This window comes from Crinia signifera, chromosome 9, assembly GCF_055691185.1.
Source record: "Crinia signifera chromosome 9, ASM5569118v1, whole genome shotgun sequence".
NCBI classification, from domain to species: Eukaryota; Metazoa; Chordata; class Amphibia; order Anura; family Myobatrachidae; genus Crinia; species Crinia signifera.
Genome location: NC_139225.1, coordinates 139,175,343 through 139,463,700, shown reverse-complemented (window position 1 = coordinate 139,463,700; position 288,358 = coordinate 139,175,343). Strand labels below are relative to the sequence as shown.

Sequence of the window (288,358 nt, the reverse complement as noted above, 5' to 3'; positions counted from 1 at the left end):
TGTGTCCCCCCTCTCACCCTGCATCCTCTCCCTCCCTGTGTCCCCCCTCTCACCCTGCATCCTCTCTCACCCTGTGTCCCCCCTCTCACCCTGAAGCCTCTCTAACCCTGTGTCCCCCCTCTCACCCTGCATCCTCTCCCACCCTGTCTCCCCCTCTTACCTTCATCCTCTCCCACCCTGTGTCCACCCTCTCACCCTGCATCCTCTCTCACCCTGTGCCCCCCTCTCACCCTGAAGCCTCTCCAACCCTGTGTCCCCCCTCTCACCCTGCATCCTCTCCCACCCTGTGTGCTTCCTCTCACCCTGCATCCTCTCCCACCCTGTGTCCCCCCTCTCACCCTGCATCCTTTCCCACCCTGTGTGCTCCCTCTCACCCTGAAGCCTCTCCAACCCTGTGTCCCCCCTCTCCCCCTGCATCCTCTCCCTCCCTGTGTCTCACCCTGCATCCTCTCTCACCCTGTGCTCCCTCTCACCCTGCATCCTCTTCCACCCTGTGTCTCACCCTGCATCCTCTCTCACCCTGTGCTCTCTCCCACCCTGTGTGCTCCCTCTCACCCTGCATCCTCTCCAACCCTGTGTCCCCACTCTCACCTTGCATCCTCTCCCACCTTGTGTCCCCCCTTTCTCCCTGCATTCTTTCCAACCCTGTGTGCCCCCTCTCACCCTGCATCCTTTCCAACCCTGTCTCCCCCTCTTACCTTCATCCACTCCCACCCTGTGTCCACCCTCTCACCCTGCATCCTCTCTCACCCTGTGCCCCCCTCTCACCCTGAAGCCTCTCCAACCCTGTGTCCCCCCTCTCACCCTGCATCCTCTCCCACCCTGTGTCCCCCCTCTCACCCTGCATCCTCTCCCACACTGTGTGCTTCCTCTCACCCTGCATCCTCTCCCACCCTGTGTCCCACCTCTCACCCTGCATCCTCTCCCACCATGTGTCCCCCCTCTCACCCTGCATCCTCTCCCACCCTGTGTCCCCCTCTCACCCTGCATCCTCTCCCTCCCTGTGTCCCCCCTCTCACCCTGCATCCTCTCCCTCCCTGTGTCCCCCCTCTCACCCTGCATCCTCTCTCACCCTGTGTCCCCCCTCTCACCCTGAAGCCTCTCTAACCCTGTGTCCCCCCTCTCACCCTGCATCCTCTCCCACCCTGTGTCCCCCCTCTCACCCTGCATCCTCTCCCACACTGTGTGCTTCCTCTCACCCTGCATCCTCTCCCACCCTGTGTCCCCCTCTCACCCTGCATCCTCTCCCTCCCTGTGTCCCCCCTCTCACCCTGCATCCTCTCCCTCCCTGTGTCCCCCCTCTCACCCTGCATCCTCTCTCACCCTGTGTCCCCCCTCTCACCCTGAAGCCTCTCTAACCCTGTGTCCCCCCTCTCACCCTGCATCCTCTCCCACCCTGTCTCCCCCTCTTACCTTCATCCTCTCCCACCCTGTGTCCACCCTCTCACCCTGCATCCTCTCTCACCCTGTGCCCCCCTCTCACCCTGAAGCCTCTCCAACCCTGTGTCCCCCCTCTCACCCTGCATCCTCTCCCACCCTGTGTGCTTCCTCTCACCCTGCATCCTCTCCCACCCTGTGTCCCCCCTCTCACCCTGCATCCTTTCCCACCCTGTGTGCTCCCTCTCACCCTGAAGCCTCTCCAACCCTGTGTCCCCCCTCTCCCCCTGCATCCTCTCCCTCCCTGTGTCTCACCCTGCATCCTCTCTCACCCTGTGCTCCCTCTCACCCTGCATCCTCTCCCACCCTGTGTCTCACCCTGCATCCTCTCTCACCCTGTGCTCCCTCTCACCCTGCATCCTCTCCCTCCCTGTGTCCCCCCTCTCACCCTGCATCCTCTCCCACCCTGTGTCTCACCCTGCATCCTCTCCCTCCCTGTGTCCCCCCTCTCACCCTGCATCCTCTCCCACCCTGTGTGCTTCCTCTCACCCTGCATCCTCTCCCACCCTGTGTGCCCCCTCTCACCCTGCATCCTTTCCAACCCTGTCTCCCCCTCTTACCTTCATCCTCTCCCACCCTGTGTCCACCCTCTCACCCTGCATCCTCTCTCACCCTGTGCCCCCCTCTCACCCTGAAGCCTCTCCAACCCTGTGTCCCCCCTCTTACACTGCATCCTCTCTCACCCTGTGTCCCCCCTCTCACCCTGAAGCCTCTCTAACCCTGTGTCCCCCCTCTCACCCTGCATCCTCTCCCACCCTGTGTGCTCCCTCTCACCCTGCATCCTCTCCCACCCTGTGTGCTTCCTCTCACCCTGCATCCTCTCCCACCCTGTGTCCCCCCTCTCACCTTGCATCCTTTCCCACCCTGTGTGCTCCCTCTCACCCTGCATCCTCTCCCACCCTGTGTCCCCCCTCTCACCCTGCATCCTCTCCCACCCTGTGTCTCACCCTGCATCCTCTCACACCCTGTGTGCCCCCTCTCTCCCTGCATCCTCTCCAACTCTGTGTCCCCCCTCTCACCTTGCATCCTCTCCCACCCCATGTCCCCCCTCTCACCCTGTGCCCTCTGCAATGTGCTCTGTTGCCTGTCAGGGGGAGGTCCATGGAGGGGGGGGGGGCACCATGACGAAACTACACCGGGTGTCACCAACCCTAGTGACGCCTCTGGCGGAGACATTTGGCAGTGGTTTTATCAGCTTTGTTTCTATTATTATATCATATATGACAAAATGCACCTGGTTTGATGTTATCAGTAGAAACAGTATATTATTAAGTGGCAATTAGTGTCATCTTATTGCACTGGGCGTATTTCTTCTTTATTTATACTTATTAACTTGTTAGAAGTTACGTGTAAGAAATCATTCCAAACCAAAGACTCAAAGAGGATGAAAAACATCCGTACCATCACATCTCAGTAATTAAGGGAGCAGCGGGTACACCGGGTGTGGTATAGGGGTCCGACAGTCGGGATCCCGACAATCATTATCCCGATGTTGGGATCCCGCCTGGCCGGACCCAGACAGCATGGCAAGCGCAACAAAGCCCCTTGCAGGGGGTCATGGACCTTCACGAGGGAAAATAGCCGACGGCCGTCAGGAACCCAGCTGTCGGTGTTTTGACAGTCGGGATCCCGACATCGGCACCCGGGTACACCTGTCCGATCGGCTAACCACTAGAATGGATACGATGGCCGGGGACACATCTGTGTGTTTGACACCCCTATGACTACAATATAGAATATTCCTCACAGCTTTGATGTGAGGGTGTGCATGTGCCCAGCAGATGGGTACTAACCTATGCACAGCCTTACTGGCCACGGACATTGTGACTGAAACTACATACAGTATATTTATTGTGCAGCCAAATAATGTGACCTGTCAGGCAATGGTACAAAACATGCCATCATACCCACCATAGGCAATGGGCATATAATCCAGGAGACAATGGAAGACGATCACCTCTGTGTGCCCATCCTGAAAGGGGCACGCTGATCTCCATTGCGCCAGGTTCTGCCTTATGTGCCCCAGTGCAGGAATAAGTTAACAGTTATGTCTGGATGTAGCTGGGATGTTAGATGTGCAGGCAGGATATGGGAAGGGGGGATTGGGGGTTGTGTCTGGGATCTACGGCATCTCTCCCAACTTTGCTGGGGACACGCCTCAAAGGTGTGGGTCCGCATCAAAAGGGGAAGGGGCCTCTCAGTGGCGTAGATAGCGTAAGGCAGCCCCCGCTGCTGCTTGGGGGAGCAGGGGCTGCGTGGTCGCCGGGTGCTGGCACTGGCCACTGCCCTCCACCCCCTCTCCTTACTGTGCCTCGGCCCCTGCCTCCCCCGCTGCGTCTGTATTCGGCCGGGAGTCGGGACCGCATATCTACTAATCTGCGTTCCGGCGCTTGGCTCCTTATGGACATTATCTCAAATGTCCATCACAAAATGGCCACCTCCTAAGAGCAGACCGTTTTTTAAGATGCTAGAGGAGGCAGCGACGGCCTCCTCTCGCATCCTTACAAACGGTCTGCTGTAAGCAGGCGGCCAATTTGTAATGGACATTAGACTCAAGGAGCCCGGCGCCGGAACGTAGATTAGTAGATATGCGGTCCCGACTCCCGGCCGAATACAGACACGGCGGGGGAGGCAGGGTAAGAATGGGGAGGCAGCGTTAAATTTAGGGAGGGGGGGGCGCTGAAATTATCCAGCGGGGGGGGGGGGGGCACGCAAAAATTGGCGCTACGCCCCTGGGGCCTCTTGTACAAAGGGTTGGAACGAGCGTCATGACCCCCTCATTTCATCATTTTGGGGGCATGCGTGCCCAGCACTACCCTCCCAGCTAGCAGCCCACGGCTCCCTCCCAGCACAGAAGAGAACACCTAGAGGTGATCATCTGCTCCCGACCTGCGGAACACTTCGTCCCATGGGAGGGACAGTCTCCAATTAGCGGGACTGTGACGCTGTAATCGGGACAGTTGGGAGGTATGCTACTGGGGTGTTACTAGTGAATGCAAGATGCTGCTGGGGTGATGGAAGTGAACGTGGAGGATGCATGTGATCTACAGGGGTTACATACAGATGACCGACGGTCAGGATGCCATTGGTCAGCAGGCCAACGCTGCAGGGCTGTAGGAGAGGTGGCCAGGGAAATATGGCTACATGGAGCAGCTGCTGGCATTTCGAGAAGGGGCGGGTTGGTTAGGGTTATCTGTCACGCTCTACCTGGTAATACAGCTTTTACATCCTGTGATTATTGAGCAGATAAAAAATATTAATTATTTCTATGTAGTTCTTTCAGCTCCTTATCAGAGCTCTGTGATTTATATCTATTCTCGGGCCTGAGGGTATAGATACTGTTGGATATACATTGAGATACAGCCAGATTATCTGGTTTTGTGACTGCTTTAAGTTCACATAACTGAATGAGCTGCTTTATCCTTGGTCTTGGGTGTGGTATAGGGGCCGACAGTCGGGATCCCGACAGTCATTATCCCAACGTTTGGATCCCGACTGCCCGGACTCAGGCAGCATGGCGAGCGCAACAAAGCCCCTTGTGGGCTCGCTGCACTGGCTACGCTGCGGGCACGGTGGCTCGCTATGCAAGCCACCTATTCTATTCTCCCTCTATGGGGGTCGTGGAACCCCACAAGGGAAAATAGCAGGTGGCCGTTGGGAACCAGGCTGTCGTTTTGACAGTCGGGATCCCGACGTCAGGTGAGTGCCTGTCGGGATCTCGACTGCCGGGACCCTGTCCGGCACCCTTGGTCTTAAGGGGCCTACACATGGGGCATTATGAGCGGTGCTAGATCGCCCAGAAAGCTCAGCAAGATCGCTCAGCACACAGCGCTGCACAATGATGTGCCACTGCGTCCATTAAAAAATTTGTTTTACTCTTCTTTATTGTTTGTGTGTACTGCACATTAATGTTACTGAGGTTAATATTTCTCTAGGGACATAAAAAATACGTGATTTGGGCGTTTTTTTGACCATTTAAAAAAAAATCCAAAGCCTTTCACCGTCGCTTGACAAAGCCAAATCCAAATCCCGGCAATGTGTCCAAATCCAAATCTTTGGCACCATCTCTATTGAAAATAAGAAGTTGCCCATTGCTACCAATCAGATCCTACTTCTTATTTATTTTGCACATTCTGGAAGACAATTAATAGATCTGATTGGTTGCTTTGCATCCCATCTTCAATAGAACGCCCATGTTAGTATATTTACTCCACACAGGCCCTTATTCTAGCTGATTCGGATGGATGCGTATTTTGGACAGGAACCGAGTGTTCTTAGCCCTGCCTACCGTACTGATCGCTCACACTGTCCGAATGCGGTAAGACACCGTGCGTACGGACCGCGAGTGCATGTTTCATGTGAACAACTCCTCCATCTGTGGGAACCTCCCCCATCCTCTGATGGTCGTTGACCATCGAATGATGGACCAAGCGGTCAGGCAGCCCCGAGTGCTCCAGACCACTCGGACATTTTTATGAAAGCATTGATATGGGCGGGCAGCTGACATCCGGCTATGTCAGTTGTCCACCCCCCACATGTGCGTCTCGGCCACATTACCATACGTACGCCCAACGTTTTCATGGGAACGTCCATGAAACACGGGGCGTACACATATGGTAATGAGCCCAAACAGCCCTTCACGCCCCTCTCCACCCTCTGCTCAGATGGTTCCGTACGATCGTTTTCTGCACGGACCTCACTCCGTGTTCAGACGTGCAAGGCGTTCGCACATGCGCAAATACCAAACATCGGCCGTCCGACCGCACAAGGAGCCTTCCAACTCAATCAGAATAAGGGCCACAGTTTAGAACCTCATCTCAACTCCTGGTGATTGAATGTGCATCCACTGATGCAAGGTGGCAAGCAGGTCGTGCTTTATACAGATGACACAAACATGAATATATGCATTAGTGTACTGTATCGCCATCATTACATGTTCCGTCTAAGACAGATGCCTCAGTCTTAGGGTTGGGCACACCCCTGTTATGACATTAGAGATATGAATTAATCATGGGTGTTTTATATAAACATGGAGCTGGAACTCGAAAGGAAGTTGGTACGCTTATTCATATTCATGAAAATAATGCAGGAACCCGAGAGAACCTTCTGTGATTGTTTACTTTTACCCAAAATCATAAGCTGATACTTATGGTTCCATAGAACACAATTTCCAGCTGTTGCAGAAAACACTTTTTTCTGTTGGCCCCAGCCACCCCCCAGCTCTCAGAACTGTGAATACATTAATGACATCATTAATATATTTCCTGCAACGGAAATCTAAAGGAAGCAATAGTCAGCCCACTTCTTAAAAAATCAAATTTAGGCCTTGACTGCATGACCAACTACAGGCCAGTATCTTCCTATTCTAGGAAAGGTTATTGAGAAAGTGGTTGCAACTCAACTAGAGACCCACCTGTCAACCCATGACATTTATGATCCATTCCAATCAGGATTCAGGAGAAGACATAGCACAGAAACAGCTCTGGTATGTGTGCTCAATGATCTTCTAAATGCAAGGGATAGAGGAGACTGTTCAATCCTAATCCTTCTGGACCTCTATGCAGCATTCGACACCGTTGACCATGGGATTCTAATTGACCACCTGAAGAATTTCTGTGGTCTGGGTGGCACAGTCCTTAGCTGGTTCAAATCATTTCTCGCTGGCAGGTCACAGAGAGTTTCATCGGGAGTATACTCTTCACCACCAGTGCGGTTGTCCTGTGGTGTCCCACAGGGTTCTATACTATCTCCCGTGCTTTTTGCAGTATACATGCTTGCACTTGGTGACATAATCAGACGTCATGGCCTGGTCTACCTCTGCTATGCAGATGATACTCAACTGTACCTGTCCTTTGCTCCAGGCACCGATAACACAATAACAACCTTAAATGGCTTCCAAGCTGGGCTCCAGGAGTGGATGAGTGCCAGTTGGCTGAGACTGAACCCAGATAAAACAGAAGTCCTGATGATAAATCACAGGACAAGATGGCAGCATAGCCAACTGACAGGTCTTACACTGGGGGGCACAGCACTAAAAAACTCTGATCATGTGTGGAATCTTGGTGTTGTCCTGGATAGTGGCCTGACACTTAAACATCAGGTGTCAGCCACAATCAAATCCTCATTCTTTCATCTGAGAAACATAGCCAGAATCAAGCACTTACCTGTAATTCCCTCAGAAGACCTGCCTAAAGTCATACATGCATTTATATCATCACGCCTAGACTACTGCAATGCTCTCTACCTGGGTCTCCCAGCAAAAGAATCGCACCGCTTGCAGCTGGTACAAAATGCAGCCGCCAGACTATTAACTAACCAGCCCCGCTCCAGCCACATAACTCCCATTCTCTTCTCCCTTCACTGGCTACCTGTAAAATGGCGAATTGTTTTCAAGATTGGCTTACTCACTTTCAAGGCCCTACATGACCAGGGCCCAAGGTACCTGCAGCAGTTTCTGATTCCTTGCTGTCCTACTCGATTACTACGATCCGTTGAAGAAGGATCTCCCTGAATTCATCTGGGGGTCAAGCTTTCAACTTTGTTGCTCCAACTCTGTGGAACACTCTTCCTCGCACAGTGCAAGAAGCCCCCACTGTAGAATCCTTTCAAAATAGACTAAAGACATTCCTATTTACTTTGTATTTTGAGCTGCAAAGACAATGGTGAAGCACTTTGAGTCATATTGGGAGAAAAGTGCTATATAAATATCATTATTATTATTATTATTATTATTATTATTATTATTAATAAATCTGTGGCGAGATGCAGAAGTGATTGTGTTCTGGGCCCCCATTAACTGGAATTCTTTGTTTTTGTTTTCTGATTTTGGAAAAATTGACTTATTAATAAATTGTCAATCACGTCCTGTAGGTTACAGATGATTTCATTGCAAAAAAAACCAATCGCAGGTGCTTTTCCTGCGACTGCGATACAAGGCGCATTCCCCTGCGCCTCGCATCGTAAATGCCGATCAGACGAGCTACCATGAATATTTATCACAGCCTCTAGCCCTTGCTGGGATTGAATACCAGTGGCGTAACTATAGCACCCGCAGCCCCCGCGGTGGCCGGGAGGCGCTGAGAATGTGTGGGTGCCAGAGGTCTGCGGGACTATTGTTACCTGCTGCCGTCTGCCCCTGCCGCTGGCGCGTCTGTCTCTGCGGACATGGCTCTGCCGGCTCCTGCTGCTAATATAAAAATGTGACACTCTGAAAATGGCTGCCCCCATACTGCAGACAGTTTTTGAGGATGCTAGCGGAGGCGGCTGCCTCCTCTAGCATCCTCAAAAATGGTCTGCTGTATGGGGGCAGCCATTTTCTGAGTGGCACATTTCATTAGCAGCAGGAGCAGGGGGTACCGGCATTATACGGAGGGGTAAGGGGGTTAGGGGATGTTAACACTACTGGGGGGGTTGTTAAACCTACTGTGTGGGGGGGGGTGCTGCCAAAATTTGTGGCAGGGGGGTGCATATATAATAGTTACACCACTGTTGCATACGTTCATCATATGCAAAAGGGATGCATGAATACGATGTATTGTATGCGATCTAGCTGCCGGGGGAGTTGACGGGGTATAGTATATGATACCTCCCACTAGTGGATGGAGGCCTTTATAAACATCGGATACAGTACTGACACATATGTCTGCTTACTGTACATTGCTTATTAAAACAAATTGACTCTGATGTTATCAGGACAAACTGTGTATCGCTGACATGGTACCGAAGCCTAAATTATTTATCTTGGTGCCATGTACTCTCTTTTATGCATGAGTTAAAACCACTTGAAATAATATTATCATAGATTTAAATAACAACTATAGATAAAATGCAAATATCCCTGCTGACACCTGATTGGCTCGCCCGTCCCACCCTGAAATTTGTAGCCTAATGTTCTATGTAGCTGGAACACAATCTTACTGGTTACTTTTACCTTTAGATAAACCAATGACATTTGTTTTTTTCATTGTTTATACAAAACTGCAGACAGAAACTACGAAGCACCATTGGGTTCTTCCAGCATTTTGGGGCTGATTCAGGCCTGAGTGCTAAAGCTGCATATATTCGCACCCCAACGAGCAGGTAAACGCTGCCTGCCGCCCCACCGAATGCCCGCTCCCTCTACTCAGCGAATCCCTTCAGTAGCATGTGAGGGGATGTGCTGACATCATGTGATGCAAGGCACCCACCCCAAACAGGTATAGACACACCGGCATTCGCAGGTGTACACCCAGTGTTTTCGTGAGTGTGTCCACCGTTTTTGTAGGCATGCCCCTAAAACACAGGCCACTCTCCTGCATCCACCCCCTGCCTGCCCCCCAGTAAGTCTACGGTGTTCTAGACTGCCAATGCATGTCCAATCATGTTAGAAGTGTACTGTTGACTAGGGGAGGCTCCAGAGTGGGGGCTGCAGCAAAGTTTAAAATAGGGGAGCCACACCCACTAACACCAACTGCCATTCCAAACTGGCTCAATGGCAGTGGGTTCGGCTCCCCTATTGAATTTGAATCCTCGGTACTCTTTACCTAGAAGGGCGCCCATCGCGGGCATCGCATGTACTAAAAAATCGCATGCGATGCGACCGACGCGATGACCGTGATTTCCCATAGGGAACAATGTTAAATGTCCCAATTGACCCAATTTTCCTGTTCAATGTCCCAATTGACCCGATTTTCCATAGGGAACCATTTTAAATGGCCCACAGAGGCCAAATAGCCACCCTGAAGTGTGAAATGGCCCCCACAATTATTAACGCCACCCCACGATCAGCGTCAACCCGAAGCGTGGCAAGCGGCGGCGGTACGCGTCCTACGACCTTTTCATACCCCCACTATCCACGTCGGCGTGGAGTTGAGAATAGAAAGTGTGGCGAGCGCAGGGAGCCACCGAGCCCGAAGCGTGGCGAGCGCAGCGAGCCCCGCGAGGGGACGCGGACACCTTCACAGGTAAACAACCAGTTTTAAACAAAAAACCACATCGGGCGCAAACACTACAACAGTTCACCCTTGGAATTAGGGAATCTATAACGATTTTCACATATGGCTGCTCCCAATTAGCAAATTGGATGATTTGCAATAGGTAGACACAATAGGGGAAATGGGGAGTGTGTATGACTAATCACACACACCCAGAGAGCGCCAGACAATTGGATAATTATAAATGTAATAAATTTATTTGAATAAACAACAATAAAATATATCGCATCAAATGCAACATGTAATAAAATGAATAGTATTAAAAAAGGTTCATTACACTCCCATGGGATATATAGCAACAGGTGGTAGTCCCAATATTTGGATATCTCCTTTTAGGGGTAAAGTGTATGTCAGATCCAGCTCAATTATCATAGATGTTGAATTTTTTGTGTGAACAACACATCACATGAAAGGTGCAGTAGCTGATAGTTGTGGATATGCTCAGTCTATTAAGCAGACTGCTCTAGCTTATCCGCCGGCTGTCGCCGCCTGTTGACGACCAGCCAGTTTGTGTGTCTGCGGAGAGCGAGCTGTCTGCCTCCGGCAATCAGCTAAGTTGTTGCACGCTGAATTGCCGGGAGGTTGGATCGGTCCAATGAATGCTCCGAGCCCGAAGCGTGGCGAGCGCAACGAGCCCCGCGAGGGGACGCGGACACCTTCACAGGTATACGCGTCCCCTCGCAGGCTTCACAGCTCTCCGCGTGCGCTCGCCACGCTTCGGGCTCGGTGGCTCCCTGCGCTCGCCACACTTTCTATTCTCAACTCCACGCCAACGTGGATAGTGGGGGTATGAAAAGGTAGGACGCGTACCGCCGCCCCTCGCGGGCTTGCTGCGCTCGCCACGCTTCGGGTTGACGTTCATCGTGGGGTGGCGTTAACAATTGGGGGGCCCATTTCACACTTCAGGGTGCCTATTTGGCCTTTGTGGGCCATTTAACATTGTTCCCTATGGAAAATCGGGTCAATTGAGGCATTGAACAGGAAAATCGGGTCAATTGGGACATTTAACATTGTTCCCTATGGGAAATCGCGGTCATCGCGTCGGTCGCATCGCATGCGATTTTTTGGTCGCATTCGATGCGACCAACGCGATTTTTTTTCCCTAACGATGCCCACGATCAAAATTGTGGGCGCCGTTCTAGGTAAAGAGTACCGAATCCTCTGGAGCCACCACGGGTGTTGACCATTTTAGGGTCACCTATTGTAGAGCTATTGTACCACAGAAATCCCAAACTACTGCTGCCAAAGTACTGTATATTCCCAAACTTAACATTCTATGCCAAGGTGGAGACAAAGGGTCCGATTCAGACCTGATCGCACGGCTACAAATTCACACAGCGGAACTGCGCATGCGTATGGTTAGTGAGGCCGTCCTGCAACTAGTTCCGTTCACTGACCATTCACAAGGTGATTGACAGGGAGCGGGCGTGTGGGGGCGGAAACAGACCGTTTTTGGGGAGTGGCAAGAGAAACGCAGGGCGTACAAGAAAATACGCTGGGAGTGTCGAGGAAAATGCAGGCGTGCCAAGTCGCAGGGGGAGGAGGTTATGAAGGATTTTGGACATATTTGCTCGGCTGCGGACCTATGTGCACCCGTACTCACCCGTTCGCACAGCAAGCGCATCGATTTTCTAGGCAGGATTTCACTGGAGCAGGGAGATGGCATAACAGTTTGCTTGCTGCTGAGAATTCACAGCTGTGCGATCAGGTCTGAATTACCCCCAAAGATGGATAGAGTTTACAGCCAGCAAATGACCATCAGCCGGAACGTGTGACTCCGGTGGGGCATCGGGAGCTGTATTCTGTGAAAATCCTCCCCATCCTCCCCAAACTGTGGGTCAGTATCCCACACAAGTGAGGTAACCATTGTTGGACTGGGCTCACCGGGGAATGCCATTATAGGGCCCTTGTTTAGGGATGTGGCAAGTCTTCAAGGGGGGGGGGGGGGGGCAATGCGCTGTAGAAAATACATCATAGTCCTGTGCAGAATGAGGTAACATATGGTATAATGTGTAATTCTAGTGCACTGCCTGGAACCTGATCCCTAGAGGAAGAAGTGGGGCTCACCGGGGTTTTCCCCAATTCCCTGTGGACCAGTCCGACCCTGGAGGTAACCCAGGAGCCGTGGGCGCTGCATACTCACAAGGCAGCGTCGCAGTGGGGGGGGGGGGGGGGGCAGGGTGAGGAAACAGAAAGGACAGGTTATGAGGGGGAGACAGTACAGAATCCGCTGGTGATAAAGAAGATTATTTTGAATGGGGAAGAATTTCTGACGGAAGCAAAAATTATAAAAGACAAGAATCTAAACTAAGCGTAGGGTGGCCGATCCTGGGGTTGGGATCAGTGGGATCCTGGGATTTGCCCGAAAAGCGCTGGAATTTGAATCCCTGGACTGGAGCGTTCACAGAAGCAAAAGGCCGACATGAAAATGGTTGACACTAGATCGACATTAGTTTTTCAGATATTTATGTAAATTTGTAGATTTCATCATTTGGACTCCAAATTGGTGCACTGCGTCCCCTCGCATTTTGCCGACATGTCATGCTACCGCCTCTACAATGGTCACTTCCTGTTAATCACTTGGTAAAAATCTCACTGCAGGCAGCATCACAGTGATACCTTGGCGCGTACTCAGTGCATGCGCAGTCTGACGATAATCGCTCAGCTGCTCGAACATCGGCTTTGCTTGCAAACACTAATTAGGCCCATAGGGCACAAAGGAATAACCTCCAGCTAGGGATGGCCATCAACCATCGATGATTCAAAATCATCAATGGTTTATGGCCGATGTCAAATACTTTTGCCATTAACGGGGGAGAACCAGATGGTTTCCCTACATCGATGGCAAAGCAGAACCAAGGTTTTTTGTTGTGTTTTTTTTTTTTCCAAGGTGCCGGGACACTGAGCATAGCTCCGACTCTCAACAACCCTAAAGCCCCGCCCCACACCCTGATTAGCCCACGGGCCAGTCAGTCAAAGAAAAGGGATGGTCGTCGATGGTTAAAACTATCGATCGTTATCCATCACAGAGTTTGGCACTATCGATGGCTGGTTGCAGTATCGCCATCAATGGCAACCATCGATGGTGACTGCATCAATGACTATCCCTACCTCCAGGTGCCTAAACATTGAACCAAACTATAGGTTGGGGGATTAACTATTAACAATTATCGGACCATTCTTTAGCTGTGACTGTTCTATTGCACTGTACTACAATAATGGGATTCACATAGTGACGCGATCCATATTCCTCAGGAGGACAGTTTTCTCGTCATTTACGCCCACCTGGGGTTATTACACCTGTGACATGCTGACAGCTTTATGACTAATACAGAGGATATTCCTCAAACCCTCGATGCTAATTGCACATGATGTACAAATATAATGAGGGCAGGAAATACAAGCCGCAAGGGAAATTCTTTGTACTTAGCAAAACTAAATCCTATATGACCGAGAGAACCTGAACAGTCACCCGCATACACACTCATACTGACACTGTGGTGTATGACAACGTATATTACAGGTGGCCCATTAAATCATTTACGATTAAGAGGTGCATTTGTCTGCTTTTATATAGTCACAATTCTAATAAGACTAATTGTGCTCTGGGTTCTTCTACAGGTGTCATGTGTAGCCGGAGGCTTAAGCTGTGTACACACGGGGAGATATATTGCTCAGTCTCTCTTTTTCATCAGTGACCAGAGATGGTCGGTGATGAAAAGATACCTCTGCCGGGGGGAGCCACAGAGGTAATCAGCTGGTCGCAGGAGCAAGCTCGTGCGACCAGCGATTATAATGGGGCTGAAAACGGGAGCGCGCACCCAGCGACCTCAACTCCCATAACTGCCAATATGGTCGCCAGCGACTATATTGCCAGCGATATCAGGCCCATATCGCTGCCGTGTGTACACGCCTTTAGTGCTTATGCCTAATGACCCTGCCTATAAGGACTCAAGACATAGTAAACAACATAATTATTAAATTATGTAAAACTATTAAAGGGACCTGTCATAGTCTGCATCAAATCAGTACATCTGTCACACACACACACACACACACACGGTGAGCCTGATTCTTGTTCAACCAGAATCAGGCCCTATGTCCAGCCTCCTGCTTTGTCTGGCCGTGCCCTTCTTTCTGTTATTAAAAACAACACTCCTGATGGACGTTAGTAATGACTGCACCGGTGCACCAGCTAGGGGATCTGGGAAATGTGACAGTTAGTAATGACTACACATGTGCACCAGCTAGGTGGTCTGAAAAATGTGACAGTTAGTAATGACTACACCTGTGCACCAGCTAGGTGGTCTGGGAAATGTGACAGTTAGTAATGACTACACATGTGCACCAGCTAGGTGGTCTGGGAAATGTGACAGTTAGTAATGACTTCACCTGTGCACCAGCTAGGTGGTCTGGGAAATGTGACAGTTAGTAATGACTACACATGTGCACCAGCTAGGTGGTCTGGGAAATGTGACAGTTAGTAATGACTACACCTGTGCACCAGCTAGGTGGTCTGGGAAATGTGACAGTTAGTAATGACTACACATGTGCACCAGCTAGGTGGTCTGGGAAATGTGACAGTTAGTAATGACTACACCTGTGCACCAGCTAGGTGGTCTGGGAAATGTGACAGTTAGTAATGACTACACATGTGCACCAGCTAGGTGGTCTGGGAAATGTGACAGTTAGTAATGACTACACCTGTGCACCAGCTAGGTGGTCTGGGAAATGTGACAGTTAGTAATGACTACACATGTGCACCAGCTAGGTGGTCTGGGAAATGTGACAGTTAGTAATGACTTCACCTGTGCACCAGCTAGGTGGTCTGGGAAATGTGACAGTTAGTAATGACTACACATGTGCACCAGCTAGGTGGTCTGGGAAATGTGACAGTTAGTAATGACTACACCTGTGCACCAGCTAGGTGGTCTGGGAAATGTGACAGTTAGTAATGACTACACATGTGCACCAGCTAGGTGGTCTGGGAAATGTGACAGTTAGTAATGACTACACCTGTGCACCAGCTAGGTGGTCTGGGAAATGTGACAGTTAGTAATGACTACACATGTGCACCAGCTAGGTGGTCTGGGAAATGTGACAGTTAGTAATGACTACACCTGTGCACCAGCTAGGTGGTCTGGGAAATGTGACAGTTAGTAATGACTACACATGTGCACCAGCTAGGTGGTCTGGGAAATGTGACAGTTAGTAATGACTACACCTGTGCACCTGCTAGTTGGTCTGTGAGATGTAACAGCATACCTCCCAACATGACCCTCTCCAGGGACACAATGCTTTGCTCCTTGCCTCACCTCTTGATGTATGCTTACCATCACCTGTGTTGAAGCACCCTTTCCATCAATTAACTTGTTCACCACAGGTGATGGCAATCATGCATTCAGAGGAAAGTCCAGGAGCAGAGCAATGTGTCCCTCCTGGAGAGGGTTATGTTGGGAGGTATGTGACAGTTAATAATGACTACACCTGTAAACCAGCTAGGTGATCTGGGAAATGTGACAGTTAGTAATGACTACAGCTGTGCACCAGCTAGGTGGTCTGGTAAATGTGACAGTTAGTAATAATTAGACCTGTGCATCAGCTAGGTGGTCTAGTAAATGTGACAATTAATAATGACAGCACCAGTGCACCAGCTAGGTGGTCTGGTGAAATGAGACAGTCACTAATGACTGCACACCAGCTAGGTGGTTTGGAAAATGTGACAATTAATAATGACTGCAACTGTGTACCATTTAGGGGTCTAGGAAATTAGACAGTAATTACTGCACCTATGCACCAGCTAGGAGGTCTGGGAAATGTAACAGTAATGACTACAGCTTTGCACCAGCTAGGTCAGGCATTCCCAACCACGGTCCTCAAGGCACACCAACAGTGCAGGTTTTAGTGATATCCAGGCTTGAGCACATGTGACTTAATTAGTACCTGAGTGATTCTGATTAAACCAGGCAGGTCCAACGTTGGCCCTCCAGATGTTGTGAAACTACACATCCCAGCATGCTTTGCAATAGTTTTAGCATTCTCTAATAGCAAAACTGTGGCAAAGCATGCTGGGATGTGTAGCTTCACAACATCTGGAGGGCCAACGTTGGACATGCCTGGATTAAACCATCTGTGCTGAAGCCTGGATATCACTAAAACCTGCACTGTTGGTGTGCCTTGAGGACCGTGGTTGGGAATGCCTGAGCTAGGTGGTCTGGGAAATGTGACAGTTAGTTATGACCACAACTGTGAACCAGCTAAGTTGTCTGGGAAATGTGACAGTTAGTAATTACCGCACCTGTGCATCAACTAGGGGGTCACCATCTAGGAAACGGGACAGTTAGTAATGCCTGCACCGGTGAACCAGCTAGGAGGTCTGGGAAGTGTGACAGTAATGGCTGCACCTGTCTAGCCTGAATGTCTGCTTAGGATTGAGAATCTCGTGGATGAACTAGATCACAGTATTCAAGAAGGTGTAAAAGTTTATTATAAAACTGATGCCATGAGTAAGTAGGGAGGTTATATTCATAAGCAATAACATAGGCTCAAATCCAATAAAAACAAGTAAATTAATTACATTTTAACTATCTAAATGAGGAGGCCTCCTCTAGCATCCAGAAAAATGGTCTGCTGTAAGGGGGTGGTCATATTGTGAGGGACATTTTTTCATAAGAAGCCAGGAGGAGCTCTGGGACACAGACAAGCAGATCTGCGGGTCCTGGCCACAGATGTGGAGGAGGGTAAGACAGAGTGGGAGGTGGGGGGTCTTCGGGGGCAAGGGCGTAACTACCATAGGTGCAAGGGGTGCAGCTGCTATGGGGCCCAGACATCAAGAGGGCCCATCTTTACTGTCTAAGTAATATGTTTTACATACATTTATCACCATCAGTTGATAAATAGGGGCCCCTTTCAAACTTTTGCTATGGGGCCTACGAGTAACTAGTTACGCCCCTGTTCGGGGGGGTGCCGAACTTTTCCATCTGGTGCAAAATTTGTCATTATACCACTGGTCTAGCCCTTAACAACACCTTCCCCTGGCACTCTCCCTCACTAGTATTCCCATCTTTACAGGGATCTGGAGAAACAAAGGTAAAAGAGTGAATGTGGATCTCGATGCTGGGCCCTGCGCACTTGCACCAATGACCCACCTTCTCTTTCTCCTCTCCCCTCTCTCTGCCATCTGTCTCTATTCTCTGTCTCTCGCCTCTCTTTCTATCTCTCTTCACTCTCTCTCTCTTTCTCTTCCTTCCCTCTCCCCTTCAATCTCTTCCTTTCCTCTCTCTCTCTTTCTCTCTCTCCCCTCTCTCTCATTCTCTTCCTTCCCCCTCTCTCTCTACCTCGCCCCATCACCTTTTCACGGTCACCCACTGCCTCTCCTCATCATTCCCTTTGAGGCCACGCCCTTGTTGTGAGACCATGCCCACTGTTCCAGGAGCAAGCCCAAATAACTCCTCCCCCTTCCCCTGTATTGTTGTTCTGGATCTGCCTATGTCTGTGTGGCTATAATACATCTTCCTCCCAGTGGCGTAAGCTCATCCCAGTTGCCCGGAGGCAAGATGAATATTGGTGCCCCCCCAAATCTCATTCATTAAGGTGTCTGTCTCCAGTAAGACAGGTCATGGGATCTAATACAGGGTGTGACACTTGCAAAAATGATGTTACGGAGGAGGAGTCAGCCACAGAAGCGATATCGTTGGCTTTCAATTAAGTGATTCAAACTTGCAGGTGAGGAGAGGTGCCCCCTTGGCAGCAGGAGCCTTGCGGCAGATGACTCCATCTGAGGTGGGAGAAGAAACGTGTGCAGGACTTTAGATGGGATCAGTCACTACTCGTGGCTAAACCCCATCTATTGTATTTGGGCAACAATTGAATTGCTCTGACTGGTGCCCATTATTTTGAGTGCCGTAAAGAACATTTGAATTGCCCCTTTAGAAGATGGTTGCTATAGGAAAATAATCCACATACGGGGGGGGGGGGGGGGGGGGGGTGATTCATTCTCGTAGAATAGATTTGCATTCGATCTATAATGTATTTATTTTTTAATAGAAAAAAAACGGGCGATATTTCAGATTTTCCATGATGCGCTTACTCTAAAGTTTCAGAGAGAACTCTTGTAATAACGTTATAGTTCATTTGCAAACATCTCCCAAAAACTTTTTTCATGTTCTCATTATGGGGTATTGTGTGTAGAATTTTGAGGGGGGGGAAACTAATTTATTCCATTTTGGAATAAGACTGTAACATAACAAAATGTGGGAAAAATGAAGCGCTGTACACTGTAACCCAGGACAACGTATAATACAGAGCAGTTAACACTTGAGTGTAAGGTGACTGCTTAGCACGGAGTAGAGGGTGCGGCTCACGTGGTGCGGTTCACATACCTTTATTACAGGACTCGGGGTTATTTACAGGATGTCATCTCGCTGTCACCTTGTGCAGATTAAGCAGCATTTGCCAGAAGTTTTCTTGACACGTGATGTGCTGATTGCAGAAATGTTCTTGTGTACAGAAAATGTGCATGTAAATGAAGGAATCGGTACATCTGTCAGACCAGACTTAGGTCTACAGTCATTAGGTCAACCCCGGAAGGTCGACTGGCCCCAATGTCGACAGGGTTAAAGGTCGACATGTGTCAAGGTCGACATGACTTAAGGTCGACATGGGTTTAGGTCGACAGTCATTAGGTCGACATGGGTTTTTCACTGTTGTTTTACCCGAATGTCGACACAGTCAACATGGACACAGTTGGAGTTGAACCACAGCCCCTCGCATCGCTCCCTTCGCTCGTGATGCTTCGGGCACACTATTTTATTCTTCCACCACGCCCTAGTGGATGGTAGGGCATGAAATACCGCCTGTCGGCACATGTCGGCTCAAAAAACAGTGAAAAACTCATGTCGACCTAATGACTGTTTACCTAAAACCATGTTGACCTTGGCCCATGTCGACCTTAAGTCATGTCGACCTTGACCCATGTTGACCTTTAACCCTGTCGACCTTGGGGCCAGTCGACCTTCCGGGGTCGACATAATGACTGTCGACCTAAGTGTGGTCTGACAGATGACCGTTTCCCATAAAGGAAACAGAGAAAAAGTCTGTAAAACAATGAGATAAAAAAAACCTGTATATTACAACAAATGAACCTGATACATTGCTACAAAAACTGATACAGACAAAAGAAACAGAAACAGGGTGTAACAGATTGATCACAGAAAGAAATGAGACATCCTGGAAAAGACGTGTTGATACAAAACATCCACATTTGACGTATTTATGTCCCCTACACACACCTGCCAGTTGTGATGTGTTCTCCGCATTGTCCCGTCCGGAACACGTTATATTGTCATGTGATTATTGGACGCACTCACCCGGCGCTTACAGTGGGCTTTCAGTAAGTTGGATAGAGATACATTTACAAAAGCTTCTAAAAATGAATAGGGTTGATGTTGCCCCTAGCAACCAATCAGATTCTGTCTATTATTTCTTTATTGTATCCTATAAAATAATAGACAGAATAAGATTGGTTGCTATGGGCAACATCACGTCTATTCGTTTTTTAGAAGCTGAAGTAAATTGACCCCTAAGTGTCCATCAGTAATGTAGACTGAATCAGATGTAGGCTGAAATAAATCAGTATGCAAGTGGGGAATCCAACAGGTATGGGTCATTGGGTAGACCCAATGTAGGTCGTTATGCATTGGGTCAACCACTGAAGGTCGACACCTGGCATAGATCAAAATGGCTAAGGTTGACAGGGTCGGAAGGTCGAGACAAGAATTAGTTCAACCACTCCGTTCTGCACAAGATCTGTGTCTCTCTTTTGCACGGATCACTAGCTCCCATTCACTATTACAGGACTTTCATTGGGCTGCTCCCACCCTATGGAAGCCCTTCCGCGCACAATAAGACTCTCCACTAGCCTCCAAACTTTCACGTGTTCCCTGAAAACTCACCTCTTCAGGCAAGCCTATCATATTTAAGTACTACACGCATAACCCTCTGAGGGGATTCAGTACTGAATCCCGGCGGTCGGGATCCCGGCGTTCAGAATCCCGACGCCGGAATCCCGATAGCCGAAATGCCGACAAGGGGGGGACGTGGATCGCCCCCCCTTGCGGGCTCACTGCGCTCGCCACGCAGCGGGCCCGGTGCCTCGCTACGCTCGGCACACTAATTTATTCTCCCTCCAGGGGTGTCGTGGACACCCACGGAGGGAGAATATGTCGGTATTTCGGCGGTCGGGATTCCGGCGTCGGGATTCTGAACGCCGGGATCCCGACCGCCGGGATATTAACTGCATCCCCTCTGAGGCACTTATGTATTATATAGCTTCCCTTCTGGACTTGTAACTTGGTGGAACTGCTATGCTATTACTGGTGCCTGTCCTTGTGTTTCCCTCCGATGTCCCTATAGATTGTAAGCTTGCAGCAGGGCCCTCTAACCTCCAAGTCTGTCTGTTGTTACCCAGTTTGTTTTATCACTGTCTACTATTGTAAAGCGCAACGGAATCTGCTGCGCTATATAAGACGCTGTAACGGAATCTGCTGCTCTATATAAGAAACTGTAACGGAATCTGCTGCGCTATATAAGACACTGTAACGGAATCTGCTGCGCTATATAAGACACTGTAACGGAATCTGCTGCGCTATATAAGACACTGTAACGGAATCTGCTGCGCTATATAAGAAACTGTAACGGAATCTGCTGCGCTATATAAGACACTGTAACGGAATCTGCTGCGCTATATAAGACACTGTAACGGAATCTGCTGCGCTATATAAGACACTGTAACGGAATCTGCTGTGCTATATAAGACACTGTAACGGAATCTGCTGCGCTATATAAGACACTGTAACGGAATCTGCTGCACTATATAAGACACTGTAACGGAATCTGCTGCGCTATATAAGACACTGTAACGGAATCTGCTGCGCTATATAAGACACTGTAACGGAATCTGCTGTGCTATATAAGACACTGTAACGGAATCTGCTGCGCTATATAAGACACTGTAACGGAATCTGCTGCACTATATAAGAAACTGTTAATAAATAAATAAATAAATTAATAATACATAATTGGAAGGTGGACAGTTTTTCACCTTTTTTTTGTCCAGAATGTCAACAAGGACACCGTACCAGTGTACCACGTCCCCTCACATGGCACGCTGCGCTCGGCAGGCTACTACTGTATATTTTCCTGCCTCATAGTGGATGAAATACCACCTGTCGGCACAAGGTGAAAAACTCATGTTGACCTTTTGTCTGTCAACCTTCCTAATGCTTGTGTCAACCTTCCAACCATGTCGACCTTAGCCATGTGGACCTATTTCACATGTCAACCTTAATAGAGTTGACCTAATGACCATCTACCAATCCAACTGCGGGAAGTGTTTGAGCAGCAGCAGAGCAACACCAGCAATAGTGCCGGATTTGCACGCTGGCCTTCGGGGCTATTAATAAAGTTGTGCCAGTCTGAGTTGGCGCATAGTGTCGGCGCACAGAGTCGCAGTGACGAGAACATCGCCTGCAGTTGGATTCACCCCTAAGAATCAAATTGACACAAAATGAAAAATTGGATTTCATTTTTATTTATTTATTTCCAAAATATAGGAGGCAGCCTCATCGAGAGAGGAACACGAGACTGTCAGAAATGGAGAACAAAATGTGACGGGCTGATAGAGGAAATAAGACAGACAAGATAGAGTATCAAGGTCATATGGGACAGACTGATGGATGCACACAGGTGAGGATTCGATGGTGTCTAGGTGGGTATGGATCATTAGGTCTACAACAAGTTGTTAGACAAGCATTAGGTCGACACCACTAGGTCGACACGGCTTAAAGTCGACATGAGTCAAGGTTGACATGCACAAAGGGCTTTTGCCAACCATGGAGTCACCCACTCTAACAGTGAGAGATATAGGGGGAGATTCTCTAAGAATCTCCGCCCCCTTTCACCGACCAGTGCATATTTAATTATCGCATATGTTGTAATATATGCGATAATTAAGGCAAAGGACAGCTCTTGCATTAAGAGCTGTCCTTTGCGGTGAGAGTCGCCGGTAGAGAGTCGCCGATAACGGGGTTTTTACCGCATTTTTCGCTTAGAGAATCTCCCCCCTAATAACCCAACTTTCTCACACCTTAATCTGCAACTGTCGCACGGAGAGACCCGCTCAATTGTAAGGTCTGGTTGAGCCAGGCCGGATAGAGCAATCAGCAGCAGTCACCGTGATGACAAACAAACTGCAGGGGTGTACTGACACCAAATCCGTTCTTTTTCCTCCCCTCTCTTCCCCCCCACCCCTTTTTCGTTCTTTTCTTTTATATACCCGCCACTGGCCGTACAAGAAAGCACAATCTCTAGCAGAATTTCTCTGTCAAATCCCACTCTAGTGGCCTGTTAAGCAAATATTTACATTTGATGGTGTAAAGTAAGCAAAAAAACAAATATTCGCGGTCCACTCCATATATTGTGGTACCTAAAATTGTGTGAGATTGGTAGCTCCCAACCAGAACTTTTTCTGGATTGGGCGATATTTTCTTGATAACAACCTATCCACAACCAATATAGAACTCTTTAAATTTGAGTTTCTAGAATCAGTGGCGTAACTACATTTTGGGCGCCCCCCCGCCGTTAAAGGGAGGGCGCCCAGCCACTTACCCGCCGCTCCCCCAGGTAGCCGTCAATGCAGGTGGGGGGACGGACGCTGCGGGGGACACAGAGGCGGCAATTACTTACAGCTGAGCCGGGCAGGGGGAGACGGGAGCTGTCAGTACGGAAGGAAAAAAAAAAAGCCCATACAATGAATGGGCAGCCTGTGATTGGCTGAGCGCTCTCTCAGCCAGTCAGCAATTGGCTGAGAGAGCGCTCAGCAGCCAATCACAGGCTGCCCATTCATTGTATGGGCTTTTTTTTTTTCCTTCCGTACTGACAGCTCCCGTCTCCCCCTGCCCGGCTCAGCTGTAAGTAATTGCCGCAGCTGTGTCCCCCGCAGCGTCCGTCCCCCCAGCCGCCTCGCAGCGTCCCCCCCACCTGCACAGGTAAAGACTGGGGATGGTGCGGCGGGTGGCGGGGTGTAACATAACTATAGCACTGCAGCCCCCGGCGCCCGCACATGCATAGCGCCCCCCCGCGGTCGCGGGGGCTGCGGTGCTATAGTTACGCCCCTGTCTAGAATTTGTTTAATGTATGTCTGTCCTGTCATGTCTAAACTATTTTAAATGAATTTATAAATAAACGTTAAGTTTTAATTCAAAGCGTTCCCCCAAAAACAGAGAGTACTTTTTCTTTTTCTTGTAGGGTCATTAGGGCGACAGGGTCATTAGGTCGATGGGGGTCAGGTCAACAAGGACATTAGGTCGACATGGGTAAGGTCAACCGGGTCATTACTCCTCCCCTTCGCTCGGCTAACACCCGTCGGCTCTCCTGCTGACTTATTGCCTCCTCCCGCTCCTACCGCCAAGATATTTCACGTGCTGCTTCGTTAGACTCTCCACTTCTATACAAAGCTTCAAACGGGCTCTTAAGACCCACTTCTTCACCAAACCCAGCAAACTGTCCTCCTAACCTTCTGTTCCTCGCCCTGTCTACCGCTCCGTGTCACCCCTGTCTGTCTGCCCCCCCTCTTTAGAATGTAAGCTCTCACGAGCAGGGACCTCTTACCTCTTACTTCAGCAGTCTGACTGCACCAAAGCTCGCTGTTTGCTGCCACCTGGATACTTATGTTGCAGCAATCAGCTGTTGTTCCTATAATCATTTACTCTGTATTTGTCCTGTATTGTCTTCAACTGTAAGTTACTGATTTTTTTTTTACAAATTTTTTACCCTTATGTCGACACTTTCCACATAAATACTAAAACATACCACCACATCCCCTCGCATGGTTCGCTGCACTCACCATGCGTTGGGCACGGTGCCTTGCTATGCTCGGCACACTATTTTATTCTCCCACCACACCCTAGTGGATGGTAGGACATGAAATACTGCCTGTCGGCACATGTCGGCTCAAAAAAACAGTGAAAAAAGCCATGTCGACATTTTGACTGTCGACCTTCCCCATGTCGACCTAATGACCCTGTCAACCTAACCCATGTCGACCTAATGACCCTGTTGACCTAACCCGTGTCGACCTAAAGTCATGTCGACCTTACTGCATGTCGACCTAAACTTACGTTGACCTAAATTCATGTCAACCTTACTGCATGTCGACCTAGTGGTATCGACCTAATGCTTGTGGACTTACTTGTTGGTGACCCAATGACCGTATCCCGTCTAGGTTGACAGTCAATATGCTGACCACTATTGATCAACATTTCGACACATGAAAATAATCAACATGGTCTTGGTTTACTTTGACAAAAGGTCAACGCAAGCAAAACCATTGAAATGGTTGACAGGAAAATGACGACACAAGTTTTTCACGGCTTTTGGTCTCTATGTTGACATTTATCGACATGGACACCGTATTAGTGTACTGCGTCCCCTCGCTTTGGCGACTGTTATAGTCTCTCTTCTATCCCTGCATGAATAGTACAGTAAGAACAAAGTGCGTCAACATTTCCATGTGTCGACCACTGACTTGTCGACCGTTTGCTTGTGTCGACTTTTTTGGTCAATGTTGACCTAGATCATGTCGGCCTTTTCATGTGTTGACCTATTGCGGATTTAAGACACGACTAGGACTGATACAGTAATAAATAAATCTTTGTGCTGACATAGTGACAGAGGCATAAAGGTAGCATGGGGGGGGGGGGAGTGTGTCGCAGGGCCAGTGATTCACTCTCCCTCCACCCTATAACTGCTGGGTAGCAATGTTTTGGGATAGAACTATGATAGAGCCATAAGCAGTCACACCCATGGGTGTAGACTCCCCGCGCACGTCTCACACCCTGGTGAGACATGCTTTGTCAGGCTCATCCCAGGTTACAAGCCAAACCAAGGGATGTGAGATCTCCTCCCACCGGACCAGTTCTATAAATATCATTGACTTGGTGATAAAGAGATCCTGCGTCCGGAGGAAGGTGACCCCCACAAGAAGTCAGGATGGGCACATTTGGTACTCCTGATGTTCTCCTGTGCTGGGCTGTGGTTCTCTGCATCTGTAGTAAGTATAATACATGGAGGGATGGGTGGGAAAGACCCAAGGGTTGGAATGGGGTTGTCATTTCTCAAAGTCACTAAAAGTATTAATCTATATAAATATGTATCATGCAAATATAACAGTTTCGTTTTGTGAGGTTGTTTCGTTGGTTTTTATCCCCTAGATATATAACTAGAACACTGCACTGTTATATATCTAGAACAGACTAGTATAACTAGAACACTGCACTGTTATATATCCAGAACACCAGACTAGTATAGCTAGAACACTGCACTATAATATATCCAGAACACCAGACTAGTATAACTAGAACACTGCACTGTTATATATCCAGAACAGCAGACTAGTATAGCTAGAACACTGCACTGTTATATATCTAGAACAGACTAGTATAACTAGAACACTGCACTATAATATATCCAGAACATCAGACTAGTATAACTAGAACACTACACTGTTATATATCCAGAACAGCAGACTAGTATAGCTAGAACACTGCACTGTTATATATCTAGAACAGACTAGTATAACTAGAACACTGCACTATAATATATCCAGAACATCAGACTAGTATAACTAGAACACTACACTGTTATATATCTAGAACAGACTAGTATAACTAGAACACTGCACTATAATATATCCGGAACAGACTAGTATAACTAGAACACTGCACTGTTATATATCTAGAACAGACTAGTATAGCTAGAACACTGCACTGTTATATATCCAGAACACAGACTAGTATAACTAGAACACTGCACTGATATATAACCAGACCACTAGACTACTATAACTAGTACATTATGCTAGTTTCCAGAACACTACAAATGTCTATATCCTGAACACCAGACTAGTATAGCTAGAACACTACATCAGGGGGCCCAATGGTGATCCCTGTGACACACCACTAATAACCTTAGCTAAGTACACGTACAATCCACTAATAACAGTCCCTTGTATTCTAAATGTCAACTATACTTCATTATTAAAGGCTATTTATGTTGTACCTGACACCATATAGCCCGGAGCTTGTGCAGCCTAGTACTAAGAGCTTTGTCCTCTGTCCATGGTGCTGAGAGAGGGAACTTGGCTGGAGAAACCTTCCCTTCTCCCTAATATGAGTGTAGTAGCGCATGTCTTCCTGCTGCTCACACTCAGGGGGTTATTCAGACCTGTTCGCAAAGCTGCAAATTCACAGGCCCAGCCATAATCGATAGCCGTTGCCTATGCCTGGCAGTATGTGTAAGGTCGTCCTGGGTCGAAATCCGGCATATTTTCAAATCACTGGCTGTTCGTGAGTTGATTGACAGAAAGCTGGCATTTGTGGTTGGTAACCGTCTGTTTTCTTGGAGTGCCAGGAACAATGCTGGCGTGCCCAAGTGTTTGAAGGGAAGTCATGTGACATCAGCTCCAGACTGAACAGCCTGTTTCTGTCACAACCAGATGAGAGGGGTTGGGTGCGGGATCCCGTTGAGGGGGTTTAAAGAATGTTTATTTTTTTGTATTGCTTTGGTCCTTGGAACCTGGAATGAAATCCAGTATTATGACTTTTAACTGCCAGACTTAAAAATGAACATGTTCAGGTCTAGGATGGGGAGATTTTATGATACAAGAGTTTATTCACTGTGTTAATGTTCCAGACAAAGGGGGTGAATCAGGTTGGTTTGCAAAAGCAAACTCCTTCTTTAATGTGTAAAACCATGCTACACTGCAGGTGGGGTAGATGTAACATGTGCAGAGAGAGAGTTACATTTGGGGAAGTCATTTTGTTTGTGTGCAGAGTAAATACTGGCTGCATTACATTTTACACTGCAATTTAGATTTCAGTTTAGAACACACCCCACCAAAATCTAACTGGTATCCGGACTGATCATAGATTGACTCTAGGTCGACAGTCATAAGGTCGGCAGGGTCTAAAGGTCGACAATGAAAAGGTCGACAGGTTCCAAAGGTCGACAGACAATAGGTCGACAGTGTTTAAAGTTCGACAGACAATAGGTCGACAGGGTTTAAAGCTCGACAGACAATAGGTTCACTTGAGCAAAATGTCGACATGGTCAAAATTTTCAGGTCGACATGCGGTATTTCGTGCCCTACCATCCACTACAGTGTGGATGGAGAATTTAAAAGTGTGCTGAGCGCAGCGAGCCATGCGAGGAGACTCGTACACTTAGACAGTGTCCATTTCGACCTATGTTGACATAGATACCCCAAAAAAATGAAAACCCATGTCGACCTTTTTTCATGTCGACATTTTGACCATGTCAACCCTTTGACTGACAACCGTTGAACCCTGTTGACCTTTTCTCTGTCGAACTTTAGACCCTATCGACCTTTTAACCATGTCCACCTTGTGACTGTCGACCATATGACTGTAAACCATAGACATTGTAGATCTAATATGCAGTAACCAATCTAACTCTCTCTGCACATGGGAGGTTATTCTGGTTGATTCACAAGGAAGTGAATTTGCAGCCTTGAGTGTCCACCTAACCCCGCCTTGTGAAAAGTTGGCCTGGCCGCCACCCATTCGCAGCGTGTGTTCGCGAATAGATGTTTTACATAAATATCCCTTTGCAGCCTGCGGGGGTACTGATTCACCAGGTTTTTATGGCGATTTTGTGCTGTAAGGCGAATTTCTGACTAAAACGGTGAATCACCCTATTCAATGACCACATGGCGAATACATTTCAAGGTTTTTTTCGCCATGATTCACCGAGTAGCAATCGCTATCTTTTTATGGTGAAGTGGAAGGTGAACTTTTAAAATAAAGTGTTTTGTTTTTTACAATTGGTGTAAAAAAATCAGGAATTTTATTCTGAGGAGGGGCATGCTATTTTTATTCATGTGCTGTAAGCACATGAATATATATTTAATTTAAAAAAATATATATATATATATATATATATATTTTTTTTTTTTACACAGACCAGCCAGCAGGGGGCCGGGAGCCGAGACGCTCATTAGATATTCATATATTCACTTCACCCGATCATTACATATGCATGATCGGGTGTAGTGAATATACCCGGTCCCCTGCTGGCACCCGGGGAGCCCACCTCCCCCCCACAAACGTTCTGGGGCAGGCAGGGAGACTTCCATCTCCCTGCCTGCCACCGTCCTCAGGCTCCCTGCGGCGTCCGCCGCAGGAGCTCAAATTCGCCGGTCAGGGGCAGCGAGCCCCTGACTTGTTGAATACCGGAGCCGGCGAGGCTCCGGAACGCAGCGAGCAGTGGCGAATGTGCAGCAAATCCTAAACAGGATTCGCTGCACGTCGCCAGTATTCACATACTGCCCTATGAGGGAAGTGGTCCACTGTGCAAACAGCCGCGGCGACTTACAATATTGCTGGGCTGTTCGCAAGGAGCGGTACGGGCCGGGAGCATGTGGCTGCGGGGTCAGGTGTCACCAATGGGAACTCCCAGCGTTTCATGGACATCCCCATGAAAACAGCCTTAAACTGGGTAATACTGGATTATATGTCACCCAATCCGGAAGATTGGAGCGACCTATCAGGGAAACATTAGATATGATCTGGCCCTATGCGTGTGTATTTTTTGTCCTCCTTTTAGCATGGAATACTTTGATCCTTGTGCACATCTATTTTGGAAAATTAAAGAAAACTGCGGCGCAAGTTGGTGCCGTTAGATACAGGCGATACCATTCTACAAGTATTAGAGGACAAATACATTTTGCAACCCATTTTGGAGGCTTGCCAGAAGCAATTTATAAATCATACACATGAAGAAATGACTAAGTACTTACATGTCCTGACTCAACTTTACAGAGTTCCCAGGCACCAAAACAGGCGTTAATCTCTCTTGGCAAAGAAATAGTAAATTCCTCCCTAGTTTGCCCATCTGAAAAACATTGAGTTAGATGGCGTTACAGAGAGATAGAATGGCGTTTGACACAGTTTGATAGTAGTTTTGTGTAACTGTGCAGTTAAAGACCATGATCCCTCCAACAGCTTCTTCCATTCCCTTCTCCCTTATCATATACTATACACTCAGTGCTGCTGGGGAACCTGCTCCTTCCGCTATATAACTGTGTCTGTGCATTGAACTGGACTGAATTTCCTCCAATTGGGACAGATTCAATTTCAGGCAGGGTGCACTCAACAAGGATTTTCCTCTCAGTAGCTGTAAGGAAAAATCCATGATAAATGCTCCCTCTGGGGTTTAACGCCTGGGGTAACACACAGATCATGGGCGCATAACTCGTAGTCTATGGGTTAACCATGCCTAATAATTGAATAGCTCCAGGCATTAAACCCAGAATTTCAGACTCTGCTTCATAGATCACACTTATATGGTGAATGCTACTTGTTCATGACTTGAAATATATGTATAATTTACACCAGTGTATAAATGACGGGGCCGATCCTGCTCAAGGCAGTCTTAGAACACTCAATGTGAAACCATATGGTGAGAACTTGTTTTTGTGTCCACAGATGCTGCCCCATCACCCATGTTCTGCAGGAGTCCGAGCTACTCACTCTCCGGTTCTACTGGTACGTTGTGAAGAACAATTCTATTTATATTGCAGCTGACATTATGTTTTGTATGCTTTCTATCATGTAAATCACTGCGCGACACATATAGGACCAATCGCAACAGCCGCAACATGACAGTAACATAACAGGCGTGGCTGAGATACCGTAGTCACAAATGCCACATCTGTTACTTTATGACATGCATGTCCAAACTATGGCCCTCCAGCTGTTGTGAAACTACAAGTCCCATCAAGCCTTGCCAAAGTTGCTATTAGGGAATGCTAAAACTATGGCAAGGCATGCTGGGATGTGTAGTTTCACAACAGCTGGAGGGCCACAGTTTGGACATGCCTGCTTTATGACATCATGCCTTGGGTGAACACAGTGTGATTCCATACTCAGTAGAAGGAATACAACATCATGTGATGTCATTTATGACATCAATGTAACAGGACAGGCCTAATTTTGAATGAGAATATATCTGGACAATATAAGTTATTAAAGACTAAAAGGAATCATGGCTGTGTGGGGGTGAAGGCATGAAATTGTGCCTCTCTAGTATCTGTAGGGCAGTGGTTCTCAATCTCGGTCCTCAAGGACTCCCAACAGTTCATGTTTTCCAGGTCTCCACAAAGAATCGCAAGGGAAGTAATAAACTCCACCTGTGGATCGTTTAAAATGTGTCAGTGAGTAATGAGTGCACCTGCCGGGTGACCTGGAAAACATGAACTGTTGGGGGTACTTGAGTAACAAGGTTGAGAACCACTGATGTAGGGTATGGGTCATTATGTTGACAGTGTCTAGGTGGACAGTCAATTGGTCGACATGGTCTACGATATTGACAAAAGGTCTACGTGTGAATGGTTGACACAGGGAAAGGTTGACGCTGGTTTCTTTTGATTCTATGTCAACATGTATCCCCATGAAGCTCTTCATATTGTGCCCTTGTGTGGGAAAGCCTCTTTCTTGGAATTCCTGTTCTTAATTGGCATAGGTGTGGCATGTACCAGCTGGCAGCCTTTCAGCTTGTGCATAGTTTCCAGAACAATGGGAGGATCTGGCTTAAGATGAAACCAAGTTCGCCCGGCATCCCGCAACTCTGGCAAACTCAGACTGTATTGCACCCAGCCATTGGAGAGAGATAAAGTGATTGGCGATAAAGTACCAATCAGCTCCTAACTGCCACGGCACTGGCAATGTTTGAAAAATTATAGTGAGAAGCTGATTGGCTGGTACTTTACCTTCGTCCACTTTATGTCTCTCCAAGGCTTAGTACATTACTAAAGCAAGAATCTGATTGGTTGTCATGTTAGGTAACCAATAAGATTCTGGCTGTAAGGATTACATTTACTAAAGCTTCTAAAAATTAAAATATAAAATAGGTGATGTTACTCCTAGCAACCAATCAGATACTGTCTAACAGTTCTTACGATGCAATAGAAAAATGATGGATGGAATCTGATTGGTTGCTATGGGCAACATCACCTCTTTTCATTTTTAAGGTGTGTACACACGCTTTGATTTGGCGGCCACTGAAATCGATTTGATATCGGCGGCCGCCAGGACCCGGCCGGGGCAGCGGCATCTGCTGGCAGGGAGGGAGGGACGGCGCCGGGGGAGGGAGAGGTGTAATAGAGATAGTAGAAATAGAATGTGCTGCAGACCCCCCTCGTGTGGATGTCTTCACACGGTGAGGGGAGGAAAGGGGGCGGACAGGGGGCGGGAGCAGGAGAACGCCTAGCGTTTTATAGGTGTCCCCATAAAAACACTGAGTTCTCCCCTGGGAATGCAGTTGTGTCAATGTCTGTGTAGGGCGGGCGCCTGATGTCACATGATGTCCACGCCCGCCCCGAATTCGTCCATCTCCGGCCAAGATAAAAGACAGTCTACACAGACTTTTATCTGTGAATGGGAAAAACATCATTTGAATGGTGAGCGACCATCAAATTATTTTTTTTGCATTCTAGTGAGGGGATTCGGGCGGCGCGGTCATTCGGCTGGGCGGCAGGTGGCACTTACCTCTTTGCTAGTCTGCAAGTATACGCAGCCTAGCGTACAGTTCTGAATCAGGCCCTATGTACTATGCGCATTTGACTACATAGTGCAAATCGCACCGTGTGTACACAGCAATAGAAGCTATAGTACTCTATAGTAATAATATACTCCTAGGCAGCCATAGCAACAGTGCCACCTGCAGGTCAGGCATGGTAACTAACCCAAATACTAAGAAAAAAGGGTACAGGTTGAGTATCCCCTATCCGAAATGCTCGGGACCACGAGCATTCCGGATAGGGGAATATTCCGGTTTTTAGAATAAATAGTTTTAGCCATACTTACCTGTCCCCTGATGGTGTCCGGTGGTCCCTCGGCGTCCACGCAGTCCCCGGGCGTCCACAGCAGGCCTCCGGCATCTTTTCCTGGTCTCCAGCGGTCCCAGGAATGCATTGCGCGAGGGTGCGCGCGCACCGGTGACGTCACCGGCGCGCGCGCACACTCGCGCAATGCATTCCTGGGACCGCTGGAGACCCTGGAGAAGATGCCGGAGGCCTGCTGTGGACGCCCTGGGACTTGGTAAGTATAAAAAGAGGGTTAGGGAGGGTAAAAAAAAATAAAAAATTCGAATGATTCCAAAAACCACGGTTTTTGGAATAATTCGGATAATAGATATACGGATACGGGATACTCAACCTGTACTTGTTTCCTAGCACGGAGCCCATCGCATCGCATATCATAAGGCATACGATGGTATGCGATGCAATGTTAGCCGATGTTATACAATTTTAAATTGTATACCATCGAATTGTATGCCATTGTACAATTTAAAATTGTATACCATTGAATTGTATGCCATTGTATGCCATATACAATGGTATACGATTTTAAATTGTATAAGCACCCTAATGGGTGCTTTCAATGTTAAATGTGCCCCCTATAAGATAAATAATTGTATAAGCACCATAATAGGTGCTTACAATGTTAAAAGCACCCCCATGCCACCCGTATTATCAACGCCAACCCGAAGCATGGCGAGCGCAGCAAGCCCGTGAGGAGCGGCGGTACGCGTCCTCCGACCTTTTCATACCCCCACTATCTACGTCGGCATGGAGTTGATTTTATATAGTGTGGCGAACTCAGCGAGCCCCCGAGCCCGAAGCGCGGCGAGCGCAGCTTGCCATACGACTGAATATCGTGGGTGCCGTGCTTGGAAACAAGTACCGAAAAAAGACTAACTAGAATAAAGCATGAAATATTGCAAAACAAATGTTTCTTTACTTTGTAATTGATATACACAAACCTGTAGGGAAATATTTAATTTAGATGATGTGTGTGACATTAAATCTGATTAAGCTTGCAATGCATTTTATTATACAAAATGCAACACAATGGCTGATTTCACAGCTGTAGAGTCTTTTCCACCCTTGCTTAGGGAAATCCTTAGCGCAGGCATGTCCCAACTGTGGCCCTCCAGCTGTTGTGAAACTACACATGATCCCAGCATGCCATGCCATAGTTTTAGCATAACTGTGGCAAGGCATGATGGGACTTGTAGTTTCACAACAGCTGGAGGGCCATAGTTTGGACGTGCCTGCAGCTTAACAGAACCCCCAGAGACTGCTCTCTGTTGTAGTATTCCCAGGGCTGTGATGATTCTGTAATGCTGAACTAACACATCAGAAATGCTCACCATCATTATATGTGGTGGATGGGGTGTGTGAGTAGGCAAAAACTCAGGGTTGCCTACCCTCCTGGAATGGCCGGGAGGGTCCCGAAAATCGGGTCACTCTCCCGCTCCTCGGAAAGGTGGGCAACCCTCCTGGTTTCTGGGGGACGGGGCCTAATGACGCCACACTTAAGCCCCGCCCCCCGGAACTCCTGCTGAGAGTCTCCTCTACAGGCTTCTCCGGAGAGATTACAAAAGTTGGCAACCCTGCAAAAACGATATATCAAGCCCTAACCACTTGATTTTATAAGTGGGAAGACAGCTATCCTCAGTAACACCTGGCTTGTGTCTGGGTGAAGCAGTAGTATAACTTTTAATGGGCCCTTTGCCGCCATAGATTTACTGTACACATTTTAAATATTTTAATGTTTTATTTTTTCCTCCATTTTCTGCAGACCCCATGGCCAGGTATCCCGTATGTGATGGAACACCTGGCTACACCCAGATTGTAGGTGCCTCCTTAGGTAAGTGTGCTGCAAATCTCAGGGACAGAATCATACAGACATGTCCTCATACACCTAGATTTTGCGTCATATGGTGCAGGGCACTTGGCGTGATGCTACGTCAATCATGGACTTTCTTAATTTCACAGTTAAGAGGCTTTTCGCACTGCAGCTGCCTACCAATAGGTGGCAGTGTGCCAGGGGCTTGGGGGTAATTCAGACCTTTTCGCAGGACCACAAATTCCCACGGAGGCCCATTATAGATACATTGTGCATGCCTACGGTTCACAGTATGTATGCGTGAGGCCGTCCTGCCATGAAAGCCTGCTATTATTTATATACCCACACCGTTCAGAAGGTGATTGACAGGAAGTAGGTGTCTGGCGGTGGTAACCCACCCGTTTAGTGCTAAGAAAAGCGTGTCCGTGCCTAGGAAACCGCTGAGATTGTCCGGGAAAATGCTGTGTGTTAGATCAGCTCCAGGAGTGCAAAAGGGGGCGTGGCCCGGCCGCAGCATCATTTGCATATGATACCTTATTTCCAAAGGAGAGAGAAATCATTCGATGGTTGGCGACATGTGAAGGGATGCGGGCGGCACTGGGCGTTCTGATCTTACCTGCTCGCTAGGCAGCGAGAGAACACTGCTTAGCGAGCGGGACTGAATCAGTCTCATAGCACTAGCCTACATATCGAATGGCCAAGTACGGATATTTAAAGGGGAACTAGAATTATTGTGAAATGTAAATTTAACTATGTTGAGTTCTTTATATTAAAAAAATATATAATTTTGAATTGATGTGCAAAAAAGGAGAAGATAAATACAGCTGGGAAGTATTCCAGGGACAATTTAGGGGGATAATTGGGTGGAATCAGGGATTTATTTTGTCATTATCACACCCTTTGTTTTGGTTCTTGCAGGTCAGGCTGGGTCTTCTGGAGGAAGCAGCTCCCATACCATAATAAGTGGCAGTCAGCAGTCTAACACTCTGATCCAGGGTGGTAGCATGTCAAGTGGTGGCGGAGGAGGCGGAGGTGGAGGAGGAGGCGGTGGTGGAGGAGGGGGAGGAAGTTGGGGAGCAGCTGGTGGAGGAAGCAATTTTGGACAAAGCATTTCTTCTTCTTCTGGATCTGCCGGTGGAGGAGGTTCATTTATATCTGCTGGTGGAGGTGGAGGCGGAGGCGGTGGTGGCTCATCTCAAAACACCCTGATAGGATCAGTCAATTTTGTACCTCCACGTGTAGGAAGTGGAATAAGTGGAGGCTCCTTTAGCCATGGCAGTTCATCATCTTCTGGATCAGCTAGTGGAGGCTCATTTATAGGATCTGCAGGTGGAGGTGGAGGCTCATTTGGATCCGCAGGTGGAGGTGGAGGCTCATTTGGATCCGCAGGCGGAGGTGGAGGCTCATTTGGAGGATCCGCAGGTGGAGGTGGTGGCTCATCTCAGCAAAGCTCTGTAATTCTTGGATCGATTAAGTTTGTCCCTTCACATGGAGGAGCAGTTATTGGAGGAGGAAGTGGAGGCTCTTTTGGTCATAGCAGTTCAATTTCTGGGTCTTCAAGTGGGAGTTCATTAGTTGCAAGCGGTGGTTCCTTTTCTGGATCTGCAGGTGGAGGTGGAGGTGGAGGCTCATTCTCAGGATCGGCAGGTGGAGGTGGTGGCGGAGGCTCATTTTTAGGATCAGGAGGTTTAGGCGGAGGCTCCTTCCCAGGATCAGCAGGTGGAGGAGCTGGTTCTTTCCTGGTCAATAGTGGAGGCGGAGGTGGAAGTTCTTTTGGCAGTGGTTCCGCCCTTGGAGTTGGATCCTCAAACATGCGGCTACCAGGTAAATTAAAACACGTATTCCATCTATGATTGTTCTCCATTTAAAAATATCATCTTTTAAAATAGCTTTTAAAATGAATCAGTGCTAGGGTTAGATCAGTAAAGAGTGCAAATTCCATGTATCAATCAGACATCTTTTGCTTCAGTCTCTAGTTGCAAATGTGAAAACATTAAAACAAATTGAACCTTGTTAAAAATAAGATCTTTTTATGCTGCTAAATAAAAGATAAACACAGTAAAATAATTTATTAATATAAAAATAGATAAAATATACACTGTATGAATATAGAGTTTAGGGCTGGAAATGACAAGTGAGGTGTACATGGCCTCTAGCAAAAGGGGCATGGCCTCTGGCAGAAGGGGCGTGGCCTAACACAGAAATCCCATTTTCAGCACTTGGGGGGGTGGGGGATACATATATTCAGCGATCACTGGCTGTTCTGCAGAACAGTGGTGACCCCTAGCAGCCTCAACCTGCCCCCCGATCCGCCTGTGGGACACTGCGACCCGCGAGAGGGACATGAGGACAGTCTTCAATTAGCTATAATATGGACAGTTGTGAGGTATGTGCTTGCAATCCCAGTAATAAGCATCATATGCCATCCAACTCCATGGTAAATACAATACAAATGGCAGCACACACTGACTCAATAGTCATCCTGATCCTCCTTATTGAGTCAGTGGGGTTTATTTACTAAGATGGGCGTTTTATTGGCAACGGGATGTAGCCCAATGCAACTTATCAGAATCTACTTCCTATTTATGTAGCACCTACTAGAACAGGCATATCCAAACTGTGGCCCTCCAGCTGTTGTGAAACTACACATCCCAGCATGCCTTGCCACAGTTTTAGCATTCCCCAATAGCAAAACTGCAGCAAGGCATGATGGGATTTGTAGTTTCACAACAGCTGGAGGGCCATAGTTTGGACATGCCTGTTCTAGAATATAATAGTCTAATTGGTTGCCCATAGAAACATCCCATCTTCAACAGAACTCCCATTTAGTAAATAAATCCCAGAGATTGCTGACTGGCTGATACAGCACATATATATATATATATATATATATATATATATATATATATATATATATATATATATATATATATATATATATATATATATATAAATATATAAAAGCAATGTTAGGCCGGCACTCCACAGCTCAGCTCCTGGCAATGGCACCAGGTGCCTTCCTCTGGTAACCCCTCAGGATTCCACTATGTAAGACAGAATATCAGGCAACACTCCAGCGACTTGAAAAGAATAAGACAGAGGCCTGTTTCTTATATCAACGTTTCGAGACTTTTCCTGATGACGAGATTAAGAGTCTCGAAACTTTGATTTAAGAAACAGGTCTTATTCTTTTCAAGTCGCCGGAGTACCGCTTGATATTCTGTCATATCTATATATATATATATATATATAGATACAGAAGTACCAACACACTCGCCATTCCTAGGAATGGGGTGCAAACAGTACCCACTTCCCAGGGTGGGGTGCAGTGGCCTGTGACCACACACTAGTAAATACAAACACAGGGGGCCCAGCACTCACTACAACAAACTAACTCACCTTAACATTGAAATAATCAATTAAATAAATAATGGGGTTTTAGTTCATGAATTGATCAATGCATTTAAGCTTGCAGCCCATCGCCAAGGGACCCCATTTCACTGCAAGTCCTACACTAACAACTGGTTTTCTTAGGAACCTGGCATCTGCTTGTATTTACTAGTGTGTGGTCACAGGCCACTGCACCCCACCCTGGGAAGTGGGTGCTGTTTGCACCCCATTCGTAGGAATGGCGAGTGTGTTGGTACTTCTGTATCTATATATTTGGATTGATTTTTAATTAACCTCTGTTATTGTGATCATAGCTTTCTCATGCACCGTAGATAAGCTTGTTTACCTGAAACCTGTGACAGCTGCCCCTTTAATACTAATTCAGGTGCTGTCTTTGGGATTGTCTCACCTTTAAAAGCCATAAGGTACTTGGCAGTTGAGCTTTAACCCAAGAAAAATAACACATGTTCATTTTAGCTATGATGTGTAAGCAGATGCCAGGTTCCTAAGAAAACCAGTTGTTAGTGTAGGACTTGCAGTGAAATGGGGTCCCTTGGTGATGGGCTGCAAGCTTAAATGCATTGATCAATTCATGAACTAAAACCCCATTATTTATTTATTGATTATTTGAATGTTAAGGTGAGTTAGTTTGTTGTAGTGAGTGCTGGGCCCCCTGCAATTGTATATATATATATATATATATATATATATATATATATATATATATATATATATATATATATATATATGTGCTCAGCTTTGCAAACTGGGTGCTACATCTGCTGCTGTATACTGGTATACGAGGGTGGTTCAATAAGTACTTGAAACTACTGTAGATCTATCTCCAAATACACATTACCATACCTCCCAACTGTCACGATTACAACGGGACAGTCCCGATTTTCGGGTCCTGTCCCGCTGTCCCACCCGCGGCAGGCATTGTCCCGCTGCGGGGGGTGGCAGTTGGGAGACCCCCAATCTAATAGAATAGACGCTGTGCGCATGCGCACAGCGTCTATTCTCGTATAAAAATGAGGCCGTGCCCTCATATTTCTTCGGCACGAAAGTTGTGAGGTATGCATTACTATAATTTAAAGGCCACTTGTTCTCTGGTTGGGTCAGTGCAAGAAAGCTGTTATAGTGAGTGAGCTTTTTAGTTGGTGAAGATAGGATTAGCACTGTAGTTGTTTTTTCCATTGCAATGACATAAAATGCCTTATATTGTTTATTTGACTCATTACAGGAGGAATGAATCCAAATGATGTCCCAGTGTCAAAAGGATGTAAGAACAATGCAGGAGATGGATGTAAGAATTGTTTGGTTTAAAAAAATGAATGAACCCTTTTTGCCTTTGCTTAATACTACGGGGTGCCAAGGGTAGCCAGCACTGTTATATAGAAGCATGCAACTGCAGTACAAGGGGGAAGGCAGTCAGAGTCCCTTTGACCTGTAGAGTTTTTTTAACTCATCAGTAGTGTTCAGATGGTCACAACAAACTTTCAGTGGCCACAGCAGCGTGTCCTTGTGGCTGTATCATACGCTAGGCCCCATGTTAATTTCATGTTTAATGTTAGATAAATATTTGATCTAGTATTTGCGGGTGTTCTTCAGCTCACCGCCAAACCACATATTGGCCCTTATTCTGATCGGTGCGGCCGGATCCGAATATGCGGCCAGGACCGTGCGTCCTAAACCCCGCCTTCCATACGGATCGCTTACTCCGTCGGAATGCGGTAAGAAGCTGTCCGAACGGACCGCACGTGTATTTCTCATGAATACACCTCCTCCATCTCAGGGAACATCCCCCAACATTCGATGGACCGAGTGGCCAGGCAGCTCCCGCAACCTCAGACCACACGGGCATTTCTCCGTGCAAAAGCAGGGATCTGGGCGGGCAGCTGACATCCGGCAATGTCATATGTCCGCCCCCTACACGTGCGTCACGGCCGCATTACCATACGTACGCCCAGGGTTTTCATGGGAACGCCCATGAAATGCGGGGTGTAAACATATGGTAATGAGCCCAAACAGCCCTTCACACCCCTCTCCACCCCCTGTTTGTAGTGTACACATTTCATGCGGAATTTGGCCGTGCGTCACACATGCGCAGAGACGCCTCTGCACATGCGCAGACACAAAACATCAGCGGCACGAACGCACGCGGATATTACCGCACCAACCAGAATAAGGGCCGTTGTATTATGTTGTGGTGTGTTGGTGAAAACCCAACTGTCTGGCAATGTTTGGAGATTTCAAAACCCATACCCATTGCAGGTGGTTTAGGATATACCGCCTGTTAATAGCTGATGTAATTAAAAGGCTGTACAATGGTTGGTTTCCCCGAAGCTTTGCCTTTAGTTAATCTAAGGGTTTCCAGAAAAAGCCTCTAAATTAATAGTGGTTTATTAAAGAATTGTTTATTGGTTTTAGGAAGAAAGACATCTCTTGAATATGTTTTCCATGTGTTTTACTATGGAAGAGAAATACAATGCCGCTAAATAAGCTAATCATTGTGTAACAGTAGACCTTGTGTAGATTGGAGAGAGAGTATGCTAAGCATTTGCCCTAAGCAGCCAATCAGCTTCTATAATTTTATGGTTTATGAATTGACAGAAGCTGATTGGTAGCTTTGCTCAAAGACTCTACCTCACTCAAAGGCCTGATACATCTCCTCTCAAGTATTTTTTCAAAAGAAAGGGAGACCTCAGACAGTAAATATAGTATTTACATCGACCCTTAAACAAATGCTTATTATATCTATGGAGTGCAATGATAATTGTTAGACATAAGATTATGTCTGGTCAATTAAAGTATTTGATGCTAATGTCCTCATTCTGCACTGCTCTTGAACTTTAGTTTCAGTCATTGTATTATTATTTTTACAGTTGTCCCTGTATCCAACAATGGGGGAACAGGTGGTGGGTTCTCCCAGATCTCCCAATCCCATGGCCAAGGATCGATACATGGAGGTGGCAGTGGAGGAGCTGGAGGTCAGATGCAAAACCAAGGAGGTCAATTGCAAAACCAAGGCTCAATTCGACCAGGTGGTGGCAGTGGAGGAGCTGGAGGTCAATTGCAAAACCAAGGAGGTCAATTGCAAAACCAAGGCTCAATTCGACCAGGTGGTGGCAGTGGATCATCAGGTGAGTGACAGTAAGGGCCAATAAATGGTGCGGAACCCAGGTGAGAGGACACCATAAATGCACTAGGATGCTTAAAGATGGTAGGAAGATTAATGAATGGCCAACAACCATTGATGGGCTATTGTTGATTGCAAGTGTTTTTTTTTTACGTCATGGATGTTGCGGGCCGATTCATGGCATCTATGGCTGGTCCGATACCTGAGGTTTGTGCATGTGCAATACTGATCCATGAATGGCTTCCTGGTGATGGTTTAAAACAATTAGTAATCAATGTTAGCGATATTGATGGCCATCACTAGGGAGATTTTAAGACCTTTTACGTTTCTTACATGGTTGACCATCAGTGGTACAATGTGTAAGGGAGACCATTTCATACCATATACTAGAACAGAGAAGAACAAACTGTAAAGAATACGATCAGGCGCATAAACGTATATTGTGTTGTAATAATATTCCACCAGAACAAATATTAAGACATAGATCTACAAATCTTAGCTTAATCAATGTATGGGTCACCAAGCTTGATTACTTAAGGCTGCTCCCTACAACTCTCCACATATACTATAACACCTGTTGCCGAGAACAGTCTTAGGAAATCTCCACCTCTTCTCTATGGACCTTTCAATGACAACATGTCCTGTTCCAACTTACCCCTTAATATAAAAAGAGTACATCTGTACTTTGCCTTTCCTTCAAAAACCATCCTGAAATATAAGGACCATATTTATCTCATCCCATCTGAGACACATACACAGAGAATGTAAAATGTCTAAAGGCCCCCATCCACTAGTGCGATGTGGCCACACTTTGGTCTCAATTCTAATTGACTCTGTAAGCTGCGAAGCTCGCAACTTACCAAGTTCTTATGATGCCGCCCCGGCAAATACGCGCCCCCGCCTCCATTTCCCCTGCAACCATGCGAGGGGATGTCTACCGGAGACACATCCCCTCGCATGTGCCCGCTGGTGGACGAATCATTCAATGGTCGCCGACCATCTAATGATTTCTCCAGGTAAGTCAGTGGAAACTAAGTTATATTTCTGGGCTTCCAACGGAAGACAATGCAGGCGGCTGACATCATGTGATGTCAGCCACCAGCCCTCGGAACACCTCGCTCTCTGCCCGCATTCCCATGGGAACGCTCAGCGTTTTCACGAGGACGCCTATGAAATACTGTGCATTCTGATGGGTGACACCTGTCCTGCCCGCCACACGCACTGCTTCGTGCGAACAGCCATTCGCACAGGGACCCTGCGCCATTATGTAAAAATGCACAGTAAAAAAAAAAAAAAAATCGGTCCCCCGTACGAACGCGCAGGGAACCGAAGCAATTAGAATGACCCCCTTTATGCAATTCTGGTGCATTTCTGTGATGGATCGCATAAAAAATGACACATCTCATGTCATTTACCTGCTATTGCGATGTGCGTTCCCATGTGCCTCGCAGTCCCTTCAGGGCTGCTATGAATATTTGTTGCAGCCCGTAACCCCTGCTAGGATCGCATGAGATACATGCGATCCATACAAAGTATCTTATGCGATCATGTCCCCTGGGAGCTGCCGGGTGAGTTGGCGGGGTATCGCATGTGAGGTACCGCATGTGATACCTTGCACTAGTGGATGGCCGCCTTTAGAGAGTCTTTTGAATACAATATTTTTGTGACGACTGGATATAGTCGAGTTTGTGTATATGATATATGAGTTTGTCTGTGTATTTCTTAAGTAGTTTATTTGAATTTCTCTATACAGGTTTATCACAGCAAATTGCTCAGTCTGGGTGAGAGCAGCTTGATGGATCATACAGTTAATGAGTGAAGCGGTAAGTTAATTTGTGTTCTACTGTACAGAAGAGGGGGGAATCTGTAGTAGTTATAGTGTGAGCATAAACAACACTATATTAATTTCCTAAATAATATAATTGGTGATCGGTTTTAGAATCTGCAATATATTTTATAGCTGAGTGTATGATTCAGCAATATAGGACCTAGGTCATTCTGCAACCTGGGAGAGGAAACAATTATCACATGGATAGGACTCGCCTACACAACTGCAGAGGTCGGCCACAAGAGTGATAAGACCAGGCCCACACAATCTCTGCAGAACCAGAGAATATACAGTAGAATGACCAAGATCACATTCTCTATGCCATAGGCTGTAAGTGACTGAAAGTGTGTAGTAACGTTCTCCTTTTTTTTTTTTTTGTAGGAATATTCGTCAATTTTTCGTCAACTGCCGAAAACACAAAAAGTTTGAAAAGGTCAAACCCAATAAATTGTAAATATTTATTTTTGTACAAATTCTCCCGTTTCCCGGATCCCATCTCCCGTTTCCTGTGTATATGAGGTATTTTCAGTGTGCCGCAACTAGATGGATTTCTGGACAGTCTCCGGGCTTGTTTCATGATGTCCGACTTTTTTGTAGCCCAGAGAACAAGCTCCAGCCAGAGAGCGATTTGTGCCAAACATTGTGTGTTTTTTGTGTCTTTGTATTAAAAATAAACCTTATGTATGGAAATGTGCAATAAAACTTCCTGAGGATGTGTCATAAAATATGGTATCATTGTATGAATTGTACACCGTCTTGTAATTTGGGTGTAGCAAATTATTTTACAGTCAAGATGATAAAATTAGGATTTATAGTAATTACAGGAGCAAGGGATGGCCCAGTTGTCATAGCATGAGTATTTATCAACAGTAACTAAGGTGTCAGCTCATTACAGATCATAGGTACCTCTCATACATCATATTACTGATCATAGGTACCTATCATATAATTAATAGGGCGGAGTGAAAAAGTTGAAATTTAGATATTCAAAATCGGCTAGTGTGAAAAAGTTGTGACTTGACCTGAATAAGCAATGTGCAAAAGCGTTTTGCTCTAAGTCAATATCTTCGGTTCCGGCAAGACACCTAAAGTTTCGCTTTTTAGATGAAAAAAAAACTAAAAACTTATGAAGAAGCTCCGATCTAGTTAAAATTATGTCAGAACGTCTTAAAGTGGTTCATTAATATACTTTAGCATAGTAAAAAAGGAGTATGAGCTTGTCCTAGTGCAAAGTTGCTGACTTTGGCTGAATAAAAAAATCCCTGATAACAGACCTGTTTTCATGGTCACAATTGTGAATATTTTGCGTTTTCACCTGAAAGTGTTATTTTTTTGTTTTTTGTTGGAGAGGATGCTCTGTAATCGAAGTGATTAAGGAAAAAAAAAACTTAGGGCAAAAAATCAGGGTAAATCCCTTTTGTTTGCCCTTAACAGAATAGTGCACCTCTGTATCTTCTAATGTCCAACTCTTGTAAACAATGTATTAAGCTTTGTTATTTAGGTACAGTATGGTTTGTTGACAGTTCATCATGTCGACATATCTAATAATAGTGCACATCATATTTTAAACATGAATTGGTCTGAAAAATCCCCTATGCTGGGAACATGATTTGTCTGCATTAGAGCAAATAATTATTAAGCAAAAGCTTAGCCAATATATTAAGTTAAATACATTAAAGTGCATTATGCTGTAATAAACAAATAAATCTAATGTTTAGAAAACTAATATCAAGAACATTGATTTAAAAATAACAGGTTTCAAAGATGTTGCACATACAGTATTGTCTTCTTATTGTTTTTTTATGTTGTGTTTTAAGTTCAGTTTTATACAAACCTCTTGTGATTGATGTCCACTATTAGACTGTTAAATTGGGTCAATAAGCACATAAATAAGGAAATAAAGTATTGCTGATCAATCCGGGTGTGGTATATGGTCCCGACAGTCATTAGCCTGACGTCGGGATCCCGACTGGCCGGACTCAGACAGAATGGCGAGCACAACAAAGCCCCTTGCGGGCTCCCTGCGCTCACCATGCTGCGGGCACGGTGGATCGCTACACTCGCCACCTATTCTATTCTCCCTCTATGGGGGTCGTCAGGGTCCCGAGTGTCGGGGTTTTGACTGTCGGGACCCCGACGTCGGGGTAATGACTGTCGGGAAACTGTCCGGCACCCGATCAATCCTGCCTAGTAATTAACACAGTGATTGGCATATACTGTAGGTACTGCTGGACACCACTTATAGAATGAATAGCTCTCAATAGCATATACAGTAGACTTTATTATTTTCAATACACACAATATATCTGATTTTAGAATTCTGGCTTGACAGTTGCTGTGTCAAATTTTTGCATAGCATATGGGTCTCGACAGTGACCATATTGACATTCAGTATGTCTTCATGGATATGTCGACATGATGAACTGTCAACAAACCATCCCTGGTTGAATAGTGGTCTCTTACTATTTCTCATTGTCAGCTCCAGCTTCTCAGTAGACCTGTAATACGCTTACATTCCAATGAGTATCTCTCCCCCCAGTGCCAAATTGCCCACCTTGCTCTTCTGGCACATGCTCCCAGCATAGGGGATGCAAAACTGTTTTTCAGACCAATTCATGTTTAAAATACTGGCACAATTAAAGACAATAATTTTAACTGGCACAATTAAAATACTGTACATACAGTAAAGAACAGTGTAATGCATTGTTTACTGAACTTACTGTAGCATTCAGTAAAGAGTTGGACATTAGAAGACACAGAGGTGCACTATTCTATTAAGGGCACACAAAAGGGATTTACCCTGATATTTTGCCCCAAGTTTTTTTTCTTGGTCACTTCAATTACAGAGCATCCTCTCCAAAAAAAAACAAAAAAATTGTGACCATGAACACGGGTCAGTTATCAGGGATTTTTTTCTCCCGCCAAAGTCAGTAACTTTGCACTAGGACAAGCTCATACTCTTTTTTACTATGCTAAAGTAGGTACTCTTTACCTAGAACGGTGCCCATCACGACCATCGTATGCACTAAAAAACTAGTGCGATGCGATGCCCGCGATTTCCCATAGGGATCAATGTTAAAAGTGAGATTGGACGCGATTTTAGTGTTCAATGCCTCAATGCCCGCGATTTTTCCATAGGAAACAATGTTAAATGGGCCACAGAGCCCAAATAGTCACCCTAAAGTCTGAAATGGCCCCCACAATTGTTAACGCCACCCCACGATCAACCCGAAGCGTGGCGCGCGCAGCGAGCCCGCGAGGGGCGGCGGTACGCGTCCTCCGACCTTTTCATACCCCCACTATCCACGTCGGCGTGGAGTTGAGAATAGAATAGTGTGGCGAGCGCAGCGAGCCACCGAGCCCGAAGCGTGGCGAGCGCAGCGAGCCCCGCGGATACCTTCACAGGTAAACGCGTCCCTTCGCGGGCTTCACAGGTATCCGCGTCCGCTCGCCACACTATTCTATTCTCAAGTCCACGCTGACGTGGATAGTGGGGTTATGAAAAGGTCGGAGGACGCGTACCGCCGCCCCTCGCGGGCTCGCTGCGCTCGCCACGCTTCGGGTTCACGTTGATCGTGGGGTGGCGTTAAAAATTGTGGGGGCCATTTAAGACTTCAGGGGGACTATTAGGGCTCTGTGGCCCATTTAACATTGTTTCCTATGTAAAAATTGCGGGCATTGAGGCATTTAACACTAAAATCGCGTCCAATCTGACTTTTAACATTGATCCCTATGGGAAAATCGCGGGCATCGCGTCGCACCCGTTTTTTATGTGCATGCGATGGCTGCGATTTTTTACCCCCGACAGCCGCGATGCCAATCGCGGGCGCCGTTCTAGGTAAAGAGTACCCTAAAGTATATTAATGAACCACTTTAAAATGTCCTGACATCATTTTAACTAGATCGGAGCTTCTTCATACATTTCGTTACTTTCATCTAAAAAGTGAAACTTTAGGTGTCTTTCCGGAACAGAAGATATTGACTTAAAGCAAAATGCTTTTGCACGTTTCTTATTCAGGTCAAGTCACAACTTTTCCACACTAGCCGATTTTGAATATCTCAAATTTTAACTTTTTCACTCCGCCATAATAATTAACCCGCTACTATAAAATAAAATAACTATTAGCACTCCGTGAGTCCCAGGACCATGTAAGGAAACCTTTGGCCTTCCAGAAACTGTTGCAGGGCATGCTGGGATGCGTAGTTCAACAACAGCTAGAGGTCCAAAGGTTCCCCATCCCTGATGTAAGAGCACGCCTATGCATGCAGTGTTCTTTATATAGGTAAATTTAAGAGGGAATCTGCACTGGCTGGAAGTTATTATAAGTATCAATTAGAAGCAAACCAATAATATTTAAAAATAAAGACCTTTATTTTAATATAGTGTATAGGATGTTGCTGGTGCACCAAAGAGCCAATAGGATGTTGGTGGTGCACCAAAGAGCCAATAGGATGTTGGTGGTGCACCAAAGAGTCAATAATGTACAATGCACAAACACAAGAGAAAAAGAGGCACTCTTGAAATGTAGGTAAAATACTTTTAATTTAATTAAAACAATGTACCGTTATACATTGTAGTGGATCTAAAAATAGATTCTAGAAGAAAAATAGAAAAATTAAATATATTTTGGAAAAACAAAGATCTAAAACCAGAGCTGCTATAATGATGTAAACATTAAAATTGGCAACACTCTTAACATTGAGAAATTACCTATTTTGTAAACACTTTGCTTTTCCAGAATATAATTTGGGGTTTTATTTTCCCAGAATCTATGTTAGATTCACTATATGGTATAAATGTAGGTTATTATAATGACTTTCCGAACACCCTGTATTAGCCCCAAAAATATCACCACCATATAACACGGCTTATCGGGATTTCGTTTCACATGCCTCTGGCAGGCAAAACAAAATCCCCGGAAAACACACAGGTATCACTGAAACTGCGTGTTTTCGGGCTGAAATTTTTTTGGTTTGTTTTTTTGGCACCCAAATTCAAGAAAGAAATTGCACCTTGTGTTTCTTTGGGCCAAATTGAATACCGGCCTTTGAACTAAAATCTATTCTCTACATCAGTGATTTTCAACCACGGTTGTCAAGGTGCACCAATAATCCAGGCTTAGGCACAGATGACTTAGTTTGTACCTCAGTCAGCTTGATTATACCATCTGTGAATAAGCAGGGATTGCCATAAAAACTGGACTGTGCCTTTAGGACCACTGCTCTACATTACAAGAGTGTTCCACACATCTAACTTACAGCAGGAAGATGGGCCCCCCAAAGCTCTGGGCCCCATAGCAGCTGCACCCCCTGCACCTATGGTAGCTACACCCCTGTATATAACACATGTAACTGACAGGGAAGGTGGCCCCTCTCAGCTCTGGGCCCCATAGCAGCTGCACTTCCTTCACCTATGGTAGCTACACCCCTGTATATATCACATGTAACTGTGACAGGGAAGGTGGCCCCTCTCAGCTCTGGGCCCCATAGCAGCTGTACTCCCTGCACCTATGGTAGCTAAACCCTGTATATAATACATGTAACTGTGACAGGGAAGGTGGCCAGGGAAGGTGGCCCCTCTCAGCTCTGGGCCCCATAGCAGCTGCACTCCCTGAACCCATAGTAGCTACACCCCTATATACTGTATAACACATGTAACCGTGACAGGGAAGGTGGCCCCTCTCAGCTCTGGGCTACATAGCAGCTGCACTCCCTGAACCCATAGTAGCTACACCCCTATATACTGTATAACACATGTAACCGTGACAGGGAAGGTGGCCCCTCTCAGCTCTGGGCCCCATAGCAGCTGTACCCCTGCACCTACGGTAGCTGCACACTGTATATAACATATGTAAGTGTGACAGGGAAGGTGGCCCCTCTCAGCTCTGGGCCCCATAGCAGCTGCACCCCCTGCACCTATTGTAGTTACGGCCTTGTCCAAAGGACCTTGATGTAGTCACTGTTTAAGAAATTATTTACACTTATACTGTAAACATCTATATTCAACTTGTCTATATGACAATGGCTGTGTACAGTACAGTACAAAGCAGTGAAGGAAGGCATTAAACACAAACATTTGGGTTACAATAGTGGCTCTAAATCAGGGATGGGGAACCTTTTTTGTGCCAAGTGCCGTTTGTAAGGGGAAAAAAATCCTTTGGGGGCCATATGTAAAAATGGCTCTTACAAATTGTCCTGCTGCAGCCGTCCCACGCTCCGGCGGCTGCCACTGAATAGGACCGACAGTCTCCGGCTGCTGCTGATTAAGAGGTATCTCACGAGAACTACTGACCTCTCACGGGAATTCCCCTGTACTTGACTCCCGGCAAAGCCGCCGGGTGGGCCACTCAGACTGGCTAGGGGGCCGCATACGGGCCTGAGGTTCCCCACCCCTGCTCTAAATACAGGTTGAGTGTCCCTTATCCAAAATGCTCGGGACCAGAAGAAGTTTAAAAACAGGATTATTCCGTATTTTGGAATATTTTTGTATTTGAATGAGGTATCTCGCATTTACGTTGTACAAACATCAAACTCATAAAATGCACAGGAATAGATTTTATGCGTCCATGAAACAAGGTTTTAAAACATGAAACAAAGTTTGTGTACAATATTAGGCACTGAATTTGAATGCCAAGCAATCATGTTCTTGTACATATTTAGTGCCAGTTTCAAGTTTTTCCCTCAGTAGTGCCAGTTACAGATGTACCCAGTAGGTTTTTAGTAAAAAATTTAAAATAAGAGTACATTTTGGAGACTATGGTTTTCGGAATAATTTGGATAACTGATATTTGGATAAGAGATACTCAAACTGTACTCAAGTACCCTTAACAGGTCAATTTATCTGTTGATAGCCACAAAATCTGCCTTTTTTGGGGTACCTGAGGACTGGATTTGAAGACCACTAGTTTAAAGCAATGATGCTCAAACCACCGTTGGTCCCAATGGAACGTTATCAGTGTGTGTTGTCAAGGTAAGCTCAGGAATAATTAGTAGCACATAACAGGGTGAATAGAGAAACAAGGATAACAATACAGCTTCAGCAAAGAGTAGGGCAGTAGCAGTACAGACCTCAGAGGGCAGCACAGACGGGTTTAATGGTTAGTATTACTGGCTCACATTACTGAGGTCTTGGGTTCGATTCCCACCATAATACTAAAGGTATGAAGTTATTATATTCTCCTCGTGATTGTGTGGTACTCCGGTTTCCTCCCACAATCCAAAAATATACTGGTAGGCTAAGTTACTACCAACAAAAATGAACCCTAGTGCTTAAGTGTGTGTATGTACATGAGCAGACTGGATGGGCCAAGTGGTTCTTCTCTGTCATTAAATTCTATGGTTCTATGTTGGCCAATGGTAGATTCTAGTGGGGAACAAGGAAGAGGCCAAGTGTAACAGGGAAGCAATGGTCAGTGGGAGACGATGGTCATTGAAGCAACAAACTCTTACAGGAGGAAGAGGTTAGTGGCCTCTAGAGATAGCCAGAGTTAAGGGACAGATTTATAATGCTGCACATTTTTCCTCCTATAACGATCACATATAAAACAAAAAAATCATTTGTCATTCATTGATGGATTTTGCTTTGTTCATTGCAGAGACAGGAAAAGGATCTCCCCCAAACGGTTACACAATAACAGACACCTCCTTGGTTTATCAGTGACATTAATGAGCGGACATAAATTGTAAGAGTCTTCTAGGGGTTAGTATGCCTCGCAGTAAAACCAAAATCGGAAACAAAGACTAAATCCACGTTAATTTTATAGGTGGTGAACAAATCTTTTTATTGAGTTTCTATACACCCTTGTACATTTATCACAATATTACATAACACTGCATTAAGCAGTTGGGATTACCAGTATTATTTATATGTGAGATGGTGTAATACACGGATTGCATTTACAGTGATGTTCACTAGGATTAGTGTTGTGTCATTAACCAGTTACTCTGGTTTTTGTTTCGTCTCTCCAAAATGTTGCCACAAAGTTGGAAGCACACAATTAGAATATCATTGTATGTGGTTATATTAAAAGGGGCCGTTACCATACCGGTAGTCGGGTTGCCAAATGCCAGGGATGGAATCACAACTGATGGTCAGAAGTCTGGTGCCGGAATCCCCACATTGCTTTCAATACCGATGCTGGAATCCCAACTGGCAGCATTTTCATAGCAAGAGTTCTGAGACAGGGTAGGCCATGAAGGAGGGGGGGGGGGGGGTTAGGGTTAGGCTGAAGGAATGGGTATGGTTAGGTTTAGGCACTAAGGGGTACATTTTCTAAGATGGGGGTTTTATTGAAGTTGAGGTGTTGCCCATAGTAACATTTTATTTAGGAACTTCTAGAAGATAATATAATCGAATTGGTTGCCATGGGCAACGTCACATCTTTAATAGAACTCCAATTTACAGTAATACCAAATGCTGATGTGAAATTCTATTCCGCTAGTACGTGGACTTGTGCACCTGCAAAAATGTATCATTGACATCTGCAAATAAGCTGTAGGCAGATAATCACCATTTGCATCCGTAAGCTGCTTTAGATTCCATGTTCGATTCGATTTGGCATTAGATCTTTCCATTCAATTTAGCATTAGATCTGTACTGTTGCATTCGGCATTGAATTCGATATCGAATTTGATTTACATTCAAGGTACAGTGTACACATTCGATTTACTGGATCGAATTCGATATTTCGATATTTCCTTGCCTGCATTTCTTTTCGATATAGAGAAAACGGGAGCGTGCATTGAATCGAATGCAGATCGAAAGCATCTTAAAAACCATTCCATTTCGATTCGATTTTGCTTCTATAGGCAAAAACAAATCAAAAACTGGGAAAAAAAATCGAAGCGCGTGCACACAGCTTTAGAATCAGCCCTTTAGACAGGAAGCGGTCTTCAGGCATCTGCCAAAACCCAGATGGTGAAAGGTTACTGGTCAGTTCAGAGAATGCTTCCACGTTTCCACAGTGATTCACATGAGTCCAGCCGATGTTTGGCAATCCACATGGCGGCCAGAAGCTGCAATGCATCTGCACCACCATAGAAATACCTATAGCTCCTAATTAATAGTTCTCCTGCCGACGTTGGTACCAGAAACAGCATGGAACTCACTAGTAACTACGGCAACCAAAAGAAGGGGATTGTTATGTACTGTATGCACCAGGATAATCTCAGGGCAGAAATAGGATAGACTGAGGTTTGGAATGGTGACATTTTGGAGCCTGAGCAGCTACTGTGAGATCTTCAGTACGACCCATTCTAATGTTTGAATTTGGAGACTACATGGCTGTTAGGTATATGTTCTGCACCCGCTGGAAAGGACAAACACACTCATGCTGTGTCTGTATATAGTTGGACATGTAGTGTATCGTAAGCTGGGTACACACTATACAATTCCCGGCACTGCCTATATTACCGATATTGAAGGTGCTGCAGGATGAACGATTAAAACCCTGAACGATATAGTTAGCGATATTATTCAGTGGCGTCACCCGGCCCCCTGCCGAAAATGCAGGCACTGATGATATTGTCAGATTTGACTGTATGTTCATATGACAGGGGAATCATTAATGACCCGTGGGAGTATACATCGTTAATGATTTAGTGGGTACACACTAGATGATATGCATGATAATATTGGTAACAATTGGAACATCAGGCTGGGCTCTCCCTGGCATGGTCACAACAGATGCGACCAGTCAGAAAGCTCACAGTGCGGATGTCCCCCTGATAGCGGCAGCTTCCCGCAGCTGCCGCTATCAGGGGGACCTTCTGGCCTCTGCTTCCTGGTTCCCTACCCACTGTGCTTGCCAAATACCGCTGATCGGTCAGCCTGGCAACAGCCCCACCTCGGGGCTGCAGACATTAACAGCCACTAGGGAAATGTTAAAAAGCAGCCTGTCGTCTTTCATCTGGACCCCCGGAACTACAGGTAGGACCAAAATGTGAAGGTGCAATGTTTGACCATCAATAGGCAAACACTTAGTGATGTTTAATAAGATTTTTGGCTTTGTTTTTTCACTTTTTGAATATATAAAATGGTATTGGATATAGGCCCTTATTCTAGTTCACTCGCAGAGGCAAATTCCTTCTCAAATGGACAAAACCATGTGCACTGCAGGTGGGGCAGATGTAACATGTGCAGAGAGAATTAGATTTGGGTGACTTATTTTGTTTCTGTGCAGGGAAAATACTGACTGCTTTATATTTACACTGCAATATAGATCTCACTTTGAAGTAAATCCCCACCCAAATCTAATTCTCTCTGCACATGTTACATCTGCCCCACCTGCAGTGCACATGGTTTTGTCCATTTGAGAAGGAATTTGCCTCTGCGAGTGAACCAGAATAAGGCCCATTGATCTTTACCTAATCTTTACCTAATTCCATCCTTAAAAAAAAAACGGTCAATTTTGGGGTGTTTTTTTCGGTAAGAAACATTATTACCCTACTGAAATTTGGAAGTCACCTGGGTAATCCGTGTCCTACAGTACAGTGTATATAGAAGTGGATGCCACAGTGTGGAATACCTTATCCTCTACAGTACAGTATATTGTCTGTATAATATATTTCTTTATACTGTAATGTATTTAGCATGTCTACCCTTTAATGACAGTCAAATGTCTACACAATAAACCTCATTGAAAAATGTTAATCTAAAATGTATTCATTTAATAGAAAATGAGTATTTATATAATTTATACAGCATTTCTGTATTAACAATACATATAGTGACCACAGAAGAATGGTTTTCATGTATACCTATATAAATAACCAGCCGTAATAACCACCAGGCGTCGCATCACTGTGATGAAGACAATAACCCAGGCTGTGATGAGGTCACTTATCCCCTGTGATACACACAGTGACCACAGGGTGGCGATAAGTGCTATTGGTCAGTTATCATTTTCTCCAAAGTCCTCATTGTATTCTGTAATTTGGCGATTTTCAGCTGCAGAGAATTATCCTACAGGGAGTAGTAACAACAGGAACAGGATTAGAGAGAAAAACTGTACAAACAGAAACCCATGTCGATAAAACACTATGGGCCTGCAATGCACATATTCATGTAAGAGGGGGGGGGGGGGTGTATCGCCATGTGATCCCCCATGAGCCGACGGGGACCGGGTTGCAGGGTCACATGGGATACACTGCATGCAGTACCGATCCGATGGAATCGTGTGACATCGGCCCAAATGGAACTAGTGTATGGGGGCCTTAAAGCCTTCATAGGAGGATCATGGGAATTAATGTTAAGCAAGGTTCCTAAAACCGTACGGTGGTCTGACATACCTCCTCGTCCTCTCTGCATTTTGGATGGTTCTGAAGCTGACATTCTAGTTTCCTAAGTTTAGTTTGTAGCTTTCCACGCTCTGAGATGGGATCAATCAGTCCCTGGATAAGATACGAAGACAAGGTCATTTAATTAAACACACGGATGTGGTGATGATATTACAGTAACACAGCGAGATATCATTTATCTCTTGTCCTGTACTCGCATCAGCCCTAATACAGAGGTCTCTTCACCCAACCTCTCACACACGCTCCCGTGCCACCCCCATTCCAAACAGAAAAGCAGACTCGACGAAAGCTGGGAGGTTAAAAATGAGGCGAAGGTTGCCCAGCTAATAGGGGTAAGCACGTATCCCCCAAAGTATCTGTGCCCGATATGACAATATTAGCTTAAAGATTGTATATGTTCCTTTCCAGAGCTTTCTAGACTAAACCATCACTAAGCGGGGACATGGACGCCATACCATTATATTAATGGCAGCATGATGCCATGGGAATTCCTGTATTAGAATGATGCTGTATTTAGTAATGAGCGGTTCCTGGGCATCAGCCCTGGACTGTGAGAAGAAGACATTACTGACCTGTAGGTTCATGTAGAGATGACAGCTGTCACTCACTTCTCCTGAGGCCCAGCCAACACCATCATCACCACATTCCTGAGGAGCACCCCTGGACAGATGAAGGTGGAGGGGCCCTGTGAGCGAAAGCGTCTGGAGTGGGGAGATGAAAGTCTGAAGAGAGCGCAGGTTATCTTCCTGAGAACAGACGATATGGACTGAGAGGGAAGGTGGGAGAGAGAGAGAGACAGAGAGAGACAGAAAGAGAGAGAAGGAAACACATCCGATTAGACCAACAAAGTCGTTTGTTTCAGTTAGATCCTACCACTGTAATTTATCTAAGGGGACAAATCGAAGAAGCCACCTGTGGCCTGAACCAATATACTGCACAAGAGGAGGCAGACTATCAATGTCAGTGATATCACCATCTCCAGTGCTGAAATACAGACCACACAGTGCTAGCAGCACCATAGAAGAGAGCCACACCCCAGGCAGGGAAGAGGTGCACAGGTTTTGGAAGATGCAGGGTGCTACAATAAACACTAGCCTACAGGATATAATCACCTTGGAAAAACTACTGCTTAGAACATCCACATGTGATGCCAGGCTTTTGTCAAGCAGATAATCTCTTACATTGTGCTTTAGAACTATGGATGTGATGTACTTGGATGTAAGCAGTTTACGAACTGAAGAACAAAAATATAAGAGAGCGCTTGGATTTGAGGGATATGCTTGGGCATCAGGCAGATAGTGTTAGCACCAGTCCACAGGAGAGCATTAAAAAAATGAGGTACCTGATCTTTGAGAAAGCCGCATACACAAGGAAGTGGGGAAAGGCGTCAGATAGCAATTTACTCTGCCTATACTGAAAGGTACTGCCGGCCGGCTTACTGGAAACACTACACCGCAATTGCGCTGCATCTCCACTTCATTTTTTGAATGCTCTCCTGTGGACTGGTGCTAACACTATCTGCCTGATGCCCTCCAGCCTATGCAAACTGGGATGTGGTAAATATACTAAAAACTACTAAAGCTAAAACCACTAACACTGGACTGCTAATATTTTAACCATCTGACAATCATTTGGACTGTTTTTTCACAATTAATATGAGGCTCACATAAGTGGATTAAAGTATATATTTTTTTATTCTTTGTTCTCTTTCAGGATAATCCTGATTTTTTATTGTGAATTCTCTTAACTATATTTGTTAATTGTTTGGTATCGGCCGGTACCTTTGTGATTGATTATTAAATTCTTTTTAATATTACATTTTTTTGTCTGTATCTATATGTTATAACATAGACTGGTGTAAAGCATATCCCTCAAATCCAAGCGCTCTCTTATATTTTTGTTCTTTGGTCTTTTCTGGTAGGATTGGTTATCCTAATAAGTCAGCAGCTGGATTGGAGAGATCTGTCAGTAATTAAATATATATTGTCATTAGCGCTACTATTCCCCACTTTTTTCAGTTTACTAACTGTACTGCTGCATTCATTCCTACTACAGACTTTTCCTCAGAACTCAGCCAATGCAATGGGCTGCGTATTTTATGCCACGAATGCAAATCGGTTCTGACTTCTGACAGTATTTACACCAGGAAGTGTCCTATTTCTTAGGACCAACTAGAATGTAACGTATAGCATATAGTGGGGTAGATTTATTAAGCTCGGTGAAGTGATAAAGTGTCTGGTTTTTATAACCGGCCAATCAGCTCCTAACTGTGAAGTTACAGACTTAGTTTGAAAAATGACAGGTAGGAGCTGATTGGCCGGTGATAAAAACCAGACACTTTATCACTTCACCGAGCTTAATAAATCTACCCCAGTATAACAGATGCAGGACAGGAAGTTATGTGAGCCTGAGATAGCAAGTCTCACACAAAACAGCTCTATAAAAGTTGGACATAGGGCCTTATTCAGACCTGATCGTGAAATTGCAGGGCCCTGCGATCAGATAGCGGCCACCCCGTCACATGCCCTCCTTGAAAATGCCTGGGCACGCCTGCTTTTCCCCTGACACTCCCAGAAAACAGCCGATTACCACCCACAAACGCCAGTTTCCTGTCAGTCAACTTGCAAACATCTAGGGATCAAAATAGACTCTTGATTTTTTGGCCTATTGACCTTGGCATGCGTACTGCAAGCCGTACGCACGCGCAGTCAGTCAATATTCAGACTTGCGATCAGGTCTGAATAACCCCCATAATTAGAGCTGGTGCCTTTGGGTGAGTTGTGTTCAGCAATATGTAAATGAACTTACAAGTAGAAAATTAGAGCACATTTGTACCAAAACATTTTAAAAACGTAAAAATGCTAAATATACTCTCATATAACTGTTCAGTTAAATGCATCTGATGCGCATCACTATGCTAATTCACAAATAGCTTTCCCTGATTAAAATGATATACAGCATGCCTATATTCTGTATGCAATTGCAACTGTGTAAAAAAAATGTTCTAAAACAATATTTCCCAGCCAAACAGTGAGGCCCTATATGCACATACAGTCACATACATTGATGTGCGGCTTGTCTGCATTTTATATATAATTGCGACTGTATGTACATAACAAATAATGACCCTGATTCACCTTGGCGCGGTAAGCAGCGACATTTCTAAAAAAGGACCTAACTCGGCTCCTATTACATCCGATCACTATGTCTCAGGCAACGCTGATGATTCTCAGTTATACCCACTCACCTTCCGGCCTTGCCTTGGTCATGCTGAAGTCGCTCCTTAGGCTGCGCAGCGCTGTGATCACTTCATGAACAAAGTTAAAGCCTTGAGCCTCCTCGGGGTAAGACCAATGAGCCTGCGTGGGGGAAAAGATAAGACAACAATACACCAACTTAAAATAACCCCACTGCACTCAGACACACTTAAAAGGTATTCAACCCCATAACGACTCCATATTATGGCTTACCGTGTGCCTGGGAGTGGGGTATTCTGCAACACAGATGCTGGGTGCGTGCCGAGAAGGGGCTGCTGGCAAACGCTGCCACAGCTCCTCTGATAAGTAAGGGGTGAAAGGGGCCAGTAGACGAAGCGTCTGTTCCGCCCCCCAGTATAGCACTTGTTGGGCGTCCTGAGAACCGGGTCCCTTTAAGATGGGTTTTACAGCTTCCTGTATTGGAAAAGAAGACAAAAAACACAAAAATGTAATTTATGGGAAAAAGAGAATATATTTCAGTATATGAGTATTGTTTATCTTCTGGGGATGTGGTTATGATGTCAGTGGTAGAAATCCCAGCAGCCACAACACTGGAATCCCAACATTAGTGCAGATGCTGAGGCCAGAATCCTGATCCTGGGTTGGGTTTTTTTTTTTGGGGGGTGGCATCAAGATAGGTCAGGCTGCAAATTGCCCCTTATCTCAGGGAAGTGAGGCACCTAAATATCAGTTATGCTGTGTGTTACCCGAGGCCCCCGCAGGGCTACTTACCACGTAGGTATCACAGTAGTACTTCACCCAGAAAGTATAAATTGCCGCTGTGGCTCCTTGGAGCTCGTAGGACTGGAGCTTCTTCTCACACTCCACAATGAGCTGCTGCAGGCAGTCCAGAAGCCAACGGTCCATGGGGGCCTGGGGCCTGAGCTAGTGCAAAGACAGAATATCATTCATTCACATAACAATGCCTGGCTGCTGCGACGTCACTCACATGGTCAGGACAAATGGAACACAGAGAAGTGGCACAAAGGATCCTCTACAGTCACAGCAGTGGGAGTAAGTGGCATCCGATCTCGCTGAGCTTAGAACATTAATACCGTTAGTTGCATGAAATAAATTGTTTCCGTCAAGAGGCTCAACGAGAGAGAGAGGGTTGCATCCGGCCAACAAGAGATTTAGGGGAGTATTTCGGACCAGAGAGCGAAGGCTAGAGAAATCATTCAGTGGTGAGCGGCCAATCGAATGATTTCTCCTTCGTGCGTCCGTATGCGAGTGCTGGGATTTGGTCGGCGAGGGGGATTGGTTGGGGATTTTGCGTCCCAAAGTCAGTGATGAGTTAGTGGAAACGGAGCTGCTACGGTCAAGAAGGACGGTTGTACAAGAATGGCAAAACGCTATAGGACAAAAATGAAAGTGACCAGACATGGGAAACACCAACTCACCTCTTCCACTGGGAGCGGGGAGAACCCTTCCCCCAGAGCAGACATTGTGAATTTTACCCCATTCCAGATTTTGTTGCAGAAATGGCGGAAGGAAACAACTACGGAGACATCCAGATTAATGTTGTCACCTGGAAGATAGAGGGGGAACAGAGGGAATAGAAAGGCATCAGGCACGGAGACGTTCTACAGCCCAATTTTATAACCAACATTCTTAAGAGGATACAATTGAAAGGAAACGTACAGGCTCTGTCCAGAAAGTAAGTACATGGCTCGCAAAGCAGCGAACTATCGCTGCTTGCGAGCAAACCAGAATTAGGGCCTATATCCGGGAAAAACAATTTTTTCCAACGTGACGATTTTGACGGAATTTAATTGAATAGCTCAGATGGAAATTAAAGCTAAAATCTTTGAAAAGTGCAGATTGTTCAACTGTCTGAAAAACTGGCACTAATTGAATACCTCCTTAGCTGACATGACCAGACTGAGGGAGGGGGCAGAGTAACTGTAATAAAAAACATATTGTCGAAGCACATAGACAGAGTAAGATACCCCTAACAAGATTACTGCAGCTCCCCTCCCATCCTGGTAAGGGGAGAAGGAAAGCAAAGTATGAACACGGTTATAGGCATATAATACACCAGCTTACTTTCTATGTAAACTCTGTGTATATGAGATTTATTTTACCATTTGGGGGGGGGGGGGGGGGGGTATTAAAAAAAAGGGGATTTTGGTCCTACCTGTAAAATCCTTTTTTCTGAATCCATGGTGGACACTGGGACAGTGGGGTGTGGGTGGAGCTTCAGCTACAGGCACCAAGTAGAATAGAGTTCTTCAAGTGCAGCCCAGGCTCCTCCTCCTCCACGCCCCTACAGGCTTCAGTTTGTTCAACAGCTTACCCGTAAGGTACAGGAAAAGGAAGAGAAACAGGAAAGAAACCAGCAACCCGAAGGAAGAATAAGTTTCAGGAAGGTGTAAGCCGACCCCCATTACTGTAGACCAGTGTGCGAGGGCGGGCGCCCAGTGTCCACCATGGATTCAGAAAAAAGGATTTTACAGGTAGGACCAAAATCCCCTTTTTTCATTCATGCCAATGGTGGTCACTGGGACAGTGGGACGTCCCAAAGCTGTCCCTTTTACGGGAGGGAACGCACCTGAGCTGCACTGATGACACGTTGTCCAAAAGCAGAATCTGCCCTGGCGAACGTGTCAAAATGGTAAAATTTTAGAAAGGTGTGTGGAGAGGACCAAGTGGCCGCGCGACACAACTGTTCTGCAGAGGCTCCCTGATGAGCCGCCCAAGAGGCCGCTACCGAACGCGTGGAGTGGGCTCTGATAGAGGATGGAACTGGCTTATTGGAAGATACATAAGCCTGTTTTATAGTTAGCCGCAACCATCGAGCCAGTGTCTGCTTCGTTGCAGGCCAGCCTCTCTTGTTTGCATCATAGAGCACGAACAGGGCCTCTGTCTTGCGTAAGGATTGAGTCCTGTTAACGTAAACTTTTAAAGCTCTTGTAACATCCAAAGAGCGTAACTCTGGGGAGTCCTCCAACTGGGAAAAAGTAGGAACAACGATATCCTGGTTTATGTGAAAACTGGAAATAACTTTGGGTAGGAACTCCTTTTTTGTTCTTAAGACTGCCCTGTCCGGGTGGAACACCAGATACGGGGATGCACTAGACAAGGCTGACAGGTCCGAAACTCTTCTGGCCGAAGAAATAGCCAGTAGGAACACTGTTTTCCATGTTAGCCACCTGAGCTCTGAGGATTCTAGAGGCTCAAACGGTGGTCCTTGCAGTGCTGAGAGCACCACTGTGAGGTCCCAAGGTTGGATTGGGGGTACAAAGGGAGGCTGTATGTGAAGGACGCCCTGCAAAAAGGTCTGTATAGCCATCTTCTTTGCTAACTTCCGCTGAAACAAAATAGAGAGTGCGGAAACTTGGACCTTCAAGGAGGACAACCTTAGGCCCAAATCCAGGCCCGCCTGCAAGAAGGCCAGGATCCTGGAAAGTCGAAACTCCCTAGGCGGAAGGTTCTTCTTCGCACACCAGGTGAAAAAGGCATTCCAGATTCGATAGTAGATCCGGGAAGAAGCAGGTTTCCTTGCTGCTATCATGGTTTTTATGACCGGTAATGAAAATCCCTTCTCTCTTAAAACTTCCGTTTCAAGAGCCACGCCGTCAAAGCTAGTCTGCCTAGATTCGGATGAAGGCATGGTCCTTGTACTAGCAAGTCCGGACGAGCTGGCAGTCTCCAAGGTGGCTGCAGAGACATCTCCCGAAGGTCTGAGTACCAGGCTCTGCGGGGCCAGTCTGGGGCCAGGAGGATTGCTGTGGTCCCTTCTTGTTTGAGGCGCCTGAGGACTCTTGGCAGCAGTGCCACTGGAGGAAAAATGTAGACCAGGGAGAATGGCCATGGAGCCGACAGGGCATCCACCAGATATGCCTGTGGGTCCCTGGAGCGAGCCCCGTAGCGGGGTAACTTTTTGTTGACGCTTGAGGCCATTAGGTCTATTTGCGGTCCCCATCTGTTGACTAGTTCCTGGAACACATCCTCGTGGAGCCCCCATTCGCCTGACTGTACCTCCTGGCGGCTCAGAAAATCAGCCTCCCAGTTCTGAACCCCTGGTATGTGTACCGCTGACAAAGCTAACAGGTGATGTTCTGCCCACTGCAGAATCGATGTTACCTCCCTCATGGCTGCTAGGCTCCTGGTCCCCCCCTGGTGGTTGACGTATGCCACCGCAGTGGCATTGTCTGATTGAATCTTCACCGGTTTGGAGTGAATCAGAGGGCCTGCTGACTTGAGGGCTAGCAGGATGGCTCTTAGCTCCAGTATGTTTATTGGTAGCAGCGCCTCCTCCCTCGACCAACGGCCTTGGAAGGAATGTTCTGCCAGAACAGCTCCCCACCCTCGGAGGCTGGCGTCCGTTGTTAACATCACCCATTGAGGGATGACAAACTGGCGCCCTTTTTGAAGGTTTAGAGGACTGAGCCACCATGTGAGCGACAGACGTGTCTGCCTGGACAGAACAAAGGTCTGCGATTTCAGGCTTGGTTGGGAACGGTTCCAGTGACGCAGCATTTCCCTCTGCAGGGGCCTGGAATGGAACTGCGCAAATTACGCCATGTCGTAACAAGAGACCATCTTGCCTAGGACTTTCATGCACAGGTGCACAGAGACCCTGTGTTGCTTCAGGAAGAGTTTCAGGAGGTCTCTGAGGAGTATCCACTTGTCCTCCGGCAGGTAAACCCTGAGAGTTTTTGTGTCTATCAAGGCTCCTAGATGCACCATCCGCTGTGATGGGGTTGTTGAGGATTTTTTCCAATTTATGAGCCAGCCGTGGGTCTGCAGAAGGGAAACCGTTAGAGCTCCAGATGCCTCTGGAGTGTCTGTGCGGATTGAGCCAGTATCAAGAGGTCGTCTAGATATGGTAGTAGACGAACGCCCTGGGCCCTTAGGGCCGCCGCCATGGTGGCCATAATCTTTGTAAAGATTCGTGGCGCGGTCGACAGCCCGAAGGGGAGGGCTATGAACTGGTAGTGGTTGCTTTTGACTGCAAACCTGAGGTAGCACTGGCTGTCCGATCGAATTGGCACATGGAGGTAGGCATCCTGGATGTCCAGGGATGCCATGAAGTCCCCCGATTCCAGAGATTGCAGGATAGACCTGAGGGACTCCATCCTGAACTTGGGAATATAGAGATGTTTGTTCAGGCCCTTCAGATTGAGGATGGGCCGGTATGACCCGTCCGGCTTTGTCACCAGGAACAGGCTTGAGTAGAAACCTGCTCCTCGCTGAGAAAGTGGGACAGGTACTATGACCCCTGCTGCCAGCAGGGTATGAATGGAGCTGGTCAGAGCAGCCGCTCTGTCCTTCTCCCGGGGCATGCTTGTTGTGAAAAACCGAGATGGCGGACGCCCCTGAAAGGAGAGGGAGTAACCCTGGGCCACTATGGTGTTTACCCACCTGTCGGTGGTAGTGGCCTGCCAAACCCCGGCAAATGACAACAGGCGACCGCCCACCTGATGTGGTTGGTGGGCCGCCTGATCCTCATGCTTGTCGGCCTGTTTTGGGGCCTGACGGCGACCCGCCCAGGACTGTTTGGTCTTGGGAGCGGATGGACGCCTTGTGGGGGCCTGCGCCCTTGATGAAGGCTGACCCCTGGGCCTCCCCTGTGGACGGAAGGTCCGAAAGGACTGAGATCTAGGCCTAGCCGGTGCCGAAGGCAGAAAAGCTGTTTTGGACGTTGCAATGGTGGCTACAATCTTGTCCAGCTCAGAGCCGAACAGAACCTCCCCTGAGAATGGAAGGGCCTCTAATGCCTTTTTGGAATCAGAATCTGCGTTCCAAGTACGCAGCCACAGTGCACGCCGGGCAGCAATTGAAGAAGCTGAAATTTTTGAGGAGAGGGCAGCTGCATCTATCGCTGCCTCTTCCAGGTATGTGGCCCCTTCCCTAATGAGGTCCACCGTTGATAACAATTCAGAGCGACGTGTACCTGAGGAAATCTGCTCCTGCAGGGAGTCAGCCCAAGTTGCAATTGCCTTTGCTACCCAGGCTGAGGCCATAGCTGGTCTTGCTGACACGCCAGCATTGGAGAACACTGATTTTAGGCAGTGTTCAATCTTCCTATCAGTAGGATCTTTAAGAGAGGCCACTGTAGGAATGGGAAGGGTAGTAGCCTTAACTAGGCGGGCTACGTGAGCATCAACCTGTGGAGGCTCCTCCCATTTCTTACGGTCCGCTGGAGCGAACGGGAAGAAGGAAATCAGGCGTTTGGACACTAAAAACTTTTTGTTAGGGTGTTGCCACGCTTCAGATAAGACCTCATTTAAGTCTGAATTTGAGGGAAAAAGAGCCAACTCCTTTTTCTTTTTAAAAAGAAGTGTGTCAGGTGCTGTGGCCTGGGTGTCCTGTATATTGAGAGACATCCTAACAGCCTTAACTAAGGAGTCTACTCTGGACTGGGTCATTCTTTCCTCCTTATCAGGTTCATCTATGTCAACATCATCTATGTCAACATCATCGTCTGTGTCGACCAGCACCTGGTCGTCCAAGTCATCCCCAGCATCTGATTGGTTAGAGGCTAAAGGAGCTTGTGCTTTGCGTTTAGGTGGAGCCCTCAATGCAGATTGCAGAGAAGCAGACACCTGGACTAAATCCTGAACAGAGGAGGATAAGCCCTGTACCCAGGCCGGCTCTGATGCAGCAACAGCAGGCTGAGCTGGCAATGGCTGCGCAGCAGACTCTCTGTTTGCAGCTAACTGAGTAGCTAACTCCTTCATGGCTGCTGAGAGAGTGGAAGCCCAACTGGGTTCCCCATGTGTTGGGACTGAGGGGCCCCCCAGGGAGTCCTGTGCAGAACAGCGTTCACACAAACCAGCTTGCTCCTGTATGGAGGAATAATTCTCCTTACAGTTAGTGCATGTATAAGCATGCAGCTTAGGTGAATCCCTAGCTGGCTTTGCTTTGGGGTTTTTCTGTGACATTTTAACACAGACAGGCCCTGTGTGCACTGGTTACAATAATACAGTGGACAGTAACACCCTCTGAAACTATAAAGGTATACAGATGGATGACAGTAGAAAAGACACTATACTCTCTGACACTCAGCTAAATACTGAGGTACAGAGGGCTGCAGAAAAAAACTGTTCCTGTAGCGTGTAGAGGAGCAGGGATTCCGGTGCACTTCTCCCACAGTGTAGTCCCGCGTAATGGCGTCTTCAGTACGCTGCTGGGGCGTGGGGAAGCTAAGCTCAGGCGGGAAACAGCGTTATGCCGCTCTGAGCGTGGAGGCGGGGAGCTGTGGATCAAGGCCCCGCCTCCCCTGGAACCATCAGTGCCCTGCGCCATTAACAAAAATGGCGCTCCACAGTACGGCTCCCTGGTGGTCTAGTGGCCGCGCAGAAAAGACTGGGTGCCACTGCCAGGGTCACCCGGGCTGCACCCCGCCCGGTGACTCGACCGCTAGCGGTGCGCACATAAAATGGTGCGCGCGTCCCCTCACATGGAGGGCCCGCTTACCTGTGGTGGAGCGCGGCGTCCTCCGTGTCATGAGGAGAGCGGCGGGTCTGGCTATGAAAGTCAGCGCGCCGCTGCCAGCCACAGGGGAGCAGCGTAACGCTGTCTCCGTGTAAAAAAAAAAAATTCAAATAAAAATGAAGATTTCAGACAGGGCACGGAGCCCTGTCCAATGGTACCTGTGCCTTGAGGCACCAAGAAACAACTGGAGCCTGTAGGGGCGTGGAGGAGGAGGAGCCTGGGCTGCACTTGAACTCTATTCTACTTGGTGCCTGTAGCTGAAGCTCCACCCACACCCCACTGTCCCAGTGACCACCATTGGCATGAATGAAAAAAATCATTTTTTTTTCTCACCGTGTATCCTATGGGAGCAGAGGGCGAACCTCAGAGCATCTGTCCCACACTCCGGGATGCCGTGTGGATAATCTTTTACCTGGAACGAAAACGCAATTAAGGCAAAATGCAGAGGAACCCATTGCTGCTGCTGACTCCCAATGTCTATTTAACCCTATGTACATTTTACAAGCTGTACAGTTCTGGTCTCACTGATAAAGACACCCACAGTTACTTTGGACCTACGTACTATAGAGGAGAGCATCTTACCAAGGCAGACTCCGCTATTTTAAACTCCCGTGGATCCAAATTCCCCTCTTTTAGCTTCTTGCGCAGGTTCTGTAATGTGAGAATACCAGTTAGATATGAGTACAATGGGTTCCAGAGAAAACATATACAGGTGAAACACACTCGATGCTAGTTTGAGCTACTGGATGGTGGAGACACCTTCAGTACAGTCCCTGGCATTTACTGTATCTTAAACTTGTATGTTCTGTATGAAGCAACAAAAACTGTAGTGCATGGGGTAGACCATGTGGGGCAGTAGAGAGAAAGAGACCGAACTTTGGGTTACGCTCTGTCCGCATTGTGTGCAATTAATTATTTATTACCAGTTATTTATAAATAGCGCATACATATTCCGCAGCGCTTTACAGAGAATATTAAAACACTCACCTCAGTCCCTGCCCCAGCGGAGCTTACAATCTATATTCCCTACCACATGTACACGCACACACAGACATTCTAGGGTTAATTTTGTTGGGAGCCAATTAGCCTAGCAGTTATTTTTGGATTGTGGGAGGAAACCGGAGCACCCGGAGGAAACCCACGCAAGCACGGGGAGAATATACAAACTCCACACAGTTAGGGCCACGGTGGGATTGAAACCCATGACCCCAGCGCTGTGAGGCAGTAATGCTAACCATTACACCGTCCGTACTGACAAGAAAGATATGTTGGCATTGGTGTGTTTCATAGAGGGCACAGAGTTGTGCCTGGGTAACATAGGGCCTAATTCAGGTCCCTTTGGGGCCCGATGGTGGGCGTATGCGCATGCACAGGGTCATTTCTGCGCAGGTGCATACGCCGGGTGCGTGCGGCAATGGTGGACAGGGTGTTCGCAGGGTGCATGCACCCAAGTGTGCGGGTGGGGAGTGTGGGGCCACAGGCCGGGCCATTTGCAAATGGGAATGGCCAGCATTTCAAGGGCGTTACCATTAGAGCACTGGGCATTCTCACCCGATGATGCGGGTGTGGGCGTGGCCAGTTGATATCACCAGATGTCAGCTGCCCGCCCACTTCCTCCCAAGCGTCCACGCATATGTAAGTGACTTCAGAGTCACTTTTATATGCGTGCACCTTCGCCATCATTCGATGGTCGCTGTCCATTGAATGATGTGGGTGGATTCCACTAGGCTGCAAATTAATGTTATGGTGTAACAACCATTCGCAGAGCCTGCGAGGGAATCGCCCTTGCAAATGGGTGGCAGCCAGGCCACCATTCGAAGGGTGGGGCTTGGTGGACTCGCAAGGCTTTGAATTCACAGCCTTGCGAATCCACTGGAATAACCGCCATGGTCACATCCTGGAACCACTTAGATCAATGTCTAAAACTGGCGGCACATGGAGCATCAGACAGCACTCGGGAAACGCAATACACGGAGAGCTCTACACTGTAGAAAAGACCTCCATTTGTACCTCCAGAGAGATCCCGGTCATCACATCTAGAGGATCTAGGACATTTCCCAGAGACTTGCTCATCTTCCTTCCATGGGCATCTCGGACCATCGAGTGCAGCAGAACCTGTGAGGACACACAGAGACATGGTAGTCATCTGACGAGGAGCCGCAATGTTTGCCGGTGACGGGGGCAGTCGCATTAAGAGACTGTTGTTACCTCTTCGAACGGCAACCGCCCCGTGAGCTGCTCTCCTAACATTACCATCCGGGCCACCCAGAAGAACAGCAGATCACTGCCCGTCTCCAGGAGAGAGTTGGGGTAAAACTCTGCAAGATCTTTGGTCTGTAGGGAAGAGAGAGAGAGATAATGTAAGAGTCCTGTTTATCACTGTGGCCAGAGCTTAGGTTCTCTCATTATACTGCAAAAGGGAAGTGGAGCGGGGGTGTCTTCATGACGGATGCCAGACGAGGTCCCGACAGACGGGATCCCAACGGTCATTTACCAGATTAGTGTTCCCGCTAGGCTGTTTTAGCGGGGCGCTGCGCCCTGTCTGATTTTTAAAGGGCAAAATGCACCCTGCCCCTCTAGCAGCGCCCCGCTAAAACAGCCTCGCAGGGAAGTCCAGCATCGCCGGCCGGGCCCGCCCCCTTTGATGATGGCGCCGGCCGGGTCCGCCCCCTATGATGATGGCGCCGGCCCGGGACCGCCCCCAGCTGTGACATCGGCGGGCCCGGTCTGCCCCCCGGCGCCCTGCCCGCTGTAAAAGCTAGAGTAAACACTACCGATATCAGGATCCTGACTGTTAAAACACCGACAGACGGTTTCCGACGGCCACCGGCTATTCTCCCTTGTAGGGGTCCACGACAGCGTGGCGAGCGCAACGAGCCCGAAAGAGGCTTTGTTGCGCTTGCCATGCTGTCTGAGTCCGGCCAGACGGGATCCCGACATTGGGCTAATGACGTTCGGGATCCCGACTGTCGGAACCCTATATACCACACCCCTTCATGACTGGCTTCCAGCTTTATAAGCTTTAAATGCCACTGAAGGGTTGTAATTGGGCGTTCTCAAGTAGGCTGGAAGCATAAATACACAATATGCAGTTGGGTTACATCGACAATCTGAATTCGTCCCCGATGGTGGGGGTCTGCGCCTATGCAATTATGCGCATGTGCAAACACCCGCAGCAAGCGCCTTCGTGAACTCAACCGGGGCGCTTACTGTCTGAGTGACAGGCAGGGGGCGTTCTGATGGGTTCCCACAAAAACAGGGCCCGTTGGATTGGAGGCGTGCCCCTGCCTGCTCAGGGCGGGTGGCTGACCTCACATGATGTCAGTGCCCACCCCCAATTTGTCAGGTACTGTCCAAATGAAAAGTCCTGACTTACTTTTCATTACGAACAGAGGAAAAAGCATTCGATGGTGACCGACCATTGAATGATTTTTCGTCTGTGCATGTGAGTGGATGTGCAAGCGTACACATGCGCTTGCCTGGTAGTGTAGGGATTTGGTTGGTGGGGTGTGTTCAGCGGCGCGCAGTATACCAGCCTAGCGAGCAAGTCTGAATTACCCCCTATGTATTGCTAAGTACGGATGATATCAGATGCATGTTTGTGAGGATAGTGCTGACGCTAGAGAGAATGGATAATGATGACAGCTGTGAATAGGGGGCATTCCGGATCAATAGGGGCAGTTTGGCCGTAGAAGTTCATACATTAGGGAATAAACGGAACGGTTCCAAATGTACACAGGCAAGTGTTCTATCTCATATCCATGTACAGCCATCCCAGAGAGGACACAACTCACATGATCAGGCCACCCCAGCATGGCAAATGGGAAGAGAGCAGAGGAAAACCAGGTATCTAGGACATCTGGATCTGAAATATAAGAAGTCAGTGAGCAATATACCATTTCATGTTTACCTGAACCTTTAACCCCTTCCTGACAGAGCCAGTTTTTGCGTTCCTGACAGAGCCCTTTTTTTCAAATCTGACATGTCTCACTTAAGTGGGGATAACTTTTTTTTGCTTTTACTTATCCCAGTGATTTTGAGATTGTTTTTTCGTGACACATTGTACTTCAAATTAGTGGTAAATTTGGGTCGATACAGTCTGTGTTTTTTTGTGAAAAATACCAAAATGTCGTAAAAAAATGGAAAATTTAGCAATTTGCAAAATGTTAAATTTTCTGCTTGTGAGACAAATAATCATACCACTCAAAATAGTTAATAACTAACATAGACCATATGTCTACTTTATGTTGACATCATTATTTCAACTTCCTTTTAATTTTTTTGGACACTAGGAGGCTTACAATATGAATAGCAAATTCTCAAATTTTCAAGAAAATTTCAAACACTGATTTTTTTAGGGACCAGTTCAGTTCTGATGTGACTTTGAGGGACTTGTATGTGAGACACCCCCATAAATGATACCATTTCAAAAACTGCACCCCTCACAGTATTCAAAACAGCATTTTGGAAGTTTGTTAACCCTTTAGGTGTTTCACAGGAATTAAAACAAAGTGCAGGTGAAATTTCAAAATTTCATTTTTTTTCCAGATTTGCAATTTTAATACATTTTTCTAAGGAACACAGTACATTTTACTAGAGAAATGTGACTAAAAATTGATTCCCCCAATTCTTTTGTTTTCATAAATATCCTATATGTGGCCCTAGTGTGCACGTTGACCAAACCACAGGCTTCATAATAGAAGGAGCACCTACTTGATTTTGGAGCCTCCTTTTTATGAGATTATTTTTTAGGCACCATGTAGGTTTCTAGGCACCATAAGATGCTAAAAGTTAGGAACCCCCCCACAAGTGACCCCATTTTGCAAACTACACCCCTCAGGGAATTCATCTAGGGGTATAGTGTACATTTCAAACCCCCAGGGGTTTCACCAATTGTGGTACAACTGGGCAGTGAAAATGAAAAATTATTTTTTTTACACAAAAATGCTGTTCTGGCTCCAAATTTGTCATTTTCAGAAGGTATGAAGGAGAAAAAGCACCCCAAAATCTGTGCCCCAATTTCTCCCGAGTACGGCAATGCCTCACATGTGACCAAAAAATACCAGTTGGGTGCATGGCAGGACTCAGAAGGGAAGGAGTAATTTTTGGATTTTGCAGCACAGATTTTGGTGGAATGAATGGTGGGTGCTATGTTGCACCAATACAGTGGAACCCCCCCACAAGTCACCCCATTTTGCAAAGTACACCCCTCAGGGAATTCATCTAGGGGTATAGTGTACATTTCAAACCCCCAGGGGTTTCACCAATTTTGATACAAGTGGGCAGTGAAAATGAAAAATTACATTTTTTTACACAAAAATGCAGTTCTGGCTCAAATTTTTCATTTTCAGAAGGTATGAAGGAGAAAAAGCACCCCAAAATATGTGCCCCAATTTCTCCCGAGTACGGCAATGCCTCACATGTGACCAAAAAATACCAGTTGGGTGCATGGCAGGACTCAGAAGGGAAGGAGTGATTTTTGGATTTTGCAGCTCAGATTCTGGTTGAATTTTGGTGGGTGCTATGTCGCATTAGCAAGACCCCCCAAGCACCAATACAGTGGAAACCCCCCACAAGTGACCCCATTTTGCAAACTACACCCCTCAGGGAATTCATCTAGTGGTATAGTGTACATTTCAAACCCCCAGGGGTTTCACCAATTTTGATACAAGTGGGCAGTGAACATGAAAAATTACATTTTTTTACACAAAAATGCAGTTCTGGCTCAAAATTTTTCATTTTCAGAAGGTATGAAGGAGAAAAAGCACCCCAAAATCTGTGCCCCAATTTCTCCCGAGTACGGCAATGCCTCACATGTGAACAAAAAATACCAGTTGGGTGCATGGCAGGACTCAGAAGGGAAGGAGTGATTTTTGGATTTTGCAGCTCAGATTCTGGTGGAATTTTGGTGGGTGCTATGTCGCATTAGCAAGACCCCCCAAGCACCAATACAGTGGAACCCCCCCACAAGTGACCCCATTTTGCAAACTACACCCCTCAGGGAATTCATCTAGGGGTATAGTGTACATTTCAAACCCCCAGGGGTTTCACCAATTTTGATACAAGTGGGCAGTGAAAATGAAAAATTACATTTTTTTACACAAAAATGCAGTTCTGGCTCAAAATTTTTCATTTTCAGAAGGTATGAAGGAGACAAAGCACCCCAAAATCTGTGCCCCAATTTCTCCCGAGTACGGCAATGCCTCACATGTGACCAAAAAATACCATTTGGGTGCATGGCAGGACTCAGAAGGGAAGGAGTGATTTTTGGATTTTGCAGCTCAGATTCTGGTTGAATTTTGGTGGGTGCTATGTCGCATTAGCAAGACCCCCCAAGCACCAATACAGTGGAAACCCCCCACAAGTGACCCCATTTTGCAAACTACACCCCTCAGGGAATTCATCTAGGGGTATAGTGTACATTTCAAACCCCCAGGGGTTTCACCAATTTTGATACAAGTGGCCAGTGAACATGAAAAATTACATTTTTTTACACAAAAATGCAGTTCTGGCTAAAAAATTTTCATTTTCAGAAGGTATGAAGGAGAAAAAGCACCCCAAAATCTGTGCCCCAATTTCTCCCGAGTACGGCAATGCCTCACATGTGAACAAAAAATACCAGTTGGGTGCATGGCAGGACTCAGAAGGGAAGGAGTGATTTTTGGATTTTGCAGCACAGATTTTGGTGGAATGAATGGTGGGTGCTATGTTGCACCAATACAGTGGAACCCCCCCACAAGTCACCCCATTTTGCAAAGTACACCCCTCAGGGAATTCATCTAGGGGTATAGTGTACATTTCAAACCCCCTGGGGTTTCACCAATTTTGATACAAGTGGGCAGTGAAAATGAAAAATTACATTTTTTTACACAAAAATGCAGTTCTGGCTCAAAATTTTTCATTTTCAGAAGGAATGAAGGAGACAAAGCACCCCAAAATCTGTGCCCCAATTTCTCCCGAGTACGGCAATGCCTCATGTGTGACCAAAAAGTGGCAGGACTCAGAAGGGAAGGAGTGATATTTGGATTTTGCAGCACAAATTCTGGTGGAATGATGGTGGGTGCTATGTCGCATTAGCAAGACCCCCAAAGCACCAATACAGTGGAACCCCCCCACAAGTGACCCCATTTTGCAAACTACACCCCTCAGGGAATTCATCTAGGGGTATAGTGTACATTTCAAACCCCCAGGGGTTTCACCAATTTTGATACAAGTGGGCAGTGAAAATGAAAAATTACATTTTTTTACACAAAAATGCAGTTCTGGCTCAAAATTTTTCATTTTCAGAAGGTATGAAGGAGACAAAGCACCCCAAAATCTGTGCCCCAATTTCTTCCAAGTACGGCAATGCCTCACATGTGACCAAAAAATACCAGTTGGGTGCATGGCAGGACTCAGAAGGGAAGGAGTGATTTTTGGATATTGCGGCTCAGATTCTGGTGGAATGAATGGTGGGTGCTATGTGGCATTAGCAAGACCCCCGAAGCACGGTGAAATTATGAACCTAGTATTCCATAGATGTGTGGTATATTTTAAAACACTCCTTTATACATAGGCCGGGTTTGTCGGGGCAAGTGTCACACTGGAAAATAGTTTGCTTTCTTATTCCCTTTTTATAGCAAACTTTGCACCTTTTTTGTGTCCTGCCCTTTTTTCCAGTGGAGGGGATTTCATCAGGAAAATGCTGCCCTGGTACAATACGGGGGCCAGTACTAGAAGTACTGGGGCCCTCTGCCTGCTGGTTCCCAAATATTAGGCCCTTTATGACTTCCTCTTGAAAGTGCATAAATGTCCCCCTCTGGCCGGTAGAACGGAATAGCACGTAAGCGTTATACAGTGCCATCTGGATGATATACACGGCCACCTTCTTGTACCAGATTTTTGTTTTCCGCAGGGCACTGTACGGCTTCAGTACCTGATCTGAAAGATCCACTCCGCCCATGTACCTATTGTAATCCAGGATACAATTAGGTTTTGAGGTGTGGGTACTGGTACCTCGTACAGGGACGGAGGTGGTACTGTCTCCGTGAATTGTTGTCAGTATAAGGACATCCCTCTTGTCCTTATATTTGACCAACAACATATTTTCCTTGCATATTCCCCTGCTTTCACCCCTTCTCATTACTTGGGCAATGTGCGTTTTTGGGAGGCCTCTTTGGTTCTTGCGCACAGTACCGCAAGCTGCTGTACCTCTTGAACCAAGGGCCTTAAACAGGGGGATGCTGGTGTAAAAGTTATCCACATAGAGGTGATAACCTTTATCCAGGAAGGGGTGCACTAAATCCCAGACAATTTTCCCACTAACACCTACGAGGGAGGGGGGGCATTCTGGCGGTTCAATTCTTGAATCCTTCCCTTCATAAACCCTAAACCTGTGGGTGTACCCTGAGGTGCTTTCACACAGTTTATACATTTTTATGCCATACCTTGCCCTCTTACTGGGAAGGTACTGGCGGAATTTAACCCTTCCTTTAAAATGTATAAGGGACTCGTCGATACAAATACATTTTTCAGGGATGTACACCTCTTCAAATTTGGCACTGAAATGATCAATGACCGGCCTGACTTTGAATAGCCGGTCAAAGGTGGGATCATCTCTGGGTGGGCACTGTGCATTATCGGTGTAATGTATAAATTTAAGAATCGTCTCAAATCGAGCCCGGGGCATGGCCATACGGTAAAATGGGGTGCTGTACAGAACATCTGTACTCCAATATTGCCTAATTTCTGGCTTTTTTACTATGCCCATATGAAACACCAGACCCCAAAACGTCATCATCTCTACTGCATCTACAGGGGTCCACCTAGCAAATGATGACGTGGGGTTTTGAGCAATAAACTGCTGGGCATATAAATTAGTTTGGTCCACCATTAAATTTATAAAATCATCAGAGAAAAATAATTTGAAAAAGTCAATTTCTCTGAGACCTGTGGAATCAAATTGGATTCCTGGCATGGCCAAAAACTCAGGAACCTGGGGCTCAAAATTGTCTGGTGGTGGGGTCCATACGAGATCAATTATTGGGGGGGGGGTCTCAGCTGCTCTACGGGGGCGTCTTTGAGGGGGTCCCTCATCATCAGAGGAGGAAGAGGAGCTTAAGACGAATCCTTCAAATTCCCCGCTTGCCTCACTGGCTGTGTCAGAGTCAGAGGCAAGCATGGCATATGCCTCCTCCACTGAATACATTCTCCTGGATGACTGGGATGACATTTGGGATGACATTTGGGATGACATTTGGGATGCCATTTTTATTTTTGTGTTACTGGTAGTGAAATGTTTCAACACGTGTATAGTGTAGGGGGGGGTACAAACTTTATTTCAACCCGGGGGGTATGTAGTGTGTAGTGTGTATGTAGTGCAGAAAAAAAAAAATACTTTATACAAAAAAAAAAAAAATTGAAGGGGTTAAAAAAAAAAAATTGAAGGGGTTAAAAAAAAAAAAATGGAAGGGGTTAAACAAAAAAAAAAAAAAAGGTCCTGCGCCAAAAATTGAGCACAGATGTTGGTCAGTAACGTCCGTCACTGAACAGCGCTCAAAGGCAACAGGAATTTGATAAAAAAAAATAAATAAATAGATCAACCCTGTGCCGAAAAAGATGATCAGTGATGTACGTCACTGATCAGCGCACAGCGGCCACAGGACACCCACAAAATCACAGTGTGTGTAAAAAAAAAATTAAAAAAAGACCCCACAGCACACACACAAAAAAAAAAGGTGATCAGTGATGCGACACTGATTACCAGTGAGGGCCAGCAGGTGCACAACCTTTGGTGCAACTGACAGTGCAACTGGCAGGTATATATAAAAAAAAAAAAAACCTCTGCACCCCCAAAAAGTTGCTGATCACCTCAGATATAGTGATCAGCACAAAAGGCGGGGGCAGCAGACACAAAATTTAGCACTCTCTATCACTCTCTGTCACTATCTCTCTCTATCTCTCTATCTCTCACTATCTAACACTCTATGACACTGCAGCAGCAGCAGTGACAGGTATATATATATATAAAAAAACCTGCGCCCCCAAAAAGTTGCTGATCAGTTAATTTATACTGATCAGCACAAAAGGGGGGGCAGCAGTCAGTTATTTAAAAAAGATATAGCACAATCTGTCACTATCTCTATCTCTCTCTCTCTCTCTCTATCTCTCTATCTATAACTATTACACTGCAGCAGCACAAAATATAGCACTCTCTGTCACTAGGCCTCTCTATCTCTCTCTATCTCTCTATCTCTCTCTATCTCTCTCTCTATAACTATATCACACTGCAGCAGCACAAAATATAGCACTCTCTGACACTATCTCTCTCTATCTCTCTCTCTATCTCTCTCTATCTAACTAACGCTATTACACTGCAGCACAGGAAGTCACAAGTAACAGGATCCAGGAAGCATCCAGCACACACAAGCAGTGATGAAGCAGGCAAGATATTTGCAGTGATCAGGTAAGTATTTTGCAAGGTTCTGGTCAGTAAATGGCGACAGCTCGGCACGGTGACCGCACTGCACGCTATTCCAGACCGGAATGGCGTCTGCAGTGCAGTCACCGTTAGTTTAAACCCCCCTCCATGGCTGTGATTGGTCCGTCGGTCCGACGGACCAATCATGGCCTTTGGGGGCGGGCGGGGTGAGGTGGGTGACACCAGTGTCACCCTTACACCCCGCGGTGATTGGTGCTGTACTTTACAGCACCAATCACCTCCGATCCCGTGTCACCGGCGAACGTTATTCGCCGGTGACACAGGAAAACGCTGTAATTGGCTGTTCACACTGAACAGCCAATCACAGCGATCGCCGACGGGGGGGCGGCATCGCAGCCCCCCCTGGGCATGCATGGACATGTCTGCTGTCAGGGACAGCAGACATGTTGAAACTGTCACCGCGTCTATAGACGCGGTGACAGTTAAATGCCATGACGTACATTTACGCCATGTGTCGGGAAGTACTTCCCGACCATGACGTAAATGTACGTCAATTGTCGGGAAGGGGTTAATAATATAAGGATTCTGTCTTGTAGCTTTCCGGCAGACGGTAGGTACACGCGGTGACTGTTGCACTCAGTATACAGAAATGGCAAAGGCGCATCCCTTGTCGTAGATCGGACCAGACAAGAAAATAATATACAGTGCGTCGTGTTTTTCTTACTTGATTCAAAGTTACTTTGAGCCAATTGTAAAAACCAGTACGCACAATACTGTGTTCATGGGTAGTGTGTGGGGACACAAACGTTGGGACGTTCCAAGGCAGTTGGGGGACAAGGAGAGTGGGTCTAATCAGCATTGAATTCCGGCTGTATAGGAATCACCTCTGTGGGCGGTATTCAATGAGAATACCTGCGAGGTGCAGCGAATCCTTTTTAGGATTCGCTGCACATTCGCCACGTTCCGGAGCCGGCGGGCTCCGGTATTCAACGTGTCAGGGGCTCGCTGCCCCTGACTGGCGAATATGAGCTCCTGCGGCGATTGCCGCAGGGAGCCTGAGGACGGTGCCAGGCAGAGAGATGGTAGTCTCTCTGCCTGCCCCAGAACTTTGTGGGGGGTAGGTGGGCTCCCCGGGTGCCAGGCAGCACAGGCTGCCCCCCGGGGGTGCCAGCAGGGGAGCGTATATTCACTACACCCGATCTTAACGATCGGGTGCAGTGAATATATGAATATGTAATGAGCGGCTCGGCTCCGGCGCCCCCTGCTGGATGCTGTGTAAAAAAAAATATATATATATATTTTTTTTAAATTAAATATATATTCATGAGCTTACAGCACATGAATAAAAATAGCATGCCCCTCCTCAGAATAAAATTCCTGATTTTTTTACACCAAATGTAAAAAACAAAACACTTTATTTTAAAAGTTCACATTCCACTTCACCATAAAAAGATAGCGATTGCTACTCGGTGAATCATGGTGAAAAAAACCTTGAAATGTATTCGCCATGTGGTCATTGAATAGGGTGATTCACCGTTTTAGTCAGAAATTCGCCAAACAGCACAAATTCGCCATAAAAACATGGCGAATCAGCCTCATTGAATACCGCCCTGTGCGGTTTGCAAAAAAGCCTAAACAATAAATCTTATGCAGCACTGCAGGGTCTGAGTATGTAGACAGAAGGTTCCAAAATTAGTAATATACTGAACACATAACAGATCTGCGTCATTAAGCCAGGGAGTACTGCTCAGTGGTGTCAAAAGGAGGGTGCAGGCCACACCCTGGTGTTACCCATGGAGTTGTGACACCAAAATGCCGGCTCCTGTCATTGAGTCATACTGTTGTCTGATTTGGGCCCGACTTCACCTGATTCTGACGTACCGTGCTGAGATCAGGCCAAAATCGGATGCATATGGCATCCGACCCGATGCACGGCCCCATGCGTATCACATTGGAGGCCTGACGGGCAGTACATAAGATAAATTGTATGTGCAGCCATCAGTGGCACATTGTGGGTGCTTTTCAGTACCCGCGATGTATCGCATCCGGTCCCCAGGCGGTGAAGCGCAGTGCAGAAGAGACGCTCTCCCCGCTCTGCAGCTGGCGGATGGCAGCAGAATTTAAAAAAACTCATTCAAAAGAATGGGTGGCCGCTGAGAGAGGTGTCTCAGCCAATAGGCAGCCACCTGAATGGAAGGCAGCTGAGACCTCTGTCAGCCAATCAGTGGCTGTCCACTGTTTTTTTTAATTCTCCTGCCTCCCACCTTCAGCTCCCGGGGAGCATTACATGCTAAAAATGGTACATCAAAGTGCCAGATCATATGTGAGCCCCCTGAGTTCATGGGAAATTGGGTCAGACTTGTCTTTAGGACAAGTGTATGGGGCACCTTTAAACTTAATGCAGCCCCCAACTCCTGTCCCTGGGTGACAAGGCAGCCAAAGCACTCCCCAAAGCAGCAAGTATCTCCTGGTCCCCCGAAAAAGTGGGTTCGGGCCATTACCCCACATGGGAGGCCACACCCCATTATCACAGCTGGCCGGACCGTGTGCCATCAGGGGAAGTCATTGCCCTGGTCACAGTGCTGCCTGCCAGTACTTCCACCAACTTAATCCTGGGACTGAGTTTTTCCATCCCGAATCCTGGGATTGGCCTCCCTGGGAGGGAAGCATTGTCTAATTACTGTTTATCCACAACACCTTTTATATTATTGTTTTTCTATAACACTGCCAATGTATCTCAATATTTATTTCACCATCCTCTTTAATCAAAGAAAACAATTTCCCCTCTCACCTCTTTCCAGATGAAGCTCTGAGCCCAATGTACCCAAGGCGGCAGCGGCTTTCCTCCTGGCTTCCTCCTCACTGTGGGCGGCTACCCAGATCTCTTTACTCCCATCCACGCGGTTTTCAGGAGAGAACAGGGGGGCACCTGCAGTGTCCTGGAGAACACAGGGTGCTTATTTTAATCTGTATCACGTTGATATGAAAAGAAAGTATCTGTGTCCTTAGCGCGATATCCTGGGTGTAGTTACCTGGGCAGGCTGCAGCTCTGACGCGGCGATCCGATACGCTGGAATCTGGTGTCCCCACCACAGCTGCCTCGAGACACACCAGTCACTGTAATTGAACAGAGGAAAGTGAGTGCTACAACAACAGGTATCACAGCTTCCAACGGTTTGGGAGATTTTACAGAACATAAATAATGAAACTGAATTTATAATATTTCTCAAGACCACGGTCATATTAAGGATTATATTGATTCTTTAGTGTATATTTAGCTATAGCAGAATGTGAGACAACCATCCCGAGAACGTGGCAGTTCCATACACGTATATCAGATAATTTGCTTTTGCAAGTGAACCAGAATCAGGCCCATGGTCCAAGCACCAAATCCTTGGTCATCACCCTACACAGGTACTGTGCCTACATACTATGCAGCGCTTGATAGAACATATTAAACACTCACATCCATCCCTGGCCCCAGTGGAGCTTATGATCTATGTTACAAAGCTAGGTACACACCAACACACAGGTTAGTGAGAAGCCGAATCCCCTATCAGCGGGTAGCTGGAGTCTGTGGCGCATATTTAATTGTGCGCCCAAGTTTGAAAAACCACGGAGCGTAGGGTTCTCCTATTCAATTTAAGGACAGAAAATGAGCTTGTCTATAGAAATCACTGCGTCTTTTTTCAGCAACCCCCGGAGCAGGTCTGATTTTTCCAAAATACATTAAAAAAAAAAAAAAAAAAAATCAGAGGCACTTGGCACCCCCAATTATGACTAGTTAAGCAATTGGAAGTTTTCAATTACCTTAATCAGTCTTTAATTACTCAGCTTCCTAAGCAATGTCTTATTCCTCCGGATCCCAACAGGTTGATCTTCTGCAGCAGCGGCGTGTATAAGTATATGTGAGTGTGTGACCACTGTCATGTGTGTGACCCAGCTTTGTGTGTGTGCAACCCCCCCCACTCCCCTGTGTGTATCTGGAGATAGCAGCAGTGAGAACTACATCTCCCAGAAACCACCTCTCCTCCCAGCAGCCACCTTCCCAGTGTAAAGATGGAGGGGAGAATACCAGGAGCCGGATAGGACACTGGACATGTATCAGACTTGCACGGTGTCATTTTTAAAGTAGAAAACTGCCATTTTTAAGTTGGATGTTCTACACATAAGGAGTGCACATACCAGTGGTAATCCAAAATAGTTAGGTGGGCGGGGTAATTCTTTCATCCAATCAGATGTCACCTGTATGTCTATAGAAAAATCTGAGAACACAGCTGTCAGACCTACCCGTATGCTGTGCAGAGAGGTCTTTTCTCAGCTACAGGAAGATGGAAAATGCATTCTCGAAAGAGTTTTGTACACTGTTATTTTTTTTTTATATTATTTGTCACAGAGATAACATAATAATGTAAATGGGTCGGTTTAAATAAAGGTATATTATGTAAAACATCTTATATAAAACGGAGATAACCTCCTCTCCCAAATGACCTGATATTGGACAGCCAATTCCTCCAGTTCTTCTGGTGATAGGACGGAGTGAGCTTCAGCTGTCCGGACTCCACAGCCTGCAGGAAACAGGGCAAAAGAAAGGCATGTTATGCATCAGACACAAGGAAAGAGGCTGTAACAGGGAGATAGAGGGGGTCAGCCAGACTCACCCGCAGGGCCTTCTCTGCCATCTTCTCGCAGTCCAAAAACCATTGGTTCTTCAATAGATGCTCGATCACATCCCCGGAACGACTGAGAGACAGAGGGAGAGAATAATTAGAAGGAAATGAGCTATCACATTTGTACTTGAGATATTCTCTTTAGGATCCACTACAGTGACCCATCCTGCATAGGAATCAACCAACTGCTACTCAATCTGCATCTGTATCAGAAGCCCTCGATCTGTACATGGGTACATTAGCTCTCTCATGTTTATTGTTCCCCCATAGTACTGCGGGATGCAGTTAAGATCCCGGCGGTCGGGATCCCGGCGTTCAGAATCCCGACGCCGGAATCCCGACCGCCGAAATGCCGACACTTTCTCCCTCCTGGGGTGTCCACGACACCCCTGGAGGGAGAATAAATTAGTGTGCCGAGCGTAGCGAGGCACCGGGCCCGCTGCGTGGCGAGCGCAGCAAGCCCGCAAGGGGGGGGCGATCCACGTCCCCCCCTTGTCGGCATTTCGGCTGTCGGGATTCCGGTGTCGGGATTCTGAACGCCGGGATCCCGACCGCCGGGATTCAATACTGAATCCTAGTACTGCATAGCCTCCGACATGCCTTACCAGCAGCTTTTACAGTTTCATTTAATACCAATTTCACATCGCTAAGCCAGGTCGGACCCGGTATTTTGATCCCGGGTCCGACCCTTTCACACTGAACCCAGGTGGCCTATTATACACTGGGGGACCTGGGTTTAACCCTTCTTATAACCTGGGTTGAATTGTGGAGTTGGTGGACCAGGGTTATTCAATTTAGTGCTTTCACACTGCAGCTCGACCCCGCAACAACCCGGGTTGGATGCAGGAACTTTGTTCACTTCAAGGATCATTTGACACCATAAACTACAAGCACGATTTAGACAGAATCTTCACATTACTATGGGGGAGGTGTATCAAAGCTAGCAAAGAGATAAATACTAACCTAAGACCAGTTCCTGTCATTTTTCAAACACAGGCTGTAACTTGGCAGTTATGAGCCAATCGGTAGCCACTTTATCTCTCCAAGGTTTGATACATCTCCCCCTAATCTGTGCTGTGGATGGACCATGGCTCCTTCCATGATATAACTCATAGTCTGCAGAGGCCTAAAAGCCCCATGATACTGCCCCTGTGACAGGCGGTATGGCCTCACTAACACCAACGTGATCTCATTACTGGGCAGGTGCATTACTCCCCTATCTGCTGTAAGCATTACACAATGGCCCTTACTCAGATCTGATCGCAGTACAAATTTGTTCTCAAAATTGGCAAAACCCTGTGAACTGCAGGTGGGGCAGATGTAACATGGGCAGAGAGAGTTATGCTGGCCACACATCAGACCAACTTTCCTCCAACCATCCAACTAGTTGGTTGGTTGGACTGAAAATCTGGTACTGTATGGAGGCAAATGCCAATAAGCAATTTGCTGACAGACTCAGGAGAATGGACAAAAACATTCAGTAAAATTGTTTAAATCAAATAGGTCCAACTACAGTGCATTGTCTGAGTGACAGTTTCAGATTTGGGAAAAAAATGACTTAAAAACAAATTACATTTGCTCCCATCCAGTACCAGGTTTATATTCCATCCAACCAACTAGTTGGATGGTTGGAGGAAAGTTGGTCTGATGTGTGGCCAGCATAAGATTGGTGTGAGTTATTTTGTTTCTGTGCAGGGTAAATCCTGGCTGCATTATTTTTACACTGCAATTTAGATTTCAGTTTCAACACACCCCACCCAAATCTAACTCTCTCTGCACATGTTACATCTGCCCCACCTGCAGTGCACATGGTTTTGCCCATTTTGAGAACAACTTTGTACTGCGATCAGATCTGAATAAGGGCCATAATCTGATAACATACAAGTCCCTGTCTCCCTGCCTGCATGGAACATAGCACAGAACAGCCATACTCTTTCTACTGACAACAGGTTACATCTACATTTACACAGATGGCCTATGACATTGTGAAACTACAAGTCCCAGCATGCATTGCCACTGTTTTCTAAATAGGGATAGCTAAAGCTGTGGCAAAGCATGCTGGGATGTGTAGTTTCACAACAGCTGGAGATCCACAGGTTGGCCAGGACTGGCCTATGCTGTCACAGCAGCCCTTCCATAGAGGAGGCAATGGATCTGAGACAACGCCCTGCTCACCTGCAGATTGGAAGCGGCATGGGGTGCTCACAGTCTCCCCGATACAGACCCTTCTCCTTTAATGCAGCCAAAACTTTATCCCTGGCATCAAATCTTTTCACCCCCTGTGAGACAAAACAAGAGAGGAGATACAGATAAGGCGGAACGGGTGAGGAGCGTCTTCAGCAACACAAGATACAGACACCCAATGGGGGGGGGGGGGGGGGTGGGGAGAGGGCAGGGTAGCCTGGCAAGGGGAAATCCGAAACCTTTATCCAGTCTCCGCCGGCCTCTGTCATTGTTCCGTCTTCCCCTATCACAGACAGCAAGGGCAGTTCCAGGTCCTGAGCTATCTCAAAGTCCACCATGCTGTGGGCGGGGGTCACTTTTACAGCTCCTAGAACAGAATATTCCATTAGGTATCACTGTGTGTGTCATCCTCTTCTCTAAAGCCCCGTACACACTGTGAGATATTGGCTAATGGACAATTTTGGCTAACCTTCTAGGATATTAAAACTATCTAGTCAAAATGTGTACACCCCTTAACACCTCACACATACACTTCTTCCATTGCTTTCTCTCCCAGTAACTAATGGAATAATGAACAAACTTCCTCCTGGTTACTGGCTCTTCTTTACTCTTCCCTGTTTGCATACAGTGACCTCAACCTATTTACGCTCAGTATTGCAATAAAAAAAAAAATCAAAAAACTAAATCAATTTCCATGATTTTCTAGAATTAAAATAACTTCTTGTGTTCCCATTATGGGGGGGGGAATTTAGTTAGCCGTGGTCATTTACTGTTGCTAATACATCTCCCCCTATACAATCAGCCCCAGCGTCAGTACTTATCAGCCGGAATTATCGGGTACCACGCGCTGGAATTCGTGAATTTTTCATCAATCCCATGCATGAACATCTAATAAACTCCTGGCCGATGGTCATTATCGTGGAATCCAATTAGTGCATGCCTATCAGCTCAAAACGGACCCGGGTGAAAAGACATTTAATCAGGGATAAGTTCCCAATCACTTGTTATCTCGCGTCTCAGCGTTTCTTTGCCAGGGATCATGCTTCGCGTACCTCCATAATACCCGATAACCGCAGCTATCGGGGAAATGATAGCACCGGACAGACCTATTAGCACCGGTGAATCACTGCTGAGAATATGATGTCCCCCTATGGCTACCTTCATTAATAACCCGCAAGTCGGTGAATCTCCCCTATATTTAACAATGGACAAATACATATATTTCCTGTAAATGTAGGACTCAGGAGCAGCCTGTGATATACTGACCTGTACCAAACTCTGGGTTGACGAGAGAATGGGAGACGACGGGCAATAGGCTGCCGGTGAAGGGGTGGCAAAGTTTCTTTCCGTGAAATTTCTAAAAAGAAAATGTAAATACAAAAAACCATTTAGGGCCATTATACCAGAACTAACACAGTAGGAGCTGAATTGTGGGACCATCTGGAGGAGTCTTCTCCAGCACAGATCCAGGACAGAACAACTGAAGAGTCGTGTACAGCACTAACCAAGTATCTTGGGTCTTCCGGATGGACAGCCACAGCAGTGTCACCCAGCATGGTCTCTGGGCGTGTGGTGGCCACAACAATCTCATCATCTGCAAAGTCAGGGTAGAGAAGCGCTGAGACTTAGGGGGTTATTCTAGTCCATTCTTTCTGACAAAATCCTTCTTAGATGGACAAAACCATGTGCACTGCGGGTGGGGCAGATGTAACATGTGCAGAGAGAATTAGATTTGGGTGGGGTTTTTCTCCAAAGTGAGATCTATATTGAAGTGTAAAATAAAGCAGTCAGTATTTTCCCTGCACAGAAACAAAATAACTCACCCAAATCTAATTCTCTCTGCACATGTTACATCTGCCCCCCTGTAGTGCACATGGTTTTGTCCATCTAAGAAGGATTTTGTCAGAAAGAATGAACTAGAATAAACCCCTTAGTGACACTGATAACAGGACAGACGGCGGAATCGTACGGTCAGGATTTACCTCCTTGCTCTGTGGGATAAGCAAAGCGGAACAGGAGTCCAAAGGGAACTTTTCTTTTGTACCCAGGTACAGAGAGGTAGGTTCTACCATTCAGCTGTTGGCTCTCCACCTGTGAATAGAGAATACTGTACATACTGCAGAGGGGAGAGGCTGCAAGGATACAAGTATCCGCTATTATGGAAGCCACTGTTAGTATCTACAGAGCTACGCAGGGCATCTACAAAGTAACAGTAAAACATGACAAATACAAGTTAACATCTTTGGAACCATGCAGAGCCATAACTGACAAACCAGGTAGGATGCAGGCTGGAGGCAAGGGGGAGGTAATGTAAATGTAAGAAGCTTGGAGAAGGGATATCTATTCCCATAAAGGAATGTGCAAGGTGATAATGCACCAGCCAATCAGCTGCTATCAATTTACATATTTCAGCTGATTGGCTAAAGCATTATCACCGTGCACATAACATTCGGCCCCCATATCTTGACAGTCAGGCACGAGTCAAGTGAAGTCCGTTAAGCTCCAAATGTATCTGCACCCAGAGAAAGATGAGCACAGGGTCCCTGAATGGGGCTAGGAGACAAGAGAGTGAAGCAGAGATAGTAGTGCTAAGGAGAGGTGAACAATTGAGGGGTGCTCTCAGGAGGAGCATGGGACAGTAGGAGGTGGGATGGTAGCCTCTAGAGCAGGGGTAGCCAACTCCAGTCCTCGAGAGCTACCAACAGTTACTGTTTTTCAGGTCTCCTCACAGACTCACAAGTGAAATATTTAGCTCCACCTGTGGATCATTTATAAAGTGTCAGTCAGTAATGAGTGCAGCTGTGCACCTGTGAGGGGAGCTGGAAAATGTGAACTGTTGGTGGCTCTCGAGGACTGGAGTTGGCTACCCCTGCTCTAGAGAAAAGGGGAGCCTTGAAGTTTTTGCGTGAACATTGAAGCTGGTGGCCCTTGTAGATAGGGTATCTAGTCGACAGGGACAAGGGTGGCACCTAAAAATAGTTGACATACTCTAGGTCAACATTAACAGAAAGTTGACACAAACAAAAACAAAAAAAAAAAAATCGATGCAAGTTTTTCATGATTTTTTTTTTTAACCGACTTGTTCATACTTTACCCTCTAGTGATCCTTCTCGGATCATGGCGGAGCAGCGTCACTGGGCTTCCCCCAAGCAGTTGTACGGCGAGCTGTTCTAGCAGGCAGCTGCTCATTTTGCCGTTTAAAAATCAGGCAGGGCGCAACTTCCTGCTACAAATAGCCTAGCGTGAACACTAACCATCCCAGTGGACTTGGAGGGGGATATAATAGTGTGCCAAGTGCAGCGAGGCACCCGGCTATAGACAACCCAAAACATGAACTCATGTCGACCTTTTTATGTGTTAACCATGTTCATGTCAGCAGCTTGCTTGTGTTGACCTTCAGTCACTATCGACCTAAAGTATGTCGACCATATTAGGTGTTGACCTACTCACTGTCGACCGTTAGTGGTCAACCTGTCTAGCATTTGTACCAGAACCGAAGGCGGTCGGACACAGGGAGAGAGTTAGTTACAGAGGAGGAGTACACAGTGCTGCAACAGAGGGGACAGGTGTCAAAGGAGGTAGCCATGGTGATGTGGTGGCAGCAATCGGAGGGAGAGTGGGTGAAGTGGGTAGGAGGAGACGGAAAGCGAGCAGATAGGAAACAGGAGGTTACGGTGGTGGCAGATATGAGGTGAAGAGGAAGAAGTTGGGAGAGAAGAACTAAAGAGGGGGGCAGATGGGAGACAAGTGTGTGGAGAGGGGCAGAAGGAAAAGAGGTGGTGAGGAGTGGGGCAGATAGGAGAAGAAAATGGACAGCAGAGAAGAGGTTGCAGACATGACAGAGGATTTAAGGAAACAGAAGCAGAGGACACGGTAGTTAATGGAGAAAGAACACAAGGCTTTCTTACCTCAATATCAGATATAGAGGAACGGAGGGCGCAGGACCAGTTCACAAGGCGATTCCTGCGAGAAAGCAGCCCATCCTCATAGAGGTGGATAAAGGCTTCAGACACAGCCCTAGAGAAATGCTAAGGATGAAAGGAATCCAGGAACCAATCAGACCACAGACTTCATACAGAAAGACAAGAATGATCCAATCAATACAAAAACTAGCGAGAGCTGATAACCGATTCCTTCATGTTGGCAATGTCAAAGCAAATCAGTCAGTATAGAACCTATAGACAAAAGCTTTGTTTAATCTGCCAATTATAAATTGCCCAATGAAGGCTGCCATATTCCACAGAAAATCTATCCCGCATACCAATTCAATTAATTCATAACTACACAACACAATATCTGTAATCCTGTATATCCTGCTGTGACTGATCATGGCAAATAAGCATCAATAACAGCAAGCCAAACAGGCGATATGTATAATGTATTGATCTGTATAAATGTGTTGACCATAACATATTCTTTGTTCTACTTCTGTATATCTGTAAATATACAGCATATTATTATAGTGGTTCACATAAACCAGCAGTTAAATAGAGAAAATTCGGTACTTGTTTCCTAGCACGGCGCCACCGATTTTAATTGTATGCAATCGGGTTGCAAAAATCGGGCCAATCGCATCACATGCAACCAAATCGCATTCGATGCGATCGACCCGACAGACCCGATTTTTTACATTGGAACCAATGTTAAATGGTCCCTGAGACCCGATTTTACATTGGCCCCAATGTTAAATGCCCCCCAGACCCCATTTTTCATTGTATGCCCCCCCATTGTTAACACCACACCGCGATCAACGTGAACCCGAAGCGCGGCGAGCGCAGTGGTACGCGTCCTCCAACCTTTTCCTACCCCCACTATCCACGTCGGCGTGGAGTTGATTTTATATAGTGTGGCGAGCGCAGCGAGACACCCAGCCCGATGCGTGGCGAGCGGACGCACATTACTTCACAGTTATTACGCGTCCACTCGCCACGCTTCGGGCTCGCCACACTGTATAAAATCAACTCCACGCCGATGTGGATAGTGGGGGTATGAAAAGGTCGGAGGACGCGTACCGCCGTGCTCGGGTTGGCGTTCATCGTGGGGTGGCGTTAACAATGGGGGGGGGGCATTTGACATAGAAATTACCCGTCAGGGTGGGTATACAATCAAAAATTGGGTATGGGGGGCCGTTTAACATTGGTTCCTATGTAAAATCGGGTCCATCGAATTGGTTGCATTGTATGCCATTATAGCAGGGCTGGGCAACACCGGCCCTCCAGATGTTAATGAACTACACATCCCAGGATGCTTTGCATTAGTTTTGCTATGTGGCCATGCTGAAACTGATGCAAGGCATGCTGGGATGCGTAGTTCATTAACATCTGGTGGGCCGGTGTTGCCCAGCCCTGCATTATAGGATACATAGGAATTTAATATTACATACAATGCTTACAATGTAAAATCGGGTCAGTTGCATCGCATGCCATTATAATGGCATGCGTTGGACCCGATTTTACATTTGTCGGGAAACCTCAAAAAAATCCCGAAATCGGACCGGTCGGGTCCCATCGCATACCTTAAGTTAAGCTATGCGATGGGACCCGATGGGCGCCGTGCTAGGAAACAAGTACCGAAAATTCAAATAAAAAATGTATAAAGCTGATCAACCAGACCAGGCCCGACCAACCTGTGGCTTTCCAGATGTTATGAAACAACACATCCCAGCATGCTTTGCCACAGTTCTAGCATTCCATACTAGAGACCTGTGACACGGTGGGCTGGGACGTGTAGTTTCACAACAGCTGAAGAACCACAGATTGAGCAGGCGTGACCTAGATCATTGCAGCTGGCATAATCTCAGACAAAGACTAGTGGGGAAATGTAATACGGTCTGAGTTTGCGTAGGTCCAGGATTTCTTCCAGGTTTGACTGCATTTATAAAGCAGGGACCAAATTTACAGGGCAAATCCAATCTAGTGTTGCCTTGTAAATGGTTGCAAATTATGCCCCTTTCAGACTGCACTAAAAAACGGTATTTTGCTGATTTTTTACAGTTTTAAAACGGTAATATGTGCGGTCTGAAAGGTGCAGAGGGTCCTACCAGTTTCAGACCCAATTTTTTTTGGTGTCTGAACGGGTCTGAAACGGTATTTAGGACCCAGCCAATAGTGGTCCGCTCTGTGCATATCTAATGAGCAGGGAAACAGCTGACTAGGGCTGCTCACGGGAGCTCTTAGCGACTATATCCCCGGCGATTACTGCTAAAATCGCACCGTGTGCACAGGGCTATGCCTCTGTAACATCTCTATTTACCACTATTGCATGTATGAAAACAAGATTCTCACGTGGACCTTTACAATAGATATTTTCATTGTGTTTTGTATTCAACTTCAAGAGGGGGTTGTTTAAAAGGTAAAATGTGACCTTCAGCAAATACGTTATTATGGGCAGGGTTCCAGGCATTGTCTTTACAGTTGAACCATTCTTGATGGGAACAGCATCCTTATTCGTGGTCATCTTACACCGATATCCCTTTCTGTATTTACTCCCTTTACACATGGAAGATGACTTGGGTTATTGCCAGGTGATCAACCTTTACACTGGACCTGGGTCTTCTGGCATCATCTCTAAGCGCCACTGTCCCCCAATAATACATTTATTTTAGAGATGTGCAGGTTCTCATTTACTCTGATTTCAAAGCAGGATCTTATTGGCTATCCCAAATCACATGACAGTTGATAGCCAATAAGATCCTGCTTTGAAATCAAAGTAAATCAGAACCTGCACATCTCTAATTTATTTTAGGCATGACCCGGGTCACACCTTTCAGATATAAGCCAGGGCACTGCAAGTCCCACAAATAACCCTGGTCGACTGCAGGGTCGCGGACCTAGGACCTGATCTTTCAGACATAAGCCAGACCTGGGTCAATGCATGTGCTCAGCAAAACACCTGGGATTTTGGCTGAGGTCTGAATGGGTTATGAGTGAGTGAACCCTCAGTTAAGCATGGAGAAGTGTCCTGTCCCTTATTCTAAAACATAACCCTTCTGTAGAAAAGCAGCTTTCATGTAGCACATACAGGGGGATGCGGTCATTTGGTCTACAGCATGATGGTCGACACCATTGGGTCAACACGAGAAAAGGTCGACATGGTTCTAGGTTGAAAGGTCATTAGTTCGACATGTCGTTCGTTCGACAGGTCATTAGTTCGACAATGTCTAGGTCTACAGTCAAAAGGTCGACATGGGGTTTTTCACTGTTTTTTGAGCCGACATGTGCCGACAGGCGGTATTTCATGCCCTACCATCCACCAGGGCATGGTGGGAGAATAAAACAGTGTGCCAAGCGCAGCGAGGCACCATGCCTGGGGTTACCGTGCACTTTAAACTGTGTCTATGTCGACTGTTGACATCCAGGTAAAAAAACAGTGGAAAACCCCCATGTCGACCTAGACATTGTCGAACGAATGACCGGTCGAATTAACGACTTGTCGAACTAATGACCTTTCGACCTATAACCAGGTCGACCTTTTCCCATGTCGACCTAATGGTGTCGACCATCATGCTGTAGACACAGATTTAGGCTTACCGTGTCCATAGTAAAGCACGATCTGTCCCAGTCAAGAGAGGCTCCAAGTGACTGTAGTTGATGATAAATTCTATCTCCTTTACTAAGAAAAAGAAAGAAATGAAACCCCCACATAGAACACGAGTCCTGACATTACTGCAGTAATACCGACCCATCCCCAGCACTTACTTCTCCTTCCACTTCCAGACAGCTTTTAAGAATTCCTCCCGACCCAAATCATGACGAGAGAGGCCTAGTTCTTTATGCAGGTTCTTCTCCACCACTGCCTAGAAGGCAGGACAACGATTAATCAGAGCTTCGAGAGAGGTAAAGTGTCAATCAATCAGCATCTGTCATTTTACAATCGCTGGGCTGTAAATGAACAGCCTGCGCGATTATCGAATGACCACGCATGAGCACGGTGCACAGGGTCCTCTGAAGCCAGCGATGGCTTGACAAGGGTGATTGACAGCCGGCGGCTGTTTGTGAGGTGCAGGCCAGTGTTTTCTGGGAGTGCCCCAGAAAACACAGGAGGTGGACGGGGGAGGGGGGGACATTGACATTAGTACCGGCCGTCATCTCCCCACGGCTATCGCAGTGCAGGGTAATTCTGGACTTACTCAGCGGTTGCAAATAGGGAGAAATCCATTCAATGGTGAGCGATTGCGAATGGTTTTCCCCCTGTGTGCACTGCTGCCAACATATTCACAGTTGCGTGCGCAGGAGCGGGGAGCCAATCCGGTAGGGCAGCGTTTACCTCATCCCCGGGCTCCAAAGATTCACAGCCAAGCAATCAGGTCTGAATCAGACCCTGTGTTTGAAATGACAGTTAGTAGCTGACTGCTTGATACTTTATCTCTCTCCAGGCTTTGCTAAATCTCCCCCATGGTTACCAATTGCTCATATTTTGCTGCAATCAATTAAAAACAAAAGGAACATATGGAGGGTCCAAATCTTACCTGTGTGGCGATTCCCGCGTGATCAGAGCCAGGCACCCATAGAACCTTCTGTCCCAGCATCCTCCTCCTGACAAGACAAGAAAGGGTCTGTACCTCTCCTTCCCGGCAGCCGCTGATTGGCTGAGAGTGCCCTATCTCAGCCAATCAGAAGCCAGACAGTCTTTTGACACATTATTTTAAAGTTCTAATAGCTGCCGCTGCCCACATGCTGCATTGATGATCACCGCCGCGGCCTCGCTGCTCCTCACCGGCACCCCTGCTGCACCCACCTGCCACTCATTTGAGAGCCGCCGCTGCCTGGAGGTCGGACGTCATCGTACATGCTGCACGTCCGACCTCCTGATCTTGTCCGATGTGCATGGAACCGCGCATCGGATCGGATCAAATGTCACACACATGCGATTTTGGGCCGATTTCACGCAAGTTATCGGCCAAAATGCCGAAATTGCATGGAATCGGCACAAAAAAAATCGCATAGTGTATGGCGGCCTTAACTGTCATTTCTCAAACCCAGCCTGTAACTTGACAGTTTGGAGCCAATGGTCTTCTGCGTTTTGACTTTATCACTTCTCTAGGCTTAATACACCTGCGCCCATAGGTGGTTATTCTAGTTGATTTGCAGCCGTTGTGAGTCCACCTAACCCTGCCTTGCGAATGGTTACGCTGGCCCACATAACAGAAAGTGAAAGTAATTTTTGCAGGGACACTGGTCTGTTTCAAACTTGCTGGATGTATAGAGAGGGAAATGTGCAGAGGTTGGAGATACGGTCAGATAGGGACTGGGGGTGGAGAGTTTATGGGCTAAAAACTGTCACAGCTCAAAGTGAAAGTACATTGCAGAAGCCGTAATTTAGACAGGCTTTTAACTAGTAATGATATAACACAGAATAACTTTTAGAACCTATTTAAATATTCCTTAGCGATCAGCCCCACATGTTGTTTCATTTATCTGTTTTATGTGGTGACCACTGAGTTAAAAAAAAAAAAAAAAAAGCTATGCCAGGCAGTGGCACAGCCTTCTATGTTATAAGAAGCGGGCAGCACAAGACCCTTCACAACATCTATCTACGGAGAGGAAAAATAGAGAATCCTGGTTGTCCGCTGATGGGATTTCTGGAATGGCTTGGCAGAATCCCCTGCCTACTTCTAGCCACAGCAATGCTGTATGTAGATGCAGAAGCACACTGATTGGAAGATGGCACTGGTCTTCCCCAATCAGAGTGCAAGAAGGGCTGGCGAAACATCCACTTCCCTAATCGTCCACTCTAGATTCGCCATGGACTCAAAGGGTCACTGTGAGATCCCCACAGCTTTTAGCGTCAGTATCGGATGGCTCACTGATTTTTGTGCTCCTGCCTATCACTGCATCTGGATCACATGATCAGGGTCTCGCTGTTATAGTGGACATCAGACTCAGATTACTTGCATTCAATTTTATTATGCGAAGTGGCATTTGTGGAAAATAAAAGCAGAAGTCAAAGACTGTATCGCTAGAGCTTTAGTAGCGCACACAAGGGGGGTTTCTGAGCAATGGGAACTCCTCCCCGACAGACGAGACAGGTCAGGCACAATAACACAAAGCCCCATGATTCGCAGGTCAATGGGAAGGGGGCAGTGCCAATATGACATGATTCCATTAAAATTGCCATTAGACCCACAAAGCGCAGCTTTGTAATTTCAGCTTTTTTTTCTCTTTACCGACTCCAGAAAAATCCAGCATTTTCCCCTGAGCTACACATAGTGGGCTCCATTTCCGAAGAATCCATGCCCTCTGTCACTATCTAGAAATGTATGAACTCACCAGCGAACGAGAGAGTCCTCAATGGCCACAGTGAGAGCGTGTCCGAGGTGAAGGGAGCCGGTGACGTTGGGCGGCGGGATGCAGAGCGAGAAGACTTCTGGGGTAGCGTGGGGAAGGTGACTCTGCAAATCAGTAATGTGATATTACTATGGCTGCACCTACTATAGCTCCCTATCCCAACCTCCATGCTATTGGTCACTAGGAAGTTTAACTGAAATGCATATTATATAGTCATTGTCCAGTTTCCAAACCCCAAGCTAGCATCTAACAGAGGTGCTACACTGAACAAACAATAAGAGAGACTGCACATCGGTGTGCGGTCCTCGCCAGTACTGTGGACTAATGTGGGGTACACACCAGGACAATATGGCCCAAAACGAGTCAATTTAGATACAATCTCGACCGATTGAATGTAAGTTGGCCATGTTTTGGGCCATTTCAATGTCCTTTCAATGCGATCCCAATCCGATGCGCGGCCCCGCAGGTCGGTCTGTCTTATCTGAGATCCTACCTGCTGCAGGTAGGATCTAAGAACTGACCATTGCAGTGGGTGGGGGTCGTGATCGGATCGCAATCCTATCAGCCGCATTTTCGCGGCGCGTGTTGGCTGTGCGTCAGCTCGTGAGCGGGTCGTACGTTCCTGTGACGACCCGCTCACGAGCACCATCGTCCTGGTGTGTACCGGGCATAAGGACGGCTTCTTCTGCATTCTCACCTGGTACTCCGGCTTGAAGAAACCCTCTTTCACCCACCAGGAATACCATGCCGCCTCCACATAACGTGGGCTGTAGGAAGCAGGCAGAGGACAGGTAGTATCTGGAAATGAAAAAGCAATGCACTGATAAGGTAAGGATTGAAGACCAGCAGCAGAGATGACTTCTGAAAATAATCGGGGTGACAGGAAAATGGCAGACAGTCATGATTAGCAGCAATATAATTATTGGGGGTAACCAAGCACCCACACAGCTCTTAGGACAACAAGAATGGAAGACACTGAATGCACCAGGCAGGCTATGTTTTGGGAAGAAAAGGGGATGACACCGCTTAAACTAGAGGGTCAATAGGGGAACTTATAATAGAGATAATAAACCCCTCCCCTTTTGCCAATAATAAATCTGATTCACGTGCAGTGGTAATTTATGTTTTTTAAATTTACATCATTCTGTGTATGTTAGTTTTACTATTCGTCTACATAAAATATTGAAATCCAATTGTACTTTTATTATTTGGTTTCGGTGCTGCTTTTCTATTGTTCTGTTTCAGGCTTAAGGCCCCCATACACTACTGAGATTTGGTCTGATTTGACCTGATTCTGACGGATTGGGCCAATAAATCAGACAAAATCCTCTTGTGTTTGGATCGAGTCGGGAGGACGGATTTTTATAAATCTTATGTGCAGCCCATGCCGGGCAGGGGGGATACAGAGCGGCTAGCGGACGAATAGAGGCGGCGGACGTGGGATGCATAGAGGCGGTGAACGGGGTTCGCTGCGAGCCGCCCAAGGGGACCAGAGAGGCGGGCAGCAGATGCACTTATAAAAAAAAAACATACAAATGAATGGGAGGTCACTGAGAGAACTCTCGGCCAATCAGTGGCGTCCCATTCATTTGTATGTTTGTTTGTTTTTTATTATGCAATGATTCCCGGCTCCCCTGCCACCTATTTGTGTCCTTCGCCCAGCTCTCCCCGCCGCTTGTTGCATTCCGGCTCCCACTGTGCCCCCACCTCCAGCTCCCCGGGATTTTACATGTGATAAATCGCACATCAAGTGCCTAATCATATCTGACCTGTCCCGTGGAGCTGCCGGGGAAATTCGGTCCAACCAAGTCGGCCTAATGTATAGGGGCCTTAAGTGTTGGAGCTGCATGCAGGGTAGACCCCAGAGCAGTCATGGCATTGATTGACGCGACCATTGTGAAGAAAGGAGAGTGCACCAGCTAACCTTTTTTCTCTCCTGGCTTCGTAGCAATTGTATACTCAATCTCCTCTCTAGTTCTCCAACGCTGGCCTTTAACGTCGGATACCTGGTTTGTGATGGGAGGAGAAATTGCAACTAATCAGAAATGGTATTATTACACATGAGGCCATGCTGTGTATCATAATACGGAGACAGCCCAGCTATCACACCTGTGCATCCTGAGCAGCTCCCTTCTCCAGCTGGATCCGCTGACGCTGTCGGCGTTCATCGCGCTTAATTCGTTCTGTGATGCTGGCAACACCCCTACGTGGTGGAAATCCTGAAACGGTCTGGCTGGAGAGGAGGCGGAGCATTGCGAGGAGACCTAGAGCACCCAATAGTAAAGGTGTATTAGTGTAATATCATGTGCTGACAGGTTACTCCTCCCCCCTGTCACTATCGCCCATTCCTTTCTCCCATTGGGGGCCCATTTATCAAGTAATATTTGCGGCTAAATCCCCCAAAACACACGTTTTCGGGGTTTAGCTGCAAATATTAAGTATCACCTAAATGTATTAAAGGGGACCGCAGCAGGAATCTCCGATCCCTGCTGCGATCCTCCCTGCAGGTTTCTATGGGGGATGCAAAGCTGCCCGATGTATCAACAACGGGCAGCCCGGCATCGCAGCGATGGGCTATAGCCATTCTGGGATGGTGATAGGCCATTGTAGCCTATGGCTACATATCGCACTGCCCGAGCGGCAGTGCGGTCAGCGGGGGGGTCAGCGCATAACCGCGCATGCGCAGACACACCCCCCCCCCCCCCCGGCTTCCGGGACAGGGCTTCGCAGGGACGGGCTCCTTTCGGAGCCCTGTCCCTGCGCCCTGCCAGATGATACATGGGGGCAAAATAATCGCATTTTACAATGCGAACCTGGGCGGTAATATTCCGCCCAGATCGCATTGTAAATGTGATCATGATAAATGTGCCCCATTGTCCTAGGGGTAAATTTACTAAAGTCTCTACAAATGAAAAAAGGTTTTCTAGAAAATGATAGACAGATTCTAAGTGGTTCCTATGGGCAATATCACCTATTTCAATTTTTAGAAACTTTAGTAATGTAGCCCCTAGTTTCTCTAGTTTCCCCTAGTTTCTCCCAACCTATTTCAGTTTCTACTACACTTGTCCAGCTTCATGTCTCACTGCTTCTTTGCCATTTCTTTGTTCCCTATCGTCTTTGCCGTTCAGACACGCTGTTCCTTACGGATGGAGTTAAAATCCGGGCGTTCAGAATCCCGACAATTGCTCCCTCTATGGGTGTCCACGGCACCCATAGAGGGAGAATAAAATAGTGTGCCGAGCATAGCGAGACACCGTGCCTGCTGCGTGGCGATCCACGCCCCCCTTGTCGGGATTTCGGCGGCGGTATTTCGACCGCCGGGATTTAGTCCTGAATCCCTTTCTTATCCTCTCATAACTATTTTTGCTGTTCTTTATCCTCTCCTACACTGCCTCCATTTCTCTCTCCTGCTTTCCTGCGCTGCCTCTCTAGGGATGGCCAGTGATCAGCCATAGTTTGCCACCAATGGCCTTCCAAATGGGATACGGCCATTAGGTTTACCATCCGCTAGGGCGTGGTGGGAGAATAAAATAATGTGCTGAGCGTTGCGAGGGGATGCGGTGCACTTCAAACTGTGTCCAGTGAAAAACCCCATGTCGACCTTTTGACTGTTGACCTAGCCCATGTCGAGCTAATGCTTGTGTCGACCTAATGCCATGTCGACCTAGCGGTGTCGACCCAATGCTTGTCGACCTAGTTGTTGTAGACTTGTACCCGCAAGTAGGGATGGCCATCGACCATCGATGATTAGAAATCATCGATGGTTTATGGCCGATGTCAAACAGTTTTTCCATCGATAGGGGAGAACCAGATGGTTTCCCACGATCGATGTAAAGCTTAAACGAATAGTTTCGGTTTTGCTTTTTCCCTACAGTGCCGTATCACTGAGCATAGCTCCGCCCCCGACACCCGTGAAGCCCCGCCCCCGTATTTTGATTGGCCCACAGGCCACTCAATCAGAGAAAATGGATGACCATCGATATGCAAAAACATTGATGGTCATCCATAGAATGGTTATAGACTATCCATGGGCAGTTGCACTTTTGCCATCGATGGCAATCATCAATGGCAAAGGCAACGATGGCCATCCCTACCCGCAAGTTCATTGCATGAGGTACTGACCCCATTCTCTCCCTGATCCCTAGCCTCTATCCGGCCCAATCTTCCTGTTCCCCATATTCTCTCCCATTCTGTCTCTCTATCTCCTGCAACATCTCCCTGTTCCCTATCCTCTCTCTCTCTCTCTCCCCATCTCCCTGTTCTCTATACTCTCTCCAGCTTGGTTTCTCTGTTTCCTATCCTCTCTCTCACCATCTCCATTCACTATCATCTCTCTCTCGCCATCTCCCTGTTCCCTATCCTCTCTCTCGCCGTCTCCCTGTTCCCTATCCTCTTCCTCTCTCCCTGTTCCGTATCACCTCTCTCCCTGTTCCCTATCTTTTTATGCTGTCTCCCTGTTCCCTATCCTCTCTCTTTCTCTCCCTGTTCCGTATCCTCTCTCCCTGTTCCCTATCTTCTTATGCTGTCTCCCTGTTCCCTGTCCTCTCTCTCTCCCTGTTCCGTATCCTCTCTCTCCCTGTTCCCTATCCTCTCTCACCCTGTCCCTGTTCCGTATCCTCTCTCTCCCTGGGCCTTATTTTGGTTCATTCTTTCTGTCAAAATCCTTCTTAGATGGACAAAACCATGTGCACTGCAGGGGGGGCAGATGTAACATGTGCAGAGAGAATTAGATTTGGGTGACTAATTTTGTTTCTGTGCAGGGAAAATACTGACTGCTTTATTTTTACACTGCAATATAGATCTCACTTTGAAGTAAAACCCCACCCAAATCTAATTCTCTCTGCACAAGTAACATCTGCCCCACCTGCAGTGCACATGGTTTTGCCCATCTAAGAAGGATTTTGTCAGAAAGAATGAACCAAAATAAGGCCCCCTGTTCCGTATCCTTTCTTTCAGTGTTTCCCTGTTGCCTATCCTCTCTCTCCAGCTCCATTTCCTTATCCCTATCTCAGAGGTTCTCAAACACGGGGGGTAATTCAGACCAGCTCGCTAGACTACATATATTTATAGCCTAGCCAGCAGGGCATTGCTGCCCCACCGAACCCCCTCGCTATGCTGCGAGGGGATGTTTGTGCTTACACATTGCCACGCAAGCGCCCGCACAGACAAAAAATCATTTGATGGTTGCTTACCATTACCATCTTCTTTTCACAGCAGAAAGGTAGCCCAGGACTTACTTTTCTGCTGCACGTTGTCGTCCGAATTGGGGGCGGGCGCTGCCGTCATGCACCCGCCCCGAGCAGGCATGGGAATACCTGTGTTCCCTGGGGCCCACCTGTACACCCAGAAACGCCCCCTGCCTGTCAATCAGGCCACGAAAGACCCGGATAATTAAATATCGCAGCTCGCTGCGGGAGTCTGCACATGCGCAGACCCCCACCACCGGCCACGGTTCTGAATTCGGACTCACAGTCTGAATCAGCCTCACGGTCCTCAAGGCACCCTAATGATCCTAGTTTTATCTCCATGCTTAGCCACAGGTGACTTAATTAGTACATAAGTCAATTTAATTTTCGGTGTCAAGACATGGATATCATATCCTGTGTCCCTGGACAGTAAGGGTGCTGCTTACCCCTTGATCTATCCCATGTCCTGCCTCCTTGCTCCCCATGTCCCCTCTCCCTGCTCCCATGTCCCGTCTGCCCATTGTGTATATCAGGCAGCAGTCAGTGACCTTGCCTGTCCCAGGGGCACCAATCACACACTCACAGGTCCCACTCCCCTGAGCGGCGATGATGACAGCAGCGGGCACTAGTATCCTTCTCCAGCATGCCCCAACAGCGTCTAACAGCCTATCACAGCGCAGCACCACAACTCCCAGTAGTCATTGCGCGGCTGCTGTCAGACTCAGAGCTGAGGGCGGAAGTCCCGCTGCGTGCGGTCACGTGGTGGCCCAAACCAGGAAGTAGAGTCAGGAAACTTTGCCTGTGTATGTGTCCTGCTGCTGCTGCTGGCCCGGGGGGCGAGCGGGTGACAGGCGACGCTCACTCAGTGACAGCTCCGATGGGTGAGGAGAGGGCTCACTACCTGATTATCAGGCGTGTATCCATCTTACACACACACTCCTGCTGTTACAGCAGCATGCTGGGTGAATGCAACAGGTGCAATACATGCTGGGGCAGCATGGATGGTATAGCACAGGGCTGGACAATTGCGGCCCTCCAGATGTTGATGAACTACGCATCCCAGGATGCTTTGAACAATAGTTTTGCTATGTGGCCATGCTGAAACTAATGCAAGGCATGCTGGGATGTGTAGTTTATCAACATCTGGAGGGCCGCAATTGCCCAGCCCTGGTATAGCAGGATGACAATGTCTACGTTGACTTGAAAGGTCAATATGAGGTTTTGTAGGTGTCCATGTTGACACCTGAGCACGTAGACTCCCAATTAGTGTACCTTGCCTTTTCATGGCTTGCCATGCTTTGGGCAAGGGGACTTCCTGCTTCTCAGAGGGAGAATAGAACCTGTGGTGAGCGCAGTGAGCCCTCAAGAGGCTTCATTGCGTGTGCCCCGATGTCGGTATACCGACCTTCGGAAACCAGAATGTCGACCCGCCATACCACACTCACAGGAGGGAGTCATGCTGCTGGTGGGAGGAGTGGCGCTGTTGGCACTGGGATTCGTGCTGCAGTGTATGAGGGGAGAAGCGGAGCTGTTGGCACTGTTATTCGCTCTGCGGTTCGTAGGGGGAGAAGCGGCACTGCTGGCACTGGGAGTCGCCCTGTGGTGTGTGTGTGGGGGAGAAACGGCTCTGCTGGCGGACCGAGGGAGTCACTCTATGTGGAAGGGGGAGAGAAAAGGACTGCGGGAGAGAGTCGTGGGGGATGACAGAGGTGCATTGTAGAGTTGCGCTGCGAGGGGGGCAGTCACAATGCGGAGACACCACTGATAATCCGCCAAACGGGTGATCCGCCACACCGACCAAAGGGGTATTCAATCCCCCGCCGATATTTCTGACGGGGGAAACAGCAGCTGGTGCTTATTCAATGCTGTCTTTCCCAACAGCATTGAACAGGCATCACGACAGAACGGAGCCGATTATAAAAACTGTCCGGGCCTGTACTGCTGAGAACGGCCGTAAACTGTTGATCTCTACGATCCACGACCGTCTCTCACAGACACGCCCCTTTTCGGTGCTCAGCAGGCGTGACATTGAAACCTGCCTGCATAATCTCAGTTGAGCGGGCCCAGAACAGGCCAGGTTACGACTGTCGGGCAGTCCCAACAATCGTGACCTGGGATAGAATACCCCCAAGTGTCATATTTAGCCTCTAACACGTGCATGAGAATTTCAATATTTATTGTTTTTTTATGTAAATTTTTGATTTATAATGTCATATTTATATACATTTTTCTTTTCATTTCAGGTAAGAAACAGGAAAAATAGACCTGAAATCCATTTTATTGAACCTTTTTAATAATTCAGATGCACAGAGACCTAAAAAAAGAAGCTGTCCTCACACTTGCAAACGGGGATGCAACATAGGTATTGCAGAGTGATTTGACAATTTAACAGAGAGATGGAATCAGATTGTTCCGTAGGGAAGACCGTAAATAAAGAAAAAGGTATTCCCAGTAAGAACAATAACACGATTGGCCAAAAGGAAGATGACACAGATTATACTGAACCGGAGACTTCAGATGAAGAAGCGGAGTCTCCCAAGGTGGTTCAAGGTAAAAACGGAAAGAGTCGCTATGCTTGCTCGTTGTGTCATAAGACCTTCAGGTTTATTGGCGGTTTGAGGAAACACAAAAGGGCCCATATAAGACCGTTCAAGTGTGGCGAGTGTGATAAAGTGTTCCGTGATAAACAGGAGCTTGTCGTGCACCACAGAATGCACACTGGGGAGAAACCTTATAAATGTTCGGAGTGCCAGAAAGGTTTTACGACCCCATCGCACCTTACGAGCCACCAGAGAACTCACACAGGGGTGAAGCCCTACGTTTGCCCTGAATGTAAGGCGAGTTTTTCCTTCTCATCGTGTTTGAAGAGGCATCAGAAGATACACAGCGGTGATAAGCCACACAAGTGCCCGGAATGTCCCAAAAGCTTTGGCCGGAAGACGCACCTCGACAGGCACGTGAGAATCCACACCGGGGAACGACCCTATGAATGTGAAATATGCGGGAAAACATTTACCAGGAAGTTTATCCTGGATACGCACTACAAAATTCATAGGAGGGAAAAGGCTAAAACCAAACAGGAATCTTCTGACGAAACAGATGATTCGGAGGACTGGTGAGACGGAAAGTGCTGCCAATCAATTCCTTGAACTTTTGCCCATCCGCTAAATATTTTAAAAACTGCTTTAATCGAAGAATAATGAATTGCAATGAAGGCCCCCATACATCACGGCGTCTTCTCCCCTCGCAGAAATCGCACGCAATCCCCCCTTGAGCCTCCCATGACCTTCCAGGGTGGCAGGATTGCATATGATATATCGCATGTGATCCCAGCTGAACCTGCCTGGCTTGGAAGCAATCCTGTGATGTGCACAGGTCCGAGCATTGCATCAGACCTACTGTCAATTACATGCAATTTGGGCACTTTTTATGAGATTGAATACCACACTCGCATGAAAAGTGCCAGAATTGCATGAAAATCGCCCAGTGCAAGGGGTCCTTTAGTCAGATGTAATATAAAAAAAAAAAAAAGGTTTTAAAATTTTAATGTAATCCACTCAAGAACAAACCATATCATGCAGGAATTATGGCCCCCATACATCAGGGATTTACTGGGGCGATGCCCTGACCCTCCGAGGATATTAAACATGTTTCAAAATCTTGGCTACGATTGCGGATGTGGCATTAACATGCTTAGGGGTCGATCCTATTATCCCTGATGTGTGCGTATGATTCGCTGAGTGCGAATCATCACGACGGGCAATTTATGGCGGGCCAAATTCAGCGTGAAAACGGCACCCAAATGGCAACACGCACCTTTCGGGGTTAATAGGATCGACCCCATAGTATCCCTGAGCCTCCGTTGGCTTGGCAATCTTCGCTGGCCGCCGATCAGCGGTTTCGATCAGCAGATTGCGGTGCCAGATGCCCCTTATATTAGCAGCATCCATTATATAGTGTATCAGGAGTTCTTTAGGATGATGCGGTGCATGTATAGGCTTCTATACAGTATATCTGAGCAAAGTGGTTGACAAGTCAGTAAATCTGGGAGCATCTTACCTGTTCTATGCAGAGATGATGACAAAGTCATGGGGTTGATAGTAATTAGGGCAACAGTGTCCAGGTTGACCCCAAAAAGCCGACACACGGAAAAGGTCAGCAGTTTTTCCAAACTTTTTTGGTGTTGGTGTCAAAACCTGTGCACGTGGATCCCCAGTTAGTGAACCACGACCCCTTTCGTGGCTCGCTTCTCCATGCTTTGGGACAAATGCCTTTGCCATGTTCACCTTTTGCTTGTGTTGATCTTTTATATGAGGACTGCATGGTGTTGATTTAGACCAGTGGTAGCCAACCCTAGCCTACGAGAGCTACCAACAGTTCACATTTTCCAGGCAACCTAGCTGCTGCACAGCTGCACTCATTAATCACTGACACATTTTAAAAGATCCACAGATGTAGCTAATTAGCTCACTTGTGATTCTGTGAGGAGACCTGCAAAACATGCACTGTTGGTAGCTCTCGAGGGCTAGGGTTGGCTACCCCAGATCTAGACACTGTCAATATATGATCCCGCCTGGACACCTGTATGATGTGAGGATGATCATATAAAAACGCTCACTGGCTGACGCGTTTCATGGCCGACAGCAGCTTGCTCAGAGGCACGAGAGTAACATTATTCTCATTTATATATCACATATCTCTATTACTCACCTGCTGTATTCCCATAAAGCAGAATTGCACCACAGAGTTATAAATCAGATTTATCTAACAATATAATTTTATATTCTATATATATTTGTAATAAAGGACATCAGGAATACATTATGTCTCTGTGCATTATGTGGTTATAGTGTAACCTGCTGGGGAAGGACAGTGTGGAACTGCTGTGCAGGTGTATGGGCTTCCTATATATTCCTACTCGGCATGCAGATACGCTGTGCAGCAATCACTGGAGTGTCAGCTCTGCTGCTTCCCAGGGCGCGCTGTGATGTCACCGCCGTGACGTCAATCGCCCAGTACAGAGGGGCGGACGGAGGAGTGGACAGGAGGGGCAACACACAGGCTGAGTGGAGAATGGAGACGAGGCACCGGTGGCTGGCATCGGCCTATCACAACAGTCACCCCTGGTATTGAGTAATCGCTTTGTTCTTAACTCTGATTGGCTGAAGGAGGATACTGGTGGTGAATAAGCCAATCATTGATTGGGGGGTGTTAGATCAGACGGCGACGGAAGAGAGTTCTGTGTGTAGGCAGCAGTGCTGGTGAATGATGGAGGCTCAGCTGTACTCTACTGGCCGCAGAGTTACTCACATACAGCGAGGCACCTGCATACTGCATTACATTCATGTGTGGTGCTCATACAGTGGGGTCTGTACTACATACATGTGTGGTGCTCATACAGTGGGGTTTGTACTGCATACATGTGTGGTGCTTATACAGTGGATGCTGTACTACATACATGTGTGCGGCTTATACAGTAAGGGCTGTACTACATACATGTGTGGTGCTCATACAGTAAGGGCTGTACTACATACATGCGTGGTGCTCATACAGTGGGGTCTGTACTGCATTACATTCATGTGTGGTGCTCATACAGTGGGGTCTGTACTGCATACATGTGTGCTGCTTATACAGTAAGGGCTGTACTACATACATGTGTGCTGCTTATACAGTAAGGGCTGTACTACATACATGTGTGGTGCTCATACAGTAAGGGCTGTACTGCATACATGTGTGGTGCTCATACAGTGGGGTCTGTACTGCATACATGTGTGCTGCTTATACAGTAAGGGCTGTACTACATACATGTGTGGTGCTCATACAGTAAGGGCTGTACTATATACATGAGTGGTGCTCATACAGTGGGGGCTGTACTACATACATGTGTGGTGCTTATACAGTAAGGGCTGTACTGCATACATGTGTGGTGCTCATACATAAGGGGTGGAGGGCAGTGTGCTGCTTCCCTCCTGTAACCTCACTCCCACCCCAACCGAAATCCGACTCAGAGACCGTATGTGGGATTGAATCATTGGCAACAGTTAATTAACAGCACAATACTTACACCTTGCAGGGTAGGGACAGGGAATGGTGGGCAATGCAAGCAACCTATCAATGTCCTTCATTGAGTTACAATGCAGGGCGTGCCCCCTGCCTATGCTGTAGGGGTGAGCCAGCCCCCGCCGATGACCCCTGCCTGGCTGGCCTGCCGTCCACAGCTAGAGCCTGCCGTGCGGCCCGACTGAGGGTGAATCTGCAAACCTCAGCTGGCTCCTCTTGTCCCAATACCTTGCACACCACTTACTCCCACCACTGAAGCACCCCTACCTGCCTGGAGGCCAAAAACCACCCACCCTTCCAATGGCCTTTAGTTGAGACCTCCAGCGCCTCTTGTAAAGCTTTGTTGAATAGTTCTATACCAACCTCAGACAAGTGCACCCCATCGCCCCTGTATAAGCCTGCTATATTCTGACTGATATCTGTGTGACGCTTCGCCCCAATGCCTCCATGCATTTCCCTAATACCCCTTAACTTTTTTCCTGGTCTTTTTACTGCCGCCCTGGCACATGTTTTGCCCTAAACGTAATATTGTACCACAGGCATGCCACAACCAAACTTTTCAGGAGCCTGATAACTGGCGGTGATGGCGACCGCTGGCTAATCACCGCCTGCACAACCCCTGGGTTGTCGCAACAGAACTGAACCTGTTTGTTGGTGAGCCTACTGCGACGACCATTGGAAATAACTCTAGTGCTGCCCTGAGGCCTCCCATGAGGGCAGCCACTCCTGCACACCCCCCCCCCCCCCCCTGCCAGTATGCCCTGAAGCCCGTGGCATCCATGCACTGTCGGCCTCCATTGAAATTCCGAAGGAATTCCTTCTTTACCTGTAGGTCTTCCCTGAGTTCCCTAGTGTAATGCACAAAGTAGTGTTTCTTTAATACGCCTGTGGCGGCTCAAAACGCCTTTTGAATATCCTGCCCATAAAGATCACCCTGCATGTGAAAATGAGGCTTTCCAATAAGGACTGCAGGTGCCCAAAATGTAACTTTGTTTGCCCTAATGCAATGCCCTATCTCCCTATCCCGCTTTACAACTTTCACCGCTGGGGGCCTGCACTCCTGCGTGACCGCATCAATTTCTATGCCCAAGTAAGAGAGGACCATTTTGGGCCCCTCCGTCTTCTCTGGCGCGACAGGCACGCTGGCATCCTCCAGTATCGCCTGCAGCTCACGCAGAAAGTAACCGCATAGCGGCAACTTGGGCGGCCCTGCCACCAGGAAATCATCCCAGTAGTGTACTATCACCCTGATCCCTGTGCTCTCCTGCCAACACCATTGCAAGGAGCTGAAAAAGGCGCATGAGATTGCACAGCCCATAGGCAAACATTTGTCTATGAAGAAGTAGCTGTCACAGCTCAGACCCATGAAGCTGAAGCTTTCTGGAATCAGTAGGAGCAACCTACAAGCAACCTCAATGTCTGACTTTGCCATCAGCGCTCCCCTGCCCTGTGTCCGTATCATCCTGACTGCCTGGTCAAATGACTGGTACTGTACTGAACATTCCTCTTTGTGTAGTGCGCCGTCTACGCCCCCCCCCTCTCGGGATATGACAGGTGTTGGATGAGACTTAATTTCCCAGGTGCTTTCTTTGGGACCAACCCCAAAGGTGATATAATCAGCTCCGGAACTGGTGGGGTTAGGAATGGCCCTGCCGTCCTACCCAATGCGAGTTCTTTGCTAGTCTTTTCGCACACCACCACCGGCTGCTCTCTGATGGACTTTAAATTCCTTAAGCTATGGAAGCGACCTCCCTGGTGATTGGTATTCTGAATCCCTCCCTATACCCTACCCGTAGCACTTCGGCTTCTTGTCCCTTGGTATACCTGGCTAGCCACGCCAGGATCCTGTCAACATTGATGGAACTGCTTTTGTTAGGTCCTGCTGCTGCGGGTACCTTCTTCTGGTAGTTACCCCTTTGTCTGGTACACTCCTTGGCTGCGTGACTAGCGCCACATGAGCTGCATCTGTGTTCGAATTTGCGGGTGCAGGTACAGCGCAAATCATTGAATGCCCAGCATTTAAGATCCTGCTAGGCCTCCCTGCACCTACTTTCTGCAGCGCTGCTGCCTTCTCTGCTAACCCTGCTGCCTGTGCATTGAGTCATAAGTCCACATCCCTAGAACCGAAGTCTATGGGCTTCCCGCCCGCAGCCTTCGCCTCGAAATCCTCAACGTATTTACACCATACCGTCCTCCCGTGCTCCTTGTACATGGTATTAATGAAATCTATATACCTTGAGAAGCCTAGCCATGCCTCGAGGTAAGCCACGGTATAGCAAGCCGTGTAAGCAAACATGCCGCTCATCCAATGCTCCATTGTCTTATTTATTATTTATTTATTTATTTGCAGTTTCTTATATAGCGCAGCAGATTCCGTTGCGCTTTACAATAGTAAACAGTGATAAAACAAACTGGGTAACAACAGACAGACATGGAGGTAGGAGGGCCCTGCTGCAAGCTTACAATCTATAGGGATAGATTGTCTTGTAGCTATCCCCGAGGCCCCCCTTTTGGCTTGGCCTTCTCCTTATATTTCAGCCCTGCTTCCATTAAAAAAAAAACATGTCTATAAAGGCCCCTTTCCCTATCTCCTTCCTGGTTACCGCAGGCAAGTGTGCCGCCGATGACCCAAAAGCACATCCCAAAGCCGTGCTGCCTTGCACAAAGGCTGCTGCCTTATCCGGCTGTACACCACCCATCTGCTCCCTGACTGCATCTGCTCCTGGAATGCTACCCATTTTGCTACTGCCGCCATCCATTGCTCCCCTAAAACTCTGCACGCCTCATCCTCGTCTGACTCCACGGGGCCCTCCTTTAAATCTAAGTCGCTCTGCTGCCAGCATGCGCCCCTGCGTTTCCGCCCTTCGTATGGCGCTAACATTCTGACCCCCTCCTGGTGTAACACATACATTTTGAAAACCAACACTTGGCACCCCTACAACATCACATAGAGCATTGCTAACATTCTGGATATTGCACACATTTCCTGGTGTACTACACATGTCTTAAGGATCCCGTGCACCGTCTGTTCCAATCTTGTGTCGACCCTGTAACATTCTTCTCATGTCCCCCGTTACCTGTGCCGAGCAAAGGGCAAGGAGGTGACATTGATGGCCAAGTGTGTTGTGCCTGAGTCGTTGTGAATTCTGGAGCCACGCCGACCATAGCGGTGCCCGTGCTTTGCTGGCCTTGCCTCTGCTCCCCGCAGCTTGGCTGCCTGTCGCGACACCTTCTTGGTGTGCTGTAATTTGGATCTCTGCTCCTTTGCGGCGATCTGCAGGGCGTGACCAAGGCTGCGGCCTCCTGGTATCCCCGTGTGCAGCTCCTGGGCGGACTCTAACACCTTCTGGAGTCTTCCTTCCATCCGTGTCTATGATCATATTCTTCATGATGATAAGCATGGTCCCGCCTCTCTGAATGTCATGTGCAGCTCCAGCTACGGTGTTGACGCTCGGTGCAGCAGACCCTTGCTGCTGAGACATGGGGGTAGCTGGTTACCACAGGCAATGTTCTTCTGAGCGATCTAGGGTGCGGATGCCTGCTCCTCGGAGGTGAAAAACAAAAGGGGGACTGACGCTGGTGTGAGCGGTCCCTCCCTGTTGGGCAATGGAAAGGCACCATCCCCTTGCCGTGGTGGGCTGAATTTCCTGCTGCTATGGTAGGAGGCTGTGCCAAGTCATTATACAGCTGCGTAGCGCCCTGTTGCACCCAAGCTGCCTGTTCAACTGCGGCTGGACTGCGTTTGGCCATCGTGCTCCGACTGCCCTGGCCGTGATCTGGGCGCTGGGCCAGTGGGGCCTGCTCGGGTGTGAGGAAATGCATGCGACCTGTTTCTCTGCATCAGACTCCGGCCTGTCCGATTCTGTGGCGGCTGGCATGTCATCATAGTTTGATGTTAAAAAGCTCCTCTCGTGCTGTTCTGTTCTGTGTATAGGACCTGCTGGATCTAATCTGTTTTCTTGTTACTGCTGGCCGCTTTGCTGGGTGCTGCCACTAGGGGGAGCCCCTCCACACCAAGCTCCTCTGAGCTGCTGCCGGCTTGTGCCCAGTGTTGCCAACTCTGAAACATAAAACAAGCAACTAATGACCAAAAAACAAGCCCAACCTAATCCTAAAAAGCACAAAAACAAGCCCAATTTACATTTGATTACATATAGATATTTTACGTATTATTTATACAATCTACATGTAATGTCTTTACAATTATATTTTATCAGCACAAAACTGGCTTTTAAAGAATACTATAATACTTCCTGCTTCGTCTCATTAATGAGGCAAAGCAGGAAGGGACATCAACAAGATGTATTAACATCTTGCCTGCCGAAGCGGGGGAGCACAAACTCCCCCCTCTGGCGATGTCCCCTTGAGGAGGCAGTGCGTCAGTTGACACTGACGCGCTGTCTCCTTCCCCATGGCCGGCTGTACTGGGCATGCGCGAGATCTCGCTACTCACGGGAGATCCCCAGAGCAGCCCGAAGCCAGCAGCAGGGACAGTAATGTAGTGCACATAACATACGCTGATACCCCCTTCTTCCCCATAGCGCGCCTTCATACAACTGCCCCAATATGAGATATTTTACTTTCATTTTTTCTATAAAGAAAAATCTGGTACTTGTTTTCTAGCAGGGAGCCCAGATTTCTTACGTACGCAAACGTAGTGAAATCGCATTGCATGGTATGTTTTTGCCATGCGATTAGGGATGGCCATCGTCCATCGATGATTAGAAATCATCGATGGTTTATGGCCGATGTCGAATAGTTTTGCCATTGATGGGGGAGAACCAGATGGTTTCCCACCATCGATGTAAAGCCTAAACGAATAGTTTCGTTTTTGCTTTTTCCCTAAAGTGCCAGGACACGGAGCATAGCTCCGCCCTGATACCTGCGAAGCCCCACCCCACATTTTGATTGGCCCGCAGGCCACTCACTCACAGAAAATGGATGACCATCGATATACAAAAACATTGATGGTCATCCTTTGAATAGTTATACACTATCGATAGCTAGTTGCACTTTTGCCATCGACGACAACCATCGATGTCAAAGGCAACGATGGCCATCCCTACATGCGATCTTTTCATACCCCCACTATCCACGCCGGCGTGGAGTTGATTTTATATAGTGTGGCGAGCGCAGTGAGCCACCGAGCCCGAAGCAAGGCGAGAGGACACTCGCCTTGCTTCGGGCTCGCCACACTATATAGCTCGCCACACTATATAAAATCAACTCCACACCGACGTGGATAGTGGGGGTATGAAAAGGTCGGAGGACACGTTCCGCCACCTCTTGCCACGCTTCGGGGAGGCGTTGATACTGGGGGTGACACAAAACGATGGCATAGGTGATTACAATTGTAAACACCCATCACATGGGTGCTTGTACAATAAAATATCGCATTGCATTTGATGCACTGAGATCGCATGCGATATTTCACTGTATAAGCACTCCTGTGCACTTTATATGGACATCGCACGCATCGCATGCTACTAGAACGCGCCATGCAATGCGATTTCACTACGGAGAATAGCATTTAGCTTACTGGGCGCCCTGCTAGGAAACAAGTACCAAAAATCTCAAGTGAACATTGTCCTTTGTACGCGCTGAGAAATGTTAACCATACATGGTGCGACAGGCGCTGTACGTTTTGTACTAGATCGCATGTGTTTTGAATGCAATGCAATGAGATGCAATGCAATCTAGTGAGCACATACTTTTTGTGCTGTGCAATGTGCACGGGAGGCGAGCACACATCGCACCTGTTAAATTGTACCATGTGTGGACATCTTAAGAAAAGATAGAACAATCTTCCTACAAGCATAATTGTTAAAATCAGATTAGCCCTACTGACTACACACAAGCAGCAACATAGATAATGGGAGTCATTACCATTTCTATAAACCTAGTTCTCACCTGTGTTTGTCCCTTATCTCTGTGCTGAATTGAATGACAGAGAAATACAACACCAAACCCAAAATAAAACAAGCCCAAAACAAAGCTACTAAAAAAAATGATAAGCCCAAATCCGCTTGTTATAAGCTGACTTGACAACTACAGTATATGCTTGTGTGCAACAATGTGCCTCTCTGGTTCCTTACTTCCTTTTTGTCCCTGCTGGGCTCCTCCCCCCGTTTACTCCATGAATCTTCTGGACTGCTTCCTGCTTCCGCCTGGTCTGGGACCTGTATGGCTGCTGATGGAGCCCCTCAGACGTTTTGGCCAGTTTGCCAGCAGCTGTGGGGCTCGATGAACCGGACTCCTGCTGCTCTAGTCCCCGGCTGCCGGATCTTCTCCCCTGCATTCTGAGCAAGGTAAGGGACGCTTGCCCTGTGTCCCCTCTGCACATGCTGGGATTGAGCTGCTGCTGGAGGATCTGCTTGTGCTGCATGGTATGTGTGGTGCTTTATACTGCAGTGCTCATATGGCCTGTACTACATATATATACAGTACAGTAAGGGCTGTACTACATACATGTGTGGTGCTCCTACAATGAGGACTGTAATACTTACACATGTGCTGCTTATACAGTGCTCATGGGGCTGTACTACATATATATACAGTACAGTAAGGGCTGTACTACATACATGTGTGGTGCTCCTACAATGAGGACTGTAATACTTACACATGTGCTGCTTATACAGTGCTCATGGGGCTGTAATACATACGTGTGTGTTTATACATTAGGGGCTGCTTTACAAATATAAGGTGGTGCTTAGGCAGCTTCTATAGGCCTCCATTACATATATGATGTGTGTGGTGCTTTTATACTGCTCATATGGCCTGTATTACATACATGTGTGGTGATTCTGTACTGCTCAATGGGGCTGCATTACATACATGTACATACCTCCCAACTGTCCTGTTTACAGTGGGAAAACATCTGGGTTTTTGGGGACGTTCCCATGGCCAGCCTGGGGCCAGCAGTGTCCCACAGCGCGCGGGGGGGGGGGGGGGGGGGTGTAATTGGGTGTTCACACTGCCACCCGCTTGTTAGTGGGGAATAGACGCTGTGCGCATGCTCACAGCGTCTATTCCCCGCAGGCAGAGGGGCAGCAGCGGCAAAACAGGTGTGTGGCCTCTCATGAGTGACGCGTTTGAAGGCCATGCCCCCTCACCATGGGGCCACACCCCCAAAAGGTCCAGCTGGACCACCAATTAAAGTTGGGAGGTATGCATGTATGGTGCACATGTGGTTATCATTTTGCAGATAGGAGACTGTCCTTATGTTTGCTGGCATTCCACAGAGGGATGAACCAATATAAGCAATGTTTTACTTCCTGTAGTGCCATCAGAGCACACATGTAGGGTACACACCAGAACGATTTGGCACAAAATTACCCAAATTAGATACAATCTTGACAGATTGTAGGTAAATTGGGCATGTTTTGGGCCAATTCTGATCTGATGCGCGGCCCCGCGGGTTGTTAGGTCGTTTCTCAGATCCTACCTACAGCAAGTAGGTATCTGTAAACGTCCATTCAAGTGGGTACTGGTCACGATCGGATAAATCATCTTGTGATCTGCATCGTTCTGGTGTGTACCGGGCAATATTCCTCCCAGCACTTGTGCTGGGATGTTATGACCTCACATGCTTCAGCAGGGGCCAATGTAGCTACATTTTATTCCTTAACCTCATCCATTTCTTCAGCAAAGATGAAGGCAATTTTCATATCTCCCGACCTGGCTGTGGTGGAACCGTGGTGGGCAGTTGGTGATCAGCGCCAATTATAGGCCCATCCCAAGGTGTATTTACTACTGAATCCAAAAAGTTTTAAGTAGCTTTAAAATCTAGGTGCTCCCAATGTTGTTCCACATTTTAACCCCTTCCCGACATTTGACGTATATATACGTCATGGCCGGGATGTACTTCCCGACACATGACTAATATATACGTCATGACTTCAAAGTGCCACTGCGTCTTGAGACGCAGTGACAGAGAGACGATGTCTGCTGTCCCTGACAGCAGACATGTCCCTGCATGCCCAGGGGGGGCTGCGATGCCGCCCCCCCGTCGGCGATCGCTGTGATTGGCTGTTCAGTGTGAACAGCCATTCACAGCGTTTTCCTGTGTTACTGGCGAATCAGACGCTCGGTAACACAGGTGTCAATCACCGCCGGGCGTCAGGGGGCATGAGGGGGTCATCGGTGACGACGACACCTCACCCCACCTGCCCCCAAGGCTGTGATTGGTCCGTGGGACCCACGGACCAATCACAGCCAAGGCGCGTGATTTAAACTAACGGTGACTGCGCTGCAGACGCCATTCCGGTCTGGAATTGCGTGCAGAGCGGTCACCGTGCCAATCTGTCGTGATACATACCTGATCCTTGCCTGAAACTTACCTGATCACCGCTGATCACCGCTGGTAGCGTGCTGCCAGCAGCTGGATACTTCCTGGATCTTGTGACTTCTGTGTGTGCTGCTGCAGCAGTGTCATAGAGTCACAGATCGTGACAGAGAGTGCTATATTTTGTGTCTGCTACCCCCCCTTTTGTGCTGATCAGTATATCTGTGCTGATCAGCAACTTTTTGGGGGTACAGGGTTTTGTTTTTTTTATTTATACCTGTCAGTTGCTGCCAGTTGCACTGTCAGTTGCACCAAAGGTTGTGCACCTGCTGCCCCTCACTGGTAATCAGTGTCGCATCACTGATCACCTTTTTTTTTTTTTTTTTTTTGAGGGTGCTGTGGGGTCTTTTTTTATTTTTTTTTTTACACACACTGTGATTTTGTGGGTGTCCTGTGGCCACTGTGCGCTGATCAGTGACGTACATCACTGATCAGCTTTTTCGGCACAGGGTTGATCTATTATTTTTTATTTATTTTTTGATCAAATTCCTGTTGCCTTTGAGCGCTGTTCAGTGACGGACGTTACTGACCAACATCTGTGCTCAATTTTTGGCGCAGGACCTTTTTTTTTTTTTTTTTTTTTTTAACCCCTTCAATTTTTTTTTTTTTTATTGGGATCAAATTCCTGTATTTATTCCTGTAAGTATTTTTTTTTTCTGCACTACATACACACTACACACTACATACCCCCCGTGTTGAAATAAAGTTTGTACCCCCCCTACACTATACACGTGTTGAAACATTACACTTACAGAAACACAAAAATAAAAATGTCATCCCAAATGTCATCCCAGTCATCCAGAAGAATGTATTCAGCGGAGGAGGCATATGCCATGCTTGCCTCTGACTCTGACACAGCCAGTGATGCAAGCGGGGAATTTGAAGGATTCGCCTTAAGCTCCTCTTCCTCCTCTGCTGATGAGGGACCCCCTCAAAGACGCCCCCGTAGAGCAGCTGAGACCCCCCCCCCAAATGATTGATCCCGTATGGACCCCACCACCAGACAATTTTGAGCCCCAGGTTCCTGAGTTTTTGGCCATCCCAGGAATCCAATTTGATTCAGCAGGTCTCAGAGAAATTGACTTTTTCAAATTATTTTTCTCTGATGATTTTATAAATTTAATGGTGGACCAAACTAATTTATATGCCCAGCAGTTTATTGCTCAAAACCCCACGTCATCATTTGCTAGGTGGACCCCTGTAGATGCAGTAGAGATGATGACGTTTTGGGGTCTGGTGTTACATATGGGCATAGTAAAAAAGCCAGAAATTAGGCAATATTGGAGTACAGATGTTCTGTACAGCACCCCATTTTACCGTATGGCCATGACTCGTGCTCGTTTTGAGATAATCCTTAAATTTTTACATTACACCGATAATACACTGTGCCCACCCAGAGATGATCCCACCTTTGACCGGCTATTCAAAGTCAGGCCGGGAATTGATCATTTCAGTGCCAAATTTGCAGAGATGTACATCCCTGAAAAATTTATTTGTATTGACGAGTCCCTTATACATTTTAAAGGAAGGGTTAAATTCCGCCAGTACCTTCCCAGTAAGAGGGCAAGGTATGGCATAAAAATGTATAAGCTGTGTGAAAGCACCTCAGGGTACACCCACAGGTTTAGGGTATATGAAGGGAAGGATTCAAGAATTGAACCGCCAGAATGCCCCCCCTCCCTCGTAGGTGTTAGTGGAAAAATTGTCTGGGATTTAGTGCACCCCTTCCTGGATAAAGGTTATCACCTCTATGTGTATAACTTTTACACTAGCATCCCCCTGTTTAAGGCCCTTGGTTCAAGAGGTACAGCAGCTTGCGGTACTGTGCGTAAGAACCAAAGAGGCCTCCCAAAAACGCACATTGCCCAAGTAATGAGAAGGGGTGAAAGCAGGGGAATATGCACCGAAAATATGTTGTTGGTCAAATATAAGGACAAGAGGGATGTCCTTATACTGACAACAATTCATGGAGACAGTACCACCTCCATCCCTGTACGAGGTACCAGTACCCACACCTCAAAACCTAATTGTATCCTAGATTACAATAGGTACGTGGGCGGAGTGGATCTTTCAGATCAGGTACTGAAGCCGTACAGTGCCCTGCGGAAAACAAAAATCTGGTACAAGAAGCTGGCCGTGTATATCATCCAGATGGCACTGTATAACGCTTACGTGCTATTCCGTTCTACCAGCCAGAGGGGGACATTTATGCACTTTCAAGAGGAAGTCATAAAGGGCCTAATATTTGGGAACCAGCAGGCAGAGGGCCCCAGTACTTCTAGTACTGGCCCCCGTATTGTACCAGGGCAGCATTTTCCTAACGAAATCCCCTCCACTGCAAGAAAGGGCAGGACACAAAAAAGGTGCAAAGTTTGCTATAAAAAGGGAATAAGAAAGGAAACTATTTTCCACTGTGAAACTTGCCCCGACAAACCCGGCCTATGTATAAAGGAGTGTTTTAAAATATACCACACATCTATGGATTATTAGGTTCATCATTTCACCGTGCTTCGGGGGTCTTGCTAATGCCACATAGCACCCACCATTCATTCCACCAGAATCTGAGCTGCAAAATCCAAAAATCACTCCTTCCCTTCTGAGTCCTGCCATTCACCCAACTGGTATTTTTTGGTCACATATGAGGCATTGCCATACTCGGGAGAAATTGGGGCACAGATTTTGGGGTGCTTTTTCTCCTTCATACCTTCTGAAAATGAAAAATTTTGAGCCAGAACTGCATTTTTGTGTAAAAAAATGTAATTTTTCATTTTCACTGCCCAGTTGTATCAAAATTGGTGAAACCCCTGGGGGTTTGAAATGTACACTATACCCCTAGATGAATTCCCTGAGGGGTGTAGTTTGCAAAATGGGGTCACTTGTGGGGGGGTTCCACTGTATTGGTGCTTTGGGGGTCTTGCTAATGCGACATAGCACCCACCAACATTCCACCAGAATCTGTGCTGCAAAATCCAAATATCACTCCTTCCCTTCTGAGTCCTGCCACTTTTTGGTCACACATGAGGCATTGCCGTACTCGGGAGAAATTGGGGCACAGATTTTGGGGGGCTTTTTCTCCTTCATACCTTCTGAAAATGAAAAATTTTGAGCCAGAACTGCATTTTTGTGTAAAAAAATGTAATTTTTCATTTTCACTGCCCAGTTGTATCAAAATTGGTGAAACCCCTGGGGGTTTGAAATGTACACTATACCCCTAGATGAATTCCCTGAGGGGTGTAGTTTGCAAAATGGGGTCACTTGTGGGGGGCTTCCACTGTATTGGTGCTTTGGGGGTCTTGCTAATGCGACATAGCACCCACCAACATTCCACCAGAATCTGTGCTGCAAAATCCAAAAATCACTCCTTCCCTTCTGAGTCCTGCCATGCACCCAAATGGTATTTTTTGGTCACATGTGAGACATTGCCGTACTCGGGAGAAATTGGGGCACAGATTTTGGGGTGCTTTTTCTCCTTCATTCCTTGTGAAAATGAAAAATTTTGAGCCAGAACTGCATTTTTGTGTAAAAAATGTAATTTTTCATTTGCACAGCCCAGTTGTATCAAAATTGGTGAAACCCCTGGGGGTTTGAAATGTACACTATACCCCTAGATGAATTCCCTGAGGGGTGTAGTTTGCAAAATGGGGTCACTTGTGGGGGGGTTCCACTGTATTGGTGCTTGGGGGGTCTTGCTAATGCGACATAGCACCCACCAACATTCCACCAGAATCTGAGCTGCAAAATCCAAAAATCACTCCTTCCCTTCTGAGTCCTGCCATGCACCCAAATGGTATTTTTTGGTCACATGTGAGGCATTGCCGTACTCGGGAGAAATTGGGGCACAGATTTTGGGGTGCTTTGTCTCCTTCATTCCTTGTGAAAATGAAAAATTTTGAGCCAGAACTGCATTTTTGTGTAAAAAATTTAATTTTTCATTTGCACAGCCCAGTTGTATCAAAATTGGTGAAACCCCTGGGGGTTTGAAATGTACACTATACCCCTAGATGAATTCCCTGAGGGGTGTAGTTTGCAAAATGGGGTCACTTGTGGGGGGGTTCCTAAATTTTAGCATCTTATGGTGCCTAGAAACCTACATGGTGCCTAAAAAATAATCTCATAAAAAGGAGGCTCCAAAATCAAGTAGGTGCTCCTTCTATTATGAAGCCTGTGGTTTGGTCAACGTGCACACTAGGGCCACATATAGGATATTTATGAAAACAAAAGAATTGGGGGAATCAATTTTTAGTCACATTTCTCTAGTAAAATCTACTGTGCTCCTTTAGAAAAATGTATTAAAATTGCAAATCTGCAAAAAAAATGAAATTTTGAAATTTCACCTACACTTTGTTTTAATTCCTGTGAAACACCTAAAGGGTTAACAAACGTCCAAAATGCTGTTTTGAATACTGTGAGGGGTGCAGTTTTTGAAATGGCATCATTTATGGGGGTGTCTCACATACAAGTCCCTCAAAGTCACATCAGAACTGAACTGGTCCCTAAAAAAATCAGTGTTTGAAATTTTCTTGAAAATTTGAGAATTTGCTATTCATATTGTAAGCCTCCTAGTGTCCAAAAAAATTAAAAGGAAGTTGAAATAATGATGGAAACATAAAGTAGACATATGGTCTATGTTAGTTATTAACTATTTTGAGTGGTATGATTATTTGTCTCACAAGCAGAAAATTTAACATTTTGCAAATTGCTAAATTTTCCATTTTTTTTACGACATTTTGGTATTTTTCACAAAAAAACACAGACTGTATCGACCCAAATTTACCACTAATTTGAAGTACAATGTGTCACGAGAAAACAATCTCAAAATCACTGGGATAAGTAAAAGCAAAAAAAAGTTATCCCCACTTAAGTGATACATGTCAGATTTGAAAAAAAGGGCTCTGTCAGGAAGGCAAAAACTGGCTGTGTCAGGAAGGGGTTAAAGGTCCATACACACTGAGAGATATGCGGCGGCGCTGCTGCGAAAAATGAATGACACGCTGGTAAACACTGAACAATGTTGTTCCCCGGCACCCCAGCCAAAGATGCAGTCGCTGACAATATCGTCAGATTGGCCTGTATGTTCAGACGACTGGGCATATCATTACTGATCCGTGGGAGCGCACACTGTCAACAATATACTGGGTACACACTCAACAATATCATTACAAAAAAATTGTATAGAGCAGGGCTTGACAAATTTTTCTAAAATCTAAGAGCAAAGACAAAAGTTTAGGAGCCAAGTAAATCGCCCCCCCCCCCAAAAAATTTTTTTACTGAAAACTTGTACAGGGTGTATTTTAAAGCCGTGTGAAACAGGACATGCATATAACAAAAAAACCATCAGACGTGCGGCATGATGGAGGAGTCACCGAGCTGCTGGTAGCTCTCGTGCATCTCCCCCCAGTGACATTCGGCTGCTTCCCCCGGACCTCTGTCTCCTCCTCTCAGGCTGTAGCGATGCTGGAGACATCAATAACCCCCCGCGATGTTCTGCTCTATCTATTACACGTGCTCTCTGGCTATATGTGCAGCGGGGGGGGGGGGGGGTGTAAGGTGGTGTATTAGGCAGGAGCTGGGACACGCTGCCTCTGTGTGCTATCTCCTCAGCAGACGGCAGGCCAGAATCTGGTCGCCGTAGTGACTTGGCGCCCGGGTTTGTCAAACCCTGGTATAGAGTGTACCCAGCTTTAGACTAGAGGGTATCCAGATGGCTGACAGACAATGTCTAGGTCAACATGGTCAATCTGTCAACGCAATCAGTAGGTCAACACATGACATGTGGAAATGTAAACCTGCACTGGATCGGTGAATAGGATTCCCAGGTGATAGAGTCCTGTTGGGTAAGTCCACTTGGTGCTGTTGGAGGTTTCCTGTCCTAGATGAGGGGCTGTATGGCAGCCGGCGAGTCCACACTAGTAGACTGCTCATATCCAAGATTGTGAATACTCCAGAGGGGAAAAAAGCTGGCAAAGGTCCAGCTCAGTCGCACTGCAAGGGGGGGGGGACCAGGTGCAGAGACACCACTGATCATCCAGCAAAACGGGTGATGCGGCACACTGCTTTAATCCAGGTGCCGGCTTATCAGTGTTATACCTGTGGTAATACAGAGACCAAGTGGCCTATTTAGCCTATAACGTGCATGTGAATTTAACGATTTATTATTTTTTATTTATTTTTTATTTTATAATGTCATATTTATATACTTTTTCTTTTCACTTTAGGTATGTAACAGGAAAAAGAGGAGTAAAACCCGTTTTATTGACCCTTTATAATAATTCAGATGCACAAAGAGAAGCTGTCCTCACACTCGCAAATGGGGATGCAACACAGGTATTACATAGTGATGTGACGTTTTAACAGAGCAATGGAATCAGGCAGTTCCATAGGTAAGACTCTGAATAAAGAAAAAGGTATTTACAGTAAGAACAAGAACACGATTGGCCAAAAGGAAGATGACACAGATTATGCTGAACCGGAGACTTCAGAAGCGGTGTCTCCCAAGGTGGTTCAAGGTAAAAACGGAAAGAGTCGCCATGCTTGCTCGTTGTGTCATAAGACCTTTGGGTTTATTGGCGGTTTGAGGAAACACAAAAGGGTCCATATGAGACCGTTCAAGTGTGGCGAGTGTGATAAAGTGTTCCGTGATAAACAGGAGCTTGTCGTGCACCACAGAATGCACACCGGGGAGAAACCTTATAAGTGTTCGGAGTGCCAGAAAGGTTTTACAACCCCGTCGCACCTTACGAGCCACCAGAGAACTCACACTGGGGTGAAGCCCTACGTTTGCCCTGAATGTAAGGTGAGTTTTTCCTTCTCATCGTGTTTGCATAGGCATCAGAAGATACACAGCGGTGATAAGCCACACAAGTGCCCGGAATGTCCCAAAAGCTTTGGCCAGAAGACGCACCTCGACAGGCACGTGAGAATCCACACCGGGGAACGACCCTATGAATGTGAAATATGCGGGAAAACATTTAACAGGAAGTATATCCTGGATACGCACTACAAAATTCATAGGAGGGAAAAGCCTCAAGCCAAACAGGAATCTTCAGACGCGACAGATGATTCGGACGACTGGTGAGATGGAAAGTGCGGCCAATCAATTCCTCCAACTTCCGCCCATCCGCTGAATATTTTGAAATTTAGTTTTAATCAAAGAAATAATTGTCATGAATTGCAGTAAAGGCCCCCATACATCACGGTGGCTTCTCCCCTCGCTGAAGTCGCACGGAATCACCCCTTCAGTCGCCCGTGACCTATCGCATGCAGTCCTTTTGCATTCAATGTATCGTATGCAATTCCAGCAGAGCCTGCCTGCCTGCATCGGACCCCCCGGTCAATTAAATTCAATTAGGGCAGTTTTCAAGTGATTGATAATCGCATGGAAAGTGCCTAAATTGCATGAAAATTGTCCTGCCTTAGGCCTCTTTCCCTTCCACAGCACGCCATAAACCCCACCCAACTGCAGCACCCCTGCAGCACACCCGCATCGGACCTTCCCACAGCACCACCGCACACACTCCTCCACCTGCGGTTACCCCTCACCCTCTACTCCCCCACCTGTGGTACTAATGCACCCACCCCCCACCCGCAGTACTCACGCACCCATCCCTCCCCCACCCACACCACCCCTGCTCCCACACCCATAATAACCATATGTCACGCAATAAAGGGGTGGAGCACCTTACGACGGTGTGAAGAGCGCCCGTAGGGTGCAATGAATCACTTAGTGTGTGTGTAATATATATATATATATATATATATATATATATATATATATATATATTTTATTTCTAATAAAGGACATCAGAAATACATTTTCCTCTACCTCCCCATGGCAGCTGCACTATGGGTTCTCCCCCTCATTAGGTAGATCTGGAAAGGAAAAAAAGACACAACACTGCCCCTATATAAGGACCGCCCCTACAGAGGCTCAGTGTCTTTTTTTCCTTTCCAGGTAGAGGAGGCTTACCCCACAATGCTGCTACCTTCCCCGCTGCCTAGTGCAGTTGGGGTTTAGGCGAAAAGAAGGCTACCCGCTACCTAGAGTAGTTGGGACACCTGTCTGGTGAACCCCCCTCCGCTAATGTGGCTGGGGGTTATGGGCAAAATCCCCGCAAACATACCTACTGTCTGTCCGGAACACAGTGGATTACAGCAGGACTCGTGCGCCATGCTGTACAGCATCTCTCCTCTCACACGGAGCACGAGCACAGGAAGCGCCGGAGGCAACGTCAGACGCGGCGTCTGGCGTCGGCAGGGGCACGAGGACGCGCGCGCGCGCGCACGGAGCTGATTTATGGGGAGTGTGAGGTCATCAGGGAACGCAGGGCGCACCTCTCTGACAAACATGCCAGGACTTAAAATGGCGCCGCAGCCGGCCGGAAAACGCTGCTGATACTCACCAAAACCAGACTAACACCGGGTAAGGCTCCAATGTTAGCTTGCTAACGGAGCACTATACTGCAATTTTATCAGGCATTTTACTGATTACCTTATCTTGTGCTACAGTGATTGCAGTTATGGAGGATGATAAAAAGCAGCAGGGAAAATCGGGGTAAGCCAAGAGGAAAATGTAAGGAAACAGAAGCATAAAAAATTACATACGTCTAAATGCTCGGTGTGTGATGCGCCCCTGCCAGAGAAATGCAAGGGCACGGTGTGTGATAACTGTAAAAAAGCCCCCATAATGAGGCCAGAACAGATGGCGGACCTGGTAGCCATGTTGAAAACTTCCTTAGCAGACACCTTTGTTACAAAGGAAGATCTGAAGAAGGGGTCACACAAAAGGCCCAGGGAAACACATTCCGAGGATTCTGACCCAGGGGAAGGGCCCGCTATTGATCCACAAGAGGAAGTGGAAGAAGGGGAAGTGACACAGGAGAAAATGGAGCTGGATTTTAATCCAGATCTCCTTAATAGCCTACTTACTCTAATAAACAAATCACTCAGCATTGAGGACCCACAAGAGGAAGGGAGGTTACAAGACCTTCTCTTCAAAGATAAAAAGAAAAAACCCAAGTCTTTTCCCCTATCCAAACCACTACAGGACATAGTGGAGGAAGAATGGGCTAATCCGGATAAGAAAATAGCCGTGCCGCTTAGGGTTAACAAAATGTACCCATTCGACACGGAGCAAGTGAAGAAATGGGAGACGGCTCCCAAAGTAGATTCAGCCATTGCCAGATTGGCAAGGAAAACTACTCTACCACTTGAAGACGCCAATGCGTTTAAAGACGCAATGGAAAGGAAGATGGAGATGAGCCTGCGTAAGCAGCACATTACGTCAGGGGCCTCCATTAAATCATCATCGGCGATAGCAGTGACCTCGAGGGTATTGAGATCCTGGTGTCAGGACTTAGAGTCTGACTTACTGGACGGAGTGAAAAGGTCAGAACTCCTTAAAATAGTACAGAACGTGCAAATTGCCGTTGAGTTTATCTGCGATGCGTCATTGGATGCGGTCAGACTGGCAGCCAGGTCAAACGCAAGTACCGCAGTAACCAGGAGAGCACTGTGGCTCAAGTCATGGTCGGCTGACGCCCAGTCCAAAAACAAGCTGGTTTCACTCCCGTTTCAAGGTGATTACCTATTCGGGAAAGGCTTAGATGACATCATCTCAAAAACGACAGGGGGAAAATCGACGTGGCTCCCTCAAGACAGAGGGTTTAAGAAACCACCAAACAGATCACAAAGACCCCAGTTCCAAGACTTTAAGGAGGCAAGAACATACAGGCCGGGCAGGGGGTATAGGAGACCCTGGTCCGGTGGAAGGAGCTCCTTTCGTGGCCAAAGGGGCAGAGATGGAAGGTTTGGATACAGACAAACACAATGACGCCAAGCAGAAGGTAGGGGGCAGACTGAAAAAATTCCACTCAGTCTGGGCCCAATCTACCAAAGACAAGTGGGTGATGGAAGCAGTATCATCAGGATACAAAATAGAATTTGTACAAGACCCTGGAGTATGGCTGGAAGAGTCACCCATACCAAAGGACAAAGAAGAAAGGCGGGCACTGAAGCAGAGCCTAAAAAACATGGTAGCACAAGGAGTAGTGGTGGTGGTCCCCAAAGGACAGGAGATGACGGGTTGGCAATCAAGGTTTTTTGTGGTCAAGAAACAATCGGGAGGATTCAGGACCATTCTGGATCTGAGAAGGCTGAATGCATACGTGGTAGCAAGAAAATTCAAGATGGAGTCTCTCAGAACGATACTCCCGGATATAAAGAGAAACGCATTTTTGACTACGATAGATCTCAGGGATGCCTACCTTCACATACCGATTTACTCAGAACACCAAAAATTCTTAAGATTCCGCATATCAGGCGTAACCTACCAGTTCACAGCTCTGCCGTTCGGCCTGTCAACATCCCCAAGGACATTCACCAAGATCCTGGTGGTGCTGGTGGCAAAGCTAAGAGAAGAAGGCATCACAGTATGGGCGTACTTGGACGACCTATTAATAATGGCTCGGTCAGAGGATCAAGCAGTAAGCCACACTCACAGAGTAATGGAATTTCTCCAAGAACATGGCTGGATTATAAATCTAGACAAAAGCCAGCTTCAGCCCACAACAGCGGTGAAATATCTGGGGGTCGTTATAGACTCAGTAACAATGAAGGCAATACTGACGCAGGAAAGAATAGCAAAGCTAAAACAGGAAATAAACTACTTCCAAGTAAGAAGAACAGTCAGTTCAGCAGACTGCCTAAGGCTACTGGGCCTAATGTCGGCAGCATCAGATACTGTAAACTGGGCAAGGTTCCACACAAGAGGCATACAAAACTGCTTTCTGTCTCAGTGGAACGGGGACAGCAAGAGGACCACACAGAGAATCATACTGTCAAAAGGAGCCAAGCAAGACCTGCTCTGGTGGGGGTCAAGAGGAAGACTGGGACAAGGCAAGTCCTTCACCACAGGAGAACAGGTGCTAATAACAACCGATGCCAGCATGACAGGCTGGGGGGCAGTATGCGAGGGGACAGCAGCCCAAGGACAGTGGTCAAGGCAGGAAGGAGCACTTCACTCGAACATCAGGGAGATGAACGCAGTGAGAGAGGCGTGTCAGTACTTCCAATCCCAACTATATCAGAGAGACATAATAATCAGAACAGACAACGCGGTAGTAGTAGCGTACCTCAACAAGCAGGGAGGTACAAGGAGCAGAGTGATGATGACAGCAGCAGCAATGGTGCTGAGCTGGGCGGAAGCCTGGACGAGCAGTCTCGCAGCAGTATTTATAGCAGGAAGAAAAAACCAGCAAGCGGATGCCCTGAGCAGGAAGCAGATAAACCCAGGGGAGTGGGAATTATCCCAAGGAGTATTCGAAGAGATAGCTCAGAGATGGGGCTATCCAAGGATAGATCTCATGGCAACCAGAGGCAACAGGAAGGTAGAGAAGTTCATATCCAGACACTGGGAAGAAGGGTCCTGGGACACGGACGCGCTGACGTGTCAGTGGGAGCAAGGCCTGATGTATGTGTTTCCTCCCTTCCCGGTTATATCGAGGATACTGAACAAAATACAGAAGGAAAAGGCAACGGTAATAATCATTGTGCCCACATGGCCAAGGAGGGCCTGGTTCCAGAAACTGGTCAGGATGGCAGTAGCAGGGCCATGGAAACTACCGGACCAAGAAGACCTGCTATGGCAGGGAAGATATACGCAACATCAACCCAGAGACTGGAACCTAGCGGCATGGTTGCTGAAACCAGAACCCTGGTAAATAGGGGCTTCTCTTCTAAAGTAGTGAAGACCTTGCTAAGGGCCAGGAAGAGCTCAACATCAGGCACATATTACAGAATTTGGAAAACATACACACAATTCTGTATAACCCAGAGGAAGGATCATAGGGCCATACCAACAGTACTTGACTTCCTCCAGTCGGGCCTAGATAAGAAGTTATCAGTTAGTACATTGAAAGTCCAGGTCTCTGCGCTAGGTGCCATACTAGACAGGAGAATCGCAGAAGATAAGTATGTACAAAGGTTCATACAGGCATCCAAGAGGATAAGGCCAGAATTTCGTAGCCCAACCACACCATGGGACCTCAATTTAGTGCTAAATGCGCTAACCGAGAGCCCCTTCGAGCCCCTAGAAGAGGTGCCGGTGAAGTGGCTAACGACCAAAGTAGCATTCCTGGTGGCAGTAACATCCACAAGAAGGGTATCGGAGTTGCAGGCCCTCTGGGCAGAAGAGCCATTCCTGAACTTTTTTGAGAACAAAGTTGTCCTAAGGACAAACCCTCACTTCCTGCCCAAGGTAGTCTCATCGTTCCACATCAACCAAGAGATAGTACTACCGTCTTTCTGTGCAAAACCAACTAATGAGAAAGAACGGAGGCTTCACAAGCTAGATGTGAAAAGAGCGCTAACCATTTACTTACAAAGGGTTGAGAGCTGGAGGAGAACAAAAAGGCTCTTCGTTGTAACAGAAGGCAAGAATAAGGGGCTTGGAGCCTCAAAAGCTACCATCGCCAGATGGATCAGGACATGTATAGGGGAAGCTTACAAGATAAACAACAAGGAAGTGCCACAAAGCTTAAAAGCTCACTCCACCAGAGCCGTAGGATCCTCCTGGGCCAGGAAGGGAGCAGCTTCCCTAGAAGAACTTTGTAAAGCAGCCTGCTGGGCATCAGTCCACACTTTTGCTAGACATTACAGTCTGGATATCGAGTCCTCCAGTGACGCGAAACTAGGCAGGAAGATACTGAGCGCAGTAATATAAGGACAGACATAAAAAACTCCTAATAAGGGGAAGAATGTTAGTTCAAGGGACCTACATGTAGGTGACTACAACCTACGTCAGTATGAGGTATTACTCTCTGATTCGGACCCACCCAAAAAATTTTTTTTCTTTTACACTGCTATGGTACTACCCATAGTGCAGCTGCCATGGGGAGGTAGAGGAAAGTACGGATTCTTACCCGTTAATACGCTTTCCTCTACTCCACCATGGCAGCATTATTCCCTCCCTTGGGATATATGATGCAATATAAGATGTTAATTTAAGTTAATATATGAGTGCATATTCGCTGATAATCAAGACACTGAGCCTCTGTAGGGGCGGTCCTTATATAGGGGCAGTGTTGTGTCTTTTTTCCTTTCCAGATCTACCTAATGAGGGGGAGAACCCATAGTGCAGCTGCCATGGTGGAGTAGAGGAAAGCGTATTAACGGGTAAGAATCCGTACTATGTCCCTTTTGCGTTATGTGGTTATAGTGTAACCTGCTGGGGATGGACAGTGTGGAACTGCTGAGCAGGTGTATAGGCTTTCTATATATTCCCACTCAGCATGCTGATACTCTGCAGAGCAATCACTGATGTGCAGGGCCGCCAATAGGGGGGTGCTGTGGGTACAGCTGTCCTGGGTCTTAGCCTCTGAAAGGGCCAGGGTAGCTCATTTTGCCCACCGCAACTGTAGATGGGGAGGTTGATTGTTAGTGGTGTAGGTGGGGAAGTGTCGTGTGCATGGATACTGTGGGTGGTGAAGTTGCAGGTGAGGGTATGCCCTATGTAGGCGGAGTAGGGTGCAGGGGTGCACCGGTTGAGCAAGGGTAAATTTTGGGGGTGTTGTGGTTGCGGAACTGGTTGAGGTATAGGTACTGCGGGTGGGTGATGGGCGGGTGCAGTGTTGATCTGGCTGGGTGCGGCGGTACTGTGGGTTGAGGAGGTCTGGGTGCCGTGGGTGGGTGCATTTGTACCGTTGGTGGGGGGAGTGCCATTTTCAGCATTAAAACGGCACCTGAATGGCAACTCGCACCCTTCGGGGTAATAGGATCGACCCCTAGGTGCGTGTGCAGTGGGTGGGTGCAGTGTTACTGCGGGTTAGGCGGGTTTCGTACGTGAGTGGGGGTTGCGGGGGTGCTGCAGTTGTCTTTGTCTCAGGTGCGGGGTGGGCGTGAATGGTGGGAGAGGCATGTGTGTGGTTCTGTTGGGGTGCGGGAGGGTGTCTGGGGGTGCTGTTGGTGGGGGAAGTTTGGGTGGGGAAGGGGAGTGTGCGATGGTAGTGTGGGTGCTGCATGGGCAGCTGCGGCGGGTTGTGGAGGTCTGTAATGTGGTAGGGGAGTGGTGGGAGCCGTCGCCGGGCTTCTTCCCTGAGGCCAGCCTGTATTGAGCAGGCTGCAGTGAATGGAGCGCCATTGGTGGTGGCGGGGACAGGCAAATGGCTGTAAAAGCACATTTAAAAAAAAAAAAAGACGCTTAAGCGGCACAGTGACAAGGGAATGCTTTCAGCCAATATGATATCATGCGCTTGTCACTGATTGTGCAGCAGATTCAGCACTGACAGTGACTGCAGGAGGTCATCAATTTTTTTTTTTTTTTGGCCTTTGAGCCAATCAGAATACAGGGGCGGGGCTTCACGGGTGTCCTGGGCGGAGCTATGCTCCATGTCCCAGGAAAAAGCAAAACAAAACTATTTGTTTAATCTTGACATCGATGCTGGTAAACCATCTGGTTCTCCCCATCAATCGATGACAAAACTACTCCATCAATGTTTTGTAATCCTCGATGGACGATGGCCATCCCTAGGTCCGGTCCGGTTTTTACCCATACCCTATATAATGTGTATGGTGCTTCTGCAGAGGTCATGGGTGGTGCTTTATACTGCTCATATGCCCTGTATTACATACATGTGTGCTGATTCTGTACTGCTCAATAGGGCTGCATTACATACATGTATGGTGCATATGTGGTTGTCCTTTTGATGATAGGACACTGTCCTTATGTTTGCTGTCATTCCATAGAGCAGGGCTGGGCAACACCGGCCCTCCAGATGTTAGTGAACTACACATCCCAGGATGCTTTGCATTAGTTTTGCTATGTGGCCATGCTTAAACTGATGCAAGGCATGCTGGGATGTGTAGTTCACTAACATCTGGAGGGCCGGTGTTGCCCAGCCCTGCCATACAGGGGCGAACAAAAATAAGCAATGTTTTACTTCCTGTAGTGCCATCATCCCAATTTTTTGTACAATATCGTTGAGTGTGTACTCAGTATATTGTTCACAGTGTGCGCTCCCACGGATCAGTAACGATATGCCCAATCGTCTGAACATACAGGCCAATCTGACGATATTGTCAGCGACTGCATCTTTGGCTGGGGTGCTGGTACTGAACGATATTGTTCAGTGTTTACCAGCGGGTCATTCATTTTTCGCGGCACCGCCGCCGCATATCTCTCAGTGTGTATGGACTTTTAAAATGTGGAACAACATTGGGAGCACCTAGATTTTACAGCTACTTAAAACTTTTTGGATTCGATAGTAAATACACATTGGGATGGGGCCTATAATTGACACTTATCATCAACTGCCTGGCTCCACCACAGCCAGGCTGGTCCTCAATGTCCGTTACATCGATGATCTATTTATTATTTGGGATTACACTTTGGCACTTTCATTTGTTTTTTATCTTAATTCTAACTCGTTTAATTTGGTCTTCACTCACACTTCCTACACATCGGTTTGTCAATATAGGACAATAATATCCATACTGCAACTTATCGGAAAGAGGTCAACACAAATGCCGACATCCGATACGACAGTGCCCACCATCCGGCTTGGATCAAGCAAAACATTGATCAAAATGTTACGAATTAAAAGTAATTGCACAGACCAACATGTTTGAGGGACAGGCCTCTGAGCTGTCACATTCTTTTCTGGATTGTGGTTACCCCATCAAATAGATTAATGAAGCCGCACAAGCAGCCAGGGCTGTAGATAGGAAAGATTTATTGAACGGTCGTTCATAGAAGACAGCTAAATATGACACCAACAGCATACCCTTTATTTCTGTATACAATAGTCAATCTGTAGATCAGTGGCGTAGCTAAGTTTTGGGCGCCCCCTCCCCGTCGCCGCCCCGCTGAGCACCCCTACCCCGCCGCCCTGCCGAGCACCCCTACCCCGCCGCCCATGCAAACCCCCCTCAATCCCCCACAGCCTTACCTATCGCGCTGGTCCCGGCGGCTCCGTTCTTCTGCTGAGGACCACCAGAAAATGGCTGCCCCCATACAGCAGACAGTTTCAGAGAACTGTGTGCTATATGGGGGCGGCCATTTTGTGGTGGTTCTCAGCAGAAGAACGGAGCCGCCGGGACCAGCGCGATAGGTAAGTCTGCGGGGGATTGAGGGGGGGTTTAACTATAGCACCGCAGCCCCCGGCGCCCCCACATGCACAGCGCCCCCCCCCCGCGGTGGCGGGGGCTGCGGTGCTATAGTTACGCCCCTGCTGTAGATATTGAGAGTATTCAAAAAAACTTCAATATTCTACACCAAGATCCACTCTTATGTGATATACAGTATTACCAAATTATCCCTATTTTGTTTTCAGAAAGAACAAGTCATTGAAATCCCTCCTGGCTCCAGGTACCCTTGGAGAGGAACAACCAATACCAACTAAAGGTTCCTCTCAAACTTAACTATCATCTAGGATGCAGGGCGGTATCAAATGTGGCCGCAATGCCTGTATCACTTGTAACTATATCCAAAATAGGTCATTAGAAATAGTGGTTGGTGGGGGGCCCAAACCCATTAAAGGGTTCGTCTACTGTGATGCTAATTGTGAGATCGACCTCCAGCTGCGGCCTCGGATACATAGGTAGGACAACTAGGGCACTTCATATCAGATTCCTCGAGCATCGAAGGAATATTTTGCATAATATTCTGTTACATAGCGTCTCATGCCACCAAGTCCAATGCCATAATGGGAAGTGATTGGTCTGGAATGTATTAATGTTAATAAATGTGGTGGCGATAGGTTTAAACCTTTATTAAGCAGTCACAAAATCTATTGGAGCTTTAAAATGGATTGCTTGTTTCCCTAGTGACTAAATTAACCACTTGAGTAGTATGCCTGGAAATTTTCTGGGCTCGGCTGCGCTGCTGCAGCGGGCTGTCCCGTTAAATTTCCGGGCATACCACTAAAATTAAGGTGTGCACCACTGGCGCATCACCTCTCCAGGCACACCACACCACTGCCACCAGTGGCCGCTCCGCTCTCCTCCCATCAATCTTGCTCAGCTCCGGCGATTGTACGCTGGAGATCTCCTGCCCATGCTGCCATTAGTTCTAGTAAATAGCAGGCGGCAGGCTTGGGGATGTTCGGTGTGGCTTGGGGGGACTCCGGGTTTGAGGCGTCCGAGTCCTCCCGAGCCGCCCCGAACATCCCAGAGCCTGCCACTTATTATGATCAGTGGCTGGCGCAGCGGCAGGCCACAGGAGCTCCAGCGGGTGGCGCTGGAGCAGATGAGGGGGGTGGGGGGAGATGCGGGGGGTTGGCCCACAACTCTGTGGTGGGTTTTGCTGGGGCAGGATCAACCTGCCCTGGTAGGTTTGTCCTGCCCCAGCTAAACCCACCACTCAAGGTTTTTTTCCCTGGAATTGAATTCAGTTTTGAACCTCCAACGGGACTCCATCAATTGGGAACCCACATGGGTCACAAACTTTGTTTTTATGCTAATAATTTATACTCTCTGTTGAGAATATACCCATGTTTGATATTAAATTGTCTTTTACTTATCATACAGTATAATTGTTTTGGAACTCTGTTTTTTCTGTTCTGTGTATTTTATTAATTTGGGATCTGGCTAATCCCACTAACAGCTGCTCCCATTGAGCACACAGCCCTGACGAGCGAACAGTGTTTATAATGAAAAATATAGTAGCACAATGATTAAAGGTTATATTTAACATGTTTTTATGTCTACTTTTATCCAGCAGACACCTGCAAAAATCAAACCGGAAGAGTCAATTTGTGGATGCTAGGAGCCAGTAAGGACAAATAATGGTTTTGTAAGAAACTAACACACTAAAAGGAGATATTTGGCTGAACTAGTGATCTTAAAAAAACCCATTAATTTACCAACAACTACTCCCCTGCTGTCCGTGATCAACGAACCGGTAAGTATTTGTCCAAGGCTGTACAAGAAATGGGATCCAACACCAATGGCGACTTTTCACGGGATGACAAATTGGTTAAAGATAGCTTAGTTTCTAGCTGGAGTGATGGAGACTGTAGTAGTGTGGGTAATCCACATACGGCAGCCGATAGTGACCTCTGCAGAGAAGACCAGTCATCGACTGATATCACAGAGGAAGAGCAGGAGGAAGAAACGTTGTCGCATAAACCAAGCCCAAAGCCAAGAAAACACCTTACGTGTGCCTTGTCTGCATCTGGCCAACAGACGGCACCAAGAAAAGATGGCTGTATAGGTGAGGACAGCGAAAAGCATTCCAACTTTACAGCAGAAACACAAACCCAAAAGGCGAAGACATACAGCTGCCTATGTGGGAAAGGTTACACCAGTAGCTCCCACCTCTATAGACACCAGAAATCCCACACTGGAGAAAACAAGCTTCTCAGTGGGCACAGCGATGGCGTAACCTGGGAAGAGAGGACGACCAAGGCGAAGACGTACACTTGTATCTGTGGGAAGAGCTACACTATCAGCTCGCATCTGTACAGACACCAGAAGACTTGCAAGAGAATGCATGATGAGAGCAGAGGCGGCTGTGTTACGTATCTCCAGGCAGAAGGGCAGGAAAGAAAATTAAAGCCCTACGTCTGTGCTTGCGGGAAGAGTTACACGTGTAGTTCCCATCTTTATAGGCACCAGAGATCCCAGCTAGAAGCAAAAACGGAAAGTGAAAAGAGATATATATGTGACTGCGGGAAAGCTTACAGCAGTAGCTCCCACCTGTACAGGCACCAGAGGACGCACACGGAGGAGAGGTTCTTAGTGGAAGAACACGGAGATGACTCGGCGGAAGACACTAACATATAGAATCGACTCATGCAATATGTATAAGGGGAAAAAGCTTTTCCAGGCATTTATCAAATGCGTTTTAGCTATTTAAAACTCACATTGTATGATAAATGGTTCTCCAGCCAATAGACTCCCGATTGTCCACTCAAATGACAGGAGCTGATTGCCTGCAACATCCTTTAACATACACAATGGGCGGTATTCAATTGTTTTTTCATCAGCATTTCAGCTCGATATCCCCGGGTGTGTTGGGCTGAAATGTGCAAATACGTGGCTAAATTTGACCATAATGAGCACGATATGCGCAAAATAAATAGATCAATTGAATAAAGCCCTGGGATCCCCTGTCATTTTAGATGGGAAATTGGGCACGACTACGGATGCCAATCCCGGGATCTGGGATTGAAAAATGCTCAATCCTGGGATTGCCATCCCCCCCAAAAAAAACATGCTTGTCACACCCACACCAGACTGCGGGGGTGCCTGGTGGTCTGTTTCACCATCACCAGACAGCAGTGGTGCGGGGGTGCCTGTCCAAGGTCTCCGAATGCCTCAGGGCCATCTCAGCCTGGATGACCCAACGCTTCCTGAAACTAAACATGGCTAAAACTGAACTTCTAATCTTCCATCCCCCGAACATCCCCTCTTCTCCCACTATCTCCATCAGCATTGGTGAAACCGAGATCACCTCCACCGACCAAACGCGCTGCCTCGGTGTCATCATTGACTCCTCCCTCTCTTTCACCCCCCACATTCGTGCGCTCTCACAGTCTTGCCGCTTTCACCTACGCAACATCTCACGCATCAGACCATTCCTCTCCACTGACGCGACCAAAATTCTCATTCACTCTCTTGTCATCTCCCGCCTTGACTACTGCAACATCCTTCTCTCTGGGCTACCTCTCACCCGCCTCGCACCTCTCCAAACCATTCTTAACGCTGCTGCTAGGCTCATCTTCCTCTCCCGCCGCTCTACCTCCGCCTCCCCCCACTGTCTATCTCTTCACTGGCTCCCCATTCCTTTCCGAGTTCTCTTTAAACTCCTCACCACCACCTACAAGGCTCTCTCCTCCTCCACCGCTCCTTACCTCTCTTCACTGATCTCTATCCACACTCCCTCCCGTCCTCTTCGCTCCATTGCTGACCGCCGACTGACCTCTCACCTAATCACCTCCTCCCACTCCCGTGTCCAAGACTTCTCTCGCGCTGCCCCCCCTGCACTGGAACAACCTCCCGCCACCCATCAGGCTTTCTGATTCCCTTACCTCCTTCAAGCGCTCCCTCAAAACCCTCTTTTTTCGACTAGCCTATCCCTCTTCCTAACCTCTTTTGATCCTCCTATCCTGCCTCCGTTCCCCTCCATTCCTACTTATCCTGTTGTTTTTCATTCGTCCACCCACCTATTTTTAGTATGTTAACTCTTATGAGTAGGGTCCTCCTTCCTCACGTACTCACCCTACCTCTTTACCTCACCTGTGCTCCTGTCCTGTTCTTCCCTTCCTCTACTTCATCTTCAGTCTCCTCGACAATTTTGACACCTACTTCTGAACTGAAGCTGATTTTAGTTCTACCAGCTATACCCCTATTTATACTGTATTTTTCAACACACCCTGTACGTTACCTTGTCATTTGTTTTTTGTTTGCTATGTACGGCTCTGCTGACACTTTGTGGCGCCTTATAAATAAACTTACTACTACTGTCCCACCCCCACCAGACAGCAGCAGTGGGGATGTGACAGTCAGACATCACGATGTGCAGGCCGCATGCTGGGGTAGGGAGCAGCCAGGCAGCCCAGACGGTGTCCCGTCATTTTGGGGCCGGTCCCGGGATTGGCCACTCTAGGCACGATATAACAATTGAATACCACCCAATGAGTTGTAAATAGGTAATACTTGCTGATAAATGAGCCCCTATACTTGTAGCTATACTTTTTATCAACTTAAAAAAACACCTTATGAAGGCGGCTGAAAATTGTGTAGAAAAGAGAAGGTATTTCCAATACAGAGCCTCAAATAAAAGTATATTCTTTTATGACTGAGATTGTGTATTAAAATATTGGTTATCGATATGAAGCCCCCCCCCCTAAAAAAAAGAAAGACAATAGGCTAAACTCTATATGGGATGTAATTGTTTTAAATATGCAATAATTGCACCTTTCTTGGATAACAGAAACCCTTTGGACAATGGGCCTGATCACGAAGCTACTTTTCTTAGCAAAACCATTGCTGCACTGCAGGTGGGGCTGATGTAACATGTGCAGAGAGAGTTACATTTGGGTTATTTTGTTTCTGCGCAGAGTAAATACTGGCTTCTTTATTCTTACTCTGCAATTTAGATTTCCGTTTCAACACACCCCACCCAAATCGGGTATGGCTCATTGGGTAGACAGCATGATGGTCGACAATCATTAGGTCGACATGCAGGAAGGTCAACATAGGTTCGGTCAACAGGGTCATTAGGTCGACACAAACATTAGACTGACAAAAGGTCGATATGGGGTTTTTCACATTTTTTTTAGTCCCGAATTTTCTACACAGTCGCCATGGACACTGAAACGTTGCACCGCACCCACCCATTTGCTAAAAAAGCGACCTTTTGACCAGGTCTGTATCAGGAACTATCACACAATAACGATCATCACAGCACTGTTATACAGAGGTTGGTATCGCAGTGATGTACAGTAGGATACGGTGTCTGTTCAACATGAGTCACAGATACTCTAGGAGAGAAGAAACAAGTATTAAATACAAACTGGATCCGATCAGCATGCGGGATGCCGGCAGTCGGAAAGGGTTAAACTCCAAAAACAATCACCCTCATTTCGGCCCATCTAAACAATATTGTTTATCATATCGCTTACTGTGTACGCTCAATTTTATTTAACGATGCGCACGCCCACAAATCATTAATGAGCACACCGCCCCTTCCCGCCCATCATCTGTACTGCATGCTCGATGCTGACTATATCGTCAAGGATGCATGGAGGGGGGGGGGGCGCAACTTCACGGAACGATATCGTTAAGTGTGTATGCGCTGTATCATTAGCCCTGGACTACCGCTGGTATAGTCAACTATATCGATGGAGAGGGGTATTGTGTAGTGCTGGGGTAGCCAACCCTAGTCCTCGAGAGCTACCAACAGTGCATGTTTTGCAGGTCTCCTCACAGAATCACAAGTGAGCTAATTAGCTCCATCTGTGGATCTTTTAAAATGTGTCAGTGATTAACCCCTTCCTGACAGAGCTAGTTTTTGCCTTCCTGACAGAGCCATTTTTTTCAAATCTGACATGTCTCACTTAAGTGGGGATAACTTTTTTTTGCTTTTACTTATCCCAGTGGTTTTGAGATTGTTTTTTCGTGACACATTGTACTTCAAATTAGTGGTAAATTTGGGTCGATACAGTCTGTGTTTTTTTGTGAAAAATACCAAAATATCGTGAAAAAATGGAAAATTTAGCGATTTGCAAAATGTTAAATTTTCTGCTTGTGAGACAAATAATCTTACCACTCAAAATAGTGAATAACTAACATAGACCATATGTCTACTTTATGTTGACATCATTATTTCAACTTCCTTTTAATTTTTTGGGACACTAGGAGGCTTACAATATGAATAGCAAATTCTCAAATTTTCAAGAAAATTTCAAACACTGATTTTTTTAGGGACCAGTTCAGTTCTGATGTGACTTTGAGGGACTTGTATGTGAGACACCCCCATAAATGATGCCATTTCAAAAACTGCACCCCTCACAGTATTCAAAACAGCATTTTGGAAGTTTGTTAACCCTTTAGGTGTTTCACAGGAATTAAAACAAAGTGTAGGTGAAATTTCAAAATTTCTTTTTTTTTGCAGATTTGCAATTTTAATACATTTTTCAAAGGAACACAGTACATTTTACTAGAGAAATGTGACTAAAAATTGATTCCCCCAATTCTTTTGTTTTCATAAATATCCTATATGTGGCCCTAGTGTGCACGGTGACCAAACCACAGGCTTCATAATAGAAGGAGCACCTACTTGATTTTGGAGCCTCCTTTTTATGAGATTATTTTTTAGGCACCATGTAGGTTTCTAGGCACCATAACATGCTAAAAGTTAGGAACCCCCCCACAAGTGACCCCATTTTGCAAACTACACCCCTCAGGGAATTCAGCTAGGGGTATAGTGTACATTTCAAACCCGCAGGGGTTTCACCAATTGTGGTACAACTGGGCAGTGAAAATGAAAAATTATTTTTTTTACACAAAAATGCAGTTCTGGCTCCAAATTTGTCATTTTCAGAAGGTATGAAGGAGACAAAGCACCCCAAAATCTGTGCCCCAATTTCTCCCGAGTACAGCAATGCCTCACATGTGACCAAAAAATACCAGTTGGGTGCATGGCAGGACTCAAAAGGGAAGGAGTGATTTTTGGATTTTGCAGCTCAGATTCTGGTGGAATTTTGGTGGGTGCTATGTCGCATTAGCAAGACCCCCCAAGCACCAATACAGTGGAACCCCCCCACAAGTCACCCCATTTTGCAAACTACACCCCTCAGGGAATTCATCTAGGGGTATAGTGTACATTTCAAACCCCCAGGGGTTTCACCAATTTTGATACAAGTGGGCAGTGAACATGAAAAATTACATTTTTTACACAAAAATGCAGTTCTGGCTCAAAATTTTTCATTTTCAGAAGATATGAAGGAGAAAAAGCACCCCAAAATCTGTGCCCCAATTTCTCCCGAGTACGGCAATGCCTCACATGTGACCAAAAAATACCAGTTGGGTGCATGGCAGGACTCAAAAGGGAAGGAGTGATTTTTGGATTTTGCAGCTCAGATTCTGGTGGAATTTTGGTGGGTGCTATGTCGCATTAGCAAGACCCCCCAAGCACCAATACAGTGGAACCCCCCCACAAGTCACCCCATTTTGCAAACTACACCCCTCAGGGAATTCATCTAGGGGTATAGTGTACATTTCAAACCCCCAGGGGTTTCACCAATTTTGATACAAGTGGGCAGTGAAAATGAAAAATTACATTTTTTTACACAAAAATGCAGTTCTGGCTCAAAATTTTTCATTTTCAGAAGGTATGAAGGAGAAAAAGCACCCCAAAATCTGTGCCCCAATTTCTCCCGAGTACGGCAATGCCTCACATGTGACCAAAAAATACCAGTTGGGTGCATGGCAGGACTCAGAAGGGAAGGAGTGATTTTTGGATTTTGCACCACAGATTCTGGTGGAATGAATGGTGGGTGCTATGTTGCACCAATACAGTGGAACCCCCCCACAAGTCACCCCATTTTGCAAAGTACACCCCTCAGGGAATTCATCTAGGGGTATAGTGTACATTTCAAACCCCCAGGGGTTTCACCAATTTTGATACAAGTGGGCAGTGAAAATGAAAAATTACATTTTTTTACACAAAAATGCAGTTCTGGCTCACAATTTTTCATTTTCAGAAGGTATGAAGGAGAAAAAGCACCCCAAAATATGTGCCCCAATTTCTTCCGAGTACGGCAATGCCTCACATGTGACCAAAAAATACCAGTTGGGTGCATGGCAGGACTCAGAACGGAAGGAGTGATTTTTGGATTTTGCGGCTCAGATTCTGGTGGAATTTTGGTGGGTGCTATGTCGCATTAGCAAGACCCCCCAAGCACCAATACAGTGGAACCCCCCCACAAGTCACCCCATTTTGAAAACTACACCCCTCAGGGAATTCATCTAGGGGTATAGTGTACATTTCAAACCCCCAGGGGTTTCACCAATTTTGATACAAGTGGGCAGTGAAAATGAAAAATTACATTTTTTTACACAAAAATGCAGTTCTGGCTCAAAATTTTTCATTTTCAGAAGGTATGAAGGAGAAAAAGCACCCCAAAATCTGTGCCCCAATATCTCCCGAGTACGGCAATGCCTCACATGTGACCAAAAAATACCAGTTGGGTGCATGGCAGGACTCAGAACGGAAGGAGTGATTTTTGGATTTTGCAGCACACAGTCTGGTGGAATGAATGGTGGGTGCTATGTTGCACCAATACAGTGGAACCCCCCCACAAGTCACCCCATTTTGCAAAGTACACCCCTCAGGGAATTCATCTAGGGGTATAGTGTACATTTCAAACCCCCAGGGGTTTCACCAATTTTGATACAAGTGGGCAGTGAAAATGAAAAATTACATTTTTTTACACAAAAATGCAGTTCTGGCTCACAATTTTTCATTTTCAGAAGGTATGAAGGAGAAAAAGCACCCCAAAATATGTGCCCCAATTTCTTCCGAGTACGGCAATGCCTCACATGTGACCAAAAAATACCAGTTGGGTGCATGGCAGGACTCAGAACGGAAGGAGTGATTTTTGGATTTTGTGGCTCAGATTCTGGTGGAATTTTGGTGGGTGCTATGTCGCATTAGCAAGACCCCCCAAGCACCAATACAGTGGAACCCCCCCCACAAGTCACCCCATTTTGCAAACTACACCCCTCAGGGAATTCATCTAGGGGTATAGTGTACATTTCAAACCCCCAGGGGTTTCACCAATTTTGATACAAGTGGGCAGTGAACATGAAAAATTACATTTTTTACACAAAAATGCAGTTCTGGCTCAAAATTTTTCATTTTTAGAAGATATGAAGGAGAAAAAGCACCCCAAAATCTGTGCCCCAATTTCTCCCGAGTACGGCAATGCCTCACATGTGACCAAAAAATACCAGTTGGGTGCATGGCAGGACTCAAAAGGGAAGGAGTGATTTTTGGATTTTGCAGCTCAGATTCTGGTGGAATTTTGGTGGGTGCTATGTCGCATTAGCAAGACCCCCCAAGCACCAATACAGTAGAACCCCCCCACAAGTGACCCCATTTTGCAAACTACACCCCTCAGGGAATTCATCTAGGGGTATAGTGTACATTTAAAACCCCCAGGGGTTTCACCAATTTTGATACAAGTGGGCAGTGAAAAAGAAAAATTACATTTTTTACACAAAAATGCAGTTCTGGCTCAAAATTTTTCATTTTCAGAAGGTATGAAGGAGAAAAAGCACCCCAAAATCTGTGCCCCAATTTCTCCCGAGTACGGCAATGCCTCACATGTGACCAAAAAATACCAGTTGGGTGCATGGCAGGACTCAAAAGGGAAGGAGTGATTTTTGGATTTTGCAGCTCAGATTCTGGTGGAATTTTGGTGGGTGCTATGTCGCATTAGCAAGACCCCCCAAGCACCAATACAGTAGAACCCCCCCACAAGTGACCCCATTTTGCAAACTACACCCCTCAGGGAATTCATCTAGGGGTATAGTGTACATTTAAAACCCCCAGGGGTTTCACCAATTTTGATACAAGTGGGCAGTGAAAAAGAAAAATTACATTTTTTACACAAAAATGCAGTTCTGGCTCAAAATTTTTCATTTTCAGAAGGTATGAAGGAGAAAAAGCACCCCAAAATCTGTGCCCCAATTTCTCCCGAGTACGGCAATGCCTCACATGTGACCAAAAAATACCAGTTGGGTGCATGGCAGGACTCAGAAGGGAAGGAGTGATTTTTGGATTTTGCAGCACAGATTCTGGTGGAATGAATGGTGGGTGCTATGTTGCACCAATACAGTGGAACCCCCCCACAAGTCACCCCATTTTGCAAACTACACCCCTCAGGGAATTCATCTAGGGGTATAGTGTACATTTCAAACCCCCAGGGGTTTCACCAATTTTGATACAAGTGGGCAGTGAAAATGAAAAATTACATTTTTTTACACAAAAATGCAGTTCTGGCTCAAAATATTTCATTTTCACAAGGAATGAAGGAGACAAAGCACCCCAAAATCTGTGCCCCAATTTCTCCCGAGTACGGCAATGCCTCATGTGTGACCAAAAAGTGGCAGGACTCAGAAGGGAAGGAGTGATATTTGGAGTTTGCAGCACAAATTCTGGTGGAATTTTGGTGGGTGCTATGTCGCATTAGCAAGACCCCCCAAGCACCAATACAGTGGAACCCCCCCACAAGTCACCCCATTTTGAAAACTACACCCCTCAGGGAATTCATCTAGGGGTATAGTGTACATTTAAAACCCCCAGGGGTTTCACCAATTTTGATACAAGTGGGCAGTGAAAAAGAAAAATTACATTTTTTACACAAAAATGCAGTTCTGGCTCAAAATTTTTCATTTTCAGAAGGTATGAAGGAGAAAAAGCACCCCAAAATCTGTGCCCCAATATCTCCCGAGTACGGCAATGCCTCACATGTGACCAAAAAATACCAGTTGGGTGCATGGCAGGACTCAGAAGGGAAGGAGTGATTTTTGGATTTTGCGGCTCAGATTCTGGTGGAATGAATGGTGGGTGCTATGTGGCATTAGCAAGACCCCCGAAGCACGGTGAAATTATGAACCTAATATTCCATAGATGTGTGGTATAATTTAAAACACTCCTTTATACATAGGCCGGGTTTGTCGGGGCAAGTGTCACACTGGAAAATAGTTTGCTTTCTTATTCCCTTTTTATAGCAAACTTTGCACCTTTTTTGTGTCCTGCCCTTTTTTCCAGTGGAGGGGATTTCATCAGGAAAATGCTGCCCTGGTACAATACGGGGGCCAGTACTAGAAGTACTGGGGCCCTCTGCCTGCTGGTTCCCAAATATTAGGCCCTTTATGACTTCCTCTTGAAAGTGCATAAATGTCCCCCTCTGGCCGGTAGAACGGAATAGCACGTAAGCGTTATACAGTGCCATCTGGATGATATACACGGCCACCTTCTTGTACCAGATTTTTGTTTTCCGCAGGGCACTGTACGGCTTCAGTACCTGATCTGAAAGATCCACTCCGCCCATGTACCTATTGTAATCCAGGATACAATTAGGTTTTGAGGTGTGGGTACTGGTACCTTGTACAGGGACGGAGGTGGTACTGTCTCCGTGAATTGTTGTCAGTATAAGGACATCCCTCTTGTCCTTATATTTGACCAACAACATATTTTCGGTGCATATTCCCCTGCTTTCACCCCTTCTCATTACTTGGGCAATGTGCGTTTTTGGGAGGCCTCTTTGGTTCTTGCGCACAGTACCGCAAGCTGCTGTACCTCTTGAACCAAGGGCCTTAAACAGGGGGATGCTAGTGTAAAAGTTATCCACATAGAGGTGATAACCTTTATCCAGGAAGGGGTGCACTAAATCCCAGACAATTTTCCCACTAACACCTACGAGGGAGGGGGGGCATTCTGGCGGTTGAATTCTTGAATCCTTCCCTTCATAAACCCTAAACCTGTGGGTGTACCCTGAGGTGCTTTCACACAGTTTATACATTTTTATGCCATACCTTGCCCTCTTACTGGGAAGGTACTGGCGGAATTTAACCCTTCCTTTAAAATGTATAAGGGACTCGTCGATACAAATAAATTTTTCAGGGATGTACACCTCTTCAAATTTGGCACTGAAATGATCAATGACCGGCCTGACTTTGAATAGCCGGTCAAAGGTGGGATCATCTCTGGGTGGGCACTGTGCATTATCGGTGTAATGTATGAATTTAAGAATTGTCTCAAATCGAGTCCGGGGCATGGCCATACGGTAAAATGGAGTACTGTACAGAACATCTGTACTCCAATATTGCCTAATTTCTGGCTTTTTTACTATGCCCATATGAAACACCAGACCCCAAAACGTCATCATCTCTACTGCATCTACAGGGGTCCACCTAGCAAATGATGACGTGGGGTTTTGAGCAATAAACTGCTGGGCATATAAATTAGTTTGGTCCACCATTAAATTTATAAAATCATCAGAGAAAAATAATTTGAAAAAGTCATTTTCTCTGAGACCTGTGGAATCAAATTGGATTCCTGGCATGGCCAAAAACTCAGGAACCTGGGGCTCAAAATTGTCTGGTGGTGGGGTCCATACTAGATCAATTATTGGGGGGGGAATCTCAGCTGATCTACGGGGGCGTCTTTGAGGGGGTCCCTCATCAGCAGAGGAGGAAGAGGAGCTTAAGGCAAATCCTTCAAATTCCCCGCTTGCATCACTGGCTGTGTCAGAGTCAGAAGCAAGCATGGCATATGCCTCCTCCACTGAATACATTCTCCTGGATGATTGGGAGGACATTTGGGAGGACATTTGGGAGGACATTTGGGATGCCATTTTTATTTTTGTGTTACCGGTAGTGAAATGTTTCAACACGTGTATAGTGTAGGGGGGGGCACAAACTTTATTTCAATCCGGGGGGTATGTAGTGTGTAGTGTGTATGTAGTGCAGAAAAAAAAAAAAATACTTTATACCAATAAAAAAAAAAAAAAATGAAGGTGTTAAAAAAAAAAAAAATGAAGGGGTTAAAAAAAAAAAAAAATGAAGGGGTAAAAAAAAAAAAAAAGGAAGGGGTTAAAAAAAAAAAGGTCCTGCGCCAAAAATTGAGCACAGATGTTGGTCAGTAACGTCTGTCACTGAACAGCGCTCAAAGGCAACAGGAATTTGATCAAAAAAAAAAAAAAAATAGATCAACCCTGTGCCGAAAGAGATGATCAGTGATGTACGTCACTGATCAGCGCACAGCGGCCACAGGACACCCACAAAATCACAGTGTGTGTAAAAAAAAAAATTAAAAAAATACCCCACAGCACACACACAAAAAAAAAAGGTGATCAGTGATGCGACACTGATTACCAGTGAGGTGCAGCAGGTGCACAACCTTTGGTGCAACTGACAGGTATATATAAAAAAAAAAAAACCTCTGTACCCCCAAAAAAGTTGCTGATCACCTCAGATATAGTGATCAGCACAAAAGGCGGGGACAGCAGACACAAAATTTAGCACTCTCTATCACTATCTCTCTCTATCTCTCTATCTCTCACTATCTATCACTATCTATCACTCTATGACACTGCAGCAGCAGCACTGACAGGTATATCTATATATTAAAAAAAACCTGCGCCCCCAAAAAGTTGCTGATCAGTTAATTTATACTGATCAGCACAAAAGGAGGGGGCAGCAGTCAGTTATATAAAAAATATATAGCACAATCTGTCACTATCTCTCTCTATCTCTCTCTCTCTATCTCTCTCTATCTCTCTATAACTATCACACTGCAGCAGCACAAAATATAGCACTCTGTCAGTAGGCCTCTCTCTCTATCTCTCTCTCTCTCTCTCTATCTATAACTATATCACACTGCAGCAGCACAAAATATAGCACTCTCTGACACTATCTCTCTCTCTATCTCTCTCTATCTCTCTCTCTCTATCTCTCTCTATCTCTCTATAACTATCACACTGCAGCAGCACAAAATATAGCACTCTGTCAGTAGGCCTCTCTCTCTATCTCTCTCTCTCTCTCTCTATCTATAACTATATCACACTGCAGCAGCACAAAATATAGCACTCTCTGACACTATCTCTCTCTCTATCTCTCTCTATCTCTCTCTATCTCTCTCTATCTCTCTCTCTCTATCTCTCTCTATCTATCTCTCTATCTCTCTATCTATCTAGCTAGTACACTGCAGCAGCACAATTTCACAGGAAGGCACAATTATTGAACAGGATCCAGGAAGCAATCAGCAGCGATCAGGTAAGTATTGCAGCAAGTATTCTGGTCAGTATGGCGGCAGGGGGGTACGGTGACCGCACTGCACGCTTTCCAGACCGGAATGGCGTCTGCAGTGCAGTCACCGTTAGTTTAAATCCCCCTCCTTGGCTGTGATTGGTCCGTCGGACCGACGGACCAATCACGGCCTTTGGGGGCGGGCGGGGTGAGGTGGGGTGACACCAGTGTCACCCTTACACCCCGCGGTGATTGGTGCTGTACTTTACAGCACCAATCACCTCTGATCCCGTGTCACCGGCGAACGTTATTCGCCGGTGACACAGGAAAACGCTGTGAATGGCTGTTCACACTGAACAGCCAATCACAGCGATCGCCGACGGGGGGGCGGCATCGCAGCCCCCCCGGGGCATGCACGGACATGTCTGCTGTCAGGGACAGCAGACATGTTGAAACTGTCACCGCGTCTATAGACGCGGTGACAGTTTAAATCCATGACGTACATTTACGCCATGTGTCGGGAAGTGCTTCCCGACCATGACGTAAATGTACGTCAAATGTCGGGAAGGGGTTAATGAGTGCAGCAGCTAGGTTGTCTGGAAAATGTGAACTGTTGGTAGCTCTCGAGGGCTAGGTTGGCTACCACTGGTCTAGTGTATGGGGCTTTAGGGGTTAGGCACCCAGGGAGTATGGTTATGGAGAGGCTGTAGTGAACAGTTGGGTTAGGCTCTTGGGGGGGGGGGGGGGATACTTACCCTCTGGGTTTTAGTATTCTAACCCCCTCCTGCCCCCGGCACGCTTCTCAACTTTAGGACTAATTCATTCAATATAGTTTTCAAGCTGTATATTACACTAAGAAATGGGTCTTCTGACAGAATGGCAGCTGGAGGCAAATGCATCCTACTAAAGTAATTAGTATATAGGTTCTGAATACCCCTACAGTGCATGTGTTCCCCTGACCGTTTTCACAGAGACGCTGACATTAGAAGTTATGCAAAACGATGGAAGTCATTCGGCGGCATCTGTGAAGTGACCTAAATGGAAACCAATAAAAATGGCTGTCTCTGCCGGCATGTAATGGACACAATGCTGCTTCCACAGAGGCGCAGTTCAGGTCGGTACACTGCACCGACCACAGGCATGTGCAAATGTTATTGCTGAACACAGTAGCGTACAAAGTAAGCATCTCGGGGCTTTGTCTTCATCACTCTGGTTCCCGATTCAGATTCTCCAAGTATGACCAAGCCATGTGTCAGTTTGGGGATGATGAAGAGGGACCTGGAGGATCCCTCTCCATAGGGATCTGCATAACAGTAGCCCATAGGCGAATGCTACCTTCATCAGTGCTAGCAGCTTACAGCTCCAGAGCTTGAAAACTCCAATTGCATGGCAAACCCAATAAAAATGGTCAGATATGGAGGGACCATATCAGATATTTGCTGCAGTTCCACCTTCTTACATCCTATGATCCTAATATTTACAGGTATCGGCTAAAATCAACTGAAAATATGGCTTGATATGCCCCTAGGTGAGCGGAGTCGATGCGTTTCTGTGTGGGTTAGTCACATGATTTGGGCAGCACAGAAACACTGTTATAGTGCCCATACACTTGTGAGATATTGCATGCGATTTTGATACACTGCGTGGGCCCGCCCTTAAAATCTCGTGTTGCCAGATATTATGTGCAGCCCATAATATCTATTGCATTGCATGTGGCTTTTAACCACCTGCAATCGCTCGCAAGCGATCTGCGGCAGCGGTAGTCAGTGGGGTGGGTGGCAGTAGTCAGCGGAACTGGGGGCAGTCGGCAGAATTTGAAGAATTCTGATTGGCTGAGAGAGCTCTCAGCCGGGTTGCATGCAGAGCCAGATCAAGGTCTAAATGGGCCTGGAGCTGAAAATGATCAAGGGCCTATTATGCGCAATAATAGGGGTTGTGGCCAGCACCTAATAATGTGGGGGGCGTGCACCTGCCAGGTGGGCAGGAAAATGTAAACTGTTGGGGGCGTGACCACGGAATGTAGGGAGTAGGACGTGTTCGTTACTCTCTCCCGCTCCAAGATGTAAAGAAGGTATCCTGAGCACTTCTCCCTACCTCTGATAACGGAGTATACATGCCAGAAAAGTGAAGGCGGCAGGAGTCAACTTCTGGAAGACTGAGCCGGCATACAGCGACGCCGCTTGGGAGACTGGTGGAAAGCCCCGCGAGACCTGAGAGCCCGGCGCAGCCTGGTGACGTACGAGGGGACGAGACAGGCGGGCGCGGCGTGCAGGAAGCAACGCCAGCCGGCCGAAAGTACACCGTGGAGAAGGGGAGGCTGGGGGACGAAATACCACAACGGTGACCCTGAGTGCCCGAACGGAGCTCCAGTGTACAGACGCCTAAGAGGTCGAGCAGCGGAGACGAAAGGTGCCGGAAGCTCAGATACTTGCATCGCATACCCGGCAGGGGGGACCTTGACCAGCATCAGCTGGGGAGAAGAGACAAGCGGACCGGCTGGGAGGAGGTAACGGAGTCCAGTGGCAGGGCTCCGGATCACTGGCAGGGAGGCAGCCATCGGAAAACGAAGCGGGTGAGCCTGCAAATGAAGGTACCACTCCAAATATAAATAGGGGTTAACTAAGACTGTCGAGCTGTACACTGATAATTGCAGGTTCCTATTTTTGAGCTTAGAGGCGTTTTTGTTCTGGATATTTATAAAATAAGGAAGTGAATTGAACTGTCCTGGTGTATGCTGCATTGCACAGGGGGGACCAGAGTACCAGGGGAGTAAGGAACAAAGGAGGGGTACCAGGATCGAGGACCCTAAGGGGAGAGTCGGTTGATCAGTGAATACAGGGTGTACCCTGACCATTATCTGGCCAAGACAATACCCAGCATAATGGGGAAATCAAAGGACACCACTGCGGCAAATAAACTAGCTAAATTTGCCAGAACCCCAGCCACCCCAACACCATCTGCAGCTAAAAATGATGGAACCCCCCCCCACTACCCCCCCAGAGAACGCAGAGAATACATTAGAGTCTGCCTCCATTCAGAAAGTATTAGATGCATTATCGGCCAGTGAGGGTCGTTTAACAATCAAGATTGGGAAAATTCAGGAGGATCTCGACGTCATACGCCTCTCAGTTCAAAAAGTAAAGGAGCGGACTACTGAAGTGGAAAAAAGGACCTCAGAGTTAGAAGATATAGTAACCCCAATGGTGAAGAATATGGAGAGTATGAGAGTACATGTGAAGAGCATGGACAGTAAACTAACTGACATTGAGGGGCGCCTAAGGCGTAATAATCTTAGATTTCTGGGATTTCCAGAGCATTCGGAAGGGTCCAACCCGGAGCAGTTTCTTCAGAAATGGCTGATAGAGATTTTTGGGAGGGAAGCGTTCTCTAATTTTTTTACAATCGAAAGGGCCCATAGGGTTCCTATGAGGCCGTTGCCTCCAGGGGCGCCAGACCGAACCCTAATTGCTAAAATGTTGTACTACCCAGATAGAGACCTAATACTACGCCTAAGTCGTGAGAAAGGACCTCTGATGTGGGACAATAAAAAAATCTCTGTGTTCCCTGACTACGCCCAAGGGGTTCAAAGGGACAGGGCACAATACGTGCCAGTGAAGAGGAGATTAAGAGAACTGCATCTTGATTACGCAATGATATTCCCAGCTAAGCTGAGAATGGTATCCGAGGGGAAGACCCATGTATTCTTGAGCCCTAAAGACGCCTCAGACTGGCTGGATAGGAACTTCCCGGCAAGCCAGGCAATGGGCACTGCTTGAAAGTAAAACGTGCTTCTCTAACTGCCTTCATTAACTATATTTTCCTCTGAGGAGGGATGGTCGATGTTGTTGGTATTTTTTTTATTTTTTTTGCAAGTATTTTTTGAATTAATTTTTCCCTTTTTTCTGACATTTTTTCTTGTTTGCTTGTTTTCCTTTTTTTTTTTTTTTTTTTTTTTTACCATTGCGATATGTGAATTCTAACAGGGCAATGTTGCATATACCCATGTAATATAAATGCATGACGAGTGTTGGCAGGAGATGGGCATACGCCAAATTAAATATTCCGACAGGAGGAAGGGGAGAGTTGATATGGGAGCGGGAGAGAGGCCTTACTGGGTGGTCATGAAATTTGATGCCCCAAGGCTAGCCCAAGTAGGGTATGCCTGGAGGAGGGAGAGGGGAGGGGGGGTTAGGGATAGGCATGTCAGGAGATGGGGGAGGCATGCAGGGAGGGGGGAGGGGGGGAAGGGGGGGAGGATTGGGAGCAAGTTTACCACCCAGGGTGCAGGTACGGTGCAGGACCAAGTAGAGGGATGCTTCCCCTTGTTTATGGTTAATATGCTTAAAAAAATGGAATGGGGCTGCTGAAATATAGTATCCTTTCGTGGAACGTGAGGGGACTTAATAACAGGATAAAAAGGGCTCTGGTTTTGAGGGAATTGTGTAAATATGCTGTAGATATTATATGCCTCCAGGAGACCAACCTGGAGGGGGGTAGAGTTTTAGCGTTAAAAAAAGCATGGATTGGGTGGACGTTCCACTCCACCTTTACCTCGGCCTCCAGAGGGGTCTCTGTGTTGGTGAGAAAGGGGATCCCCTTTGCAGTTGAGTCAACCTCAGTAGACCCAAATGGGAAATATGTATTTTTGAAATGTAGGCTGGATACGTTTGTGTTTTTGCTGATGACGGTGTATATCCCCCCGCCATTCAACTATGTGGTCCTAAAGAAAGTTGCTGAATTTATGGCCCTGTCTCCAGAGACACCAGCTCTGGTAATAGGGGACTTCAACAACGTATTGGACCCACGGTTGGATAGATGGGGATCTAAGAGTCAGGGGAATATGGGTCAAAAATCCGTTTTTTCTTTAATGATAGAGGAGATGGGACTGAGAGATGTCTGGAGAAGGGACCACCCAGATGTACTTGAATATTCTTGCTTCTCTGGGACACATGAGACGTTTTCTAGGCTGGATATGGCCCTGGCTACTGAGGATTGCCTGCTGAAGGTGTGTGGGGCAACCTATAGAGCCAGGGGCATATCCGACCACTCCCCCCTGGAGGTTTCCCTAGTTCCTGGGGGGCAAAAGGGATTTATATACTGGAAGCTGAATACAAACTGGCTGTCCAAATTAGCTCCGGGGGTAGGATTGGAAGAACAGTGGGAAGAGTTTTTAAAAGTGAATGAGGGCTCGGCGCCAGCAGAAACAATATGGGACGCATTCAAAGCAGGCATCCGGGGATCACTAATTAAAAAAATTGCGTGCCTAAAAGCATCTTATAGGCAAGAAGAACAGAGGCTAGAGAATGTATGTATAAGATTAGAGAAGAGGTATATAGAGGAGGGTTCCCACAGTAGTAAAGAGGAGTGGTTGGCGGCTCAGGCAGCTTGGAATAAGAAGCTTAAGGAAAAAGCGATGCTGGGTGAAGTGTTTAAACAACACCATAGATACACAGAAGGGGATAGACCCGGAAGCTATTTGGCAAATATCGTAAAGGCAGAACAACCACCCAATATAGTCCTGGAGATACAGGATGAGGGAGGTAGGGTGTTGAACACAACCCCCAGCATCGTGCAGAGTTTTGCCCAGTATTATCAGAATCTGTACGAGGCAAAGTCGGCAAATTCAACTGAGGAGATACAAAAATATCTAGCACAGATAACTCCCCCTAACCTGTCGGAAAGAATAAAAAACAGTCTTGACGCACCATTTACTCTTCAAGAGATTAATAATGCAATAAAAACAATCCCTAGTGGAAAAGCCCCAGGGACAGATGGTATCCCCCAAGAACTATATAAGCTTTACTCCCAGTTCTTTTCCCCAAAATTGTTAGAGCTTTTTAATAAGGTGTATGTGGATGGGATAATTCCTCCTTCCATGTCCGAAGCATTAATAATAAATCTGTTAAAGAAAGATAAAGATCCAAGGATGAGAGAATCATATAGGCCCATATCCTTATTGACTAATGACGTAAAAATATTGGCCAAGCTTCTGTCTACTCGTCTGAACAACGCCTTGGGGGGAATAATTCATAGTGACCAGACCGGATTTATACCTGGTAGGTCATCTGCCACAAATTTAAGAAGGCTGTTTTGCCACTTACAAAGTAAACATGGGGAGTACGAGGCGCCAGCGGTGGTCTCATTAGACGCCGCTAAAGCATTTGACACCGTGGAATGGGAGTACCTCTGGAGGGCGTTGGAGTGGATAGGAGTTGGGCCAGTATTCATAAACTGGGTCAAACTGCTTTATTCGAACCCTAAAGCACGAGTAATGATAAACAACTACATATCCCCTAGTTTTCCTATAAAAAGAGGCACCCGCCAGGGCTGCCCGCTGTCGCCAGCACTTTTTGCGATAGCAATGGAACCGCTGGCTTGTGTAATTAGGTCGACTGAAAAGCTTAGAGGGCTTCGGGTAGGAGGGAAGGAAGATCGTATAGCGCTATACGCAGATGATGTTTTACTTTTTCTTGAAAATTATGTATCAGATATGCCGGAGTTACTGGAGATAGTAGATCAGTTTGGAGCTTTTTCGGGGTTAAAGATAAATTGGAGCAAATCATGTATACTACCTTTGAGAGACATGGCAGGGACAACGAGGGCAGCGAACAACCCATTAAAAATCGTGGAGAAATTCCAGTATTTGGGAATTATGATAACTAATAAAGCGGAGGAGTTTGAGGCCCTGAATATCACCCCATTGATAAATTATATCAAAACTAAAATTGTGTCGTGGGAAAGGCTGCCAATGACCGTGACTGGGAGGGTTAACCTTGTAAAAATGGTAGTACAACCAAAAATACTTTATGTTTTACAACATGCTCCAATTTATCTTCCCCGAAAAATATTCCGAATGCTGGAAGGGCTTATATCATCCCTAATATGGAATAAGAAAAGGGTCCGAATAAAGCAGAGCAACCTGACAAGGCCTAAGGCAGAAGGGGGGTTAGCTTTACCGGACTTCTGACTGTATTACCTTGCGACCCAGATGGCCTTTTTGAACTCATGGATAAAAACAGGACAGGACTCGGAATTAATACAAGCCTTGGTAGAGACAGTGTCCCCGGGGCATTCCCCGCTGCACCTGTTACTGTCTGGCAACAAAAAACGTAAATGGCCCCCTATAATTAAGCAGGCGATAGAGGTATGGAAACAGGCCGAAAGAATTTTGGGCAGTAGTGGAATGGACCCCGAGACACCTCTCCACAATACTCGATATTTAAGCGATTTAGGAGCACTGCAGGTAGATAAGGTATGGGGGGAGGTAGGCCTTGTGGAAATTGGGCAGTTATACGACGGGGCGGGATTTAGGACCTTTCTGTCATTAAAGGAGGAGTTCAACTTGGTAAATAGCTTTAAATATCGTTATTTTCAGCTGAGGCATGCCCTGGGAACGCAATTCAGAATAGGACACCCTATATTGGAGGAGTCATTGACTAAGGGATTCCTTAAAAAAACCCAGCCCCGCCATATGATTGCTCAGTGCTACAAACACCTTTTACAAGAATTAAAGGGGGATAACTTGGGGGCATTGTGCAATAAATGGGAGTTAGACCTGGGGGAAATAAAGGTGGATGAGTGGAAGGAAGCGCTGTCCAATGTACAGAGAGCAACAGGGCAGGCCAAATTTCAGCAGGTCCAATTGTATATAATTCATAGATCATACTTGACACCAGAACGTATATATAAGTTCGGGGGTAGGGGTGACAAGACCTGTCCAAAGTGTAAAAGTAGGGACGGAACTTTTTATCATTTATTATGGGAATGCCCTATGGTGGAGAGATTTTGGGCCCAGGTTATTAGGACCCTCGAGAGGTTGGGTGTCCCACAGAGTGTATGCACCTCCAAAATGTGTTTACTGGCGATTAAGGGTGAACATGTTATGCAAAGGAACCTATGGATCTTGGTGATAAATCTTTGTACACTAGCTAAAATATGCATAGCGAGAAAATGGATGGCAGAAGGGGGACCGGAGCCCGCAGAGTGGGTTCCTCTTGTAGATAGCACAATGGAACATGAAAAATATAGGCATATAGCTAGGAGGACAGAAGGAAAGTTCCACGAAATATGGGACAGATGGAGTAATTTAAGATAAATAAATTATCCCAAGGTGGAAGCAATTTTCATCAGATAAAATCGGAGGATCCTGCAGGAGGGGACCTGGACTCGGGAGGGTAGAGTAAACTTGCGGGGTTTTAGAAGTATGTGGGTGTTAGGGGAGGGAATGGGAGATGGGGGGAGTGGAGTACGGACAGTAGGAAGAAGGGCGGTGCATGGAGGGCATGGGCAACCGGCTCAGGAAAAAGTACACAAAACACAATTTTTTCTTTTTTTATTTTGATTGTTAGGTGTATTAGAGTAAGCACTGTATTAGATAGGAAGGTCGTATGGAATTTAAGGAGAGCACGGCATCACAATATGGAGGGGGGATAAGGTATAAGGGACAACATAGTAATAGGCAAATAGTATGGGGTAGGTAAGGGAATTAGTATACACTATACACATAAGGGGGGGAGGGAGGGAAGGGAGGAAGAATGGGGGAAACCCCTCTGAAATGAGAACTTAGAGTAAAACATTAGGGGAAATGGGCCTAAGGGATTAATATAATTTAAGGGTTAGTAGAACACTTAAACACAGGGGGTACACGGAGAACCGGAAACTTCATGCCCGACTCCATGTTGAGACGCCCGACTCCCTCTAAACTTGACGGTGCAACTGTTATGTTAATGGTAGAACAAGTGCTTCATGTAATACGGATTTGTATGGGGGGGGAGGGTGAATTGAATGAATACTGTATGGAATGAAAAAAATGTGAAATAAAAAAGTTATGGAAATTAAAAAAAATAATGTGGGGGGCGTGACCAGTGTTCTGGTTGGGTGGTCTGCTCATGGGTGTGTCTCTATTTGTGTAAATACTTTCAACTAATTATATATGCCTGGAAAAGGCAGGGTGCTGGCATAGGAAAAATTCAGGGAGATATACAGTATTGCCGGGTATACAACAAAATTGCACCCACAGGACGCCGATTAGGGTGGCCAATCCAGGGATCGGGATCGGCAGGATCCTGGGATTTGGCACCTAAAACGCCGGGATTTCAATCCGGGAATTGGAGTTTCCAATCCTGGGACTTCGGGATTAGACTGCGCATGCGCAGTCTAATGCAGTGCTGCGTCTGAGCGAGTGCCCGGGCCGCACAGCCCTGTCCGCACTGCCCGCCCTCCTTTTCATTACCCAGCTTCCCGGCACACGTCTTTACTGTGTGCCCGCCCACCGGCTCCCAGCTTCACCCGTCCACCGGCTCCCAGCTTCGCCCGCCCACCGGCTCCCACTTCAAAACTCCCTCCCGGCTCCCAGCTTCACCGGTCACCCTCCCGGCCGCACTGCACATGTACTGTAAGTTAATATGCGGGGCAGCCGGGTGGGTTTAACCTGGCTACCTCATTTCTATATTAGGAAAGTTGATCCCGGGATCCCAGGAATCCCGGGATTGGGCATTTTTCAATCCCGTTTTCCGGGATTGCAAAAATGCCACAGGATTGGCATCCCTAACCCTGATGTCCTAAAATACTTGCAAGGTCTCCAGTCATAAAAAAAAACACTGAAAGCCAAAACTTTGTAGACAATATTTCAGCACCTTTTATGTGGTCACCTAAGATTACCACACCATATACCCCTTATACAAATCATGCCACACAATAGTAACCCCCTTATACTGTACTTGCCTCTTACACATTATGCCACCAAAATTCACACCGACCGAGTTAAAATTCACACTATGGCACACGGATTGAGTCAAAATTCACGTTATGCCACACAGATTAAGGCAATATTCACATTATGCCACATGGATTGAGCCAAAATACACACTATACCAAACAGATTGAGCAATAATGCACAATATGCATCATAAACAGGAGCATTGTGCGCATAAAAAATGTACACCATAATATCCATTACATGTTAAGCCACACACCATAATGTCCATTACATTTTATGCCAAACAACATAATGCCTATTAAAATTATGCTAGATAAGTGCTGCTTACCTACATGCTCATTGCCAGGGGTTCCATGCTCGTTGCCATGTGTGATTACATGCTCATTGCCAAGGGGGACACATGCTCATGTAACTGGGGGACAGCCGCCGCCGAGCAGAAATGACAGCCATTGATAGCCTGGCAGAGAGCAGGGGGCTGCCCGGCTGTATTTAGAGCACTGCAGGTCCCGGCTATTTGAAATAATACCCCTTTCACACCAGAAAATGCAGGGATTTACCCGGGAATATGGTTCCAGGATCATGCAGGGACATTCCCAGGCTGACCCCTTATACACCAGCCTAGTCCCTGCACTTTCTGGTGTGAGGGGGAGAGACAACCACTCCCCTCTCCTTACCCTCCTTTAACCAACCAGCTATATCTTCGGAACCAACTGACCCATTTACATGAGACCAGTATCATATTGAAGAACTTTTGAGTGGGCTTTGAATGATTTTGGTCCCGTGAAACTGGGACGTTTGGTTCCAGATAAATCTGTCTTCAAACAACATGAACAGCCATGAAATTACATTTCAGAAAGGAAAAAAAAAAAACGGTTTTCCCGCAATATCTCTGGAACTAATAAACCCATATGGATCAGATTGAAGGCCCAGCGATTTGGGTTAGTGTGTCCCATGTTATCCTACGGGGGAAAAAGTTCCAGCTTTGCCTGGTGGTATCTCTGGTTCCCGGGGGGCTAGAAACACAGGGCCAGGCTTGTTGGAAAGCCCTGACCCTCAGCTACAAATTTGGCCTATTTGGAGAGTGGGCCTGGAGCTGTAGCTCCATCAGGTCCATTGTTAATCCGGCCCTGGTTGCATGCCACTGATGTGTCATTGCAGGTGGCATGTGACATCAGATGCTGGGGGGAAAAAAAAGCCCTTCAGATGCGATGGGAAATCGCATTGCATCAGATTGCACAAGTGTATGGGCACCATTAGTTATACAGATGTGTCCTCATGCATTGTTGATGAAGTCGCAGCAAACAGCCCCTCCCAGTGCGCCAGGGACCATGATAATATGCTTTTGTCAAACACTGTTTTTCACGCCAAAATGCACCAGAATTTAATATTAATATTTCAATTCTGAGTGATTTAATATGCAACCCTTATATACATATGTAAGAGTCTAAATATGCATACACAGTGCTACGATGCAGCAGTTCCGATTACGCTCTGTATAAAGACTTACAAGTGTCACTTACCAAATGAATCCCCATTCACCCGGTGCATCCTAGTCGCCTCACTTTGTGACTAAGTTGCATGGGAACCGGTAGCCCACTCACGCCAGGCATCTGCATAGGGCATTGAGGCTGGGTGTATGAGGACACATCTGTACATGTTCAGCACCCCTACATAATTTTCAGTGCAGAAAAAACTTGTATTATACCCTTTTCATATCACAAAAATAAAAACCTGGGTTATTGCCAGGTCAACCTGGGTCAAAGTGAGTAACCCGGTTCGCGCATCCTGGCATTTCTTCCAGAGTTTAAAGCAGGGTTAAACACGGGTTACATTGTTTACATAGTTGACCCTGGTTCAGTGTGAAAGCGGTATTACTTGACTGAAAGGCCATTGTCTTTCTTACATTGTATTACTGTGGGATGTGTACCCGGTTTCCCCTGCTCCTTAATAAAAATGTGAGAAAGATTTAGAAAATCGTTTATTTGAAATAAAAAAAATATGCATAAAACGGTGTCCTATTACAGAAACAAATCGGGCGGTGGTCCATTCTTCACCTCAAACAGGTGCGGCCAAACTGTTGCCTTTCAGCTGTTGTGAAACTAGAAAAATAGATCAAGAGTGCGTAGCGTACGGAACGTGTGATATATTTAGACACACATCACGCCGGTACACATACCGAGAGATCAGGCACACAATTTAAACCGTAATCAGATAAATCAGTAAATAATAAATAATCGTGACAGATGCAGCTCCCAAAAGTGACTCTGTATCACTTTAATATATAGCACAAAAAATCTCTAAAATAAAGAAAGTGCAAATGACACACTTTTTTAAATAACAATTTCTATGGAAAAGGTGTTGCACGTCACACTGTATTAGTAATTTATACCTGGATGATTTACTGTTTTATGGTGGTACCAAATAAATTGTTATTTTTTAACTGAAAATCGTGCCATTTGCGCCGTTTTGTGTTTGAGATTATTTGTTGTGAAACCACACATCCCAGCATGCCTTGCCATAGTTTTAGCATTCCAATAGCAAAACTGTGGCAAGGCATGATGGGATTTGTAGTTTTACAAATTAATAAAAATTTACACTTGCAATTTAATAAACAAAGATGGGCTGAAAATTCCATAGCTAGCCTATAGGCCATAAATATTACAGATAATAGATAAGTGTGCACAGGCCCAAAAAGTGCTGTGTGTCTAAAGCATAAGACACGTAGGGGTAGAGTTATCAAATTTTGGAGGGAGATAATGTACCAGCCAATAAGCTAGAAGCTGTGTTCGAAAAATGACAGAAGCTCATTGGTTGGTACGTTATCGATCTCCCAAAATTGGAGAAATCTCCCTCATATTCTGAACTGCATTCTCAGGACTAAGGGACAGATTTATGAAGCAGTGATAAGGGAGGAGAAGTTGCCCATTGCAACCAATCAGCTGCTCGGTATAATTCTATATTATGCAAATTATAAATGTAATGTCTGTGCTGATTGGTTGCCATGGACCACTTCTCCTCCCTTATCATAGAGTTAGGTAGTTCCTGCCACGTTTCCAGGCAAATGCTTTGACTGGTGTTTGACCAGTTGATACGTGTGAGCAAAACTTTCCCCGCAGACTGCACAGGAAAACGGTTTTTCCCCAGTGTGAATTCTCTGATGTTTTATGATGCCGGAATAGTCTGAAAATCTTTTCCCACATAAGGTGCAGGGGAAGGGCTTCTCTCCGGTGTGTGTCCTCTTGTGAGTGATGAGGGAGGACACCCATTTGAAGCTTCGCCCACACTCAGGGCATGTGTAGGGTTTCTCTCCAGTGTGTATTCTCTGGTGTCTAATGAGGTAGGCATTACAGGAGAACAGCTTTCCGCAATCGGTACAGGACACGGCCTGTAGGGACTGTGCACCGCTATGGGGTCTCACAGCACCCCGCAAGGTGCCATTCTGACAGCGGCGGCCCGATCTCTTGGCAAAGTGCTGGTAAGCGAAGGGAGGAGACCGTTCTTTTTTTATTTGGGTCAATGGAGGTATGTCTGGAAACTGGTTTGGGGATCTGTTTAAGGATTGGTGGCTCACCGGAGCTGGCGAATCGTTCCTAAAAGTTAACATGGCGCCATAGTCATCTGCCATCATGTTTTGGTGACACTCCTGCTTTCTCTTACCGAATTCTTTCTTTATTTGTGTTTCCAGGAACAGACCTTGAAAAGGATCATCGTTTAATGCACGGTCAATAAGCAAAGCCGTTATGTCATTATTAAGGGCTAGCATGGAGTCCTTTGGCTCCCCCATAATATTTGGAGGGCTGTCTCTTACGTCTGAGTGTTCATTGTTGCGTTCCAATGCATCTTCGTTCTTAGCTTCTGTTGCAGCAGAGGTAATGTCCCAAGCCAAGTATTTATTCTTCTCCACATGTCCCAGCTCAGCATGGCCTCCTCGGCATTGACCCAGGTCATTTTGCCCTTGGTTTAGGCCTAACTGAGAGACCTGCATATGATAGCCACTTGTTAGGCCCTCCATGCAGGAGCCATCTGCAGTAAATAAAGACATTGCTGTGGTGAAAATGTACAGAAATATTAAAGTAACAACCAAACACAATGAGACATTCCTAGAAACTATTGAAAACAGTAGGTGGCGTCACCCATAGCAACCAGACACATTTACTTTCAGTTTATTTGAACTACACTAGATCACAGGTTCTCAAACTTGGTCCTCAGGATCCCACACGTTTCCAGGTCACCTGTGAATTTTTAACATGTGACAGTTGGTGATACAAACGCACCTGCCGGATGACCTGGATAATGTGACCTGTTTAGGGTCTAGAGGTCCTAGTTTGAGAACCACTTGGGTGGTTTTCTTTTTGTAGAAAATCTCACCCTGAGTACCGCAAATTTTTATTTGAATATTGCGTTTCCTGAGTTTGCGCATTGCCGAGCTCCAGTGCATGAATGTTCCATGATGCGAACCAGCTTTCGCCAACTTGTCTCTAAAGCACTCTTCTTCAGTTTCTGAACGCTCTGAGACTTCAATCTAATGATTGTATAAATTAAATAGTAACAACCAGTACCACCTCCCCTCCCCTGACCTCTCCCTTTCACTCATACCTTGCCTAACCAATGGACTTTATGCTATACCATGTGGACGTCCCAACACTACCTAAAACACCCCTTCTACCAGAGTCATCACATTTCCATACACCTCCTCACCGTTATCAGCACCACAATGTTCTCAATATCCCACACCTGCTGGCTCAGTGTCCCCGCTGGTGATAGCCTTTGATTTACTCGATCACACTCAGTTACTTCCCAGTCACTTCCATATATAATACTTCCATATATCTTTTGACTTTTTTGGAAATCCTCTCACCCTTCTACCTCCGGCAACACTCATTTTCCTACTGAGGACCTCACCAATCAACAATTAGGAGAACTCTCCGAAAAACATAAGTACACTTCGCTTTAAAAGGCCAACTTACTTTCAAGTGCATCTTCCTCTTTCACGCGGGTTGGTACATCCGGGCTAGCACTCAGCTGAGGAAGCTCAGGGGACTGATGTGAAGTAAAGATATTTGGGGTGAACTTGCCCAGGCCAAAATTATTTTCATCTACTTCACATTTGCTCAGACACAACCCAAAGTTTGTTAGATTTCTATTGTCTATTGAGAAGAGATGTGCATTATCTCTTTCCACTCTTCTAACTTTTCGGTCTGGACTGTACTGGTCTCCATTGTAGTCTTTTAGATCTCCTTGGTTTATGGTATCTTCGGAACAGGCTGGGGTTGGAACGGTGTTTTGTGAAAAAAGGGATGCTTGAGCAACATATTGTGAGTGGAGTGGGGTTTGAGCGCCATCTTGTGAGCTGGGTGGGGTTTGAGCTCCAACATGTGACAGGAAAGGGTTTTGAGTGCCATCTTGTTTCCCAAGTAAGGTTTGAGCTCCATGCTGTGAGAAGATTGAAACTTGAGCTCCATCATGTGAGCTGAGTGGGGTTTCACCTCCACCTCGTGAGTGGAGTGGGGGTTGAGCGCAATCTTGTAAGCTGGGTGGAGTCTGAGCCCCACCTTGTGAGTTGGGTGGGGTTAGAGCTCCATCTTGTTTCCTTAGTGGGGTTTGAGCTCCATGCTGTGAGAAGATTGAGACTTGAGCTCCATCATGCGAGTTGAGTGGGGTTTCACCGCGATCTGATGGGTTGAGTGGATTAGAAGTCCGATCTAGAATCTGTGCATTCTGCAGTAGATTTGCTGGAACAAACAAGACCTTGATTAGCATTCTAATGATATTGTATGTGAAATTCCTGGTACAAATACTAGATGTACCTGAGCTGGGTACTGCGAGATCCAGACCTCATAATTTGAACATCAATTCACGTATGGAATTACGTATGTATAGAAGTAGAAGGGAATATCAACACTTGCATAAATTAAATGAATAATGGATTTATTTTCAGTATATTAAAATCATAAAGAGCTAGCAAGGGATAAAAAAGGAGGATATCTCTCAGGAGGCATCAACATTTGTGTCACCAGGCTGGTAAAAGTTCTTCTGTTCACTAGAATTCCCTCTTGGACAGTGCAGACTCTACGCCACCAAAACTTGTATATTTAAATGAAATAATCTTTTATACAAAAAAATTCCCCCATTTGTAACCAGTCAGTGGAGTCCCGCCCACATAGCATCCCAACCATTACCTAGGACAGTGTCAATTATAAGGTAGAAAAAAAAAACCACAAAATTGCTGGAGCAATCTAAGCACCAGGTGTTCAAACACTTGTATCTAGTGCGTGTTAGTAAAAGCAGCATCTGAAATGGGTGGCTGTAGCACCTATCAGGTGCACTTATTCCAGAGGCATCACCAGGTATGGGGACACCTAGTGCATACTCTGCATTAGCACTCCTACCCCCCCCCCCCCCACTGCCGCTCAAAAAGGGGGTGTAGCCTAATAGAAATGGGGGCATAGCCTCAAAGTACCCTGATTTCGGCACTCCAGGGGCGAGCCCAGCATCCGGAAAAATCCTGCCTGTCCTCAGAGGCTTGGCTGTGTGTAGTGCCGTTTCCTCCTCTGTGACAGGAGCAGAGTGCTACAGGAGAATATCACACCAATGCATCCGGCTCCTGTCACTGCAGAAGAGCAGCACTTTGATGTCACCCTTTAAAAGATCCACAGGTGGAGCTAATTATCTGTGAGGAGACCTGGAAGTTCCCCAGAGCTTGGGAACCACGAGACTATAGTAAGCCTTAATGCCTAAGAAATTATATTTATTTATTATACTAATTTAGTTACTACAGTTGCATTATGACCTGTCAGAGTCAGTAAAGGCGGAGTGTCTATTTCTTTATAGAATTTTTGAGATTCTGATGAACTCCAATAATAACCAATACACTTTATTCACACTGAATATACTCATTAGTTAGCATGTGTATTTAGGGGTTATTCAGGCCTGATCGCACAGCTAAGAATTTGTAGGCCGGTAGTTATCAATAGACTACGCATGCATAGGGATCATAACGCATATGTGCAAGGCCGTCCGATGATAAAATTCTGCTACTTTTTTTTTATCGTTAGCCGATCTCAAATTGATAGAGGTCAAAGGACAATAGAGTCCAAGTCGAATAAAAAAATGACATAATCGAACAGTGTTAGCTGCATTCTATGCACGGCATCGGGATCGAAAGCAGAAATAGACATGGCTGGCAAGTCTTTTTCTGCTTCGATCTGCCAAATCGAAAGCAGCTCCATGCTTCTCAATGCAGCATCCCCCCCTTGCGCCGTCCCTCTCACCCCCCTGGCCAATGCCTGCATCGACAGCCAGCGGGTCAGGCCTTGTGTATGCGGCATAATAGTTCAGTTTCAGTGATTCCCATGCTTGAGCACAGAGGTCTTCATTAGGATCACAGTTATTTTGATTTAAACCTTTGTGAGGTCGGCCCTCAGATCAGATGTGCTGCAAAATCAAGATCTAGTAGTTTGGCTTCAGGCCGCTACACTTACCATAAAGAGGCTGGTCATCCATATTCGTGAATTGATCTTTGTGCTTTTCTAAATATTCCCATTCCTCCACCGACAAGTACATCGCAATATCATCGCACTTTATCTGCACCTTGGACACAAATAATGAGAACATAGGATTACATCCGAACTAATATGCAACTTTGTTTATCAAGTGACAAATAGTGTTTACTTTCCCTGCACCTCACATTTAAAAAAAATTGCGGGGTTTCAAAAAGGCTCAAATTGAAAAGCATAGCATGCCAGTTATTTCCTTTCTAACTTCCTCACTGATCGTGGCTCTTTGTATTAATCCATGAATGGAGGGAGAATTTAACTGCCGCCCTATCTTGCACAAATGCTCACTGCCCTGGGTATGGGTCGACACGCCTAATGGTTGTAAGGTCGACACAAGCATTAGGTCAATAATGGATAGTTCGACATGATGTTTTCACTTTTTTTTGCCTCAAACATCGACATTGACACTCGCCATGCTTCGGGCACGGTGCCTCGCTACACTCAAAACACTATTCTATTCTCCCTCCACACCCTAGTGTACGGTAGGGCATGAAAAACAGCCGGTCGGCATAAATAAAAAAGCACATGAAAAACTAATTTTGACATTTTGATTGTCGACCTAATGCTTTTGTGGACCTTCCAACCCTGTCAACCTATTTCCTGTGTCAACGTAAGCCATGCGTCACTTATTCATAGTCTGCCAGGTTTTTTTTTGTTAGTATTCAACGGTTCATATTAACCACTATGGGATAAATTTACTAAACGTTGATTTCAAAAATAATAAAAATCGATATTGGGTTTCAGTGGCTAAAACGCACATTTCTGAAAAAATCTTTTATCAAAAACCATCTGTTAGTAAATGTGCAACTTATGGGCCCCATACATCAGCAATTAATTGTGACAATCCTGAGATCTGGAGAGGATTGCCACAATTAATTTTAGATGTGTGGGCTCCCCCTTTTGGCAATCCCAATCAAAAATTAATAGGGATCGCCAATCGATTGCTTAATCAGATTTTTAAACATGTTTAATAATCTGGTATTATCTGCGGATCTTTTTTGTATGTGTGGGCATTCCCAATTTTTCTTCTTCATCTATTTAAGGGCCCCATACATCAGCAATTAATTGTGACAATTTTCAGATATGGAGACGATTGCCACAATTAATTTTAGATGTGTGGGCTCCCCATTTTGGCAATCCCAATCAAAAATTAATAATTGTTTAATAATCTGGTATTATCTGCAGATCTTTTTTATATGTGTGGGCATTCCCAATTCGTCGTCTTCATCTATTTACATTATGAACAGCAATCGATTGGGCAATTTCCAGATATGAGGATGCAATCTTTAGATGGAAAAATCTGCCGATCACTGAAATAAATCTGTAATGTGTGGGCAAGTCAAATAGATTGTAGAATCCATTTATCTGGCAAAAAAATCCCTGTATCTGGAAACCCATTAATTGTGATTGCTGATGTATGGGGCCCATTAGCCCCTGAAACCAGACGGATTTAGATTGATTCGAAATAAAACAAAAATGTAAAAAAATAATTTGAAATAAAACGTATTCATCAAGACATCAGCAGCTGTTCCAGTGAATTGTGATATTAAGTAACACCAAGACCACAGTTCTATTCCCAGTTATAAACTTACATGTCCACCTTGGGCATGCGGCTGGAAGACTGAGTCTAGAAGCGTATTCTCCACATCTCTTCTAGGTCCGCCGGTGGGCTGGTTAGAAGGGAATGAGCCAGAGTCCCCTCGGAGATGAACCTGAGAGTCACTTGGAATTTCTACCATGGAGTTCTTGGTCAGACACAAGTCTCCCGTAACCTGAGGTACACATATATACTGGACCGGTTTCTTCACAATCATGTATTCCTAGAATGAAGGAGGCAGTTACTACATAGATAGTAGGGCGGAGGTTGCTAAAAGATCTGAAGGCAGACTAAGTGGGGTATTCAATCTGTGAATACCCCCTCACTTATTAAATGCTGCCGTTAACGACAGCATTGAAAGATGTCAGATCAGACTTTTTAAAAAGTCGGATCGGTTTGGTCGAAAACAGCCGTGGATTGTCTAATTCACATCCGTTTTTCAAAAATTTGCTGCAGTTTTTGTCGATCTGGTGAATTTCCGACACGCGACATCCAGAATATTGAATTTCGGCTGCCGAGTTTTACAGTCCAAAGAATTGAAAACAGCCCGGGATTCAGACAGTCGGAATCCTGTACTGCATACCCTCCTAAATGGGCCAAGTTGTTCTTTTTGCCGTCAAATTCTATGGGCCGAATGTATTGTGGTGAGAGTTTGGCGGCTAAACTTAAAGGGGTAGTCATTTACCAAGAAAGTTTTTACATTATTGCTGCTGTCCAGCCAAATAGCCAGTTCCCTTGCCTCTTGCCTGACTGGTTGTCTTTCAGATGCAAAGCCATGTGACTAGGATGCGACAGGAGACTGCACTGATTAACTCGATACGCGACTGAGTCTGAATATGCATCCACCGCAGCTATTTTCCATACCATGTTCCGCTCTGCCCCGTTTACAGACAGAGTCAGACACACAAGATTTGAATCTCAAATGACGCAGCGAAGTCTTATGGAACACCGCAGTCGTCTTACTACTACACCGCCTTTTTAGTCATGTGGGACCTGGCGGCTCACTCATGCCAGGCATCTCATATATATTGTATATTGAGGCTAGTGTATGCGGACATGTCTGGGTAAAGCAGTGGACAAGTGGAGACATTGCCTTTAGCAACCAATCAGCTATGAACCTATCATTTTATGCAATGTACTTGGTAAATGCAACCTCAAAACTGGTTGCTATGGACAACCTCTCCACTCTTTTCATGGACTGACACATCACCCGCATAGTGATAGAAATGTATATTAGTTGTAGGTGTATATATGGTGCTCACCTCTCCAGTCATCAGGTAGATGATCTCCAGGATATGGTTGATGACCTTCTCAGTCTGCATAGTGCATCTACTCATCTCCTGACCACCACAGCACAAAGCCCTTCACCACTCGTACCGGTGTGACCTCCAGATGACCTGGATGATATATGTATAATATACACTCAATATGATTGGTCTGGAACGTACCGCAGCTACGAGATACAGGAGCCGTACTGCGCAAAACCAGGGATCGCTACATGCAGAACACAAGATAGTGCATCTGGAAAGTATTCACAGCGCTTCAATTTTCCCAAATTTTGTTACGTTACAGCCTAATTCCAAACTGAAATAAAATCCCCCCCCCCCCCCCCCCCCCCCCCAAAATTCTGCACACACAGTTCCCCATAATAACAACATGAAAAAAGTTTGGGGGCCGATTTTTGCTCAATGCAGCTATAGTGTGTAAGTGCATACTCTGCATTGCCCATACCAACCAATCACAAGCTACCATCCCATTATGTTGTTTTCCGGATCTGCGTTATACAGGAGATTGATTGGCCACTCAGAGCAGGACACACGTGATAAACGGAAGCACGGCACTGATTACCCAGAATCCCTTTCTTTACATTTTTTTGGGACCATTCAAAACTAAAACCCAAGAAACTAGAAGTACGGGACATTTATAAAAAGACCAAAAAAAACCTTTAAAAGGACGGGAGCGCACGATAAAAGGTTGAAGATGATCGGGGATGACATTACAAAACTACCCTCTGACCTTTCATCTGACATGTAGAGCAGCCTTCACGGTTCATATTGTTCATTTAGAAGTCCTCAGATATGGGGGATGGGTAACAAGAGGAAACAAAAACCGCTAATGCTCTCCGATTTCACACCGCTTATACTCGTCATTCCAGAAACGGAAAGAGCTCCATTCTATACCAATGAAACACAGCAGCAAGCGGTGTTCAATTATCCCATATGACAAAAATTCCCACATCCCATATAACTTCCACCCCTTCATTCCAGTGACTGATTCATGGTTGAGATGTGAATCCTTAACTCGGCATACAGGGACATCCGGCACAAAGTTGACACAATCATCATCAACTCCCAAACTTGCTTCTAGCTGACACTGAAGCAATAGGGGATACGGTCATTGCGTCACCAGCATGTTGGTTGATAGTCATTAGGTCGACATGCAGGAAGGTCATTAGGTCGACAGGGTCATTAGGTCAACAGTCAAACGGTCCACATGTGGTTTTTCACATTTTTTTGAGTTGACGTGTCCACAGGCGGTATTTCATGCCCTACCATCCACTAGGGCATGGCGCGAGAATAAAATAGGGTACTTGTGTAGTTTCACGGAGTCCGATCATATTAAAACTCTTTACACCTTGAGTGCGGAGTGAATTTGACAAAATAGGTGTGAAAATTGCCAAGCAAACATTTGTATTCATCATAACGACCTGTAATGTCTCCTTATATAGGAAATATCTCTTCTTTTTTTAACACAACATTTTTTATTTACCTTTATATATCAGATGTGAGCGACGCTGGCATTTCTAGCAGATATTTTGTGCATCTCTCACAGAGATGTTGGCACTCAAAGGTTTAAATGATTTTCTCCAGCATGTGAAACAAGTAGAGATTCATGTACTTCTCTACAAGTGCTTTATGGCAATAATGGTGCGCAACAGGGCGCATCATCCACTTTAGAAGGACAAAAACGCAATTTACATAAAAGGGACGTAGTCCGTAACCAAGTGAAAATAAGACATTTGCTCTACACCAGCTCAGACCCGGAATAGGAGGATATCTGCATGCTAGTCAGAGCCCAATTATGTCAGCTGACGGAGCGGACCACAATCCTAACTTGGATTTAATTGACTGTTTTCAGAACGGCGCATCCACTGGAGCTGCACTGTGAGTGGTCCGCGATAGTGCTGCGGTATGTGTTGGCATGCCCTAATAGCAGCATGCATTTTGGGGGTAACGTTGGCAAGTGATGTTTTTATTGCAAGATGCTTCCTGCGGCATTATAATTCCACGAAGGCGCAGCGGCGGCAACATTTGCGTTCATCTCTCAATCGGGCCTAGAATTACTGGCAGCCTAAAGATTTAATGTCTTGCCTCTGAAAATCTAGCACAGGTCCGGTCTGCATACCTGTGCTGAAATACAGACCACACTGAGCTAGATGCACCGCAGAAGAGAGTGACACCCCAGACAGAGAAGAGGACCTGCAAAGGGTTTGGAATGTGCAGCGTGCTAGAGTGAACACTAGGGGGTAGATTTACTAAGATGGGAGTTCTCTTTCAGATGGACTGTTGCTATCGGCAACCAAACAGATTCCATTATCTTCTAGAAGGTGCTAAATAAATAAGTGAATTTGGTACTTGTTTCCTAGCACGGCGCCCACAATATTAAGTCGTACGACATATAATGGCATTGCATGCTATACACCCGATGCTATGCGATTTAAAATTGTATAAGCCCCTATATGATTTTTAATTGTATAAGCACCCTAATGGGTGCTTACAATGTTAAATGCACCCCCACGCCACCCCCCCACTATGAACTCCAACCCGAAGCGTGGCGAGCGCAGCGAGCCCGCCTGACCTTTGCATACCCCACGTCGGCATAAAGTTGATTTTATATAGTGTTGCAAGCGCAGCGAGCCACTGAGCCCAAAGCGTGGCGAGGGGACGCGCATAACTTCACATGTATTCCGCGTCCGCTCGCCACTCTTCAGGCTCGGTGGCTCTCTGCGCTCGCCACACTATATAACATCAACTCCACGCCGACGTGGATAGTGGGGGTATGAAAAGGTTGGAGGACGTGTAACGCCGCCCGTCGCGGGCTCGCCACGCTTCGGGTTGGCATTGATAGTGGGGGTGTCGTTGGGGGTGCTTTTAACATATAGGGGGCACATTTAACAATGAAAACACCCATTAGGGTGCTTATACAATTTTAAATCGCATACCATTGTATATGGCATGCGATGGTATCCAATTTAAAATTGAATACCATCGGCTGCCATCGCGTAATATCGCATACCATTGTATGCCTTATGGTCTGCGATGCGATGGGCGCCGTGCTAGGAAACAAGTACCGTGAATTCTGATAGCAACATCCCATGTGAAATAGAACTCTCAGTGAAGGTCCCTAGGTATTGTCCGTAACACAATTGATGTCTTTTGAATGTTAGAGGCAATGCTTACCATCTGACCGTATACTCCAGACCTCTAGGACTTCCTGATGACCTGTAATAAAAGTTAAAAAAGAAAAGCACCATTATCAAGTTCTAAAACCGGACACGATGGGAGCTGTAGGGGTAAATGTACTAAGATGGAAGGTCTGTTGAAGATGGGAGATTACCCAAAGCAACCAATCAGATGCTATCTTCTAGAACAGTGGTTCTCAGTCCTCGGGACCCCACGCAGTTCACGGTTTCCAGGTAACCCGACATCTGCACTCATTACTCATTGACACATTTTAAAAGAGCCACAGGTGGAGCTAATTATTTCACTTGATTCTGTGAGGAGGCCTGCAAAACATGCACCGAGGACCGACTTTGAGAACCTGCGCTCTAGACGGTGCTAAATAAATAAGAAGTGAAATCTTATTGGTTGCTATGGGCATATAAAGGTCTTCCCTGCAATCCGTCTGGCACCTGCTCCTGTATTCTGAGTGAGTAGTTTATACCTGCCCAGCCCCCACCCCTTTAGGCATCCCTGCTTACGTGCAGCTACATAGAATGAGCACACACACAATGTGTATGGTATAACTCTCTGATAGTCAGGATTCCAACAGTCATTTCTCTGACATCGGGATCCCGACGGTCAGGAGCCCAACAGGGGGGCAAGAGCATTCAAGCCCCTTTCAGCTTGCCAAGCCGTGGGCTCGGCCGTGGTGCCCCATGAGGGAAAACAGCGGGTGTAAGTCGGTATTCCTACTGTCGGGATTCTGATGTCGGTGAGTCATCCGGCACCCCTCGCACTATACTTTACCTGCAGTATAGCTTTGATCTAGAACAGCGGTTCTCAAACTGTGGGTCCTGACCAGTGTTGGTTTTTACCTATGGGCTGCAGCCCCCCCCCCCCCAGGTAAAATCCGCCATTGTCTCTGCCTAAAGTAAAGCCAGATGCAATCTGTGAGACTGCAATGGCTTCAGTGTGACTGACAGGGACTTCCTATTGGAAGTCCAACCTGCCAGTCACTGAAAGCAGTCCCACTGGGAGGTTTTCCCTCCTTCCGGGATCCTTCTATGTGCACAAATGCGCATCAGCCCCCAAAACAGGTTCTGCGCATACACAGTACCACGCGCATGCGCCGGACCCGGGAATCCGATTAAGCCTCCGGGGGCTGCTGCAAGGGCCAGTGCATGCGCAGTATGTATGAATTTGCAGGGGACTGGCAGCCGAGACCGGGCCGGCATGTGTGGGGACTTTGAGCGCGTCGGAGGGTAAAGGGTAAGAGCCGCCACTGGTCCTGACCCCAAAGTGGGTCCTGACCTTCTCAGCATGGGGTTGCGACTCCATGTTGTTGACCATCAGGCTGCTGACTTTTCTAATCTCAGTCAGTGATTCAAAGAGTCTGAAATATCTGTTGAATTGTCTGTTATTTTAGACTCCTCCCATCACTCTGTGCCCCCACAATGCTGCCATGTATGTGCTGTCTGCTGACTACACGTGTGATGTGATGGGTTATGGTATATCAGACTCCTCCCATCACTCTGTGCCTCCACAATGCTGCCATGTATGTGCTGTCTGCTGACTACACATGTGATGTGATGGGTTATGGTATATTAGACTCCTCCCATCACTCTGTGCCTCCACAATGCTGCCATGTATGTGCTGCCTGCTGACTGCACGTGTGATGTGATGGGTTATGGTATATTAGACTCCTCCCATCACTCTGTGCCTCCACAATGCTGCCATGTATGTGCTGTCTGCTGACTACACGTGTGATGTGATGGGTTATGGTATATTAGACTCCTCCCATCACTCTGTGCCTCCACAATGCTGCCATGTATGTGCTGTCTGCTGACTACACGTGTGATGTGATGGGTTATGGTATATTAGACTCCTCCCATCACTCTGTGCTGTCTGCTGACTACACATGTGATGTGATGGGTTATGGTATATTAGACTCCTCCCATCACTCTGTGCCTCCACAATGCTGCCATGTATGTGCTGTCTGCTGACTACACCTGTGATGTGATGGGTTATGGTATATCAGACTCCTCCCATCACTCTGTGCCTCCACAATGCTGCCATGTATGTGCTGTCTGCTGACTACACATGTGATGTGATGGGTCATGGTATATCAGACTCCTCCCATCACTCTGTGCCTCCACAATGCTGCCATGTATGTGCTGTCTGCTGACTACACATGTGATGTGATGGGTTATGGTATATTAGACTCCTCCCATCACTCTGTGCCTCCACAATGCTGCCATGTATGTGCTGTCTGCTGACTACACCTGTGATGTGATGGGTTATGGTATATCAGACTCCTCCCATCACTCTGTGCCTCCACAATGCTGCCATGTATGTGCTGTCTGCTGACTACACATGTGATGGGTTATGGTATATCAGACTCCTCCCATCACTCTGTGCCTCCACAATGCTGCCATGTATGTGCTGTCTGCTGACTACACATGTGATGTGATGGGTTATGGTATATTAGACTCCTCCCATCACTCTGTGCCTCCACAATGCTGCCATGTATGTGCTGTCTGCTGACTACACATGTGATGTGATGGGTTATGGTATATTAGACTCCTCCCATCACTCTGTGCCTCCACAATGCTGCCATGTATGTGCTGTCTGCTGACTACACATATGATGTGATGGGTTATGGTATATTAGATTCCTCCCATCACTCTGTGCCTCCACAATGCTGCCATGTATGTGCTGTCTGCTGACTACACATGTGATGTGATGGGTTATGGTATATTAGACTCCTCCCATCACTCTGTGCCTCCACAATGCTGCCATGTATGTGCTGTCTGCTGACTACACCTGTGATGTGATGGGTTATGGTATATCAGACTCCTCCCATCACTCTGTGCCTCCACAATGCTGCCATGTATGTGCTGTCTGCTGACTACACATGTGATGTGATGACCTTCTGCAATAACTTGCTGGGGTCCTGTCATTATTTTTATTGTCTGATGGGGTCCCAGAGCAAAATAGTTTGAGGACCCTTGATCTAGATGTATAGATCTCTACTACTTGCGCACACCCATTCCCGGCACAGTACGACTGCACACAAGCCGCGCTGGCACTCTTAAGGGGTGCACACACAGGGCACTAGCTGGGAGATTTTGACTAAGTGATTTTGCTTAGTCGAGATGTCGCTGCAGGAGATATGCCGATGGCCATCCCCAGCAGCAGCCCATGTCTACATTTAATAAGACTGCAGCGTTAATGAAAGTGTTCTTGCATGCAGTGTCTATTGGCCGGGCATTATCACCTGCTGCATACAAACAGGGTGATTCAGGCAAACCTAAGTGATTTTGACGATGTAGTTCTGTTGGAGAAAGTGTGCTATATAAATTAAACTTACTAGTCAAAATCACTTAGAAAAAGTCACCTCATGTACACCCCTTTATCTATGAAAACATTTTTGTTTTTAATAAATACAACCCACAGGGGTGAATTTAATTCAGGCAATGGGTGAAAACTGCAGCCGCATTTAAACCATAATTGCCTCCCCTCCTGCATTCTGCAGGAGACTCCCTGAAATATCAGCATTCTCCCTCTGTCCCTCAGCAATCTCCCTAATTTCACCTAGCCCACATTACACGATTACATTTTTGGGGAAAAAAAGGAATGAGAGATAGATACATTTACATTGAATCATCTGCACCATTTCCCAGCACTTTACCAAGTATAGTAGCTCTTACTGACTGCTTTGGGGATCATCTACATTTGGATATAAGTCATAATAAAAGATTCCTCTCAGATGTAGCAGTACACACCCACGCTTCTAGGTGCCATGTTCACAATCTCTCCATATATGTAACTAGACACGCCCTCTGGGTGGAGCGTGACATGCCCCCTCACTGGGGCACTGTGCAAAATTCAACTACCAACCATAATCTCCCTAAAATAAGTTTTCAAAAGTAGGCAAGTATGATTTAAACACCAGAAACGGCACCCAACATTGCTCTTACATAACACCACTTGGCCCATTAAGTCTGTCCATGTACACATGCTCACACACAAGGGTTAATTTTAGTTGGGAGCCAAATAACCTACTGGTATATAGTTTTTTGTAATGTTGGTGGAAACCAATGAAAGCACGGGGAGCATATACAAACTCCACACGGGGTCATGATGAGAATCGAACCCCTGACCCTCAGTACTGTGAGGCAGCAATGCTTACCATTACACAGTCCGTGCTGCCTGTACACCCACTTGGCTAGCATAAAGCCAAACTCACACTTTTTTTGCAAGATGAGTCTGCCGCTCTGAATTGACCAGGGTGAATGGATTCACCACTAATTGAATTCCCCCATAGATTCAATGTGAAGTCTCCACAACTTTGGGTAAAACTGTACTGCTCAGTACAGTAAAACACATTAACCCGGAATAAGGAAACCCATTTCAACCAAATGTCTACTCCAGATCCTCCGACGTGAATCCTTTCCCCCAGATACAAAATGCACTCCCCACAGAGTCACCGAGTAATGTACAACTGCAGTCACCCTGGCTGACTTCATTATCTGAATTATTAATAATTATCATTGTTAAAGCCAAAGTGACTGCAAATGTCAGCTACAGGTCAACTGAGGGCTGGGCAACACCAGATGTCGATGAACTACACATCCCAGCATGCCTTGCATCAGTTTCAGCATGGCCACATAGCAAAACTAATGCCCAGCCCTGGGTCAACTGGTGAGGTGAGGACTTTAGGCCTGATTCAAACCAGAATGCTGATGTGTAAAGCTGCAGATGACTGCAAGTAGATAGCTGCCGCCCAGACAGAAAGAAAACCCGTCCCGTGCAAATCTGGCCGTGAATTCAAAAATGTCTCTATTCACCCGCAAATCCATACGCAATTAACAAACCATCAAAATCATTTTTCCATTCTGTACAAATGTGAATGAAACAGGTTGATCAAAGCCATGCTGGCATCACAGGCCCGCTCTTAAAATGCCTGGTCACGCCTGTGTATTTCCTGCCACTTCCAGAAAACTTCTGGTTACCACCCCCCAAAATGCCAGCTTCACGCCGGTCAAGCTCCAGCAGTATTGCATTTATGATACATACGCTATTTATATGGCATGAGCGCGACTATCTGTACTCATGAGCAGTTGTTCAATAACCCATAGGATTGCGAATTCACACAGCGGTGTTCAACTCTGAATCAGGCCCTTTGTACCAGGTGGAAACTGTTATGTTGAGGCGGTTCCTAGCCCTCGATGGCAAAGTTTGGCAACATGCGGAACTAAAGCTGAACTATACTCAGATGTAGCATGCCCCAACAGCAAATCTATGGGAGGGCATGCTGGGATATGTAGTTCCACAGATGCTGGAATACCACACACTGCTGAGGTGGGTGAAGGGCCCAATGGGGCAACCCTGTACAGTCCAAGAGAAAGGAATGTTCCAGAATATTAGCTAAGGGCTGGACTGTAGCATAAATGGTGCCAGCAGCACTGCCCCAGTGCCACCATGCAGCCTATGTGTGAGTCCTATGTCCCCCAGCTAACACCAACTGCTCTGATTCTGCCACAGCTCCCACCGCCTACTACAAATGGCTGCTGCTCAGCTAATTAACCAGCATTATTACCAGCAGCACGCTACTAATCCCCAACAACAACAGGATCCTTCTGCCCATACCTGCTCCAGCCTCCTCCGCCGCTCTCACACCTCATTGGATGCCGCCGTGACATCCTAGGCTCCCGTTGCCTCGGGCGCCGCCGGGGGCTGTAGTCCAAATTCCCCTGTTTCCTACTGACCAACTGCCAAATCGAACTACATTTCCCGGCAAGCCTTGGGAGCCTTTTACTGACAGCAGCCAATTACAGCGCTGACGCCGCAGGAGGCTGCCGGGAATTGTAGTGCGCGGCGAGGACGTGGCTATCGGTGTTGGCCGAAGAGGAACTACAACTCCCGCGATACTTTGAGAATACCTTTCTCGTGCCAACCAATAAGCTCCTGGCTATCGCACCCCGCCCACTCACATGGTTGGATCAGGTAGGATCTTTGTTTAGGCTCTAAGCTAAATATTTATATTATCCTATCTGCAACTATGTAGCGCGGGCATGTCCGGTAGCGTTGTATGTGTGCTGGACTGCCACTGGGGGGCCGGGTATGGGTTATGCACCCTCTTATGTGCGCTATTTACACGTAGCTGCGCCTATCACGCGCTGCTTCCCTTTAAACCTTTTTAAATGCCCTCTATAGCTAGTGCTTTATGGTGTCATGTATAGTCTATGGGTGTAGACCTGTATGCAGAGCCCATGTTCTGCCTTGAATTACTCCCAGATGCTTGGCTGTGTATTAGATAGCAGGCGTGCTGCATGTAGTAGATGGCAAACATGGATCCCCTGCAGCCAGCTATGACGATGCCTCCTCATTAGGGCTGATACAATATCCCATTAATCAGGGACAAGCATGCCTTGCAGTGCATCTGTGGCTGGCTTACAGAACCTGTGATCCCTGATTGAAGGGATATTGTAGCAACTAGCAACCCTATGCTGTATAGGTTTCTGTTATTATCAGCTGAGCAGCCCAAATGGCTGGTTCCGCTGTCTGTGGCTGATCGGTGCCCTTTAGGCTGAATTATTATTTTTTTTAGTTCATTTGTGACCCTTTTTTTATTGCAGCGTTGAGGTTTTAAGTTACAGAATTTTGCAATGGTTCGTTTTTTAATAGTCCAAATAGTTGTTTTTCAAATGGCTGAGGGGTTTGGAAGTAAGTTAGTAGTTTGGTCGTTTCTGACGTATGCATATAGCATTGTATAACTTGTACAGTGTTCCATAGAGCTGATTTGAAGTCTTAGCAGAAGACAGGGGGCCATAGAAATTGGTTGCAGGGGTATTCCAGGGGGTGTTTCATGGTTACCGAGCATAAGGGCAATAGCCTATTCTACTGTAATGCATGCACAAGTGGGTCAGTAACACTTATCCAGTCGCCTATGTCATTTCTCCAGGCCTCAGCTAGGTGGTCACATGCCCCAGGTGCTGGAGGTGATAACCCTGCGCGCATGCAGCGAGATGGAACCAAGCCAAGTTACTGCCTTGCCACAATTTGCCCTGCGGTTGTACATGATATAGTTATATGGCAGTTATGTCCCCCAAACAAATCGCAGTGTTTGGGGACTTTTATTTGCCTTGTAATACAATGGGAAATTCAGCTTTCCATGGTTTGCCTTTACGATGGTTGCTAAGCCACTAAGAGGTAGATCTAATAAGATAGCAGTTCTATTGAAGATGAAATGTTTCCCATAGCAACCAATCAGATTCTATCTAATATTTTCTGGAAGGTGCTAAATAAATAAAATGTGAAATCTGATTGGTTGCTATCGGCAACATCCCATCTTAGTAAATGTTCCCCTATGCAGTTATGCACCTTTGCTAGTGGCGGGCAGGTTAATGAATGTAGAAACGGAAAGATGCAGAAAACCAAAGGGCACCAGAGATCCCAGAAAGTGTTCTATCATGTAATGATTTTCAAGGCTGCACTTCACCGCTTCTGCCCATGGTGACTCATGACTTGTTGTTTCTAGGGCGGTACACCCATTTGGAAAAAGGACCTACGCCGATTCCAAGAGAGGTTGTCTGATTCTCTCACCATGGTCATGGAGAAGGAACAGATGGCAGAAGCCATATTCAGTCATACCTTGGAAATCATCAGTTTGTTGACTGTAGAGGTAAGTGATCTAGATATTGGTGTCTTTAAAGACTACCTTGGGCAGTGATGGCTGACCTTGACACTCCAGCTGTTGTAGAATTACACATCCCAGCATGCCCTGCAACAGTTTTAGCATGACCAAATAGCAAAACTGTAGCAGGGCATGCTGGGATGTGTAGTTCTACACAGGTGGAGTGTCAAGGTTAGCCATCACTGACCTAGGGTGTAAGATCTCATGTAAACTATTTTGCGTGAATGGGATCAACATCCAGTCTTCTTGTTCCATAATAGGGTGATCTGCAATAAGGGTTAGCAGTCGGCTGATCCTGAGATTATGGACTGGGATCATTTCTTAGACAGTAACTAGGTCGACAGGTCATTAGGTTGAACAAGCATTTGTCGACATGGGTTTTTTCACTTTTTTTTTTTTTATTTCCCGAATTTCAACACAGTCGACATGAACACTGAAACGTAGCACCGTGTCCCATCGTTGCACAATATCTTATTCTCCCACCACGCCCTAGTGGATGGTAAGGCATGACATACCGCCTGTTGGCGCAAAAAAAGTTAAAAACCTCATGTCGATCTTTTGACTATCGACTTTCTCCATGTCGACCTAATGACCTTTCGACCTAGTGATGTTGTCCTAAAGCTTGTCGACTTAGTTACTGTAGACCTAGTGACCGTATCCCTGAGATCATTAGATTTATCTTTTCTCCATAGGAGAAAGTCTAGCTGCCGGACCTCTTTTGGAGTTCTCTCCATCAGAATGTTGTCATCCCCTTGCCGGTCATCTGCATGTATCCCTTCATAAGGTGTGCTCTTGGTGGCATCCAAAAAGTCCCCCAGATCTTTTGGGTGGCTCATTCAATTCTACATTCCAACTTCAGTAGATTTGAATGACCCATCTTGTCAACTAGGTAATGTAGATGTTGAGGGGAGCGACTCCAAAAGTTTCCAAATAGCCTCATCCCCCATTGGACATGGAAAGCTAGAAGTAGTATTCTGTGCTGCCTGTATCACTGATATAACATACAACATTCGGATTGAAGTAAAGCCGGGTGCTTCTTATTGTCTCCACAGGATTATTTGGTTGTGAAGAGACAGACCGGCAGGAGTCAATGCACCTATAGCATTGCTTCCAAAGAAAACAGGCAGCCAAGTCTCTCATTTACGCTCCGGAGAATGGAGGACGGGAGTCAAAAGAAGCTCTTGGAGTTGGCCAACAAGATCATCCAAATATTGTCGAGTGAGGTGAGGAGTTTTTGGAGATGTCCACTTTGAATGTAGTTTGATTCTAATACACGATCAATGCATGTCATTTTCTGAGCGATATGTTTCAGGGGCGCTGTCTGGCATCCAAGCGCAAGTTCTCTGGACCCAAGAATTGGAATACTCTGTTTCAAATCCTGATGACCAGTTCTGCCTTCATCCTTGGGAAACATAGGGGTATAGAAAGTTGTGTAAGGAGTCTGGCCGCTTTAAGTCTACCAGTGAACCTCAGACTCCTGCATTTGGCCATCACCTATGGACACAGTTGTGTCATCATGAGCCACAAGTCTCATCCTGGCAATATACGAGCTCTCTGACAAACTCATTCTGGTGCATTTCTCATACCATACCCTTTCCAACAAAAGTTGGATTCTACCTCCACATCCTGGTCTTAAAACACGGTCCTTCAGTCTAGGGAAGGCTCCACTTCAGACCTCTCTTTACAATAGGAAAGTGAGTGTCCATTTGATTCATACCAGGAGCTGTCCTTACTTGCTAAGGAGGACCTCGATTGTGCGCAAGGATTGAAATCGAAAGTCTACAAGGTTCTGTCATTCTAAAAAACAAGGAGCCTTTGCTGCAGTTGAAGGATCAGTTGTACAAAGTGTGTTCTGATCTGAACATAGATTTCGGGTCTTAGGTCAGATAAGTCCATTTGCCTGCTCCCTAGCACGGGCAGGGTGAAATGGAAATCTCCTCCAAAGGATATCTTCTTTCCTCACCTGTCCAACTATCCTTGTAATCAATGATGCTACCCTTAAGGTTGCACAGCTTTTAGACATTTCCATTGGTTCCCCAAGCCTGAAAGAGATTTTTGTACATATGTTGAATGCTGTTCTCTGATTTCATGTGGACTTCTCATGACCTTGTTCTATTTTCATGGACTGTCCTACTTCAGTTTTGCTCGTTTAGACAGTGCTACTTCTCTCTTTTCCTTCTAAACTTCCTTTCTCTCCTTTCTTCTCCTCCTTTAAAGTTGACCACAAATGAATGTGTGCACATAAATACTTTTTTTGTATTTGTGGCTATTTCCCTCCCGTATTACCTTTTTCTGTCCTTCGCCCTGTCTGTCCTATCAATGCCTCCTCCTTTTGTATGACCTATGTCTCCTGTGTTCATTTAAGGTGCCTATAAAATGTGAGGATGTGGCCGTCTACTTCTCCAAGGATGAATGGGAATATCTAGAGGGACACAAGGAGCAGTACGGCCCCAATCCGATCACCAGTCCTGATGGTAATAGAATGTGCACTTTATTCAGTGTTTTCCTTATGTGACCAGCTGGGGGCTGCCGACTGTTTCCTGTTAAGTTGTTTTTTTTTTTTTTTTTTTTTTTTTTTTATTGTACGTGTATATTTATTTCTGTCCTAGGTCTACTGCAGCATGTGCTTTTGTTGCTTATATTGCTCTTGAGTTCAACATGGAAGGACTCTGGCAATGATGTTTGCAGAGAGCTGGAAGAGGAGTTCAGGCACTAACATTATAACTGTTGGGCTCTGTTCCTCACTGGACCTTTCTTTACTAGCCCAAGACCGTACGGCCCCCATACACTATGCAATTTTGGCTAATACTACCCAATTCTAAAGGAAATCGGCCCAAATCGCATGTACCTGACATCCGATGAGCGGTCCAGTGGGCATCGGAGTCGGAGGTTGGACCTGCTGCCCGTTCGACCTCCAACTCTGCCCTTCTCCTTATGGCGGGGAACGGGATTGCATGTGATGTCATATGCAGAAGGACCCTGCACTGGTGAAGGTCCCCGGGAGCTCAAGGAGGATTGGCTCGCCATACGCTGCTGTGACTTTTTGCAGTAGTGTATGGGCTACCTTTTTAAGGTGCCTCAACACAGGTCTGATTCGGGCCGATTTCTCCTGATTCCAATGGCCCAAATCAAAGGTGTTTGACGTAATCTGTATCCGATACGCGTTCCCTTGCGCACCAGTTCCTATGGATCATACATGCAGCACATATGATCTGATTGGAATTATCACATGTAAAAAAATTGCATATCAAGTGCCAAATCGGGAGAATCCCTCCCGGGAAGCTCAAGGGAAAACATGTCCAACTTGTCAAGTCGGACCTGTGTATGGGGGGAATTTACACTTCGTATAGTGGCCTGGCTACAAACAGAGGATTCCTGCAATAATGACGTCATGTAAGCATGCTGATAACCAGAAGCTATTGGTTGTATAGATTGTCTTGTAACCGCTGACTTATGTAGAATCTAATGTGAGCTGCACAATGCAATTATGTGTAGGCACTGTAATTTCTGAGGCTATTAATCTGATCAATTTTGTACCTGAAGTTGTTTTTGTTCTTAAGGTGGCCATACACACGCAGATTTATCTTCAGATCTGCCTGGTTGGAACAAAATCATGGTTATGGATGAGAGTAAATGACAGTTGACCATTTTCTTGGAAATGCTGGAAAACGGACAAACTGTCACTCATCCATAACCATGTTTTTGTTCCAACCAGCCAGATCTGAAGATAAATCTTACTAGTGTATGGGCACCTTTACTGCTAGAATGTATGTACAGATACCACAGATACATTGATCAATCATTTGTTAAGCGCCTTGATCAATGGCTTTCTATGTGCGAACCCCTTTCTGAAGCATCCTTCCTTCTGTTCGGAAATTTAAACCACCTGCATACATGGAGACTGGCACCAAATCAGATTCGTGCTGAGATTCGGTAATGTTTCTGATATATATACCAGATAGACAATTCCAGGAGTTACCGATTTTTCTATGACCACCAACCAAAAAAGTTATCAAACCTAGACTGTGGCGGCTTCCTGTTGTCTGCTACATTAAAACACTGGTGTTACCTGAGGTGTAATGGTCAGTCTTTGAGTTCTGGGAGAACACTGATAACTAATGATCTTTCATTTTTGCAGAGCCACCCCTGCCCCCAAGCCACCCGCGGACTGAGGACAACAGCTCCGTTATTCGCCAAATCAAGGAGGAGCCAGACGATAGAGAGTACACTGGTGTGGGTGAGTAGTTAGTAACAAGTTTACATATCCCGTGAAAGATCACTTTAAAGTACTCATCAGTATTATCTTATTAGGTGGGGCTCCTCAGCGGCCTTCAACATACAACATCGGTAAAAATGCAGAAACAAAATCTCCCCATCGGGCCTCCGACCCCCATTTACCTGCATCAGAAGATCAGCATGCGGGCGATGATGGCTGCGTTTCCACAGTTTATGTCAAACTGGAGCCTGTGGAATGTTGCGACGAAAACACTATGCATAGCAGTGCAGGTAAGTACATCTTTCCTCCTGAGCAAACGTTCGGGGGTCCAGTGAGAAGTTCTGGATGCTCTTCCCCAGGGATAGTGTAAGATATTTTTTTTGGCGGAATATATGTCTGGCTGATGACACGAACATTGTCATTTCTTTGAGTTCATACTTCAAGGTCTGTAATTGCTGCTTGTTGCTGGAGATCTTTCTTTCTATACCAGGGGTGGCCAAACCGGTCCTCGAGATCTACCAACAGTTCATGTTTTGCAGGCCACCTGTGGATCTGTACAATGTCGGTTAGGAATGAATGCAGCACATGTTTAAAAATGTGACAGTAATTACTACACCTGTGCACCAGCTAGGGTTACTGGGAGATGAGACAGTTAGTAATGACTACACCTGTGCATGTTGCCTGGAAACCGTAAACTGTTGGTAGACCTTGAGGACCAGTTTGGCCAGCCCTGGCCTATACCAGTAATTTATATTTTCTAGTGGAGTGGCTCCCAAACTCTATCTTCAAGGCACCCTAATGGTCCAGTGGCTCAGCTCTAAATCTCATTTACTGGGATACTTATGAGTTTCCCATTTTTTTTGCCCCAAATGTGGACATAGTAGACACAGGGTTGTCTACCTGACTCTCTCCTTCAGGGAGAAAATGCTCTGTTCCTGGACTTCCCTGGTAATGTAGGATTGCCAGCACCTGTGGAGAGCTAGGGCATGAAATACCGGCTGGGGGGGGGTGGGGGGCTATACCCTCTTATATGTATAGATAAATCTGTGCCCCCTTTTATACTTAAAAGTATGAATATTGCCCTATTGTTGTTGTACGTATGTAACGGATTCAGTATTAAATCCCGGCGGTCGGGATCTCGGCGTTCAAAATCACCACGCCGGAATCCCGACCGCCGAAATCCCGACAAGGGGGGGACATGGATCGCCCCCCCTTGCGGGCTCGCCACGCAGCGGGCCCGGTGCCTCGCTACGCTTGGCACACTAATTTATTCTCCCTCCGAGGGTGTCGTGGACACCCTCGGAGGGAGAAAGTGTGGGGATTCCGGCACCGGCACCGGGATCCTGACCACCGGGATTTACACTGCATCCCGTATGTAACACCCTTAAAAAATGTACCACTAATATACGTGCTGTATTTATATTATCATCTAAGGAGATGCACACCCATCCCCCCATTTTATCCTGTGGTTCTGTAGCACTGTTCTCGATCCTGTGTTCCACCTCATTCTCCTGGCTGGGGGCAGTTCAGCCCCCTCTGCTTTATGGTTATTGTAGTTCTGCACGAGAGGCTTCATGCCCCCCCCCCCCCTCCCCCCCTTCCATAATTAGTCATTATCCTTACTTTAGATAAAATAATTTATTGTATGTGGGATTCCGCTTAATGTATGTATTGGTATATATACTTCCAGGGTCTTCTCAGTTCCCACCTTCTCCAGATCCCGAGCCTGATTACAATATTATTAATATTAAGAAAGATCACGATGATAGTAACGAATCCCAAGACTCTGTGACGGATGAAGAAACGGATTCAGGTATGAGATGGGACCAGCCAGCTGCGAAGTTTAGAAAGCTTTTGCATTTTCTAAAAAAATCGAAACTTTTCCAGGAGCTTACTCTATATATTTCACTAGTTACGTTTATGCCGTGCCCTCATTCTGGTAATGCCGCTGCTGTACATACAGATAGTGATGGATGCTCAATTAGTTCAGTAGCATTTCCCAGGTGCATGAGGGAGGGGTTAATTACTGGGTAAGTAAAACAAGACATTTTTTCCCTCAGCACACTGAGCAATGCTAGTAACCAATCTAGAACACTACATGATAATAGAATTCAGAGATATTGGTTACATATACCTGCGCAGGTGTATGCTATGCCCCCAAGCCGCGTCAAGGCTTCTCTGTATATTGGGGGTCCCTAGCGCTATATCTAGGTGCAGGGTGCGGCACCCCAAAAACCATCATAAGCTGGGAAGCCCAGTGCGGCATGCCAGTGATATACTAAGTGTTAATAATTAGTGATAGGAAGCCGAAGCTATATAAAAGGGAGAGATAAATGAATGTAATTAAAATAGGATAGAGATAGTGTTAGTGAGGGAAAAGTGTTGATAGAATGTAAGGGCATGCCGCACTAAAGGCACCCAGCCCATCCAGTCCAGGAGCACCACACCCCACACCACCGTTACCCTAAATTGGGTCTACGATTAACCAGCAAGGAGCCACATGATAATGGCTCCTTACTTGATATATCCAAACTAAGAGCTACCTACCTTGGAGCAACCCCAGACTACTCCATGTGGCATATCAGGACCCACATCTCCTCCTAATATGGGCTCCCTTCTGCCTCTAACAAAATACATACAGATAGTGATAGATGCTCAATTAGTTCAGTAGCATTTCCCAGGTGCATGAGGGAGGGGTTAATTACTAGGTAAGTAAAACAAGACATTTTTTCCTCAGCACACTGAGCAATGCTAGTAACCAATCTAGAACACTACATGATAATAGAATTCAGAGATATTGGTTACATATACCTGCGCAGGTGTATGCTATGCCCCCAAGCCGCGTCAAGGCTTCTCTGTATATTGGGGGTCCCTAGCGCTATATCTAGGTGCAGGGTGCGGCACCCCAAAAACCATCATAAGCTGGGAAGCCCAGTGCGGCATGCCAGTGATATACTAAGTGTTAATAATTAGTGATAGGAAGCCGAAGCTATATAAAAAAAATGCCGCTGCTGTGCCTGCCTGCATGAAGAACCAATTATATCCTCCAATGGCCGTCCTCAAGTGGCGGCACAAAACACCTGAGGGGTGGAGCTGAGTTATGACGTGCACACACGGTACAATTTGACATTCGATTTTGATTATATAGTCGAAATTGAATCGGGATCGCATATACATCGTATGGAGATAGAACATGTATTTAAGTTTTCCATCCCGATTTGATGCCGATTTGCACTCCCGTTCAGCTGAAATCGAAAAGCCAAATAGACAGTGCAGCAATGACTATATAGTGCAAATCGAATGTAGTAGATAGCATGAATTGTATGTAAATCGTAAGGAATCTCACTGTTGGGGTTATTCTGGTTTACTCACAAAGGCACAATCACTCTCTAATAGACAATACCATGTGCACTGCAGGAGGGGGGGGGGGGGGCAGATGTAACATGTGCAGAGAGAGTTAGATTTGGGTGGGGTTTGTACTTGAAACTGATATCTATGTTGCAGTGTAAAAATAAAGCAGCCAGTATTTACCCTGCACAGAAACAAAAACCCAAATCTAACTCTCTGCACACATTACTATCATTAGATAGAATTGTTGTATTGTCAAGAAATATTTATGCAAATGTAAACACTACAACACACACACACCAAAAGGGGGGGGGGGGGGGTGCAGTCACAATGCCGGTGTTCACTATATTGTAGCTGACATACTGACTGCTGTCATTAAACCTGTGCGGAAACCGCAAAAAGGATCGTTGAGTATGTGGGATGGGCTAGGCATGCGGCTGGGGAAGGGGGGGGGGGGGGTTAGACTTTGGGACTATTTTGTCCAATTCCCACGGATCAGGCCAATATATCAGGTGTAATCGTTCCAAATCGGAGGTGTTAGACATCTGATCACATCATAGAGACTTATATGCAGCACATAGGAGGAATCGGAATCACACCATCATGAGCCACATCACGGGTGATGTAACATACCCCATTTCTTCTTCTTACTTCATAGCAGCCACACAATGGGTTCATCCCTCTCTCCCCTCATAATTAGACAGGTAGTTTTTCCCTAGGACACGCCCCCGTTCTCCACCTGTACATTAGCCAGCACCTTCCCCCATGCCTTTAGTCTTTTTCCTGTCTCCTAGATAGATAGACAGAGTAGTGCAGATTTTTTATTTTACTTACTGGTAGGCGTTACGCTGCCAGTCCTGGGCAGCGTTGGGATGGCGGTGCCGGTTCCCTAGAGAAGGTCTTGGCCGGTGGCATGGATCCCAGACACGGAGCCCTGGTGAGCGGCGGGAGTCCTTGCTGCTTGTTCAGCAACTCGCCGGCATCGGCATGGAGTGTCTGTGCGGCGTGTACTGGGACTTCCGGCGTTCTTTGGCGGGTCAGCAGCTTGCGTTCCACCTGGGCGCGCTGCTATGACCTCAGCCACGCGTCTCTGTATGGCGCGCAAAGTTCAGCACTAGCGTGTGCGGTTCACTGGGCAGGAAGTCGGGCTGGCGTGCGTTCCAAGCGTCGGAGATGACGCGCACGCCGCCTGACGCCGTGCGGAAGGCGGAAATAGCCTTTATAATGCGCCTGGCCGGTGTTACAGGCGCTTCCTGGTGTGTTGGATACAAGATCCTGCGTTAAACGCCTTGTGTATTTCTGCCAGTGTGACATGGAAGAGGAAGCCTCTCAGAAGGTTTCTGCGTTGCTGCCCAGGTAAGTCCTCTCTGAGGACTAAGCTTCTTTATGTCAGGTTTATGCAGTATAGTTAGTGATTACTGTTTATTTAAATCTTCTAGTGTGCCTGTGGGGACTAAGAAGAAATTGGCCAAGAAGAAACATGTTAGCAAGACATGCATTGGTTGTGATAAAATTTTCACTGGAGAAAAGTCCTTGTGTCAGAGTTGTGCTAAGGAGGCTGATACCAGTATTGGGACTGTATCCCAGATTAGTGAATTAATGGCCTGGATGAAGGAGAACTTTGTTTCCAAAAAGGAATATCAAGGGAAAAGGTCAAGGTCCCAGACCAGTTTGGACTTAGATTGTGATGTGCCTGCGGCTGCAGATACCGACGATGATGCTGGGTCTGGGGACTCTGGTGCAGAGTCGGGCGAACTAGTGGAAGAGGAGCGTTCCTTTAACTTAGAGCTGGTGGAAGTTGTCCTGAAAGAGCTGTATAAAACACTGAATTATAAGCAGCCGGTTAAAACTGAGTATGATGCACTGTTTGAGGACAGATCCAGGAAGGGAAGGTGTTTTCCCGTACATAAGGTGGTCAAGGAGATACTCACTAAAGAGTGGGCCAATGCGGATAAGCGTATTGGGTCTGTCAAAAGGACAGAAAGAATGTACCCAATAGAAGATGCAGAATTTTTAAAATGGTGCAGTATTCCCAAAATAGATGCTGCTGTGTCCGAAGTCACCACCAAGACAACTATTCCCTTGGAGGACGGTGCCTCTCTTAAAGACGCTATGGAAAAGCGTATGGAGAGCGCTCTAAAGAGGTTGCACATCTCCAGCTCGACCTCCATTAAGTCGGGGGTAGCTATTGCTTCCTCGGCCAGAGCCCTCAGAATCTGGTGTGCTTCCCTGCAGGAAGATCTACAAGAGCGTGTGGCCAGAGAACAAATTATTAGCAGTCTGGCTCAAATTCAGCTTACTGTTGATTACATCTGTGAGGCATCTTTAGACGTGCTGGATTACTCAGCTAAGGCGTTGACCTCTGGAGTAGTGGCGAGGAGAGCCCTGTGGCTTAAGTCCTGGGCGGCAGACTCCCACTCTAAAAACAAGTTGGCAACTCTGCCGTTTGAGGGAGAATTCCTCTTTGGCAGTAAACTTGACCAGATGATACAAAGAATGTCAGGGGGAAAGTCAGTAAGACTCCCCCAAGATAAAAGGGGAAGAGGGTCCAATTATTTCCCCAGGCAAAGCTTTAGGCAGGGATGGGTTGCTCCTTGTCGGACATTTTCAATTACAAGGGTTATTTTTAAGGATCACTTTTCCTTCTATTGTTCACTTAAAACACCATCTGTGTGTATATGTGTTTGTATGTATGATTTTAACCCCTATAAATTCACTGCGGCCTCTCATCATATCCTATAAAGGGATTTTTTAGAAAATAATAATTAAAAGTTAAATTTTATGTGTATTGATTAAAGTGCGATCCCTGAACAACAGTCCTTTCTCTTTTCTTTAAAAGCTTTAGGCAGGCCAGATCTTACAGACCTGGGAGGCCATATCGTGAGAGATATACCTCGGGTATCTCCAGAGCATTTTTCCGTCAAACAGTTAAAAGAGGCGATAAAAAACAGTGACAAGCTGTGTCCCGTGGACAATTTCCAGGTTGCCGGAAGATTGCTGCAGTTTGCCCACGTATGGGAACAAACGGTTCAGGACTCCTGGGTTTTAGAAGTGGTGTCCACGGGCTATCGTCTAGAATTTCTTTCAAGACCCAGAAGGGAAAATTTTTTAGTTTCGCAAATTCCAGTTTTAAGGGCGGAGCAAGAAGCTCTGATCCTAAGTATAAAGGACCTGGTGAATTCAGGAGCAGTAGAGTCTGTTCCGGAGGCAGAAGAAGGCCTAGGGTTTTACTCTCGCCTGTTCGTTGTAACAAAAAGTTCTGGAGGATTCAGAACGATCTTAGACTTAAGAGATTTAAACGCCAGAATCTGGAAGCGCAAGTTCCATATGGAAACAGCCAAGTCTATTCTTATGGGGTTGAGAAGGGAAGACTACCTAGTCTCAAGAGACCTAAAGGACGCTTATTTTCATGTCCCTATATGTATACCAGACAGAAAATGTCTCAGGTTCTGCGTCAAAGGAAACCATCTTCAGTTTACCTGCCTTCCCTTTGGTCTCACGTCCTCACCGAGGGTATTCACAAAAGTGCTAGTGGTCATGATAGAGTGCCTAAGAAAAAAGAACATAGCGATTTGGGTGCATCTGGACGATCTACTCATCTCAGCAAGGTCAGAGACAGAAGCCGTCCGAGATGCAGATACAGTGATTACATTTTTACAGGATCATGGATGGTTGATCAATTAGAACAAGAGCCATCTGTCACCTACACAAACTATCCAGTATCTAGGCGTCTTCATAGACACATTGCAGTTCGAAGTTACCCTGACCAACCAGAGATGCGACAAAATTCAAGAGCTGGTAGAGGTGATTCAAAGAAATCAAAGAGTTCCTCTAAGGCTGCCGATAAGTCTCTTAGGGATGATGGCATCTACAGTAGAAGTGGGCCCGTGGGCCAGATGGCATATGAGAACACTGCAGTGGCATCTCCTCCCCTATACCAGGAGCCAGGTACCTCAGGATCGTTACATTATGATTCCTCGCCCAGTGGTGTTGTCTCTTCAATGGTGGCAAAACAGGTACATGGCGTCCAGGAAGATGTCTCTCGCAAGCCCACAGTACGTAGTGCTGACAACAGACGCAAGCGCCACAGGGTGGGGAGTGCATTGTTTAGGCAAAACTACCCAAGGTATCTGGTCCATTCAAGAGTCAGATCTCTCGTCCAATCACAGAGAACTTCGAGCAGTGTATATGGCCATGAGAGTTTTCTCCGTCGAGATAGAAAAATCCCATCTACGAGTCTTTTCAGACAACATAGCCACGGTCGCGTATATCAACAAACAGGGGGGGACAAGAAGTCGCCCACTGTTGGAAGAAATTCGGTTGATCATGAGCTGGGCGGAAAAGCATCTCCTGTCCATTTCAGCACTACATGTACCAGGGGAAGAAAATCAACTGGCAGATTTCCTAAGCAGGACTCAAGTACTGCCAGGAGAATGGGGGCTGAAGAACTCCGTCTTCAGGCAAATAGTTCACAGATTCGGCCAACCACAAATAGATCTCATGGCGACTCCAGAGAATGCGAAGACTCCTCGATTCTTTTCCAGACTCCCAGTGCGGTGTTCAGAGGGGGTGGATGCTCTGTCCCAGAGGTGGGAGTTCTCACTGGTGTACATATTTCCACCTTTCCCCCTCATCCACAAAGTACTTTGGAAAATCAGATCGGAGAGAGTTCGCACAATAGCCATTCTTCCATACTGGCCCAGGAGGTCCTGGTTTCCGATGGTAGAAAGCATGGCGGTGGCAGAGCCATGGTTTCTGCCAGTGTCGCACGATCTCCTGACGCAGGGTCCAGTAATGTGCCAAGACCCGCAGAAGTTACATTTAGCGGCGTGGAGTTTGAAAGGAAGCAATTGGCAAACAAAGGTTTGTCTCCAGTTGTAGTAGACATGCTTCTACAAGCAAGGAAGAAGGTCTCGTCTGATATATATTACAGAATCTGGAGGATCTTTGCTGGATGGGCTAAGGATAGATTTCCTTTTCCCAAAGCTAGGATATCGCATGTTCTACAATTTCTCTGTGAAGGTTTCAATAAAGGTCTATCAATAGCGACCCTGAAGGTACAAATTTCGGCTCTCAGTGCCCTGCTGGATAAGAAGTTGGCAGACCATGGGTTGATAAAAAGATTTTTTTAAGCAGCAAAGAGAATCCTTCCAAAGATTAGACCAATAATTCCTCAGTGGGATTTCAATCTAGTGCTAAATGGTCTCATGACCACTCCGTTTGAACCATGTGAGAGGTCTAACCTAAAGTGTCTTACATGGAAGGTGGCATTTATGGTCGCTATCACGTCAGCAAGACGTGTGGGGGAGCTGCATGCGTTACTATGCTGTGAACCCTATCTTAAGTTATTTCCGGACAAGGTAGTCCTGAGAACTAAACCATCATTTTTTCCGAAGGTGGTTTCCTCTTTTCATATGAGTCAAGATATTGTTTTGCCTTGTTTTTTTCCAAACCCGGCCAGTAGAAGAGAAGAAGATCTTCACACACTGGATATGGTTAGGATAATTAAAATTTATTTGGATCGAACAGAAAGCTTCAGGAAGACAAAATCACTGTTTGTGATTCCGCAAGGGGCGAAGAAAGGATTCGCTCCTTCAAAACAAACTATCTCAAGGTGGCTCAAAGAAGTAATTTGTTTCACCTACAAGAAAGTTGGCCGACAAGTTCCGGAAGGCATAAAGGCACACTCGGCTAGAGCAATGGCAACTTCCTGGGCAAGAGAGGCTAACGTCTCGGTAAAAGACATATGCCAAGCCGCGACATGGTTGTCCATACATACCTTTGCAAAGCATTATGCATTGGATGTATCTGAAGAATCTTTTGGTGGCAGAGTTCTACATCAGGCCTTGATCTAAGGTATTGTAGCCCACCCTACTGCTTTGGTATATCCCATTGTGTGGCTGCCATAAAGTAAGAAGAAGAAAGTTACGGATTATGCTTACGATAGTTCCTTTTCTTCGGAGTACTTCATGGCAGCCTATATTATTATCCCCCCCCCCCCCCCCCCCCGTGTTTGTGTTTTTCCCTAGGATCGGTGGCGGAGACGAGTCAAAAGACTAAAGGCATGGGGGACGGTGCTGGCTAATGTACAGGTGGAGAACAGGGGCGTGTCCTAGGGAAAAACTACCTGTCTAATTATGAGGGGAGAGAGGGATGAACCCATTGTGTGGCTGCCATGAAGTACTCCGAAGAAAAGGAATTATCGTAAGCATAATCCGTAACTTTCCCTTACACTCCTCTGGCAGCTCCCTGGTAGTCGATAAATCGCATGTAAAAAATGGCACATTAAGTAGCTTTCTGGGGGAGCTCAAGGAAAACTCGTCAGACTTGTATACAGGCACCTTTAGGGATAGGCTGCAGGGAGGGTTTTATATCAATATAATAAGTGCTGTGGAACTACACATCCCAGCATGCTCTGCCAGACTGTTGCAGTACAGGAGTAATAAATTCAAGCATATTTAGGGAGGTCCTATTATATATTTCCACCTTGTTGCTACGATGCTCAGTGTTCCAGGAGCATCTCCTTTATCTACAGCAAAAATAATTGTTTCCATTGTAGAGTATGGAAATAAAGATAATTATTTTCTACTACTTCCCAGCGCTGTTAAAATGACAGCGCAACATACCGGTAACATCAGTGCTGCTGGCAGAGTATGGCTGAATGGAGCAACACTTCAATCTAGTGGCCATGAACATGTAAGACAGTGTAGCCTTTTATTATTATAGGATATGCATTTCTGTATATAAAACAAATCTATCTGCCACCGCATTCCAAAATAGTCCAATTTGCCGTGCACGGACCATAAGTAATATAATGCGAGTTGCGACGGCGCAATATTACCTTCTAGATAGTATAAAATGGTTTTGCCTTTTAAAAATGATCGCCGCTTTAAATCTGGCGGCTAAATCACCAATCTAAAAGAGATAAAATACCTTCCCACCTTTCTTCCGCACAGGCAAATTCCTGCGTGCTGAATGATGGATTCAGTGGCATAACTATAGAGGGTGCAGGGGATGCAACTGCTATGGGGCCCGGCCAAAAGGGGGGCCCAGCGGGCAATCCTCTGGGGTATCGATCGAATGGTCGACCATAACTATGTCGACAGTCATTACGTCAACACCGTTGGGTTGACATACAGCTAGGTCGACAGGGGTCTTGGTCAACAATGGACTAGGTCGACAGGGTTCATGGTCGACATGGTTTTTTTTTACAGTTTTTTTTTTTTTTTTTTTTAACCGAATGTCGACACAGCTTGCAATTCTTCGGGTACGGTGCCTCACTGCACTATTTTATTCTCCCACCACGCCCTAGTGCAGTGGTTCTCAACCTCGATTCACAGGACCCCAACAGTTCATGTTTTCCAGGTCACCCGGCAGGTGCACTCATTATTTACTGACACATTTTAAAAGATCCATAGGTGGGGCTAATTACTTCACTTGTGATTCTGTGTGGAGACCTGAAAAATATGAGCTGTTGGGGGTCCTTGAGGACCGAGGTGGAGAACCACTGCTCTAGTGGATGGTAGGGCATGAAATGCCGCCTGTCAGCACAAAAAACCCATGTCGACATAAGGCATGTGTCGCCAATGAACCCTGTTACCCATCACCCATGTCAACCTAGCTGTATGTCGACCTAATGACTGTCGACCTAGTTGGGGTTGACAATTTGACTGTATCCAATCCCGTGCACCTGTTTAAATAATTATGTTATTTTTTTTTTATTAGAAGTCTGGTGCAGCCTCCGCATCACTGAGTTAGGGGCTGGCAGGGGACCGGACACACGCAAGGCTAACTGCTTAGACCACCTCACAGTAGAGGGCGCTGCAGCTGCCTTCTCTCTCTATCGTGGCCAGTCTCCTCCTCCAGACCTGATTTTATAGACTGTGGAAGAGGATGGGTGTATCGGGCCCCTCTGCTTTCTCTGCTCTTTCTACAGTGCCAGTGTGATCCACAAGGCGCGAACAAGCAGCTGTGAGCCGGGCAAACAGTGACGCAGGGACAAGTGCACGCCCGACATGGGGCCCAATAGCCCTGCCTTAGTAGGTCATCATCTCCATGTCCAATATGGCCAGCGCATATCAGTTGGATTGAACTACCCTCCCCCAGATAAGGAGGAGATCTTGCTATGGGGCCCTCAGAGTTGTAGTTACGCCCATGGATAGATTACTATCAAATCTGTCATTCTACGGTTGGAAGGTGACTCCACAATAAGGAGTAAAAATACTCATGAAGAACACCCAGGATTGAAATACAGAGTAAGAACATATCATTTTAAAGCAATGGCCGGGAGGGTCCTGGAAATCTGGTCCCCCACCCGGCCTCACAGAAAGGGGGGCAACCCTCCCGGAAAGCTGTCCGACTCCCAGGAACCCGTCCTCTCGATGGGGGTCCTTGGATCAGATGATGCGAATCGCGTCATTTTATCGCCGCCCACCGCAGTGTAATGCCTGAAATACCAGGTTTACGTGACGGGTCGTGGCTAAATGACGTGGCCACTTTGGACATGCCCACAAGGCAGTCTGCCTCTGCCCCACCACGCCCCCTTTCCACTCGCAGCAGCAGCCCCGCCCCCCTGCCTAACTGAGCTGGCTGCCTTCTCCCGGAAAAGGCAGCCTAAAGCAGGGGTTTCCAATCTTTTTGGAATCATGGCACCCTAGAGTATCAGAATTTTTTCATGGCACCCCTAGGCTAAGTAAAAATTTAGAAAAAATATATAAAATGAAGTAGATTGTGTTTATACATAGATGTAAGTGCTATTTAAGTTCAGCTATGTGGTAAAAGGCAGGTTTTGCTTCTGTTTGTCCACATATTTTATGATAATCAGAGGAGACTAAGGGCGGGATTCTCTAAAATCCGCAGCCCTCTTCGCCGGCCACCGCATTTCTAATGACCGCATATTCTCTAAAATATGCGGTCATTAATGCAAGGGACAGCTCTTGCGGTAAGAGCTGTCCCTTGCGATGCGGCGCCGTTGCTGGACTTCCGGGTCTATGACCCGGGAGTCCGTCTGCGCATGCGCAGACTGACGCGCCGGCCGCAGGGCATGCTGGGAGGGATCCGTGACGGATCCCTCACACACCGCTGCGGTAAGAAGCCCATAGGCTTCTGCAGGGAACCGCCAGCTTCTGCTGGCGATTCCCTCCGCAGCGGTGACACTGCGGAGGGAGGTTAGAGAATACAGAAATGCGGTAAAAACCCCGATAACGGGGTTTTTACCGCATTTCTGTAATAGAGAATCTCGCCCTAATACTGATTTCACATTGCAGAAATGGGTAATGACACGGTATTCTTAAATGGGACTTTAAAACGGGTCTGAGCCTTGAGACCTTTCACATTGCAGGTGAAAACCATTTTAAAAATCATTTAATACCATTCAAACATTCAACCCGTTTAACCCCCAAGGGACACGTTTCAAGCCATTGAAATAGAGCTGTTCAAACTGGCAAAAAAAGGGCTTTAAAACGTGTAGGACTCTGCTTTTTAACAGTGTTGAAATACCGGTTAACTTTAACCGGTAAATCAACTCTGGCACTTTCACATTGCAGCCTTAACATTTTAAAATGGAAAAAAAACGGCAATATATCGTTTTAAAAGTGTGATGTGAAAGGGGTATAAATATTGGAACTGTTACAAACAAGAACTGCCACTTAGCCTAGGAGAAAAAAAAATGAAACTAAATCATAAACACTGTGTAACAGAGCAATATACAGTATAATATATTGCTACAAAGTACAGAGGGAAACAACTCTGAGAAATAGGCACTTTTCTAGAGAACCAGAAATAAAATCTAACAGAATATAAGGCTCACACTGTGTTATACAAATAAAAAACAGACACAGAAAAAAGGACAATAATAAGATAACGCTGGTACAGTGAGTCACATATTTCTCCAATAAAGAGGTCCCATTTGGAATTGAATAATCTTGACCGTACAGTAAAAATTCCAGACAATAACTAGTGACTCCATAAAAACACTATAACAAGCACACAATATATGAACACATGGAATCCTCTTTTTAATCTTTGTTTTAACATAAACTATTTTAATGAAAGGTACATTTTATAAATATAGTCAATCAGTTGGACTAGCTATAACACAGTCATGAGAGTGCGCCCCATAAGAATCTAATCCCCCCCCCCCTCATATAAGCATAACCAGAGAAGTAGAGAAGGGCAAAACGGGTCACTAAGGCGACCCGGGATCCAGCTGATCACTTCGTGAAAAGATCCAGATCTTTTAGGCGGGTCCTCGGCTCACTTTGGAAAAAGGGCTAATTTGATAATAAAGAAGCATAATTTGTTTTACAATCATTTATTGCCTTTTTTTTTACTTTTTTTTTTTTTTTTTATTAAACAGTGAGCTGAACAAATAAGAACATACATGACCGAGTAAAACACTGTTCGATGGCTGGGTGCAGAATTGCCATTGATGGCGTCTGCAGCAGCCCTAGCAGCAGCAGCAGCTCAGCTGTACTCAGTCTCCTTAGTTAGTACATCTCAGCTGCCACAGGTGGCAGTGCTGAGATCAGGCAAATGCATTGTAATGAAAAACGAAACTGAAAGTAAAAGAACGCCGGTTCACCTTTTTGGGATCGGCGGCTCACTCACTGTTTTATGGGATCCGTCCAAAAGATCCACTTTGTTCGCAATGACCCATCTCTACAGAGCACCACCCCTTGTATAACACAGGGATAGATCAATACTGCGGGACTATATATAGCTAGTACAGTAAGTAAAGCTTAAGTCAAAACAATCCTCCTTACAGGCTTAATCACCACTATTGTGCCATTGGCTGCATCTCGCAGGTTATTACATATAGGCAGTGATTACAATTTAAAATTGTTGATTTGTGAGGAAGATGTATTAAGCCTGGTGAAGTGATAAAATGGCTGGTGACAACGCGCCAGGCAGCTTCTAACTGTCATGTTTCAGGCTGGGTTTGAAAAAGGACAGGAGCCGATTGGCTGGTGCATTATCACCAGCCACTTTATCACTTCAGACTAAATAAATCTGCCCTGTATGTCTTGCTATAGGGAAAAAACTAAAAAGTAACTAAATTGTGATATGTTGTTCTTAGAACCCGGCCTCAAGCTCCTAAATGGGGACCAGGAAGTGATGGCGGAAATCGTCTACGAATTAACCGATGGCAACGAAAGAAGTCGGAAGTCAAACTCTGAAAGGACAACTCCCTGTGATATATGTGGGAAGAAGTTTGTCAGCAAGGCGTCTCTCGCCAGACATGTAAAAACTCACACAGGAGATAGACCGTACCCATGTCCAATGTGCGGCAAGCGGTTCTCTTGTAAAAATCACGTGTTGACCCATCAGAGGACCCACACCGGGGAAAGACCTTTCTCCTGCGATTTGTGTCCTCGAAAATTCATCAACCACTCTCACCTTGTGCTCCATAAGGTGGTCCACACTAGAGAAAAGCCGTTCTCCTGTCCCGACTGCGGCAAAGGCTTTACCCGGCAATCAAGCGTCAACAAGCACATTGGCATCCATGCGGAAAAGAAGCCGCATGTGTGCATGGAGTGCGGTAAGAGCTACTGCCAGTACGCCAACCTGGTTGTCCACCAACGTCTGCACTCTGGCGAGAAGCCTTACACCTGCAAGCACTGCGGGAGGGCATTTATATGTAAAGCAACTATGAATAGGCACGAAATGACTCACACCAATGAGAGGCCTTTCCCCTGCCCAGAGTGCAGTAAATGTTTTAGGGACAACTCCACCCTCTCCAAGCATAAACGTAGTGCTCACAAAAAGAACTGATGGCAGGGATGAGTAGACCACCCACTACGTTCCTCCAAGAGAGATCATCTGGCTTTACCAGAAGAATGTCCTTGACATGGTGGCATATTGAATACTGTAGTTGTCCTGGTTCAGATCCTGGAAGACCAAAAACCTAGAATCTTCTGGTTTGAAGAATGAATCTTAGAAAACCTACAGTTGATGACTTTCTTGATGACTTTCCGATAGACTAGACTAGAAGATGATGGATATGTCTAGATACAGAGAACACTAATGCTTTAAACACAGGAGAGCAAAATCTCCTTTTTTTGTTGGTATGTTTTCCGCATGGGAGGTCTTCTACAGCATTGGGGGGTGAGATACCTCCTGGAGGTACAATACTGTCCTTGATAGAGGGCACCTCACAAGTGTGACCTCTCGTTTGGATCTTTTCCTTGTGGTTCTGTGCATCCTATCCAGCTAGTTACTGGGTGGTGGTATCTTCTCACCAACTTTACTTGGACAACTTACTGTGCTCCGATACACTACAGCGGTAATGTGGGGCCAGGAGCCATGTGTGAAGTCCCCACAGAAACATCTAGTTGCTCACCACTGCTTACCAGTGTTCTGTTTCTAGCCTAACACATTGATGCTGGGAAAATGTATCAATAAAGCTTGTTCTAGATGTCTCAAAAATGTTAAGTTTTGTAACGGGAGCTTATGGTGCATTAAGCATAATTTAAAGCAGCAGTCCCACCTAAAATATTTTTATGATCTCTCTTGAGGGAAATAAAACCAATTAAAGACTATCTTCAACAACTCTTAAGGCCCCCATACACTTCTATGATTTGGGCACTTTTCACTCGATTCCGAAGCGAGGGGCTGTCAATTCGAGTGAAAAGTCCCCAAATCCTATGCTCCTAATTTGATTGAGATGTACAGTCCCGTGCTGCTCGGATTGGGCTGCAAGGAGGATTTGTCTGATACCATGCCCCTTGCTGGGATCCCTCATATAATACATTGTATGCAAAAGAAACGTATACCATGTACAGTATTTGATTCTGCCACCTGGAAGCCCGGTGGATTCCTCGCATAAGTGTATGAGGTGCCTTTAAGCTGACAACACATCAGAACGTGTAGCCTGCTGACCAGCAGGCAATGGGACCTGCACTGAGTAGTGTGACACCTGCTGATGAGGTGACTGTCAACTAGTAGTGTCTGCTGCTTGACCCAGCAGCAGAGCTGACCAGAAGACCTCATTATCTAGCATGCAAATCTGTCGTTCCTGATTTGTCCTGGAAATACATATATGGCCGAGATTTGCTTGTGTACCTGGCCTTAGGTACATCATGTGATGGAGGGTGGGTGGTGCAGGATGTTGCTCGTGGGGGTCCCAAGCTTCTCTGTTAAGAATATCATGGTTTTGTTTTTGGTATTGCTGTCTAAAATCAGGAATTTTATCATTTTGCAGAACTTCTTTTCCACAAGTAAAATAGGCAAAGCAGGAGTGAACATTTTCCCCAATAGGAAGCGCAGGCCCCTATCTTTGTCTTTAAAGCAGGAGTGAAGATCGGGGAGGGCGGGATGTTGTGGTGCAGTTTCTGGTTTAATTTTGCTCTGAAATGGAGTGTTTTAGCAGTGCTAGGTATATTTGTATTCGTGCACCAAGATATTTCATTTTAAATATTTATATATAACACACACACACGAGAGCAGGAAACCCAGCACTCAGCAAGGGGAAATGGTGATTGTAATGCTGCGGTGCCTTCTTTAAAGCCGAGGATTTAATGAGCAAAGGAAGAAATGGCACTCGACAGTCTTCACAAGCAAGTGGTTAGTTTATTTCCAACATGTTTAAGGTGGGGGACTTCCCGTCGTCGTCAGGTATCAACATCACATTACACACAAGGTGAGTTTTTATTCACAGATAAGACACACCTTCACCAATTAGCACCATCTGTGGGCGCGTCCAACCCCTACCACACACCTGAACACTCCACCGTGGAAAACAGTGATGTCAGGGGCAAGGTGGGAGGGGCAGTCAAGCATTTATACAAGACCAATACAAATAAAGAAAGGGTACTTGTGTAGTTTCACGGCACCATCTACGTAGTCAGCGTAGTGTCCCTGTCAGCATCATATTCCCACGGTTAGTGTAGTCAGCGTTGTGTTCCCGTAGTCAGCTTGTGTCTGTGAATGTGTACGTTCGCGCCTAACTGGAGCGTACGCAGTTAGCGTAGTCAGTCAGCATTGTGTCAGCGCTTATTACATTGTGTGCGAACCATTGACCATTTTTAACCTGCCTGACATGACAGGTGTGAATGTGTTCCTGAAACACCCCCACTATCCACGTCAGCAGTATGCGTCCTCCTGACCTGTACATACCCCCACGTCGATGTGGAGTTGTGGCGAGGGCAGCGGAAAACAAGCACCGAAGCGTGGTGAGCACACGCGGATTACTTGACGTGTATTCTGCGTCGCCACGCCTCGGGCTCGTTTTCTGCGTCTCCTCACCACACTTTATAAAATCAACTCCATGCCGACGTGGATAGTGGGGGTATGCACAGGTCGGGAGGACGCGTACCACGTCCCCTCACGGGGCTCTTGGGGCTGGCGATAGTGGGGGTTTGAAATGGAGGCATTTGCAAGTATGTAACATTGAGCACTGGCAAATGCGTTCTTTATTGTGCATGAGACGCACATACACACCGCAACCCCCCCCCCCCTTTGTGCACGAGACACATGCGCTACCGAACCCCTAACCCTGACAGTCTCCCTGAAGCGGGCAGGGGTGCCGTACCCTGCCGCACGAATGACTGAGACGCACAAGCGTATGAAACGCTTGTGCATCTCAGGTAGATGTAGCGTCTCTCTCACAGCGCACGGGATCTGGCTGTTACAGGTGCTGTGTGAGAGGCACTCACTAGGCTGGCCAGGGACACGGGATAGAGCTGCAGCTCGCGGAGACAGTACGGTGACTACGCTGCCTGCTGCGGACAATACGCTGACTAAGCAGGGCTGCCGCGGGGACATTATGCTGACCGCGTAGCGTAAGGTGCTAATTAAAGTTTTTTCCTTACAATACTTATGTGATACCGAACATCATTAAATCATTTAAGAAACAAAACTTACAGTATATTTAACCATTTTTTTTTTCTCCACACATTTACAAGAATGAGGTCACGTCACCAACATTTCTAAATCCATTAGAGTCTTTCTTCCAATCCATTGGTCCACTGCTAAAGGGAAACTTTTTGTCCCCCAATGAAATGGTCAGGGATTTGAAATACACAACACAATACATTGCAATGTAACCATACACTGTTATATCTATGACTGGAAAATCACTAATAGAAAGAGCACATTCAATGTAACTACAGTATATACATCCGCTCAAAGTGCCCATACAACCTTTCATGTTACAGGGTTCTCTAATGTGCCCATTTATTTCATTAAACACGCTCACATTTAATTCAGAAGGTTTAGATAATAACTTAGGGGTTTATTCTAGTTCATTCTTTCTGACAAAATCCTTCTTAGATGGACAAAACCATGTGCACTGCAGGGGGGCAGACGTAACATGTGCAGAGAGAAAATTAGATTTGGGTGAGTTATTTTGTTTCTGTGCAGGGAAAATACTGACTGCATGATTTTACACTTCAATATAGATCTCACTTTGAAGAAAAACCCCACCCAAATCTAATTCTCTCTGCACAAGTTACATCTGCCCCACCCGCAGTGCACATGGTTTTGTCCATCTAAGAAGGATTTTGTCAGAAAGAATGGACTAGAATAACCCCCTTAGTGCATACATCAGAAGTACAGGCAACAACCACAGTTCAACTCATGAAGACTTTAAAAGCAATGTGTAACCTCTACGTTCCAGAATACTGTGACAGAAAACCTATAAATAACCAATATTCCGAATAGCTACACAATTTGGGTGCCGGACGGCTCCCCGACAGTCGGGATTCCGACAGTCATTACTTCGACGTCGGAATCCCGACTACTCCCTCGTGGGAGTCCACGACCCCCATAGAGGGAGAATAAAATAGGTGGCGAGCGCAGCGTGGCGAGCCCGCAAGGGGCTTCATTGCGCTCCCCCCGCTGTGCAGTCGGGATTCCAACGTCGGAGAAATGACTGTCGGAATCCCGACTGTCGGTGTGTCATACCACACCCCACAATTTACCAACGCGCAAAAACCTCTAGGATACTGATTATACATCCCAGCAAATAATAAACTATTCAACAAAAGAATTAACCAAACACAAAGGAAAAAACTGTCCCCCTCAAAATAAATGCACACATCTTCTGTCAAAGGTTCAATTCCAATGTAGATATCCATAATAAATACAATAATAAAAAAAAAAAAATATTTTTTCCAATCTCGACACAAATAATCGTAATGCGCCTGTTTGGCAGCCAAGTTCCTCCCACCTGGACCCCGTGTGTAACAGATCCGTCCTTTTCCCAACCACGGGCAAAGCGAATGTCTCAACTGACCGCCCCCATAAACTAAAGGAGGACAATCGTTCAGAGTGACGGTCTAAGGTACATTAACAAGGGGATCCTCGTTTACAGGTGGGCGCTCTGTTCATATATTCAATGTAATCATAGTAAGAAGTCTTCAAAGTGGGAGAAATCACAAGTAGGGGTTTTTATCTGATAGGGCTGATACGTTTTTTTTATCCTTAGTGTTTTTGTTGGCGTGGCACTTGTGTACGACGGAATTAAATTTCGTTGAAAACCTTCTGCCGCACTCATTGCACGGATGAGGTTTTAACCCGTGCGCAACATTGTAGTGTCTTGTAGCGCTGGATTTGTACTTGAACAGCTGTCCGCACGCAATGCACCGGTAGGACTTCTCGTCCAGGTCTGTCTGGTTGTAGACTTGGTACGGAGGCTGTTGGGAACACTTTCCCCCCTCTGGAGGATTTACGGCTGGGTGATTGTAGGGTTTGCTGTTGCCTCCGCATACAATTCTCTCACTTATGCTCCAGATGTTTTGATCCCACCGGTAATGTGGGGTGGTGGTTTTATCCAATAGGGAGGTGGGGTTAGCGCCTATTGCATGGTCTTCTTGCATCTCGTCTGATATTTCGACCTTGATTGCATCGTGCAATAAGGGGGCTGTAGTCTGGAGTTCTTCCATGATGTTCTCTGCAGGTTCAGCTACAAAGGCACCAAGAGCGTAAACACATCGTTATCACTAGGGGTAACAAGACAGAATGATGCCCAATAGTCACTTAATTACACCGAGACTTGGACTGGGTCATTGGGGAGCCAAGATAATCTCAGCTGGGCCGCACTGTTTAAAAGCCCCGCCCATTATTACAGGTGGGCGGGGTACAGATTGACCAAGCATATGTAATGACAGAGTATTACTGAAGATCCTAGGCTACAGTAAAATGGCCACTTCCTATAAATGGAGACAATTTGTATTATACAGACAGCATAGCACAGCTAACTCCATCAGGTGTATGATTGTTTAGTAAGAGCAAAGCTAGTAAATAGGAATTACTCATCACTGTCTTGCTACTATTTGCTCTCTCTAAAGCCAGTATTCAATGCTCCCGATTCACCGTTTTTTTTTCGGCGAATCGGGCTGTTTTCACTCCTTGCAGTGAATTTTTTACACTGAAAATATGATTCACCCTGTTCAATGTTCACTGTTCACTGTTTGCCGAAAGCGAACAGTGAATACCGGCCAGTTCTCCGTTTCACGTTCGCTGCAATTCGCTGGTGTATTTCAATGGGGTTTTCACTGGGATTCGCCGAGAGTGTATTCAATGCTCAAATGGAGAACTGTTTTAACCATTGATTTTCGCCATGATTCTCCATTTTACATTCGTCATCTTTTTTAGGTGAACTGGAATGTTATCTTTTAAAATAAAGCGTTTTCTTTTTTTTTTTTTTTTGTGTCAAAAAATCTGATTTTTTTTTTCTGTTAAGCGGCATGCTATTGCTTGCAGCACATAAATATATTTTTTAGATATATTTTTTTTTTGCCAGCTCTAGGGGGGCTCTCCCTGAGTCAGTGCCAGCCCTCCTTCACCCCCACAATGTCCGGCGCAGGCAGGGAGGCTTCCATCTACCTGCCTGCAGCCGTCCCCCAGCTCCCGGTGGCATTCGCCGGAGGGGTTAAAATTCGCCGATAGGGGCAGAGAGCCCCTGAGGCGTTGAATAGGGCGGAGGGGCGGCTGCCGGGCGAATCTCCCTGAAGGGAGAATTGCGGCGAAAGTGCAGGATTCGCTGCCATCCGCGATTCTACCCATTGAATACCTGCCTAAATATCACCCAGATCTGAAGGCTTGTCTTTCACTGCCTGAAGCTGTGAGTAGGGTTGGCATCTGTCAGTTTTTGGAATTTGGTACATAAGTCATAGTCCCATGCGATAATAACGAGGACTGCGATATGCACTGATAGCAATTTGCAGGAGATTTCATTGAAATCTCCTTCATTAGGCTTTTAGTACATAGCAGTGATCAGGACCGGAATAAGGGAGGGGATTTAGAGGAGGCCATCTTGGGGGCCCGATAAAATAAGGGCCCCCACATATTCAGAAGCCACACCACCAGAGTCTCACTGCAGCAGCAGCCTGCGTGCTCAGCCAGTGACTGAACGGCAGGCTTCTGCTTTACATACTATTGGGACAGCTGAGCCGCTCGGCTGCTCTGTTCTGCTATACGGTGGCTCAGCTGTCAGTCAGTGCAGAGGGAACTACGATGGCTCAGCTGTCAGTCAGTGCAGAGGGAACTGGGAGTGCAGGCATCTCTCACAGTCTTCTGGTTCCCCTCTGCACTGACTGACAGCTCAGCCACCGTATAGCAGGACAGGGCAGCCGAGCGGTTCAGCTGTCCAAACAGTATGTAGTTACTGGCTGGGCTGCTGCGTCAAATCTGATAGCAAGTTGACTGATGGGAATCTGCCATTTGTGGGTGTCATCTGGTGATTTTCGCAATCCAATCGCAGACTTGCACAGGGCGGGATTTCACTCTGTGTGTGGGCGGCGGCTATCTGATCACAGGGCTCTGCTAACTCGCCCAGCAGTGATCAGGTATGAATCAGGCCCTGTGTACTAACAAAGACATTACTAGTTGCCCAAGTCCTACTGACAGTTGTTCTGTATGTTACTCACCTGCAGATGTCTCCAGGTAATGGGCTTTCAGGTCACATTTGCCTTGTCCCTTGTCGTATTCTCCATTTCCATCAATGGAAACAAAATCTAAATCTTCATTATGTAGGTCTGGTAATTCTAAAGGAGCGGTAAAAAGATTTGAACTTATATTAATAATAACATATATGGGGACATTTACTAAGATGAGACTTGTATTTCACAAGGGATGCTGCTACGGTCAACCAATCAGAATCTACTACTTATTTATTTAGCACCTTCTAGAAGATAATAGATTTAAATATTTTTGAAGAAACCAATCGGATGTTTTTTCTCTGTTCTGAGCTGTATCAGAAAATTGCAGCTGGAATCTGATTGGTTGATATGTAACACCATCTTTTTTTTTACAAAGTTGTTTTCATTAACACCTTTCAGCATAGTACCCAAGTCGGAAGGTTTTGTGATCTCCACGGTGTTGGTGAGCGAGTCAGTCTCCATGATAACATCCTGGTACTGCTGCTTGTGTCCTTTAATGTAGTCCCATTCCTCCAGGGAGAAATACACTGCAACGTCGTCGCATTTCACAGGCACCTAGAACATAGAGCGCAGCAATGATCGTGTGACCGGATAAATGAGCTACACAGATGTTTTATAGTATATGGCCTGCTCACCGCTCCATCTTGTGTATGGATACAGCAGTGTGGGGACGACTTCTTCACAATGACATATTTCTGCAAGAAAAAGACATAGACAGTTCTAACTACAGTACAAAACGTATCTGCCAATCAGAAGGCACGGTGGTGGAGTATATGAGAGGTGGAGGAGACCATGCTAAGGGCCTGATTCACAGCTGTTCACTAGGATGCGTATACTCGCAGCCTAGCGGACAGGTCAGCATGGAAGACCCCGGTGTTCTTAGAACTACAAATCTGTCCTTGTGCACAGATCCTTGTTGTGCCGGATCACGCAAGATTTAGGATTTAGATTTAGGATCCGTCTTGTATTGTAGCTGTCTGTTGCCCAAAGTTCGTTCAAGTGTCCCTGGCATTCAGGATCACTGTGTTTATCCCAATGATGTTGGCATACAGTCAAAGAAAAAGCACAGTGGGCCTGATTCAGACCTGTTCGCTAAGCTGCTCTTTACGCAGCCCAGCGAGCAGGTAAACGCCGCCCCGCCGAATGCCGCCCCCCCCCCCCCCCCCGAATCCGCTCACTAACATGCAAGGTAATGTGTACGGTAACGCATCCCCTTGTATGCGTCCGCACGGGGGAGAAAATCATTTGAGCCTGGACTGATGGTTCCAGCGAATCTGGGACAGGACCTAACGTTCTGCGACGTCAGCCGCCCACCCCAGCATTTCTATGGACGCGCCCACTTTTTTTTGTGGGCACGCCCATAAAACGCTGGGGGGTCCCCGGCAACCGCCCCCTGCCTATCTAGTAGCGAAGTCGCCGAAGACGTTTGCTCCGGGGGTTTGCGCATGAGCGACTATGCGCATGCCCCCACCATCGGGAACGGGGCCGAATTCAGAGCTGTACGAACAGGCCTGAATGGGCCCCAATGTGTGATCTGCAAACTACACATGCACAGTAGCAAGTGAAGTGACCGCTAATCTGGGGGAGATCTATCAAGTCTTGAGAATTGGACAAGTGGGGAATTTGCCCCAGCAATCAATCAGCTTTGAGGTATCATGTACATTCTATAAAATGATAGGTAGCAGCAGGTTGGTTGGAATCGGCAACTTCTCCTGTGGTCTACTCTTAATAAGCCTTAAAACATCCACCCCATTGTGCGAGTGTCCAAGGGAACCTCCTGGGTAATTGAATCTGCCCCTTTGTCTTTAAATACAGCTTCTGGAACCGGTTCTCACCTCTCCTGTCAGCAGGTAGATTATTTCCAGAGCGTGATTCAGGATCTTCTCAGAGATCTGTTCCTTCGTGTTGCTCATCTTCATAACCAAGGATGCTGTTCCAGAATGACCACCTGAAGGGGCAAGAACAGTCAGCGGTGACTGTTATGTTACAACAAGTAATGCAATCTATGTAGAATAAAATGACCGGCATCTCCCAGCTTGCAATACATGAATATAAAATGACTGCAGGTAGAAAGTTCTCAATAAACAGCCTAGTGTTCATTCTAGCACCAGCCATCTTTGAAAACCCATGCAGTTCCTGTTCCCTGCCTGGGGTGTCGCTGTCTGCTGTGGTGTTTCTAGCACAGGTCTGGTTTGCATATCAGTGCGGATCTACAGACCACAGTGATAGAAGCACCACAGCAGACAGCGAAACCCCATGCAGGGAAGAGGAACTGCATGGGTTTTCAAAGATGGTGAATGCTAGAATAAACACTAAACAGCCATCTACACAGTGCCACTGTCAGCATATGGAGAGATCCTGCATCCCATAAAGAAATAGGGAGAATAGGTTCTCAAACTCGGTCCTCCGGACCCCACACAGTGCATGTTTTGCAGGTCTCCTCACAGAATCACAATAATTTGCTCCTCCTGTGGATCTTTTCAAATGTGTCAGTGAGTAATGAATGCATCTGTGCACCTGCCGGGTGACCTGGAAAATGGGAACTGTGTGGGGTCCTAAGGACCGAGTTTGAGAAACACCCCATACTCCCCAAAAGGTCTGTAATGTTACCACATTTGTAGGGGGGGGAGGGGGAGGGGGGAGCTTAGGCAAAATGGCTGTACTGGCACATCTAATCGATAATGGATTGTGATTGCTGGCGCTGTATATATCAGATTTATCTCATACACTAGACTATGGGCATGATTCAGACACGCTCACTGGGCTGCAAGTGTTTGGAGCCCAGCGAGCAGGTTAACGGCATTCTGCCCCAACACATCACCCCCTGCCCTACCTGTGCACAGCTGTGAACACGTACACAACCGTGGATGGAGGACTCACCTGGCGCAGCGAAGGCCGTGGGGAGAAGGAGGCCGCTGATTAGGTCAGTGGTCTTCCCTCCCAACGGCCCAGAAAATGCTCGCTGCCTCCGGTTGGACGGCTCATGCATGCACACTGCGTACCGTGCACATACACAGCCGTCTGATAATTACTCGGCTGCGAATCAGGCCCTTTATAGGGTGCATATTAAAGCTGGTTGCCCCTATGTTTTATGCTAACGGCCAACTTCACTAAAACAGGACACCCCCACTTGCCATTCCATCTCCAATTCTGCACCAGCCCTATAGCAGGTACAGTTTTCTGTCTGTGTATAGCCTCCTGTGTGTGCGACTGTAGGTCTTTACCGCAACAAGGCCACATCTGCCTAGACTCCCCCAATGCCTCCTGTGGAGCACCCACTGACATCCACAGCCTCTGTGTCCCATACTGTTCTGAATTTAACAATCTGGAAGCATGCGCTGTGCAACCGGGAGTCATGCCCACATTAGAAAAACTGTGTGCAGCATCAACACTGCGTATGACTTGATCAGTTCACGGTCAACATTTCCCAAATTCTCCCATTGCAGTCCAAGTTTTAGGGCTATTCATGTTTGATTACAGGTGTCTTAATAAGTACCTCAGTCAATTTAATTTAACCATATGGGCTCAAGTGTGGATATATATATATATATTTTTTTTTTTTGCAAGGTGCAGCTGCAGAATAATAACAGACAGGATCACTGAATCCTATGTACTATATGTACAGTATTGTTACGATTAGGTGTGATTCATACACAGATCCAATCCCAGACATAAAAAGATGGCAGTGTTATGCAACAGCCAATCAGCAATTAGCTTATATCTGTTCAGTGCATGTTAGCCAGTGAGAGCAAGCATCTAATTTGTTGATGCATTTATTAGGTGGCTACCTCCTAGCAATTGTGCATGTGTGGGAACTGAGCAGCCAGTGACCCAGTCCCAGACAGCAATGCTAGGAGCCATCAGCTCAGCCTCAGCCACCCCTTGTCCCTCTAGCTCCTGTCAGGGCATGCTGGGACCTGTAGTCCCACAGCAGCTGGCAAGGTGACAGGTTGCCATGACAATGACCTGTAATGTGCCTCTGTGGCAGCTGCTCCTCCCACGTCAGTCAGTGTCCTAATACTGACTCTGACTGGAACACACACATAGGCGACTCTTACCTGGGCTATAGAAACGGCCTCTACCCTCATTGGCTTCTCTGCGTCACCTGACCGAAGAGGCTGACAGTTGCTGAATGTACAGAGACTGGAGGGGGCGGATCTAGGTGATGCGCCAGCAGAGGCTCACACTCAGCCAATGGTCTCACATTCAGCCAATAGGAGCCGCAGCATCACTTGTGTTGATACTCATAAGGTCCCGCCCCTCTTCTAGAATACGGTCCAATCTGAGCGTCGGAATCGTTGAACAACACCTCTAGTAGTCGCCTACTTTGCAGGACTTTGACCAATCATCTTCCTGTGTTCTGAGTGAGGGACAGCAGAGTCCCCGGCAGTTGGAGGCGGGGCAGCCGTCGGGTGCAGCGCGAGATTTGAACCTGCCCGGACGTGACACGGTATCAGAGCCCAGGACCCGGCCGGTTCATCAACCCGCCAGCAGCATGGGCACTGCCAAGGGCACCAGACAGGTGAGGGCAAAGGATGGCAAGGGCTGATGTATTGGGTTGTATGAGCCAGTAAGGGGACTACCATAGGGCATCCTATTGGTGCATCCAACATTCTATAGGGTACAGGTGGGAATGGGAATGTGTCCACAGGCAGCCAGTCAGATAAGAGGGAGTCAATTTACTAGAGGTTCTAAAAATAATAAGAGCTGATGTTGCTGGTAGCAACCAATCACATTCTGTCTGTCATTTCTCTATTGCATTCTAGGAAATGACAGATAGATTCTGGTTGGTTGCACTTGCTATGAGCAACATCCCCTCTTTTCATTTTGAGAATGTTTAGTACATTTACCCTTAGCTATCATTTTACATATTGTACTAGAATCACTATGTGAATGACAGCTAACATGTGATTGGCTGCAATGGGAAGCACCTCCACGTCTCTTCACTTTATCCAGAATATGAGCAGAAGTCTGATCTATAATATATTGCAGTGTCTGAGTCTCTAAGCCTGCAGAATAGTGGGTGACCGCAGGACCGGTGACAGCTATTATTGTTCCCACACACTGAAATCTATGATTTACCATCACTTGATTTTGAACAGGTTAACTAATAAGGCAGATGTTTTATCACAGGTGATAGCATTCATCCCCCCCCCCCCCTGTGTGGTTTCACACTGTACATGCTGCAGAAGCAGAAGGGATGCATGTAATTGTGTCCTATCTGTAACAGCGGCATAGTTCAGCGAGGACAAGCGGTGCAGAGGGAGGGACACTGCAAGACACATGCAGCGGCTAAGTTTATTCTGAATGAAGGCGCAGTGTGGATGATTGTTCTCATTGATCCAAAATGTTTGTGCATAATTATTACAAAAATGTCTCAAAAGAAAAAAAATAACTGCTTCAAAACATATCTTCCATTGTAGGTGGAACTGGAGAAAGTCCTGGGAATCACGGTAACCGGTAACAGCAGTTTATCATGTGACCCAAACACTGGACTGATCGCATATACATCAGGGTAAGAATAGACTCCACCACATCTCCTCTCTAAGCATTGTAGGGGTACATTTACTAAATTGTCTAAAAATGTAGAGTCTGTATGATTTTCTAGGATGCAATAGACAGTATCTGATTGGTTGCTATGGGCAACATTAGAAACGTTCGTACATTTGCCACTAAGGTGTGTATTTGAAAATTATATAACTACTCCTCACCTATATGAGGCGAAGTACCGCCAGTGACCACTACAGGCCACTCGACAGATCAAATTACTTTTTTGTGTTAAAAGATGTCCTAACAGAAAGTTAAAGCAATTTGTGCAGGGACACTGATCTGAAAATTGTTGGATATGGAGAGAGGGAGCTGTGAAGACAGACATTTGAGGCAGGAGCAGATAGGGTGGAGAGTTTGTGGGCTAAAAACTGTCACAGCTCAAAGTGAAAGTACATTGCAGAAACCGTCATGGGTTTTTGTTTCCCCCCCACTAGGTGTGTTATTGTCCTTTTGTGTCCAAAGAACAACAGACAATCCCACATATTCAATACATCCTGGTGAGTGATCTAAAGTTCTAATTGTATTTATAGGCAAATGCTTTAATGACCCAGTTCTCCCATGATGGGCCTAGGGTCTATGTCCTAATACTAACTGTGGGCTCTCTCCAGCAAACAGCTGACTGCTCTGTCCTTCTCCCCTGATGGAAAGTATATTGTCACTGGAGAAGTAAGTGTATTATGTCCCAGTGCGTTGTCCATGTCCTGGTGGTCCCACCACTGTTCCTTACATTGTTCTCTGCTTCTAGAGTGGCCACAAACCGGCTGTGCGCGTCTGGGATGTGGCGGAAAAGACCCAGGTTGTGGAGATGCTCGGACACAAATACGGTGTATCCTGTGTCTGCTTCTCGCCCAACATGAAGTATGTCGTGTCCGTGGGCTATCAGCATGATATGGTGGTCAATGTGTGGGACTGGAAGGTAAGGAGTAAAGAAGGCACCAGGGTCCATGTGTTGGATGGATCTGAGGCAGTTTGTGTCCTTCAGTGATGTGGCTCTCCCATTCTTATGGCATCTTATATGGCAGGGGCGATGAAATCGGTCCTAGAGATCTACCAACAGTCCATGTTTTTTTAGGCCACTTGTGGAATGTGTCGGTTAGGAATGAATGCAGCACATGTTTGAAAATGTGACAGTTAGTAATGACTGCACCTGTGCACCAGATTGGTGGTCTGGGAAATGTGACAGTAATTACTGCATCTTTGCACCAGCTAAGTGGTTCTGGGAAATGTGACAGTAGTGACTGCACCTGTGCATCTGCTACGTGGTCTGGGAAATGTGACCATTAGTAGTGACTGCACCTGTGCAGCAACTAGGTGGCCTAGGAAATGTGACAGATAGTAATGACTGCACCTGTGCACCAGCTAGGTGGTCTGGGAAATGTGACAGTAATGACTCTGCCTGTGCACCAGCTAGGTGGTCTGGGAAATGTTACAGTAATGACTGCACCTGTGCACCAGCTAGGGGGTCTGGGAATTGTGACAGTTAGTAATGACAACATCTGTGCTCCTACACCTGGGTGGTCTGGGAGACGTGAACTGTCGGTAGATCTTGAGGACCGGTATGGCCATCCCTGTTTTATGGAGACGTCATGTAATAGGGCAGTTGGGTCAGCAGTAGCCATACTGGATTTTACAGGTCCTGTTACAAATCTATAGATCTGTGGTACTGTCGGTTGCCAGCTACTGACCGTTCTACTTTATAGCACTTCTTCCTGCAGAGAGCTCCTGGGTGTGTATCTGATCATTATCCTCAGCCCTCGCCGAAGTAGAGCTTACCCCTAACCCTATATTACCTACTGTTAAAATACTCCCTACGTGGTAAGCTATCTAAAATGGGAGTTTTTACTAAGATGGGATGTTGTCCTTAGCAACCAATCAGATTCAATCTTGTAGAAGCTGCTAAGTAAATGTGTAGAATTGCATTGGTTGCTATGGGCAACACCCCAGTTTGAATAGAACTCCCATCTTAGCAAATCTACCCCTACATGTTTGCTGGTCAGCCTGAGGGCAGCTTTATGTGTGGAGTCTTCCTGGTCTTTCTAATGGATTTGGAATCGAATGTCGACATGTGACCATCTAACTGTACCTTGTCCCCTTGCATGAAATACTGCCAGTTGGCTCAAAAAAAACAAAACGTGAAAAACTCATGTTGACCTTTGGACTGTCTACCTTCTCATTGTTGACCTAAAGCTTGTGTCGACTTTCCAACCATGTCAACCGTCAGTGGTCGACCCAATGCATGTCCATCTAGTGACCATATCCCTTACATAAGCCCAACCATGATGGAGTTCTAGTTGCAGATTCCCTTGGAGGACTCTCCTGGTCACAGTTACATTGTTCACTCCTGGCCTCATGTGATAGGGACCGAGCCTATTGTCCTACTGTACTTATCACAGGCCCACACAGTAGCAACGCATGAGAAGACCTAACGAGTCTATTACAGATGCAGTCTAGGGCCTATTTTAGAGATGTACACAAACCGGATGGTGGGAGATCTGCGCATGAGCAGGGTTGCGCTGTGTTTGTGTGCAGCACCGCCGCCGTTCGGTGGTGTGGACGGGGCAGCCATGGGCATAGTGTGTCAAGACCAGTGTTTGAGTCTTCTGGCCAGCTTCACTGGTGGTGACTGGTGCCCTTGCCACCCCGTACAGCTAATAGGGTTCCCAAATGTTACTTTGGTGTCGTCACAGAACAACAACATAGTGGCAAAGAACAAGGTCTCCAGTAAGGTCAGCGCGGTGTCGTTCTCCGAGGATAGCAGCTACTTTGTGACCACCGGACATCGTCATGTCAAGTTCTGGTATCTGGAGAATTCCAAGAAATCTCAGGTACAGTACATTGCCTTGGGGGACAATGACATCATTATTTTCACTGATCAGCAATTTTTTTTTCTTTTCTGTGTGTGTTTTAATGCATGCGTTGTATGTTTTATATGTGCCTGCTCTTTTGGGTAATATATGATTGTTTATAAAGGCGGGCATGAAATTGTGTTGTCTCTGCACCATAGAAACGGCGTAACACATTGGAATGATTTCATATCCCCAGGTTAACGGGACCGTTCCCCTCGTGGGCCGCTCCGGACTGTTAGGGGACCATCACAACAACATATTCTGTGGAGTGGCGTGTGGCAAGGGCAGATATGCCGGTAGCACGTTCTGCGTGTCTTATTCCGGGGTCCTTTGTCAGTTTAACGAGAAGAGAGTCCTGGAGAAATGTCTCAAACTAAAGGTGAGCTTAATGTTCCTTCCCCACAATCCCTGTGGGCATCATTCTGTAACCATCACGCTTTTTACAGCCCTATAAGCCTCCGCTTTTGTTGACCTGTTGAAGTATTTATTATTCTGTTGGGTACTTATTTTGGCATTTCACGTTCTGTGTTCATGGCAAACAGGTGCAAAATATATAGATTAATCATTGATTGGTTATGGAAGAATTCTGGTATAAGGAACTAGGAATTGAGTCCCAAAACTTAATATTGTAGGCACATGGATTACCTGGCTCCTGGGATTTGGCTTAGGTCGACACCTCAAATAAGTCGACGTGGGTGGATGGTCAACACAAGTATTGGGCCAACAGTGTCTAGGTTAACAGTTAAAAGGTGGACATGGTATTTTCACTTTTCACAGGTGGTATTTCATGCTCTACCATCCACTAGGGCAGGGCTGGGCAACACCGGCCCTCCAGATGTTAATGAACTACACATCCCAGGATGCTTTGCATTAGTTTTGCTATGTGGCCATGCTGAAACTGATGCAAGGCATGCTGGGATGTGTAGTTAATCAACATCTGGAAGGCCGGTGTTGCCCAGCCCTGCACTAGGGCGTTAAGGTAGAATAGAATAGTTTGCCCGAAGCCTTGCGAGGGGACGCGGTGTACCGATATGGTGAGTTTCTAAATACTCCCTTTAGTGAATGAGTCTTCCTGGCCTCACTTTCTGATGGATGCACACAACCCATTCTGCATGGTTTTATAATGACTCCATTGTATGACTCCATTGAGTCGGTTCTCCTTTAGTATAGCATTTCCGGAGAGTGGAGGCTGGTTATTGCTGTTAATGTACTCTGTATATGTCATTCAGGTCTCTGCCTCGAACTGCCTGTGCGTGACGGAGGAGTTTGTGTTCTGTGGCTGCGATGAAGGCCTGATTCGGGTGTTTAATGCACAGAACCTCCAGTATGTGGCTGATTTACCCAAACCTCACTACCTGGGTGTGGACGTGGCTCTGGGCATCGATCCGAGGTAATTTACCCCCCCCCCACGGTGTTCAAAAGTTTTGATCTCTTCTTAGTAGGTTCAGTATGATTTAACCGACAATCTAAAATGCCAACCACTATTAACTGACTGTCCAGATGTTGACATGTCAGAAAAGTCGGCATGAGTGTTCGTCTTTTTGCGGTCTATGTAGACTTAGGTCAAGATGGACTCTGTATAAGTGTACCACGCCCCGTCACATAAGGCACACTATTATATTCTCCCTCTATGCCCTCTATGAGCTACAGCCGACTTCAATCGGAACGGCACCAAAACATCTGCAGTAATGCAATGTTCTCCGTTGTCTGATTTGTGGAGTACATGATGTCTGGTTTCTTATTGGATATAAGTTTTCATTCTGATTTCTCTCTTGTAGTTCTCTGTTTACAAAGCAGAACAATTGCAGCTACCCGGACACCTGCGCTCTGGTGTATGACCGGTGTAACCAGTGGCTGTGCTGTGTGTACAATGACCACAGCGTGTACGTATGGGATGTCTGTAACACCAGGAAGGTTGGGAAGGTGTACTCAGCTCTGTACCACAGCTCCTACGTGTGGAATATAGAGGTGAGTTATGGGAAACATTTCCTGCAGTGCAGCTACAACTACTGATGCCCAGGATGCTTTCTTACAGGGAAATGTATAACGTGCTTTGTAATCAGATTGCAAATCCTCAGGTCATACCTGCGGTGGGACAAATCTTATCTGATGTGTGTATTGGGCCTTATTCATGTTTCTGTGCAACTGTGATTCTCTAGGTTACGGAGCTGCTAGTGATAGTACCACCCAGTTATGAAGAGACACACCCACCGCAGCCGTAGCGCGCACATATATGCAGAAATGAGGAACATAGGGGCTAAGAGTTGGGCTGAGGCTACGCAGACTGGACGGGTTTCAGTCAGGGTCGACTCAATGAACGTCGACAGGGCTTAGGTGGACACAAGCATTAAATCGCCAATGGGAAGGTTGACATGAGTTTTTCACTTTTTTTTTTTTTTGTCCCAAATGTCATCATGGACACCGTCCAAGTGTCCCGCGTTCCTTGCATGGCTTGCTGCACTCAGTACACTATTTTATTTCCCCACCACACCGTAGTGGATTGTAGGGCATGAAATACCACAGGCTGGCTAAAGAAAATTTCATGTTGACCTTTTGACTGTCGACCTAAATTATATGTATGTGTGTGTGGTAATAGAACTCTTTGTTTTGAGTGATCTTTTACACCACAGGTGTTCAACCTGTGGCCCTCCAGATGTTGTGGGACTACATGTCCCAGCAGTCTTTTGGCATGCTCTTATAGGAAAAAATGTGGCAATGCATGCTGGAACATGTAGTTTTACAACATCTGGAGGGCCACAGGTTGAAGACCCATGTTTTACACTATTTATACAGTTCTATATATGTTACTGTGATATGGTTTTTGAGTTCTCCAAGTGTTTCAAATAAATAATTTCACCAAAACTCGCCCTTCTGTGCTCAGGTCTGTCTGGAAGTAGAACAGAAGACGTGTGTAACCCTTGGGTCATTCTTTACATGTTCCTCCGACAACACCATCCGCCTATGGAACCTAGAGAGGAACTTGTACACTGGTCTGAGGAAGAATATCTACAGCAATGTAAGGAGCAGACGGGAGAGATGTGTTCTAAAGTGGACAGCATTTTTTTTGGGGGGGGGGGGGGGGCTCACTGGTTGCCATGGAAACCACTGGCACACTCCCCCACTCTATTCACTCCTTCATAAATCCACCCCATAGTCGTTAGTCTGGTGATCCTGTTGAGTTGTGTGTGTGTGTGTGTTTGGTCTTATGCTGTTTTACTTTTGACTGAAAGTATTTATTCTTTTCCTCAAGGAATTGCATAAAGTGATCTATGTCAATGACAATATGCTATACCTAAAGGACACCTCAGGCACCGTTGAAAAGCCTGAGCCCAAAGACTCAAAAAGTGGCGTACGTGTGTTGAAAATTCGCCATGATGGGCGTCACATAGCCTCCGGAGACCGAACAGGAAACATACGGTAGGTAATATATAGTGAAATGGAATTTTCTTGTGTACAGATGGAGCAGGCTCCATCTCCACTGGCTGGCGATTCTATCACCAGCCCCCGCCAGCGGCCGGCTCTCGCCAGGGGCGTGCGCACATGAGTCGCTTGCGCGCGCCACATGGCTACGGAGCTGGCTCCGCCGCCGCCCCGCCGTCCCCCCTATCCCTGCTGTCTCCCTGAAGAGGAGACGGGCAGGATGCCGCCGCCACCGTAGCACCGTCCTGAAACTGAGACGCACATGTGTCCCAGTCAGATGGAGCGCCTCTGCGCCGGCGATCGCCAGCGCAGGCATGCTGGCGATCCCCGGGCAAGGATCAGAGGCACTCCATCTGTACATATAAAATGTTCAGGTCCCTTTTATTTTTTATTTTTCGATCGAATTTATTATTTACGTGTTTAGATGAAATAAAATGAATTTGAAACCCAGAGAATCATACAGACTACTGCTCCATCTGTGTGATGATTCTATTGCAAAGCCATGCTGAGCCCCGCTCCCTCCGCCTCCCTCTGTCTCCCTCCTTCCTGCTCCACACGGAGCATACTACACTGGCCACCAATGATTCATATTTTTAAGCTAGTAATATATACCTTATATGCATGTGCCAGCGATGTATATATTACTTGCTCCACTGGTCACCTATGATATTTATAAGCCAGTAATATATACATTGCTGGCACAGGCCAGCAATGTATATTTTACGGGCACCAATGATACAGTATGTATAAGCCAGTTATATATACATTGCTGGCACAGGCCAGCAATGTATATATTATTGCCACCACTGCCCACCAGGGGTTAAAGTGAGCCGAAACAGGGCATCCCATCAGTTCCATTTTAGAGGCGGAACTGTTTTGCCACCGTCCGCTCACCTTGCCCCGCTGTCTGTCCCATCGCTAAAGGAAACAGCCAGGCAGAGCCGTGGGAAACCCGGCTGTCTCAGAGCAGGTCCATCTGTCCATGGCGCAGCTATTGGCCCGCAGGCTCTGATTGACTTGCACGAGCCGGTACATCATTTGACATAGCCACGGCAAGAACGTATAGACCTGCTCTGAGACATTCGAGTTTCCCACCGCTCTGCCCGGCTGTTTTCTATACAGCGAAGTGGATTGCACAGAGCATGAAACCCCTGGCATCGAGCAAGAAACCCCTGGCACTGAGCATGTAACCCCTTTCAAAGAACCAGGAAACCCTAGCAATGAACATGTAGGTAAGCGGCACTTATGTGGCATAATATGTAAGGGGCATTATGGTGTGTGGCATACAGTATAATTGGCATTATGGTGTGTGGCATACAGTATAATGGGCATTATGGTGTGTGGCATATTGTATAATGGGCATTATGGTGTGTGGCATACAGTATAATGGGCATTATGGTGTGTGGCATATTGTATAATGGGAATTGTGGTGTGTGGCATAATGTATGATGGGAATTAAAGTGTGTGGCACTGTGAGCCATAGCTTGAATTAGGGGTGGTATTATGTGGCCCACATTATTTTCATGGATGTGTGGGATAGGCCATAAATTTAAAGCTAGCAGGAGGGGCGCCGAACACCCTAGCACCCACCCTGGCTGTGACATATGGGTGGGTGTGGAGGCGGCTGAAGTGAGTTCCACCACCGCACCAGGACCACTTTAAGCACTGCTGCCCACCAATACAAGCAGTAACCTAAACATTGCTGACCAGCAATGTATACGATACCGCTGCCACTGGCCACCAATGTAGATTTTTTTTTTTTTTTTATGACGGTAATGTATACACTGCTGGTGCAGGACAGCAATGTATATGTTACCACCACCACTGCCCCCCAACGTATAATTTGTTATGGCTGTAAATTCTTAGCCATGTACATGAGCAGGATTTTGCGCGGTTGGGGTGGTCTCCGAATATATGCAGCACAGCAATCAGTCTTCTATTGTACGGTCTTTGTCTTTTTACGCAGTGCATATTTTACTATACTTCAGAAAAAATATGTTTAAAAAAAAAAATATGCTGATAACTTATTTGATTCCATTTAGAATCTATGACCTGGAGAGTTTTGAAGAGCTGTTGACTATAGAAGCGCATGACGGCGAGGTTTTGTGTCTTGAATACTCTAGACCCTTGACCGGTACGTTTTGTCAAGAGCTGTCTTATTAGAGCACCTGTACTCAAACTCGGTCATCAGGACCGCCAACCGTGCATGCTTTCCAGGTCTCCACACAGAAACATAAGTGAAATAATTAGTTCCACCTGTGGATCTTCCAGAATGTGTCAATGAGTTATAAATACACCTGTCCACCTGTCGGGTGACCTTGTTTGAGGTCTTGTGGACAAAGTTTGAGGATTAGGCACAAAATAAATATGGGGCCTTATTCTGGCTGACACGATAAGATGCAAAGATCACCGCTTACAGAGAGTCCGCCCCATCGCACAGTTACAAAAAGACATCCCCTGGCGTGATTTATCCTGTGATCGCAAATAAGTCAGAGCTAACTGACTTTTATTTGCGAGCGGCAGGACGAAGGCCACATTGTCCCGCCTGCGTACCCATGGGAACACCCTTGAAATGCTGGGCGTTCCCATGGTCAACACCCGGCCCGCCCCGATCCCAGTGAACGGCTTGCTGGCTTTGTAAGTCACCGAAGCTGTTCGCAAAGGGGACCTGCACATGCGCATAACAGACCGTGTGCATGCACAGGCCACCAAACATCGGACCAGGGGTTCAATTCGGCCCGTCCAAATGAACTGGAATCACCCCCATAATTCACTTTCCAGGCACAGTATTGATTCTGCAGAATGACCGCCTGTACTTTAGATCACCTTTTTATTTAGTGGCCAGATTCTGATTTCACATAATGCTGTTTTTTTATTGTTTTTGTATTTTTGGTGCCCTATTTTATTAAACATTACACTGAAATCTCTCTCTTCCCCCCAGGTGTGACGCTGCTGGCCTCTGCTAGCCGGGATCGTTTAATCCACATTCTCAATGTGAATCAGAATTATAGTCTGCTGCAGACTCTGGACGATCACTCCTCCTCTATCACAGCCGTCAAGTTTGCAGGTAATGTACTGTATATGGCAAACAACAAGAACGGGGTTCTAAATGTAGGGGGTCATTCTGGTTCATTCGGAACAGGGTGAATTTGTACCTGTTCTGATGTTGGAGCGTCTGCGCTTGCACATATTTAATGGGCGTCCCCATGAAAATGCTGGGCGTGCCCCTGGGAACACGAGCGGGCCGATGCCTTCGGCGGTTGAGGCTGACTTTTATTTCCGAATGCAGGAGAAATAATTAGATCGTCGTTGACCATCGAACAATCTCTGCTGCTATTGGACGCATGCCCTCGAATGGTACCGAGGGAATTCAGCGGGGGCGGGCGGCCTGCTTAACAAGCTTTACTAAATCACCACCTTAGTTTTTTCTTAATTACATTTTAATTAAAACTATTAGTTGTTCCTTGCTGACAAGCTGCCAATTCCTTACATTCATCAGTATAAATGTCGATAGCGCTAAATTATTATTATTATTTTATTTATAAGGCGCCACAAGTGTTTCGCAGCGCCATACAAAGGAACAATACAGGGAGACAAAACTTGGCATAACATTGAATAAATAACAAAAATACAGTACAAATAAAGAGCGCCACAAATCAATACACATTACAGCTTGGATATAAGTAGTGAGGACTCAACGAAGATGGTCACTGAGTGTTGGAGTATAGGAGAGCTGTGAGTGACATGTGAAGAGAAGTGGGCTTTGACAACAGGAGGGAAGAGGGCCCTACTCGGAGGAGCTTACAATCTAGTAGGAAGGGGAGACAGACAGATTACAAGAGGTGCAAGCGAGGGGGTGGTGGTTATATAGCAGGATGTAAACAGGCAAGGGGTCGGAGAACCAGCTGGTTTATGCAGTGGAAGGGTACGCTTTGATGAAAAGGTGAGTTTTCAGTGCCCGTTTGAAGCTTTGCAAGGTCGGGGAGAGTCTAATGGAGCGAGGGAGTGCGTTCCACTGAAGGGGTGCAGCACGGGCAAAGTCCTGTACTCTAGCATGGGAAGCAGTGATCAGGGTGGAGGAGAGACGACAGTCGTCAGCTGACCGTAGAGGGCGGGAGGGTGTATGAATGGAGATGAGGTTAGAGATATATGGAGCAATGGAATTAGAGATGGCCCTGTATGTGAGTGTGAGGTGTTTGAAGAGGATTCTGTAGGGGAATGGAAGCCAGTGCAGATTTTGTTGAAGGGGAGTAGCAGAGTTAGAGCGGCGGGAGAGGAAGATAAGCCTGGCTGCAGCATTGAGGACAGATTGGAGAGGAGCCAGTTGGGATTGAGCGAGGCCAGTGAGGAGAGCATTACAGTAGTCGAGCCGTGAGATGACCAGTGAGTGGATGATCAGCTTAGTTGCACTCTGTGAGAGAAAGGGCCTGATGCGAGCAATGTTGCGTAACTGGAACCGGCAAGAATGGGCCAGGGCTTGGATGTGGGGTGCAAAGGAGAGGGAGGAGTCAAGAGTGACACCCAGGCAGCGGAGTTGGGGAATGTATAAATGTAAAATGTGTGTGCAAAAATAACACAAATGCTAATAAAGTTGGTTAATAATAAAAAAAAAAAATCCCTTTGTATAAATAGATTCCAACAAAAAAATAATTGTATGTGTGTGTGTATATGTATATATATATGTATATATATATATATATATATATATATATATATATATATATATATATATATATATATATATATATATATATATATATATATATATATATATATATATATATATATATATATATATATATGTGTAATTGCAAACGGGTGAAGCATCTGAAACTTTTGCTAATACAAACTAAACTCCGAGAATAATTTTGCCATTTTTTGTCTCAGGTGGCCAAGACCAGATGCACATGATTAGCTGTGGGGCAGATAAAAGTATTTATTTCCGTCCAGCCCAAATGGTAAGCGCTTTCCATTGTATTTTATTTGTATGTGTACCTTGCCAGTCACAATATCATGCGTGTGGTAGCTCAGAATCATGCGGAACCTACAATATGCCTAGAATGTTTACTGTGTGATGGGAGAGGGATCTTACAGGATCCTCCTGCCTGAGGGATCTTGTGTGACTGTTGTAGGTCAGCAAGAAGGGGGGGGTGTGGTACCCCATGTACAGTTGTGTTCAAAATTATTCAACCCCCAATGCTGTAAAGGGGTTTAGGGACTATAGTGTACATTTGGAATTGTATTCAGAATGAAATCCTACAAGGACGTTTTAAAGAACCAAATGCAACTAAACTGACATCAATTGTTTATATAACACAGTAGTAAATGTGTATTTTGTGGTTTCTTCATTGCCACAATTATTCAACCCCTTAAAGACTACCACTCTGAAGAAGAGAGGTTAATTCTGGTGTTTTCAATCAGGTATTGAAAACACCTGTGGATGTCACCGAGCACCAATCAAGCATAATAAGCCCCAATTAGGCAGCTTTAAAATGACTGTGATACTCAGCTCCTTCTAGACATTTACTGGTGTGGTTACAAACATGGTGAAGTCAAGAGAATGGTCCAGGAAGACAAGAGAAGAGGTGATTTGTCTTCACAGGAAGGGCAATGGCTATAAGAAGATTGCAAAGAAGTTAAACATACCAAGAGACACCATAGGAAGCATCATTCGCAAATTCAAGGCAAAGGGCACTATTGAAATGCTACCTGGTCGTGGAAGAAAGAAGATCCTGACTTCGACTGCTGTGCGCTACCTGAAGTGTAGAGTGGATAAAAGTCCCCGTGTGACTGCTGAGGAACTGAAAAAAGATTTGTCAGATGTGGGTATAGAAGTTTCAGCTCAGACAATAAGGCGCACACTGCGTAATGAAGGTCTCCATGCCAGAACCCCCAGGCGCACCCCCTTGCTGTCTCCCAAGAATAAGAAGAGTCGACTGCAGTATGCCAAAAGTCATGTGGGCAAACCACAAAAGTTGTGGGATAGTGTTCTGTGGACTGATGAAACAAAATTAGAACTGTTTGGCAAAATCGGGGGCATCGCGTCAGGCCCAATGTTAATGGTCCCGACCGACGCGATGCCCCCGATTTTTCCTTTGCCGGCAACATGGACCTGATTTCAAAGGAAATCGGGTCCATCGCAGGGATCGTGTACCTTAACTTAAAGGTACACGATCCCAACGATTGTGGCCGTGCTAGGAAACAAGTACCGCTTATATTTCCTATATAAGGGAACATTACAGCTCATTATGATGAATATAAATGTTTGCTTGGCAATTTGGATTCCTATTTTGACAAATGCTCTTGACATTTAAAGGGTTAATTCTTGCTTCTGCCATTTGAAATGAGTATTGAACATCCTTTGCACGGCTCAGCTGATCTGTTGTCCTATGTAGCTTTCAGACGGGATAAGCTTTGTCCGCCTGCACCATGTCGTGGAAAAAACCACCTTGTATGACCTGGACGTTGATGTGACCCAGAGGACAGCAGCTGTGGCCTGCCAGGATAAAACCATCAGGTTACTGCCATCCATTCACACAACAAAACCTCTCTTGTGTCTTACCGTTTGACAAATAATCCCGATTTAACAAAACGATTTTCCTTTACAGGTTGTACAGCATCTTATCAGGCAAACAAGAGAAGGCCCTCAAAGCATCCCCAAGTGGAGGAGCGCTGTTGAAGGTAGGTAGGTTGGTGTGTGTCCCTAGCATTAGCTTGTATTGCTTGTGCCCTTTCATGTGTACAGCTGCTCCCGTTTTGGGTCATTGGGTCGACCACCGAAGGTTGACACCTGAAATAGGTCGACAGGGTTGGAAGTTCGACAAAAGCTTTAGGTCGACAGTGAGTTTTTTTGCGCATTATTTTGGTCCCGCATGTTGACAAAAGTCAACATGGACACTAAAAAAAGTGTACAGCGTCCCCTCGTATGTCTCATGTTTCGGGCACGCTATTCTATTCTCCCTCCATGCCCTAGTGCAGTGTTTTTCAACCACTGGGCCGTGTCACACTAGTGTGCCTTGAGCTGCTCTCAAGTGTGCCCCCAGATCTAGAGATGCCCAAACCAGTCACCACCAGTTCAACTGTGATTTACTGGTCTCTTCTTTTCATTTAAACGCCCAATGTATTTTATTTTTGTTATCTGTGGGGACCAGTGTGATTTTTTTTTTTTTTTTATATGGGGGCCAATAGGTTTGTTTTTTTTCCCAGTGGGGGCCATTGTGTTTTGCCCTGTGGGGATCTCATGGTGTACCTCGGGAATTTGAAAATCTTATTTAGTGTGCCGCAAGGTAAAAAGGTTGAAAATCACTGCCCTAGTGGATGGTAGGATATGAAATAACGCCTAAAAACCGGCTGTTGACCTAGCCATTGTCGACCATCCAATCCTATCGACCTTAGCCATGTTGACCTTCAGTGGTTCCACCCAATGCATGATTGTCTTTTTCTTGCCTTTTGTATAATTTATTCATCTTAAGAAACAGGATTTTCTCACTATTGGATTCTCACCCGGCCCGCACGTCGGCCGGCGATGATGCGGGAGCGCTCACGGCTCTTCACCAGCCCATACACACTAGTCAATTTTGCGCTCATAATCACCTGGTGTGTATGGGGCTTAAAATCACTTTGAGCATTGTTGTATACCCAAATCTCAGCAGCTCCTTATTAGAATTTATTTTTTTCACACAATACTGTCTTGTGTAAACCAAGTGGTTCTTATCTGCCGTCAAATTCTATGCTACACGATACTGCACAGATGACCAGAAGCTCTACTTTAATACAAATATAATCACTTCTTTATGAAATGAGCAAACTGCCAATGTGTCTGGATAATGCGGTCTATTCCCTGTGACAGGTGCAGCTGGATCCATCCGGGAGATTCTTGGCAACCAGCTGCTCCAATAAGAACATCTCTCTCTTCGACTTACAATCTGGGGAATGTGTCGCTGTGATGTACGGACACTCTGGTCAGTGTCATTAACGCCCCATTTAACTGTGTGACATGTGTTACTTGTTTGTGGTATTTTCACATCACCTCCCAACATTTTCATTGCTGAAATCAGACCTTGCTGAAATCAGGCCTCACTGTATATGCTGCATTTGCAAACCACTCCCCCATTTGTATACCTATGGGGGACGTGACAGGTGCTCTGTTAGCCGCTGGCCATGCCCCCAGTCCTCCTCTCCACTGAACAGATTATGGGGCGATTCAGACCTGATCGCTCCTGTCCAATTTTCCCCCCAAATTTGCCAATTGAACCAGTCCGAATCTGCTAACCTACTAAGCAGACCAGCGAATGAGAAATGGGCTCTTAATTCCCCCACCCAACGTGGGACACTGCCCAAAATCAGGACAGATGGGAAGCATTGGATACATCCCACCAGAAAATGTAACATGGCCATCTACAGATAATTCTTCACCGATGACAAAGGCCCAGATGTATCAAGCTTCAAAAACAGATAAAGTGGAGAGTGGTGAACAGCCAGCCAATCAGCTCCTCCCTGTCATGTTACAGGCTGTGTTTGAAAAATGACAGGTAGGTGCTGGTCTCACTCCCCACTTTATCACATTTTGAAACATGATACATCTGGCCCAAATTGCGTAACTGTAATAGGTCCACTGTTAATGGATTCTCTGCCCAGTACTTCTAGGGTGATTTAGTTTAGCAATAAATCCCATAACCGCACAATGTGATCTGCAGAAAGGGTTGTTGGGGAACTTACACAATATGCTGTAGCTTGGAAACTCTTTCCAGTGGGTACAGTACACCTGTGTTCAGTGGTGTTTGCCATCACCTGCTGCCCATGTCACCCACAGGCTTAGCTTTTACTTACAACACGGCCCTTTCTCAGGCTGACCAGTGCTGGGGATTCCGTTTCTCAGAACGTCCTCACAGATGCACTGAAATAATGATCTAATTATGACATGTACGTGATGGGATTATTATATGTAAGATCTACTACTTGTTCCCCAGACATTGTGACGGACATGAAGTTTACGTATGACTGCAAGAGACTGATCACGGTCTCCGGAGACAGGTTTGTTACCTGTGAAATGTTATCATTTTTTTTTTTTTTTATATTTTAAAACCTTGCAATTGAAGGGGGGAAAAAAAGCAGAATTGATAAATTGTACGTTTCAGCAGTATATTTTTGACTGTTTTGTTTAAAGCAGTATTTCCCAGCCTTGCTCATCGCCGCACTAACAGTCCAGGTTTTCTGGATATCCATAGATAAGCACAGGTTACTTAGGGCCCAATACAGACCTGCTCGCTAGGATAACGCCACCCCGCCGAATGCACCCCCCCTCCACCGGCTGGGTCCCCTCGGTACGGTGTGAGCAGATGTGTACAGTACGCTTACACGCAGAGGGAATATCATTGACCATTACTCACCATCAAATGCTTTCTCCTCTTCGCTCTAAAACGTAAGCCAGGACTTAGATTTTAGACGAACGATTTAAAGACAGTCTCTAGCTTCATGTGATGCCAGCCGTCCGCCCCTAGCAGATGGGCATGTCTTCGTTCTGATTGGCCCGTCTAGCGTTTTGTGGGCACGCTCATGAAGTGCATAGATCGAACGCCCCTTTCCTGTCAATTAGGCAACCCCTATCTACGGGGCATCGGCACAGTCCAGAATAGGCGGTTTTGGGTTAAAAAATTTGAATAATGTTATCTGGACAAGTGACCTGGGTGTCGTATATATGAGTTAATGAGACTGGTCCAAAGGATTTATAAATATAAAAATATATATTTAATAAGAGAAAAGGTAAAAATCAGCTTAAAAAAAGGACAAGCAAGAAAAAAAAATCCATTCATAAAAAAAAAATAGTCAGAATAAATATGGGCCACTTCTGACACCTACCTTACTTCATTATCGGCTAAGCCATTTTTACTTTACTTTTCGCTGAGAGGTTCCGTGAGTCACTATTCCATCTGTTGACTGCGGGCTGGTTCCTGTAGCTGATGTGCCAGTGGCTTGTAGATTGAATCACGTGGTATTAAGTCCACACCTGACGAATTGTATGGTACGGATGCTCTACCTATTTTAAACGGATTGTTTATGTCTTTTTAAAAATTAAAAAGGTACTACACCATACCCTCTGTTCTTTTGTTATATATATCTATCTATCTATCTCTATATCTCTAGAAAAAGAAACAGGGGCGCTCCATAGTGCGTTATCAAAAGTATAACCATTTTTATTTCAAGGATTTCTTCCAGCATTAAAAGCAGTGGGTCACGTACCCTTAAAAGCGGATAACACAACCGCAATGTACAACAGCATAAAATAACCTCATAGGTAACGGAGCTGTGATCGCTCCTTCAGCAACGTCCACGCTAGGCCACACCCCTTACGCGTTTCGTCATCCAAGATGTCGTCATATATATATATATGCTGACTTTTTAATGCTTTCCCTTGTTTTTACCATATATGAATTTGTACTATCCATTGATCATTTTTAACTGCTATTTATCTGAATTTTTTTCTTGCTTGTCCTTTTTTAAGCTGATTTTTACCTTTTTTTTTTTTTCTCTTATGGATCATAATAAATATATTTTGTATATTTATATATCCTTTGGACCAGTCTCATTAACTCATACAGTATATACGACACCCAGGTCGCCTGTCCAGATAACATTCCCATATGTATAGGTTTAATGAAGTGAGCTTATTTGGCACTTCTCATACCGTATGGATCCGTTTTTGCAAATATTGACAAGAGGCAGGACAGGTTTACATGGATGTCCTTTATAAGATGTATGTCTATAGACGTCATGTGTTTACCATATTGTAATGCTTTTCTTTAGTTGTATATTCATTTGGCGGCTGGACCCGTCTCTGAGCGCTTGTATGAGGCAGCACCTGGATGAGTTGGGGCTTACGAGGAAACCAAACACAACCAAGGCTACAAGGTCTCCTCTTAGTACCAGGTAACCTGTGTGATACTATTCCACCCACAGCTCAATGTGTAAGTGGGATTGTACCTTTTATCCAGGATTTCCTTCATACGGTGCATTTAGGTGACATTATGGGGCTGATTCGGGAATGCTTGTAGCGATACAAATTCTGCGCCAGCCCCGATGGTGCAAACCCCAACAATGAATGGCTTAGGTGAGTTACACACTCCCCAGGCCGTTTGCTGCGGGGAGGGAGGGGCGGACCAGGGGAACGCCTAGCGTTTTATTGGCGCCACCTTAAAAACGCTGGGCGTTCCCCCTCGAAATGGTGGCGGGCCGATGCCTGCCGGGGGCCAGCGGTTGACGTCACAGGACGTCAGCCGCCCGCCCCGTCTTCATCCAAGCACTCTTAAATAAAAGTTAGTTCAGACTGACTTTTTTATTTGCGAAGGCAGGAGAAATTATTCGATGGCCGGAGACCATCGAATGATTTCTCCTGGTAGCGGCTACATGCAAGGGGGATGTGTTCTCGTACTCTGTACAGGAACTGGAACAGGCACTGGACTGGAGCAGGCTTGGGGACCAGACTGGGCTGGGCACCGGTGTTAATAGAGCAGTATTTGTAGAGCCATATTGGAACTGGGGAACTGCTGTAGAGTAGATACTAGTAGAAACCAGACTGGAATTGGATTTGGATGGACCGGAACTGTACTGAAACAGAGTATTCGGGAGCTCAGTATAGAGCCGTAATGGTGTACTGGCCGCTTGGGAGTGTCCAGGAAGTTCCCTTTATACTTACTACTGTCTTTCCATTGGATGTTCCAATCAACTGACTAGATGAAGTGAAATGATTGGTTAGAAGTATTCCGGTGACAAGAATCCATCATGACTGCGCTCTTGCACTGATTCTCAAGGGAACTTTGGTGCATTACATGCTGTTGACATGCAGAGACTGGTGGTGACCAGCCCCAAAGAAATTAAGGTAAAATTCCAAGTAACCAGCGAACACTTTGGGGAACAGCAGACTTAAAGGGTCTGATCGTAACTGATGCATCACAAGATCTCTGAAGTCCGGGTCCAGCACTGCTAACTGGCCTGATACCCTGCTGCAATCATGAATGAAGGAGAACTCTCAGGGGAATTGTCGGCGTGTAAGGAGATTGAGCATGAGACTGTTACTGATTGCTGACGCTGTATGCTGATCAGACTTCTCAGGCAACGAAGTCTATACTGTCCTTCAGGACAGGTGGCAGCGATAAACCACAAGATAAACTACTAGAGCAGGAGAAGTCTGGGCAGGCCACCTGTTTGGTAAGCCCCAGTGATCCACAAGAAGTTTAAACATTTCCAGATGCAGTGACCATGCTCTCTGGTGACGAACTTGTCTACTGCTGATGCTGGGAATATAGAGAATTATGATGGCATATGCTTCACCTGTTAAACCATGATTTTGCTCTTGGGCAATGCTCTGAGACTTACGCAGGTGAGACATGTTCCACCTTGGAAGGAGATTGAGTGGAAACGGATAATCCTGAATTTCCCCAAGAGATGAGGTCATCGTGTCCCGGAGCCACTTTCAAAGATAAACAGAAACTTGACATTATTTAGAGACTATCATGATAATGGCTTGCTGAAACAAATGGCCTGATTCTAGTTCACTCACAAAAGCAAATTCGGTATTCTTTACCTAGCACGGCGCTCATCGCGGGCATTGAATGCACTAAAAAAACGGGTGCGACGTGACCGACGCGATGCCCGCGATTTCCCATTGGGAACAATGTTAAATTTCTCAATTGACCCGATTTTTCTGTTCAATGCCTCAATTGACCCGATTTTTCCATAGGAAACAATGTTAAATGGCCCACAGAGGCCAAATAGGCACCCTAAAGTGTGAAATGGCCCCCACAATTGTTAACGCCACCCCACGATCAACGTGAACCCGAAGCGTGGCGAGCGCAGCGAGCCCGCGAGGGGCGGCGGTACGCGTCCTGCGACCTTTTCATACCCCCACTATCCACGTTGGCGTGGAGTTGAGAATAGAATAGTGTGGCGAGCGCAGCGAGCCACCGAGCCCGAAGCATGGCGAGCGGACGCGGATACCTGTGAAGCCCGCGAAGGGACGCGTTTACCTGTGAAGGTATCCGCGTCCCCTCGCGGGGCTCGCCACGCTTCGGGCTCGCCACACTATTCTATTCTCAACTCCACGCCGACGTGGATAGTGGGGGTATGAAAAGGTCGTAGGACGCGTACCGCAGACCCTCGCGGGCTCGCTGCGCTCGCCACGCTTCGGGTTCACGTTGATCGTGGGGTGGCGTTAACAATTGTGGGGGCCATTTCACACTTTTGGGTGCCTATTTGGCCTCTGTGGGCCATTTAACATTGATTCCTATGGAAAAATCGTGTCAATTGAGGCATTGAACAGTAAAATCGGGTCAATTGAGAAATTTAACATTGTTCCCTATGGGAAATCGCGGGCATCGCGTTGCGTTTTTAGTGCATTCAATGCCCGCGATGCCCGCGATTTTTTTACCTGTGATGTCCACGATCAAAATCGTGGGCGCCGTGCTAGGTAAAGAGTACCGCAAATTCTCTCTTTAATGGGCAAAACCATGTGCACTACGTATGTAACGCGCACTACATGTAACACGTGCAGAGAGAGTTAGATTTGGTCGTGGGGGGGGGGGGGGTTACTTCAAACTGATATCTATATTGCAGTGTAAGAATAAAGCAGCCAGTATTTCTCTATCATCCATAAGGAATACTGGTGATTCACTTAGTACTATGGGGTCCAAAGGAGCCTGTGCGCATAAAACTTCAAACAGGGTGTGCTGGCTCCTCCCTTCAATGCCCCTCCCACAACTCAGTTTAGTAAAATGTGGAGAGGATGCACACTCTGGAGCGCCAGAGGATTTTCTTCAATATTGTAAACTGTTATTTATTTGGGCATACTGCTTGGACATGCAGCATGCCTGCAGGGGGGATGGATACCGTCCTTTTCAGGTGTTGCTCCGATCCCCGCTGCCGGAACACATACCGGATTGTGTTAGTGTATAGCTTGCCGCACACCCCTAACATGTCTGAAAAACGCGTGGTGAGCAGAAGCCGAGGACTGTGGTTAATTTGTGTGCCACGCATGCAGGTGGGCATACAGACCCTCTCTGGGGGGATCCCATATCCACAGCGCACACTGGCAGCTTTTAAGTAAACAATGACCTTCGGGCATGGTTTTACATGAGATATATATATATATATTTGCCAGTATAAATATTCTCAGTAGCTCTGGTGCCATTACAGGGGCGGAGCTTCCTCAGAGCAGGACCAGCAGTGACTCAGCGCCATTTTCTGCAAGGAATAGCATGCAGCTTGAGCTGGCTCCTCCAAGGCACTCCAGTCTACAGATTCACAGGGGTGTTAAACTGGAGGAGAGTCCACTGAAAACCGCTTCATTAAGGGCTTGTATCGGTGTAAATTCCACTGTAAGCGCCACTGGGTCTGTTTGGCAAGTGTGCTGGTTTCCTTACCTCTGGCTCCCTTACACGGGTGGGGCAGACTTGCTTTTATCTCCCCCCTTGGTTTTACTGTGTACAAGTGTGTCTGTCTCCTGTAATCATGGGGAGATTACTGTATGTATCACCAGGGGCGAAATGTAATACGGGGCAATTTTTGGTCATCTTTACAAATCGCACATTTTGTGATAAATTCGCAAATGTTATAGGGTGCGATTTCACTTCACATGCGATTTGTAGTCATGAAAATGTGCGAATTTGAGCAGGGGGGCGTGGCTAAGGCGGACATGTAGAAGGAGCCGATATTCGCTGCTCCCCGCTGCTAATATCCTAAAAAGACATCCTGACAGCGCTCACCTGCACAAATCTCGCTGTAACCGCTGTGTGAGACATCCGTGCACAGCCCATTCACCAAGTGCAGCCTTTGCGGTGGACGTGCGGCCGGAGAAAAGCATCCGACCTCCGTCGCACGCAGTGTGGGGAAAAAGCCCTGCGCCATCTTGCTGCTGCCCTCCGGAGCTAGTGCTCCACAATAACGAGCCGCCGCACCAGCCAGCCGGACCCGGAGATCCCCTGGGAACCATCACAGCCACAGGGCGCACCTCATTGCCTGCGGTGCGTGCGGGACCCTGCTGACGGAGGTGGCTGAGGGCCGGCGTGTGGAGGAGATAAGGGGAGAGGGGAGTCGCGGCCATCTTGTCCCCGGAGAAGCATACTGCAGCTGCGGTGTGTAATCCTCTCCCTGCACAGATCAAGCACAAGACTGGCCTCTGCCTGCCTATTGCAAGTGGGCACTCACACCCTACAAATAGTACTGCTGAGAGGCTGTGCCCATTCAGACATAGGAGGTACCTGCTGCCCTTATCGCTTTTTCAGTCAAGCAGTGTGCTAGCCGCTGCTGCATTATACCAGGTATCCTCCGGTGACAATTACCCTGCTCTCCTTCAGGGTTTGCCTGCAGTCATGTCTGCTATATCCTCTGTTATGGATGCATCTGTCCATCATATCCTGATGGCTATATCTGCCTCCACTGACCGGCTGCTTAATAAACTTGATGCTGTGTTATGGGATGTCTCCCCTATATGCTGTGCTTCTGATAAGCCCAATATGGAAGATAAGGGGACTCTGTCTGGGTTCTGTGCTCCTGGGACTCCATCAGCATAGTTACCTGCATACTCCTCGGCTTTCCATGCCTCCACGCACAGGCTATCGAATATGTACACAAGCACGCAATTGGCCATTTCTTCCCCATCCTGCACCTATGAGAAATGTGATGTGGGGGCCGGGGTGGCTTCCTCTACTTGCTATTCTTCTGCCACTCCTCTAAATCCTGTCTCTGGACAAGTGGTGGGTTTATTTTCCATGCTGGTCTTGCCCCAATTAGGAAATGGCCGCTATCCATGCTTTGGATCCTACTGGGCTGCCGCAAGACACTTGAAAGATGCTCCTGCTCTTCAGGTGGGAAAATGAATACCACAAGATTTGAAATCTGTGGATGCTGATCTTTACTGTCTCTATCCTCCTGTGCCCTGGAATGTGAATGATATGCTTGTACATCTGAGACACCTTGATGCTTGGCCGGATTAAACGATAACACTACACATACTTGGCCGGATCCAAGATACCGTTTTCTATAACCGGACTGACTTTCCTGTTTAGCATCTGCTGCGCCCTTACCATAACTTGAACTGGTTGACTGGCCTGACTTGTTGTCAATACAGACCAGTTTCCATGTCTCTAGCCCTCCTGTCTACTTGTACTATCCTGTGTGGGGGGTGGGGAAGGGGAGGTGTTTGTTCCTGTAATTGTTATACTGCTCTAGATTGTTACAGCAGATATTATCCTTAAATAATGCAATATACTTTGATACCATTTGTCCGCTACCCCAGATAGTCCATCCTATACTGTAGCTATCCTTTTGATTGGTGGGTGGGAGGTAGGGGTAAATTAGTTTTGTTAGGCATAGGTTAGCTGATAGCTGACAGCCGCTAATTAATTCCCTACTATAGAAGCTATGGGTGGGTGGGGGGACATAGATAGATAGTTAAGTAGAAAGGGGGGTAGTAGTGATTAGGGGATCCAAGGCTATTCCTTTGGAGGGGGAGGGGGGATTTATATGTTTAGGTTAGTATAGAATAGCTGTAGTGGGGGGTAGGTTAAGGGATCTAAGTATACCTAAGTTGGGGTTGAGTCATACAGGGAGGGGGGTTATTAGGGAGGTTTGTTTTGGGTTATTGATATTATTACTTTGTGTTCCATATATCCTAAATTGAACCTGGTGTAACTCTAGATTGTAGGGCTTCAGGTGACTTTAGCAGTAAACTCTATGCCTGATATAATATCCTTTACCCTTAACGTAAAGTGTTACCCGTATGGCGCCTACGGGTACTCTGTGAGGGTGATCCTATTGGTGTATATCACACCGCTACAACCATGCTCAATAGTCTTTGTTTCAGAAAATCAATAAAAATATTGAATAAAAAAAAAAAAAATGTGCGAATTTGTGTAAAACATAAAAAAGAAATGGTGCGGGGTCCCCCCTCCTGAGCATAACTAGCCCTGGGCTAATTGAGCCGGACCTGGTTCCAAAACTATGGGGGACAAAAGGCGTAGGGGTCCCCAGTATTTCTGAAACCAGCCCCGGACTCTTGGACTGGTCCTGGTTCCAAAAATACGGGGGACAAAAAATCTGTGAGTCCCCCGTATTTTTAAACCAGCACCAGGCTCAAACAGCCCACGGTGTCATGCCACAGCCAGGGGACACTTTTTACATAAGGTCCCCCGGCCGTACCATGAGCACCGTGGCTGGTCAGCACCTTGGTACGGGGTACCTGGGGGAGTGGGGACCCCCAATAAAGGGGTGCCGCCCCTTCCCCTCCCCCCCTAAGGCTTCACCCGCCCGGGGCTGTCACCAGCGTCCCTGGCCTTTGGATGACGGCCTGATAGGGTTAATTCATTTATACATAACATTGCTTTATACAGGTGAACTACAAGTCCCAGACTTGTAGTCCTGTAAAAAGAATGTTAAAATAAAACACACACCGAAAACTACAACTTTATCACGCACACACACAAACATACACCTCACTTTTACACCAACATACTTACCGCACCAGGGTCCAGCGCTGACTCCCTCCTCCAAAGCCAGCTCACCCCGCACTGACAGTGGAGTGAGCCGGCTTCCTGCTGCGCTGGTAACGGCTTCTATAGCGCTGTCCCAGTGCTGGTAACCCAGTGCTGGTTTCAAAATACGGGCGTTCCCCGTATTTTTGGAACCAGGACCGGTCCAAGAGTCCGGGGCTGGTTTCATAAATACGGGGGACCCCTACACTTTTTGTCCTCCGCATTTTTCGAATCAGATCCCGCTCAATGAGCCCTGTGCTGGTTCTGCTCAGGAGGGGGGACCCCACACCATTTTTATTTTTTTACTTTTACACATATTTAAAGACAGAACCATGCACAGATCTCAATGAGATGAACCATGGACCACTTCAAAAATGTGCGATTTCGCAGCAAAAAGCTTAACCTTGTTATGTTTTTCTGTGATAGGAGGGGTATACAAGAATAGCCCCTCCATTGGTTAACCTGAAATTGGAGAGTCCACCAGTAAACACAGCAGGTGTTGCCTTGTGATAGCCACTGCTAGCCATCCTTCCTGTATAAAGGAGGAGGAGTAGTCATGTTCAGACCTTCTTAGTTGTTAAAGTGCCAGGGTCCTCAAGCAAGTCAAAATACTGACAACCATTGACCGACGGTCAAAATCCCGACAAGGTTAAAATACCGGCATTTAAAATCCCGACAAGGTTAAAATACCGGCATTTAAAATCCCGACAAGGTCAAAATACCAACATATAGAATGTAGACAGGTGAAAAAGTCAACATGACTTTCGATCAACATGGTTTTTTTCACAGTTTTTTGACCCGATATGTGCCGACAGGCGGTATTTTTATGCCCTACCATCCACTAGGGCGTGGTGGGAGAATAAAATAGTGTGCCGATCACAGCAAGGCACCATGCCTGAAGCATTGCGAGGGGCTGCGGTTGACTTCCAACTGTGTCCATGTTGACTGTGTCGACATTCGGGTAAAAAAACAGTGAAAAAATCCATGTCGACCGAAAGTCATGTTGACTTTTTCATCCCGACCCGGTATTTTGACCTGGTCTGGATTTTGACCGCCTGTCAATAGCTGTCAGGATTTTGACCGTCGGTATTGCATATCGAATCCCCAGTACCAAATCATTATGCTTAGAGTGATTTTTATTTTGAGTTTATTTTATACCCGTGTATTTCAAAACCTTTTTCTAGGAGAGAAACATTCATGGTTGACCTTCTGGACGAGAGCTCCCATGATGAACTGTTCTTTGATAAAAGTAGTGATGTTGACGAGTCTTCTTTTACCCCTTCCAAAGACTGCTCCGAGCCAGGTATATCCGCTTCATTGCTTCTTTAATTCCAGCTTCTGGTACACAGAAGAGGCAGTGGGACAGATATATTAAACCTGGCGAAGAGATAAATTTGAGATAAAGTGGAAGGAGAACACGCACCAGCCAATCAACTTCCAGTTGTCCTATTTCAAACACAGCTGATTGGCTGGTGCGTTATATCCTTCCACTTTATCCCAAGTTTATCTCTTCGCCAGGCTTAATACATCTGCCCCAGTGTCCATATGGTGGTTTAACTGCCAAACAACACCTAGGCAGCTGTGCTTTACTTCTGTGGATACTCCCGCAGCATAAGAGTTAACATACTGCTCTGCTGAGCCAGTCTGTACAGTGTGGATTCAGCGGCCACCTGCAGACTGGTCGGGCGTTCAGCTGCACTAAGAGTAAAAACAAAAAAAAGTAGGATCTAGAAACAAGTTTTGTTACTTGGGTATTATCACGGCGCCCATCGCGTCGCATCGCATACCACTAATTAAGGTATGCGATGGACCCGATTTGAGCCTTTCCCCGGGATGAGTGTACAATTTTAATATCGCGTTGCATCACATGCCATTATAATGGCATGTGATGCGATGCAACGCGATTTCCATGTTCAATGCCCACCCAGACCCGATTTTTAATTGTATCCCCACCCTGATGGGTTAATGACCATGTTAAATGCCCCCTCATTGTTAACGCCACCCCACTATCAATGCCAACCCGAAGCGTGGCGAGCGCAGCGGTACGCGTCCTTCGACCTTTTCATACCCCGACTATATATTTTATATAGTGGGGTGAGCCACCGATCCCGAAGCATGGCGAGCGGACGCTCATTACTTCACAAGTATTGCGTGTCCCCTCGCGGGGCTCGCTGCGCTCACCACACTATATAAAATCAACTCCACGCCGACGTGGATAGTGGGGGTATGAAAAGGTTGGAGGACGCGTACCGCCGCCCCTCGGGCTCGCTACGCTTGCCACGCTTCGGGTTGGCGTTGATAGTGGGGTGGCGTTAACAATGGGGGGGGGGGCATTTGAACATAGTCATTAGCCATCAGGGTGGGTGTACATTCTGAAATCGGGTCTGGTGGGGCATTTAACATAGGAATCGGGTATCTGGGTGCCTGTACAATTAAAAATCGGGTATAATCGCGTCTCATCGCATGCGATCATATCGCATGCGATGCAACGCGATTTTGTGGTTGTACAATGCCCTGCGTTGGAAATCGGGGGCGCCATGATAATACACAAGTACCCAAGTTTTTATTTATTTTCAAAATTAATATTAAGCATGAATTCTTTACTCTGATTGGGCATACACACGGGGCGATTTTAGCCCTATTTCTAAGCGATCTGACTAGATCACTTAGAAATGAAGCAAAATTGGCTGTGTGTTTCAGCCACATAGTGATTGCGATGCGTGGCACCGCGCTACGTGGTGACTGTCAACCTCATGTCCGCCAATCTACCGCTTGCGTCTAACTCCCAAAACTGCCGCTGTAGACGCAGTCGACTAACTTTAGGTGTCTAACTAACTACACACCTCCGACCAAGACTGGTCAAACCTGTAACTGTTGATCTAGGCAGCATCGATCGACTATCCTGTAACCGTCTACACTCTGTCGACCTACTGTATCATCCGGATACCTGTGTGAAAACGTTTCCAAAACTATTGCTTTGAATGTGACACATGGGCTTCACCTGTCTACACTTTATTATTATATTATAGAATCGCCGGCAGTGATAAGGCCCTGTGCATATACAATAGGCTGGTTTGGGAACGCTACGTTAAGTCTATAGTACACTATACTGTACAAGAGGAAAGAATTAATGCACTTTCTTATGTGTATGTACAAGCCTTTGCCGAGCTGAATGTAGAATGTATGTTGTCTTCTAGATCTGACCTTCCTACAGACTAATGGGAAAATGCCGCTATGGGCGAAGAAACTGGTAAGCCAAAATGTTCTTTTCTAATTGTGAATTCATTAAACCTGAAACCGAGGTCATAGAAGGTCACCAGAGGTTGTTTCCTTCCTTCTTCCACTGTCCATACTGCTGAACCGCACTGGTTCTGGTCTGTCCTCCAGAATCTAATTTAAAATACTCCTCCTTACCTACTAAGCCGTCAGTAGCACCGCCCCTCCATACACGCCAAACATTTTCTCCAAATACGGATGTAGCCTGGCTCAGCTTTGCTGTGATGCGTGTGCGCATACATCACCTCGCGCCTGTATTCGTGGCAGGGTGAGCTTAGTCGCAGGTGCGATCACACTATAGAATTTCTGTGAACATCTGCGCACAATTGCTTGGCCGCAGTGTGTACTCATCACGGCAAACCAGAGCCTGGCTACAACTGTACTCTCACCCTCACACCCTTCTATCTACCTCTGACCTGTGGCTTATCCTTGGGTTGACCCCTCTCTTTCTTATAAGAAGACAGCAGTAGAACAGAATTCGGGATTGAAAAATGCCTGATCCCGGGATTGGCTTCCCTAATTAAAAAACCCGCCCCGCATATTTAATTACAAAAAAAATACAATTTGTGGTTAAGGGAATAGCGTCCCCTCTTATCTTCCTTGATGAGGATCCTGTTCCTGTTGGGCTCAGATGGGATTGTGAAGGTGAAGCTGAATAGGACAGTTATTTTTATGACACTCACATGCAGCAGGGTATTTGTTGCTGTATGGCTTGCAGCAGATGGAAGGGTCCCCTTATAAGAGTGTACAGCTACATCTGTAAGTAGAGAAGTCTTCATTTCTTGTGCACATAAGGGAGTCACTGGAAAAGTGGGGACATCCCAGTGCTGTCCCTGTGGGAAGGTTCTATAGACACCTTGCGCATGACCGTACTCTGACCTCTCTGGACCAATACCGGTATCATCCACTTGCGGTGACAGTGCCTAAATAACAATGATATATCTGTCAATATAATATATCCGCAGTACTAGGAAACGGTACGTTCCTTAAATAGTCTTGACTGAACACTTCTGCTTTCCAACCATATAAACAATGGACCAATCTGTTCCACCACCCCCGCCTCTCTCTTACAGGACAGAGACAAGAATGATGAACCTCTGGTTGTCCTCTCACAAAATCACTACAGGCCACAAGGACGCTGGGCCAAAGAAAACACCACCGTTGTGATACGGGAATTTTTGGACAGCAAAGATCTGAGCTACTGCACCACGAATGGTGACCTAACCCAGATGTCTTTCCTGGATGAGACCATAGACATGGAAGGTGTTCAACCCAAGAACCTACAGCACCTGCTAGAGGTAAGTGATTCCGGACACCAAGGAGTATATTCAGCTTGCTGCGAGTTTCATTCTGCGTTTAATTTCTGTGCATAGCACGGGATATTTTTTGCCAACGAAATCTCAAACGTTCTTGCAATATAATCCGAAACGGTAGAACCGGGCCTCTCGCCAATGTCATGCAATATCATCCTGAACCCCAACTAAGAGTAGGGTATTAAAGCAGGCAGTTAATGACCATAAGGAAAGTATTGGTCGCTTTTACAACTTGTGTTGGGGGAAACACAACATATTAAGAATTCTTGATTCACCGTTACCAATCAAAAAAAAATTTGGGATCAGGGAGTCATGCAGTTGTTTTCTGTTTCACTGACAGATTGCCATCATCGATGTCTGCCAATTCAATGGATTGTTGTTGGGGAATCGCCCGCCGGATGTACAGTGGCTGGCTTTAAACCTCTTATTGAATGCTCCCAGTACAGTAACTCTGCATACTAATCTTAGCAATTGTGAAAAGGAATCACATACACTGGATGAAATAGTCTGGCTCTTTATTTGTAGTAGGTAGATCGCATACACTGTAACAGCTTGGCAGATCTTGAGTTACAGCATGGCAGGTTTTCCGGCCAGCAACAGATAGGCTTCACAGTATGGGAATACTCCAAATATCCCTAACGTAATCCCCATATTACCCAGCCTATTGTCCAGCTGCTGAAAGGCATTGGGGAACACTGACCCTCTGCTCTGGACAAACATATAACAGGAAGCAACAGGTGTTGTTAATTAGCAGACAATGATTCACAATACATCTTAGGAAAACCTGGACTGGATCGTGGTAGCCCTGCTGCTGCTCTAAATCCTGGACTGGATCTTCCACATTCACCTCATGTGGAAGTATGTTGTCCCTGCCGCACAACTATCTGAATTTCTTTATTTTTCCATTGTTTGACCTTTACCATTTTTATATTGTCCCCAGTCGGCAGAAGGAAACGATCTTGTGAATGGGACATTTATTACGGAAGCGTCCACTGCTTTAGAAGACACGGACGCTCATTCCCTCTCTTCTGAATCAAATGGTATATTCTATCCTTCATCTCTGCAGATGTCCCAGCAGGAGGAAAGGTAATGGGAACTGTGCCCTGATACCCACATACAGCTAATAAGATGCTTTCTAGTGAAATCCTGGAGAGAGTGAGCAGCCTCAGTGTAATGTGATAAGAGAATTCCTTCCGCACCCCCCATACTCTACAACCACCTTTTATAGAACACCCTCCATGCCACCGGGCATTCCTCTGCAATTTATAAGCCCTCCCAATTTGGGATTGCGGTCGATAGGATGACATATATTAGGTCAAACACTAAATGTTGAGGTTGACACATGAAATAGGTCAACATGCCTTAGGTCCGAAGGTCAACGCAAGCATTAGGTCGACAATAGGAAGGTCGATGAGTTTTGTTCCATGCCCTACCATCCACTAGGGTGTGGAGGTAGAATATTATAATGTGCCGAACGCAGCAAGTCACCGTGCCCGAAGCATGGCAAACGCAGTGACCCATCCGAGGAGACGCAGCACACTGATATGGTGTCCACGTCGACTTACGTCGAAATTCAGGACAAGAAGAACTCATGTTGACCTTTTGACGATGGTCATTACCATTGTTGACATAATGCTTGTGGTAAACCTTCCGACCCTGTTGACGTTGGCTATGCCGATGACAGTGATATTTGAAGGTGTAACGAGGCGGGTGGGGTAGAACACCTCTATAAGGCACCATGTAGCGCTGACCCGCTTCCTAATACACAACCATCTCCTCTTGGTTTCTTTTCATAGTGACTTTACTGTTGAAGAACTGACCTTTGACAAGGGCCATGATACACTGGCCAATGGCTTCTTACCCAGCTATGACCCAGGTAATTATCCAATTAGCCTTGTTCTTCCCATCCTTATATCCCAATTTTTGCTTTTACCAGCTGTCCTTGGACCTTATTCTGGTAGATTCCCCCAGATGCCACCCTGCGAATGCCAGTCTGCCCACCGACCATCAAATGATGATCAGGTCACTTAGATATGCGTGTACACTCAGGAGGAAATGGACGGGCAGCTGACATCCGGTGATGTCAGCGGGTGTGGTATGGGACTCCGACAGTCAGGATCCCGACAGTCATTATCCCGACATCGGGATCCCGGCTGCCCGGAGTCAGACAGCATGGCGAGCGCACGATGTGGGGGTCCACGACGTGGGGGTCGTGGACCCCCACGAGGGAAAACAGCGGGTGGCCGTCGGGCACCCGGCTGTCGGCGTTTTGACAGTCGGGATCCCGACTGTCGGGAACCCGTCCGGCACCAATGTCAGCTGCCCGCCCCCCGGTGCCCATGTCATCGGTCAACTTCCATGGGTGTTCCCATGGGCATGACTATCACCAGCCGTCCCATGCCCACTATCTAGGGTGCGTGCACCCGCCGAACCGTCTGTTCGCCGTGGCCTCACTCACCCGTCATATGCACATGAGCAGAAATGCGGATGCGAAATGTGCCGAACATCGGTCTTCGTGCAAACATAAGGTCCCTGCGATCGGACTAGAATAACCCCCCTGTGTAATGCTAAAAAGTATATTCTATCTGTTCACACCAATAATATTAAATAGAATATAAATGTAATGAGCAGAAAAGTTTTGTTATTAGGAAATTCCTAATTCTGGGCATATCACTCAACATACCTGAGTTTTAGCATAAAATCACATACAGTATTCTATTCATTGTTTACTAAATTTATTAGTGTGGTTTTTTTTTTCATAGATATATTGTGGCTTATGTAATAGCCGGCCAGATGCAGGCTGTGCGGGAACTCTGGCGAGTAGGCCTAGATTCTTGAAGCGGCAATCATATACAAGGCAAAAGCCTTGTAAAGGATTGTCCCTTTAAAAATCCGGGCATACCGGAATTCCCGCACAGCAGATATCTTGCAGGTTAGTACTGTGCATAAGCCCCGTCATGTTTGAAATACCTAGAGCAACCACCAGCAAGCCAATCATTAACCCTTTGAGTTCCAACGTTGCTGTTAGATCCTCAAAATATCCACACAAAAAATGCCAGCGCCGCTCACACCAGTGACTTACAGCCTTAAGCGTGCGTTGCCAATCCTTGGGCAAGGGATAATGTTAGTTGTATTTATAAAACGCTTACAATTTGAACGCCATTAAATATCACCCCCCCTCCACAATCCTTTATTTTCAGATGAAGAATCTTTGGCATCTGACAATTGTTCTGACGCCGACGTTGATGATAATGACGCGGAGCAGAACTGCTGCCCGGAGTCGCCAGAGAGGGAGACGTTCCTAAGGAAACATTTTGACACCTTAGCTGACTTACTTGCTGAAGGTATGACGACTTTTGGTATGTAAGACTGTCCTCCAAACCTGGGGTTATAGTTGGCTCCGTCTCTTCTATCATTACTGTGAGAGAATACGGTTTGGCAGTAATTTGTGATCTTTGTTTGTTTTTCTGTCACCTTGGACATTTAAAATTGTCAATGTTGTGAAATTATTTAAAAAAAATCCATTTAGTGGGGTTATTTGGCTGCAATTTGTGCTGGGTAATATACAGTAAGTTAAGTATTTTTTTTTTTTTTGCCGCCCTCTTGTGGAAGATATTACATATATCTAGCATGTTTCCCCAGCGTGTGACGTGATGACGTCACACGCATAACGGAGAAGCTGAAGCAGGATGGAGGAAGAGAGACCAGCATACACTGCTGCTTCCCTTGGCTCCGACGCATCCCAGGCCGCCCTAGCATGCCCATCCGCCCACCCATCCTGTACACAGTAGCCAATAGCCGGCTCTGTGTACAGTCAATTGAATCAGTGGGGGGGATTTGTCATCTCTGCCATGGCCCCACCCGCGCTGCAGTTGACTCGCATCCAGTGCTCAGCCAGTGGGCAGTGGCAGGCAGCAGCATGTCAGTGCATCGAGCGGGTGCCAGCGCCCACACAGACCCTGCTGCTGCTTGCTCCCCCAAGCGGCAGCTGGGGCTGCCTTACAGTAGTTACGGCACTGCATATATCATATATTACAGGGTACTTGCAACTTGGAGTGCCACACAAATAAAAGATTAAATGCAGGTGCACACTGGAAGTACTACAAACTGAGGGCAGTATTGAATCTGTGCTGGTATTTCCCGCAGGGTGGAGTACCGGCACTGGCGGTTTTAATGCTGCCGTTTCCTACAACATTGAAGGCTGTCCGTTTTTACCCTTTTTGAAAATAAACTGTTTTGTCAAGAAACGGAAGTGGATTGTCAAATCTGCGTCCGTTTTCAGACGGGGATCCCATTTGCTGAAACGTACGCTAAATATACGAATTAGTGGCGTTTTAGGCGGTAAAAGACCTGGATTTGCAGATCCACATCTCTTCCGATTTTTGGATTGTTTAGGAAAAACATTGAATCGATGGAATGCAAATTCCATCACCTCTTTGCGGAAACGGCCGGTATTTCACTGTTTTTCTGCAAAAAAAACGGACATTGAATACCCCCCAAAGTGTTGAAAGGTGTTACATTAGTAAAAAAGCATGTGTTGGTAAATAAAAACATTTTATGTGCTAAACTAAAGGCCCCCATACACTATGCAACTTCTCAGAGGGGAGAAGCTGCATCTGATCCCCCTTGAGCCAACCGGGACATGCAATCCCATTTCCCATTGCCGCGAGGGGGTCGGGCGTGCAGCACGTCTGACCTCAGATTCCAATCCGACGCACATGGGACCCCTTTATCACCTCGGATTTTATACACAAGCGGTTTGGGCCAATGTCACCCAATTTCTCGGCCTGATCTGCCAGAATTGGGTGCAATCAGGCCCAAATCACATAGAGCCTTATTCAGATCTGAGCTCAGTACAAATTTGTTTGGAAAATGGGCAAAACCATGTGCACTGCAGGTGGGGCAGATGTAACATGTATAGAGAGTTAGATTTGTGTGAGTTATTTTGTTTCTGTGCAGGGTAAATACTGGCTGCATTATTTTTACACTGCAATTTAGATTTCAGTTTCAGCACACCCCACCCAAATTTAACTCTCTCTGCACATGTTACATCTGCCCCACCTGCAGTGCACATGGTTTTACCCATTTTCCAAACAAATTTGTACTGAGCTCAGATCTGAATAAGGCCCATAGTGGGGGCCTTATATGATGCCCCATGGCAGCCCGGCCACACAAACCCAGGTGGCTCATTTTAGCTTGGTGGTGGGCCAAGTTAAAATGGACATCATTTATAAATTTATCAAGGACGTAACAACCATTGTGCCTAATCCAGCCAATAATTCAAAGTGTTTTCTCTGGTTTCCAACAAGTACAGAGCAGTAAGTCTAATGCATTATAATACGGGGACAGGTACGTTAGTGGCAGTGGTCTGGGCGATACTCTCCATTTCCTCATACCACTATTCTATCTTATACCAACCCCATGGAGCTCTCCTAAATGATGGAATGAGAGAGATGCTACAATTACGGTTCTGTGATTATTCACACAGAGAAATTTGACAACTCCCTGAAAGATCTGATGCCGGACGAGGATGACAGCGATTTCTTGTTGAACCAGCGGCTGAGCTTCTCTTCTAGGTTTTTATGTTGGAACCACAGGAACAACCGGTAAAGGACAATGTTCTATCTTCTCTGACATTTTACTGTTTTCTGCAACCAAACTAGCGCTTGGCATTCTGGTCATTGTAGTTCTAATTGTGCCACCTGTGAGGATACTGGGTATTGGAATGGTTGGGTCGACACATATTAAGTCATCTTGTATTGGGTTGACCACTGAATGAAATACACACATGAAATAGGCCGACACTTGTTCTAATATCTGTCCACGTACACTCCTCAACATATCCCACAATTCCACCTACATGCCTTTGGCCTATGTGAGAGCTATACATATTCGACTGAGCGTTGTAACACTGAATCACTCCACCACTATGCTTGCTCAGTTTGAATAATCACAATAACCATCTATAATGTTCTGCCACAGAGTAAAACAGTGACTGATTGCAGTTATAAAGCCTTACTTGTGTAATCCCATTCCATATCATGTTTTTATTTTTCTATTCTCAGACTGGGAGATGTCTTACTACCTCCTGGCCAGCAGATGGCGACTGCTACAAATACAGACCTAAAAGTGGAACCTAATAGAACGAAGCCCTTCAGGAGAGCATCTGATGTAAGACACCTGAATGTGATGTTAATGCTCCTCCTACTGTACATGTGTTACTGTGTTTGTTGGTCTGTGTGATTGCAGTTGTATAGTCCGTCTGATGTTCTAGTGAGCATAATGGGCCTGATTCAGAACTGAATGCTAACCTGGTGTTTTTACAGCGGAGCGATTATCCCCCGACTGTGCGCCAGTGTCGGACTGCATTGTGCCACTATGGTCATGTGACGGCAGTTTTGGGGAGTAGGTAATAGGGAGTGGCAGCACTAACTCAGGATCCACACTCACTTTTGGCATGGTGCAAGATCGTGACCCCAGGATCAGATCATTGAGCTTTGCAAGTCATAGACGTTTGCACTGATCTGTAAGGTGGTCTCATGTTCACCAAGTTCTACAAGGTTGACGTGATTACGACAAATCAGTCCTACAAGCGGCAAATGTTGTCTGAATTGTTATCCCTTTGTCACTTAAAACTACCATCGGACATCCCTGTGCTCATTAGTCCCAAAATGAAATGCATGTGATTTAACTCAAAATTGTTTAACAAAACCTGTGCATGATTATAGAAATCCAGAAAACATGGCCTGTTGTGGGTAATTGAGGACTGGGGTTGAGATACACTGCTCTTGATGGGCAGCTGTTATGGACAGGTTCTTTGGTATCCAATTGGGTGTGAGGATGCCAGAGCAAATCCTACTGATATTCTATAGAAATCGCCTGCGGCTCATTTGAAAAAAGAAAAATGTGCTCAATTTAAATATGCCCCTAGGGCTTTGGTAATAAACTGTTTTAAGCAGGGCCATAAAGGAGAAAACCTTGATTGATGTAGGGGCATTTTCTAAGTGATTTAGGGCCAGATGTACTAAGCTTGAAAAGTGATAAAATTGAGAGTGATAAACCACCAGCCAGTCAGCTTCTACCTGCCATGTCGCAGGCTGTGTTTGAAAAATGACAGGTAGGAGCTGATTGGTCGGTGGTTTATCGCTCTCCATTCAAGCTTAGTACATCTGGCCCCTAGTGAGATCACTTAGAAATTGCCCCTAAATCGCTACGTCTGTAGGCCCCATAAGAGAACCTATCAAGATAGGGTAAGAAGTCAGCTTATTGTTACAATATATGCAGCGACTGCTTGTGTGCTAGTCCGTCTGCCATGGAGATGCTCAGAAAACAGCGCCCACCAGTGGCAGGTTATAAAAGTACAAGCAGCTGCTGTATGTTCAGCCTGGGTCCAGGTGTGCAGGAGGCCCGGAGGTGTGGGGTCAATAACAACGCTCCCAAACACAATTGGGTGTTAAGGGAAAATAACACATAGACAAGGAAAAGCAATGAAGGAGTTTTCTTGTCTGTACTGCTATGTACGTGTGTCTGACGTCACCTTTATTATTATTTAAAGTATGATTTCATCTTATATACCACAAGGTATACTGTATGTACAATGTTTTTGTAGCTAGGAGGACAACTGTTGCTGCCATTCTATTGTACTTTGTTTTGGTCATTTCCTTTTTTTTTTTTTCCTATGGAAGAGACTGTCAGAAAAGGCGTCCGATGTGCCGGAAAGGAGGAAATCGGAGAAAAACGCAGGTACCGTGTTCTCTATTACATCAGTATAAATAACAATGGAATTCAATGGGAAATGTCTTTTTTTTTTAAATGGGAAGATAATAGGATTCATTACTTTGTGCCTGATTCAGGCCTGTTGGCCACACTGCATATAGTCACAGCATAGCAAGCGGGGAAATGCCGCGCACCGAATCCGCACACTAGAATGCGAGCAAGTGCGGCCGCGCGGCAGAAAACTCATTTGATGGTCGCCCACCATCGAATGATTTTTCCACTGTGGGTAAAGAAAAGTCAACCTGGACCGACTTCTCTAGCGTACGCTTCACGGAGTGGGCACTGACGGCCTGTGACATCAGCCGCCCGCCCAAAGCAGGCATGAACAGGCGAGTGTGCATGTGCAAACCCCTCAGATCCGACCTGGGTTTGGCGCATTGACATTAAACCCGGGTCAGCTATTATACAGAGGGGGCGACCTGGGTTTAACCCTTGTTATAATTAGGGTCGCTTGACCCGGGTTATAAGGTTTGGTGCTTTCACACCGTGAAAGGGGCCTAAATGACCGAAAGCTTGACCATGGAGTAGTGCGATTTGGCCACTTTTCATCCGATGCCAACAGATCAGGCCGAGAAATCGGATGTAAAGTGTTCATCCGGTCGGATATTGGACGTGCTGCATGTACAATCTCTCGGATCGGACAGCCTTTGGCAGAGGTGAATGGGATCGCATAAGATATATCATATGCAAAGGGACCTCCTACGATATATCGTATGTGATCCAGCCGTCAGGGGAGCTGCCGGGGCGCTTGCTGGGGTATTGCATGTGATTTTATCTTGTAATACTCCAGCCTAGTGTATGGAGGCCTTTAAAGCAAAGATTACTTGTATCCAGAATATTCATTTATATGTAGAATTGTTTTAAAAAGTTATTTTCGAGTTTCGCAAACTCCACCATTATAGTCCAGGTTTTAAGGATGTGCCCAGAGTTTCAAATAAAATTGACTGAGGTACTAATTAAGTCACCTGTGCCCAAGCATAGACATCCTGAAAACCCGGCCTGTCATTTTCCCTGTTTGGGAAACTCTAGTTAATTGATAACATTTATAGTGACTTGTATCTGTTTACAATTTCTAAAGAGTTTAGCTAAAACTTTTTAAATGTTTTATCTTCATTATTTAGACCATATTCTTTACCTCATTTTACATCACCTATCTGTTTGCTTTAAATTCTTTTGCACAGACATCTCTCTGCCAGTTCCCACTTTGCAGAAAGTCCAGGTCCACGAGAAAGCGGCATCCCGAGCTTCATACCCCGCCTACTGCCCGAAAAAGACCAGCTCATATAACAAGTCCAACAAAGGGCGATCTTACATGGAAGCCACTTCTAGTTCCAAGGCAAAAATATTTCGTAGTGTCTCCGTAGGGGAGGGCATTAATGTCTCCCAAGCTGAAGACCAGAGAAGGTTATCTCATATGTCTCGCCATTTGTCCAACATTGACTTGTTCTCCTTCGAACAAACCAAGTCCCATCTTACAGTAGACAACTCCTGTAAACCGCTTCCATCCTCCACATCCCATGAGCAGATATCTTCTGGAATGCTCGAGAGGGCAAGCTCTTTGGTCAGCTCCTCAAACACTTTATTGGATAATTTTTTAATGCCTCCACCAGCCACATGTGGAATTATGCCACGTTTAAAGAAGAAAACTAAATCTGTCAATAACCTCTCGAAGTCATGCAAGGAGGATCTAAACTGCTTTGGTGTGAAGACCAAGGATGGAGTAGATGCACTGAAGAATGGAGTTGTCACCGAAATCCAGAGTAAGAAATCCTCATTGTCGGTGAAAAATAAAACCCAAGATGTCCATGACTTCCGCAGAAGAGCATCTATAGCAGGGATTCCAACCAGTGCATCTCCAAGCAGGAATCCTACTGAAGGCCCTTCCAGTGCTGCAAGCCGTAGCCTATGTGTTTCCCCATCCGTGTTCTCAAAGAGTCTTGGAGGACCCAGTAAGTTATGAGCTTTGTTTATCTATCTGACACAAGCAATGTTGTTAGTTGTCTGTAATATTTCTCCAATCTTGATATTTAGTAGTATTTGTGTACAGGTTGGCATTGTTCTCCTTGGACTAGTTCTGCATTTATCAGAAAGTCGCCACTGCCCGCCATGTTCCGGAGCCTCGCTGTCCCCCCTATTCACTGCCCCTGACGGCGAGTGTGAACCCCTGCATCGGACACCTGGGAGCCAGGCAGCACAGGCTGCCCCCCGGGAGAGCCAGCAGGGGACCAGGTATTGATCGTGCATATGTAATGATCGGTTGCAGTGAATATATGAATATCTAATGAGCGGCTCTCGGCTCCCGGCCCCCTGCTGGCTGCTATGTGTAAAAAAATATATATATATTTTTTAATTAAATATATATTCATGTGCTATAAGCACATGAATAAAAATAGCATGCCCCTTCACAGAATAAAATTCCTGATTTTTTTTACACCAAATGTAAAACAACAACTTTATTTTAAAAGTTCACTTTCCACTTCACCATTAAAAGATGGCAATTTGCTACACGGCGACACACGGCGAAAATCACTTAGAAAGACGGTGAGAAGTGCACGTTGAATAGGGTGATTCGCTTTCTGACCCAAAAAATCACCTTCCAACGCGAAACTAGAATAAATTCGCCGTGAAACAGGGCGAATTATCCTCATTGAATAGTGCCCAAGATGGATGCTGCTGCTGCTATAGGCACCTGAGGGCAAAAGAAGACTACTGCCGGCATGGATCTGAGAACACACAATCAGCCATCTGAATACGTGCTATTCAGATTGGCCATTTTGTCGGCCAGTAAATATGCATCAGATGGCGGGCCTTGTAACTTCCAGAAAATGGCATTGGCACCAGTGGTGTCACAAGCAGGGTGCGAAAGGGTTGACACCAAAGTCTGTTACAGGATCCAAGTGATTGTCCCCTGCAATCACTTGGCTCTTGCCACAGATGAAGTGCTGGCGCTACACCCAGCACCATGTCAAAGGGGAGCCAGCATGTCCGGGGATGCTAGAAACGCCCTCAGAGTGATGGGATGGAGAGGCCACACACCATATTCTGGATAAGGCACCTCGGCACGGGGAATGGGGGTGTGGTGGTAATGAGTTGGGTGCACTGTATGTCCCCTCTCGGATGATTAGAACTGATTAGTTGAGGTGAGGAAACGGTACTTGTTTCCTAGCACGGAGCCTGCGATTTTAATTGTATCCATCGGGCCCTAAAAAATCGCGTTGATCGCATCGCATGCAACCATTGTTAACGCCACCCCACGATGAACGCCAACCCGAAGCGTAGCGAGCCCGCGAGGGGCGGCGGTACGCGTCCTCTGACCTTTTCATACCCCCACTATCTACGTCAGCGTGGAGTCTATTTTATATAGTGTGGCGAGCGCAGCGAGCCACCGAGCCCGAAGCGCTCGCTACACTATATAAAATCAACTCCACGTGGATAGTGGGGGTATGAAAAGGTTGGAGGACGCATACCGCCGCCGCTCGCTGCGCTCGCCACGCTTCGGGTTGGCGTTCATCTTGGGGTGGCGTTAACAATGGGGGGGCATTTCACATACAAATTACCCATCAGGGTGTGTATACAATAAAAAATAGGGTACATTGGCCCATTTAACATTGTTCCCTATGTAAAATCGGGTCCATCACATTGGTCGCATACGATGGACCCGGTTTTACATAGGAATTTAACATTGAGTACAATGCATTCAATGTTAAATCGCGTTTGTCGCATTGCATGCCATTATAATGGCATGCGATCGACCCGATTTTTTAATTGTCGGAAAAAGGCTAAACATAGCCCAAAATCGCGTCGGTCGGGTCCATCGCATACCTTAACTTAAGGTATGCGATGACCCACGACGGGCGCCGTGCTAGGAAACAAGTACCGAGGAAACTTCTCAATACATCCCATTGTGCACTCTTTAGAAGTTTTAATGTATTTCCTCTGATATCTTTTAATATGTGTGTTTGTAATGATTACACCTGTGCAACTGAAAACCTTAACCATATTTGAGAGATTGGACTAGGATGAAATCTGATTGGCTGTAGGTCACAGAACATTTGTACCACTGCTTTCTTAATTTCATAGGGGGGGGGGGTAATTTTTTGACTGAAAAAATGTGGCTAATATGGCGATTTTTGCAGAAGGAACATTATCAGGCTAGCCAAATATAGCCCATTTTTTTCCAGCCAAAACATTTCCCGTTTTTGGGTGAAAACACATGGTAAGAACCAAGGCCCATGTGTTTTCACGAAAAATGGTGTCTCTAAGGTCTGATTATCAGGGCCCGAGGCAGCAAAAGATAATCTGGGATATCTGCAGGCTTGTCGGGGTTCATGGAATAGCCACTTGGGGGATACATTATCCCCGACTATTTGGTCACACTCCATAGTTTAGTAATCTGCCGATTTTAAGCTCCACGTTTCCTTTAGTGATACATCCATAATGTGCCCCTTTGTGGTTTGTTAGTTATATCTCTCGTTGGCTTCTTCCTCAGATGTGAAGGTTCTGTTGGGTAGATGTGAGCAGGTGATTGAAGAGCTTCACGGAACATTCCAAAAGACACTGGAGACCTATAAGGAGGTAAATGCCTTTAAGAATTACAGTAAAAAAATCCCTCCCCATACAAGCACGGCTTGCGTAAATGAGCTAGATCAGATATTCGCTGCGAATCCACTACCAAGACGCTCAACATCAAATGTTTTTTCCAGTGTGCGCAGTCTATGCTTAGCCCAGGACTTGCTCGGTGGCTGCAATAGAAGCAGTCGGATCGGGCCGGAGCTGAAGTCACACGCCTTCCCCTTAAAAATCTGGGTACGCCTGCATTTTATCTGACACTCCTGTCAATCAACTTGCTTACGGCCATTTAAAAAAAAAAAACAGCCTTGCGTATGCGTACTATGAGCCTCCGTACCCATGTATAGTCTATCGATAATTGCTTGGCCTGCATAATTGCAGCTCTGCGATCAGCTGTGACTTATGGGCCCCATACTGTACATCAGCAATCACAATTAATGGATTTCCAGATCCTGGGATTTTTTGGCCAGATAAATGGATTTTACAATCCATCTGACTTTGCCCACACATTACAGATTTATTTCAGTGATCGGCAGATTTTTCCATCTAAAGATTGCATCTTCATATCTGGAAATTGCCCAATCGATTGTCATTTCAGCTGTTCATAATGTAAATAGATGAAGAAGACGAATTGGGAATGCCCACACATATAAAAAAGATAATACCAGATTATTAAGCATGTTTAAAAATCTGATTAAGCAATCGATTGGCGATCCCTATTAATTTTTGATTGGGATTGCCAAAAGGGGGAGCCCACACATCTAAAATTAATAGTACCAATCATCTCCAGATTTAGGATTGTCACAATTGATTGCTGATGTATGGGGCCCATTAGGCCTAGCATCTTGTCCTCTGGAGTTCTCCTTGACCTTCTTTATTACATTGGCTGCTTGCACCAGTTGATATGCAGCCAGTAGTTTTGCCTTGCCCTTGCAGAGTACTCATGAACATGGTGTGGATGCTTCCGTCCACTCTTTCCGTTACTGATGACCGCTTCCTTTCAGTGTTTCATGCTGCCACCGCCTTAGTCACCTTTCCACAAACGTTAGCAGGTTAAGCGGCTTTGGCCACAGAAACTCCTGACAAACACCCCTCTAACAAAGTCTCATGGCAGTGTTGCATTTTTATATGTAACCCTGACCATACTGGAATGTTATGTTCTTGATTTTAAAGCATTGAGTAGTAGCTCAAGCCGTGAACATACGTGGCGTCCCTCATGTTTCCATTCTGTTTCTGTCCACTGAATATTATGGGGGAGTATTGAATCCGGGATTCCGACTGTCTGAACATCCCAACAGTCGGACCGTTTTCGTCTTCCGATCCGACAGTAACTGGAGAGTCAGAATTCAATGTTCTGAGTGTCGGAAAGTCCGTGGATTGGTGAAAACGGCCACGGATTGTCGAAAAACTGCCGTGAATTCGACAATCTGCGGCCGATTCCGACAACAGATCCGTCTTGAAAAAGTTGAATCTGACCGCCTTCAGTGCTGTCGGTAACGGCAGATTGAATACACCCTATGTTTCCTAAAACACAAAGTCAAAGATGTTAAAGTTTGACTGATGATATCAGAGGTTTAGGAAGACGGGGATATGTATCACCTGCCATGTTATCTGAACTTCTTTATTTTTCTATTCACAAAGATTGAAAGCTGCAATGGGTCCCAAGAAGAAAAGATTCATTTAAGCTCCTTATTTGTGGAGGCTTTTGATCACATACAAAGTGAGCTGGAGTTGGTGGGAGTTAGTTCGAGAACCACGGCAAAGGAACCTTTAGCCAGCGAGCAGAACACCAGGAGCCCAACACTCAGTTTACTAGAACATTATTCTGAAATGTTGTTGCAGTTAATGAGGGAGAAGATGGTGTCGAGTGGATGAGGCCATCGCTTTGTGGCCCTTTATCTTGGAACAAGACACAGTCCGAGCGCGAAGACTAATTCCTCACTGGTGGTTTCGGTGTTCTACTGCTAGAGTCCAGAAGGGATAAGGTCTATCGTACAGTGGCCACCAGCTACTTTGTGGTAGAACGTGTGGAGTTATCGGTGGTCTTAATATCATTGCACTAATGTTCCTAATGTATTCAGTGTTACTAATTGATTATAAAGCTAACATGGCCGGTGAAAATTTCTGACTAGGTAATGTTGTACAGGTACTAGAAGGCCAGAATGGTTGACTATACAAAGGCCACATTTTGTGGTATGGATTTAATAAAGGCACCTTTAAACCTAGAATATATTTAATATAATTTAATTATGTTTTGTGAAATATTATGTAAATACTGTAGGCTTTTCTAAGTCGGTTCTGTTTTTACCAGATATTTTACACATTGGCGCCAGATGTAATAGCGTCTGAGTTCAGCGGCTGTCCAGGATGCCGCCAAACCCGGACGGTTTTTCAAAGGGGCAATCGTTTACAAGGCAAAACCATGAGTGCCCCTTTAGAAAAAAGTCCGAAGTCAGCCGGCTTTGCGGTGTTTTCTAGAGTGTCAGTTTGTATAGACAGATTAGGGGGCCCGGCAAACCCCTTCCGTTATCATTGCTGCTTTGTATCACATGTCCACACATCTAAGTAGAATATACAGGTTAATGATACGTGTATATGTCTTTAAGTGTATTTTATATGTTTATTTTTTGTGTAACTTTATTGCTCTAACAATCAGTCACCGTAGTCCTGTTCAGTATTTCATTGCGGAAAAGCAGGAAAATTCTACTCAGTCTTGTTAATATCCATATGTCCAGTCTATTAAAGTTTCCGTCCTTTCCATAAGATAGTGTGTTGGTTTGCTTCTTATTAGTGTACAGCATCAGGTTCCATTGCTGCAGTCGTGCCATGCAGATCCTCTCGGAGCACCAGAATCGGGGAGTTAGGTCAGCAGTAATGAGGCCAAGCAACTATTGGTCCACATGTATTAGGTTGACATGTAGTGTTCATTCTAGCACTCGCCAGCTTTGAAAACCCATGCAGTTCCTTCTCCCTGCCTGGGGTGTCGCTGTCTGCTGTAGTGCTTCTAGCAGTGTGGTCTGTATATCAGCACTGATATGCAAACCAGACCTGTGCTAGAAACACCGCAGCAGACAGCGACACCCCAGGCAGGGAGGAGGAACTGCATGGGTTTTCAAAGATGGCGGGTGCTAGAATGAACACTAGACATGGTCTATAGCCAACATAATGGTCCATGTAGCATATGGTCGACATGAGATTTCTTACAATTTTTTTTGAAGATGGGGTGTTGCTATGAGCAACCAATCAGATTCTATCTATAATCTATTAGAAGGTGCTAATAAAGAAGAAGTACAGTAGATTCTGATTGGTTGCTATGGGCTCGTCCCATCTTCAATCGAACTCTCATCTTAAGGTGCAATGCAGCAGCTATTTGTTTATATTTGCTGCCTAGCCAACCTAACACCCCCCACCCTTCCCGCCGACGGAATCCCCGCACCAGAATTTGGCTTCAAGGAGGAGATTTATAGAAAGTGTAGACTTTTCAGGTGCCGGCTATTCGCTAAATTGAGGGTGGGCGCTGATGTCATGTGACATGAGAGGCCCGCCCTGATGATGCATGGACATGCCTGCGTTTGTTTCATTGGGCACGGTCCCCTGTGCTTGCCCTATTCCCACCCGCCATTGAGCGAACACCATGGCCAGTGTGAAACTCGCCGAACGCGTTTGTTTCTGGGGTTCATACATGCGCATATTCGTACCATTGGCCAGGGTAGCAAATTCAGACCTGAGTGATCTGATTCGCCCCACAGACTCCTTTCCGCACTGATATACAAGTGCCATGTATAAGGGTTTAATCCGCATAGTCTCCCGGTGCGGCCTATTCTCTTCAGTTCCATTTAAACCTTGTGGATTGTTTTTAAAGCCCTGTACACACAGTGCGATTTTAGCCAGTATCGCTGGCTAAATGGTCGCTCAGTGACCATATCGCCCATGTGTTTTGTGTGTACAGGGCGATAAATCACAAGGAGCGTGCTCCCGCAAGTACTGGGCGCTGGTCTCGGGAGCATACTCCTGCGACTTTGACTTTACAGTCTTAAATGTCTCTGTTTACATCAGCAATCATCGCTGATGAAAACGGGACACTGAGCGATATGGTCACCGGGCGATGATCTTGTTGAACATAGCACAACCCTTTTCGTATGTAAAACTAACCAGCAAAAATGACGGCTTAAGAGGTGTGCAATGCACAAGGGCAGGACTCCTTCTGCACATGTGCACAGTGTCCTGCGATTGCAGTGCAGTATAGAGAACGCCTCTGCCTGATTGACAGGCATAAGCGTTCCGGGGGGACGGACAGAGGCATCTGGCATTTGTTGACATGGAAGCATGTGTACAAACCCCCTCCCTGTTTTCCAGGCCGAGGACTGCACCTTGAGTTGCAGTTTCCTTGCCCTTGCAAGCTTCCTGTGATGGGCAGCCCTTAGTAAGGTTATAGGGTTGTGGTTAAGGTTGTGAGGTTCCTTTTTAAAAGGCGATCTTATCGCAATTTTATGATATCATAAATGCAGGCAGGGGGTAGGATAGGTGTACGGTTATTAGGTCGAGATGCATTGGGTCAATCACTGAATGTCGACACATGAAATTGGTTAATATGTCTAAGGTTGACAGGGTTGGAAGGTAGACATAAGCAAAAGGTTGACATGAGTTTTTCACATTTTTTCTTTTGAGCAGACATGCGGTATTTCATGCCCTACCCTCCACTATGGCGTGGTGGGAGAAAAGATTAGTCAGCCGATCGTAGCGAGGCACATTGCCTAAAACATGGCGATCGGGACAAAAAAAAAGTGAAAAATTGTCGAACTGTTGACTTTCGTCCTTGCCATTGTTGGCCTAATGCTTGTTGACCTTCCAACCCTGTTGACTTTCACCATGTTGACCTTCAGTAGTTGACCCAATGAACCATACCCCTGGTATGCACCTCCTGCATTTGCATTGATTAAGCAATCCTTACTGAATCAGCCTAATGTCTGTTAAGGTCCATACACACTGAGCGACTTTCCCCCTGTCTGGCGCCGATGGAGGGGAGAGGACGGCTTTGCATAGCCAGCAGATGAGCCGCTTTCCCAGCGATGATGCGAGAGTGCGCAGCAGCGCTCCCCATTCATCGCTGGGGCATACACACTGGGCGGTTTTGAGCTGAAAGACGCTCAAACATGCTGTTTTGAGCGGCTTTCAGCTCAAAGTCGCCCAGTGTGTATGGGCCATTACAATGCTTTTAATACTATGTTGCGTTTAAACAAATGAAAGAGAGAAACTTTCACTTCCTTGTTTTTCAAAGTATAAATAAGGGGATTTAGCATGGGGACAACAGCGGTGTACACAAGGGACAACAATTTATCAGAGTCCAAGGTGATCATGGAAGGAGGTTTGAGGTACAAGGAGCTCAATGTGAAATAATACAGAATGACAACGGTGAGGTGGGATGAGCATGTGTAAAACGCCTTGCGACTCCCACTGGCGGAACTGATCTTCAGAATGGCACCAATAATCTTAACGTAAGAAACAACAATTAGCAAAAAGGGGGTAAGGCCACCCTCAGCTGATACGAAGAGAATGGTCTTCTGCAGGAGGTAGGTATCGTTGCATGAGGGCCAAGAGGTCACAGAAGAAATGATTGATGACATTGGGTGTGTAGCATGAGTACCCATTCACAATAAAAGCAAGAGGGCTCATTTCCAGAAATCCCAAAACCCAGCATAGAGCGGACAGCATAATGCAGACCTTCCGGTTCATGACCCTGTGATAGTACAGTGGATTGCAGATGGCCACGTAGCGGTCATAACTCATGGCTGTCAAGATCAAGATCTCCGTTCCCGCTAAAGACATGAAGCAATACAAATTCAGTATACAGTCTGAGAATACAATGGTCTTGTCTCCTGACACAAAGGAGAACAGGATCCTGTGCAGAGTGATGCTGGTGTATATAATATCCAAACAAGACAGGTTGGTCAGGAAAAAATACATTGGAGTGTGTAGGACATGATCCAGGATAATAACGGACAGGATGGTGACATTCCCCCCAAGAGTCATAACATACGTCACCAAGACAAAGACAAAAACAGCTGCCTGAACCTCAGGAACCTTTGAGACGCCAGTAAGGACAAAGTATGGAATCCCAGTGACATTGCGGAAGTAGGTTCCGTGTCTCATATTTGCTGATAAACAAAAGGATTGTTCTTAGCTGCCCTGTTTTTAAATCAGAAGTAAATGAGAATGATTAATTAAATTCTAATTTAATCGCATACACTATCTTCTATCTCTAAAACCGCACGTCAAATTACAAGGCTGATTCAATAAGACAACAAGATTTCCCATGTGTGTAATGATCCCTGTTTTGTTCTAGATTCCTACTAGGCCAGAGCAGGTAGACCACCACTTCTCCACACGGCCATTAGACTGCCATTAGGCAGGCCACACTGAGCCAACTGACCACACAAAGGCCCTTATTCTGATCGGTGCGGATATTCCTGCATGCGGATGGACCGCCGATGTTGATCGTCTGCGCATGTGCAGAGGTCACTCTGCGCATGTGCAGGCGATTTCGCCGCACAGATTCTTTATACGCCGCACAGGGGGCGTAGAGGGGCGTGAGGGGCTACTTAGCCTCATTACCCTATGCATACGCCCCGCGTTTCATGGGCGTTCCCATGCAAACGCGGGGCGTATGCATGGTAATGAGGCCGTGACGCGTGGGTACGGGGCGGGCATCTGACATCGCCGGATGTCAGCTGCCCGCCCCCATACATGATTTCACACGGACAAGTGTCCGTGTGGTCTTGTGTGGCGGGACCTGGTGGAGCGTGCGGCCCTGCATTCGATGTTCGGCGACCATCGAATGCAGGGGCTGCTCCCAAGACGGAGGAGGCGTATCCCCGTCCAATTTCATGCGGATCGCCACATATCCGCGTACGGACGGCAGGTGGCGATCCGTATGGAAGGCGGGGATTCGCCTGCACGGTCGCGGCCGCATATTCTGATCGGGCCGCACCGATCATAATAAGGCCCAAGGAGTTATGGCATTATGATTGGGAGGCACTGGCCCATCCAATCCCTGTAGCCCTGACCAGGCACTGGGTGATCTCCTTCTCTCTGGACCATTAAAGAAGCACTTGGTTGGAAGATGATTTGCAACCGTAAAGATCAGCAGCAAGCTATCGTATCTGGACTTCAGGCTCTTGACACTGATTTGTTCTATGCTAGCATAGGTACCTGTCTAAATCATTAGACAAGTATGGAGACTGTGAAAAAAAAAATTGTACAAAGGCAATACTACTAATTCTACATATATGTACGTATGATATAATATCAAGTATAAGAGTTGAATACATTTACCCAGTGAGAAGTCTTGATACCTTCTTTGATGAACATCCTCATATTTTCCTCAATGTTCTAGGACAACGGTTCTCAAACTGTGGGTCCTGACCCCAAAGTGGGTCCCGACCTTCTCAGCATGGGGTTGCGACTCAATGTTGCTGACCATCAGGCTGATGACTTTTCTAATCCCAGTCAGTGATTGAAGGAGTCCGAAAAATCTGTTGAGTTGTCTGTTATATTAGACTCCTCCCATCATTTGTGCCTCTACAATGCTGACATGTATGTGCTGTCTGCTGACTACACATGTGATGTGATGAACTTCTGCAGTAACTTGCTGGGGTCCTGTCGTTCTTTTTAGTGTATGATGGGGTCCTAGAGGAAAATAGTTTGAGGACCCCTGTTCTAGGAGAACATTATTTAGATATTTAAAAATAAATAAATAAACTAGTTTTCTTAAACTGTCTAACTGCAGTTTTCTCGTGACCAGGACCCCTGCAGTTCCCAATATGCTCACCACAACTTGCTATGGTCAGATTGCACATTCATCTATAACATTGGCTAGACATCTGCTCTTAAGTCCCAAATACCTGACCAATACAGGCTGACAGAGAACTGTGGGGCAAATGTATGAACCCTTGGATGTAGATAAAGTGGACTGAGATAAGTACCAGCCAATCAGGTACTAACTTCTATGTCACAGTGTTTGAAAATTGACAGCTACTGTAGGAGCTGATTGGCTGGTACTTTATCTCACCTTTATCTCCATCCTCCACTTTATCACCATCCAAGGTGGCATCCCAGACTTTAGCTGAGCTGCAGACACTGCAGGTTTAATATAGGGAAACATTTTTTTTCAAAAGCCATGCAGTCTTATTAGTGAGTGGGGGAGTTTATGGCCCCAAACCAGTTGATCCAGTTTCTTGGAAATACAGGGGGGATAGACAGGAAGTTTAAGAACAAAGGACAAGCAACAATTCAGTGTGTGAGCTAAGGAGTGTAAATGGAAGACACAAGCTAGTGTCCAGGGATGAGAGCCCTTGCTCTCATCCCTGGAACAGGCATGGTATTCCACAGCCGCTGGAATTATGGAGCAGCATGTGGGTGCTGCCAGGAAGAGCAAGAGATTCCATATTTGCAGTTTGAGGGCAGCAGCAGGAAAGATCAGTGGGAGAGCAGATCAGGAGAGATCACCTTCAGGGGTCCCCTAGCAGCAGACCCGGAAGTGACGCCGCGGCAAGTGAGAGTGGAGCCAGGCACACAGACACAGCACCGGGAACAGCGCGTTACGGCTGCAGCGTCACCCGGACAAAGAATCTGCAAGACTCACACCGAATAGGAAGGAGGAAAGATCAGCTTCCCAGGCTTGGGAAACAATCTCACCCGCACCTGAGGTCCACCCAAGGGAGGATCCAAGTGCTTGTGCACTAAGAACAGACTGCACAACCCCGCAACGCTGACAGGGTAAGAAGCAGGCCAGCGGGACGCCGCTCCCTGCATATCCCCATCACGCACACAGACTGTACTTATCCCAAGCAGCCCCGGAACAAGGACATACCTACTGAGAGACATAAGCCCAATTGGGCTTATGGTAGAAAGGGATCTGTTGATACCCTGATACCCTTAGGGGCTCTCAGTAGTGGTACTCAACGGGCTGCTAACCCCACCATTCCCACCGAACATTTCTGCACCCCATATAGCAATTTATGCTTATTTTCCATTTATTGTCATTTACTAAATAAAACATTTATGCACCAAACACACCTTCTTTTTCTCTTATTCATTCTATTTAAGCACACCAAGGCAGCGCTTCAGCCCAACCCTCTTCTCCTTGTATGACCACACCCATTGGCTAACAATTTTTATTGATAAATTCAGAAATAAAATATTAAATGACTAAATTGTGTTTTTATGTCACCCTCGGGGTCACTTTTGTGGTGAGGGATGAGATTTGCTTCTGTTTGTCATATATATTATGATTGGAAGCCACAAGCACTCGTATTGCCTATTACATTAACCCTAAATAATTTGAGTTGGTCTTGGACCAGCAACCCAAGTTACCCCTGCATGTCCCCTGGTGCTCCCCAGGATGCCACAACACCCAGTTTGGGAACAACTGGTCTAGGCATAAAAAATGTACTAATAATCATTAAAATCTTTTAGAAAAAAATTATTAATGTGCTATGCAACAGTTTCTACTGATACATAAAAAACATAAGAATCACGAATGCTGAGTAAGCAGTGAGGGAACATAAACCGCTGATAGGTTCCCCAGGTTACACTTGGAAGGTGTCTGGTGACATGCTGATTAGGATGGGCACAAGGCCTATCAGAGCAGGGGAAGGGTTTTAGATAGGGCAAGGAAGTCACATGCTAGATGTGAGTCACTCTGTCCTGAGAAGCTGAGACGCTTACATGGTCAGATCTGTCCCTGTCCTCTCATCCTTCTGTCCCTGTCCTATCTTTAGATTTGCTGTGCAGCATGCAGCGCCCCACTCGCATGTCTCGCCTGCCAGCGCGGCTCCGTGAGGCACCTTACCCGTCGCCGGAGGCTGCCGCGGGGCCTAGCGATGCTCCCCATCCGTGTCCTCCAGGCCGGGGCAGGGGGTGACGCGGCTCAGCGGCTCCCGGTTCGCGGGCGACGCGTGGTGCGGCACCCGCGGCGCCGCTTGATGACGCGGCAGACGCCTAGTACACAGTCCCCCAGGGCCACCGTGGGAGGTGCGGCTCAGGAGGCCCCTGCCACTTCGGCACCTCCTGGGGCGGGGGGTGAGGGGATGCAACAGTTTATGGCGCTCCTAACATCCATTGTGAACCGGACCCCCCCGGCAGCCCCCAGCGGGGCATCCTCCTCTGTCACCCCCGCTCCCCTAACATCAAGGGACTCCCCCGGTGGGATCGGTGGTCACCCCAGTGGAGATGAGCCTCATGCCGACGGCGGGCACTTCAGGTGGGTTATCAGCTAAGCGCAAACGCCGCAAGCGTAGGGCCGCGCTGACCTCATCATCATCCAGTGAGTCAGATTCCTCTGGGGTAGAAGGGGGTAGAAAATCCCGTAGGAGACGCAGGCATAGGCACCGCCGCAGGCACTGTAGCTCAAGCGGCAGTTCTGGGTCCTCTCTGTTCCCTCGGGGACAGGTAGTGCACTGCGAAAACACTGCAGTGCTTTTAGGGGTTTGAGGCGCAGTGTCCAGGACAGAATACAGGAGGGAAAATACGTCAGCTTCTTCACGATGACCGCGCAGGCTGAGAAGGAGTATCGCGCCGCAAAGCGCAGAGGAGGGATTGGGGAGGAGGCCTACTGCACCTATCACCGGTGGCAGACGGGCATGTTCATGTTCGCCGCGTGTTACCTGGAGACACGGCCGCAGGAACACATGAACATGGTGCGCTACATGCACATGATTCATGGGATGTTCCTGTCGGAGAGCGACTCCTCCTGGCGATCCTATGATGAGAACTTCCGACGTAAACAGTCGGGGTTGGACATCATGGATTTAGGGTGCAAGGACGTGGAGATCTGGATGGGCCAAAAACCATCCGCCACTGCGACCACTGCGCCAGCCGCCGCCCCTTCACCCTGCAGGGCACAGGCCCCCTTTCGAGGGAGGACGGGGGGCGCCCCCGCCAGACCCTGCTTCGCATTTAACGGAGCCGGCTGTGCCCTGGGTGCCAGCTGCAAGTTCAAGCACGCCTACGCTAAGTGCTGGGGTAACCATTCCTCAAAGGAATGCAGGAAAGGAAAGCAGGGTGGACCCTCCCAGGCAGCAGCTGCCGGAGGTCCCTCTCAGTAAGGCCCCTTCTCCTGTTCGGGTCAAATGCATGTCCGGATGGCTAAGTGGGTACCCGCGCAGGGGGAGGCCGAGTTTTTGGAATCCGGCTTCCGTTCGGGTTTCATCCTCCCTATAAAAGGGGAGGTTTCCACTTCCACTCCCCGTAACTTAAAGTCTGCTATCCAAATGCCTGGGGTCGTTTTAGAGAAGGTTGCCAAAGAAGTTGGCTTAGGCAGGATGGTCGGCCCTTTCCCGTACCCGCTCATACCGGGGCTGGTCCTATCTCCGGTGGGGGTGGTTCCCAAAAAGGCCACGGGTAAGTTTAGGCTTATCCAGCACTTATCCCACCCCCCTGGTAGCTCGGTTAATGACGCAATCCCTGAGGATTTGTGTCGCGTCCAGTACCAGTCTTTTGAGCAGGCGCTTGCGATGGTGCGTGGCCACGGCAGGGGGCTCTCATGGCCAAGGTGGACATTGAGTCCGCCTTACGGTTGCTCCCTCTACACCCGGAATCGTTTCGGTTCATGGGTTTTCGCCTACCCACTGGTTTCTATGTGGACAGGTGCCTTCCCATGGGCTGCTCGATTTCGTGCGCATATTTTGAGTGCTTTAGCAGCTTTCTGCACTGGTGCGTGGAGTCGGGATCCGGGATAGACGGGGTGGCCCACTATTTGGATGATTTCCTGTGCGTGGGCCCCGTAGACTCACCTCATTAAGGGCTCCTACTGTCTTACATGCAGGACCTTTTTGAGCAGTTTGGGGTTCCCATAGCGGCGGACAAGACGGAGGGGCCGGTGTCGTGCCTCTCCTTCTTAGGCATTGAAATAGACACGGTGGCAGGCTGCTGCCGGCTCCCCCGCGACAAGCTATCGCGGTTGCAGGGGGCTGTCTCACTGGCCCTCGCCGTTGGCAAACTACAATTGCGCCAGCTTCAGTCGCTGTTAGGCCTGTTGCATTTTGCCTGCAGGGTTATACCCATGGGGCGAGTTTTTTGCAGAAAACTGGAGAGGTCAATGGCAGGCATCAGGCATCCCCTACACTATGTACGGCTGTCAGCTGAGCTGAAGAGGGATTTGCGTGTATAGCTGGCCTTCCTGGGGCAGTTTAACAGAGTCCTAATATGGGCCACCCCCACCTGCTCGAACGCGCAGTTGCAATTGTTTACTGACGCCGCGGGGGGTGTGGGTTTCGGAGCCTATTTGCATGGGTCATGGTGTGCTGCACCGTGGCCTGTGGAGTGGGTAACGGAAGGGCTCACAAAAAATCTGCTCCTCCTGGAACTGTTTCCCATTATAGTGGCTTTGGAGCTTTGGGGGGACAGGCTGCGCAATTCCAGTATTGTGTTTTGGTCGACAATTTGGGAGTAGTGCAGTCAGTAAACAGGCAGGGGGCAGCCTCTTTGCCGGTGGTTAGGCTGCTGGCGCGTCTGGTGCTGCGATGCCTGCTGCTCAATGTGCAGTTTGTGGCTAAACATGTTAGAGAACTCCGTGGGAGACGCTCTGTCCAGGGCCGACTGGGTTAAGTTTCAGGCCCTGGCACCTGATGCCTCCCTTGTTGGTGAACACTGTCCCTCTTATATTTGGCAGATGATCAGGCTGGAATGGAGGGGCTAGCCATGCGGGCTATCGCACCAAGTACGCTCCATTGCTATCAGGCGGGATGGCACGAGTGGGAGCAGTTCAGGCTGTCTGCCCCCCAGACAGGTAAGGCACCTGAGGCGGCCATGGTGGCCTTTGTTTGGAGTTTGTACTCCGTGGGTCGCTCTGTCGCCTCCGCGCGCAGGACCCTGGCAGGGGTGTCTTTTTTCTCCTCCTTGCAGGGTTGGGCGGACCCGTCCCGGTCATTTTTGGTGTCCAGGGCTTTGCGAGGTTATCGGAGGGCCACACCGGCTCTCCCGGACTGCAGGCACCCTATTGATATGTCGTTGCTTCCAGCTCTGCTGGGTGCCCTGGGGGACATTTTTTGGCCTTATTATGAGGTCCTTTTGTACCGCACGGCGTACGTGATGGCCTATCATGGGGCCTTCAGGGTCGGGGAGCTGGTGGCGCCGTCAAAACGCGCCCCTTCACCATTGGCCGTGGAGGACCTGGTGGTCCAAGCTGACTCGGTGCTATGTCACCTGCGACGTTCTAAGACGGACCAGGCTGGGAGGGGGCGGTGGCTGTCCTTGCTCCCGTGCATGGTGGAAGGGGCGTGCCCAGTAGCGTTAGTCTCGGCCTTCGCACAGGTGCGCCCGGACCTACCTGGAGCATGCCTGATGCATGAGGATGGGTCGCCGCTCACCAAGTACCAATTTTGTCACGTCTTGGGGCAGGCGCTGGAGGCCACGGGTCTCGATCCAAAGGATTTGGGTCGCATTCCTTTAGGATTGGGGCTGCTACCTCGGCGGCTGCGGAGGGCCGCTCCGATGCAGAGATTCAGTCTCTGGGTCGATGGCGCTCGGCAGCATTCCGTAGGTACATTCGGCCTACTCTCTCTGTCACTTTTCACCATGGTCGACTGGACGCATAAGCGCTCGCCAACTTCCCGTGGGGGCTTTGAGGTGTGTTTTCACATTCGCCTGGGGGCACAATTTGGCTTTAATCACAATCTGGCATGGCGTACTTGTTAGTTTACTCCAGGCGGTGTGTTTTGTGCCTCAAGAGCTGGTCGGCCACGGTTTTCCTTTATCTCTCTCTTAACAAGTATGGTGCCTGAATGCGGTGTGCCAGTATGTCGACAGCCTTCTAACCTCTCTATACAATTTTCAGGTCGACAGGACGTTAAGTCCGTGTGGATGATGGGCCATTCGTTTGTGTTTTGGGCCTCTCGGGCGACCATCGCCTCTGATTTAAGTGTGTTTACTCAGGCTGGGGAGGTTAGGTGGCTGGGTGAGAGAGGAATGCTGTGGAGTGGACTGCAGACCGGGCTGATTCGAGCCCTGCTTAGATATGGAGTCCCGAGAATTATTATTTTCCACCTGGGTGGTAATGATTTAGGGCGGATATCTGCTCTGGAGCTGCGCTCTGTGATGGTCCGGGATCTCCATATCATTGCACAGTGTTTGCCTACGTGCAAGTTAGTGTGGTCCTCCATTATCTCCAGGAGAGTGTGGAGAAATGCTGTTTCCTGCCCCCGCCTGGAGCGTTCACGGAAGAAAATGAACGCTGCAGTCGAGAGGTACCTGCTGACCAATGGCGGGGGTGTTATTCGCCATGAAGCCATCGACTTTCAGTGGAGTGCGCTGTACAGAAGCGATGGTGTTCATTTGAGCCCGGAGGGTGTGGCTCTGTTTTTGGGCGATGTTTTTGGTTGGTTGGACAAACAGTGCTGAGCGTTTTGTTTTAGTGGTGGCGGTGCTGCGGCTTAGGGCCTAGCTTTGGCGGTAAAGAACGGTCATCCTTTTAAGATCTTGTGTGTGTGTAGATAGTGGGGTGCGCTCTCCCTGGGCATCGCCTGTCATCGGCCATGCTTCTGCCCGGGGGATGGCCAAGCGACCTGCCGAGGTGTATGACCTGGGAGAGTGATCACCAGCGATGGTGTGTATGTGGTGTCATCTATAACCCCACTTTCCTATAGTGACCGTTCTTTGGTGCCGCCACCAATTATAGTTATAGTTAATTGTCAAAAATAAATTTGACATTCATTTTTGAAACGCCAGCACTTTGTGTCCGTGTCTTATTTATTAGTTAGGATTAAGTGATAAGCTAAGTTAAGGTTTGGTTTGTTGAACTGTAAAGTGTTCCTGGGGATACCAGATGGCGAGTTTAATGTTTATACCAGTTTTGGAGGGCCAGGATTTTTGTATTGCTGTACAGCTAGTGTTGTCAGATGTTTTTTTAAGATTGAAACAATTAATAGTCCCAAAGATTCTCTCTCTCATTCCTCTGTAAAGGAAAAGTCTTGTTTTCGGGACAGTTTTTCTGTGGTTCACGGTGGTGCTTGTGGCTGCCTTTAAGTTCCCACTGATTGGCTGCAGTTCTCACTTAGCTGGCCAACACATTGCATACCTGACAGAAATTTTTTCAAGAATTGTTCTTTGAGATGAAAAACTCAATAAAAACTAATTGATAACAAAAAAAATTGTTCTTTGACTCCAGGAGAGTGTATTTATACTATAAAACCTTAATTATTTATTTCAAATAAATGGAAGCACTCTATCTATCCTCATTAGGTAATAGAATTCTTATGGCACTTGTAGTCTGCCTGTAAAAAGTAATATTTATATCAATTTAATGACCATTATTCCTGCACCTATCACCATTGAAACAATATAAACCAAAACATAGCAGATTCAACAACCGTCATGATGACATAAATCACAGAACGAACAATAGAGCTGCTTTGATGGTGATAGAAGAATGCACAGAATATACATTTCTCGCGAAACCATACATAATAAGAAACTAATCACTAAAAAGTACATGTAGAAAGAACACAATGTGTTCGGAATGCAAATAATGACAAAATGGAACCGCTATAATTATAACAGTGTAGATTGCCCTGATTGTTCATTCAATCCATTAGGTGATAAAGTGCCCAATCTGGCAATCCAGCGGGTTTCACAGCGCAACAATGACAGGCTACGGTTCCCTCCCCTAATAGACATGACCAATGATCCGATATTTGATTGATGATAAATTACGTTTAGCCTCAATAAAGTGCCTGGCAACCAGCTGATCACTAGTGCCTGACAACCAAGAATTTTTTGTAGACGGTGTGCAGCCATTTGGTCTTTGAATGGTCGCTCCGTTTTGCCTATATAAGATAGCCCACATGGGCAAATAATTTGGTGTACAGTGAATTGTGAATTACAAGTCAGGGAGTGTCTGATGTGCATTACTCTGACAGTTTGTGGGTGATTGAAAGTCGGGCCAGGAATCATAAAGCGACAGGTCACACAAGTGCACCTTACGCAGCCTGTCCTTCTAGTTTGACGGTTGTTACAAGCAGGTGCTGAGTCTGATTTAACTAAAATGTACCTCAGATTAAATGAATGTTTATAGCTGGACAGAAGTCTGGTGCTATTAATGCTAACATCTACATCTGACTGTACCAAAGACCGATGTTTTTGTGCAATTCTACTAACTGTAGGACTCACCTGGTTATAGGTTGTGACCCAAGGCAACATGTCACGTGAATTGGGGTCTGGCTTCTTAGGACTTAATAAGTTCTCATGGTTTAATGCCATTACTGTGGACTTAGTATTTAGCAACTCGGTTAGGGGAAATCCCCATTCTGCAAATCTGTCGATCATGGCATTCATCTGGACCGATGTGACACCTGGATCAGACACAATGCATTTAACCCTCAACATTTGAGAGTGGGGTAAACTCCTAATCGTAGACCTTGGATGGCAACTGGAATATTCTAGGATATTGTTCCTACCAGTCGGCCTAGAATATAAGCAGGTGGAAATCACACCGTCCTGCATTTTGATTAGTATGTCCAGGAAGTGAACCTGGTTGTGATGAAATTCAATTGTAAATTTGGTAGGACTTAGACTTTTGGTGTACACCTCAATATAATTGAAGAGGTCTTGTGGGGGAATTCTTCAGAATACCAACAAATTGTCAATATAAGGATTGTAGAATGCAATTCTAGAGACTAAAGCGGGATTGTGAAAGGAAAAACTCTGTTCAAATTCAAACCTAAAGATATTCACGTATGAGGGGGCTACCGCCGCCCCCATCGCGACTCCCAAGTAAAATACATTGTTGTAAAGAAAAAAAAAATGTTAACACCTCATTAATTCCGTAATCAAACCAATCTCTAGGAAAAGGGATACACTGCATTCCTGGTGAGGAAGTGGCATAGTGCTGACAGTCTCAGCACATACTGGATTGCCGTGTATAGGGAGCATACATCTATGGTGAACATGCTGATATTCTCATCAAATCTGGATAATTGTTGGAGATTACATAATAATACAGTTGTGTCAAGCAAGTATCTTTCATGATTAAGAATGCATGGTTGAAATAGGCTGTCTAAATAAACCGATTTAAGTTGCATTAAGGTACCCCTGGCAGCCACAATGGATCTGCCAGGGAGATCCTTCAAAGATTTATGTACCTTGGGAATGTAATAAAACAAAGGTACCAATGGGAACAGTGGCACTAATGCATTTTTCAATTCAACTGATATGGAACCAAGGTTGACTGCAGACTGTAGTAATCCCTGTAGTTCTTGCTTAAACACAACAGTAGGATCCCCTCTTAGACATAAATAGGTGACAATGTCACTAAGAGGAAGCATTACTTGTTCATGGTACTTGTCGAGGTCCATCAATACTAGAGCCCCGCCATTATCAGCAAGATGGAACACTAAAGATTTGTTAGCAGCCATATTTTTTAAGGCCTCACGTTCAGATTTGCTTAAATTGTTATTAGAGGAAACAAAATTATGAGAGAATGTCGTTAATTCTTCATCTAGCACCCTGGTGAACGTTTTTTTGTAGCAGCATTAAAGAACTGGAGGTCAAACTTTGACCCAGGCAAAAAAATATTGAACTGTGGGGGATAGTGTCTCCGATAGCGTTAGTGGTCAAAGGCATACCTGCTTGTGATGGTTTATTGAAATTTCCGGGCTGTGCCTCAGTGCCCAGTCTGGCAAGCCTGGAAAATTCTCGGGATTGCCACTGTTTACAGCCGGGCAGCGCTGCTGAGTTCAATCACTGAACTCAGGCAGGTTCAGCGCTGCCCGGCTCCCTCCCCTCTGCGGCACCTCCGGTTGCCTCCTCCTCCCCCCTCCCCTCTGGGTTTTGTATGAAGTCCCCGGCGCCGGCTTATGACAAGCAGGCTGCCGGGGACATGGACGCGGCGTGGGGGGCGCAGGTCCTGGACCCAGGGAGCAAGTGGTGTTTTTTTTTTTTAAGGGAGCGCCCCCCATAAAAAACTCGCCCAGTGGGGAGTGCTCCCCCCAAAAAAAACACCACTGAAGGGTTTAATGCTCTGCATACTGGGACCTGTGGTTCTCTAAGTCCCTGCATGTGGGGGTGGCTTGCTGGGACTCAATAGTTTTTTCTAATTTTTACACAAACATAAGCCCGGTGCCCAAAGACCATGGGCACTGGGGACAGCCCCAGGCTTCAGCCTGGTCAGGTAAATTCTGGAGGGGGGGACCCCTTCATTGGGGGGTCCCCATTTCCCCAGGATCCCTGCCCAGGCTGACCGGTCAGGGGGTAAATGCTGTGGCCGAGTGACCTAATATAATAAGTGTCCCCTGGCTGTGGCATTACCTTGCTGGCTGGTTGGGCCCAGTGCTGGTTCTCAAAATACAGGGGACCCCTACTCATTTTGTCCCCTGTATTTTGGGAAATAAGACCAGCCCTTGAGCCTTTTACTGGTTTTAAAAAACACAGGGGACCCCTACATGTTTTGTTCCCTGATTTCTACTGTATGTTGACATAGACACAAAAAAAACATGAAAACTCATGTCAACATTTTCCATTTCAACCTTTTCCATGTCGACCTAATGCTTTTGTCGCCCTTCTGACCATGTAGACGACCTTTGCACATCAACCTTTTGCATGTGTCGACCATTTGCCTGTAGACCAATAGTGGTTGACCTAATGACTCTCAACCGAATTACTGTCGACTCTATGACGCATGCCTGCACATGCGCAGTGTGCATTTGTAGTCAGACGATAATCGCTCTACTGCGAAAGAATCAGGTTTAAGTATTAGTCTGAATCAGGATCAAGGGGGTTATTCAGACCCCCTTGATCAGCTGTGAATTCGAAGGCTGGGCAATTTTCAATAGACTTCTTATGCGTACGGATAGTAGCGCATGCCTGAGGCCTTCCTGTGATAAAATCCTGCTACTTTTGTATTGCTGGCCGTACACCAGTTGATTGACAGGAAACCGCTGTCTGTGGGTGGTAACCGCCCATTTTCTAGGAGTGTCATGGAAACCGCAGGCGCGCATTTGGTGATGAGCAGCTGGCGAATGGAATCCAGCTATTTTTCACAAGTCCTGCTATGCAATTTGCAGGCTTGCACATAGTGGGATTTCTCTATCGCTGGACGGTGTATCCACGATCGTAGGGCTATGCAATTTAGCAGAGCAACGATCAGGTCTGAATACTACCCCCCCCCCCTCCCCCAGGTTCCTTGAGTTTCAAAATTTGTAGTAACAGAGATTTATGTGGGAGGCAGAAATACATCATTATAAATGAATTTCTAGTTTTCGACTCTCATTCATTAAATTCAAATGCAAACTAAAAGGTGTATACCATATCCCACAAGAAGGGTGCCATATTTTTAACTGATCATATCTTAAAGTTGGAAAAAAAATAGAAAGGAGACTGTGCTGAAATAATGACTTATTTATTAACCCCTTCCCGACATTTGACGTACATGGCCGGGATGTACTTCCCGACACATGGCGTACATGTACGTCATGACTTTAAACTGTCACCGCGTCTATAGACGCGGTGACAGTTTAAACATGTATGCTGTCCCTGACAGCAGACATGTCCCAGCATGCCCAGGGGGGGGCGGTGATGCCTCCCCCCGTCGGCGATCGCTGCGATTGGCTGTTCAATGTGAACAGCCAATCGCAGTGTTTTCCTGTGTTACCGGCGAATCAGACGCTCGGTAACACAGGGATCAATCACCGCCGGGTGTGAGGGGGCGTGAGGGGGTCACCGGTGGTCACCGGTGATGACCACACCTCACCCCACCTGCCCCCAAGGCTGTGATTGGTCCGTCAGACCGACGGACCAATCACAGCCATGGCGCGTGATTTAAACTAACGGTGACTGCGCTGCAGACGCCATTCCGGTCTGGAATTGCATGCAGAGCGGTCACCGTGCCAATCTGTCGTGATATACTGAACTGATCCTTGCCTGATACTTACCTGATCACCGCTGGTAGCGTGCTGCCAGCAGCTGGATGCTTCCTGGATCTTGTGACTTCCTGTGTGCTGCTGCTGCAGTGTCATAGAGTGAGAGATAGTGAGAGATAGTGAGAGATAGTGAGAGATAGTGAGAGATAGTGATAGAGAGTGCTATATTTTGTGTCTGCTGCCCCCCCTTTTGTGCTGATCAGTATATCTGTGCTGATCAGCAACTTTTTGGCGGTGCAGGGTTTTTTTTTTATATATATACCTGTCAGTTGCACCAAAGGTTGTGCTGCCTGTGCAACTGACTGCTGCCCCCCCTGCTGCCCCCCCTTTTGTGCTGATCAGTATAAATTAACTGATCAGCAACTTTTTGGGGGTGCAGGTTTTTTTTTTTATATATACCCTGTCAGGTTGCACCCACAGTTGTGTGCCTGCTGCCCCTCACTGCTAATCAGTGTTGCATCACTGCATCACTGATCTGCAGTTTTTTTTTTTTGGAGAGTGCAGTGGGGTTTTGTTTTTACACCCACGTTGCTTTTGTGGGTGTCCTGTGGCCGCTGAGCGCTGATCAGTGACGTACATCACTGAACAGCATTTTTGGCACAGGGTTGATATAATTTTTTTTCTGCATTTTTTTTTATTGTTTTTTTTTGGGAGAGTGCTGTGGTTTATTTTTTTTAAATTGTTTTTACACCCACGTTGCTTTTGTGGGTGTCCTGTGGCCGCTGAGCGCTGATCAGTGACGTACATCACTGAACAGCATTTTTGGCACAGGGTTGATATAATTTTTTTTCTGCAGTTTTTTTAAATTGTTTTTTTTTTTTGGAGAGTGCTGTGGTTTATTTTTTTGAAATTGTTTTTACACCCACGTTGCTTTTGTGGGTGTCCTGTGGCCGCTGAGCGCTGATCAGTGACGTACATCACTGAACAGCATTTTTGGCACAGGGTTGATATAATTTTTTTTCTGCAGTTTTTTTAAATTGTATTTTTTTTTTTGGAGAGTGCTGTGGTTTTTTTTTTTTAAATTGTTTTTACACCCACGGTGCTTTTACACCCACAGCGTCCTGTGGCCGCTGAGCGCTGATCAGTGACGTACATCACTGAACAGCATTTTTGGCACAGGGTTGATATAATTTTTTTTCAGCAGTTTTTTTAAATTGTTTTTTTTTTTGGAGAGTGCTGTGTTTTTTTTTTTTTTAAATTGTTTTTACACCCACGGTGCTTTTGTGGGTGTCCTGTGCCCGCTGAGCGCTGATCAGTGACGGACGTTACTGACCAACATCTGTGCTCAATTTTTGGCGCAGAAGCTTTTTTTTTTTTCTTTTAAACTTACACGTGTTAAAGCACTACATACACACTACATACCCCCCGTGTTGAAATAAAGTTTGTACCCCCCCTACACTATACACTACACTTAAAAATAATAAAAATGTCCCAATCATCGCAAAGACTGTTTTCAGCGGAGGAGGCATATGCCCTTCTTGCCTCTGACACTGACACAGCCAGTGAAGTAAGCGATGAATTGGCATTTGTCTTAAGCTCCTCTTCCTCCTCTAGTGATGAGGGACCCCCTCAAAGACGCCCCCGTAGAGCAGCTGAGACCCCCCCCCCCCCAATGATTGATCTCGTATGGACCCCACCACCAGACAATTTTGAGACCCAGGTTCCTGAGTTTTTGGCCAACCCAGGAATCCAATTTGATAGTACAGGCCTCAAAGAAATTGACTTTTTCAAAGTCTTTTTCTCTGATGATTTTATAAATTTAATGGTGGACCAAAGTAATTTATATGCCCAGCAGTTTATTGCCCAAAACCCCACGTCATCATTTGCTAGGTGGACCCCTGTAGATGCAGTAGAGATGATGACGTTTTGGGGTCTGGTGTTACATATGGGCATAGTTAAAAAGACAGAAATTAGGCAATATTGGAGTACAGATGTTCTGTACAGCACCCCACTTCATCGTATGGCCATGACCCGGACTCGTTTTGAGACAATCCTTAAATTTTTGCATTACAACGATAATGCACAGTGCCCACCCAGAGATGATCCCACCTTTGACCGGCTGATCATTTCAGTGCCAAATTTGCTGAGATGTACATCCCCCAAAAATTCATTTGTGTGGACGAGTCACTTATACATTTTAAAGGAAGGGTTAAATTCCGCCAGTACCTTCCCAATAAGAGGGCAAGGTATGGCATAAAAATGTATAAGCTGTGCGAAAGTACCTCAGGGTACACCCACAGGTTTAGGGTATATGAAGGGAAGGACACAAGAATTGAACCGCCAGAATGCCCCCCCTCCCTCCTAGGTGTTAGTGGAAAGATTGTCTGGGATTTAGTGCACCCCTTCCTGGATAAAGGTTATCACCTCTATGTGGATAACTTTTACACCAGCATCCCCCTGTTTAAGGCCCTTGGTTCAAGAGGTACAGCAGCTTGCGGTACTGTGAGCAAGAACCAAAGAGGCCTCCCAAAAACGCACGTTGCCCAATTACTGAGAAAGGGTGAAAGCAGGGGAATATGCACCGAAAATATGTTGTTGGTCAAATATAAGGACAAGAGGGATGTCCTTATACTGACAACAATTCACGGAGACAGTACCACCTCCGTCCCTGTACGAGGTACCAGTACCCACACCTCAAAACCTATTTGTATCATAGATTACAATAAGTACATGGGCGGAGTGGATCTTTCAGATCAGGTACTGAAGCCGTACAGTGCCCTGCGGAAAACAAAAATATGGTACAAGAAGCTGGCCGTGTATATCATCCAGATGGCACTGTATAACGCTTACGTACTATTCCGTTCTACCAGCCAGACGGGGACATTTATGCACTTTCAAGAGGAAGTCATAAAGGGCCTAATATTTGGGAACCAGCAGGCAGAGGGCCCCAGTACTTCTAGTACTGGCCCCAGTACTTCTAGTACTGGCCCCTGTATTGTATCAGGGCAGCATTTTCCAAACGAAATCCCCTCCACTGGAAAAAAGGGCAGGACACAAAAAAGGTGCAAAGTTTGCTATAAAAAGGGAATACAAAAGCAAACTATTTTCCACTGTGAAACTTGCCCCGACAAACCCGGCCTATGTATGAAGGAGTGCTTTAATATATACCACACATCTATGGATTATTAGGTTCATCATTTCACCGTGCTTCGGGATCTTGCTAATGCGACATAGCACCCACCATTCATTCCACCAGAATCTGTGCTGCAAAATCCAAATATCACTCCTTCTCTTCTGAGTCCTGCAATGCACCCAAATGGTATTTTTTGGTCACATATGAGGCATTGCCGTACTCGGGAGAAGTTGGGGAACAGATTTTGGGGTGCTTTGTCTCCTTCATTCCTTGTGAAAATGAAAAATTTTGAGCCAGAACTGCATTTTTGTGTAAAAAAATTTAATTTTTCATTTTCACAGCCCAGTTGTACCACAATTGGTGAAACCCCTGGGGGTTTGAAATGTACACTATACCCCTAGATGAATTCCCTGAGGGGTGTAGTTTGCAAAATGGGGTCACTTGTGGGGGGGGTTCCACTGTATTGGTGCTTCGGGGGTCTTGCTAATGCAACATAGCACCCACCATTCATTCCACCAGAATGTGTGCTGCAAAATCCAAATATCACTCCTTCCCTTCTGAGTCCTGCCATTTTTGGTCACATATGAGGCATTGCCGTACTCGGGAGAAATTGGGGCACAGATTTTGGGGTGCTTTGTCTCCTTCATTCCTTGTGAAAATGAAAAATTTTGAGCCAGAACTGCATTTTTGTGTAAAAAAATGTAATTTTTCATTTTCACAGCCCAGTTGTACCACAATTGGTGAAACCCCTGGGGGTTTGAAATGTACACTATACCCCTAGATGAATTCCATGAGGGGTGTAGTTTGCAAAATGGGGTCACTTGTGGGGGGGTTCCACTGTATTGGTGCTTCAGGGTCTTGCTAATGCAACATAGCACCCACCATTCATTCCACCAGAATGTGTGCTGCAAAATCCAAATATCACTCCTTCCCTTCTGAGTCCTGTCATTTTTGGTCACATATGAGGCATTGCCGTACTCGGGAGAAATTGGGGCACAGATTTTGGGGTGCTTTGTCTCCTTCATTCCTTGTGAAAATGAAAAATTTTGAGCCAGAACTGCATTTTTGTGTAAAAAAAATGTCATTTTTCATTTTCACAGCCCAGTTGTACCACAATTGGTGAAACCCCTGGGGGTTTGAAATGTACACTATACCCCTAGATGAATTCCCTGAGGGGTGTAGTTTGCAAAATGGGGTCACTTGTGGGGGGGTTCCACTGTATTGGTGCTTCGGGGGGTCTTGCTAATGCGACATAGCACCCACCATTCATTCCACCAGAATCTGTGCTGCAAAATCCAAAAATCACTCCTTCCCTTCTGAGTCCTGCCATGCACCCAAATGGTATTTTTTGGTCACATATAAGGCATTGCCGTACTCGGGAGAAATTGGGGCACAGATTTTGGGGTGCTTTGTCTCCTTCATTCCTTGTGAAAATGAAAAATTTTGAGCCAGAACTGCATTTTTGTGTAAAAAATGTAATTTTTCATTTTCACAGCCCAGTTGTACCACAATTGGTGAAACCCCTGGGGGTTTGAAATGTACACTATACCCCTAGATGAATTCCCTGAGGGGTGTAGTTTGCAAAATGGGGTCACTTGTGGGGGGGTTCCACTGTATTGGTGCTTCGGGGGTCTTGCTAATGCGACATAGCACCCACCATTCATTCCACCAGAATCTGTGCTGCAAAATCCAAAAATCACTCCTTCCCTTCTGAGTCCTGCCATGCACACAAATGGTATTTTTTGGTCACATATGAGGCATTGCCGTACTCGGGAGAAATTGGGGCACAGATTTTGGGGTGCTTTGTCTCCTTCATTCCTTGTGAAAATGAAAAATTTTGAGCCAGAACTGCATTTTTGTGTAAAAAAATGTAATTTTTCATTTTCACAGCCCAGTTGTACCACAATTGGTGAAACCCCTGGGGGTTTGAAATGTACACTATACCCCTAGATGAATTCCCTGAGGGGTGTAGTTTGCAAAATGGGGTCATTTGTGGGGGGGGGTTCCACTGTATTGGTGCTTCGGGGGTCTTGTTAATGCGACATAGCACCCACCATTCATTCCACCAGAATCTGTGCTGCAAAATCAAAAAATCACTCCTTCCCTTCTGAGTCCTGCCATGCACCCAAATGGTATTTTTTGGTCACATATGAGGCATTGCCGTACTCGGGAAAAATTGGGGCACAGATTTTTGGGTGCTTTGTCTCCTTCATTCCTTGTGAAAATGAAAAATTTTGAGCCAGAACTGCATTTTTGTGTAAAAAATGTAATTTTTCATTTTCACAGCCCAGTTGTACCACAATTGGTGAAACCCCTGGGGGTTTGAAATGTACACTATACCCCTAGATGAATTCCCTAAGGGGTGTAGTTTGCAAAATGGGGTCACTTGTGGGGGGGTTTCACTGTATTGGTGCTTCGGGGGTCTTGCTAATGCGACATAGCACCCACCATTCATTCCACCAGAATCTGTGCTGCAAAATCAAAAAAATCACTCCTTCCCTTCTGAGTCCTGCCATGCACCCAAATGGTATTTTTTGGTCACATATGAGGCATTACCGTACTCGGGAGAAATTGGGGCACAGATTTTGGGGTGCTTTGTCTCCTTCATTCCTTGTGAAAATGAAAAATTTTGAGCCAGAACTGCATTTTTGTGTAAAAAAATGTAATTTTTCATTTTCACAGCCCAGTTGTACCACAATTGGTGAAACCCCTGGGGGTTAGAAATGTACACTATACCCCTAGATGAATTCCCTGAGGGGTGTAGTTTGCAAAATGGGGTCACTTGTGGGGGGGTTCCACTGTATTGGTGCTTCGGGGGTCTTGCTAATACGACATAGCACCCACCATTCATTCCACCAGAATCTGTGCTGCAAAATCCAAAAATCACTCCTTCCCTTCTGAGTCCTGCCATGCACCCAAATGGTATTTTTTGGTCACATATGAGGCATTGCCGTACTCGGGAGAAATTGGGGCACAGATTTTGGGGTGCTTTGTCTCCTTCATTCCTTGTGAAAATGAAAAATTTTGAGCCAGAACTGCATTTTTGTGTAAAAAATGTAATTTTTCATTTTCACAGCCCAGTTGTACCACAATTGGTGAAACCCCTGGGGGTTTGAAATGTACACTATACCCCTAGATGAATTCCCTGAGGGGTGTAGTTTGCAAAATGGGGTCACTTGTGGGGGGGTTCCTAACTTTTAGCATCTTATGGTGCCTAGAAACCTACATGGTGCCTAAAAAATAATCTCATAAAAAGGAGGCTCCAAAATCAAGTAGGTGCTCCTTCTATTATGAAGCCTGTGGTTTGGTCAACGTGCACACTAGGGCCACATATAGGATATTTATGAAAACAAAAGAATTGGGGGAATCAATTTTTAGTCACATTTCTCTAGTAAAATCTACTGTGTTCCTTAGAAAAATGTATTAAAATTGAAAATCTGCAAAAAAAATTAAATTTTGAATTTTCACCTACACTTTGTTTTAATTCCTGTGAAACACCTAAAGGGTTAACAAACTTCCAAAATGTTGTTTTGAATACTGTGAGGGGTGCAGTTTTTGAAATGGCATCATTTATGGGGGTGTCTCACATACAAGTCCCTCAAAGTCACATCAGAACTGAACTGGTCCCTAAAAAAAATCAGTGTTTGAAATTTTCGTGAAAATTTGAGAATTTGCTATTCATATTTTAAGCCTCCTAGTGTCCAAAAAAATTAAAAGGAGGTTGAAATAATGATGGAAACATAAAGTAGACATATGGTCTATGTTAGTTATTAACTATTTTGAGTGGTATGATTATTTGTCTCACAAGCAGAAAATTTAACATTTTGAAAATTGCTAAATTTTCCATTTTTTTACGACATTTTGGTATTTTTCACAAAAAACACAGACTGTATCGACCAAAATTTACCACTAACTTGAAGTACAATGTGTCACGAGAAAACAATCTCAAAATCACTGGGATAAGTAAAAGCAAAAAAAAGTTATCCCCACTTAAGTGATACATGTCAGATTTGAAAAAAAGGGCTCTGTCAGGAAGGCAAAAACAGGCTGTGTCGGTAAGGGGTTAAAAGAGGGTAATTAAGAACCACAACTAGTATAATAAACAATACACATAATGTACAATACACACTATATAAAAAAAAATCTTTCATTGGTAGTATGTACCGGCGGTATATTGATACATTTGTATAAATATTGAAAACCTCTAAATATAGTGGTTATAACTGAATTCAGCCAATGTAATTAGTGAGTTGAAAATAAAAAGAAAGGTACTTGTTTCCTGGCACGGCGCCCACGATATTCAGTTGTATGGCATTGTATTCAATTTAAAATTGTATACCATCGTATATGGCATACAATGCAATGCGATGCGATTTTAAATTGTATAAGCACCCTAATGGGTTTTTTCAATGTTAAATGGTCCCCCTATACGATTTTTTATTATATGAGCACCTTAATTGGTGCTTAGAATGATAAATGCACCTCCAATGCCACCGCCACTATGAAGGCCAACCCGAAGAGTGGCGAGCGCAGTGAGTCCGCGAGGGGCGGCGGTACGTGTCCTCCGACCTTTTCATACCCCCACTATCCATGTCGGCGTGGAGTTGACTCCATATAGTGTGGCGAGCGCAGCGAACCACAAAACGCATTACTTCACATGTATTCCGCGTCCCCTTGCGGGGGTCGCTGTGCTCGCCACACTTTGGGCTCGGTGGCTCGCTGCGCTCGCCACATTATATAAAATCAGGGTACTTGTTTCCTAGCACGGCCACAATCGCGGCCATCGGGTGTCATTTTTAGTGGTCTGCGACGCGACCGACGCGATGCCCCCGATTTTCCCATTGAAATGCATTGAAAAAAGTCAATATCGCGTCGGTCGCGTCGTATGCGGCTAAAAAAGGCTTAAATGGTCCAGACGCGATGCCCCCGATTTCCCCATAGGGAACAATGTTAAATGCCTCAATTTACCCGCGATGCCCCCGATTTCCCATAGGAATCAATGTTAAATGGCTCAATTTACCCAAATCATCATAGGGAACAATGGTAAATGGGCCAGAAAACCCAAAAAACACCCCTGAACAGTGAAATGTCCCCCCAAAAGTACTTGACGCCACCCCACGATCAACGCGAACCCGAAGCGTGGCGAGCGCAGCTAGCCCGCGAGGGGCAGCGGTACGCATCCTCCAACCTTTTCATACCCCCACTATCCACGTCGGCGTGGAGTTGAGAATTGAATAGTGTGGCGAGCGCAGCGAGCCACCGAGCCCGAAGCGTGGCGAGCGCAGCGAGCCCCGCTAGGGGACGCGGATACCTTCACAGGTAAACGCGTCCCTTCGCGGGCTTCACAGGTACTGTATCCGCGTCCCCTCGCCACGCTTCGGGCTCGGTGGCTCGCTGCGCTCGCCACACTATTCTATTCTCAACTCCACGCTGACGTGGATAGTGGGTATATGAAAAGGTCGGAGGACGCGTACCGCCGCCCCTCGCGGGCTCGCTGCGCTCGCCACGCTTTGGGTTCGCGTTGATCGTGGGGTGGCGTCAACTACTTTTGGGGGGACATTGGTGTTTTTTGGGTTTTCTGGCCCATTTACCATTGTTCCCTATGATGATTTTGGTAAATTGAGCCATTTAACATTGATTCCTATGGGAAATCGGGGGCATCGCGGGTAAATTGAGGCATTTAACATTGTTCCCTATGGGGAAATCGCGGGCATCGGTACCATCGCACCCGATTTTTTAGTGCATGCGATGGCCGCGATGCCCCCAATTTTTCCTCACGATGCCCACGATCATGATCGTTGTGGCCGTGCTAGGAAACAAGTACCAAAATCAGCTCCATGCCGACGTGGATAGTGGGGGTATTAAAAGGACAGAGGATGCGTACCGCCGCCCCACGCTTCGGGTTGGCATTGATAGTACGGGTGGCGTGGGGGTGCTTTTAACATTGTAAGCACCTATTATGGTGCTTATACAATTATTTATCTTATAGGGGGCACATTTAACATTGAAAACACCCATTAGGGTGCTTATACAATTTAAAATCGTATACCATTGTATATGACGTACAATGGCATACAATTCGATGGTATACAATTTAAAATTGTATAACATCGGCTAGCATCGCATACCATACCATCGTATGCCTTATGGTATGCGATGCGATGGGCGCTGTGCTAGGAAACAAGTACCAAAAGAAACTCTCTGAAATTATCCAGATAATTATTGTTAGTACAGTAGGTGTTCAAAAGGATTCCATTAGTTTGATGGATATGACCAGATGTAGCAGAAAATTCTTCTTGTTAGTAGATGTTAACAACTGAAGGTTAATATGCACAGTACTGGCAGGTAGAATTTAAAGAAATAGTTGATATTAGTATACAGTAGTTACTGCTCCACTGCAGTTTATATTGATATATTATTATTATATTATTATATATTATATCAGCGCAGCCTCCTTTATTATTTATTTATTAACAGTTTCTTATATAGCGCATACAAATTCGGCAGCTCTTTACAGAGAATATTTGAACATTCACATCAGTCCCTGCCCCAGTGGAGCTAAAGGGCCCCATACATCAGCAATTAATTGTGACAATTTTCAGATATGGAGATGATTGCCACAATTAATTTTAGATGTGTGGGCTCCCCCTTTTGGCAATCCCAATCAAAATCGCCAATCGATTGCTTAATCAGGTTTTTAAACATGTTTAATAATCTGGTATTATCTGCAGATCTTTTTTATATGTGTGGGCATTCCCAATTCGTCTTCTTCATCTATTTACATTATGAACAGCTGAAATGACAATCGATTGGGCAATTTCCAGATACGAAGATGCAATCTTTAGATGGAAAAATCTGCCGATCACTGAAATAAATCTGTAATGTGTGGGCAAAGTCAGATAGATTGTAAAATCCATTTATCTGGCCAAAAAATCCCTGGATCTGGAAATCCATAAATTGTGATTACTGATGTATGGGGCCCATTACACTCTATATTCCTTTCCACATGTACTCGCGCACACAGACATTCTAGGGTTAATTTGGTTGTGAGCCAATTAACCTACCAGCATATTTTTGGATTGTAGGAAGGAAACTGGAGTACCTGGAGTGAACCCACTGAAGCATGGGGAGAATATACAAACTCTGCACAGTTAGGGCCATGGTGGGGATCGAACCCATGACCTCAGGGCTGTGAGGCAGTAATGCTAACCATTACACCATCCGTCTTTTCCCAAAAAAATTCTGTTTTTTTCCCTTGTGGTTTGATAACCTACATCTGACTGCTGCTAACATAAAGGACATATATTATATATATTTATAATTTTATTTGTTGTATCACATTCAGACCTGTAGTGCACAGCTTTTTCTTTTTTCTGAATTATTATTATTAATATTATTATTATTATCGGTTATTTATATGACAGCACCTAACAATACAAAAATGAGCACATAAAATAAATATTTACAATACAATGCAATGCAATTTAGAAGTACATGGTAAATAAGGCGAGTTGCATCAGTGGACAAGACACTGAAGCAATTATCAGGGTGGCAGAGATAGATATAATTTAAGAAAAGCAGGAGAGAGGGCCCTGCTCGTGAGAGCTTACATTCTACTAACATCACTCCTTACATTTAAGCTGTAATATGTATTGAACTGTGACATTCATTTTACCTGTAATCTTTTACTGTTATTTATTTACTGTAATGTTAAGTTTTGTTTCCCTGTAATGTTCCTTTCTACGGCCCTGCCAAACACTTGTGGCGCCTTAGAAATAAAATAATAATAATAATGATTAAAAAAATCTAAAGGGGAGGGTAAAACAGACAGGGGTGACACAGAAGGGGTAGACGTGAGCATAAACAGAAGGTTAGGATGAGAGAGTGTTGGGTTTTTATATGGGAGGGTGGGAAGATGACCAGCTCAGTCTTTGATATTTTAAGACAGCAGAGAGACTGTTGGAGATATGAGTGAGGATAGAGGGAGAAAGATCAGGAAAGGAGCGGTAGATTTCAGTATTATCAGCATAGATGTGATAGTGGAAGTCGAGTGAGCGGATGAGCTCATCCAAAGAGGACATGTAGAGATAGAGAAGAAGGGGACCAAGATCAGAGTCTTGGGAGACACCTACTGTCAGTGGAAGTGCAGGAGAGGTGAAGTCATTAGAGGTGCAGATGGGCATTTTAAAAACTGACAGTACAAATACAAGCATTAACAGTGATAGACAAAGTTTTTGCAGGCCTTAAAGTTGTATAACATAACAGGTAAAACAGAAACCAGCAGACATTGATGAAAAAAATGCCCTAGGCACAGTTATCACTGAACAATGCTGAATGCAAATATTACTTAGCACTTTTCACCATTCTATATGTGCACTATGGTTTTCCGTCTTTTCCTTTATTATTATTTGAGTCCTTCATAAAGGAACCAACAGTGCCGGTGTTCCCAGTCGTTCCCGGGGGCGGGGGGGGGGGGGGGGGGGTGTGTGCTCCGATTCAGCCACTGTAGAGGGGGAGGGGGGGTGGCGGTAATATTCTGGGGGGGGGGGGTGTTGGCAGGGGGTGTCCGGTGATGCGCCGTGTTATGCGTCCCTGGGAACCAATTCATAGTCGCAACTGATACTTTTAAAAATGCATGGATCAGATTCTAGCAGAAACTTTCCTCCTATTATACCCTTTTTTTGTCTGAAATTCTCTACAACATACTTTTATCCCACCATATTTTTCTATTGAATAATTTATTTTACAATTTTTGACACTCAGTTTGGACATTTATAGCTGGTCTTATGATGACAATCGATTAAAGAAAGATCACAAAAAAGTGAACTTTGTTTTGGAAATCTGAAAAAAAATATTTTTTTTGATTCATACAGCCTTAATAATTTAGTTGAATAAAGGTCGGTACAGGTATTAAATAGACTGGTGCCATTAAAATTCTTAACAACCCCCACTTACTCTATAATGTAGTACAGAAAAGGAAAAATAGCTACTATGTCAGATAGGTCAGATGGATCTGTCTACTGAACCATTAGTAAAGCTAGAATTGCACAAAATATAGAAAAAAAAGGTTTATGGTAAATGGCTATTTTTATACTTACTGCACTTCTGTTCTATGAATTGCAATGCGTCATTTATTTATTACAATAGCCCTTATTGGCAATAATGTTAGCTAAGATAGGGATACAGTACCTGAGTTACCTACTAACAGATATTGTGACTATATTATTACCATTTTGAAGAAAATGTACCATTTAAGCATACCCAAGGATTAGTTTATATTTGAAAACTTTGGAGGCAGACTATCTTGGGATATCTAAATAAAAGGATCACCTCTATACAGATGTAGCAGGCTTCATCCTTGGCCGGCGCCTGCCAGATCCCTTTCACTGGCGAGCGCCAGCAATAGGGACTGGGACGCACGTGCGTCTCACCTGCACGCGCGTCTCAGTAACACAGCAGCTGGGCAGCGTCTCTCTGCCCATCTCCGCTTCTGGGAAACACTGCCCGGTTCGAGGGGGGGGGGGTGTCGGGGCGGCAAGGGGGACCGGCGGCGGCGGAGGCGACGGGGCTCCATTGCCACGGGCGCGTGAGCATCACGGGACGCTGGCGGGGGCTGGCGATAGATGTCGCCTGCTATATCTGAATGTATATTTCATCAAATTTACCCTATCACAACGGGGCATATTTACTAGGCCCTGGAGAGTGATAAAGTAGAAAGAGATTAAGTCCCAGCCAATCAACTCCTGACCATTTTTCAAGTTCATCCTGTAACATGACAGTTGGGATTTTGTTGACCGGTACTTAACTGTTTTCACGTTAAAGATAATAATGGGAAATTTTAAGATATTGGGCCTTATTCTGATCGGTGCGGATATTCCCGCATGCGGACGGACCGCCGATGTTGATCGTCTGCGCATGTGCAGAGGTCACTCTGCGCATGTGCAGGCGATTTCGCCGCACGGATTCTTTACACGCCGCACAGGGGGCGTAGAGGGGCGTGAGGGGCTACTTAGCCTCATTACCCTATGCATACGCCCCGCGTTTCATGGGCGTTCCCATGCAAACGCGGGGCGTATGCATGGTAATGAGGCCGTGACGCGTGGGTACGGGGCGGGCATCTGACATCGCCGGATGTCAGCTGCCCGCCCCCATACATGATTTCACACGGACAAGTGTCCGAGTGGTCTTGTGTTGCGGGACCTGGTGGAGCGTGCGGCCCCTGCATTCGATGTTCGGCGACCATCGAATGCAGGGGCTGCTCCCAAGACGGAGGAGGCGTATCCCTGTCCAATTTCATGCGGATCGCCACATATCCGCGTACGGACGGCAGGTGGCGATCCATATGGAAGGCGGGGATTCGCCTGCACGGTTGCGGCCGCATATTCTGATCGGGCCGCACCGATCAGAATAAGGCCCATTGTTCTAATATTCCCTATTCTCCGCCTGAGGGCTGTTATAACTGTTTTATTTTTTAAACTGTAAATGAGTGGATTGAGCATGGGGACGGCAGTCGTGTTAAATAGGGCAAAGAGCTTAATGGAGTCCAAACTGCTACTTAGGTTTGGTGACAGATACTGACTAGCAAGAGTTGTGTAGAGCAATATGACAACGGTGAGGTGTGAGGAACATGTGTAGAAGGCTTTACGCCGGCCAATAGCAGACGGGATCTTTAGTATGGTGCGGATTATAAAAAAATAGGGAACAAAAGTGAGCACAGATGGGGTTATGTTAAAGAGAAACAATCCTTCCATAAAAAACAACATTTCTAATATTGAAGTATCATCACAAGACATTTTTATCAGGGGAACAATGTCACAGAAGAAGTGGTTGATTTCAATGGATGAATAGCAAGAAATTCTGCAGAGTATCGCAAAAGGAGGAATGATCTGCAAAAAACCCAACAACCAGCAAGTGGAGGCCATCAGAGAACATGTTCTAGCACTTATTACCATGTGATAGTGTAACGGCTTACAGATGGCGACATAGCGATCATAACTCATTGCTGTCAGTATCAATAGCTCATGACCAGTTAGAGATGCCATCATGTATATCTGTGTCATGCAAGAAAAGTAAGACACGGTATTGTCATGACTAATGAAAGTCATAAGGACAGTATGTAGACTGATAGTGCAATATGACATATCCACTATGGACAGGTTTGCCAGGAAGAAGTACATAGGATTGTGGAGCTGATGATCCAGACAGACCAGTAGAAGAATGGTCACATTACCACCAAGAGTGATGAGATAAATCAGCAGAACCATTAAGAAGATTGGACCCTGCAGCTCTGGGTCACCTAAGATCCCCTTTATGATGAAGTATTTCACATTGGTCTGGTTTGTGTACATTTGTTGACCTTGTTCTAAGACCTGAAAGAGAAACCAAATATACAAAGTCAGAATAATTTTTGAATTGAGTAATATTTTATTGATTTTTTGGAAAACAAAAACAAAGCAAACATAAACAAAACAAAAATATGAATAAATAAAATAAAAAATGTAAATTAATACAATAAAATTTTAAAGATAAGAATACATTTTTATGCAAAAATATAATAAAACTCTCCAGCTAGTAAAAGTAAAGCAACAAAAAAAGTTTCAGAACAAACATGCAATAAACTATTATAAATTAAAACAACTAAAATATATGATCATATATGTTTTTATAGGTTTACATTTATGTTAGTCATTATCAGCCAATGTAAGCCTTGTTTTTAATTACAAATAAAACAATAATTTGAAAAAGGGCCTCCAGATAAATATATAACAATACAATCGGTGAAAATAGGCAATGCCTCATTATGTTGATTTAATATTTACTGTAAGCTTGCGAGCAGGGCCCTATTATCTCTGTTTGTTATTTCCTAGTCCTGTTTTTTTTTCCATTTAGTTCTTATTTGTAATTTAGTTCCCAACTGAAAGAGTAGCAGACGGAATAAAGTCGGGGGGGTACTAACAGATGCCCCTCATTTTAGTATTCGGGCAGGAGAAAGCAAATAAAGTTATACAAACACTTATAAATGAGACTTCATTTATTAGTGGAATTAAATATGTATACTGTATGTTAAAAATAATACTTGTGCACTGCTGTGGGAGGAGGAGGATTCCTGAATTCAGTGTGTTTTTGGTCTACGATACCAGCATTTAGGCCCTTATTCTGATCGGTGCGGCCCGATCAGAATATGCTGCCAGGACCGTGCAGGCGAATCCCCGCCTTCCATACGGATCGCCACCTCCGTCCGTACGCGGATATGTGGCGGTCCGCATGAAAGTGGACGGGGATACGCCTCCTCCATCTTGGGAGCAGCCCCTGCATTCGATGGTCGCCGAACATCGAATGCAGGGCCGCACGCTCCACCAGCTCCCGCCACCCTAGACCACACGGACACTTGTCCGTATGAAATCATGTATGGGGGCGGGCAGCTGACATCCGGCGATGTCAGATGCCCGCCCCCTACACAAGCGTCACGGCTTCATTACCATGCATACGCCCCGCGTTTGCATGGGAACACCCATGAAACGCGGGGCGTATGCATAGGGTAATGAGGCAAAGTAGCCCCTCACGCCCCTCTCCGCCCCCTGTGCGGCGTCTAAAGAATAGGTACGGAGAAACCGCCTGCACATGCGCAGAGTGACCTCTGCACATGCGCAGTCGGAAACCATCGGCGGTCCGACCGCATGCGGAAAAATCCGCACAGAGCAGAATAAGGGCCTTAGAAACAATACACTTTATATTCTGTGGATTGTTCAGTCTCCCCATGCATGTATCTGTTCAAAGTGAATAATCATTCGATACCAAGCCAAGTAAAATCTAGGAATGTTCAATGTGAGAAACACAGAACACCACTCAATGGGACAGATGCACTAAGTTTAAAAAAGTGATAACGTGAAGAGTGATTAACTACCAACCAATCAGCTATTAACTTCTATGACACAGGCTGTTTGAAAAATGACATTTAGGAGCTCATTGGATTTTCTTATTTTGTACCCTTTTGAAGATTGGTGCATCTGGCCCAGTGTGTTTAATTTATGTGACAAAGTGTTGTTTTCTTCCAGGTCCTTGGCTGGTAAGGAATGTCGCAATGTCAGGCAGCCACAGATTCAGGATATATTAACTTTCATATTAAGTACTGGAATTATCTATCTGTGTTTTTGTGCCACACCTACATATGACATGTTATAGACAAACAACGACATAGATAACAATATACTGTAGCAAGCAACTTATAATAAAATAGAAAATGTTAGCCAAGTTGTAGGTTTATAAATATTTTTCTTTGGAGCACTATTCCCATTAGTGGAATAGTGGCAAGTTGTTCTGTAAACAGATTGCTAAAATGATTGTGGGTATTTAAGGGTCATATTTCCTGAAGCTTCTAAAAATGAAAAGAGGTGATGTCGCAAATACCAACCAATTATATTCTGTCTATCATTTTCTAGGATGCAATTGATAATTTATAGACAAAATCGATTGGTTGCTATGGGCAGTGTCCCCTCTTTTCATTTTTATAAGCTTTACTAAATTTACCCCGTAATTTCCAAAGTGCTATACGGGTTGAACATCCCTTATCCAAATATCCGTTATCCAAATTATTCTAAAAACCATACATTCTAGAAAGTGAATTTATTTTTTATTTTTTGCTAAATGCGCTACTGGGGACATCTGTAACAACACTACTGGGGACATCTGTAACAGCACTACTGGGGACATCTGTAACAGCACTACTGGGGACATCTGTAACAGCACTACTGGGGGCATGATTTGTAACTGGCACTAAATATGTGCAAGAAAATGATTGCTTGGCATTTACATTCAGTACATGAGATAGTACACAAACTTTGTTTCATGTTTTGAAACCTTGTTTTATGCACAAATAAAATGTATTTGTGTGTATTTTTATGTGTTTGATGTGATTGTACAGGTTGAGTATCCCGTATCCAAAATGCTCGGGACCAGGAGAATTTTGGATAACGGATTATTCCGTATTTCGGAATATTTTAATATTTCAATGATGTATTTTGAAGTATCTTGCATTTATGCTGTATAAACACATAATATGCACACAAATATATTTTATTACCACATAAAATACACACAAACATATTTTAATTGTTCAAAAAACAAGGTTTCAAAACGTGAAACAAAATGTGTGTACTATCTCAGCACTGAATTTGAATGCCAAGCAATCATTGTCTTGCACATATATAGTGCCAGTTACATATCATGTCCCCAGTGATGCTGTTACATATGTCCCCAGTGAGTTTTTAGCAAAAAAATTTTTTTTTCACTTTCTGGAATGTCCGTATTTCGAAATAATTCGGATAACGGATATTCGGATACGGGATACTCAACCTGTACAACATAAATGCAAGATACCTCAAGATACATCATTGAAACGTTAAAATATTCTGAAATACGGAATCATCCGTTATCCAAAATTCTTATGGTCCTGAGCATTTTGGATAAGGGATACTCAACCTGTACTTTGTGAATTTTTCAGAAACAAAAAAACTTTTTTTTTAGTAATTTCCTCTTGTAGTCATGTTATTTTCGAATAAATATGGATACACCCTGTTGTAATTTCAAATTAAATTAATTATTCACAAATGAACCACTCACCTGATTTAAGTGAGATCTGTGCCTAACAAAATAAACTCGGTCATGCTTATTCCAAACCAGTTAAGTACCTTGTGAATGTAAGCTTGCGAGCAGGGCCCTCCTACATTTTGACTGTCTGTAAATACCCTGTTTTGTTGTATCACTGTCCCCTTTGTAAAGCGCAACGGAATATGCTGCGCTATATAAGAAACTGTTAATAAATAAATAAAATAAATAAATGTAAAGTCTTCATAGGAAAAAAGTGATGAAGAAGTGGTTAGAACACATGAAACGCGTTGAGAAAAGGGATACTTATACAATAACTACCTACAGTACGGCACCACATGTCCCTAAAGTGAGCAATTACTCTCAACAACAGGTTATACAAAATAGCTTTATACCAGGGATAATACACTTTATTTCTAGCCACACTTTTAATTCCAATGTGATTTGAACAAATTTTTAATGTGTCCAAAAATAAATGTTATCATTTTTATGGAGTACTATAACGGAGAGAAATTAATGTGAAAGACACTTTGTATGGCAAAAGCAGGAATATGTTTCTTTTTGAAAGAATAAATCTTATGTTAGGTGATTAGTTGGCTGATGGTTATAAGATAGCAATATTTCAGGATGCACTATGTATAAGACAGAGGTCTAGCACTAACAGATTTTCACAGTAGTGCACCCATGTAGGCACTTGTAAAAATGTATTATTATTGTCTCTTAATGAAAGTATAAATTAATATTTTTCTATTTTATACAGGTATAAATTAGTCAACTCCATAATTAAAGTATGTGTTCATTTTGCGTTCTTAAATTAATATAATTGATTATTTAAATTAATTTGTTTTCCTAATTCATTTTTCTTCTTTAATACATTTTTATTTTCATTTTGCTTCCTTAATAAATTAATTTAATTGATCAATTAAATGAATTTGTTTTCCTAATTAATTTTTCTTTGATACATTTTTATTTTTATTTTTAGAAATTGATTTTATTCTTAATAAATAACCATTACTACTATAATCTATTGGACAATAACATCTGATGGACACACAAGCTGTTCACAATGTCAAATAACAACAACAAAAAAACAATAAAACAACAACTAAAAACCCATCCTCAACAACAACAACAACAGCAGCAGCAACAAAACAACGTATTCACATACCCAGGGACCGCTGATCAGTGCTCTGGTGACGGCTGTGGGTCAACGAGGCTCCCTGCTGCTCCTGTGACCCCAAGTGCAGTAAAGAGATGCTGCAAAGCAGAAGCTCACTTTAGAGCATCGGAGGTTATAGCAGCAGAGGGCCCCAATGACAGCAGCCCAACAGGGTGCTGGTAAGTATGAGCAGCAGTGTGGGTGAGGGGAGTCATCATGATGGGTAGGGGATGCCGGCAGTAGCGGCAATGTCCTCGTTGCATGAAAAACATGCTCCCAGATAATGCTGTGTAGAGGATTCGCAGTGATAGAGCTTTATCGCAAGGCCTGCCACTGCATGTGATATTGATACATCTGTGCAAATCACAACACATCGGCCCCTTAAAGTAATATTAAGCATTGCAAAATTAGGCAATACACACACACCAACACCAACACACACACACACACACACACACTACTGTACATGTTCTTGTAGGTTCTCTCTTGCAGTCACACTTGTTAATATTCCCATACTGTGAGTAGCTTTTATATACTTTGAGGAATTCTGTTCCCGATAACTATGTCTATGTATATAATAGATTGTGTTATTTTATATCAGAGTAAACCCCCAGGAATAGATCCTGCTGCTGATAATTAATCCCACGGGCACCCTATATATTGAGCAATACTTACATACGTGTAAATGCATCATTAGTTCCATTATTAGTGTCACAGTACTAAATAACTTTCTAAATATTTTATTAATATTTTGGTGAGTAAACAATAACAAAACAACATTTCCAGAATTACATTTTTAAAAACCCGGCAACATACTAGGTGATACCGCTGTTACGTACTGTATGGGCTGTGAGTTATCCGTCAACGGAAATCTTGCAGAAGTCGGTAATATTCATGTAAAGCAGAAAGCATAAAAACAAATATTCGAGCACTGATATTTTCCCCCATTTTTATTCAAAGTAGCCGCTTCTTTAAAACAGTACCTTTGCGGCAGAAGTGGGGAAGCCATCCTGTGCATTCCACGCACCCCATTCAGCTGCCGCTGGTCTATTCCTGTTTCCTCCTGACCTGCCAGTCCAATAGCACATGTCAGTGGGAGGCAAAGCAGCGGCGGCACCCAAGATCAGAAGACATGAAGCTGCCGCTTAGTGGGGGCAGACGCCAGGGATCAGAAGATGTGGAGCCTGGCGCTGGAAGACATGGAGTGGTCACTCAGCTGGAGGCCTAGACCCGGGGATAGAAGACCTGGAAATGTGAGCAAGGCACTGATGCTGGTGAGCAAGGTGGTGTGTGTGTGTGTGTGTGTGTGTGGGGTGGGTGTTTGGAGGAACATCACAAGTAATTACTGCGTGCCTGCATAACCAACCCTGCTCTCACTCTCGTTTTCTCTCACCCCCTCTTTCCCTCTACCTGTCTCCCAAGCCCCCCTTTCTCTCCCCAGCCCCCCCTCTCTCCCCAGCACCCCTCTTTTGCCCTCATGTCTTCCCAACTCCCCCTCTCTGACCCTCCCTGTCTCCCCAACCCCCATCTCTCTTCCCATCCCTGTCTCTCCACAGCACTCCTCTCTTGCACCTCCAATCCCCATCCCTGTCTCCCCAGCCCCCTCATTAGCATCAGATAGTACACAAATATCTGTCATCATCACCATCTTGTAATGCTCATCACCACATTTGTAGAGAGGGAAGAAATGGTGGAAGAAGTCTTCTTTACCAGTACAGAAATGTCTGAGTCACGCATAGCATTTGTGGACACCCTGCGACTCTCCTCAGGGGTGTGTGATGTATCTGAACACACAGTTTGTTCTTTGTCAATAATGGGTTTTATTTCTACATTGATTTGCCTATTTTATAATTGACACCTCTTCTAGACTGATTTTATTGCATCATTATGTGAGGTTGCAGAAGAAGATGCTTTACAGACAGCAGTTCTAGAACCACCACTCAGAAATACAGGTCAAGGTATGAACCCTTCCTTGCCACTGCATTTGGTGCATGGCATGTTGGCAATTTTAAGGAGTTTTTTTTTTATCAGTAAACGTTCCCTTTATTAGATGTGATGTTATTTTATTTAGCATTGTAAAATATTGTTCTGATTTCTCATATCATGACTAAAATCCTCTGAGCACAAACTTTAGTAAATATTGAAGTACAGTACAAGTATTATTATGACAGCGCTAGTACTTAGTTGATGCTCCTAAACTTCCATTCCATGATCCATATCAACTCACAGAGCTTATGTTATTAACACCATGGTATGGTACCTACTGAGTGTTATTGGCTCTGAGTACACACAAGTTTTAGTCTCCATTTTGTTATAATTTGACTCAGGGGTCCCTAGATTCTGGAGCTCCTAGGCATCTGCCTAAAGCCACCTAATGATAGAACAGAAGAGGCTACAGAGTAAAATAAAGGGTGGGGCTTATCGGCAAATGTGATTTTTGAAGAAGAGCAGTCTGAAAAAAACTTTCTGTAGCTCCTAACCTCAAGGAGATATAAGGTAGATGAGAGAAGTGGGAGGTGGTCCTAGACTCACATACACTGTGTACATGTGTGTGTATGCGTATGTGTGCATATATATATATATATATATATAGAAGAGAGCTGTGTATCCCAGATGAAATCCAGGAGACAGACACGTCACTGCAGCATGTATTCAAGTCAAAAGGAATTTATTGTAACGTAGCCCCAACGGCTCGTTTCGGGGATAGTTCCCCTTTCTCAAGAGGCAGGTACAAGTAAATTTCACATAACACCACATACCTTTTAAATACAAGTGCAATTGGCGCCAGTCCGTCCTCCAGGCGTCTCCCACTCAGGCTGTACACCTGTGCACGGGTCCCTCAGTGAATACGTCAGCGTCTCCCACACGCCGAGATATCACTATGGTTACCCGCTACAGCGTGTCCACGAGAGTAAAGCCTCCCCTGTCAAGACAGCCTCACTACCACCAATCCCCTATCAGACAGGACCGCAGCTCTCACCTGCGTCCCGGTCGTCATAGAGATCAGCAGCAGAGGCTGACTGCAAGGGAACGGAGGAAATGGCACAACCACCATAACAAAAAATTACATATATACATATAGAACATGCACGGAACAACATAAAAGTAACTACAGGAGGTACAGATTGCAAAATAAAAAATAATAACAAATAATATACTGACAAGATCAAGAAAAAACGTGATGTCGACAGATTGTCGACACCCAGGCGGCAGGATGCCTACCAGTGTCTCTCACATACTGTCCCATCCTCCGGACCCGGTAGCCAACATAGCCGAATACATCCCATTGCTCCAGTGTGGTCGGTACCACATCAGCCCAGCGCCGCCCCGATGCGTCCCGGCTCTCACCCGGGTATGCAGCGACACGGCACCTCGGCAGACAGGGGTTCAACCACACAGAGACAACCCTTAAACCAATATAAAATAGATACCATACGTAGTGACAGGAGACCACAATACCGGACTCACACTCCGGTGCTGCAGCTCACAAAAAATATAAAACAACACATCCCGATAATTCAGGGCTGGATCTCTCATCACCAGAGCACAAAGACGAGTAAGCGTAGAAGACATGTCTCACACCCATGTCTCTCAGCTAGCCATCTAAGGTGCCGCTGGGTAGCAGAGATCAAAGACCCACACTCAGGCATGTAATGAAAAAATATATTTTGAAAAAAATACATATTTTGAAAAAAATATATCAGGATCACAGAGGGACTAAATCAAGCAGAACATAACTATGTAGAGAGGTCAAAAACATGGCGACTAATCAGAGAGTTATCCATTATACAAATGTCCAGCTATAGAAATGAACTCCAGACAATGCGTTCATTAAGGCCTTTGGGAGCTACGGTATCCAATCTATAGATCCAAGTCGCCTCTAATTTCAAAAGGCGCTTAACTCTATCACCTCCACGGTTGGATGGAGGGATATGATCTATAA

At 46.2% G+C, this 288,358-nt stretch overlaps 8 protein-coding genes across 22 annotated transcripts; 4 read left to right on the top strand and 4 right to left on the bottom strand.

Annotated features, from left to right (window-relative positions):
• Window positions 1–52,871: 52,871 nt before the first annotated feature.
• VARS2 (valyl-tRNA synthetase 2, mitochondrial) lies at window positions 52,872–97,995 on the bottom strand. Of its 5 annotated transcripts, none has more exons than XM_083159983.1 (30): window positions 97,827–97,948; window positions 94,202–94,356; window positions 94,017–94,098; window positions 92,790–92,890; window positions 92,075–92,196; window positions 90,274–90,340; window positions 89,504–89,601; window positions 89,336–89,417; window positions 85,715–85,834; window positions 83,789–83,897; window positions 83,312–83,400; window positions 83,073–83,163; window positions 82,046–82,173; window positions 81,798–81,901; window positions 79,614–79,695; window positions 79,444–79,520; window positions 77,985–78,069; window positions 77,744–77,891; window positions 68,327–68,397; window positions 66,741–66,866; window positions 66,543–66,647; window positions 65,115–65,183; window positions 64,866–64,944; window positions 58,490–58,617; window positions 57,822–57,974; window positions 57,303–57,503; window positions 57,080–57,191; window positions 54,405–54,598; window positions 53,824–53,925; window positions 52,872–53,497 (listed from the first exon to the last, which is right to left on the bottom strand). In XM_083159983.1, the coding sequence occupies exons 2-30, from the start codon at window positions 94,343–94,345 to the stop codon at window positions 53,420–53,422; spliced, it is 3,147 nt and encodes a 1,048-aa protein (XP_083016109.1). In that variant the 5' UTR covers window positions 94,346–94,356; window positions 97,827–97,948; the 3' UTR covers window positions 52,872–53,419. The 5 variants fall into 5 exon arrangements, with proteins under 5 accessions (XP_083016109.1, XP_083016111.1, XP_083016107.1 ...); XM_083159985.1 differs by lacking the exon at window positions 97,827–97,948 and adding an exon at window positions 97,725–97,783; XM_083159981.1 differs by lacking the exon at window positions 97,827–97,948 and adding an exon at window positions 97,330–97,442.
• Window positions 97,996–98,015: 20 nt separating this feature from the next.
• Window positions 98,016–102,097, top strand: LOC146036151 (uncharacterized). Of its 2 annotated transcripts, none has more exons than XM_083159997.1 (2): window positions 98,016–98,159; window positions 99,522–102,097. In XM_083159997.1, the coding sequence occupies exon 2, from the start codon at window positions 99,675–99,677 to the stop codon at window positions 100,395–100,397; it is 723 nt and encodes a 240-aa protein (XP_083016123.1). In that variant the 5' UTR covers window positions 98,016–98,159; window positions 99,522–99,674; the 3' UTR covers window positions 100,398–102,097. The 2 variants fall into 2 exon arrangements, with proteins under 2 accessions (XP_083016123.1, XP_083016124.1); XM_083159998.1 differs by having other exon boundaries at window positions 98,029–98,081.
• Window positions 102,098–109,491: 7,394 nt separating this feature from the next.
• Window positions 109,492–132,466, top strand: LOC146036150 (uncharacterized). Of its 4 annotated transcripts, none has more exons than XM_083159995.1 (3): window positions 109,492–109,724; window positions 117,898–118,753; window positions 129,393–132,466. In XM_083159995.1, exon 3 carries the CDS (start codon window positions 129,605–129,607, stop codon window positions 130,457–130,459), a length of 855 nt encoding a protein of 284 aa, XP_083016121.1. In that variant the 5' UTR covers window positions 109,492–109,724; window positions 117,898–118,753; window positions 129,393–129,604; the 3' UTR covers window positions 130,460–132,466. The 4 variants fall into 3 exon arrangements, 2 of the variants coding, with proteins under 2 accessions (XP_083016121.1, XP_083016122.1); XR_014460780.1 differs by having other exon boundaries at window positions 117,898–118,188; XR_014460779.1 differs by lacking the exon at window positions 129,393–132,466 and having other exon boundaries at window positions 109,492–109,646; window positions 117,898–119,433.
• Window positions 132,467–133,017: 551 nt separating this feature from the next.
• LOC146036146 (uncharacterized) lies at window positions 133,018–171,022 on the bottom strand. Of its 5 annotated transcripts, XM_083159989.1 has the most exons (8): window positions 170,906–171,022; window positions 165,272–165,313; window positions 162,828–162,985; window positions 162,074–162,208; window positions 160,807–161,034; window positions 159,140–159,248; window positions 156,626–157,390; window positions 152,794–155,681 (listed from the first exon to the last, which is right to left on the bottom strand). In XM_083159989.1, exons 4-8 carry the CDS (start codon window positions 162,146–162,148, stop codon window positions 154,690–154,692), a joined length of 2,169 nt encoding a protein of 722 aa, XP_083016115.1. In that variant the 5' UTR covers window positions 162,149–162,208; window positions 162,828–162,985; window positions 165,272–165,313; window positions 170,906–171,022; the 3' UTR covers window positions 152,794–154,689. The 5 variants fall into 5 exon arrangements, with proteins under 5 accessions (XP_083016116.1, XP_083016115.1, XP_083016112.1 ...); XM_083159990.1 differs by lacking the exons at window positions 152,794–155,681; window positions 162,828–162,985 and adding an exon at window positions 133,018–133,161; XM_083159986.1 differs by lacking the exon at window positions 162,828–162,985.
• Window positions 171,023–171,148: 126 nt separating this feature from the next.
• LOC146036147 (uncharacterized) lies at window positions 171,149–192,942 on the top strand. Of its 2 annotated transcripts, none has more exons than XM_083159992.1 (8): window positions 171,149–171,262; window positions 172,797–172,940; window positions 174,005–174,175; window positions 175,318–175,426; window positions 177,091–177,189; window positions 177,264–177,458; window positions 178,859–178,981; window positions 191,594–192,942. In XM_083159992.1, exons 2-8 carry the CDS (start codon window positions 172,863–172,865, stop codon window positions 192,286–192,288), a joined length of 1,470 nt encoding a protein of 489 aa, XP_083016118.1. In that variant the 5' UTR covers window positions 171,149–171,262; window positions 172,797–172,862; the 3' UTR covers window positions 192,289–192,942. The 2 variants fall into 2 exon arrangements, with proteins under 2 accessions (XP_083016118.1, XP_083016117.1); XM_083159991.1 differs by lacking the exon at window positions 171,149–171,262 and adding an exon at window positions 171,316–171,377.
• A 1,123-nt stretch (window positions 192,943–194,065) lies between these two features.
• Window positions 194,066–203,794, bottom strand: LOC146036148 (gastrula zinc finger protein XlCGF66.1-like). Of its 2 annotated transcripts, none has more exons than XM_083159993.1 (6): window positions 203,456–203,794; window positions 201,233–201,345; window positions 200,033–200,092; window positions 199,790–199,952; window positions 199,386–199,502; window positions 194,066–197,419 (listed from the first exon to the last, which is right to left on the bottom strand). In XM_083159993.1, exons 2-6 carry the CDS (start codon window positions 201,314–201,316, stop codon window positions 196,890–196,892), a joined length of 954 nt encoding a protein of 317 aa, XP_083016119.1. In that variant the 5' UTR covers window positions 201,317–201,345; window positions 203,456–203,794; the 3' UTR covers window positions 194,066–196,889. The 2 variants fall into 2 exon arrangements, with proteins under 2 accessions (XP_083016119.1, XP_083016120.1); XM_083159994.1 differs by having other exon boundaries at window positions 199,805–199,952; window positions 203,456–203,791.
• Window positions 203,691–248,432, top strand: WDR62 (WD repeat domain 62). Its single transcript, XM_083159980.1, has 31 exons — window positions 203,691–203,919; window positions 204,821–204,912; window positions 205,382–205,444; window positions 205,556–205,613; window positions 205,693–205,863; window positions 207,635–207,772; window positions 207,990–208,172; window positions 209,023–209,183; window positions 209,572–209,761; window positions 210,675–210,809; window positions 211,044–211,210; window positions 213,256–213,347; window positions 214,155–214,280; window positions 216,101–216,171; window positions 217,609–217,730; window positions 217,822–217,894; window positions 219,063–219,174; window positions 220,183–220,246; window positions 222,017–222,139; window positions 229,920–230,038; window positions 231,933–231,985; window positions 233,085–233,309; window positions 234,265–234,410; window positions 235,121–235,200; window positions 236,525–236,668; window positions 238,813–238,930; window positions 239,390–239,495; window positions 241,010–241,067; window positions 242,282–243,049; window positions 245,590–245,675; window positions 247,311–248,432. The coding sequence occupies exons 1-31, from the start codon at window positions 203,893–203,895 to the stop codon at window positions 247,542–247,544; spliced, it is 4,305 nt and encodes a 1,434-aa protein (XP_083016106.1). The 5' UTR covers window positions 203,691–203,892; the 3' UTR covers window positions 247,545–248,432.
• Window positions 248,433–272,742: 24,310 nt separating this feature from the next.
• Window positions 272,743–287,988, bottom strand: LOC146036466 (olfactory receptor 8A1-like). Its single transcript, XM_083160461.1, has 3 exons — window positions 287,884–287,988; window positions 279,088–280,021; window positions 272,743–272,771 (listed from the first exon to the last, which is right to left on the bottom strand). Exons 1-3 carry the CDS (start codon window positions 287,986–287,988, stop codon window positions 272,743–272,745), a joined length of 1,068 nt encoding a protein of 355 aa, XP_083016587.1.
• Between the last annotated feature and the right edge of the window lie 370 nt (window positions 287,989–288,358).

What these genes read in the sequence shown, in the direction of transcription:
- LOC146036150 (XM_083159995.1), top strand. Translation starts at nt 129,605, where the DNA reads ATGGGATCCAACACCAATGGCGACTTTTCACGGGATGACAAATTGGTT.
- LOC146036148 (XM_083159993.1), bottom strand. Translation starts at nt 201,316, where the DNA reads ATGAAGATGAGCAACACGAAGGAACAGATCTCTGAGAAGATCCTGAAT. An exon ending in TCCATACACAAGATGGAGCG is followed by an intron (nt 199,953 to 200,032) that starts GTGAGCAGGCCA and finishes TCTATGTTCTAG; the next exon opens with GTGCCTGTGAAATGCGACGA. An exon ending in CTTGGGTACTATGCTGAAAG is followed by an intron (nt 199,503 to 199,789) that starts GTGTTAATGAAA and finishes CCGCTCCTTTAG; the next exon opens with AATTACCAGACCTACATAAT.
- LOC146036147 (XM_083159991.1), top strand. Translation starts at nt 171,348, where the DNA reads ATGTGTGCTGGACTGCCACTGGGGGGCCGG. An exon ending in TCAGTTTGTTGACTGTAGAG is followed by an intron (nt 172,941 to 174,004) that starts GTAAGTGATCTA and finishes TTGTCTCCACAG; the next exon opens with GATTATTTGGTTGTGAAGAG. An exon ending in TCCGATCACCAGTCCTGATG is followed by an intron (nt 175,427 to 177,090) that starts GTAATAGAATGT and finishes TCATTTTTGCAG; the next exon opens with AGCCACCCCTGCCCCCAAGC.
- LOC146036466 (XM_083160461.1), bottom strand. Translation starts at nt 287,988, where the DNA reads ATGTCTTCTACGCTTACTCGTCTTTGTGCTCTGGTGATGAGAGATCCA. An exon ending in GTGAGCTGCAGCACCGGAGT is followed by an intron (nt 280,022 to 287,883) that starts GTGAGTCCGGTA and finishes TTTCTCTTTCAG; the next exon opens with GTCTTAGAACAAGGTCAACA. An exon ending in AACAGCCCTCAGGCGGAGAA is followed by an intron (nt 272,772 to 279,087) that starts TAGGGAATATTA and finishes TAGTGTGTATTG; the next exon opens with TACATTATGTGTATTGTTTA.
- WDR62 (XM_083159980.1), top strand. Translation starts at nt 203,893, where the DNA reads ATGGGCACTGCCAAGGGCACCAGACAG. An exon ending in ATCACGGTCTCCGGAGACAG is followed by an intron (nt 220,247 to 222,016) that starts GTTTGTTACCTG and finishes GCTTTTCTTTAG; the next exon opens with TTGTATATTCATTTGGCGGC. An exon ending in CCTTCAGGAGAGCATCTGAT is followed by an intron (nt 239,496 to 241,009) that starts GTAAGACACCTG and finishes TTCCTATGGAAG; the next exon opens with AGACTGTCAGAAAAGGCGTC.
- LOC146036146 (XM_083159989.1), bottom strand. Translation starts at nt 162,148, where the DNA reads ATGAGTAGATGCACTATGCAGACTGAGAAGGTCATCAACCATATCCTG. An exon ending in TCTACCTGATGACTGGAGAG is followed by an intron (nt 161,035 to 162,073) that starts GTGAGCACCATA and finishes CCTTCATTCTAG; the next exon opens with GAATACATGATTGTGAAGAA. An exon ending in AGAGGAAGATGCACTTGAAA is followed by an intron (nt 155,682 to 156,625) that starts GTAAGTTGGCCT and finishes TATTTACTGCAG; the next exon opens with ATGGCTCCTGCATGGAGGGC.
- VARS2 (XM_083159981.1), bottom strand. Translation starts at nt 97,399, where the DNA reads ATGCCTGCTCGGGGCGGGTGCATGACGGCAGCGCCCGCCCCCAATTCG. An exon ending in CGTGCTTTACTATGGACACG is followed by an intron (nt 85,835 to 89,335) that starts GTAAGCCTAAAT and finishes TTTCATCCTTAG; the next exon opens with CATTTCTCTAGGGCTGTGTC. An exon ending in TGCTGGGGTGGCCTGATCAT is followed by an intron (nt 66,867 to 68,326) that starts GTGAGTTGTGTC and finishes TCTTCCCTACAG; the next exon opens with ACCAAAGATCTTGCAGAGTT.
- LOC146036151 (XM_083159997.1), top strand. Translation starts at nt 99,675, where the DNA reads ATGGAATCAGATTGTTCCGTAGGGAAGACCGTAAATAAAGAAAAAGGT.